The sequence below is a fragment of the Rattus norvegicus genome, chromosome 2 (assembly GCF_036323735.1).
Source record: "Rattus norvegicus strain BN/NHsdMcwi chromosome 2, GRCr8, whole genome shotgun sequence".
Taxonomy (NCBI): domain Eukaryota; kingdom Metazoa; phylum Chordata; class Mammalia; order Rodentia; family Muridae; genus Rattus; species Rattus norvegicus.
The window spans coordinates 15,113,006-15,401,363 of record NC_086020.1 but is presented as its reverse complement, the minus strand read 5'-3'; the positions used below and the strand labels follow the sequence as shown (position 1 = coordinate 15,401,363).

At 37.8% G+C, this 288,358-nt stretch overlaps 1 long non-coding RNA gene and 1 pseudogene across 3 annotated transcripts; both read left to right on the top strand.

Moving 5' to 3' along the window:
• Positions 1-136,728: 136,728 nt before the first annotated feature.
• Positions 136,729-226,305, top strand: LOC120100658 (uncharacterized). 3 transcript variants are annotated; one of them, XR_005500462.2, is made up of 5 exons: positions 136,785-136,881; positions 152,117-152,271; positions 153,094-153,215; positions 158,997-159,358; positions 161,053-176,105. It is a non-coding gene; the product is annotated as an uncharacterized LOC120100658 (long non-coding RNA). The 3 variants fall into 3 exon arrangements; XR_010064030.1 differs by having other exon boundaries at positions 136,729-136,881; positions 153,094-159,358; XR_005500463.2 differs by lacking the exons at positions 153,094-153,215; positions 158,997-159,358; positions 161,053-176,105 and adding an exon at positions 223,290-226,305.
• Positions 275,658-276,104, top strand: Rps27a-ps29 (ribosomal protein S27a, pseudogene 29; annotated as a pseudogene).

Sequence of the window (288,358 nt, the reverse complement as noted above, 5' to 3'; positions counted from 1 at the left end):
CTGAAAGCCAGAAGATGGAAACGACCCAGATGTCCCATGACAAATGAATGGATACAGAAAATGTGGTTCATTTACACAATGGAATACTACTCAGCTATTAAGAATGAGGACATCCTGAGTTTTGCAGGCAAATGGATGGAACTAGAAAATGTCATCCTGAATGAGGTAGCTCAGACCCAAAAGGACATGCATGGTATGGATAATACCTCACTAATAAGTGGATATTAGCCAAAAATTTTACAGAATACCCAATATATAGTCCACCGAATTCAAAACAGTCGACAAGCTGAAGGGACTGAGTTAGGATACCTCAGTTCCACTTTGAAAGGAGAAAAAAAATCAATCACAAGGGGGGGAGGGAAGGAGGTACATGGGTGGGAAAGGATGATGATGAGGGGAACATGATCTGGTATTGGGTAGGGGTTGGGGGGAAATGCTGAAGCATTGAGAGCCAGCCGAAAGAATGGAAACAGGTGACCTCAGGAGGAAGGAGGTTGGAAGGATCCTCTAGAATGTACGAGAGACCTGGGAAGTGGGAGACTCTCAGGACTCAAAGAAGGGGGTCCCTAGATGAAAGGCCATACAGTGGAGAGAGGGAAATTATTGAAGTTCCACCTCTATCAGAAAGACAGACCATCAAGTAAGGACACAACCAAAGCTCTGACCCATAATTCTTCCTTCTGAAAGAAATGCAGGGATGAAAAAGTTGAAGAGCCTAAAGAAAACCCCTGAGATCTCTTACACACTGGATCACCTACCAGGCAGCATACACCAGCTGAGATGAGACCTCCAACACATATGCAGGAGAGAACTCCTGGGTCTGGGTTCAGTCAGAGAAGATCTACCTAACCCTCTAGTGACTGCAGGCCCTGGGAAGTTTAGAGGTCTGGTGGGATGTGTAGTGGAGACAACATAGTGGAGACACGGGGACAGGGAGGACGTATGGAATGTGGAACTCTCAGGGAACAGAGGGGGGAATAAAACCTAGAGTGTAAAAATAAAAATAGATAGATAGATAGATAGATAGATAGATAGATAGATAGATAGATAGATAGATAAAAGAAAAAGAAAATCCTGAAAAAAATCCTGGTAACAGGAATATATTTAAGCAATCTTAAGAAAATGAAGTTTAGTGAGGCTGCTGACCAGAGCTTGGAAGGCACAGTTTAAACTTAAGTTGGTGGAAGGATATAATCATTGAAACATTTTCTGAGTCATTATAAAAGTTCTGAGACTTATACAAGAACATACTTGATTGTTTTATTGTATGTTGGTTCAAGCTTTTTAATTCCAGAATTTGGAAGGCTGTGGAAGGGGATCAAAAGTTGAGGTAGTCCTAGTCTATATAATGTAACCTGTCTTGAATGAATGAATGAACTAATTAATTAACAACAATGCTTTTAAACAGATAATAATGAAGTATACTTTAAATATAATACAATTGTTTTCTTTCATTAGTATCATATATCATACATTCTGTATAGAACATACATTAAGGAAGAGAAAGAGCTTGCTTTTCTAGTGTTTTTCAGATCTCTTGTAGGCAATGTGTGAACCTCCTTTTTTTTAATTCATTTTTTCCTTCTTGCCTCTTCCCCTTTTCATTGACAAGTATTTGGAAATAAAGAACTATAAAAATTGCTTGTGAAGTTGTCCTTCAAATCTAGTGAATTTTATTTGGTATATATGCTGTTTAATAACTACCTTCATTTGTCAGATTTCAAACACAGAGTTCCATCACTTAGCTCATTCAATGTGTGATGGGAACTTATCTAACGCATGGGTTTTATGTTTCTTCTTCCATGGAGAAGAAGACAGTGTTTTGTAGTGGCCTGGGCCATAGTGTTAAATTCAGAGTCCAATGCGGTCTGCAGAATCTTTCTTTTTAGATCCCATTAATTCTTAATTCAAAAATCTTCAAGGTGAAATAACTGTGGCATAGCAATTTCCATTTTTAGAGGAATCCTTGTCAGCACTGATACGAAACAACCAAAATTTGTAATGATGTGATGGTTTACTTTCAAGAAGCCATTCCAACCATTTACTGTTTTGTTACTCAAGATGTTTTGAGATCCGAACGTAACACATATAGGGAGAAAAGGGCCTAGAGAAGTTGATAAGATCTTTCAGAGTGTAACCGAGCCCCATGCCAAGCCTAAGGACCTATGTTCAATACCCAGGACCCACCAATACATGCAAAAAATAAGTAGAGAATCTGCATTACAATAATGCGTTTTCCAGTAGAGAGAACAATTCTTTAGCAAGACAAGATCAGTTCTACTGGCTTTCAACAGGAATGACAATAAGAAACAAATAAAGATGCCACTCTCCTTTTAAAGTAGTTTGATGTCTCCTGTACATTTTCAAAAAGAAATAACAAAGCTATATGTGCAGTTTACTGAAAAGTAAACCTTTACTGGGGTGGGGGTAGTACTTTACCCAAGGTTATAGCTGCTCATTTGTACACGTGAGAGCCTCTGATTCCTCCCTGTGCTCTTTAAACTCTTCTTCTCCTAAGCAAAGCCACAGCCAAATGTTTTCAGGAGAGCTGTCCTGCCATGAGCTTTGTCTCTTGTAAATTCAGATCACATTTTAGAGGGCACAATTCAGGCAGTTTCTAAATCAGGTGCCCATTGTGCTTTTTGATTAAAAGGGACTATGAGATTTTATTCATATTTAAATATTTCAATAATTATATTTGTTTATATGGTAAAAGCAAATTTGAGGCAAGTGGCTCAAATTCAGCCAAAAGCAGAACAATAAAAATCTTGGTTCGAATAAACCATAGTTGGATTCAAAGAAGGAACTAATAGCTGAGTTTCACATTTCCAGTTTTCTAGGAAGGGAATATAGAAATACTTCAATTGTTTTCTAGGGTGTGTTAAGAGTTTTTTACCTCAAAAAAAATTCAGCATGTGAGTATTGTCATTTAGTGTTTGTTAGAGATCTCTCTGGATCAGGTCTCCAGCCACTGAAGGGACCGAGTGGGCATGAGTGAACTTTAAGCACACAGTCATAACTATTATACCTATTACATGGATAGGGACCTTTCGGACACTGGCAGTTCATACATCAAGAGCGACACTTTCTAAGATACTCCCTGAGTATGCAAGAAAGTTAGTCTTTTCTGGATTGATTATGTTGGAGGCCTAATTAAATCAAATAAATATTATATACATAAGGTACTGAATGACTGGAATAATATAGTTGAACTCCTCTTAGACATGGATATAATTAAGGATTTGTTAATACTTGTACAATAAATCCTAGTATCAGGACTTTTAACTAAGTATAATATCATTCTTATCTGCAACTTGAAAGCAATTTTCTTTTACGAATTTCATGAAGAAGGAAGAGGAGGAGGAGAAAGAGGACGAAAGAAATTCTGCCTTGTAATTGATTTTTCCCCTCTTATGAGAAGTTTTGGCCACACTGGAAGAGAAAATTTGTGTTGTGCAATCAGTAAAAGAAAATAATAGTTCATTTGTTTCTATGTAGATATTTGCAATATGTTTTCTTTCCTCAGTAGATGACTCTTTTTATGAGATTGCTTGCACTCTTGGGAGAGTAGACTTCCCCTGGAGCAGGTGAATTACCAGGGGTCACACCCTTAAAATACTGACTTGCACTCACACAACAGGTGCCAGTTGTCATAGCATAGAGAGCTCTGCAAAAGTGCTAATTTGGAGTCAGCTGAGCATCTCTTAGACAGTTTATCTCCACTGAGCAGTTATGTGTTCCTGTAATGATCTTGATCTGTTGCAAAAGAAACTTTGGGATGCTGGGTGAGAGCAACATGTGTCTATGTATATGAGGATAAATGCTTAGAATATAATTAGAAATTATACTAGTTTAAAAAAGCGGCAGTAGTTGGTTCTATTTTAGGGTTCATGACCTCACCAGCCATGGGTAGTTGGCTTGTTTTACAGTACCAGGCATGAACTCCACTCTATTGAGCCATATCTTAAGTGCAGTGTGTGGCTGGTGGTTGTTTCCAGGATGTAAGGGCCACTATCATAACTTTCTGTGTATCTTGTCCTGCTGGTCATTGCTTTGATTAGTTGGCATTACAACTGGATAGGACTATTGATCCTTTGCTCCCTAGAGAGATTGATTCATACCTCCTTTGAATATTCTAAGGGCTAGTTCTCAATGAGGAAGACTCCAGGTTCAGACTGATTCCTCCAAATCTTTTATGAAAAGCATTTAGTGTCTTTAGTGATAGGGTCATACGAACTTTGCCTGCAAGACATCAAGGATAATAGCAATAGTCTGTATTTTCAAGGGGAGGCCTCTAGGGTTACTCTGACCAACAAAAAGTTTTCCAGGAGAAATGAATCTTTTGCTAGAAACTCTATGTCTTGGGGGGCATTATTGCCCCAAGTGACATAACTGCAATAAACTATATAATATGAACATTTATATACATATAATGTATATATACATATACCATGTCTTTAACTACATATGTATAAATACGTAATTTTAAGAAACAATAACATAATTCCCAATGGTTTTTTCCTTCCACTGTATTGGTCTGTCTTCCCAGGTAAGATTCCCTAGTGAACCTTTTCATTTCCCTCTTTATAGCAACTATGTCCTACTTTGTCCTTCTATGGGGCCCTGGTCCCATCCCTACTCCTCCACACGCCATTGCACTGTGTTCCTGTTCACTTCCTGGTGCCCACGGTCACTCTAAGTTATTCACTCTCATCTAAAGCTTTAGAGCTGGCATCCACAAATAAAAGAAACCACACAGCACTTTTCTTCCTGGTTCTGGGTTTCCCCATTCAGTAAGCTATTATCTACTTCCATCTATTTAACTGCAAATCTTATTTTTTACATCTGAGTAGTATTCCATGATATCTATGCACCATACTTTTATCACTCATTCATAGTTTAAAGATATTTACACTGCTTCAATTTCTAAGCCATTGTGAGTAGAGTAATAATGAACATTGTTGAGCAAGAGTCTGTGGGATGTGAGGATGTTGAATGCTTTGTTCTCATGTTAAGAGTAATATGGGTAAGTCAGGTCATTTGGTTGCCTTCTGAAAATTCTCCTTCCTTATTTCCACAGTGACTGTTTCAGTTTGCAGTCCACATCCAGCGGAATGGGCCTCCCCATGTCCACACGGTATTTGTTAGCAGTGATCTGGTTGATCTTGGAAATTCTGACTGGGGTAACATTAAATCACCACATCGCTAACTGTTATCTCTCTAATTGCTAAGGATGTCAAACACATTTTTATTATTCTACATTTTAAAAAGTGAAATTGAAATAAATTCTTCCGAATATTCTTCCATTACTTTTTCTTTTTGCCCAGACCAATGGATGGGTCAAGTAGGGCTCCTCGTGGCAGCTTTTCCTTTCACAAGCTGCATGCACATACATCATAAAGTTAAATTTAATGAAAACAATGGAAGAACTGAATGAAATGTTGAGATATTGCCCTTAAGTGTTATACAATAGCATTCACCCTTCAATCATCAAGCTCTCTGCATTTTGAAGGCAGCATAGGAGAATCTGGAAAAAAATCCCAGGCAAAAAAGTGTGTGCATGCTCCGCTGTCCAGCTGGCGCATACTTCTCTTTCCTAATTTCAGCTATTTGTGATGAATTTCATGGCCACAGTTCCAATTATTGAATGTTATGATTGTTAATCATTGCAAGTCTCCACTGGAGTCTTCTGAACATTTCTATCAAGACAGATTTTTTTAAAACACACAGAGAGCAACAAATAAAAAACTAATCTTGTTGAAGGAGCATGTTTGATGAACCCATATTTTAAAATTATAGTAAAACGTTTTCATACAGATGAAGTTAGTGGTGACAGAAATATTAAAAAATATTTAAAATAAATGTTATTTCATATTTACTTTAAGCATAAAATTGATTATTTTTGTTTTCTACTACATTTATAAAAATTAATTGCTAAAATAACACATCCAATATGTGATATTCTCCATGGCTTAGAAGTTTGGATATAACTTAGGATCTTTCATCTAACTCTCATAAGGCTTCTCTCAACACAATAGTCTACTTGTGATACATCACATTTGGGGTTTAACCTTAGCATGCAAGAATAACAAGTACTCATCTCAAATATTAAAGAAAAGCTTCCCAGGTGCTGCCCTAGTTGTATAACAGTAAGTTTAGTGGGAAAGATGGAAATTAACAAAATAAATAACAAAAAAGCAAAATTACAAGTTCTGTTCAGATGGAAAGAAATTATGCTCATGACTTCCTTGTCAAGAACATGGAGGAAGGATTTCCCAAGAATGACCATTACATCTGGGTTTAAAGATGAGTAGAAACTATTTAACTTGATGGAAACTTTTTGAAAATGGAACAGTTTATTTAAAATTTTATTATTAAGTTTAGATAAGTTAATAGAATTTAGAAGCACTGAAAAGGGCAGAACTGTAAGGGGTTATCTACTTTAAATTAGTAGTGATAAAGACCAGTGCTCAATGTAGTTGGTTCCATGGCCTACATCCTGGACTGAAATAAAGGAATATATAGAACCAAGCATGGGCTTGTTGTTTATGTCCTGACTGTGGAGGGAAGGTGGGCTGCTACCTTTTGTTCTGCCCGCTGAAGCTCTCCTCTCTCATGTAACTATATTGTCTCAAAGAGTAAATGTTTCCAATGTTTTGTCACCACAACAGTCTGTATTGGACCCAAACACTTTGTCCATGAGGACTAACTTGCTAACCCTAACTTAGAAAAAAGGAGGAAACCAATGACTTTGTCTAGCTATTATGCATATGGATTACAATAAGACAAGCATGGCAAATAAGCCTTAGGCTACAGTAGTGTCACACATACCTTGGAGAATCTCAGGGGCAGAAGATACCTTAGAACACATCAACACACCCATCAATCGTAATGAAAAATGCAAAAAGCTCCTAACCCAAAACATCCAGGAAATGCAGGACACATTGAGAAGACCAAACCTAATGATAATAGGTATAGAAGAAAGTGAAAAACCCCAACTTAAAGGGCCAGTAGATATCTTCAACAAAATTATAGAAGAAAACTTCCTAACCTAAAGAAAGAGATGCCCATAAACATACATGAAACCTAGAGAACTCCAAATAGATTGGACCAGAAAAGAAGTTCCTCCAACCAAATAATATTCAAAACACCAAATGCACAAAACAAAGAAAGAGCATTAAAAGCAGTAAGGGAAAAAAGTCAAGTAACATATAAAGGCTGACCTACCAGAATTGTACCAGACTTCTTACCAGGGACTATGAAAGCCAGAAGATCCTGGGGAAATGTCATACAGACCCTAAGAGAACACAAATGCCAGCCCAGGTTACTGTATCCAGCAAAACTCCCAATTAACATAGATGGAGAAACCAAGATATTCCATGGCAAAACCAAATTTACGCAATATAGTTCTACAAATCCAGCACTACAAAGGATAATAGAAGGAAAACTCCAATACAAGGAGGGAAACTACAGCCTAGAAAAAGCAAGAAAGTAATCTCCTTGCAATGAACCCAAAAGAAGAGGGCCACACAAACATAATTTCACCTCTAACAACAAAAATAGCCAGAAACAACAATCACTATTCCTTAATATATCTTAACATCAGTGAACTCAATCCACCAATAAAAAACATAGACTAACAGACTGGATCCATGAAGAGGAACCAGAAGTTTGCTGCGTACAGGAAAAACCACAGAGACAAGACACACATTACCTGAGAGTAAACAGCTGGAAAACAACTTTTCAGCAAATGATCTCCAGAAAAAAGCAGAAGTAGCCATTCTAATACCAAATAAAATCAACTTTCAACCAAAACTTATCAAAAAAGGTAAGGAAGGACACCTCATATTCATCAAAGGAAAAATCCACCTAGATGACCTCTTCATGCTGAATATCTATGCACCAAATGCAATGTCACCTACCTTCATAAAAGAAATCTTAGTAAAGTTCAAAGCACATATTGTACCACACACAAAAATAGGAGGAGATTTCAACACCTTATTCTCATCAATGGACAGATCATGGAAAAAAATTAAACAGAGACCTAGAAAAACTAACATAAGTCATGAATCAAATAAATCTAACAGATATTTATAGAATATTTTATCCTAAAACAAAAGAATATACCTTCTTCTCAGCACCTCATGGTACCTTCTCCAAAACTGATCATATAATCAGTCATAAAACAGGCCTCAACAGATACAAGAAGACTGAAATAATCCCATGCATCCTATCAGATCACCACTTACTAAGGCTGGTCTTCAATAACAACAATAGCAAAAGAAAGCCCACATGTACATGGAAGTTAAACAACACTCTACTCAATGACTACTTGGTCAAGGAAGAAATAAAGCAATTAAAGACTTTTAAGAATTTAATGAAAATGAAGGCACAATATACCCAAACTTGTGGGATACAATTAAAGGAGTGCTAAGAGGAAAATTCATAGCTCCTAGTCCCTCCAAAAAGAAACTGGAGCTAGCATATATTAGCAACTTGACAGCACACCTAAAACTCTAGAACAAAAAGAAGCAAATACAGTCAAGAGGAGTAGAAGGCAGGAAATAATCAAACTCAGGTCTGAAACACCAAGTAGAAACCAAAAGGACTACACAAAGAAACAACAAAACCAGAAGGTAGTTCTTTGAGAAAATCAAGAAAATAGATAAACCCTTAGCCAGTCTAGCCAGAGGGCACAGAGAGAGTATCCAAATTAATAAAACCAGAAATGAAAAGGAAGACATAAAAACCAGAATCTGAGGAAATTAAAAAAAATCAACAGATCCTACTATGAAAGCCTATATTCAACAAAACTGTAAAATGTGGAGGAAATGAACAATTTTCTAGACAGATACCAGGTACCAAAGTTAAATCAGGAACAAATAAACTGTCTAAACCACCCCAAAACTCCTAAAGAAGTAGAAGCAGTTATTAAAGGTCTCCCAACTAAAAAGAGCCCAGGACCAGATGGGTTTAGTGAAGAATTCTATCAGACCTTCATAGAAGACCTTATACCCATTCTGTCCAAACTATTCCACAAAATAAAATTAGACAGAACACTACCAAATTCCTTCTATGAAGCCACAATTACTCTTATACCTAAACCACACAAAGACCCAACAAAGAAAGAGAACTTCAGACCAGTTTCCCTTATGAATATTGATGTAAAAATACTCAATAAAATTCTTGAAAACTGAATCCAAGAACACATCAAAACCATCATCCATCATGACCAAATAGGCTTCATCCCAGGAATGCAGGGATGGTTCAATATGCGGAAACCCATCAACGTAATCCACTATATAAACAAACTCACAAGTAAGAACCACATGATCATTTCATTAGATGCTGAGAAAGCATTTGACAAAATTCAACACTTCTTCATGATAAAAGTCCTGGAAAGATCAGGAATTCAAGGGCCATATCTAAACATAATAAAAGCAAAATACAGCAAACGAGTAGCTAACATCAAACTAAATGGAGAGAAACTTGAAGCAATCCCACTAAAATCAGGGACTAGACAAGATTGACCACTCTGTTCCTACTTATTCAATATAGTACTCAAAGTCCTAGCCAGAGCAATCAGAAAACAAAAGAAGTTCAAAGGGATACGAATTGGAAAAAAGAAGTCAAAATATCACTATTTGCAGATGATATGATAGTATACTTTATTGACCCCAAAAGTTCCACCAGAGAACTACTTCAGCAAAGTGGCTGGATATAAAATTAACTCAAACAAATGAGTAGCCTTCCTCTACTCAAAAGGTAAACAGGCTGAGAAAGAAATTAGGGAAATGCCACCCTTTACAATAGTCACAAATAACATAAAATACCTTAGTGTGCCTCTAACCAAGCAAGTGAAAAATCTTTATGGCAACTTCAAGTCTCTTAAGAAAGAAATCCAAGAAGATCTGAGAAGATGGAAGCCCTCCCATGCTCATGGATTGGCAGGATTAATATAGTAAAAATGGCCATTTTGCCAAAAACAATCTACACATGCAATGCTATCTTCATCAAAATTTTAACTCAGTTCTTCATAGAGTCAGAAATAGCAATTTGCAAATTCATTTGGAATAACAAAAACAAAAACAAAAAAACAGGACTGTGAAAACTCTGCTCAACAAGAAAAGAACTTCTGGGGGGAATCACCATCTCTGACCTTAAGCAATATTAAAGAGCAATAGTGATAAAAATCAGATTATATATATTATATATATAAAATGTAATCAATTTTAGTAACATGCTTCATTTCTATCACAACAATATATTTTCTTCATACTTGCTTGATAGTTTTTACTCTACTTATGTATACCAATACTTCAATATAGCAAAATGTTTTAAGTTTTTGAAGTTTCAAAGCTGGTGTCATATCTAAAAGTTCAAATTATCATGCTTTTTTATTAGATTTTTTATTTATATTTCAAATGTTATCCCTTTTCCCAGTTTCCCGTCCATAAATGCCCTATCTCATCCCTCCTTCCCCTCCTTCCCCTCCTTCTGTGAGGGTGTTTCCCCACCCAACCACCCACCCCTTCCTTCCTCCCCGCCCTGACATTCCCCTCCAGTGGGGTTTCCAGCCTTAGCAGGATCAAGGGCTTCTCCTCCCATTGGTGCCCAGCAAGGCCATCCTCTGTTACATATGCAGATAGAGTCATGGGTCTGTCCATGTGTACTCTTTGGATAGTACAGATATAGACAAGTAAATCAGTGGAATAGAATTGAAGACCCAGAAATGAACCCACACAACTATGGCCACTTGATCTTTGACAAAGGAGCTAAAATCATTCAATGGAAAAAGATAGCATTTTCAATAAATGGTGATGGTTCAACTGGAGGTCAGCATGTAGAAGAATGCAAATTGACCCATTTTTATTGTTCTATTCAAAGCTCAAGTTCAAGTGGATCAAACACCTCTACAAAAAACCAAAAACACTCAAACTAATAGAAGAAAAAGTGGGGAAGAATCTCGAGCACATGGGCACTGGGGAAAATTTCTTGAACAAAACACCAGTGGCTTATGCTCTAAGATCAAGAATTGACAAATGGGACCTCATAAAAACTTCAAAGCTTTTGTAAGTCAAAGACATTGTCATTAGGACAAAATCGCAACCAACAGATTGGGAAAAATTCTTTACCAATCCTACATCAGATAGAGGGCTAATATCCCAAATATATAAAGAACTCAAGAAGTTAGACTCCTGAGAATCAAATAACACTATTAAAAATGTGGTACAGAGCTAAACAAAAAATTCTTAGATGAGGAATAGCAAATGTCTTAAAGTACCTAAAGAAATGTTCAACATCCTTAGTCATCGGGGAAATGCAAATCAAAATAACCCTGAGATTCTACCTCACACCAGTCAGAATGGCTAAGATCAAAAACTCAGATGACAACAGATGCTAGCAAGGATGTGGAGAAAGAGGAACACTCCTCCATTGTTGGTGGGATTGCAGACTGGTACAACCACTCTGGAAATTCCTCAGTGTGGAGGTTCCTCAGAAAATTGGACATTGCACTGAGGACCCAGCTATACCTATCTTGGGCATTTACTCAAATCATGCTCCAACATATAAGAAGGACAAATGCTTCACTATGCTCATTGCAGCCTTTTTTATAATAGCCAGGAGCTGGAATCAACCCAGATCCCCTCCATCAGATGAATCGATACAGAAAATGTGGTACATCTACACAATGGAATACTACTCAGCTATCAAAAACAATGACTTCATGAAATCCATAGGCAAATGGATGTAACTAGAAAGTATCATCCGGAGTGAGGTAACTCAATCACAAATAAACCCACAAATGATATGCATTCACTGATAAGTGGATATTAGCCCAATAGCTTGAATTACCCAAGGGACAATCCACAGACCACATGAAGCTCAAAAGGAAGGACAACCAATGAGTGAATGCTTCAGTCCTTCTTAAAAGGGGGAACAAAAATATTCATAGGAAGTTATATGGAGACAAAGTTTGGAGCAGAGACTGTCCTCCCTAGGGATACAGGATATATATATATATATATATATATATATATACCAAAACTAGGTGAAGCCTAGTAGTGCATGCTGACAGGAGCCTGACATAGCTGTCTCCTGAGAGACTCTGCCAGAGCATGTCAGATACAGAGGGGAATGCTAGCAGTAAACTATTGTACCGAGAATAGGGTCCCGTTGGACTAATTAGAGAAAGCATTGAAAGAGCTGAAGGGGCTTGCAACCCCATAAGAACACCAACACCAACAAACCAGAGCTCCCAGGGATTAAACCACTACCCAAAGACTACACAAATACAGATTCATGGCTCCAGTTGAATATGCAGCAGAGGACGGCCTTGTTGGGCTCCAATGGGAGGAGATGCCCTTGGTCCTGCCAAGGCTGAATCCCCCAGTGTAGGGGAATATCAGGGGGGCCTGGAATGGGGGATGTTTGGGGAAGGGAACACCCTTATAGAAGAAGGGGAGAGGGATGTGATGGGGGTTTATGGCCTGGAAACTGGGAAAGGGCATAACATTTGAAATATAAATAAAAAATATCCAATAAAAATTAAATAAAAAGAACTCTATAGACTAATGTTAAAATTTTGAACATTTAGGGTCTTGTTACAATAGTAACATACCAAAGGAAATGATTTGGAAGCAATTTTTTATTTGCTTCACATACACTAAGTCACTTTTCTATCCATTTGCTTTTTTTACATTCTCCAAAATAAACATGCATTTATCTGAAAACATCATTTTAGACCCTGCAAACTTAGTAATTTGTATCATTTTTAAAATACCTTAGACACTCAAAAATGTTTCTTAGATCAACACATCTACGGCTTTTATATCCTCAGCCGTGTTATAAATTACATATCTCTATTTTTTCCTTCATCTTTATTAAATTGGGCATTTCTTATTTACATTTCAATGGTAATTCCCTTTCCCGATTTCCAGGCCAACACCCCCTACCCCTCCACTTCCCCTTCTGTATGGGTGTTCCTTTCCCCATCCTCCCCGCCATTACTGCCCTCCCCCCAACAATCCCGTTCACTGGGGGTTCAGTCTTGGCAGGACTAAGGGCTTCCCCTTCCACTGGTGCCCTTACTAGGCTGTTCACTGCTACCTATGAGGTTGGAGCCCAGGGTCAGTCCATGTATAGTCTTTGGGTAGTGGTTTAGTCCCTGGAAGCTCTGGTTGGTTGACATTGTTGTACATATGGGGTCTAGAGCCCCTTCAGCTCTTTCAGTCCTTTCTCTGATTCCTTCAACAGGAGTCCTGTTCTCAGTTCAGGGATTTGCTGCTGGCATTTGTCTATGTATTTGTTGTATTCTGGCTGTGTCTCTCAGGAGAGATCTACATCCAGTTCTTGTCAGACTCCACTTCTTTGCTTCATCCATCTTATCTAGTTTGGTGGCTGTATATGTATGGGCTACATGTGCGGCAGGCTCTGAATGGGCGTTCCTTCAGCCTCTGTTCTAAACTTTGCCTCCCTATCCCCTCCCAAGGGTATTCTTGCTCCCCCCCCCCTTTTTTTTTTTTTGGTTCTTTTTTTCGGAGCTGGGGACCGAACCCAGGGCCTTGCGCTTCCTAGGTAAGCGCTCTACCACTGAACTAAATCCCCAGCCCTTCTTGCTCCCCTTTTAAAGAAGGAGTGAAGCATTCACATTTTGGTCATCCTTCTTGAGTTTCCTGTATTGTTGTAGCTCTGTTTAGCTGCTTTTAGGCAACAGTTGACGAGACATCTGTTGATTAGGTTTGTAAAACTCGTCTTCGCATCATAATCCCAATTCCAAATCCATGAGTTTTAGAGTCTTTAATGTAATATGAGCACATCTGTTAAGGATGTTCAAAGTTCTTAGGATGGAATTATTATACTGGTAATTATTTAAAATGCTTTTTTGCTATTTGGCAATGTTTCTTAGCATGCCCTTTAAAAAAAAACATTTTCAAGTTATACAACATGGCTCTTGTGTTCATCCTTTAGGCTTTGCCTGGTTTTCATTCTGACTTGGTAGTTGGCAAAAACACATCACAACTCTAAAAGAGAATAATAAGCTTTATTGCCACAAATTGCAATTTATCACTCAATGGAAATTTCTACGCCACTAAACATTTTAAGTTTTTTAAAAATTCATTTTTTTGATTATGTGCATATTTGCTTTTCTTTTAAGCCATGAAATCATTCCGTATTTATCACAAATTAAAAAGAAAAGCAAGAGATTAGCATATATATATATATATATATATATATATATATATGAGAATTTCAGAGTAATTGTAGTTCTGGAATAGTTAGGGGATGTTCAGCAACCTCTACTGCATAAGCACTTACACATATATCTTTTAATGGCTCTACATAGATGAGATATAAGAGCCAAATGAAAATGTTTGAATGGGAAAGTAATAAATAGCTAACCTCCAAAATAGTATTGGGCAATAGTTAAAATATGTCAGGACCCAGTTAGTATATTTGCTCCTAGAAAATATTATTTCTCCCACTCTCAGTATCCTCTAGGTGTCTATAATTCTTTAGTAAGGTTTAGGCACTGAGGGTTTTTCCCTGTCTGTTTCCACATGTCTGTTGGTGTTATAGTTATAAATTTCATGATTATGCAACCATGTTGGTGAAACTTACGGATATAGTTCCTGACATTATTAGCAGATACGATCTTACAAGTTTGGAAACAAATATATGAGTAACATTATACAGAAAGAACGAGTTATGTTTAGGAATATATATGTGTGTACCTACACATATATGCAAGCAATAACAATAAAAAATTAGTACGTAGATGTGGAAGAGGGCAAGAAAGAGTATAACAGATGGCTTGAAGAAAGGAAAGGAAAGGAAGAAATGATGCAATTATATTATAATTTCAAAATACTTTTGATCAGTCACATGTAAAATCTATAGAAATAATCATTTATATGTAGTTTCTGAAGATACTCCATCTGTGGAAAATGTTATAAATAGAATTTCCATAGATAACTGAAATATTTATTAAAATAAAAACTCATACCAATGTAAGCAGTCACACACACACACACACACACACACACACACACACACACACACACACACACGCACAGTGAATGATACTGGACTTCATGGTGTATATCCATAATCTTAAAATTTGGGAAGTTGAGGCAGCAGGATTGATTATGACTTCAGTGACATATTAAGCAACATAAGGAGTTTCAGTCTAACCCATACTACATTGTGTGAGTCCATATGGAAACAAATGAAGAAACAAACAAAAAGAAATTGAACACACAAAAGATGGACAATAACTCCCACAAAGTGAGTAGAGTTTGGGAGTTTGCGTGAGAATAACTCCATAGGGTCAACATCTGTTTGTGAAACTGTTTTGGGAAGGATTAGGAGACATGACCTTGTTGGAGTAGGACAATTACTGGGGTTGGGCTTTGAGGTTTCACAACAGACCCAGTCTCTGTCTCTCTGTCTCTCTGTGTTTGTGTCTGTGTCTCTCTCAGTCTGTCCCTGTCTCTGTGTCTCTGTTTCTGTCTCTGCCTCTTTCTCTCTCTCCCCCTCCCCCTGCCCTGCCCTCTTTCTCTCTGTCCCCTCCCCCTTCTGCATCTGTCTCTGACTCCTGCTTGTGGATCAGGCATGAGCTTTCACCACTGCTTCAGGGTCAGGCCTTCTTTCCTGCTACCAAACTTTGCATCATGATGATCCCAGATTTACCCTCTTAAACTATAAGCAAGCCTCCAATAGAATCTTTTATAAGTTGCCTTGATTATAGTGTCTCTTAACAGGAACAGTAAATTAATTAAGTCACATATTATTATTTTAAAGACTGTGGGTTGGAATGGAAGAAAATACTTTCATAGTGAAGGAACGTAGAAAGCAAATCAGCTGTCACATCAAGTTTAGCATCCAAAGTGAATCTCAGATGCTAGTATAGAGTGCTGGTATGCTGTAATGAAAACAATTCTTTACTCTGTAGTCTTACAACTCTATAACTTAAGCATAATACGAGAAAATAAATCAGACAGATTCCATTAAGAAGTACTTCACAGAATGTCTAAAGAGTATTCCTTAAAACTCCCAAGGTCAAGGACCAACCTGAAAAGGACAGACTTCCAGAACAAACAAAAGCAGCCAACAATAGGTGTTCAGCAACAGGAAAGGAAAAGACAGTGAAATTCTCAGCCATTAAGAAGAATGAGAATGATGAAATCCTTAATCCACTTGGACTTGGCTTTGTGCAAGGTGATAAATATGGACCTATTCATTCTTTTACGTACAGACTGCCAATTAGACCAGCACCATTTATTGAAAATGTTTTTTTCCACTGTATATTCTTGGCTTCTTTGTCAAAGATCAAGTGTCCCTAGGTATGTGAGTTTATTTCTGGGTCTTCAATTCTATTGCATTGGTCTATCCATCTGTTTCTGTGCCAATGCCATGTAGTCTTTATCACCATTGCTTTGAAGTATGAATGGATAAATAAAATGTGGTTCATTTATGCAATGGAATACTATTCAGCTATCAAAAATGAGGACATAATTAATTTTTCAGGCAAATGGATTGAATTAGAAAGTTTCCTGAGTGAGACAACTCAGAGCCAAAGGACATGCATAGCATTAATTCACTACTAAGTGGATAGTACCCAAAATGTAGAGAATACCTAGGCTACAACCCACAGATAGTAAGAGTTTAACAAGCAGAGAGGCCCAAATGAAGATCATTTGATCCCACTTAGAAGGGGGAAGAAAATAATCACAAGAGGCAGAGGGAGGGAAGGATCTGGATGGGAGAGGGGAGAGTGAGAGGAAAAGAGGAATAGGATCAAGTATGGGGTCAGGGACATCAGGGAAGCCCAGAGGGCCAGGAGAATGAATATGCAATTGCAGAGGGGTAGGATATGGGAACCCTCTAGAAAGTACCAGAAACCTGGGAGGTGATAGACTCTCAGGACTCAGTGGGGGTGACCTTACCCAAAATTTCCAGCAATGGGGAGAGGGAAGTGAAAGAAGACACCAATTTCAGTAGATAGATGGGGCCTCAAGTATGGGGACAGGGTCAACATTTCTGACTCAGAATTGCTCCTGTCTAAAAGAGCTACAGGGACAAAAATGGAGAAAGGATTAAGAGAAAGGTGGTCCAGAGACCAACTTAAATTGAGATCCATATCATGGGAAGGCACCAAGGCCTGGCACGATAGTGATGTTATGGTGTCCTTACAGACAGGAGCCTAGCACAGCTGTCCTTTGAGAGACCCTACAAGCTACTGACTAAGACAGATACAGATACCTACCTTCAACCAATGACATGACGTTGGGGTCCACTACAGTTGAATTGAAAAAGCAGAAAGAGAGGGGAGTTTTATGGAAAGACCAACAGTGTTGACTCACTTTAACCCCAGGTGCTCCAAGAGACTGACACACCAACAGGGAGCCGCTTGTCGGAGGTCCCCAACACATATATAGCAAGGACTACTTTGTCTGGCCTCAGTGGAAGAAGATGTGCCTAATCCTCTACAGACGTGAAGCCCCAGTGGCAGGGGGCACCCTCTCAGAGGCAGTAAGGAGGAGGAATAGGATGAAGAACTATAGGAGGAGGGACTGCAAACAATGGCTGAAATGTAAATAAATGAAAGAATTTTTAAAAATGAATGAAACTATACCACTTACAAAAAAATGAATATAACTAGAGATTTCATATTAAAAAATAGACAAGTGTAAAAAGGGTAAATACATGCTTTCTCTTATTCTAATACCTGGCTTTTATATACACATAAAATTATGCATATATATGTGTATATAAAAGGAAAGCAGAAAATATGAAGACAGACTTAAAACTCTCTAGAGGGACAAGGGGGCAATATGATATGATGTGGAGGGAAATTGGGGATAGAGAAGGCTAGAGAGATTTGGTCAAGATATAATATTTAGCAAATATATAATGTATTTATACACAACATATGAAATATAATGAAAGCTTCTAGTTGTAGTTACTGTGTTAAAAAGAAGCCTAGGGAGAAGCGATGACATCAAACGGTGTGGTATGTTAGCATTCTGCAAGAGTGAATATCACAAAGAAAGTAAATATAGTTATTTCCCAGGTCTTCAGAAGGACAGATTCTCAAATTCTAATATAAAATAGCATAGACTCTGCATATAACCTTTGCATGACCTTCCATGTATTTCAGAACATCTTTACATTGCTTATGATATGTAATGATATGCAAATTAATTGCAAAATTGCTTCACTGAATGACTAAAGAGAAATTACACACACACACACACACACACACACACACACACACACACACACACACAGCTATAGAAATGAAGTTTCTAGCCTTGAACTCCTATGCTCATGCAAGTCCCTCTCTGTAGCTTCCTGAGCACTTACTCCCTTAAATATGTGAAGTTGTATGTAGCTTAGATACATTTTTATCGTCAAGTATTTCTTCTATTTACTTCTTTTGAGAGAGGGAAAGAGTCTTGCTATGGTTGTAACTATCAGTCCTCTGCCTTGACATTTCATTGGTTGAATATAAAATGACTCTTAAAATAAGTCATTAACTTTTAGTTAATTATACTATTTTAAAATTTTTATGTTATTTATTTTGTATTTGAATTTTGCATTTATATAATTTAGTTTGATCATATCAAACAGTTGTGTTGCCTCCAACTTCTCCCAGATACTGCATATGTCTCCCTGATAATTTTGCATCCTCTTATTTCTATTTGATAATACAAATCAGTTAGTACTACCTGAATACTGAATTTTTAATTGTTCAAGTGAATCATACTAACAATATAAGATATAAATGGTAGGAACAATAGGATGGAGCATAAAGAAACACATTGTTATACCTATAATTGTTTAAATCTAAGACTATTTCAGTAATAAAGCTTAGTAAAAAGGCCAACTGGAACAAAAAAAAAAAACCCAAAATTTCAACAAAACAAACCAAAACTCAAATGGTAAGATATTGTGGCCATTCATGTAATATTAGCAGGCTAAGATGATGTTGAGGGCAAGGTTAGAATTGACTGAAGGAAATTTCTCAGCATGGTGGCATAAAGAAAAGAGATCCTACCTCAAAAATGAGATAAAATGTGGGAACTGATTCAAAAAGAGTTGTTCTCTGACTTAGACATCCATGAGTATATATATATATATATATATATATATATATATATATATATATGCATACACTCTCACATACACAAATATATCCAGGAGTAAATAGTCAAATAATAAATAAATAAAGTGATTTTTAGCTCTTATTTGACATCTGCTAAAAATAAAATCTGCTCTATCTTCTTTTGAAGATCCTCCTTGTAAGCCGGCCAATAAAAAGGATCCTTTAAATATGCCCATATGAATTTCAAAGTCATAAGTAGCTTGGGTTATGACAAAGGAAATGTCTGAGTTTGAAGTCTATCTGATATATTTGTAAGCTGCGTGGCAAATCATAAGTATATAACCTATTTGGATTCATTTGTCCATCAGTAATGGAAATAATGGTCATACATCATTTTTCTAGATAAAGTTCAGCATTTCTTACAGGTGGGTTTAGAACAATAAAAACACTAATGATTGCCATTATACAATTGTAGATACACACATTTTACATTTGAATCTACTTTTTATTTCTACACATGAACATTGGAAGATAGCAAATAGTTTTGCATACTCAAATTTTTACAAGGAAAAATATATAAGTAGGGAATTGTATCAGAATTCACAAGCTTAGAAAAAAATAAATTTGAATTAGCACATTGGATTGCTTTTTTTAGATGGTTATTTTATTTATTTACATTTCAAATGTTATCATCCTTCCCATTTTCCCCTCCACAAGCCTTCTATCCCCTCCTCCCTCTCCCTGCCTCTATGAGGGTGCTCACCTACCCACCCACCCACCTCAGCAGCCTAGCATTCCCCTATACTGGGTCATCAAACCTCCACAGGACCTAAGGGCTTCCCTATTAGTGATGCCAGAGAAGGCAACCTTCTCCTAAATACAGATGGAGCCATGGGTACCCCCTTTGTACTCTTTGGTCGATGGTTTAGATCCAGGGAGTGTTGAGGGTTCTGGTTGATTGACATTGTTCTTCTTCCTATGAAGTTGCAAAGCCCTTCAGCTCCTATAGTCTTTGCCCCAACTTCCCCATTGGGGTTCCCATGTTCAGTCCAATGTTTGGGTGTGTACATCCACATCTGTATTGGTCTGTCTCTGGCAGAGCCTCTCAGAGGACAGCTATACCGGGCTCCTGTCAGTAAGTATTTCTTGGCATCTTGGTGCCAGCAGATGGGATGGATCCCTAGGTAGGGCAGTCTCTGGATGGACTTTACCTCAGTTTCTGCTCCACTCTTTGTCTCTGCATTTCCTCTTGACAGGAAGAATTCTGGCTTAATATTTTTGAGGTGAGTTGGTCGTATAGTGAAGGCCCAACACATCAATTCCTCTACATTACTGATAGTTGTTTCACTTCTGCTTAACCTAGAATAGCAAAACCTAGAAAAAGTACTTGTGTCTGGACTGTCTGGCTGAATCAGCCATTAGACCAAATATATTCTATTGACGTGTTTTGTTTGCTGGGGAAATCCCACGGTCTTTCTCATCATCTTTGTTCTTCTTTTGTCTTTCTGTGGAACTCAGGTGTACTAAATAGGCAAACATTATAGTTTACACCCTATTTTAATCTTCTCAGGAATTTTTCCATCATTAATGTGAGGTTCTGAGCTTCTAAACACTCAGACTGTGGTTAGACATGTACACTAAGAATTCTGTCAGAGAGAACTGGGAAGTACATCTGGCTTAGCATTCTGACTAGGACTATGATTACCTTTCCAGAGAAAGCTTTCCCCAACATCAATGTCCCTTTGAGTTGCCTCTGATCATTCTCAGCATACAGTGTCTTGAGGAATTTCCTAGAGTAATATATGTTCGTTTTTCATGGACGTGAGTTTTATACAAGTGCTTTACTAAATCTCTTATTGTCTTTCATTGGATGTTCCACCAACTGGTTTAATATAAACCAATCTGAATTCTTGTTCGTGGTGGTAGTTGAGTTATAAATACAAGTGTGATAGTTTATTGGTTTAAATAGTGTTTCCTTTTCAGATTATAATTTAATATAGATATAAATGATGAAGGTGGTATCCTTGTGAGCACTGAAGGAAAAGATTTTATAGATGCTCATTACATTCTTTTTCTTAGAAACATGAGCTACAGAGACGCCTCTTAACAATAAATTGATCTGAGGATTAACATTAATTGAAAGATTTTAACAATAAATTGAAAATAATCAAATTACCTGCATCTTTCCTTTCTGTACTTTGTGTCTGAGGACATATTGAAAGAATGTTATCAAGACATTGCTTTTCACGTACATTCATTAGTAATTCAAAGATTTAGTAGCTGATGGTGATGCTAGCGTAATTAGCAGGGAAAAATGGAAGAAATGCATGTTGCTATAGCAATATGTTCATCATGAATGATCTACAGCATAAACACCCAGATTAATTTGCAAGATGCCAGGTAGAAAACTGCATGGCTGACTAGGCTACTCAGATGCCGTGGTATTTGTTTTTATTAAGGATAAACATTATAGTGGGGCTCTCAAGGTATGTGTGCCTGTCACTGTCAATCACACAGAGGTTGCATTTCAAAAGAGTTTGCAATTCATTTAAAAATTTTAACAGATGAAGAGAAGCATGCCTTTTCAGAAGAAAAAAAAAGAAGCATGTTCAAGGACAGATGACATTTTGACACCAAAACAAGTTTAACAATCTTCTTGTTCAAGAGTACAGTAAGTGTCTATGTCATTTTCACTCGCATCCAGCAGGGTGGTGGCTTTAATGTGCAAGCAGATTTTAAACACCAAAATTGGAAGTGATGATATCAGAAAACCTCTTAAGAAAGCACTTGTAGATAGAATGAAAAGCTAGATGATATTTTAGCCCACCATTGTTTGTTACTAGAGACTTAAGGAACAAAAATGCATCCTTACCTCATTGGACATGGAAATGTGATATGTGGATATATATAGGTGTGTTTTCATGAGCATGTCTGAAAGACACAGTTGCCAACTGGATTCTGGTTGAAGATGGTATTTTGAGGGCTGGGGCCAGACACACGGGATGGTCCTAAAGACTCACATTCTTCAGATTGATTTTGGATGATGGTTCTATAGTCTTGGCATAAACATAGGGTATGTTTATGATTTGACCTCCTCATTCCATTGTCAAAATAGATTAAGAAACTGGACAGACATTAGATAGGGCTAGAAGCATGGATAGGTTGAGACAAAAGCTCGTGCTCATCTTCAATTTATAGCATTCATATTTATGATTTCCTGGTGATGTGGAGGTTAGATATGAACTGTGTGGACGATATTCAATAGATATGATATTTGTCAATTTACTCACATGTAAAAATAGTGCAAATTCTGAGATACAAGTATATTTTGCTCAAGTATTGTTTAAAGGAATTCAGAGAAGTGTGGAGATGGCACTTTCTAATGGGTCACCAATACATAGTGTCCACAATCAGTCACCATGTGCTTCTAGATCATTTACATTACAGAAAAGCCATTGTCTCTAGGTGGCATTCAGAGTTGTAAGGCCCCCAGTGCAGAAATCCTAGTAGTATGCCACTAAGTTTGAGGTCAGAGTCTTCAAGGACACCGAGCGCTGTCAGAGAGTCAACGCTGTTTTCTCTTTAGTCTAGAGAAGGATTTGGTCTCTGAGACTAACTCCCAACATCTGGTTAAGCCATGTATGTTATGAGACTTGGTCAAGAGAACTTTAAACTTCAAGCCAGGCCTGGCATTCACCAATGCTATCATGAGATTTAGCCTGGGAGCAAGTGGTTGCCAAACCATGTTTGGAGCCTGCATTATGAACCCTGGAGAGACAGATACTGTGTGGAGGAAACGAACAATAAACATGTTGTCCTCTGGGCTTCTACAAAGGAAAACAATAAACTTGCTTCAGTCCTGGTTCCAAGAAAGGATGGGTTCCTTGAGGCTACTGTCCAAATAAAGACTCTTGCAGGCAGGCAGGGAGGCAGTCCCTGAAGAGACAAGCAACTTTCTTTGCTTGCTCCACCCTGTTGGGAAGCCAAGGCTGGCCACCAGTGAAGCTGGTGCTAATCTAATCAGGATGTTTTCCTTTAACTTCTGGTGTGGCTTGATGTCTGGATTGAGAAGGAAGAAAGGGTTTTATGAATGCTAAAATTCCAATTGAAATTGTTTCTGTGGGTGTCTCTGCCATTGAGCCAGTACAAGTTTTACCCTAGGAACATTGGTTTATGATGGATTTAGACTTTTTCTAACCTTATTAAAAATACCAAACAATGGTTCTCAATCTGGGATAATTTTGCGCTTCCCCCAGAGACATTTGGCAAAGTGTGAGGACATTTTCAATTGTTATGACTGAGTTGGAAGGATGTGTGTGCTGTAATCATGTAGTGGGAAAGGCCAGGGACCATGCTAATGACCTACAGTGCACAGCATAACTCTTTACAGAAAAACTTTATCTGGTGTTGACAACATTTAACAGAAACTTCTGGCAAGTACACTTATATAATTGATACTTAAAACTGACGTGGACCACATGCTAAAACAAAAAAAAAAATCTAAAGGCATATCTAAAGCCTAACGTCATAAGAATGTTTCATATCACCATTAAGTGGCATACACACACATTTACAAGTTGTGTGTGTGTGTGTGAAATTTTTAAATTTAATTCAATTTTTTCTTTACTTATTCAATTTACGTGCTGCTAAGTGCTCCCACTATTGGTCACCCTCTTTGAAAATGCTTCCCCCATCTCCCATCCCCTTCTCGTCTGAGGAGGTGAGGCTTTTCTGGTTATTCCCTCAGCCTGGCCCTTGTTTGTGAGTGTGTAGCTTACATGGTCATGTCAAGGTGAAAGGGAAGTGTTAAGTCATAGCAAACCAACCAGCCATGCAGTAACATTTCAGATTCTTTACAGTCTTCAGGTATAATAGAAGTATTCAGTGAAAGTATAGTTTTTGAAGGATGATACCTTCACTTTCAATTTGTTATTTAAATATGTCATATTATCTATGCCCTTTCCACCCTGAATATATTCAACCTTATCTACATGAGGTTTTTCACTACCTTGAATATTGTTAATGTTCTTAATTCTCATTACTAGGTCATTTTAAAAGAGACAAAATTCTCTAGTTGGAAAAATAGTATCTTCAATTTCTGAAATTTGTATTTCAAGTATTGATATGTAATACATCTGCTCTCTCCACCTCTCTATATATACATGCATACAAATATATGAGATATATGTAATTTGAATTTCACAAAAAATTTCTCAGAAAGGTATAATTATTCTATGATATAGATTATGTGAGATACCTTTGCTAAGATTTGAATTTATATTTCTTCTGTCTTGAGGTCTCAGTGTTTTGTGTGTGTGTGTGTGTGTGTGTGTGTGTGTGTGTGTGTATTTAAGTGTCTGTGTGTCTGTTCATATCTATAGAAAGCCAGAAGTTGTTGTTGGATTAAGATTCCTTAGCTGTTCTTCACTTTATTTCTTGAAACAGGTTCTCTCCCTTCTCATCTAACCTGGCTAGACTGATTGGCTAGCAGGATTCAGGGATATTCTTTGCTCTGTCTCCCCAACCCTGGAATTAGAGTTACTTGCTACCATATTAGGTTTTTCCAGTGTTAGGGGTAGAAATGCATATTTAAGCAGCAAACACTTTACCTGCAGATCTGTCTGCCTGAGCTGTAGACCCCAGGGTTTTATACTCTGCTAAACTACTTCTGACTTGGTATTAATATTAATTCTACCAGATGCATTTCTAGGTTTCTGAAGCATAGAATTTTATACAAAGCAGAGGGAGGATGAGAGAGAGAGACTCCCTTTCTACAACTTTCAGACTTGGCTTTGCATGCATCTTTAAAGTTTACAAATGTCATTCTTGCTTCTGTCCTAACCTACCCTCTTCCTTTGAACATCGTATCCTAGTGTGATCTTCAACAACTTAATATTTGTCTTTCTGTGTACCAAGAACTCTTCTTACAGTAAGGCTCATTTTAAGAGGTCATAGGAATTTCAGCAGAATGTGTGTGTGTTTTTAATATGGATGACAGTGAAACATGGCCACCCAGAAGAGGGTGAGAAAATTCTTGGTATGGAGGAACAAGCAGTGACTTGTTCTGGAAAATTCAGTCTGAACTCAACTGAGTTTCTGGCCCATTATGTACTTTTGGATAAAGTAATTTTCAGGGCTGCTGTTTTATCATCTGTGTGATGAAAAAGTTGATGACAGTATGAAGACAGGTGGGCAAGATGAGAAAGATAGAGAAAATGAAGGAATATTCCATCTACAAAGACACGGGTAGCAGGATAGGCATTGAAGCAAAAGAGTAGAAGTGCCCACTTTCCTGATTTACAGGAAAGTGGTGGTTTTTGCCATTTTATTTCCTCTGTTTCTAAACTGTGTGGAAATATTTCACGTGTCTATGCTATTTAAAATTTGAAATAAAAAATAATTGCAGCCAAGGGGAAGAAGAGTGGAATAGGGTAGTCGTGGGTTCTCTTTCAGCATTATTCTATAAAACAACCTGCTGTGCTTGACTCCATAGGGTACTCTGAAGGAGCAGCACAGTACTAATGGGACAATGAAGAAGATGGGCACCAGTGTCTTCTGGTTGTGGCGTAATAAATACTTCCATGGGCACCATGTATCTTGGGGTATTGGTATCCATGCTTGTTTGTAGACTGATCATATAATACATGTGCTATTCTCAGAAGTCAGACAAAATTTTTCTTGGCATATATTATACTATGGCTGGTAGAATATCCTTTCAATGGTCCAAAATCTTTCCCCATTTTATTTATAGTAAATGTTAAAGATCAGTCCTCAGCAAGGAGCTGAGAATTTTTCCATATATCTACATTCTTCACCCCAGCTGATGTTATCTGCAGTATTATTCTCTCAACGAACCCTGGGACAACTCAGATGCCCTTCATTTTTCTTGACCACATCATGCATGTTATCCCTCAGAGTGTTTGCATCAAGCCCATACTTGTTTAGAAGACATTTTCTGTAATGGCAGATATGAGGAGCTCTGCTGACTGCTTCGAATCTCACAAGCTCAATGATGCTCTGTTTCCCATCCTACGTATTGTGCCACTACTGCTGCTCTTCAGAGAAGATTTAGGCTACTTTACCTGGTCCTTATAACAATGATTTACTTTCTGATTCCCTCAGAAATGCTATATATCTCTTCTGCTTTTATAGTACCTAGAAATTTACTCATTACCGAATTTACACTCAAAAAGCATTTGTTCAATGAGAACATGGAGAATCTGTGTAGCTCTTTTTGCTTGGACATTTCTCTGGGCCAAATTTAGATAATTCTATTTAATTTTGTTATATGTAGCTATCAATTTAAAAACAGAAATATTAAAAACAATAAAATTAGCTATACTTTTATCTGAGTAAGACAAGTTTAAATAATACCCTATTGTTGTCTTATTTAATCTTAGTGGAGTGTAAATAAAATATGTCTATTTACCTAATAATATTGTGTGTTTGACATTGTAATGGATCACAGTATTTAGAAATTTGATAGTTTCTTTCCAGAATACAATAGCTCTAAGACTTACTAAAACTAATGAAATGCCTTACACTTGTATCTATTGATAGGCCTCTACTGATCTTTCGTCAAATGCTATCTACCATGCTTAATTATTTAACAGTCTGTCTCTATTAGAGACCTGTAAAATAAAAAAATGTAACAAAACAAAATTAATGCATAAAGCATGAAGTGCATGCTGATAGGACCCTGGTATAGCTGTTTCCTAAGAGGCTCTGCCAGAGCATGACAAATACAGAGGCAAATCCTTGCAGGCAACCATTGAACTTAGAATGGGGTCCCCATTGCAGGAGTTAGGGAAAGGATTGAAGGAGTTGAATGGGTTTGTAACCCCATAAGAACAATAGCAACCAACCAGAGCTCACAGGGACTAAACCACCATCCAAAGAGTACACATGGACAGACCCATGACTCCATCTGCATATGTAACAGAGGATGACCTTGTTGGGCACCAATGGGAGGAGAAGTCCTTGATCCTGCTAAGGTTGGAAACCCCACTGTAGGGGAATGTCAGGGCAGGGAGGGAGGAAGAGATGGGTGGTTGGGTGGGGAAACACCCTCACAGAAGGAGGGGAAGGAGGGGAAGGAGGGATGAGATAGGGCATTTATGGACGGGAAACTGGGAAAAGGGATAACATTTGAAATATAAATAAAAAATCTAATAAAAAAGCATGATAATTTGAACTTTTAGATATGACACCAGCTTTGAAACTTCAAAAACTTAAAACATTTTGCTATATTGAAGTATTGGTATACATAAGTAGAATAAAAACTATTAAGCAAGTATGAAGAACATATATTGTTGTGATAGAAATGAAGCACGTTACTAAAATTGATTACATTTTATATATAATAAATATACATATATTTATTTGTTTATATATATAATCTGATGTAACTGAAATTGTGTATAATGAGATTTCATTGTATTTGTTCTTGAGAAGATTATCAAGCATGAAATCCATTTCTCCACTATGTTCACTTTACATTGATTTTTCTGAATAACTGCACAAAATTTTGATACAGTAAGGATAGTAGGAAAATTTTCATTTGCCATGTAATATGCTATCTAGAGAACAGACTAAATTTCCTTATTTTTTTCTGTTGTCTTACAGTCTTTTTTTAATTGGCTATTTTTTATTTGCATTTCAAATGTTCATTCCTTTCCCAGTTTCCTGTCCATAAGCCCCTATCTCATCCCCTCCCCTTTTTCTATAAGGGTGTTCCCCTCTCCAAACACACCCCCTTCCCACCTCCCTGTCCTGACATTCCCCTACACTGGGGACTTCAGCCTTGGCAGGACCAAGGGCTTCTCCTCTCATTGGTGCCAAACACAGCCATCCTCTGTTACATATGCAGCTGGAGTCATGGGTCGGTCCATGTGTATTCTTTGGGTAGTGGTTTGATCCCTGGGATCTCTGGTTGGTATTGTTGTTTTTTTTGGGGGGGGTTCTTCTTATTGTTGTTCTTATTGAGCAAGCCTCTTCAGCTCCTTCAATCCTTTCTCTAATTCCTCCAACAGGGACCCAGTTCTCAGTTCAATGGTTTGCTGCTAGCATTCAGCTCTAGACATTGCACTACGCTACCTGAGGACCCACCTATACCACTCCTGGGCATCTACCCAAATGATGCTCCAACATACAACAAAGACACATGCTCCACTATGTTCATAGCAGCCTTATTTATAAGCTGGAACCCAATCAGAAGCTTGAAAGAACCCAGATGCCCTTCAGCAGAGGAATGGATACAGAAAATGTGTTCATCTACACAGTGAAATACTACTCAGCTATCAAAAACAATTTTCATGAAATTCATAGGCACATGGATGGAACTAGAAAATATCATGTTGAGTGAGGTAACCCAATCACAAAAAAACACACATGGTATGCATTCACTGTTAAGTGGATATTAACCCAAAAGCTCGAATTACCCAAGAAACAATCTTTAATTTTTGGAGAGCCAGTGTTAATGAAGACCATTGAGTGTTATATTGGTTCCTATGAAAACACCAACATTTAAGCTCTTCTTTGAGAAAGGGTAATAATATAAGAGAACAAAAGCAGGTTTCAAAAGAACACAGGGATATTGTCCTGGAAACTAAAGGAAAGGAGCCCATAGAGAAGGGTGTTGTCAAGAAGATCAAATACTATAGAAATCCTTGGATCACATACTTTGTAGATTGCTGTCCTAGCTGCCATTTTTGCTTTAAAGTTGGTGTTCAAATCATATAATCATTTGGGAACTTTCTGATATTAAACCTGGGATCAAAATATTAATTTTGTATATATCCAGATGCTGGGCAGACAAGGTTAGCAAAGTAAGTCAGAGTACTCATAAAGACTAGAAAATAGATATTTCTGTTATCTATAATTAATATGTGTCTATATCTATAGCTTGTTATATGAGTTTTGGTACAAAATTATTTTGAATTAAAACAATATTGAACTTGAGTGAGTTACAAACTTGTGAATATGAATTTGAACACATATGCATAAATTTCCATGCAATTTTAGGCAATTGGTAGTTTTTTTAATTCAAAAACATTTTAAAGAACTGTAACCTAAAGACAAGTTGTGGAATTTATTGTCATAGATGGTAAATATTCTTTATTTTAGCTTTAAAAATTGTTATAATATATCATGATTGTTAATTATCTCCAAATGTAACAAACATTCCAAGCAGTTTTGATAAGTTTTGAAATTAACTTTAGGTAATATACTATGCATATTAGGATGGTCTTTTCAGTTTAATAATTATATCTACATTTTCATTCATATACATTCAACTCTTTGAACAAAAATATAGTATAGTTGAGCAGGTGATTGATATAGTAAGGGAAACAGGTTGGGTTTTCATAAAGTATAAGATAAAATAAATCCCATTCTAAAACTCACATTATATCCTTTAGATAACCCAAAATATGTATAATTACTTGAATAGTACCATGAATATTAAACTTTACCATAAAGGACATTGATAATGAAAATTTAGTGTTCTGAACATTATAGTTTATTAATATTAATATTCTGCAAAACATAATATGATTAAAATTCTAAGTCAATATAACTTATTTTGTAGGTTTTTCACTTCAACAGTATGATTAACATGATTCTGAAAACCACACCAGACTTATAGTTCTCTTCATGAAGATCTTGTGAAGAGCGCTTAACTGTTCTGTGTAGTGTGTGAAAATGAGAGCAAGCTCTGGGAGGTACTCTTACAGTGCTGGCAAGAAGACATCTGTGGAAACTCCTGGAAAATTACCCTGCCCACTAACTCCATTGCACTGATCAATCTCTACATCCATAGTCTGCCTTCTCAACATAGTCAATATTATCTTCAGGCCCATTATTATTTATGTTTATTGTATATTATTTGTTGGAGATTGTAATATGATGGCAGGATTCAGTCATCTTTATTGTAATATCCCAGGGTTTAGTGCTGTACCCGACATATAGCATTCAATAGACCTTTTCATGAATAAACAAATCAATTATTCTATACTTCAAAACCAATTTGCTTAAGTATAGCACAATTTATTTTCTAAATTGTGCTTTACTGTAGAATATAAGATGCTTTAGAGCATTGCAATTGATTGTAGAGTTCCAAATGGTCAATGCTGAAAATGTAATGCAATTACCATATGGACTGAACAATTTATATTTAGAAATATATATATTATATATGAATATATGTATGCTTATATATACTCATATATGTATTAACCATTTATGAATTAATCACAATAAAGAAGTCATGAATTTGGAAAAGAGAGACAGATAAAGTATATGGGAGGGTTTAGAGGAAAGAAGGGGAGGAATGGCGAATGTTAAATTTCTTCAAAATGAAAAAAAATAAAAAGAATAACTTGGATGAAACAATTTTTAGCTGATATTCTGTTTCATATTTCCAAAAATGGCAATAGCATAAGTTTACAAACCTTTCTCAGTCTCCAGTAAACCTAGCTGTTACTAAATATTGTTGTTCTTAAACAACAGGGAGGTAATAAGGCAGATTACTCTTCAGCTTGGAGCTATGGATATAGAAATCATTGTTGAGCACATGTTTACCAAAGCAATCTATTTAAAGAATGACTTCTGAGCTGAGGGAAGGGATTTGATGAAGACTGCTTCTGGGCTGAGTGGTTTTCCTTCTGCCATTCTGGGAGGTTAGCTGCTCATCCCCCAGTGTCTTCCTGGCACTCTCTGTATTCATTCATTAGCACTTCCAGTACTGTGTGGAAACGAATCACTGGTAGTTAGATCTAACTTCTGGATAATGGGTCAATGAGATCCAAGTCTAAATGAAAACATTTAGCCTGCCTGCCTGCCTGCCTGCCTGCCTTCCTTCCTGCTCCTTCCTTCCTGTTCCTTCCTTCCTTCCTTCCTTCCTCCCTTCCTTCCTTCCTTCCTTCCTGCTCCTTCCTTCCTGTTCCTTCCTTCCTTCCTTCCTTCCTTCCTTCCTTCCTTCCTTCCTGCTCCTTCCTTCCTGTTCCTTCCTTCCTTCCTGCTCCTTCCTTCCTTCCTTCCTTCCTGCTCCTTCCTTCCTGCTCCTTCCTTCCTTCCTTCCTGCTCCTTCCTTCCTTCCTGCTCCTTCCTTCCTTCCTTCCTTCCTTCCTTCCTTCCTTCCTTCCTGCTCCTTCCTTCCTGCTCCTTCCTTCCTTCCTTCCTGCTCCTTCCTTCCTGCTCCTTCCTTCCTTCCTTCCTGCTCCTTCCTTCCTTCCTGCTCCTTCCTTCCTACTCCTTCCTTCCTTCCTTCCTTCCTGCTCCTTCCTTCCTTCCTTCCTTCCTTCCTGCTCCTTCCTTCTTTCCTTCCTTCCTTCCTGCTCCTTCCTTCCTTCCTGCTCCTTCCTTCCTTCCTGCTCCTTCCTTCCTTCCTTCCCTCCTTCCTTCCTTCCTTCCTTCCTGCTCCTTCCTTCCTTCCTTCCTTCCTGCTCCTTCCTTCCCTCCCTCCCTCCCTCCCTCCCTTCTTTCTTTCTTTCTTTCTTTCTTTCTTTCTTTCTTTCTTTCTTTCTTTCTTTCTTTTCCTTGAAAATTCTTACCTCAAACTGAAGCACAGCCAAAAAGCAATAGGAAGCCTACTGTCCCCTTGTCTGTATTTACGCCGTCTGAAATAGCACTGGACTTTTGTTATATGAGGTTTTCATATGATTTGAAAGGAAAAAAGTTTTAACCTGCTGCTTGGTTTAAACAGTAATGGCAAAAACTAAAAATAACACAAGATTCCAAATGCGTATATGGAAATTAAAACATAATTTTGGATAATTGCTGTAAAAACTTCCAGTCTCTTTACACACCTTTAAACTTAGCCCCAGCCAGTTCTGCCCACAAAGGCGACATTTAACTGATATGTATACTCTGTGAAAGGACTCTTCCAGGGGTCACATGTGGAGGAGTTTGGGGGAAGGGAAGTGTGTGGTTCTCTCTAAATTTCATCCAGAACTTCTCTCCCCATCTGACCCTGGAAATTGCTGCAATTTTGGCTTCCTGTGGTATGCAGTTAAAAAAGAAAAACTAAATAAGAAATGGTCGAAATACACTTTACCAACGAAGGGAGTTCAACTCACTGTGCTTCGGCTGGCTACATATTGAAAAACAGCCCAATTCAGTCATTTCCAAACATCAACATTTCAGATACCTTAAAAGTGATTCAACAACTGTCATAAATATACATACATTAAAAACTTACATATACAAATGATAAACTACATAGAAGCAGTTCTCTTAAATTAAGAGAAGAAAACTACATTTATTGTAAAATATTATTACACGGTTTTATTTAAGAAAAATCTTCTCTTGAGACGACCCGACTAAGGTTGGACAAAGGCCGTGTGGAGAGGAAGACCCCGGTGAGGGAACAGTGTCACTAGGTTGCCATAAAAAGAAAGGTCAGTGTGAATCAGCCAGCTAAGTAGCCTGAACTAAGAATACCACAGGGCTGCCTGTTGGACTAAGATGGCTTTGATGAAAAATGACAAGAGAGATTGACAGGGGCATGTGAACCCTTGCAGCTGTTCCATCTCACGCATTCTCCTGCAGGGTGGCTACTGTTTGGATTTTACCAACAGCAGTCATTTCAAGAAGTGGACACTGTCAAAATCACCTTAGAATGCAATTTGCAGTTAAGGATGCGTTTGATCAGCATGTGTGGAAACTAACCACTTACTGTTGGCTTTGGCCTCTTATGCTGGCTGCTATTTCCCCTACTATCTTCTATTGCTCTAGTTCATTATTTACCTTAATCTAAGGACAGTTTCCAAAGGTCAAGGTCTTTAAATGTTTGACTGCTGAAAACCCTGTATTAATGTAACATAGTGTAGTGGGATTAGAAGACCCTTGATGTAAGTAAACATGTATTATTTTAATTTACAAAATACGTTTAACTATTCTTTGTAACGAGTTTTGAAATTTGATAGACAAATTTGGTAAATGCTAAATGAAGCTGAATATGATACACATTATTAATAACATGAGGCAAGCTATCTCCTGGATTCTATTGGGGTACTGTGAGGCAGTCCATAGGTCCTGGAGGAAGCATCAACTTGCCATATAAAGTAACTGCATTAAAGCTATATATAAAAGGCAAGTGTGACGGTGCATGCACTGAATCCCAGCACTGAATTTGAGGCTGGTTTTGTCTACCGAAGGAGTTCAGAACAACTAGAGCTTCATAATAGATAGATCATTCCTCAAACAAACAAAGTATCCCCAAATTATTATAATTAATAATTAAATCTATACATATTGGGTGTATTTTAATTTAAGCTGAAAACTACTATCTTTCCCTGTGACTCGTTCACACAGCCTGATTGTCTTATTACTGTCTTGTTGGTCTTCCTCTGTATTAACCTCCAATCCTCATTTCCAATTAAGACTTACACATGTTCCCTCTCCTCTCAGAGCGTCTGTGCCTTGCCATCCCCGTTGTTGGTGTGTGCTTTTCTTTGTGTCATATCAGTGCCTCTGTAATTTAACTTTAAAACTGATGTGGCAACTTGTTCAGCATTGTTCTTTTTGGTCAGGATTACTATAGGTATCTGGAGACTTTCATGCTTCCAAATGAAGTTTAAAATATTTTGCTATTTCTCTGAAGAATGCTGTGAGATTTTAATTGGAATTGAACTGGATCCATTTTATTCTTTTCATAGGACAAACATTTTCATAATGTTAAGTTTTCCAACACATGAATATGAGAGATCTTTTTATCTTCTAGTGACTTCTTCAATTTCTTTCTTCAGTAATTTAAATTTTTCATTGTAGAGGTCTTTTATCTCCTTGTTTAGCTTACTCCTGGGTATTTTGTGAGACTATTGTTAATGAAAGTGTTTCCATGTTGCTCTTTTAGAAGCTTGTTATTAATATATAAAAAGGCTACTAATTTTATATTTAATTTTGCATGCTGCCATTTTGCTAAAAATGTTAATCTTTTCTAGAAGTCTTTTGGTGGAATCTTTGAGATTTTTTCTGTGTGACACCTCAACTTCAATCAGGAACCACCTCTTTTCTTATTTGCATCCCTTTGATTTTCCTTTTTACCTGATTGCTCTAGCTAGATCTTCATGAAAACTAATTGGACTGAGGTGTGTATGTGTGTGTGTGTGTGTGTGTGTGTGTGTGAGATGTATGTATGTATGTATGTATGTATGTATGTATGTATGTAAAAAGTTTATAAAACAAGATCATTAATTTGAAAGGGGTGTTGTAGATGAACTGTGGGAGAGGTTGAGGGTGCAGTTTACTCTTGTATGGAAACTTTAAATTAAAAAATGTGCATTATCTCATGTACCAATCTGGTGGCAAAACAGTTCAAATTTATTTTTAGCAAATTTCCAGAATATCACTTCACGTCATATCATACATACCATATCAACTCCAGATTCATGGGTTTGAAGTTTGACTGTGAAAGCAATAACATTGGGAATGCATAATGAGAGACATTGGGTCAGTTCTGTGCTACCATGAGTTGTTATGAGAGAAATGTTTTCACATCTTTCTGTGATATGAGTAATAGTGTCTCCACCACACAGTGGAAAATGCAGGAGCTTAGGATCTTAACTCCAACAATGATCTATTAGCTTCTTGTCCCCAGGCCTTGCAGTTTATAGATACATCAAAATATCTTTCTATTGTTTGTGAATTATCCAGCCTCTGGTACTCCTCTACAGCAGCACAGGACAGACAAATGTGCCTGTGTCATGGGATATGCTTTCCTTACAGTTATCACCTTTGCACCAGCGATCTCCAACTTATTCCTTGTACATTCAATTTGATATTCTGTAATTACCATTTTCCTCCCATTCTCATCCCCAGCTTCTGGCATCCATAATCACATTTGATAGCTATAAGATAGACTCTGTTCAGTTTGTATACGTTTTTGCACGCACATCACTGGGCTGAACATTTGGTATTAGATAACTAGTTGATGTGTTCTTCCTTACCATTTCCTCTCGAATCAATGGCGTCTTTTTTCTTTGATGTTATTGCCATGCACACACACAGTGTGTATGTTTATGTACACAAGTATATGAGTACAATGTGCTGAGTCCATTTTTTTGATGTTTGGGTGTATCTGATTTTAGGGCTAACCACTGACAACCAATTACAGAGTTCAACTCTGGGAGGCTAAATTTCCCTCTCTCAGCAATAACTATGTACTTTTAGTTATTTGTCTTGGGATGGGATTAAGTGAGACTTTCAACATTCTGAATTAGCACATTTATAATGATATTGTAGTAGTTCATCTCTTCTTTAGACAACCATTTCTAGGAGACACAGTCTCACAGCACACTTTCTGGTCCTCAGGTTTCCAGCTCCCTTATTTTGTGATTTTCCTTGAGTTCTAGGTGCAGAAATTTCTGTGTATTGGCTTTTGCATTGTGTCTAGTTGTGGTTTTCTGTAATGTTTCCCCTTTGCTGTAAAGAGAAGCTTCTTTGATGATGGTTTAGAGCTACACTCTGGTGAGTATAACAATGATGTTTTATTCATTCTTTGTTTTCTGTCTGTACCATATGGTTTTGATTATTATGGCTTTATAGTCTATTTGAAGATACAACATCCTCCCTCATGAAAGTGAGTAAAATAGCACATTATAAAACCAAGGCTGAAAGGATAATATATAGGTAATGCTGCATTGTTTTTCATGGCTGTATCTGAAATATATAGAATATGAAGGATTGATTATTTATATTGTAAATTTTTTTATAAACGTGGGGAATATTTCATGAAGGTAAGTTCAACTTTTAAAATCTACTGGGGACTCAAGCACATTACCATTTTCATAATTTTTCTGAAATTTAAATCTTGTTGTCTTCATATATTATTTTATAGTTACAGATATCTCCCTTCTAACACAGAACATATATGATATACATGATATATATTACAAGAAAAACTATATATAGTTAAATATGGGTAAACATATGAGAACATGCATTTGCACTTAGCACATCGAGGACCTTTTTCTCTATTTTATCTCATATGGAACAACTGCTATTCATATACCAGATTCACAATTAGGCAACCAATATGCGTAATATTATACCATTTAATATACATGATGACTTGTAGAATAAGTCTCAATAAATAATGAACCAAAGGATAATTCTGCTCCTGTATATACACATACACATAATCTTTACACATTTATCAACTTGTATTCAGGTAAAGACTGACTAGTTTATGTAAAATGAAAAAAGAAACCTCGCTATCAATTTTTAGGATTTTGTTAAAATGTCTAATATAGAGCTAACATGAAGACTAAACAGTTGGATATATCAAAATCTTTTAAGTAGAAATCAGTAATATATCTTTTTCTTATTCAGTTTTGTCATAGTTGTTTTGACTTATGTTAGTAAAACTATTAGGAACACTTTAGAATATGAATCAAATTAGATCTAGGAACTCTAGACTTACAAGTATCTCCATGCTAATGATGTTCAACTGTCCTCTGGAGTAACAGTGACAGTGTATAATAGTGTTCAGATCAAGCTATGTTGAGTTTATGTATACTCATAGACCATTTCTCTTGTCAAATTTAGTTGAAAAGCTTTTCACAGGAGCTGCATATTTTTTAAAACCATGATGACATTGGTAGGTTCCACTGGGCTTTATTCCGAGGTAGTGTCTTTTTAATTTAAACTTGATCTGTTGTATTCATTTTAAATACCAATATATTGTTTATTACCCAACAAGTGACTTTTTTCCTGCTACTTAGAATTAAATAAACTAAGACACAACACATGTCTTAAAACCACAATAGTTTATTTATGCAAAGAAAGACAGCCTATCAAACTTTCCACAGGAATGTTAAAAATCCACTGGGACTCAAAGCCTTTACTTTCTTTCCATTCATATAATTTTGGTTTTGGCTTAACACTTAGAACAATATTCACTTCAAAGGAATATCCCTTGCATTTAAGTAAACAATCATTGTTTTACACGGACACTTAATTTTTTCCCTCTGCCTTTGCCTCCTTTCTTCCACTCCAGTATTTGCTAGTATTACATCCCAAACCCATCAGATTAAAAAAAATCTATTGTTTTGTTTCATAGTTTGATATGAATAATGATTTCTGAAAGATCAAATTGTTACATTTTGTTTCACTTCCAGTGACTGTTGACAGTAGAGTTTCTTAACTTTTGAAATGATACTTTTATTACAGAGGAAGAAAGTGGAAGGAGTAACTACAATTACAATGGAATCCATTCTGGCTTCTAAAATCAGTCTGAACATGATGCTCTTAGAGAAGCCTTAGTTTCACTTAATGTGAGTCTTATAAAGTAGCTTAATGGAACCTCCTTAGAAACAATCAAGAGAATCAAACGTGAATATTTTCAAATTAAAATCCTGACACTTGCTTTTGTGCATCATGAACAGGCTGATAAACTGTGGGTCTGACTGTGATTGACAGTTAGATTGGTCTAAAATACATAACGTTTGGCCACTTCAGTAAATTCCCACTGAGGTATGGGAATTTACTTTTCTTCTATTTACCCTGAAAATACTAAAAATTGCATTCTTACAAGAAGTCTGGCCCACAGAACTCTTGATATGAATGGTAGACTTTTTAGACAAAAGACATTTGGATTTACTAGTAAAGTACTTTGATAATGAAGGCAGTTACCTTTGCTGTATAAAAACACTGGGGTAATCAGTATCTGGATAAGTAGACAATTCCTTTGGACCTTAGGCTTGTCACAAAACTTGCTATTTTTCCTTGTAGTGAATCACCTAAGTTTTGGGTGATTTGGGAACAAATAATGTTTTTCCCAGTTGTACTTTGTATTTTCTATCCAAAGGTTTATGCAAATAGTCCTGAGTACACTAAAATATGAATTTATAAATATGTATCTTGCTGGAAAATATAAATATATAAATATATCTGAATCTCTTTTTTAATTTTATTTTTCTTGGCTATTTTACATTTCAAATGTTATCCCTTCCCCCCCTCTCCCATACCCTATGTCCCATCCCCTGCTTCTATGAGGATGTGCCCACTCCAACCCACTCCAACCTTAATACCCTGGCATTACCCTACATCAGGGAAACACACCTTCACAGGACCAAGGACTTTTCCTCCTATTGATGCTGGACAATACTCTCCTCTGCTCCATATGTGGCTAGAGTCATGGCCCCTCCATGTGTACTCATTAGTGGGTGGTTTAGTCCCTGAGAGCTCTGGTAGGGTCTGTTTGGTTAATATTATTGTTCTTTCTATACCTTTAGGTTTTTCTCTAACTCTTTCATTGGGATCCTCTTGTTCAGTCCAATAGTTAGCTGCAACCATTCTCATCTGTATCATCAGGGCTCTGGCAGATCCTCTCAGGAGACACCCATATCTGGCTCCTGTCAGCAAGCACTTCTTGGCATCAGTAATAGTGACTGGGCCTGGTGGCTGCATATGGGATATATCCCCAGGTGGGGCAGTCTCTGGATAACCTTTACTTCAGTATCTGTTTCATTTTTCCCCCTCCACTTCCTCTAGTGAGCATTTTGTTCTCCCTTCTAAGAATAAATGAATCAGCAACATTTTGATCTTCCTTCTTCTTGGGCTTCATATGATCTGTAAATTTGTACTTAGGTATTTCAAGCTTTTGGACTAATATCCACTTATTAGTGAGTGCATATCATGTGTGCTGTTTTGTGACTGGGTTACCTCACTGAAGATGATATTTTCTAGTTCCTTCCATTTGCCTAAGAATTTTAAGTAGTCGTTTTATTAATAGCTGAGTAGTACTCCATTGGGTAAATGTACCACGTTTTCTGTATCCATCCTTCTGTTGAAAGACATGTGGGTTCTTTCCAGCTTCTGGTTATTATGAATAAGGCTGATATGAACATAGTGGAGCATGTGTCCTTGTTATATGATAGAGTATCTTTTGGGTGTATGCACAGGAATGGTATAGCTGGGTCCTCATTTTAGTACTATGTCCAATTTTCTGAGGAAATGCCAGACTGATTTTGAGAGTGATTATATCAGCTTGGTGTGATCCCACCAACAATGGAGGAGTGTTCTTATTTCTGCACATCTTCACCAGCATGTACTATCATCTGAGTTTTTTACCTTAGCCATTCTGACTGGTGTAACAAGGTATCTCAGTGTTGTTTTAATTTGCATTTCCCCAATGACTAGAGATGTTGAATATTTCTTTAGGTGCTTTTCAGTATTCTTGGTATTCCTCAGTTGAGAAACCTTTGTTTAGTCCTTTACCCCATTTTTGATAGGATTATTTTGTTCTCTGGTGTCTAACTTCTTGAATTTTTATATATATTAGCTATTAGCGCTCTATTGGATGTAGGATTGATAAAAATGTTTTCCCAATCTGTTGGTTGCCATTTTCTCCTATTGAGAGTGTCCTTTGCCTTACAGAAGCTTGGCAATTTTATGAGGTCCCATTCGTTGATTATTGATCTTAGAGCATAAGCCATTTGTGTTCTTTTCAGAAAAATTTCCCCTGTGCCTATGTGTTTGAGGTTCTTCCCCACTTTCTCTTCTATTGGTTTCAGTGTATCTGGTTTTATGTGGAGGTCTTTGATCCACTTGGACTTGAGCTTTGTACAAGGAGATAAGAATGGGTCAATTTACATTCTTCTATATGCTGACCTACAGTTGAATCACCACCATTTGTTGAAAATGCTGTCTCTTTTCATGGGATAGTTTTAGCTTCTTTGTCAAAGATCCAGTGACCATAAGTGTGTGGGTTCATTTCTGGGTCTTCAGTTCTATTCCATTTATCTACCTGCCTGTCTCTGTATCAATACTGTACAGCCTTTACCATGATTGCTCTGTAATATAGCTTGAGGTCAGGGAAGGTGATTCCCCAAGAAGTTCTTTTGTTGTTGAGAATAGTTTTCCCTCTCCTAGTTTTTTGTTTTGTTTTTCAAATGAATTTGCAAATTGCTCTTTCCAACTCTATGAAGAATTGAGTTGGCATTTTGATGGGGATTGCATTGAATCTCTAGTTTACTTTTGGCAAAATGGCCATTTTTTGCTATGTTAATCCTGCTAACCCATGAGCATGGGAGATCTTTCCATCTCCTAAGATCTTCAATTTCTTTCTTCAGAGACTTGACTTTCTTGTCAAACATATCTTTTACTTGCTTGGTTAGAGTCACACCAAGATATTTTATATTATTTGTGGCTATTGTGAAGGATGTCGTTTCCCTAATTTTTTCTCAGCCTATTTATCCTTTGAGTAGAGGAAGGCTACTCATTTGTTTGAGTTAACTTTATATACAGCCACTTTGCTGAAGTTGTTTATCATCTGTAGGAGTTATCTTGTAGAATTTTGGGGTCACATAAGTATACTAACATACCATCTGCAAATATTGATATTGTGACTTCTTCCTGTCCAATTTATATCCCTTTGACATCTTTTTGTTGTCTAATGCTTTAACTAGGACTTTGAGTAGCATATTGAATAGGTAGAGAGAAAGTGGGCAGTCTGTCTAGTCCCTGATATTACTAGAATGGCTTCAAGTTTCTTTCCATTTAGTTTGATGTTGGCTACTGTTTTGCTGTATGTTGCTTTTACTATGTTTAGGTTTGGGCCTTGAGTTCCTGATCTTTTCAAGACTTTTATCATGAAGGGTTATTGAATTTTTTCAAATGCTTTCTCAACATACAAAGAAATGAATGTATGTTTTTTCCCCTTAAGTTTGTTTATATAGTGGTTTGCATTGATGGATATCTGTATATTGAACCATCCTTGCATCCCTGGGATAAAGCCTACTTGGTCATGGTGTTTGATTGTTTGATGTGTTCTTGGATTTGGTTTGTGATCATTTTATTATTGTTCCATCGATAATCATGAGGTAAATTGGTCTGTAGTTCTCTTTCTTTGTAGAGTTTCTGTTTGGTTTAGGTATAAGCATAGTTGTGGCTTCAAAGAATAAATTGGTTAGAAGTCCTTCTGTTTTTATTTTTTGGAATGGTTTCAAGAGTATTGGCATTTGGTCTTCTTTGAAGACCTGATATAATTCTTCACTAAACCCATCTGGTCCTGGGCTCTTTTTTGGTTGGGAGACTTTTAATGACTTCTATTTCTTTAGGGATTATAGGATTGTTTAGATGGTTTGCTTGATTCTGATTTAACTTTGGTACCTGGTATCTCTCTAGAAAATTGTCCATTTCCTCCAGATTTTCCGAATATTGTTAAGTATAAGCATTTGTAGTAGGATCTGATAATTTTTTTGAATTTCTTCGGGCTTCTCCCTTTCCATTTCTGATCTTGTTAATTTGGTTATTGTCTTTGTGACCTCTGGTTAGTCCGGCTAAGGGTTTATCTCTCTGGTTTTCTCAAAGTACCAGCTCCTGGTTTTGTTGATTCTTTGTGTGGTTCTTTTTGTTTCTACTTGGTTGATTTCATCCCTGAGTTTGATTATTTCCTGCCTCTAATCCTCTTGAGTGATTTGCTTCTTTTGTTCTAGAGCTTTAAGTCTGCTGTCAAGCTGCTAGTGTATGCTGCCTACATTTTCTTTTTGGAGGCACTCAGATCTGTGAGTTTTCCTCTTAGAACTGCTTTCTTTGTATTTCATAAGTTTGGGTATGCTGTGCCTTCATTTTCATTTAAGTTTTTAATTTCTTTCCTTATTTCTTCCTTGACTAAGTTGTCAATGAGTAGAACATTGTTCAGCTTCCATGTATATGTGGGCTTTCTGTTATTTTTGTTGTTATTGATGACCAGCCTTAGTCCATGGTTATCTGATAGGATGCATGGGATTATTTTAAGATCCTTGTATCTATTGTGGCCTGTTTAGTGACTGATTATATGGTCAATTTTGGAGAAGGTGCAATGACTTGCTGAGAAGAAGGTATATTCTTTTGTTTTAAGATGAAATCCTGTAGATGTGTGTTAAATCCATTTGTTTAATAACTTCTGTTAGTTTCACGGTGTGTCTGTTTAGTTTCTGTTTCCATGATCTGACCATTGATGAGACAGGTGTGGTGAAATGTCCTATTACCGTGTGTGGTGCAATGTATACTTTGACCTTTAGTAAAGTTTCTTTTATGAATGTGGGTGCTTTTGCATTTGGAGGATAGATGTTCAGAATTCAGAGTTCATTTGGGTAGATTTTTCATTTGATGAGTATGCAGCATTTTTCCTTATCTTTTTTGATAACTTTTGGTTGAAAATTGATTTTATTTGATACTCGAATGTCTATTCCTGCTTGTTTCTTCAGATCATTTGCTTGGAAAAATTTTCCCATCCTTTTACTCTGAGGTAGTGTTTGTCTTTATCACTGAGGTGCATTTCTTATGCAGCAAAATGCTGGGTCCTGTTTACATATATCTTCTGTTAGTCTATGTCTTTTTAATGGGGGATTGAGTCCATTGATGTTAAGAGATATTAAGGAATAGTAATTGTTTCCTGTTATTTTTGTTGTTAGAGGTCGAATTATGTGGCTATCTTCTTTAGGTTTTGTTGCAAGAAGATTACTTTCTTTCTTTTTCTAGGGTATTACTTTCCCTTCTTTAATTGCAGTTTTTCATGTATTATCCTTTGTAGAACTGGATTTGTGGAGAGCTATTTTGTAAATTTGGTTTTGTCATGGAATATTTTGGTTTCTCAATCTATGGTTATTTAGAGTTTTGCTGTATATAGCTGCTAGGGCTGCCATTTGTGTTCTCTTAGAGTCTGTTGACATCTGCCCAGGATCTTCTACCTTTCATAGTCTCTGTTTATTAGTCTGGTATAATTATGATGGGTTTGCCTCTATATGTTACTTGACATTTTTTCTTTACTGCGTTTAATATTCTTTCTTTGTTTTCTGTATTTGATATTTTGACTATTATTTGACAGGAAGAATTTCTTTCTGGTTCAATCTGTTTGGAGTTGTGTAGGCTTCTTGTATGTTCATGGCATCTCTTTCCTTAAGTTGGGGAAGCTTTCTTCTATAATTTTGTTAAAGATATTTACTGGCCTTTTAAGTTGGCTATCTTCATTCTTTCCTATACCTGTTATTTTTGGGTTTGGTCTTCTGATTGTGTCCTGGATTTCCTGGATGCTTTTGCTTTAGGGGATTTTTTTTGCTTTTTGCATTTTCTTTGACTTTTGTGTCAATGTATTTTCTTGGCTGCTGAGATTCTCTCTTTAATTTCTTGTATTCTGCTTGTGATGCTTGTGTCTATGGCTCCTGTCCTCTTTTCAAGGTTTTCTATCTCCAGGGTTGTCTCACTTTGTTCATTTTTAGATCCTGGACGGTTTTGTTCAATTCTTTCACCTGTTTGGTTATGTTTTCCTGTAATTCTTTAAGGGATTTTTGTGCTTCCTCTTTAAGGGATTCTACTGTTTACATGTGTTCTCTTGTATTTCTTTAAGGGAGTTATTTATTTCCTTCTTAAAGTCCTCTACAATCATCATGAGATGTATGTTGGGATATCCCATATTTGCTGTGGTGGGGTAACTGGGTTCTGATGAAGTCAAGTAGTCTTGGTTTCTGTTGCTTAGGTTCTTCAGCCTGCCTCTTGTCATCTGGTTATCTCTAATGTTAGTTGGTCTTGCTGTCTCTTACTGCCACTTGTCCCTCCTGTGAGCCTGTGAGCCTGTGAGCCGGTGAACCTGTGACTTTAGGAGAGAGAGGGCTCCTGGCAGACCAGCTCTCTCCTAACAGGTTTTGAGTCTGAGAGCTGTGGGACAGCCCCAGCTGTAGGTGCAGATGGAGACAGGAAGGATCCTATCCTAGGCCCCTCTGCTGTTCCTGTGCCCCATGGGCTCCTGCCATGTCTCTCCATAGGCAGTTAATGTGGTCCCACCTGTGGTCTGCAGGCTTAGGAGGGAGAGTGGTCCTGGCAGACCAGCTCTCTGCTGGCAGGTTTTGTGTTTGAAGGCTGTGGGACAGCTCCAGTTCTGGGCACAGATGGAGACTATCTGAATCTTTTAAAATAGGAGATTTTATTATTTTTATTCACTCACTTTTTTACTGAAAAGACAGACTCACCAATGCTTATAATTAATATTTTACCATTTGTTATGAATCTACATGTGTTTATGGTCTGGTCTTACTCTTATCTCACTTCTCTTTCATGATACAGTTATGAAGCAGTAAAAGAGATGTATGAAATCCCAAACATAAGGGAAATACTCAGAAATAAAGAAAGAATCCATTGGACAGAGGAAGAAATCACTACTTGGTGGTAACTATTAATCTCCTGTGACGTTGCCTGCTGCTGTTTGGGTCTATTACGAACACTTTCATTTTTTTTCCTGGGAAATTAAGTTTTAAAAATGCTATTACCACTTAAAGAATGCGTTCCAGGGAATTCAACTTTTGAAATCAAATGTTCTGAAGTCAGATGCATTGTTCTACTAGTTTCCATTTCAGCAGCCGAGGTGAGAAGAGTTACTAGCATGCTGTCCAGTTCCTTTATCTGAAAAAAAAATGGGTTTAAGAAATACAGATATTCATGATTAACATTGATGAAAATGGATGGGGGGGGAGTCATGTAATAGATAAATGTAATTATTCAGTTGGTAATGTGGGTCAGTTTCTGAGTGGTGGAGAGCATAATGGCATGTCTAACAACATATACTACCTAAGTTCAATTGGATTTTAAACTGCAGGTATTGTAGATTTTAAAATGGTTAAAAGAAATAAAACACTTAGCCAAGTGCTGGGAATAAACATCATCTACCTTTGTATGTACGTCATAAAATCCTATGGGTGTATTTCAAACTGGCAGCTAGGGAAGTATCATTTCCTGAAGCTGGAGTCAGACGAATACATGGAATGAAAACTCAGAACAAGGAGACATTTAAAATTCTTGCTTTCACCATATCAAAAGGTTTTAAAAATAGAAATTGTTTTGCTTCTTTTGTCCAACTATTACACTTTCATGAATGCTGTTTAGAGTTGAGTAAATCCTTATGAATTATGTGTCACCTATTTTATATGTTTAGTCTTCTATTCATAAAACAGTTAAGAAACTGTATCATGCCTAAGAGTGGTATAGGTGAGTCTTCAGATAGATATATTTCCAATCTTCCGAGAAACTTACAGATTGATTTCCAGATTGGTTGTACCAGTTTGCAATCCCACCAGCAGTGAAGGAGTGTTCCTCTTTCTCCACACCCTTGCCAACATATGCTGTCCCTGAGGTTTTGATCTTAGCTGTTCTGATTGGTATAAGGTGGAGTCTCAGGGTCACTTTGATTTGCCTTTCCCTGATGACTAAGGACTCTGCACAGTTCTTTAAGTGCTTCTCAGCCATTTGAGATTTCTCTATGTCACTTGTATCTGAACTTTGTTCAAGGTAAAAGGTAAGTTTCCCTCACTGACATGTCGATCAACACCAGTGTATTTCTTCTGCTGTTTGTTCATATGACCAGTCTGTCTGTTTCCATGTCAGGAACATGTGGCGCTATTAATATAACTTAAAATAAATGATGGTGATACTTGTATCACTTTTTTACTACTTAGGGTTTTTTTGACTACCCATGTGTGTGTTTGTGTGTTCTCATGTTAATTTAACGTAATCTTTTCAATTTCTATGAGGAATTCTGGTGGAATTTTGATGGGAACTGCATTGAATTTGTTGGTTGCTTTTGATAAAATGGCCATTTTTGCAATGATAATTTGACTAATGTATGAACATGAGAGATAATCTCAAGTTTGGAATCATATTTCTTCATGTACTGTCTTAAAGTTTCTATTATGCACCTTTCACTTCTTAGATTTTCCTCAAAATATTTAATTTTAAAAACTTAGACTGTTGTAAATGGGATTCTAAAATATATTTTCCCCTTGGGATGTTTGTCATTAGTATATGGGAGGCCTATTAATTTTTATATTATTTTTGTATCCTGCTACTTTGCTAAATATATTAATCAGCTTCAGGAGATTTCTAATGAATTCCTTAGGATGTTTTATATATGGAATTATATGAAACATATCATTTAAAAATAAATACACTTTGATCTTCTTTCCTTTCCTATTTCTATAATTTTTATCTGCTTCTTATTATTATTGTTCTAATTAAGACTTCAATTATTATACTAAAAAGGAAATATAGAGAGGACATCCTTAACTTTTTCCTGATAGTAGTGGAAATGCTTTAGAGTTTTTCTCTTCTGCATGATGTTGGCTATGGGAATGAGGACCAGGAAAGGATGGAAAATTGGAGGCAGAATCCACGACAATACCCAGGACTCTGTCTCCAGAGACCAGCATCGGCCTGGAGATCTATGCAGAACTATCTTTTTCTTCCTCCATCTTTATGAAATTGGGTGTTTCTTATTTATATTTCAAATGTTATTCCATTTCACGGTTTCCAGGCCAACATCTACCTAGGCCCTCCCTCTCCCCTTCTATATAGGTGTTCCCCTCCCCATCCTCCCCCCCATTACCGCCCTCCCTCCAACAATCCCGTTCACTGGGGGTTCAGTTTTGGCAGGATCAAGGGCTTCCCCTTCCACTGGTGCTCTTACTAGGCTATTCATTGCTACCTATGAGGTCAGAGCCCAGGGTCAGTCCATGTATAGTCTTTAGGTAGTGGCTTAGTCCCTGGAAGCTCTGGTTGCTTGGCATTGTTGTACTTTTGGGGTCTCGAGCCCCTTCAATCTTTTTCGGTCCCTTCTAAGATTCCTTCAACGGGGGTCTCGTTCTCAGTTCAGTGGTTTGCTGCTGGCATTCGCCTATGTATTTGCCATATTCTGGCTGTGTCTCTCAGGAGAGATCTACATCCGGTTCCTGTCAGCCTGCACTTCTTTGCTTCATCCATTTTATCTAGTTTGGTGGCTGTTTATGTTTGGGCCACATGTGGGGCTGGCTCTGAATGGGTGTTCCTTCAGCCTCTGTTTTAAACTTTGCCTCCCTATTCCCTCCCAAGGGTAATCTTGTTTCCTTTTTAAAGAAGGAGTGAAGTATTTTAGTCATCCTTCTTGAGTTTCATGTGTTCTGTGCATCTACGGTAATTCGAGCATTTGGGCTAATATCCACTTATCAATGAGTGCATACCATGTGTGTTTTTCTGTGATTGGGTTATCTCACTCAGGATGATATTTTCCAGTTCCACCCATTTGCCTATGAATTTCATAAAGTCATTGTTTGGTAACTGAGTAGTATTCCATTGTATAGATGTAGCACATTTTCTATATCCATTCCTCTGTTGAAGGGCATCTGGGTTCTTTCCAGCTTCTGGCTATTATAAATAAGGCAGCTATGAACATAGTGGAAAATGTGTTTTTGTTGCATGTTGGAGCATCTTTTAGGTAAATGCCCAAGAAAGGTAGAGCTGGGTCCTCAGGTAGTGCAATGTCCAATTTTCTGAGGAACCTACAGACTGATTTCCAGAATGATTGTATCAGTCTGCAATCCCACCAACAATGGAGGAGTGTTCCTCTTTCTCCACATCCTTGCCAGAGTCTGCTGTCACGGGAATTTTTGACCTTAGCCATTCTGACTGGTGTGAGGTGGAATCTCATGGTTGTTTTGATTTGCATTTCCCTTATGACTAAAGATGTTGAACATTTCTTTAGGTGCTTCTCATCCATTTGATATTCCTCAGCAGTGAATTCTTTGTTTAGCTCTGACCCCCATTTTTTACTAGGGTTATTTGACTCCCTGCAGTCTAACTTTGTGGGATCTATGTATGCATTGGGCATAAGCCCTCTGTCAGTTATAGGATTGGTAAAGATCTTTTCCCAATCTGTTGGTTGCCGTTTTGTCCTAATGACAGTGTCCTTTGCCCTACAGAAGCTTTGTATGTTTGTGAGATCCCATTTGTCGATTCTTGATCTTACAATATAAACCATTGGTGTTTAGTTCAGAAAATTTTCTCCAGTGCCCATGTGTTTGAGATTCTTCCCCACATTTTTCTTCTATTAGTTTGAGTATATCTTGTTTGATGTGGAGGCTCTTGATACATTTGGACTTAATCTTTGTACAGGGTGATAAGAATGGATCAATCTGCATTCGTCTACATGTTGACCTCCAGTTGAACCAGCACCATTTGCTGAAAATGCTATCTCTTTTTCATTGTATGGTTTTGGCTCCTTTGTCAAAAATCAAGTGACCAGAGGTGTGTGGGTTCATTTCTGGGTCTTCAATTCTATTCCACTGGTCTATCTGCCTGTCTCTGTACCAATACCATATAGTTTTTTATCACTATTGCTCTGTAATACTGCTTGAGTTCTAGGGAAGTGATTCCCCCAGAAGTTCTTTTATTGTTTACGATAGTTTAAACTATCCTGGGTTTTTTGTTATTCCAGATGAATTTGAAAATTGTTCTGTCTTACTCTATGAAGAATTGGATTGGAATTTTGAAGGGCATTGCATGGAATCTGTAGATCGCTTTTGGTAAAATGGCCATTTTTTACTATATTAATCCTGCCAATCCATGAGCATGGGAGATCTTTCTATCTTCTGAAATCTTGTTTAATTTCTTTCTTCAGAGGCTTGAAGTTCTTATCATACAGATCTTTTACTTGCTTGGTTAGAGTCACACCAAGGTATTTTATATTATTTGGAACTATTTTGAAGTGTGTTGTTTCCTTAATTTCTTTCTCGGCTTGTTTCTCTTTTATGTAGAGGAAGGCTAATGGTTTATTTTATACCCAGCCACTTTGCTGTATGTTTATCAGGTTTAGTAGTTCTCAGGTGGAACTTTTGAGATCACTTAAGTATACTATCATGTCATCTGCAAATAGTGATATTTTGACCTCTTCCTTTCCAATCTGTATCCCATTGATCTACTTTTGTTGTCTGATTGCTCTGGCTAGAACTTCAAGAACTATATTGAATAAGTAGGGAGAGAGTGGGCAGCCTTATCTAGTCCCTGATTTTAGTGGGATTGCTTCAAGTTTCTTTCCATTTTGCTTGATTTTAGCTACTGGTTTGCTGTATATTGTTTTTACTATGTTTAGGTATGGGCCTTGAATTCCTGTTCTTTCCAGGATTTTTATCATGAAATGGTGTTGAATTTTGTCAAATGCTTTCTCAACATCTAATGAAATGATCATGTGGTTTTTATCTTTCTGTTTGTTTATATAATGGATCACATTGATGGTTTTCCATATATTAAGCCATCCCTGCATACCTGGGATGAAGCCTACTTCATCATGTTGAATGATTGTTTTGATGTGCTCTTGGATTCAGTTTGCAAGAATTTTATTGAGTATTTTTGCAATGATATTCATAAGGGAAATTGGTCTGAAGTTCTCTTTCTTGTTGGGTCTTTGTGTGGCTTAGGAATAAGAGTAATTGTGACTTCATAGAAGGAATTTGGTAGCACTCCATCTGTTTCAATTTTTTGGAATAGTTTGGATAGTATTGGTATGAAGTCTTCTATGAAGGTCTGATAGAATTCTACACTGAACCCATCTGGACCTGGGCTCTTTTTGGTTTGGAGACTTTTAATGACTGCTTTCATTTCTTAAGGTGTTATGTGGTTGTTTAAATGGTTTATCTGTTCCTGATTAAACTTCGGTACCAGGTATCTGTCTAGGAAATTGTCCATTTCCTGCAGATTTTCAAATTTTGTAGAATATAGGCTATTGTAGTAGGATCTGATGATTTTTTCAATTTCCTCTGATTCTGTTGTTCTCTCTCCCTTTTCATTTCTGAGTTTTGTTAATTTGGACACACTCTTTGTGTCCTCTGGCTAGTCTGGCTAAGGTTTTATCTATCTTGTTTTTCTCAAAGAACTAGCTCTTGTTGATTCTGTGTATATTCCTTTTTGTTTCTACTTGGTTGATTTCAGCTCTGAGTTTGATTATTTCCTGCCTCCTATTCTTCCTGGGTGTGTTTGCCTTTTTTTTTTTTTTGTTCTAGAGCTTTTCAGCTGTCAAGCTGCTGATATATGCTCTCTCCTGTTTCTTTTTGCAGGCACTCATAGGTATGAGTTTTCTTTTTAGCACAGCTTTCATTGTGTCCCATGCGTTTGGGTATGTTGTACCTTAATTTTCATTAAATTCTAAGAAGTCTTTAATTTCTTTCTTTATTTCTTCCTTGACCAGGTTATCATTGAGTAGAACATTGTTCATCATCCATCTATATGTGGGTGTTCCTTCCTTATTGTTATTGAAGACCAGCTTTATCCTGTGGTGGTCTGACAGGATGCATGGGATATTTCTATCTTTTTTATCTCTTGAGGCCTGTTTTATGACCAATTATATGGTCAATTTTGGAGAAATACCATGAGGTGGTGAGAAGAAGGTATATCCTTTTGTTTTACGATAGAATGTTCTATAAATACCTGTTAAGTTCCTTTGGTTCATGACTTCTCTTAGTCTGTCTATGTGTCTGTTTAATTTCTGTTTCCATGATGAATGTGGGGTGTTGAAATCTTCAACTATTTTTGTGTGAGGTGCAATGTGTGTTTGAGCTGTAGTAAGGTTTCTTTTATGTATGTAGGTGCCCTTGTATTTGGAGCATAGTTATTTAGGATTGAGAGTTCATCTTGGTGGATTTTTCCTTTGATGAATTTGAAGTGTCCTTCCTTATCTTTTTCTATGACCTTTGGTTTTAAATCGATTTTATTCGATATTAGAATGTCTACTCCAGCTTGCTTCTTCAGACCATTTGCTTGGAAAGTTGTATTCCAGCCTTTTACTCTGAGGTAGTGTCTATCTTTGTCTCTGAGGTGTGTTTTCCGTAGGCAGCCAAAATCTGGGTCCTCTTTGCATATCCAGTTTGTTCATCTGTGTCTTTTATTGGGGAATTGAGTCTATTGATGTTGAGAGATATTAAGGAATAGTGATTGTTGCTTCCTGTTATATTCGTATTTGGATGTGAGATTATGTTTGTGTGCTTGTCTTCTCTTTGTTTTGTTGCAAAAAGATTAGTTTCTTGCTTTTTGTAGGGTGTAGCTTGCCTCCTTGTGTTGGGCTTTACCATTTATTATCCTTTGTAGGGCTGGATTTGTAGAAATATATTGTGTAAATTTGGTTTTGTCATGGAATATCTTGGTTTCTCCATCTATGTTGATTGAGAGTTTTGCTGGATACAGTAACCTGGGCTGGCATTTATGGTCTCTTAGGATCTGTATGACATCTGTCCAGTATTTTCTGGCTTTCATAGTCTCTGGTCAGAAGTCTGGTGTAATTCTGATAGGTCTGCCTTTATATGTTACTTGACATTTTTCCCTTACTGCTTTTAATATTTTTTCTTTGTTTTGTGCATTTGGTGTTTTGACTATTATGTGACAGGAGGAGTTTCTTTTTTGGTCCAATCTATTTGGAGTTCTGTAGGCTTCTTGTATGTTTATGGGCATCACTTTCTTTAAGTTAGGGAAGTTTTCTTCTATGATTTTGTTGAAGATATTGACTGGTCCTTTGAGCTGGGAGTCTTCACTTTCTTCTATACCCATTATCCTTAGGTTTGATCTTCTCATTGTGTCCTGGATTTCCTGTATGTTTTGGGCCCGTAGCTTTTTCCATTTTCTATTATCTTTGACATTTATGTCAATGATTTCTATGGAATCTTCTGCTCCTGAAATTCTCTCTTCTATCTCTTGTATTCTGTTGGTGATGCTTGCATCTACAGCTCCTTGTCTCTTCCTTTGGTTTTCTACATCCAGGGTTGTCTCCCTTTGTGCTTTCTTTATTGCTTCTATTTCCATTTTAATTCCTTCACCTGTTTGTGTTTTCTTGTAATTCTTTCAGGGATTTTTGTGATTCCTCTCTATAGAGGGATTTTTGTGATTCCTCTCTATTGTTTATTTTGTTTTCCTGCATCTCTCTAAGGGAGTTCTTTATGTCTTTCTTGAAGTCCTCCATCATCATGATCAAATGTGATTTTAAATCTAGATTTTGCTTTTCTGGTGTGTTTGGATATTCAGTGTTTGCTTTGGTGGGAAAATTGGGCTCCGATGATGCCATGTAGTCTTGGTTTCTATTCCTTGGGTTCCTGTGCTTGCCTCTCTCCATCAGGTTGTCTCTGGTGTTACCTTTTTCTGCTATTTCTGACAGTGGTTAGACTGTCCTATAGGCCTGTGTGTTAGGAGTGCTGTAGACCTTTTTTCCTGTTTTCTTTTAGTCAATTATGGGACCAGGGTGTTCTGCTTTTAGGCATGTGGTCGTTCCTGTCTACTGGTCTTCAGCTGTTCCTGTGGGCATGTGTCCTGAGTCCACCAGGCAAGTCACTTGGAGCAGAAAAGTTGGTTTTACCTCTGGTCTCTGGCCTTAATTCGCTCCTCAGGGCTAGGTTTCAGCTCTCCCTGAGTGCAGCAACCTGAAGGGCATGCCCCCCCCCCTTTCTCAGGTTCCTGTGCACAGGGGGCCCAGATGGTGCTAGGTGTTTTCCTCTAGAATCAGAAATGTTGGCTGAGTGTAGTCTTCTCTGGCTTCCCAGGTGTGTCTGTCCCTCTGAAGGTCTAGGTCTCCCTCCCACGGGATTTAAGTGCAGGCAGCTGTTTTACCGGGTCCCTTCAGATCCTGGCGCAGCCTGGACCACAGGGCTCCAGCAGCTTGAGTGCCCCCATCTTCCTGTTCCCAGAGGCCTTATACAGTTTCCTCTCGTGCCAGGGATGTGGGCAAAGGTGGGCAGTACTGGCAGTCTCTTCTGCCCTGCCATTTCAGGATTGCCTACATGTCTCAGTGATCAGCTCTCTCCCCCAAAGGGTTTGGGAGCAGGGAGCTGTGGGCTGGGATCAGTGAGATTTGGGCTCCAGCTAGAAACCGGAAGTGTCTGGTCCTAGAGGAATTTTGCCTTTGTGTGTCCTGAGTCCACCAGGCAGTTCACTTGGAGCAGAAACGTTGGTCTTACTTCTGGTCTCGTGTCTGAAGTCTTTCTGCATAACTATCTTTATTGTTTAGTATACAAGCTTATTTATAGCTTTTTATTCAATAAGGGTGTATTTGAGTATTCAAGAGAAAAGCAGGACTCAATCTACTTTTTTAAAACCAAATCTATCTATGCTAACAATCAGACCCACATCTTCTTCTACCAGGTTTAATCACAACATCCCCTACAGTAATTGTCTATTTATTATGTGGAGCTATCGCCTTGAGTTCTTATCATGAAGTAATGTTGGATTTTGTCAAAGGCATTTTCTATTTTGATCTTGTGGTTTCTGTCATTTAGTATATGCGATGGCTTATACCATTGACTTATATGCGTTGAACTATCCTTGCATCTCTGAATGAAGCCAACTTGATCATTGTGAATAATACTTTTGGTGTGGTTTTTAATGCAGTTTATAATGTTTTAAAGTTCCAAGCTATTTTATTTATTGTTATTACTACATATTATTTCATACGTTTATATACTCTTCCCTTAACAACATCGACCAACTGGACTATCCAGAGCTCCCAGGGACTAAACTACCATCCAAAAAGTACACATGAATGGCTCCTACTGCATATGTAGCAGAGAACTGCTTCATCTGGCATCAGTGTGAGGGGAAGCCCTTGGTCCTAAGGAGGTTTGATGCTTCATCTAAGGGGGATGCAAGAATATAGTGGGTGAATGGGTTGCCTCACAGAGGCCAAGAAGGAAAAGAAGAGGGGAATAGAATGGGGGGACTGTGAAGAGGTAACTGAGAAGAGTGATATCATTTAAAATGTAATGAAAAAAAGATTAATAATAAAAGAAAACACTTCTTTTAAATACATTGTATTGAGAAAATTTGGGTTTATCTTCATTAGACAATGCTCTAATTTGTTGACATTTGTATGATTTTAATATCAGGTAGTCTGGATTCATTAAAAAATTGGAAATATTTAATTCTTTAGTTTATTATGAAATACGTTGAAAAATATTAGTCCTAAATCCCCTTAGAAAGACCAGAAGAATTTTGCACTTTCTCTACATGTTCTTAGATAAGTTTTAGTTGGGAGATTTAAAAAATAATGATTACTTCGATTTCATTGTTGTTATATATATCTTTAAATTGTTCTCTTTATCATAATTTACACTTTTAGGTTATAGATATTTAAACATTCATTTCTTTCAGATTTTCTAGTTTTATGTGGATTATTTTTCCACTTATTCACTTTGCATCCCACTCACTGCCCCCCAGGACACATCTCCTTCCTCTTCTCCTCTGAGTGGTTGTCCCCCCATCTAACCCTATTTTGCTCTATTTACCATGCTCTATCTGCACGCCCACAGATCAAGTCTGTGAAGCTAGGTGCATCCTCTCCCATTGAGGCCAGTGAAGGCAGCCAGCTAAAGGAACATATCTCATCAGGTACAGGCAATAGATAAATATACAACAAACACTAAGACAATCTAAAACCTATAAAGATATATATTAAAATCTACACCATGGGGTACTCTAAAAGCTCTTGTTTATAGTGAGGATTTTTAAAGCATTCTTTATAAGGTTTTAAATAGTCTCAGTTTTTGTTGTATATTTCCCTTTTTTTTCTGATTTTATTCACTTAAGTCTCTTCTCTTGTGGTTGGTTTAGCTGAAGGTTTGGTAACCTTTCCCCTTTTTAAAGAAAAGAACTCTATTTCACTGATTCTTTGATTTTGTTTTAATATTTCAATTTCATTAGCTTCAGACATGATTTTGATTATATCTTCTAATGTATTGGTTAGGAACTTGCTTATTCTCTTTCCTAAGCATTCAGAAGCATCAGTAAGTTGTCAGTATGATAATTTGCAAGTGCTTTGATAGAGACCCTTAGTTTATATATATACTTCTTAGGATTGCTTTTATTATGTTGCATCCATTTCTGCATGTTGTATTTTAATTTTAATTTTTATTTTTATTCAATTCTAGGAAGTTTTAAAGTTCCATTTTGAGTTATCCATGGACCCTGTGGTGTTTTGTTTCCATGACCTTGTGTATTTTCAGCAGTTTTTATTGCTACTGAGATCCAGACTTGCTAAACTGTTATCAGAATTTCAGGATGTTGGTTCAATTTTTTTAATATTTGTTAAGATTTGCTTTGTTTCCTAATATGTGTTCTGCTTAGAGAAATTTCCTTAGACTTCTAAGAACAAAGTGTACTCATTAGTGTTCAGGAGAAATGTGTAAATATGTTACATCTATTACTTTATGATGCCATTTAACGACAGTTTTTCTCTATTTCATTTTTATCTGGCTGATCTGTCTATTGATGTGAGTGTAGTACTGAAGTTTCCCACTATCATTGTTGTTTTCTTCAATATGGGGCTTATTTATAAGATTATCTCTTTGTAGGCTTTTCTTTTCCCTTAGTAAGTATTGACATCTTCCCCTATCTCTTCCAATTAGGTTTTATTAAAGTCTCTTTTGTTAGATTTTAAAATAGCTATATATACATTATTTTATTGAGTTTCATTCGCTTGGAGTATATTTTTCTATATGTTTATTCTAAGGTTGTATTGAGGGATATATGTGTTTTCTTGGATTCATTGAAAACATAGATCCAGTTTTATATATGTGCTGTCAATCTATGCTATTTTATTGTGAATTATGACAAGTAACAATAATATTAACAATATGTTATTACTGAACAATGATTATTAATTTGTTCTATTTTATTGTTCTGTTACTTTTTTTAGATCATCTTTTATTAACTGCTCTGGAATTGCTTATTTAATTTTGTGTTATCTTGGATGTGTTTAATCCTGTCTTCACACCAAAGTATTCCTTCTATTACCATCTGTAGAGGTAGCTCATTAGTTACAAACTCATCATATCTGTTTTCATCATGGAAATAATTTCATTCTTCTTCCTTTAAAACTGATGGTTTTGATAAGTATAATAGTCTGGGCTGGTATGTATGGCCTTTCACAACTAATAGAACATCAGCCCAGCCTCCTCTGGCTTCTAACATCTCCATTGAAGCCAAGCAATATTCTGAAGACCGTGATTTATATGTGACATGACCTTTTTTTTATTAGATATATTTCTTTACTTATATTTCAAATGTTATTCCCTTTCCCAGATTCCTGTCCATAAGCCCCATCACTTCCCACTCCCCCATACAGGTGTTCCCCCATCCATCACCCTTGTTTCCCACTGACATTCCCCTGCACTGGGGGTCCAACCTTGGCAGGACCAAGGGCTTCCCCTTCCACTGGTGCCCCAACAAGTTTACTCTCTGCTACAAATGCAGTTGGAGCCCTGGGTCAGTCCATTTATAGTCTTTTGATAGTGGTTTCGTCCCTGCAAGCTCTGGTTGGTTAACATTGCTGTTCTTATGGTGTTGCAAGCTCCTTCTGCTCTTTCAATCCTTCCTCTAATTCCCCCAAAGGGAGTCCTGTTCTCAGTTCAGTGGTTTGCTGCTAGAATTACCTCTGTATTAGACATGCTCTAGATATGTCTCTCAGGGAAGATCTATATCCAGTTCCTTTCAGCATGCACTTTTTAGCTTTGTCAGTCCATCAGTACCATCCAGTTTTTATGACTATTGCTCGGTAATACTGCTTGAAGTCAAGGATAGTGATTTGCCCAGAAGTTCTTTTATTGTTGAGTATAGTTTTTGCCATCCTGGGTTTTTTGTTATTCCAAATGAATTTGCAAATTGTTCTTTCTATCTCTATAAAGATTTGAGTAGGAATTTTGATGGGGGTTGCATTGAATCTGTAGATTGCTTTTGGCAAAATGGCCATCTTTACTATATTAATCCTGCCAATCCATGAGCATGGGAGACCTTTCCATCTTCTGAGATCTTCTTCAATTTCTCTATTTAGAGACTTGAAGTTCTTGTCATACAGATTATTCACTTGCTTCATTAAAGTCACACCAAGATATTTTATATTATTTGGGACTATTGTGAAGGGTGTCATCCCTAAATTCTTTCTCAGTCTGTTTATCCTATGAGTAGAGGAAGGCTACTGATTTGTTTGAGTTCATTTTATGCCCTGACACTTTGCTGAAATTGTTTATCAGGTTAAGTAGTTCTCTGGTGAAATTTTTGGGGTTACTTAAGTATACTATCATATCATCTGCATGTAGTGATATTTTGATTTCTTCTCTTCCAATTTGTATCCCTTTGACCTCCTTTTGTCTGATTGCTCTGGCTAGGACTTTGCGTACTATATTGAATAAGTAGGGAGAGAGTGGGCAGCCTTGTCTAGTCCCTGATTTTAGTAGAATTGTTTCAAGTTTCTCTCCATTTAGCTTGATGTTAGCTACTGGTTTGCTGCATATTGTTTTTACTATGTTTAGATATGGGCCTTGAATTCCTGATCTTTCCAGGACTTTTATCATGAAGGGGTGTTGAATTTTGTCAAATGCTTTCTCAGCATCTAATGAAATGATCATGTGGTTCTTATTTGTGAGTTTGTTTATATAGTGGATTGTGTTGTTGGATTTCCATACATAGAGCCATCCTTGCATGCCTGGGATGAAGCCTACTTGATCATGATGGATGATGGTTTTGATGTGTTCTTGGATTCAGCTTGCAAGAATTTTATTTAGTATTTTTGCATCAATATTTATAAGGGAAATTGAGCTGAAGTTCTCTTTCATTGTTGGGTCTTTGTGTGGTTTAGGTATAAGAGTAATTGTGGCTTCATAGAAGGAATTCAGTAGTGCTCCATCTGTTTCAATTTTGTGGAATAGTTTGGACAGTATTGGTATGAGGTCTTCTATGAAGGTCTGATAGAATTCTGCACTGAACCCATCTGGACCTAGGCTCTTTTTGGTTGGGAGACTTTTAATGACTGCTTCTAATTCTTTAGGAGTTATGTGGTTGTTTAGATGGTTTATCTGTTCCTGACTTAACTTTGGTAACTGGTATCTGTCTAGAAAATTGTCCATTTTCTCCACGTTTTCCATTTTTTGTTGAAAATAGGTTATTGTAGTAGGATCTGATGATTTTTTAATGTACTTAGATTCTGTTGTTATGTTTCCCTTTTCATTTCTGATTTTGTTAATTTGGAAACACTCTTTGTGACCTCTGGTTACTCTGGCTAAGGGTTTAATCAATCTTGTAGAATTTCTCAAAGAACCACCTTCTGGTTTTGTTGATTCTTTTTCGTCCTTTTCATTTCTACTTGGTTGATTTCAGCCCTGAGTATTATTATTTCCTGCTTTCTACTCCTCTTGTGTTTATTTATTTCTTTTTGTTCTAGAGCTTTTAGGTGTGCTGTCAAGCTGCTGACATTTGCTCTTTCCTGTTTCTTTCTGCAGGCACTCAGAGCTATGAGTTTTCCCCTTAGCACAGCTTTCATTGTGTCCCATAAGTTTGGCTATGTTGTATCTTCATTTTCATTAAATTCTAAAAAATCTTTAATTTCTTTCTTCATTTCTTCCATGATTAAGTTGTCACTGAGCAGAGCGATGTTCAACTTCCATGTATATATGGGCTTTCTATCATTATTGTTGTTATTGAAGACCAGTCAGTCTGTGGTGATCTGTTAGGATGGCATGGGATTATTTCTATCTTCCTGTATATGTTGAGGCCTGTTTTGTGACTAATTATATGGTCAGTTTTGGAGAACATACCATGAGGAGCTGAGAAGAAGGTATAATCTTTTGTTTTAGGATGGACTGTTCTATAGATATCTGTTAAGTCCATTTGTTTAATCACTTCTGTTAGTTTCTCTGTGTCTCTGTTTAGTTTCGTTTCAATGATCTGTCCATTGATGAGAGTGGGGTGTTGAAATCTCCTACTATTATTGTGTGAGGATCAATGTGTGTTTTGAGCTTTAGTAAGGTTTCTTTTATGTATGTAGGTGTCCTTGTATTTGGAGCATAGATATTTAGGATTGAGAGTTCATCTTGGTGGATTTTTCTTTTGATGAATGTGAAGTGTCCTTCTTTATCTTTTTAAATGACTTTTGGTTGAAAGTAAATTTTATTCGGTATTAGAATAGCAACTCCAGCTTGTTTCTTTGGGTCATTTGCTTGAAAAGTTTTTTTTCCAGTCATTTACTCTGAAGTAGTACCTGCCTTTATTTTTGAGGTGGGCTTCCTGCATGCAGCGAAGTGCTGGGTCCTCTTTACATATCCAGTCTGTCAATCTATGTTTTTCATTTGGGAACTGAGTTCTTTGATCTTGAGAGATATTAAGGAATAGTGATTCTTGCTTCCTGTTATTTTCGTTGTTAGAGGTGGAATTATGTTTGTGTGTCTCTCCTTTGGTTTCAAGGATACAAGCCTCCCTCTCTTCCTATTGATGTCATACAAGGCCATCTTCTGCTACATATGTAGCTGGAGTCCTGGTTCTTTCCATGTATACTCCTTGGTTCATAGTTTTGTTCATGGGAACTCTGGGTGGACCAGTTAGTTGATATTGCTCTTATTATGGAGTTGCAATCCCTTTCAGCTCCTTTGATCTTGCCCCTAGTTCTATCAGTGGGGTCTCTGCACTCAGTCCAGTTGTTGGTTGTGAGTATTCTTCATCTGTATTGGTCAGGCGTTCTCAGGGAACAGCCATATCACACTTCTGTCTGTAAGCATTTCTTGGCATCAGCAATAATGTGGGGGTATGGTGTCTGAAGATGGGATGGAACCCTAGGGGAGGCAGTTTCTCAGTGGCCTTTCCTTCAGTCTCTCTTCCAGTTTTTTGTGCTTTTCTTTGCTTTGGACAGGAATATTTCTGGGTTAAAAAATTTGAGACGCGTGGGTGACACTCTCCCTCCACTGGGGCAATGTCTATCTACTGGAGGTAGCCTCTACAAGTGTATCTCCCCTTTGTTGGGTAATTTAGCTAAAGTCATTGTCATTGACTCCTGGGAGCATCTCACTTTCCTGTAGTCTGAGACTTTCTAGTGGCTACCTTCCAGTTCCCTATCTACCACGGCTACATATTTCTATTCAAATATCTGACCCTCCGTACTTCGCTCTGGTCCCTTCTAATATCTGTCCCTGTCCCTTCCAATACCTATTCCTTCACCCTATTTTTACCTTCTCCCTCCTCTATCCCTCCCAGGTTTCTCTCACCATCTACATCCTATGAGCATTTTGTTTCCCTGTCTATGTGGGATTGAAGCATTTACATTTTGGTCTTCCTTCTTCTTAAGGGGTATATTGTTTGTGGATTGTATCATGGGTATTCTGAACCTTTTGACTAAAATCCACTTATCAGTAAGTACATACCATTTGTGTTCTTTTGTGTCTGGGTTACCTCACTCAGGATGATATTTTCAAGTTCCATCCATTTGTCTAAGAATTTCAGGAACTCATTGTTTTTAATACCTGAGTAGTACTCCATTATGTAAATGTATTGTATTTTCAGTATCCATTCCTCTGTTGTAAGACATCTGGGTTATTCTAGCTCTGGCTATTATAAATAAGGCTGCTATGAAAATAGTGGAGCATGTGTCCTTGTTATATGTTGGAGCAATTCTTGGGTATGTGCCCATAGTAGTATAGCTAGGTCTTCAGGTAGAGTGATTTTCCAATTTACTGAGGAACTGCAAGGTTGATTTCTAAAGTGATTCTGCCAGCTTGCAATCCCATCAGCAACAGAGGAGTGTTTCCCTTTTCCACATCCTTGCCAGCATCGGCTGTTACCTGAGTATTTTATCTTAGACCATTCTGATTGGTGTGATGTGGAATCTCAGGGTCATTTGATTTACATTTCCCTGATTACTAATAATGTTTAACCTCTTTTAAGTGCTTCTCAGCCATCCAAGTTTCCTCAGTCAAGAATTCTCAGTTTACCTCTCTATTCTACTTTTTAAATAAGGTTATTTGGTTCTCTGGAGTCTAACTTGTTGAGTTCTTTGTATATTTTGGATATTAGCCCTCTATTTGATATAGGGTTGGTAAAGACCTTTTCCAAGTCCATAGACTGCCCTTTTGTCCTGGTGATAATGTCCTCTGCCTTATGTAATTTTAAAAGTCTCAAGCCTCTCTTAGTTTTCTATAAGCAACACTCTCCTGCATCTGTTTATCTTTCTAATCATCTCATGACTTAATATTTAATTTTGGTGTTTTGTTATTTATTTTCCCAGTGATAAATATTCAGTTTCATTATTGCATGAATGGCAGGTCTTAGAAAGACCTGAGTGCTGCATGCATGTTGGACATGCATATGAATGAAGTTAGACTTGCTAGATGAACTTCTATAAATTTTAAAAAATATATAAAATTATAAAATATAATAAATTAAAAAATTAAAAAAATATAAAATAAATAAATAAATAATAAAATAATTCATAGATTTATTATATTTACTTCCTCTTCCCCTGCACAGTTGCTGCCAAACAATGAAGGATTTGTGTTCTAGAAGATACTTGGAGGTTCTAACTTCAGCTCCCATTGAGATACCAGACTTTATTTTTCATGATGTTGTATTTGTACTTTCTTTTGGCTGGAGACTCTTACTAACCTTTCATTGATATAAGATTGGCATTCTTCTATAAAGTTTCTCATCTGATATTCTCTAGTTCGCCTCACATTTCCTAATTTCCCACTTGTGTGTGAGATAAAGTAGACTAGAATAGATGGTCAACAAATATGTGTTGAAGAAATTAGTATAGCTGTGTCATGCATAGGTCCAGAATGTTTGCCCTTGCCTTTCACTTGTCACTGGCACAACAATGTGACATTAGACATATGTTTTACATTGTTTCAGATGTATTTAATATGCTCATTGCACTGTTTGTCTTTCCAATTGCAGAGGTAAAGGCAAACTTCCAGGAGTTTGTTTTATTACACACTTGGAGAATGTGTAAATGCATATGACTTTATTTTTTCCATAGATTTATAAGTCACAGTTTTGCTCTCAAAAGTAGCTGTATTGGCACCACTACAAACTTATTAAATGGGAGAATAATGCTTTGAAGTAAAAATATCTGGGTTTGCTCATGTAATACACAGTTAAGCACTGTGTACATTTTTGTTCTTCATTGCCTACTACTGTCTATGCACTAGGTACCAGTGTCGTCTCTCTACGATTACATGCTTTTTGGGCATTTGTCTTCAATTAAGTTTCCATATGTTTAAGGCAATGAGTTACAAACACAGAATGTTGGCATTCAAATGCATTTTATTCCATTGCAAACTTCTATAGCATCTGTAATTATTTAATGATCAAAACAGTACTTGATCTTGTCAATATTGCTATTTCCAACTAACATATGAAAGTAGAGATGTCCCTTTTTATCCCTTTTCTCATATTAATTATCATATGAAATTAAAAAACAGAGTGAAAAAAGTTTTCACTCTTAAGTAATTACCGCTCAGCATCCTAACCTGAGAAGACTTGAGCTAAGTGAAGAGCATTACTAATATAAATACAGGAACTTAGTTGAAAGTCACAATTTGGGAGAATTCTGCAGATCAATTTACATTAAGTTAATAATATTTACCTTAAGTTAAAAATATTTATATTTTTTACATTTATCACAGGAAAAGTTAACCAAAAGTGTTCTGTGTACCTAGCTTGATTAACCACTGGAATTATGCAAGAGTCTGAAAATTCTGTGAAGTTATTTCAATGCTCATAAATAAAACTAACATCATGTTTCAACAAATAGATTCACAGGCCTTTCTATAATAACAGCTTTATAATTAGGATGTCTTTTGTAAGTAATAGCACTTCATGTTATTTTATTATTTTTGAGACTATAATTTGATTATATTTCTTTCTTCCCTTTCCTTTCTTCAAATCATTCTGCAGAGCCCTCCCTGCTCTTTTTTGACTTCATGACCTCCTTTTTCACTAATTGTTGCTACATTTCATTAAAAATTTCACAAAATTCATAAACCTTCAATTTAATACTTTAAATCCTCTATTACCAATTAATGTGTCTAATTATGAAAATTCCAAGTTAAGAATGGCAGCCATAGTATATGTTTGTGTCCCAGAGTGACTGTGTGGAGCAGAAGTCTTGAAGTTGGCATGAGTAATACATAAAATTCCACTAGGAGAGTAAATGAAATGCTCTATGTAAGGTCCAGATGAAGGTGTTAAACTTTTAGCACATAAAAATAACACGACTTTTGAGGGGAAAAAAGTCAGTTGGTTAAAATGAGTCAATCAATAAGATCAAGCTTCCAAAGGAGGAAAAGAATCCAGAAATAGAAAAAGTTCATAGGCTAAGCTACTAGTCTGAAGGCACATATTCCAAAAGCTCAAATGGGACAGAGGCTTAAGTAACAGAAGGATAACTGAAGAGCAAATCTGCATATAATAAATGGCAAAGCAAGCAAAAGTCTCAGGGAAGCCAAAAGACTAAATGATAGAGAAAGCACAATGAGTAAGATAGAGTAGAGATAATCTTGGAATGTTAATACCTACATAATAAGAAAGGTTGATAGTAGATTGTAAAGGTTTACAGATGAAATTTGCAGTATCAGTAAAGAAGAAAGTAAACAGTTAAAAACCTATGAACATATGTTAATTTTGAAGTAAATTTTCCATTGAGTCTGATTTTGAATTTATTAATATCTAGATTGCCACTCAGTGACATAACAAAGATAGCCCAGGACACCCTTCTAGACTCCCATGATGCCTTGCTTTCTGATGATAAACTTTTGGGTTTATGATCCTCTTTTTTTCCCTTCAGATTATCTCAGAAATATTCTCAGTCTTTACTAAGATCTAATTCATTTTTATACTTAATTATTGAACTAATACTTTGTATTCTTGTGCACTTCATGTAATGCCATTTTCCCCATTTTTAGGACTGTAGAAGGAGACTGAATTATTTTAGGTTTTTTTTTCTTGGACATTGGCCACCAAAATTTACTGTAATTCTTTGTTTCTTTCTTGTGCATCAAGCTATACTTTTACACCAATTTTCTATCAATTGTAGTCTTACTATGCCATTGCCTTTCACTATTATGCTTTAGGTCTACTTGGTTCTTTCTGATTGCACCACAATTTTTTAATAACTTTTATCGAGAATCTTTTTCTACAGAAAACCTTATACATGCTGTACTTCATGCAGTTCATTAGATCAAAGGAAAGCTATTGAAATTCTTCTGTCAGATTTTTAGTTTTTTAGTTTGTATTTTTGTCTCTCAGGGGTTTCTCTATCTGGTACTTGGATAGCGTTGTAGACTTTGAGCCAGCTGGAAGCTGGACTGATTTCTATGAGTGGAGCCACAGCACTTATAAGTTAGTATAGAATTTCAGTGGTTTTCTGGTTTCCATTAAGCATTTAAGAAACACTCAAATGTGATCAGCATTTTGCAACATAAGTTCTCTATAACATTGGTAGTCCCTGAACCAACAAGAGCAAAATGAGAGACACAATGAATGCCCATGTTTTGAGACACTCTGGGTTACATTAAATTTGTTCAGGAATGATAGGTCACACATATAAAAATATATGGTCAAAAGTAAAAATGGGCTTGATGGGCTTTCTTTAAGAAGACACAAAGTTAGATAAATTGAAGAGATGAATCTTGGAGGAGTTAGGATTGATGAATGTGATCAAAGCACAATATGAGATCCTCAACAAACAATGAGAGGTGATTGTTTCCCTGTTTAAAAGCACACATGCCATATAATAAAGTCAGACTGCTATGATCACCATCTCTTGAAACTACAATGATAATTTTCTTATAAATTACTTATTAGGTGTCAATGCATTGTCCTAACTGTAACTGATTTAATTAATCAGAAAATTTTTGAATAGGATAAGATGGTATGATAACATTTGAAACCTACCAACCCTTCCAGTTTTCTCTTTCAGACCATCTCCATTACTTTGTGTCATTTGCCTACCCATACAAGCATTTTCTACCAGAAAACCCAAGTACTACACTGGGTTGGGATTCAGATAGGTGTTTTTTCTATTCTTTCTGTCCTCCATTATAATCTTGTCATATACATTTTTAATCCTGTAGAAGCTTACTTGCAAAAACTCTACCTCCTACCCCACCGATATTCCCTGAGAACTCTGATATTTCATATAGACCACAATAACCATCACATTGTACTGTAACATGCCTCAAACTTTCTTTCTCTCATATCTCCATTTCTTCTCATCTTCTACTGTCCTGAAGAAGTGTATTCTCTATCAGGCATCTTACTGCCACTATATTGTCTAGGTTCTAGAAAGGCAGGATCTAGAAAGGGCAACAGCAAACAAAGAACAGAATGACCACACAGCAAAGGCAAGAACCAAGAAAAGTAACACAGTCATCTCAAACACCATAATTAGAGATTGCAACACAAAACTACGCCTTGAACATCCAAGACAATAAGGGTCTATCACAAGTAAATAACACTATTGCAATAGGGCCTGAGACATGTATCTGTATCATACGTCAAAGACAACAAAACAGCAGTTGTGTATATGTTCAATACCTTAAATAGGATATGAGTAAATCTATTAATAAAGTGCATGAGAACACAAACAGTTGAATAAAATAACTAAAACAAATATGAAAGCAGAATTTAACAAAGAAATGAAGTCTTTCTCTTACTGTCTGTCTATTTGTCTGTCTCTCACACATACACACAAATGAAATAAATTTAGAAGTGGAAATTTTAGGACATCAAACAATACTTCAAAGGTAAGCCTCACCAACGGATTACAGAATACACAAGGGAGATTCAGACATGCTGAAGATAATTAGACGACTAAGAAGATGAAAATTCTAAAATAATGAGGTACAGAAAACATGGGAAATCTTAAACAGAATGCAAAGAGCAAATTTATGAATAATAGGGATCAAGAAAAAAAAGACACCCAGATTAAAGAGACAGAAACTCATTTTAAAAACAATCACAAAAGAAAGTTACCCCAGTCTAAAGTAGGAGATACTTATCAAGGTAAAAATGAACATCGAGTATCAAATAGAGCCAGAAAAGAAATTCCCTATGAGATATAATCAAACATTAAATGTACAGAACAAACTATATAGATGAAAAGCTTCAAAAGGAAAGGACCATGGAGTATATAAATGTAGACCCATTTAAATAGTGCAGTCAGAAGCCAGAGTGGCCTGGATAGATTTTCTCCAAACTCTGAGAGACCACAGATACCAACCCAGACTGCTATCCCTATCAAAACCATCAATTGCAATTTTCATGGAAAGAAAAATCTTCCAGGATAAAATCAAATTTAAGAAATTTCTCCCTACTAATACAGATCTACAGAAGGCACTAGAAAGAAAATGTCAGTCTAAAGAGGTTAACCACACCAAAGAAAACATAAGGAATAAATTATAGCAGACCAGTAAACTAATGGAAGGGCCAAAACTCCTCACCATAATAACAAAATAACAGAAGTCAATAAGCTGTAAATTAAAATTCTCAATATCAGTGGTCTCTATTCCCCAATTAAAAGAAAGGATAACAGAAAATAGACTTCATATTTTGCCTGCATTCAAAGAAAAAAAGCTTTACCATAAGGTATAGACATTACCACAGGATAAACAATGGAAAAAGCTATTCTAAGCAAATGTACCCAAGAAGCAAGAAAGTGTAGCAATTTTAATAATTGAGAAAATAGACTTCAAATAAAAAAGTCAGAAGACATATGGAAAGACACTATATAATCATTAAAAATTTATCTAGGGAATATGGCAAAGCTCAGTATTTATGCAGTCATCACAAAGACACCCATACTCATAAAATAAACACAGCTAAAATCACATATCTACTTGAGGACAATGATAGTGACTTCAATATGCCACTCTTGCCCATAGGCAGATTACCTAAACAAAACCTGAATATTGGCATTACCATATTATTAAACAAATGGACATACAAACATTTATAGGACATTCTACACAAAGAAAAAGAATATACTTGTTTCTCAGCAGCTCATATACCTTTCTCCAATGTTGACCACATGTTTGACAACAAAGCAAGTCTTAACATAAAATAAACTGAATTCAATTGGACCAACAAAAATGCCACCACCAACAAAAAGTATAAAAACAAATGGAAACTGAAAAACTCACCACTTCAATAAAAATGGACCTAGACAGAAGTCAAAATGGGAATTAATAACAGTTTAGAATTGGATGAAAATAGCAATAGGAAGAAAACACAGCATACCCGAACCTATGGGACAAAATGATAGGTGAATCACTGAAGTGAAGAGTTGGCTATATGAGAAAATCAACAGATTGACAAACTCTTAGTGAAATTAACAAAAAGAGAGAAACCACCCAAATTAATAAAATTAGAGATGCAACAGTGGATATTGCAATGGATATGGGAAATGCAGGGAATCATAAATCATTTTAAATATCTGTACTTTACCCAAACTGAAATACTAAAATAAGTGAATGATTTTTAAATATATTACCTATCAAAGTTAAATAATTATCACATAAGCAATTTATTAAAATGGAAGCAGCTTTTCAAGTCTCCATAAAGAAAGAAGAAAGAAAGAAAGAAAGAAAAAGAAGGAAAGAAGAAAGAAAGAAAGAAAGAAAAAAGAAAGAAAGAAAGAAAAAGAAGGAAAGAAAGAAAGAGAGAGAGAAAGCCTGAGGCCAGATGGAACTTCAATGAATAATTAATGGTAGTATTTATTAAATAATTTCTCATAATTGAAACTGAAGAAATTTTTTTCCAATTCTTTACATGAGGCTACTGTTATCCTGATAGTTAAATCACATAAAGACTCAACCAAAAAAAAATAATTAACCAACATCCCTTATCAAACATAGATGAAAAATACTTAATAAAATACTTGTGCAGTGAATCCAGGTACACATAAAATGGATTATCTCTTATGATCAAATTAATTTCATCCCAGAGATGAAAGAATATTTTGCCATATGTAAATCTATAAATGTAATCATATACTTGAAAGAAATAAATGTAATCCAGTATAAAATTGAAAGAAAGGCCATTAGATGAACATGAGACCTTTAACAAAATGCAATGTCCTTTCATAATTAAAGTCTTGAAAGGTGAAGTATACAGGGGATATTCCACAATATAAAAAGGCAATATATAGCAAGCTCACAGGCAAAATCATCTTTATGAAGAAAAAAGTGTTTCCATCAAAATAGGAAGAAGACAGGATTCTCATTCTCTCTATTGAATACAATACCAGAAAACATTAGGTAAACTAATAAGGCAACTGAAGGAGATAAAGGAGATACAAATAGGAAAGGAAGTCAAAGGATCTTTACTTGCACATGGCATGATGATTCATATATAAAAGACTAAAAAACTCTACCAGGAAACTGCTAGAGCTGAAAAATACTCTCAACCAAGTAGCAGGATATAAAATTTGTATCAAAATCAGAATCTTTCCTTTATACAACAGGCTGAGTGATGAAGAAATCAGAGAACTAGTGCCTTTCACAATAGTCTCTCTCTCTCTCTCTCTCTCTCTCTCTCTCTCTCTCTCTCTCTCACACACACACACACACAAAATGATACACACACAAATTATAAAGCATTTTGGGATAAGGATAACTGGGCATATGTAAGACTTGTATAACAAAAATTTTAAGACATTGAAAAAAATCTGAAGAAGACAGCAGAAGATGATGAAAAGACCTCCTGTTCTCATGGGTCAATAGGATTTATATTGTGAATATGACCATCCTCCCCAAAGCTGTCTACACATTCAGTGTAGTAGTCATCAAATTTACAACACAATTCCTCACAGAAATTGGAATATATATATATATATATATATATATATATATATATATATCTCCAAGATACCTAAAATAATATGGTGGTGTGGTGGTGGTGATGATGATGATGATAAAGAAGAAGAAGGAGATATTAGGATATTCTAAATTTCAAGTTTTAGTACTGAGTTATAGTAATAAAAACATGGTATTGACATAAATATAGACAGGTTGATTAAGGATACTGAATTGAAGACAGACAATTCCATATCCCCATTGACATCTGATTTTTTTTTTAAATGCCTCAAATAAGCACTGGAGAAAAGACAGCATTTTCAATAAGTGCTTCTGGCCATACTACATGGCACCTAGAAAAGTGCAAATAGATTCATATCGATTACGCAGCACAGAACTCAACTCCAAGTCTTTCACCACTATTAAGATAAGACCAGATAACCGAATCTGACAAAAGAGAAAGTAAGGAGCAGCTTTAAACTCATCGACACAGAAGTGAGCTTTCTGAACAAAATACCAACAGCAAAGACACTAAGAACAACAATTACTAGAAATCCATGAAACTGAAAAGCCTTTGGAAAGTGTTAAGACACCATCATTCAGGCAAAGCAGAAAGCCACAGAATGAGGAAATTTCCTTTCCAATTATATACCTTGAATGTATAAAGAAGTAAACAAATTGAATAAGAAAAAATAGCCCAATTTAAAAATGTGTTACAAAACTAAGCAAAATGAGTTATGAAGTAGCAATGAAAATATTTTTATGTTGAGGAGGTGACCACAATGTGAGGGCTAAAGGGTTGTAGCCTTCAGAAGGTTGAAAAACACTGGAAAAGGGAAAAGGAGAGGAAATGCTTTGGAAGGTGAAATAGAATATATTGTAATGGAGAGTCAAAAGGGAAACTAGTCTAAGATTAAGGAGGGAGGGAGGAGCATGGAAGATAAATATAAAGAAAGAGAATTCAGGAAGGGAGAAATAACACTAAAGGTAATTTAAAAAACAAGGAAATTTAGTACTGTAGACGCTTCCTAAAATGTACACGAATATAAAAGTAATCAACATGGAGTCACCAAATACTAGGGAAGGCAATGCCCCAAATAGACACCTTAAGTCACTAAATAAAACCTTCAGTCCTGTGAATGGATTATACCTTGTGAATCTTGATTAAAGTGCCCACCCCTGAAGTCATTAAACAAACATGCATTCACAAAAGCACTATTTTTTTTTTAGAGTGATCTACAACCTCTGGCTCTTGCTGTCTTTTTGCCTCCTCTTCTACATGGATGCCTGAGTCCAAAGGGACGGAATTTGATAAAGACATCCCATTTAGGACTGAGGGAAGCAGTGATATATGGCTGGAACTGTATTAGATGTGAGTTCCAACTCTTGGAATGGGGCTTATATTCAACCAGTAAGTTTTTGTTTATTTCCAAATTTGTGTTACTATCAAACCAGCACAGGGAGTTCACTGTTGTTGGTAACAGGATTTGGAGACTGAAGAGATTGACATCTTATATTAGCAGGCACAGTACCTCTGAGTACCATGAGTGCCAGTCAGGAGTGAGGCCTCTAGTTAGGCACCAGGTAAACATCTTCATGTTTGATGAGCTACATTGTTTTGTCTTCAGCAATAGGGTCTTCAGCAATAGGGTAGAGAGAAGCCTTGGAAATAGTTGAGATGTTTGGGGAAGTGTGTGTTTCTTTCTTTTTCTTTTTCTTTCTTTTGACTTAGATTTTGTATATTTCATTGTCTTGAAGAGAGAGAAAGAGAAAAAGAACATAAAGTTGGTTGTATTTAGAGGTGGATTGGAGGAAGAGAAAATATAATAAAAATATATTGTATAATATTTTCAGTAAAAAACAACCAACTATTGCCAGGCAATTACTCCTTTAATCTCAATAGTCAGGAGACAGGTAGGTGGATTTCTGTGAGTTTGATGCTAACCAAGTCTACAGAACTAGTTTTAGAACTGATAGGGATACACAGAGATGTCAAGAATGGGGGAGGGGGCAGAGGGGGAGAAAGATGGAAAAGAAAGGAAGGAAGGAAGGAAGGAAGAAAGGAAGGAAGGAAGGAAGGAAGAACACAAAGTTAGAGGGGTACAAAATATATTATCCCTTTGGTTTATACTTTCTATTTAATTAAATTATAGAGAAAATAATATCTGTCCTAGTTTGCTTTCTATTTATGTTATAAACACCGTGATCAAAAGCAACTTGGTGAGGAAAGGGTACATTTGATTCTTATATTTTATAGTCCACCTTGAAGGGAAATCGGGCAGTAACTTTGAGGCAGAAACTGAATTAGAGGTCACATGAAGTACTAATTATTGGCTTGCTACCCATGGCTTGGGCCAGTTGCTTTCTCATAAAAACCAGGATCACCTTCCTGGTACTTTGCACAGTAGGTTGCATCTTCTACATAAATTATTGATCAGGGAAATGCCCACTAACCTCCTCATAGGTCAATACTACAAAGATGTTTTCTCATTTGAGGTTCGGTTTAGCCAGATGACCCGACTGTGTCAAATTAACAAAAAATAACCCTCCAGGACCGGGCACGTCCTATGTTTACCAGGAATCCCACACCCGCGGATCCCGGCCCACAGCAGCTCTCTGCTCCCAGACCCCGTGGGAGAGAGACCTCACCGCTTGGTCAGGTGGGCACTCCTTAGGCTGCAGAGCAGAAGAGACCACCAACACTGCCCACCCCTGCCCACATCCCTGGCCCAAGAGGAAACTGTATAAGGCCTCTGGGCTCCCGTGGCAGAGGGCCCAGGAGCGGCAGGACCCCTGCCTGAAACACCGCCGGAACCTGAAGGAAACACACCAGATAAACAGTTCTCTGCACCCACATCCCGTGGGAGGGATAGCTAAACCTTCAGAGAGGCAGACACGCCTGGGAAACCAGAAGAGACTGCTCTCTGCACACACATCTCGGGCGCCAGAGGAAAACACCAAAGGCCATCTGGAACCCTGGTGCACTGAAGCTCCCAGAAGGGGCAGCGCAGATCTTCCTGGTTGCTGCCACCGCAGAGAGCCCGTGGGCAGCACCCCGCGAGCAAACTTGAGACTCAGGAACACAGGTAAGACCAACTTATCTGCTGCAAGTGACCTGACTGGTGAACTCAAGCCACAGGCCCACAGGAACAGCTGAAGACCTGTAGAGAGGAAAAACTACACGCACGAAAGAAGAACACTCTGTCCCCATAACTGGCTGAAAGAAAACAGTAAAACAGGTCTACAGCACTCCTGACACACAGGTTTATAGGATAGTCTAGCCACTGTCAGAAATAGCAGAACAAAGTAACACTAGAGATAACCTGATGGCGAGAGGCAAGCGCAGGAACCCAAGCAACAGAAACCAAGATTACATGGCATCATCGGAGCCCAATTCTCCCACCAAAACAAACATGGAATATCCAAACACACCAGAAAAGCAAGATCTAGTTTCAAAATCATATTTGATCATGATGCTGGAGGACTTCAAGAAAGACATGAAGAACTCCCTTAGAGAAACACAGGAAAACATTAATAAACAAGTAGAAGCCTACAGAGAGTAATCGCAAAAATGCCTGAAAGAATTCCAGGAAAACATAATTAAACAAGTAGAAGCCGATAGAGAGGAGACACAAAAATCCCTGAAAGAATATCAGGAAAACATAAATAAACAAGTAGAAGCCCATAGAGAGGAGTCACAAAAATCCCTGAAAAAATTCCAGGAAAACACAATCAAACAGTTGAAGGAATTAAAAATGGAAATAGAAGCAATCAAGAAAGAACACATGGAAACAACCCTGGATATAGAAAACCAAAAGAAGAGACAAGGAGCTGTAGATACAAGCTTCACCAACAGAATACAAGAGATGGAAGAGAGAATCTCAGGAGCAGAATATTCCATAGAAATCATTGACTCAACTGTCAAAGATAATGTAAAGCGGAAAAAGCTACTGGTCCAAAACATACAGGAAATCCAGGACTCAATGAGAAGATCAAACCTAAGGATAATAGGTATAGAAGAGAGTGAAGACTCCCAGCTCAAAGGACCAGTAAATATCTTCAACAAAATCATGGAAGAAAACTTCCCTAACCTAAAAAAAGAGATACCCATAGGCAAGGCTTCTGTACAAGAAGCCCACAGAACTCCAAATAGATTGGACCAGAAAAGAAACACCTCCCGTCATATAATAGTCAAAACACCAAACGCACAAAATAAAGAAAGAATATTAAAAGCAGTAAGGGAAAAAGGTCAAGTAACATATAAAGGCAGACGTATCAGAATCACACCAGACTTCTCGCCAGAAACTATGAAGGCCAGAAGACCCTGGACTGATGTCATACAGACCCTAAGAGAACACAAATGCCAGCCCAGGTTACTATATCCTGCAAAACTCTCAATTAACATAGATGGAGAAACCAAGATATTCCTTGACAAAACCAGATTTACACAATATCTTTCTACAAATCCAACACTACAAAGGATAATAAATGGTAAAGCCCAACATAAGAAGGCAAGCTATACCCTAGAAGAAGCAAGAAACTAATCGTCTTGGCAACAAAACAAAGAGGAGAAAAGCACACAAACATAACCTCACATCCAAATATGAATATAACAGGAAGCAATAATCACTATTCCTTAATATCTCTCAACATCAATGGCCTCAACTCCCCAATAAAAAGACATAGATTAACAAACTGGATATGCAACCAGGACCCTGCATTCTGCTGCCTACAAGAAACACACCTCAGAGACAAAGACAGACACTACCTCAGAGTGAAAGGCTGGAAAACAACTTTCCAAGCAAATGGTCACAAGAAGCAAGCTGGAGTGGCCATTCTAATATCAAATAAAATCAATTTTCAACTAAAAGTCATCAAAAAAGATAAGGAAGGACACTTCATATTCATCAAAGGAAAAATCCACCAAGATGAACTCTCAATCCTAAATACCTATGCCCCAAATACATGGGCACCTACATACGTAAAAGAAACCTTACTAAAGCTCAAAACACACATTGCACCTCACACAATAATAGTGGGAGATTTCAACACCCCACTCTCATCAATGGACAGATCATGGAAACAGAAATTAAACAGAGATGTAGACAGACTAAGAGAAGTCATGAGCCTAATGGACTTAACGGATATTTATAGAACATTCTATCCTAAAGCAAAAGGATATACCTTCTTCTCAGTTCCTCATGGTACTTCCTCCAAAATTGACCATATAATTGGTCAAAAAACGGGCCTCAACAGGTACAGAAAGATAGAAATAATCCCAATGCGTGCTATCGGGCCACCACGGCCTAAAACTGGTCTTCAATAACAATAAGGGAAGAATGCCACATATACGTGGAAATTGAACAATGCTCTACTCAATGATAACCTGGTCAAGGAAGAAATAAAGAAAGAAATTAAAGACTTTTTAGAATTTAATGAAAATGAAGGTACAACATACCCAAACTTATGGGACACAATGAAAGCTGTGCTAAGAGGAAAACTCATAGTGCTGAGGGCCTGCAGAAAGAAACAGGAAAGAGCATATGTCAGCAGCTTGACAGCACACCTAAAATCTCTTGAACAAAAAGAAGCAAATACACCCAGGAGGAGTAGAAGGCAGGAAATAATCAAACTCAGAGCTGAAATCAACCAAGTAGAAACAAAAAGGACCATAGAAAGAATCAACAGAACCAAAAGTTGGTTCTTTGAGAAAATCAACAAGATAGATAAACCCTTAGCCAGACTAACGAGAGGACACAGAGAGTGTGTCCAAATTAACAAATTCAGAAATGAAACGGGAGATATAACTACAGATTCAGAGGAAATTCAAAACATCATCAGATCTTACTATAAAAACATATATTCAACAAAACTTGAAAATCTTCAGGAAATGGACAATTTCCTAGATAGATACCAGGTACCGAAGTTAAATCAGGAACAGGTAAACCAGTTAAACAACCCCATAACTCCTAAGGAAATAGAAGCAGTCATTAAAGGTCTCCCAACCAAAAAGAGCCCAGGTCCAGACGGGTTTAGTGCAGAATTGTATCAGACCTTCATAGAAGACCTCATACCAATATTATCCAAACTATTCCACAAAATTGAAACAGATGGAGCACTACCGAATACCTTCCATGAAGCCACAATTACTCTTATACCTAAACCACACAAAGACACAACAAAGAAAGAGAACTTCAGACCAATTTCCCTTATGAATATCGACACAAAAATACTCAATAAAATTCTGGCAAACCGAATCCAAGAGCACATCAAAACAATCATCCACCATGATCAAGTAGGCTTCATCCCAGGCATGCAGGGATGGTTTAATATACGGAAAACCATCAACGTGATCCATTATATAAAAAAACTGAAAGAACAAAAGCACATGATCATTTCATTAGATGCTGAGAAAGCATTTGACAAAATTCAACACCCCTTCATGGTAAAAGTCCTGGAAAGAATAGGAATTCAAGGCCCATACCTAAACATAGTAAAAGCCATATACAGCAAACCAGTTGCTAACATTAAACTAAATGGAGAGAAACTTGAAGCAATCCCACTAAAATCAGGGACTAGACAAGGCTACCCACTCTCTCCCTACTTATTCAATATAGTTCTTGAAGTTCTAGCCACAGCAATAAGACAACAAAAGGAGGTCAAGGGGATACAGATCGGAAAAGAAGAAGTGAAAATATCACTATATGCAGATGATATGATAGTATATTTAAGTGATCCCAAAAGGTCCACCAGAGAACTACTAAAGCTGATAAACAACTTCAGCAAAGTGGCTGGGTATAAAATTAACTCAAATAAATCAGTTGCCTTCCTCTATACAAAAGAGAAACAAGCCGAGAAAGAAATTAGGGAAACGACACCCTTCATAATAGACCCAAATAATATAAAGAACCTCGGTGTGACTTTAACCAAGCAAGTAAAGGATTTGTACAATAAGAACTTCAAGACAGTGAAGAAAGAAATTGAAGAAGACCTCAGAAGATGGAAAGATCTCCCATGCTCATGGATTGGCAGGATCAATATAGTAAAAATGGCCATTTTACCAGAAGCGATCTACAGATTCAATGCAATCCCCATCAAAATACCAATCCAATTCTTCCAAGAGTTAGACAGAACAATTTGCAAATTCATCTGGCATAACAAAAAACCCAGGATACCTAAAGCTATCCTCAACAATAAAAGGACTTCAGGGGGAATCACTATCCCTGAACTCAAGCAGTATTACCGAGCAATAGTGATAAAAACTGCATGGTATTGGTATAGAGACAGACAGACGAGTGGAAAAGAATTGAAGACCCAGAAATGAACCCACACACCTATGATCACTTGATTTTTGACAAAGGAGCCAAAACCATCCAATGGAAAAAAGATAGCATTTTCAGCAAATGGTGCCTGTTCAACTGGAGGTCAACATGTAGAAGAATGCAGATCGATCCATGCTTATCACCCTGTACAAAGCTTAAGTCCAAGTGGATCAAGGATCTCCACATCAAACCAGACACACTCAAAGTAATAGAAGAAAAACTAGGGAAGCATCTTGAACACATGGGCACTAGAAAAAATTTCCTGAACAAAACACCAATGGCTTACGCTCTAAGATCAAGAATCGACAAATGGGATCTCATAAAACTGCAAAGCTTCTGTAAGGCAAAGGACACTGTGGTTAGGACAAAACGGCAACCAACAGATTGGGAAAAGATCTTTACCAATCCTACAACAGATAGAGGCCTTATATCCAAAATATACAAAGAACTCAAGAGGTTAGACCACAGGGAAATAAATAACCCTATTAAAAAATGGGGTTCAGAGCTAAACAAAGAATTCACAGCTGAAGAATGCCGAATGGCTGAGAAACACCTAAAGAAATGTTCAACATCTTTAGTCATAAGGGAAATGCAAATCAAAACAACCCTGAGACTTCACCTCACACCAGTGAGAATGGCTAAGATCAAAAACTCAGGTGACAGCAGATGCTGGCGAGGATGTGGAGAAAGAGGAACACTCCTCCATTGTTGGTGGGATTGCAGACTGGTAAAACCATTCTGGAAATCAGTCTGGAGGTTCCTCAGAAAATTGGACATTGAACTGCCTGAGGATCCAGCTATACCTCTCTTGGGCATATACCCAAAAGATGCCTCAACATATAAAAGAGACACGTGCTCCACTATGTTCATCGCAGCCTTATTTATAATAGCCAGAAGCTGGAAAGAACCCAGATGCCCTTCAACAGAGGAGTGGATACAGAAAAGGTGGTACATCTACACAATGGAATATTACTCAGCTATCAAAAACAACGAGTTTATGAAATTCGTAGGCAAATGGTTGGAACTGGAAAATATCATCCTGAGTGTTATATTCATATTTGGATGTGAGGTTATGTTTGTGTGCTTTTCTTCTCTTTGTTTTGTTGCCAAGACGATTAGTTTCTTGCTTCTTCTAGGGTATAGCTTGCCTCCTTATGTTGGGCTTTACCATTTATTATCCTTTGTAGTGCTGGATTTGTAGAAAGATATTGTGTAAACCTGGTTTTGTCATGGAATATCTTGGTTTCTCCATCTATGTTAATTGAGAGTTTTGCAGGATACAGTAACCTGGGCTCGCATTTGTTTTCTCTTAGGGTCTGTATGACATCAGTCCAGGATCTTCTGGCCTTCATAGTTTCTGGCGAAAAGTCTGGTGTGATTCTGATACGTCTGCCTTTATATGTTACTTGACCTTTTTCCCTTACTGCTTTTAATATTCTTTCTTTTTTTGTGCGTTTGGTGTTTTGACTATTATGTGACGGGAGGTGTTTCTTTTCTGGTCCAATCTATTTGGAGTTCTGTAGGCTTCTTGTATGCCTATGGGTATCTCTTTTTTTAGGTTAGGGAAGTTTTCTTCTATGATTTTGTTGAAGATATTTACTGGTCCTTTGAGCTGGGAGTCTTCACTCTCTTCTATACCTATTATCCTTAGGTTTGATCTTCTCATTGAGTCCTGGATTTCCTGTATGTTTTGGACCAGTAGCTTTTTCCGCTTTACATTATCTTTGACAGTTGAGTCAATGATTTCTATGGAATCTTCTGCTCCTGAGATTCTCTCTTCCATCTCTTGTATTCTGTTGGTGAAGCTTGTATCTATAGCTCCTTGTCTCTTCTTTTGGTTTTCTATATCCAGGGTTGTTTCCATGTGTTCTTTCTTGATTGCTTCTATTTCCATTTTTAATTCCTTCAACTGTTTGATTGTGTTTTCCTGGAATTCTTTCAGGGATTTTTGTGTCTTCTCTCTATGGGCTTCTACTTGTTTATTTATGTTTTCCTGGAATTCTTTCAGGCATTTTTGAGATTCCTCTCTGTAGGCTTCTACTTGTTTATTAATGTTTTCCTGTGTTTCTCTAAGGGAGTTCTTCACGTCTTTCTTGAAGTCCTCCAGCATCATGATCAAATATGATTTTGAGACTAGATCTTGCTTTTCTGGTGTGTTTGGATATTCCGTGTTTGCTTTGGTGCGAGAATTGGGCTCCGATGGTGCCATGTAGTCTTGGTTTCTGTTGCTTGGGTTCCTGCGCTTGCCTCTCGCCATCAGGTTATCTCTAGTGTTACTTTGTTCTGCTATTTCTGACAGTGGCTAGACTATCCTATAAGCCTGTGTGTCAGGAGTGCTGTAGACCTGTTTTCCTCTCTTTCAGTCAGTTATGGGGACAGAGTGTTCTGCTTTCGGGCATGTAGTTTTTCCTCTCTACAGGTCTTCAGCTGTTCCTGTGGGCCTGTGTCTTGAGTTCACCAGGCAGGTCACTTGCAGCAGAAAAGTTGGTCTTACCTGTGGTCCCGAGGCTCAAGTTTGCTCGCGGGGTGCTGCCCACAAGCTCTCTGCGGTGGCAGCAACCAGGAAGATCTGCGCTGCTGTTTCCGGGAGCTTCAGTGCACCAGGGTTCCAGATGGCGTTTGGTGTTTTCCTCTGGAATCAGTAATGTGTGCAGAGTGCAGTCTCTTCTGGTTTCCCAGGCGTGTCTGCCTCTCTGAAGGTTTAGCTCTCCCTCCCACGGGATTTGGGTGCAGAGAACTGTTTATCTGGTCTGTTCCTTCAGGTTCTGGCAGTGTCTCAGGCGCAGGGGTCCTGCCGCTCCTGGGCCCTCCCCCATGGGAACGCAGAGGCCTTATACAGTTTCCTCTTGGGCCAGGGATGTGGGCAGGGGTGGGCAGTGTTGGTGGTCTCTTCCACTCTGCAGCCTCAGGAGTGCCCACCTGACCAGGCTGTGAGGTCTCTCGAATTCATTTATTTTTAATACTTGAGTAGTACTCCATCGTGTAACTGTGCCACATTTTCTGTATCCATCCTTCTATTAGGGGACATCTGGGATGTTTCCAGCTTCTGGATCATAACAATAAATAAGGCTGCTATGAGCATAGTGGAGCATGTGTCTTTGTTATATGTTGGGGCATCTTTTGGATATATTTCCATTAGTGGAACAGATGCATCTTCAGGTAGAACTACTTCCAGTTTTCTGAGGAACTGTCATATAGCTTATTAAGAAGAAACTGAAGAATATATATGCTCAATATTATGCATTTATGCTATTTATTATTGGTACTCATTGAACATAACTCTAATTATCCTAAATAATTTGCATTAGATAGTTTAAATCACTAAACTCATCTCTTGTTGTTTGTCATTCATTGTCAACTATGCTCATATTTTAAAAGGTATTTCTCTTATTTTATATTAAAATATAATTAGACCATTACTTTTTCCCCCTCCCTGTATACCCTCTTGTACATGCCTCCGTGCTCTCTTCCAAATCAATGGACTTTTTTTTTTTCACACATCAAACAGGCAAAAACTTAAAATATAAAAATAAACAGCAACTTCTTGGATAAAAAAAGGAAAAAATATTAATATTTTTGGCCTTTTTAACCATCTCATACAAACCAACTATTATAGTACAGCTAGGCATATGCACCCAAAAAGTTGCTGGAATGCTCAGAATAAGATTGTGTTGTTGTTGTTCTTTTTACAAGTTTTTTTTCCTCCTTTGAGATCATAATGAACATGGCCACACCACAATATAAAGTGTGAAGTAGGACAGAAAAAGCTCGAAGGCTGGTTCCCGTTATCTTTAAAAATGGCTGACCCCCAATAGTATGTAAAAAATATAAAATATAAATAAAAATATAAACAATTTTTTCTTCTAAAATATTTTTAAGAAAAAAAAAGCAGAGCCTGGGAAGTTCTGGTTCTTTTCTCCTCCCATGTTGCCAACTCATGTTGTGGTTTGATGGGTGGTGGAGAGCACATGACATCTGTAGACTCTGGGAGGGTGGAGCCTGCCTCTCTACTAGAAGGTGACCATGTTTAAATTCTGAGACCGGAAGTGGAGGGTGAAGAGGTCGCGGTGCTTAAGGTAAGCTTTTCCTTTTGCTATCTAGTAATCCTCATCAGTCTTCTGCTTCTAGGTGACAACATCATCATCCTCAGCTACCACTTGCCCGTAGGAACCTCAGCTTTCTCATCTCCATCTCCATCTCCGTCCTCCTCCTCACGGTCACCTTCGTCCTCCTCCCCTTCCTCCCCACCTTCTTCCTCTTCTTCATCTACCTCATTGTCAGCCTCCTGCTCCCCATTTTCCTCATGTTGAGCGTTCCCATGGTAGGTGCATCTCCTCCATCCTCTGCCTCCTCCACATCTTCTCCTTCAGACCCTTGGTGGTCACCTCGGAGCTGGTGTGCACTGCTGTATCTGACATGGTGGGGCACGCTGGTGCTCCGATGCTGCTAGTAAGGAGTCAGTCGAGTTCAAGGACTCCGGTGAGAAAGCTGCCAGAGTCCCTTTGCTGGGCTGCGAAAGTGGCTGCAGTGAGCGCCGAACAATGCAAAGATGGCTTTTCAGAGCACCCAGTGGGGGCTTATGGGCTCTTTTTACATTAATTATTGTCATATGTTGATTTGATCATGTAATACAGAGATCTACATGCAACCTATATATAAACTACTCAGTCTGAATAAAGTTACTGCCATATACGTTGTCAGGGTTGTCCATTTGTGTTGGATAAGCAATTGATGTGTGCTTTACTATTTCTCCTTCCTTCATCATTCAGCAGTTGGCCATAGTTTCTTCTGAAGGATTAATATTCCTGGGCGCTTCACATACCCCTCCCCGTGTTAGCATGGTTATTGTTCAGGTTGTGTGTGTGTGTGTGTGTGTGTGTGTATGTGTGTGTGCTGTTCTAAAATGAAAGTGTTATTAGTTTTTAATTAATATAGAAATTAATTGATTTTATTGTGAAATTTACTCCTCAACACATCTTTGTGGTTCTTTCTTTGTCTTTTTTCTAGCTCTAGGACCTTTGTTCACATATATTCATCCCCACATATAAGCACATATCAGAACAATAAGATCAACATACAAAAATGAACGCTCAATATTTTTCTGTGTCTGGTTTGTTTCACATTTTCACAGTAACTGAGGGTTTTTCATCATAAGGGGTTTTCAACCCCATAGGAAGAACAATAATATCAACCAGTCAGACTCCCCAGAGCTCCCAGGAACTAAACCACCAACCAAAGAGTACACATTGAAGGACCCATGGCTCCAGCTGCATATGTAGCAGAGGATGGCCTTATTTGGCATGATGGGAGGGGAGGCCCTTGGTCATATGAAGGCTCGATGCCCCAGTGTCAGAGAATGCCAGGGTGGCGATGCAGGAGGGAGTGGGTGGGTCTCACCCTCATAGAAGCAGTGGGAGAGGGAAGGGATAGGGGGGTTCCAGAGAGGAAACCGGGAAGGGGAATAACATTTGAAATGTAAGTAAATAAAATACCCAATTAAAAAAAAACCAGTTGTTTAAAAGTAGAATTTTCTTCAACAAATGAATTCCTAAGCTCATCAAGAAAAGTCATGTAAAAGTGAGAGATTGAGATGGTTCTTGGTTCTATTTAGGCTTTCAGTCTGCAAGGGTAAATGTTGAAAAGGTTGGTTTTGTTTAAATACAGCTGAGATCTCTATTGGAATTGGTACAGTCTTTAAATTATAGAGAAATGTGTCTCTTGTGAAGAACAAGGAGTCAATAAGTTGGGTTCTTCAATAGTATCCGTGCTAGCAACTGTAACTCCATTTATTTGTTTGCTTGCTTCATTTCTGCACTGGTGCTCTCGGAATAGATTTTCTTCTGAAATTGGTTAGAATTTTACCTCTATCTTATTTTTTCTATTTTTAAGATTAATTGTTTTCTTCTTTAATAGGTTCATATATATTTAATTAATTTTAATTGTTTAAATAAACAGACAAATTATCAAATTAGCTTCTAAATGCTCTTCTTCATTCTCATGGGTTAGTACGATTGTCTATCCTCAGAAAAGCTTTCTATTTTGCCCAGTGGTTTATTTGTGCAGAGTAATGACTTTTCAAAAAAAAATCACATGTCGAGGTCTTTGATCCACTTGGAATTATTTACACTCTTCTACATGCATACATCCACTTAGGCCAGCATCGTTTTTCCAAAATGCTTTCTTTTTCCTGGATTCATTATAAAAAAAAAAATCAAGAGTCCATATGTGTTAGGACTTACCTGTCTCCTCCCATACAGTTTTTGTCACTCTAGTTCTACAGTGCTGCTTGAAATCAGGGATTGTGATACCTCCGAAAGGTTTTGAATTGCTCAGGATTGTTTGAGCTGCATTATTTTGCTTTTCCACTTGAAGGTGAGTATTGTCCTTTCAAAGTCTTTAAGAATTGTGTTGGGATTTCAACAGGGATTACATCAAATCTGTATATTGCTGTTAGTAAACTTTACTATGTTAATTCTGATTCATGAATATGGTAGATTTTTTTCATCTTCTCATACCTTTTTCAATTTCTTTCTTCAAAGCCTTGAAGTTTTTGTCATACAAGTCTTTCACTTGCTCAATTAGGGTTACCCCAAAGTATTATATATTGCCAGTAACTAATGTCCCCCTGATTTGTTTTTCAGTTCTTTTGTCATTTGTATAGATGAGGTCTGCTGGCATTTTATTTATTATTTTACTATAATTATTATTATTATCATTATTATACCTTGTACCCTTCCTCTTAACTAAAGGTGTTTATTAGTGATAGGAGTTCCCTGACAGAATTTTTTGGGTCATTTATTTATACAATCATATCATCTATAAATAACAATACACTGACTTTTTCTTCCCAATTCATATTCCCTTGATATTCTTCAGTTGTCTTCTTGCTTTATCTAGAATATGAAGTATTATATTAAATAGATATTGAAAGAATGAGAATCTTATCTTGTTCCTGATTTTAGTGAAATTCCTTTTAGTATTTGATGTTGGCTATAGCCTTGCTGTAAATTATATTTATATTGTTCGATCTTTCTCTTTTATCCATAATCTCTCCAGGACTTTTAACATGAAGGTGTGTTGGGTTTTGTCAAAGGCTTTTTCTTCATCTCATGAAATGAGTATATTTTTTTCTTTTCTTTCATTTATATGGTGAAATATATTGACTAATTTTCATATTTTGCCATATGTACTTTTTGGAGTGAAGCTTACTTGATCATGGTGAATGATCTTTTTAAATGTCTTCTTAGATTGGTTTGGTAGTATTTTGTTGAGTGTTTTGAAACTATGCTCACAAGGAAAATTGATCCGTAATTCTCTTTTGTTGTTGTTGTTGTTATTGTTGTGACTGTGTTTGTATTGTTGAAACTCTATATAGAGATATGGTATCAGGGTGACCATAGTCTCATAAAATGAATTTGGCAATGTTCCTTCTATTTCTAATTTGTGAAATAATTTAAGGAGTAATGGCATTAACTGTTTTAAAATTCTGGCAAAAACCTGCTCTAAAGCTGCTTGGTTCTGGCTCTTTTCCGGTTGGGAGAGTTTTAATGACTGCTTCTATTTACTTAGGGGTTGTAGGTCTACTTAGGTTGCTTAGCTGGTCTTGATTTAATTTTGGTAAGTTGTATCTATGGAGAAAACTATCCATTTACATTGGATGTTTCCAATTTTGTGGAGTATATGTTTTTAAATTATGACCTAATACATTTTTAATTGTCCACGGTGCCTATTTATTTATTTATTTATTTATTTATTTATTTATTTATACACTCTAGATTTTTATTCTCCTCTCAGTCCACCCCCCAACAGTTCCACATCCCATACGTCCTCCCCACCTCCTGAACTCCCCTCTTCACATCTCCACAGAATGTCCCCACCCCACCAGACCTCTAACCTTTCTGGGGCCTCCAGTCTCTTGAAGGTCAGGTGGATCTTCTCTGACTGAATCCAGACTCGGGAGTACACATCTCAGTTGGTGCATGTTGCCTGGTTGGTGATTCAGTGCCTAAGAGATCACAGGGGTCCAGGTTAACTGAGACTCCTGATCCTACTACAGGGCTGCACTCCTCCTTAGCTTCCATCAGCTTTTCCCTAATTAAACCAGTGGGGTCAGCAGTTTCTGTGTTGGTTGGGTGCACATATCTGCATCTGACTCTTTCAGCTGCTTGTTGGGTCTTTTCGAGATGAGTCATGGTAGGTCCCTTTTTGTGAACACCCCACAGCTTCAGTAATGGTGTCAGGTCTTGAGCTGGACCCCACTTTGAGATTGGCGCTGGACCTTCTTTCCTCCAGCTCTTCTCCATTTCCATACCTGCATTTCTTTCAGACAGAAAGAATTGTGGGTCAGAACTTTGGCTGTAGAATAGCATTCCCATCCTCACTTGATGCCCTCTCTTTCTGCTGGAGGTGGATTCAATAAGTTCCCTCTCCCCATTGTAGGGCATTTCATCTAGGGTCTCCCACTTTGAGTCCTGAGAGTCTCTCACTTCCCAGGTCTCTGGTACATTCTGGAGGGTACTCCCAATGTCCATAACTTTCAAGGTCACCTGTCTCCATTCTTTCTGCTGGTTCTCATGACTTCAGTCCTTTTCTCCCACCCAATACGAGATCATGCTCCTTTCACCCAATACCAGATCATGCTCCTTCCCCGCTATCCCAACCTCTTTTCCCCTCCCCTGTCCCTCCTTCCCTCCTCCCTTTTCATTGCTTTCTTCTCTCTCCCAAGTGGGACTGCGGTATCCTCACTAGGGCCCTTCAGCTTGTTTATCTTTTTGAGTTCTGTGGACTGTATCTTGGATATTCTGTACATTTTTGGCTATCCACTAATTAATGAGAACATATAGTGCATGTCCTTTTGGGTCTGAGTTACCTCACTCAAGGAGACATTTTCTAGTTCCATCAATTTGCCTGCAAAACTCAGGATGTCCTAGTTCTTAATAGCTGAGCAGTATTCCATTGTGTAAATGAACCACATTTTCTGTATTTATTCTACTGTTGTGGGACATCTGGGTTGTTTCCAGCTTCTGGCTATCAGAAATAAGACCATTATGAACATTGCAGAACATGTGCCCCTGTGCCATGGTGGGGCATCTTTGGGGCTATATTACCAAGAGTGGTATTTCTAAGTCTTTAGGAAGGTCTATTTCCAATTTTCTAAGGAACCTCCAGGTTGATTCCCAGAGCGGTTGTACCAGCAATGGAGAAGTGTTCCTCTTTTTCCATATCCCCGACAACAGGTTCTCTCACCTTGGGTTTTTGATCTTAGCCATTCTGAACGGTGTAAGGTGGAATCTCAGGGTCGTTTTGATTTGCATTTCTCTAATCACTAAGGACTTTGGGCATTTCTTTAGGTACTTCTCAATCATTTGAGATTCCTCTATTGTGAATTCTCAGTTTAGTTCTATACTCCATTTTTTTTTTTTTTTTTTTTTTTTGGATTCGGCTGTTTGGTTTTTTTGGTGGTAGGCTTCTTGAGTTCTTTATATATTTTTTTGGATATTTTCCCTCTGTCAGATGTGGGGTTACTGAAGATTTTTCCCAATCTGTAGGATGGGGATTTGTCTTACTGACTATGTCCTTTGCCTTACAAAAGCTTTCCAGTTTCATGAGGTCCCATTTATTAATTCTTGATCTTGGAGTGTGAACAATTGGAGTTTTGTTCAGAAAATTTCTGCCTGTGCCAATGAGTTCAAGGCTCTTTCTCCTCTATTAGATTGAGTGTATCTGGCTTTATGTTGAGGTCCTTGATCCGGTTGGACTTGAGTTTTATGCAAGGTAACAAATATGGTCCTACTTTCATTTTTCTATATACAGACAGTTAGACCATCACCATTTATTGAAGATGCCTTCTTTTTTTCCATTGTATATTTTTGGCTTCTTTGTCAAAGATTAAATGTGAGTAAGTGTGTGGTTTTACTTCTGGGTCTTCAATTCTATTCTATTGATCAACCTGCAACACCTGTTATGTTCACATTCTCATTTCTGATTTGTTAATTTGGTTACTCTCTCTCTATATATATCTTTTGGTTAGTTTGCGTAAGATTTGTTGCTTTTCTTAAAGAACCAACTCTTTGTTTCACTGATTCTTTGCATTATTCTTTTTGTTCCTCTTGTATTGCTTTCGGTCTTTGCTTTATTTTCTGCTGTCCACTCCTTTTGCGTGTGTTCACTTCTTTATGTTATACAGTTTTCATGTGTGTTTCAAATGGTATGAGATATCCCCTGATTTCAATGTAGGCAGAGCACTATCAACTTTCCTCACTCATCACTTTCATTGTGCCCCATAAATATAAGTATGTTGTACATTTATTTTTGTTAAATTCTAGGAAGTGTTTATTTGTGTAAGGAACTGTTCAGTCTTCATGAGTTTGTCAGCTTTCAGTTGTTTCTTCATTTGAAATCTAGTTTTAATCATGGAAGTTTGAAAGACTGTAGAAGTTTTCAATTTTCTTGTATTTGTTGAGCTTTGCTCTGTGGCCAAATGTGTCATCAACTTTGGAGGAAGTTCCATGAGATGCTGAGAATAAGATATATTCATTTTGTGTTTGGGTGAAATGTTCTATAAATATTTGTTAGGTCCATTTGGTTTAGAACATCTGCTAGCTCCAGTATTTCTCTGTTGACCTGTTCATTGTTAAGAATGGCATATTAAAGTCTCCCACTCTTAATGTGTGGCTTAAGCTTTAGTAATGCTTCTTTTAAAAATGTGGGTACCCTTGCATTGTGTCATAGATGTTAAAAATCCATACTTCTTCTTGGTATATTTTTATTTTTATGAGGATAAGGCTTTCTTCACTGTCTTTTGATTAATTTTGATTGCAAGTCTATCTTGCTAGATATTAGAATGCATACCCTAGTTTGCTTCTCAGGTCCATATGTTTGGAATATAATTTTCTAACCTTTTGGCTGAGGTAATCTGATCTTGATGGTCAGATATGCTTCTAGCATGCAGCAGAAGTAAGAATCCTGTTTTCATATCCATTCTTTTTGTCTATTTCTTTTTTATTGGGAAATTGAATTCATGGATATTGAGAGATATCAATAACCATTAATCATCAGTTGCTGATAGTTTATTGTTGCTGCCGCTGTTGCTGATGTTGCTGTGGTGGTATATGTATGTATGTGTGCCCTTCCCTTCCTTTTGCTTTGCTGGAGTAAGGTTATTTAATTCCTATGTACTCATGTGTATAGTTAACTCCTTGTGCTAGAGGTGTTTTCCCTAGTATCTTCTTTGGTATGGCTGGATTTATACATGGATATTGTTCAAATTTGACATTGTCATGCAATATCTTCTTTTTTCCAACTACGGTGTTTGAAAGTTTTGCTAGACATCTGTCACCTGTTAGAGACTTTAAAGCACATGTGCAAGCCCTTTACTTTAAGTCTCCATTGAGAATTCAGGTATAATTCTACTAGGTCTGCATTTACATGTTACTTGGCCTTTTTCCCTTGCAACTTTTAATATTCTTTCCTTGTTCTCTGTCTTCAATATTTTGATTATTATGTAGTAAGAGAAATTTCTTTTCTGGTTCCAGCTATTTGGAGTTTTGTATGCTTTTCATATTATTATAGACATCTTGTTCTTTAGGCTAGGGAAATCCATTTCTGATTTTTGTTGAGACATTTTCTGGGCCTTTGAGCTTGGTTCCTCTTTCTTTGATTTCAATTATTCTTCAGTTTATTTTTTCATAGTTTTCTAGAGTTGCTGGCTGTTTTGCATCAGGATATGTTTAGATGTAATATTTTCTCTGACTAATATATTTATTCTATTGTATCCTCAATGCCTGAGATTCTACCTTGCCTCTCTTGTATTCTGCCAGTGGTGCTTGTCTCAGTGGTTTCTGTTTACTTATTTAGATTTTCCATTTCCGGGATCCCCTCAGTTTCTGTTTTCTTTATCTTTCTATTTCTATTTTTGTGTCTTGAAATCTTTGTTCATTTTCTTCACCTTTGTTCATTTTCTTGGCCTTCTCAGGTTTCTTTGAAAGGCTTATTAATTTTTTCTATTTTTCTTTTTATTAACTTGAGTATTTCTTATATACATTTCGAGTGTTATTCCCTTTCCCGGTTTCCGGGCAAAAATCCCCCTCCCCCGCTCCCCTTCATTATTGGTATTCTCCTCCCAACCCTCCCCCCATTGCCGCCCTCCCCCCAACAGTCTAGTTCACTGGGGGTTCAGTCTTAACAGGACCCAGGGCTTCCCCTTCCACTGGTGCTCTTACTAGGATATTCATTGCTACCTATGGGGTCAGAGTCCAGGGTCAGTCCATGTATAGTCTTTAGGTAGTGGCTTAGTCCCTGGAAGCTCTGGTTGCTTGGCATTGTTGTACATATGGGGTCTCGAGCCCCTTCAAGCTCTTCCAGTTCTTTCTCTGATTCCTTCAATGGGGGTTCTATTCTCGATTCAGTGGTTTGCTGCTGGCATTCACCTCTGTATTTGCTGTATTCTGGCTGTGTCTCTCAGGAGCGATCTACATCCGGCTCCTGGCAGTCTGCACTTCTTTGCTTCATCCATCTTGTCTAAATGGGTGGCTGTATATGTATGGGCCACATGTGGGGCATGCTCTGAATGGGTGTTACTTCAGTCTCTGTTTGAATCTTTGCCTCTCTCTTCCCTGCCAAGGGTATTCTTGTTCCCCTTTTAAAGAAGGCGTGAAGCATTCACATCTTGATCATCCATCTTGAGTTTCGTTTGTTCTAGGGATCTAGGGTAATTCAAGCATTTGGGCTAATAGCCACTTATCAAAGAATGCATACCATGTATGTCTTTCTGTGATTGGGTTAGCTCACACAGAATGATATTTTCCAGTTCCAACCATTTGCCTACGAATTTCATAAAGCCGTTGTTTTTCATAGCTGAGTAATATTCCATTGTGTAGATGTACCACATTTTCTGTATCCATTCCTCTGTTGAAGGGCATCTGGGTTCTTTCCAGCTTCTGCCTATTATAAATAAGGCTGCGATGAACATAGTGGAGCACGTGTCTTTTTTATATGTTGGGGCATCTTTTGGGTATATGCCCAAGAGAGGTATAGCTGGATCCTCAGGCAGTTCAATGTCCAATTTTCTGAGGAACCTCCAGACTGATTTCCAGAATGGTTGTACCAGTTTGCAATCCCACCAACAATGGAGGAGTGTTCCTCTTTCTCCGCATCCTCGCCAGCATCTGCTGTCACCTGAGTTTTTGATCTTAGCCATTCTCACTGGTTTGAGGTGAAATCTCAGGGTTGTTTTGATTTGCATTTCCCTTATGACTAAAGATGTTGAACATTTCTTTAGGTGTTTCTCAGCCATTCGGCATTCCTCAGCTGTGAATTGTTTGTTTAGCTCTGAACCCCATTTTTAATAGGGTTATTTGTCTCCCTGCGGTCTAACTTCTTGAGTTCTTTGTATATTTTGGATATAAGGCCTCTATCTGTTGTAGGATTGGTAAAGATCTTTTCCTAATCTCTTGGTTGCCTTTTTGTCCTAACCACAGTGTCCTTTGCCTTACAGAAGCTTTGCAGTTTTATGAGATCCCATTTGTCGATTCTTGATCTTAGAGCATAAGCCATTGGTGTTTTGTTCAGGAAATTTTTTCCAGTGCCCATGTGTTCCAGATGCTTCCCTAGTTTTTCTTCTATTAGTTTGAGTGTGTCTGGTTTGATGTGGAGGTCCTTGATCCACTTGGACTTAAGCTTTGTACAGGGTGATGAGCATGGATCGATCTGCATTCTTCTACATGTTGCCCTCCAGTTGAACCAGCACCATTTGCTGAAAATGCTATCTTTTTTCCATTTGATGGTTTTGGCTCCTTTGTCAAAAATCAAGTGACCATAGGTGTGTGGGTTCATTTCTGGGTCTTCAATTCTATTCCATTGGTCTATCTGTCTGTCTCTGTACCAATATCGTGCAGTTTTTATCACTATTGCTCTGTAATACTGCTTGAGTTCAGGGATAGTGATTCCCCCTGAAGTCCTTTTATTGTTGAGGATAGTTTTAGCTATCCTGGGTTTTTTGTTATTCCAGATGAATTTGCAAATTGTTCTGTCTAACTCTTGGAAGAATTGGATTGGTATTTTGATAGGGATTGCATTGAATCTGTAGATCGCTTTTGGTAAAATGGCCATTTTTACTATATTGATCCTGCCAATCCATGAGCATGGGAGATCTTTCCATCTTCTAAGGTCTTCTTCAATTTCTTTCTTCAGTGTCTTGAAGTTCTTATTGTAAAGATCTTTTACGTGCTTGGTTAAAGTCACACCGAGGTACTTTATATTATTGGGTCTATTATGAAGGGTGTCGTTTCCCTAATTTCTTTCTCGGCTTGTTTCTCTTTTGTGTAGAGGAAGGCTACTGATTTATTTGAGTTAATTTTATACCCAGCCACTTTGCTGAAGTTGTTTATCAGCTTTAGTAGTTCTCTGGTGGAACTTTTGGGATCACTTAAATATACTATCATATCATCTGCAAATAGTGATATTTTGACTTCTTCTTTTCCGATCTGTATCCCCTTGACCGCCTTTTGTTGTCTTATTGCTGTGGCTAGAACTTCAAGAACTATATTTAATAAGTAGGGGGAGAGTGGGTAGCCTTGTCTAGTCCCTGATTTTAGTGGGATTGCTTCAAGTTTCTCTCCATTTACTTTAATGGTAGCAACTGGTTTGCTGTATATGGCTTTTACTATGTTTAGGTATGGGCCTTGAATTCCTATTCTTTCCAGGACTTTTATCATGAAGGGGTGTTGAATTTTGTCAAATGCTTTCTCATCATCTAATGAAATGATCATGTGGTTTTGTTCTTTCAGTTTTTTTAAATAATGGATCACGTTGATGGTTTTCCGTATGTTAAACCATACCTGCATGCCTCAGATGAAGCCTACTTGATCATGGTGGTGATTGTTTTGATGTGCTCTTGAATTCGGTTTGCCAGAATTTTATTGAGTATTTTTGCGTCGATATTCATAAGGGAAATTGGTCTGAAGATCTCTTTCTTTGTTGGGTCTTTCTGTGGTTTAGGTATAAGAGTAATTGTGGCTTCATAGAAGGAATTCGGTAGTGCTCCATCTGTTTCAATTTTGTGGAATAGTTTGGATAATATTGGTATGAGGTCTTCTATGAAGGTCTGATACAATTCTCCACTAAACCCATCTGTACCTGGGCTCTTTTTGGTTGGGAGACCTTTAATGACTGCTTCTATTTCCTTAGGAGTTATGGGGTTGTTTAACTGGTTTACCTGTTCCTGATTTAACTTCGGTACCTGGTATCTGTCTAGGAAATTGTCCATTTCCTGCATATTTTCAAGTTTTGTTGAATATAGGCTTTTATAGTAAGATCTGATGATGTTTTGAATTTCCTCTATATCTGTAGTTATGTCTTCCTTTTCATTTCTTATTTTATTAATTTGGACACACTCTCTGTGTCCTCTAGTTAGTCTGGCTAAGGGTTTATCTATCTTGTTGATTTTCTCAAAGAACCAACTTTTGGTTCTGTTGATTCTTTCTATGGTCCTTTTTGTTTCTACTTGGTTGATTTCAGCTCTGAGTTTGATTATTTCCTGCCTTCTACTCCTCCTGGGTGTATTTGCTTCTTTTTGTTCTAGAGATTTTAGGTGTGCTGTCAAGCTGCTGACATATGCTCTTTCCTGTTTCTTTCTGCAGGCACTCAGCGCTATGAATTTTCCTCTTAGCACAGCTTTCATTGTGTCCCATAAGTTTGGGTATGTTGTACCTTCATTTTCATTAAATTCTAAAAAGTCTTTAATTTCTTTCTTTATTTCTTCCTTGACCAGGTTATCATTGAGTAGAGCATTGTTCAATTTCCACGTATATGTGGGCATTCTTCCCTTATTGTTATTGAAGACCAGTTTTAGGCCGTGGTGGTCCGATAGCACGCATGGGATTATTTCTATCTTTCTGTACCTGTTGAGGCCCGTTTTTTGACCAATTATATGGTCAATTTTGGAGGAAGTACCATGAGGAACTGAGAAGAAGGTATATCCTTTTGCTTTAGGATACAATGTTCTATAAATATCCATTAAGTCCATTTGGCTCATGACTTCTCTTAGTCTGTCTACGTCTCTGTTTAATTTCTGTTTCCATGATCTGTCCATTGATGAGAGTGGGGTGTTGAAATCTCCCACTATTATTGTATGAGGTGCAATGTGTGTTTTGAGCTTTAGTAAGGTTTCTTTTACGTATGTAGGTGCCCTTGTATTTGGGGCATAGATATTTAGGATTGAGAGTTCATCCTGGTGGATTTTTCCTTTGGTGAATATGAAGTGTCCTTCCTTATCTTTTTTGATGACTTTTAGTTGAAAATTGATTTTATCTCATATTAGAATGGCAACTTCAGCTTGCTTCTTCCGACCATTTGCTTGGAAATTTGTTTTCCAGCCTTTCACTCTGATGTAGAGTCTGTCTTTGTCTCTGAGGTTTGTTTCCTGTAGGCAGCAGAATGCAGGGTCCTCGTTGCGTATCCAGTTTGTTAATCTATGTCTCTTTATTGGGGAGTTAAGGCTATTGATGCTGAGAGATATTAAAGAATAGTGATTATTGCTTCCTGTTATATTCATATTTGGATGTGAGGTTATGTTTGTGTGCTTTTCTTCTCTTTGTTTTGTTGCCAAGACGATTAGTTTCTTGCTTCTTCTAGGGTATAGCTTGCCTCCTTATGTTGGGCTTTACCATTTATTATCCTTTGTAGTGCTGGATTTGTAGAAAGATATTGTGTAAATTTGGTTTTGTCATGGAATATCTTGGTTTCTCCATTTATGTTAATTGAGAGTTTTGCTGGATACAGTAACCTGGGCTGGCATTTGTGTTCTCTTAGGGTCTGTATGACATCTGTCCAGGATCTTCTGGCCTTCATAGTTTCTGGCGAAAAGTCTGGTGTGATTCTGATAGGTCTGCCTTTATATGTTACTTGACCTTTTTCCCTTACTGCTTTTAATATTCTTTCTTTATTTTGTGCGTTTGGTGTTTTGACTATTATGTGACGGGAGGTGTTTCTTTTCTGGTCCAATCTGTTTGGAGTTCTGTAGGCTTCTTGTATGCCTATGGGTATCTCTTTTTTTTAGGTTAGGGAAGTTTTCTTCTATGATTTTGTTGAAGATATTTACTGGTCCTTTGAGCTAGGAGTCTTCACTCTCTTCTATACTTATTATCCTCAGGTTTGATCTTCTCATTGAGTCCTGGATTTCTGTATGTTTTGGACCAGTAACTTTTTCCGCTTTCCATTATCTTTGACAGTTGAGTCAATGAGTTCTATGGAATATTCTGCTCCTGAGATTCTCTCTTCCATCTCTTGTATTCTGTTGGTGAAGCTTGTATCTACAGCTACTTGTCTCTTCTTTTGGTTTTCTATATCCAGGGTTGTTTCCATGTGTTCTTTCTTGATTGCTTCTATTTCCATTTTTAATTCCTTCAACTGTTTGATTGTGTTTTCCTGGAATTTTTTCAGGGATTTTTGTGACTCCTCTCTATGGGCTTCTACTTGTTTATTTATGTTTTCCTGGAATTCTTTCAGGGATTTTTGTGACTCCTCTCTATGGGCTTCTCCTTGTTTAATTATGTTTTCCTGGAATTCTTTCAGGCATTTTTGTGATTCCTCTCCGTAGGCTTCTACTTGTTCTCTAAGGGAGTTCTTCACGTCCTTCTTGAAGTCCTCCAACATCATGATCAAATATGATTTTGAAACTAGATCTTGCTTTTCTGGTGTGTTTGGATATTCCATGTTTGTTTTGGTGGGAGAATTGGGCTCCGATGGTGCCATGTAGCCTTGGTTTCTGTTGCTTGGGTTCCTGCGCTTGCCTCTCGCCATCAGATTATCTCTAGTGTTACTTTGTTCTGCTATTTCTGACAGTGGCTAGACTGCCCTATAAGCCTGTGTGTCAGGAGTCCTGTAGACCTGTTTTCCTGTTTTCTTTCAGCCTGTTATGGTGACAGAGTGTTCTGCTTTCGGGCGTGTAGTTTTCCCTCTCTACAGGTCTTCAGCTGTTCCTGTGGGCCTGTGTCTTGAGTTCACCAGACAGGTCACTTGCAGCAGAAAAGTTGGTCTTACCTGTGGTCCCGAGGCTCAAGTTTGCTCGCGGGATGCTGCCCACGAGCTCTCTCTGGTGGCAGCAACCAGGAAGATCTGTGCCGCAGTTTCCGGGAGCTTCAGTGCACCAGGGTTCCAGATGGCGTTTGGTGTTTTCCTCTGGCGTCCGAGATGTGTATGCAGAGTGCAGTCTCTTCTGGTTTCCCAGGCGCGTCTGCCTCTCTGAGGGTTTAGCTCTCCCTCCCACGGGATTTGGGTGCAGAGAACTGTTTATCTGGTCTGTTTCCTTCAGGTTCCGGAGGTGTCTCAGAAGCAACGGTCCTGCCGCTCCTGGGCCCTCCCCCATGGTAACCCAGAGGCCTTATACAGTTTCCTCTTGGGCCAGGGATGTGGGCAGGGGTGGGCAGTGTAGGTGGTCTCTTCTGCTCTGCAGCCTCACGAGTGCCCACCTGACCAGGTGGTCGGGTCTCTCTCCCACGGTGTCTGGGAGCAGAGAGCTGCTGCGGGCCGGGATCCGCAGTTGTGGGACTTCCGGTCAATTTTTTCTATTTTTAATGTATCAGTTTCTTCTTTATTTTAAAAAAGGATTTGTTCACTTTTTAAAGGACTTACATCATCTTCATAAAGTTGGCTTTAAGGTCTTCTTCTTGTGCTTCTGTTGCATTGGAATATCCAGGGCTTGCTGCATTAGGATTGCTGGGCTCTGGTGCTGACATATTGCCCTAGCTGTTGTCGACTGTGTTCTTATGCTGGCATTTAGGCATGTGGGTTTGGGGTGATTGTAGGTCTAAATACCAATTTCTGCATTTTTTTTGTTAGATGGGTGTTTTGTTTGTGGGTTTCTGTTTCCTCTCTGGTCTTATAGTTTGTGTGGCCTATAATTGAGCATGGGGTTTTCACCCTTTAGAGGTTGGACTTCTGGTGACTGTCATAGTCTCTTGTCAACCAGGGGGTCTTCATCCAAGTTGGGGGTGGGAGTTCTTGTAGCCTTTGTGGTCTCTGACCTAGCAGGGAGTCTATGTCCAAACTTAGGGCTTGTATATGAGGGATAATGTGGGTTGGGAGCACCAAGAGAGGAGAGGAGGATTATGAATGGGCAACCTACCTGGCAGGTATGTCCTGTGTTTGGGCAGTGGTTGTCTTCCAGATTTGGAGACTGAGACTCAGGGAAGTGGAGGTGGAGGGGAGCAACTGCCTCTTTGGCAGAGGTTATCTTCCAGAGTTGGGGACTGGAACTCAGTAAAATGGGAGAGGAAGCGGAAATTGGGTCTGTGGAAGCTACAGAGAGATAAAATTCTGTTGGTTAATCTCCCCACAGGGGTAGCCTATGCTTAGGCAAGTCAATGTTGGCCTAAGGGAATCAATGGAATGAGGGAGGTTTGTGGGGGGGGGGGGGCAGCATACCTGGTCTTCTGGCAGGCATGGCCTATGGTTTGGCTGTGGATATTATCATTTATGCAGTTTTATTCAAGGTCCTGGTTTCTGGAAAAGTTAACCTTTAATATAATACTATGATGACATGTTAACCTTAAGAGAGCACCATTTTCTTGCTATTTGTTTTAATGTGTATAAAGGTTTGGATTGGAGGTACAAATAAATGCAGTGTTGCATTTCAAGTTTCTAGGCACTGCTAGAGAAGGAAAAAAAATTTCTGTCTCTTAATATTACCTCAAAGCAAGCCAAAGATGGTTGATGGTTTTCTTCAAAAATATGATGTCTTCATCCTGTTCATATATATATATATATATATATATATATATATATATATATATATATATTCATGTATATGTATATTCATATGTATGTGTGTATGTATATATGTTGATATGTGTGTGTGAGTATTAATAGACAGCTCCTGAAAGTCAAGATATCCAAGATATTTAATATCACCATTTATGTTGTGGTTTTAATAATGCAAAACATGCTAGATTGCAACTTTATAATGATATTACTGTGCCTCAAGATATTAGCTATAGATCAATATTTCTCGAATAACAGCATTTATATTACTCACTGGGCAGGTGATAGGAGAAAGGTATGAACTGAGAATTCTGGTTTAGCAACTCTAAGATTGAATTGAAATTCTGGATTTTGAGCAAGCTTCCTGACAGTAACAATGTTGCTTTCAGTTTTCCTTACTTTTTAGAAAATGACAAAGAATTATAGAATCATTTGAACTAGATGCTTGCTCTTGGATCAATCAACCTTCTTTTCTAATCTGATGTTTCCTTTGAAGGCAACAGATTTGATTTGTAAACAGCATCCTGGTGGCCCTGCACCCACTACACTCCCCCAAGGTCTTCATACTTGCTTTCTGAGAAGACCAGTTAAAAGCTCACTTGTACCTTAACTCATGGTGGTGTTAGCCTAATTATGCTTTCCTCCTGAAAAATGTTGATTTCCCTCAAGCTGAGCCTAGATATTCCTACAGCATGCCAATGTCACTAAGAGTAACACTTATTTCATTTGTACATTATTAAAAAAATGACTGTCTTCCTCATTAAATGGTAAAGTCTGTGACATGAAAATATCTTTGGTATGAGTATTTAGGTGAGTCCAAAATTTCCCTTTGAACCTTTTAAGCAAATACTCTACCCTGCCCAAAATCTTATTATAATCGAACTTTTTTTACACATTTGAAATGTATTAGCTCTCTTAATAATTATGAGCCATGCAGATTGATGCTCAATTGTACATAAATGGATCTGCTTCCATTATACCTCCTTAGGTCTTCTCCAACACCACATCAGCCCCTTACCACAGCAACAAACTGTCTGTAGTTGTCTTTGTAACCCCATTGGGTCATATATATTGGGGCCTTCCACTAACCAAAGTAGAATTTCTTTAAATAATATGATTTGAGATTGTCATAATAGCATTTTGGGTGTTTTAATGTAATTCAAACTGTTTAAATAGATAAAGGCCAAGAAAATATGTTCTAGGTCATGAACATTCTAAGGGTAGTCCTGTGCAACTTAATCATTATTATGCATTTTTAGTTACTCCAACATGAAAGCTCCCAAAATGATACAGTGTGACAAGATCTAAAAGGATGATGCCCATCCTGACACTGATAGGCAGTCTTTGGCCCCTAAGGTATTTCTGGCCATCAAATAATTCCATGTATCCCAACCCAAGCCACAAATATGACAATTTCCTGAGTCACACCGATGAGGTAGTACATACCAGTGTGACCACATTAAGGCCCAGCCTGCATTCCTCCGGAGTGTTCACCACTCCCCTATTCTTTGCTGTGGCACTGATAGCACAGTGTGTGTGCCATATGTGAAGCACAGTTCATCAAAAGCTGTCTTTTTCCCTCCAGAAGTCTGTACTTACTATATTGAGCTGTAACTGTGATGTCTGAAGGTAAAACTATGTGAGTAATACAATCTGACATGCTTCATCAGGATCCTATACAAAGCAAACATGCTGCTATTGGGAATGACAGCTAAAAGAGCAGCCTTTTAACAAGTAAGTCACGTTACTCATGTTACTGCAAAGATATTTTCAGGGTTGATCTAACTGTAGACAATGTTTCCTTTTTCTTTTCTAACTTGGCATGGACTGTGCCAGACAGAAACTCAGGGTCCTTTTAAGCAGGATGCTAGGGTATATGGCTTTTGTGTTGCAAGTTAAGGAGATACTACTAGTCTCACCTTAACCTGGCAAAAAAAATAGCTTTATTTATGTGTTTTTTCTCTCTGAACAATCAAGTCAAGATAATTCAATTGATTGAGGAAAAACGTTCTTTAGCTAATTTTTACTCTTCTGACTGGAGCAGATTTAGTCTCAAGTCCATGGTCTTAAGACAGTGGAGGCAGGGCTTGGAGACCACCTTCTCTTTCTTTTAGAGAATACTACATTACAGTGTACAAGGAGCTTCATTAGATTTGGAAAATAAGGTCATTTGCCCTTTCTGGTCTCTGACTTACCATAATGTGTTTTGCCCAAATACTTGTTCCCAAGATTGGGAAGACCTCTGGGGTTTCCCTTTACTTTGTATCCACAGCTCCATCATGTCAGGTAGACCAGTTGTCATTTCTCTAGACTTCTGGCATTACTTCCCACTCACTGTTGTTCTCCCTCTGTTGTTGCCTCCTTTCAGGTAGAATTTTGTAGTGCTGCATGTTGAACACAGGCTGGACCATGCTACACAAGCTCCCTGCCACTAACTATGTCCAGCCCTAAATTGGTTTCCTATTACTGAATTTAAGTATTTTTTTGTCCCATGCTGATGAACAACCCATCACCCGTTTTGATGACATCCTTTAATAAATGGAAGTTCTCACCTTTCACAAAATCCTGTCTGACAAACTTTTAATTGTTATTTTTGTTTTTTGTGTCATATATAATAAACCATTCCTTAAACTAGGGTTATGGGGATGTCTAAATGAAATTTCACCTACAGTTTTATGGTATTAATTCAAATTTAAGTCATTTGTTCATCTTGATCTGATTTTTGGACATCCTATGTAGTGGTGAAAATCTGTGTTTTTTTCATATGGTATTCATCTTTCAGAAAACAATTTTGGAAGACTGTTCCTCCACAATGAATTGTCTTCACTACCATTCCAAACATGAACTGGCCATAAATACATGGTTACTCGAATCCCATTCTATTGACATGTGCATCTATCCTTTCACAAACTCACTTTCTCTTGATTGCCTAGGGTTTATGATAGGTTGTGAAAACAAGAATTAAACTTTCTCTAAGTTAGTTATCTAAGAGAAAATTTTAGCTATTGTGGGCCCCTTGTCACTCCATATGAAATTTGGGAATAGTTTATCCATCTTTAAAATAGGTGATTAGAATTCTGATGAGATTTTGTTTTATATGTTATCAACATAGCAAGCTCTGATTTCAGTATGTCCAATATTAAAACCCACAATCTAGATTAGAGGACGTACTTTCACTTACTGAGCTCTTTATTTCAATGAACACAGCTTCAGATATTAATTGGCAAGCCTTGCAATTATTTGGTTAGGTATTTACATAGTTATTGTATTGTTGTAATTGGGTTTTCTTAATTTACTTTTTATAGCGCTCCTTGGTCAATATATAAATACGATTGATTTGACCTGCATTATTTTTTATGTTATGACCCTATTGAACTTGTTTATGACAATACCATTTTAAAAGTTGACATACAGAAGCTTCATCAGCAAATATTAAATTATTCATGGTCATAATTGATATTTTGCTATTTTCCCTGCATTTTTAATATTTCCAGCATGTTATAGTGTGAATTAGGTTAAGAAATGTCTTTCCTATTCAATGGTAAGTAATACACCAGTGCATGCTCTTCTATGCCCTTCATGAACATTTACATTCATGATCATAGTGCTATGATGCTTCATGGTTTACAGCTGAGGAAATCAGGACACAGAGATGTTAAATAACTCAGACAAGGGGGGTGGCTGAAAAGATCTAGATACAGTTTTTGAAACCTGGCAACCTAGCTCCTGTGTCTGTATTTTTGTCTGCTGTGCTTTATTGCCTATTGTAATGATATGGAAATAAGTCGGCAAAGAACTAATCTTGGGGCTGACGAGAAGTTAGACATTTTTAGTGCTTTCATCATCCTTCTCCAATTATGAAGAACTTAAAACATCAAACTACCACAAGGATTATCAAATATGCAGAGAAGAGGGATGGAACACCATCTGAACAGAGTTAGTAAAATAACAATAGCTTTGCACGTGTAAGAAATGATTCTTTTATCAGAGGATTCGTTATGAAAACTATGAAGATAACCTTGGAGTCTCCATACACTTCCCCTTTCTTTTCCTGCCTTGTAGCAAGCCATTTGAATTCTAATGGGCACATACATAGGAAATGTAATTTTTCAAGATTATTATTTGTCTCTGGTTTCTGTAGCTCCAAAATGGTATGTGTAAATTTGTGTATTTTTCTTGCTCAGTAATGTGGAAGCTCTGTGGACTTAATATTTGTCATTATTTTTGGAAATATTTTTAGCTAGTATCACACAGGTCATTTTTCTACTTCATTCTCTCTTGTAAAATTTGCAAAATTTAAATAACATCTTTCCAAGTTGTTATAGTTATTGATAGTTTTGCTCTGTATTTTTCATTATTGCTTTCCATTTTATTTCAGTTTGAAAAAATTTTATTGATAAATTTTCAAATTCATTGATTATTTATTTCTCTTGACATATGTGGCCTACTGGTATATCCATCAAAGATATTTTTCATTTCTTTGTATTATTTCAAAAATTTCATGTATTAAGGTATACAGCCTAATATTTTGGCAAACATGGATGTGTTAATTAGCATTCCCATCACATCACAATGCTTTCTTTTCATGTAATATTTAATAATTATTGCCTATCAACTTTCAAGTATTCAATGAGATGCATCAACTATATTTACCATGTTTTATACTAGGCTCTTTGAACTGATTTTTCTTGTATAGATGAAACCTTGTACATTTTGGGCAGTATTGTCTTCTTTTTTCATGCTCAGTTTCTGGAAGTAACAATTTAACCCTTTTCTATCTATTGACATTTTGGATTTCATATGTAACAGGCATTATGTAGTATTTGTATGTCCAGTTTATGATACTTAGCTTTTGCCTTCTGCATGCATTCACATTATCACAAGTCTCAAGTAAGATTTACTTCCTAAGAAGAAATAACACTCCATCATGCTTCTGTGGTATGCTATTGGTCTTGGTTGTTTCCAGGCAAAGTTTCATGTTGCTCAGGTTGACCTCAAAACTCAGTAGACAGTTGAATCAGTCTTGGTACTCTTGACCTCCTAACTCCAACTTTTGAGTGCTGGGATTAAAGACATACTACCATATCCTACACACATTTCCTTTGTCCATTAATCCACTGATAGACTTTGTAATTAGTTTCACATCATGGTGATATTTACTACTGTTTTAATGAACATAAGGGTATAGATTCCTTTTGAGATATAATTTTATTTATTTTGGGTGTAGATCAGAAGTGAGGTTACTGCATTGTATGCTATTTCTGTATTATATTTATTGATGAATGTTCTACTCTTTTTATTAATAAACACATAAGAGTACATTATAAAAGTGTTAGTTTCTATTTTATTACTGTCACAAAATAATTGACAATAAGAAATTTAAAGAACATTTCCTTTTTAATTAGAGATTCTTTTGGTTCATACTTTGAGAGCACACTCTTTTATGGCAGGGAGGACATGGTGGCAGCTATGTCATACAACTACTAAACTAACTTTCTTTTATATTCATCTCAGGATCACACCACTTGCCTTGATACTACTCACATTCAGAGAATAATGTAAACTGCAGGTAAACCTATCAGGATGCATTCTTAAAGGCACACTTAGAGACTTCTTGCTAGGTAATTCCGAATCTTGACAATTGTTGCTTCTGTCTTCTATTGACCTCATTTGGTTCATGACTTGTCTTCTCCTAGCATCTATTATCTGTCAGTCTTCTTAACTATAGTTCAACTTCATGCACACCTTCTTATTAGATTCAGGGTTTCTGTATCACTCAAGCACACAGTCTTGTTGTGCCTGCTGTCAAATCTGACCTGATTGCTTTATGAATTCTTTTGTGCTACTACCACACTGTGTCTGGAAGATGTCAGCCTTGAATCCTCAGGTACATATGTTCCATTTGGAATAACCATAGAGATTGAGAAATTAGTGAAGAACACGTGGGCAGATGGTTGAAGGAAGGACAGATATAATAGAATGCAGTGGTGTAAATTGTTTAAGGAGAATGTGGAAAAGAATTAAAGAAGTAAGGGGTGAGAGGACAAAATAGAGGAGGGAATGCTTAGAAGGCTAAGTAATGCAAAAGACATTTTTAAACAACATATAGAAATTTAATATATTTGTCTATACATATATGTACACACACACACACACACACACACACACACACACACACACACACCACAAAGAGTTAAAGTGGAATTAAATTAAAACAAGACAGCAGAGCTCTTACTAGATACCATAAGGAAAAAACAAAACAAAATAAAGCAAAATTCCAGTGATGGGATTCTATCTTTGGAAATCGTTGATCAGTATGTTCCATAATATTTCAACATTATACACTATTAATAATGCTCTTGTTAATTACTCCCCACAAACAAACAAACAAACAAAAATGTGATGATAAAACCATACTCCTGAAGATACCATACACATAAATTATAGAACATGGAGAAATCAAGCTCGTACTGACCTGGAAGTTTCACTTCTTTTTTTTTTTCTTTTCTTTTTTTTTTTTTTTGGAGCTGGGGACCGAACCCAGGGCCTTGCGCTTGCTAGGCAAGCGCTCTACCACTGAGCTAAATCCCCAACCCCTGGAAGTTTCACTTCTAATGGATAGCTTCCTACCAGAGGAGAAAAGTAATCATAAATTGTATCCAAATCTGTATCTTGTGAACCACAATGTCTACCAGGATGGCAGGATATTCCCGCCGTAATATAATAGTGACATAAATGTCACAGGAGTAACCAGCCACTTTCTGATTAGATTTAAGGCTCACTCTGCATAAGGAAACTTATGACTGTCACTGTTAAATGTTCCAAGAACCTGAAGGTAGATAGGTCACAGGCCTTCGGAAATCATCTAAAACTACTGCTCTTCTAAATGGACATAGTATTAAACAAAGTACTAAAGACTACTATCATTATTCATATATATTATCACATCTTAACCCTATTTAGAGAAGGTTCTTTTTGTCATAGTTGGTGAGTAACGTGAAGACTCATTTAAATAGAACAAGGTGCAGCAAGTAAGAAATGATAGATTTTTCAGCCCCAAATGGGACATGCATATTATACTTTCTCTTCCCAAGATCCCAGGTTCATTCAAAAAGAGGGGACAGAAAGATTTTAAGAGTCAGAGGTGGTAGGTGACAGTCATGGAACTTCTTAAAGTTTTCTTATTTTAAATTCTCCTATTGTAGTTGATTAGTCTCTGAATCTTTGGGATGCACAGTGGTACTTTGAGTTTTTTCTTGAGCTATTATATTTCCATGAATATTCATGATCTTGTGGCCTAGCCTACATCTGTGTTTTGGAGGAACTAGGAACATTTTTAATGTTCTTTTTAGACTTGCTTTCATTTACAGTGCTTTAAAGATTCTATAAAGTGCTATAAAGATTGGTTGTACTGGTAAGAACTGAATGTTTCTGGAGTCTTTGGTGAATTTTCTTCTCTCCTTGTTCAGTGAGATAGAGGGTTTTGTTTTTATGCCAAGAAGGCCCACCTTGGCTTCTGTGTCTTAGAAGACAGGTTTGGGGGCTGGAGAGATGGCTCAGTGGTTAAGAGCACTGACTTCTCTTCCAGAGGTCCTGAGTTCAATTCCTAGCAACCACATAGTGGCTCACAACCATCTGTAATGAGATCTGATGCCCTCTTCTAGTGTGTGTCTGAAGACAGCTGCAATGTACTCATATAAATAAAAGTTTACAAAAAGGAAGACAGGTTTGAAGTCTGAGTACATGTCGATGGACCCAGAGCTTAGCTTAACATGGGCCAAATGGAAGTCTTGGTCTTTGTCTACAGACAGGATTCCATAGACTTCTGTGATAAACCTGATGAATGAGTTTTCACAGTCTTAGATACTCAAGTGAGTATATAGGTGTATATGAATATTCTTAAGGCGATATCCACATCTGTGGCTAGGACCCATTAGAGGTGATTTAAAGCTAAAGCCAAAACCACAATGCTTCAAGGAAAGGCTTAGAATCTTGGGGTCTGAAAGCTGCTGATACAGTGTGATGTTCTTGGAGTCTCATCCTACTGATGCTAGTCTAGAGCCTGGGGATAATGAAACCAACCTTGGGCTAGAAAAGCCCTAAGTGTGAGATTTTAATGGAGCTTGACTTGTGGAAGAAGGCCTGTACTTTAGGTGCATGGGGAATAGCTTATAATCTAAGGCTTTATGAACCTCACTGGACTGTAGTGAACCAAGATCCTGGAGTCTTAGGTGCTGTTTTAATATCCATCTTCATAGGAAGATACTTGAACCCGAGCATATAGTATGGGCACTCCATGGAATCTGGCTCTACAGAGGTCAGTGACACTGACATAAGTCAGGCTACTTAATCCATGAGTCATGGGTTGAGATCTATGGGAGCTGGTGTAGAATTACAATGAGCTTGGATCCTCAGGCCATGATATAAAACCAGATATCTGCCTGTAGCTTCTAGTACTGATCCATATCCTGAGGCCTCATGGGTCAGCCTACTTCTAGAATGGGCAGAATCTTGAGGTTACAATCGTAGTACAGACCTACTGGGTTGACAGGTTTGTTCTTATTTTGATAAGGGCTTGGTGTCTGGATCATTATTTTACTGCTCTAGTGATAAGAAAGGCCTATAGCTGAGTTTGTGCCAGGTAGTCTGGAGCCTGAGTCACTGGGACCAGGCTTGAAATCTAAGACCCAAGAGCTTTTGTCTTTTAGAGCTAGCATAAAGCTTAGTGTTTGAGGGTTGGTTCCAATGCTGTTGCAAGTCTGAAGCCTGTAACCATGGAATAAGCCAAGTTCTTAACTTCTCTGGGTTGGACATGATGCTGGGATCCAAATTAAAGCCTAATGACAATTCTTTTCTGTATGACTCTGAATCTCTATATACCTCATCTTGGTTTCTGGGAAGGGGCATTTTATCTACGTCTTCACATTTTTCTGGGTTTGTTTTAAATCAGTTTATAAGCAAATTTTTCTAAAGTTGGATTTTATTTCATAATTGAAACTGATAATCGCTCATGTGTATGGGAATCCTGAAATACTCAATGGAATTAAGCCTTATAAAAATGAACTGATGGCTAAGATCAAAAACTCCGGTGACAGCAGATGCTGGAGAGGATGTGGAGAAAGAGGAAAATTCCTCCATTGTTGGTGGGATTGCAGACTGGTACAACAACTCTGGAAATCAGTCCGGAGGTTCCTCAGAAAATTGGACATTCCACTACCTGAGGATCCAGCTATACCTCTCTTGGGCATATACCCAAAAGATGCCCCAACATATAACAAAGACACGTGCTCCACTATGTTCATAGCAGCCTTTTTTTAATAGTCAGAAGCTGGAAAGAACCCAGATGCCCTTCAACAGAGGAATGGATACAGAAAATGTGGTACATCTACACAATGGAATACTATTCAACTATCAAAAACATTGACTTTATGAAATTCATAGGCAAATGAATGGAACTGGAAAATATCATCCTGAGTGAGATAACCCAATCACAGAAAAATACACATGGTATGCACTCATTGATAAGTGGATATTAGCCCAAATGCTCGAATTACCCTAGATGTAACACATGAAACTCAAGAAGGATGACCAAAATGCTAATGCTTCACTCCTTCTTTAAAAGGAGAACAAGAATACCCTTAGAAAAGAATAGGGAGGCAAAGTTTAAAACAGAGATTGAAGGAACACCCATTTAGAGCCTGCCCCACATGTGGCCCATACATATACAGCCACCAAACTAGATAAAATGGATGAAGGAAAGAAGTGCAGGCCGACAGGAACCGGATGTAGATCTCTCCTGAGAGACACAGCCAGAATATGGCAAATACATTGGCGAATGCCATCAGCAAACCACTGAACTGAGAACAGGACCCCCGTTGAAGGAATCAGAGAAAAGACTGAAACAGCTTGAAGGTGTTTAAGACCCCATTTGAACAACAAGGCCAACCAACTAGAGCTTCCAGGGACTAAGCCACTACCCAAAGACTATACAAGGACTGACTCCGGGCTCCAACTGCATAGGTAGCTATGAATATCCTAGTAAGAGCACCAGTGGAAAAGGAAGCCCTTGGTCCTGCCAAGACTGAACCCCCAGTGAATGGGAATGTTGGGGGGGGAGGGCGGGAATGGGGGGAGGATGGGGAGGGGAACACCCCATGTAGAAGGGGAGGGGGAGGTGTTAGGGGGATGTTGGCCTGGAAACCGGGAAAGGGAATAACAATTGAAATGTAAATAAGAAATAAACAATTTAATAAAAATGGAGGAAAAAACTCAAAAAAATTATAAACTTCGTAAAAGAAAAGAAATTAAAGTAAAATATATCTGAAAAAAAACGACAAAAAAATGAACTGAGAATAGAATTTAAAAACGAAGAGGATATTTCTATCTTAACTTTTAACCATTGGATCTGTTGATGAAACTACATGGGGCAACTTCAAACCAGAAGAAAATTTATTTTGCTCCATATACTAAGTTGATTCATACTTCTCATTTAAGTACTTGATACAATTTACAATTTATTTTCATATGTATAAAGAATTTTGTATTAGTTTCTCTTTTAATGTGGTGGAGTTTTATAAGAAATGGAATACTGGGTGATTTATAATTTTTCCTATGATTTCTTGTGTGTGTGTGTGTGTGTGTGTGTGTGTGTGTGTGTGTATGAGTGTATTGTTTGTGTGTGTGTTTGTATTGTTTGTGTGTGTGCGTGTATGAGTGTATTGTTTGTGTGTGTGTATTGTTTGTGTGTGTGTGTGTGCGTGTATGATTGTATTGTTTGTGTGTGTGTTTGTATTGTTTGTGTGTGTGTGCGTGTATGAGTGTATTGTTTGTGTGTGTGTATTGTTTGTGTGTGTGTGTGCATGTATGATTGTATTGTTTGTGTGTGTATTTGTATTGTTTGTGTGTGTGTGTGTGTGTGTGTGTGTGTGTCTGTGTGTTTGCATATATACCAGTCTTCAAGAGAGCACAGTAATGCTAGTTTTACTGAGATGTCACATATTGGTGCCAAGTTTATACTCCCATTGTGGATGCTTTTTAGTACATCAAACCTTAGTGGATGAATATTATTAACTCAAATGGGTATGAAAGGTCTTATGTGGAATGATTTTGATGTGTTCTGTACATTTGCCCTGAAATTTTGTCCACATTATATAATCCTTTTGAATTTGACACAGTATGTTGCTTTTGAAAAGCTTCAGGTTTAAGGAAGCACGAAGACAGGATTGCTCATAAAATCAGGAAGAAGATAAATGTGATTCTTGCCTGCATCACTTCTTGCTCTCCCTCTTCCTCTCTCTAACCACCCCCCTCTCTCTTTCTGTGTGTGTGTTTTGCAAAAACTAAAGCATTCCACCTTTAGTATATAGTAAAAGCTTATGCTAAGTTAATTTTCTATGATTAAGGACTCAAGATAAATAGGCATTAAAAGCTATTTTACATTATGTTTTTTCTCATTTGATGAGGCATTCTTATTTTTAAAGTCTATTTATTTAGGAATTGGAAAAATTCCTAAATTTGTCCAGTGTGTGTGTTCCTATTTACTCCAGAAAGCATAAGTATGAGAAGAAAAAAGTCATATATATATATATACATATATATATACATATATATCTACATATACTAATACATATCTCAGACTAGCTTCAAATGGCTTTACCTGAAGGAAGAAGAAAAATTATCAAGTACAACTCACATACACACACACACACACACATACACACACACACACACACACACACGCACACACACACACACACGCACGCTCAGGAGAGGGACAGTTTTCTACCAGGGCTGATGAGTGAACAGAGGGAGGATGGAGCTGTGCACATTCTGCGTACCCCTGCATACAGGTCCCCCATTCCTCTCTTATACCCTCTTATTCCGTGTGATCAGATTTAATTGGAAACAATCACCTCAACTTCAAAAGCTATAGAATATGCTCAGGAATCACCTTGGAATCATCACAAACATTTCCTTCATTTGTATGCTGATCTTGTCATGGACTTCAAGTTTAAAAGTCTGGCTTACAGGTGGACAGTTTGAGACGAATCAAAAGGTTAGTCCTGAGCAAAGGCCACCACTTTTGAAATTTACAACTGTGTTCCTAGCTGATTTATTTTTTTCACTTTAAAATTTGTTTCTAATTAAATAAATTTCAGTTTTCAGTTTCATTTAGAGTTCTAAACTATATGAAGGTTCTGCTTACGTCTAATCATGATCTATACTACCATGTAGATAAGCGAAGGAGGCAAAGAGCATTGAGAAAACAAATCCTTTTGGGATGGACCTGCAGAAACACTCAAAGCTGTCCTTCGGTGAGCCACACCATCTTTAACTATCGGGATTGTTTTATAATCCAGTTGTTAAAAGTTTTACCTGAGACTTTTTAGAAATCATTTCTCCAGATTTCATTCCCCTTCTGGTCCACCCCCGACAGTTCCACATCCCATACCCATTCCTTGTCCCCACCCCTGTCTCAGAAGGATGCCCCCACCCAAACCAACATACCAGACCTCTAAATTTCATGGGGCCTCCCGTCTCTTGAAGGATAAGTGCACCTTGTCTGACTGAGCCCAGACCCGGGTTGGATGTGCTGGAGGCCTCATCTCAACTCGTGTATGCTGCCTGGCTGGAGATCCAGTGTCTAGAGATCTCAGGGGTCCAGATTGAGACTGCTGATCTCCCTATAGGGTTGCCCTCCTCCAGCTTTTCCCTAGTTCAACCAGAGGGGTCAGCAGCTTCTGGTCATTGGTTGGGTGCACATATCTGCATGTGACTCTTTCAGATGCTTGTTGGGTCTTTGGGAGGGCAGTCATCATAAGTCCCCTTTCGTGAGTGCACCCTAACCTCAGTAATGGTGTCAGGTCTTGGGCCTCCCCTTGAGCTGGATTTCCCTTTGGGCCTGTCTTTCTTCTGGCTCTTCTCCCTTTCTATTCCTGTGTTTTTTTCAGACAGGAAAAATTATGGGTCAGAATATTGACTGTGGAATAGCAACCCTGTCTCTCACTTGATACCCTGTCTTTCTGCTAGAGGTGGGCTCAACAAGTCCCTCTTTCCACTGTAAGGCATTTCATCCATGGCCTCCCCCTTCTCTTAGTCTGTCGACATCACTGTTTAATTTCTGTTTCCATGATCTGTCCATTGATGAGAGTGGGGTGTTGAAATCTCCCACTATTATTGTGTGAGGTGCAATGTGTGTTTTGAGCTTTAGTAAGGTTTCTTTTACATATGTAGGTGCCCTTGTATTTGGGGCATAGATATTTAGGATTGAGAGTTCATCTTGGTGGATTTTTCCTTTGATGAATATGAAGTGTCCTTCCTTATCTTTTTTGATGACTTTTAGTTGGAAATTGATTTTATTTGATATTAGAATGGCTACTCCAGCTTGCTTCTTCTGACCATTTGCTTGGAAAGTTGTTTTCCAGCCTTTCACTCTGAGGTAGTGTCTGTCTTTGTCTCTGAGGTGTGTTTCCTGTAGGCAGCAGAATGCAGGGTCCTCGTTGCGTATCCAGTTTGTTAATCTATGTCTTTTTATTGGGGAGTTGAGGCCATTGATATTGAGAGATATTAAGGAATAGTGATTATTGTTTCCCTTTATATTCATATTTGGATGTGAGGTTATGTTTGTGTGCTTTCATTCTCTTTGTTTTGTTGCCAAGACGATTAGTTTCTTGCTTCTTCTAGGGTATAGCTTGCCTCCTTATGTTGGGCTTTACCATTTATTATCCTTTGTAGTGCTGGATTTGTAGAAAGATATTGTGTAAATTTGGTTTTGTCATGGAATATCTTGGTTTCTCCATCAATGTTAATTGAGAGTTTTGCTGGATACAGTAACCTGGGCTGGCATTTGTGTTCTCTTAGGGTCTGTATGACATCAGTCCAGGATCTTCTGGCCTTCATAGTTTCTGGCGAGAAGTCTGGTGTGATTCTGATAGGTCTCCCTTTATATGTTACTTGACCTTTTTCCCTTACTGCTTTTAATATTCTTTCTTTATTTTGTGCGTTTGGTGTTTTGACAATTATGTGACGGGAGGTGTTTCTTTTCTGGTCCAATCTATTTGGAGTTCTGTAGGCTTCTTGTATGCCTATGGGTATCTCTTTTTTTAGGTTAGGGAAGTTTTCTTCTATGATTTTGTTGAAGATATTTACTGGTCCTTTGAGCTGGGAGTCTTCACTCTCTTCTATACCTATTATCCTTAGGTTTGATCTTCTCATTGAGTCCTGGATTTCCTGTATGTTTTGGACCAGTAGCTTTTTCCGCTTTACATTATCTTTGACAGTTGAGTCAATGATTTCTATGGAATCTTCTGCTCCTGAGATTCTCTCTTCCATCTCTTGTATTCTGTTGGTGAAGCTTGTATCTACAGCTCCTTGTCTCTTCTTTTGGTTTTCTATATCCAGGGTTGTTTCCATGTGTTCTTTCTTGATTGCTTCTATTTCCGTTTTTAATTCCTTCATCTGTTTGATTGTGTTTTCCTGGAATTCTTTCAGGGATTTTTGCCATTCCTCTCTGTAGGCTTCTACTTGTTTATTAATGATTTCCTGTGTTTCCCTAAGTGTGTTCATGTCTTTCTTGAAGTCCTCCAGCATCATGATCAAATATGATTTTGAAACTAGATCTTGCTTTTCTGGTGTGTTTGGATATTCCATATTTGTTTTGGCGGGAGAATTGGGCTCCGATGATGGCATGCAGTCTTGGTTTCTGTTGATTGGGTTCCTGCGCTTGCCTCTCGCCATCAGATTATCTCTAGTGTTACTTTGTTCTGCTATTTCTGACAGTGGCTAGACTGACCTATAAGCCTGTGTGTCAGGAGTGCTGTAGACCTGTTTTCCTCTCTTTCAGTCAGTTATGGGGACAGTGTGTTCTGCTTTCCGGCGTGTAGTTTTTCCTCTCTACAGGTCTTCAGCTGTTCCTGTGGGCCTGTGTCTTGAGTTCACCAGGCAGCTTTCTTGCAGCAGAACATTTGGTCTTACCTGTGGTCCCGAGGCTCAGGTTCGCTCGTGGGGTGCTGCCCAGGGGCTCTCTGCAGCGGCAGCAACCAGGAAGACCTGTGCCGCCCCTTCCGGGAGCTTCAGTGCACCAGGGTTCCAGATGGTCTTTGGCTTTTTCCTCTGGCGTCCGAGATGTGTGTGCAGGGAGCAGTCTCTTCTGGTTTCCCAGGCTTGTCTGCCTCTCTGAAGGTTTAGCTCTCCCTCCCACGGGATTTGGGTGCAGAGAGCGGAACTGTTAAAACTACAGATTAAATTTAGCTTTCTTTATATCTTATTTCTAATAGCTCAAATTGAAAGAAATATTTTCCAATATTTAAACACTAGTCTTTAATTCAATGAAGGTGCTCAAACATATCGTGGACAAATGAGTGTAAAGTTGTATTTATGACCTTACAGTTACCACAGTCACGTAACTTATTAGGAAATTAGATATTACCTAAGATTATTGTAAAATGTATAATAACCTTGGATGTATAGTGAGATGCTGTCTTCTTCTGCGAGGAGGATTGCAGTGTACATAGGAAGGCTTCCAGAAGTACACAAGAGCTCTTCATTGAGTCTACATCTGATTGGTGCTTCAGCAGTGTCCGTATCAGATCCATTGACATGTGGTAGGAGAACGAACTTTTATGACATAGAACAATATTGTGAAACCAAAAACCCCACACATTTACTGAGGAGCCAAATTGCTCTCCACTGTCCTAAAGTAATGTCAACTCCTCTTCTCATCCATGGGGTAGAGGCTCCACCTTGCAGGCCTCCTCCAGGGCTGTTCCGGGGAAAGGGGGCTGCACTGGAACAGTCGAATGAAACTTGTCAGGTTTTTCTTAGCCTGCTTCAGGACCCTTGTCTTTGATGCCTGCCTTTTATCTATTTGAAGATACATATTCTATACTTGAGAAATCTTTCAATTTTAAATTATAATAAGCTGCTTTTATACATTTTGGTTCTCTTTTTATGGAACAATTTTTCTCTCCTCTAATTACTCTTCTTTAGTCAATATTCAGCTGTCATTCACATTTGCTTTCTCTAATATATAGTCACATGGTTCAGAACAGGAACACGGGTGGAAAGCAGCAGATTTATTAGATATTTAGTAATGACACTGCACTGCTAGGGGAACTTTCTCATACATTTCTTCACATCTGAGCTGAACAAAGGATGCTGGGAAGACGAAGAAGCTTCATTCAAAGGTACAGCCCCCTTACCCCCCAGAAATGAAAACTAGTTTGTTCCAAAAATACTAAAGGAGAGATATGATTGTGTAGGGGACATTTTTCATAGAAACAGTATTGTCAGAAACAGGTGGTGATCTGGCCAGAGTGTTCTAAACTATGCAATAAATATCCGTTTTAAAATGTTATATCCTGTCCTTGGGGGAGAGCACAATTCCTACACTGTCTTGTTAAATACTCTGACAGTAACAGCAATTGTAGAAAGTCTGCTCAGTGCTCCTTAGAACTTTGTCATAGGTTTGGGAATTTTTAATACTATGGAGATGTTTATAGACTATGCCATGAAATTGGTATTTCAGACATTTACCTGGGTCTGTTAAGAATGTCCGCATTTTCAAGAATTTGCGAAGCCTCTCACTAGATCTGATTACTACAAATGCAGTAAATTACCAGGCATTATATTAATTACTTGGTGCCAGGTTGTTTTCCTTGAATATTTATGGATTGTACTCTTGCAAGTAAAAAGACAAACAGTTTACCTTTTGGAAAAAGTGACATGAAAAGATCAAAATAAAGCCACAAATTTCAAAGGTATGAATTATTTCAAATGTAAAAAAGAAATTCAATCTCATGCTAGTTTACACACTTCATGGCTTTTCTTAGCACAGTCTAAACACTTGTACCAGTCTGTGTTCTATACATTCTCAGATGTGTTTATATGTAGATGTATCTGAGAGCATTGTAATATTAATTTTATATGGGTATGGGCTTTAAATGTGTGGTCATAAACTTCCTGAGAGATTAGTTTGAAAATCCATCCTATTGACTATTTTGTATGCTGTATGCAAAGATTTATGGGGCTCTCTTCTAAAGTGTATTTAAAGCAGAGAAAAAGAAAGAAAAGATTTATCAATATGGCACAGGTTTAAATACGTTATGGTGCTTCCATAAATGTAGAATAAATGTAGAATGTTGCATTGGTAGAAAAAGTTGTAACATACACATATGCTAAAGTGTTAAAATGGAAATATAAAAGCTGTGTATTGTGAGGTGAAAGACATCAGAGAAAGTGTGTCTAAATGCTAATCTTCATGATAAGCAATAAAAATAATATTTTTGAATGCCCATTTACTTTTATATGTATATTTATGCATGTATATATGCATAATGCATATACATATACTGTACACCGTCTCACACACATGCATGCATGCACGCACCCACAAACCACACACACAAATTTATCCTCAAGGAAAGTAAACAGAAATGTCAAATGATTAAATTTAAGAATCAAAATGGGCCAAAATGGAATCCAAGTCCAAATAATGGAATAGATAAAAACTGGGAAAAATGGGAGATAAATTATGTATCCACATAATATGAGGCAGTTATGATATTACAACCTCAGAAGATTTTTATCTGAATCATAATTTACGTAATGGAGAAAACACTGGTCATGGGTGCAAGTGGCTTTGGATGGGCGAGTCATCTGTAGTGCTGTAGTAGAAAATGCTCACAAGAGTGAACCACAGTCTTTAAAGGTATGACTGCTGCTGAATTTATTTTATTTATTATGCAGTTTTTTTATTTTCTGAAATTTTACCACTCATCCCATATTGCTAAAATAGGAGGAAAAGTAAACTCCTTAAAAAATGCAATTGAAGTCCGTCTTGGATAGAGTAATTGAAGAAAATGACTCCAATTTGGTGCCTTGCTTAGTTGGGAGTTGACATAATTCATTCTTGGCATAAAGGTGACTCCTCTACCCCTCATTTCTCAATCTCCAGCCTCTTTTATTTCCTAGGTCAAACAATTTAAGGCTAACTACTTCCCAGTTCAGTAACTCAGTATCTCTGTAGCTAGAGTGTGTGTAACAATACAGAATAAATATTTACAGTTATTACCCTACAGCATCATGTTTTTAAAAAGCACATTACAAAATACACCAGAACATTGGCCTCATTGTATTAATTTTAATTATTCATGAATATGTTAAACATCCTAGTGAATAAAATATGTTACATTCCTGTAAGTCTAAACTTAGTTGAATTAGCCAAGGGGGTGAAGAGATTCAAAGGTCAGTTATCCGAACATTCCAAGAAAAAGTACACTGTAAATGAAAATAGTTCAGTGCGGAAGGAAAGCATTATGGTTCGCAGCCACAGAATAGTGCCCATCTCAGTCTACGAGGAGGACAGGCTGCTGCACATCTATCTCAGCATCTAACAAGCCCCCTCTTACTTTGCATTTCTGTAGTTTATATCTTCATTTGTATAATGTTCAGTTTTTCACACTGAATGGAAATTGAGTTGATTTTCTATTCTTCTTTCTACAAAATGAATCAATAAGCAAACCCAGCAGTTTTACATCCTGTTCTTCCTCAAAGACGTCCTTTATATCACGTTTACCATATTTGGTCAGGATCTTCACTTGAGATACCTGTTACTCCTCTCAGAGTAAGATTCCATACTGGTGTAGTTTGTTTATATCGGTTTCCTATGTTATAGCATCTTTAGAAAGTCCCTGATGCAGCCCTGTGTCTCAGTGAGGAGCGCCAACAGTGAAATAAATTCCAAATTCACAAAGTTTTGTGGAGCCTTATTCTTTCACTACAAAAACCCTCTTTCTGTGAGTCAGTTGTTAATGCTTGTTCATCCAGTTAGAGGGTAACTGACCAATACTTTGTGTATATCCTAGAAAGTTGTGTTTGAGACTCATCTGATGGTCAAACTGACTATTTAGCTAATATGGAGATTTCATGGAATTCTGTCTCCTAATATTTCCTGCATTCCAAAATTTCTTGTTAGGATTCCAGTAACATTTATAAAGTACAGTGCTTGATCGCGTTCTTTCTGTAGGTCCTGTGTTTGGATCTTTTAGTGATATTGTTTTGAGTTCTCCAGTTCTATTTTCTGCTCTGTACATTTAACTATTAATTTTGCTAGATTAAGAAATACCCAGAAGGCCAAGTGTACCCCGGCCCACTGAAGACTGAGGGGGAAGACCCAGCACCACAGGCTAACTGGACTACATGAAACAAAGTTTGATGAAACTTTAGGATGAAGAAAGCTAATTGATGACAGTGACAAAACAGTAATTTCAGGGAGGATAAGAATCATGTAAGAGATAACCTCGAGAAATACATGCAGTCTAAAATTATGATGCTTATTTATGTTAATTATTTAAATCTTAATTTCTTTTGTTTATTTAACTGTGCATTAAAAAAAACACATCCTCTACAAGAACAGAAACACTGTCAGTTTTAGTTATTGATATATTCCCCAAACTGTATCTTTGTCACATCGAGTAATCACTTAGCAGTTTAATTCATACTTTAGTGAATGAATTTATATGAATATTTTTGGTGGTGTATGAGTCATCTGGGCATTCTAATTAGAGCCTGCTGATGACAGTAACTGTACCTCGATGTGGGCAATTAGGTGACAAACTTGTGGCTGGCCGTGAAAAGAGCCACTGAAACCACCAGTGATATCGGACAGATGACTCACTATCCCTCCCACCAAAGCAAAACAGAATATAAGCAAAAGTTATGGCTAGAAAAGGCACTATGCACAGATCCTTATAGATTACATAATGTGTGCTACACATGGTAAAAGAAATTTATGTGGAATAGCAAGATGGCCTATTAAAGCACTTGTTGAAGGAGAAAAATAACGCCTGAAAGTTGTTCTTTGACATCCACATGTGTCCTGTGGAATGGCACACACACACACACACACACACACATACACACACACACACACAAACATACATATCACATGCAACAAACAAAAGTAATTTCTGTACCTTCATTTGCCTTCTACAACAATTCGGATGACTAATTTATTGCTATTCTATTTGCCAATACCATCAGCAACATAAACAACATAATCACTCTCATCTTCAATCCATACACCATTAATATTATACAGACAGACATAAACAACTACACACACACACACACACACACACACACACACACACACACACACACAAAACCTGGCTTATCATTAAGAAATAATGTGCAAATAATATGCATATATAGTACATATGTTCATAATTATTTCCTCACATTGTTTGTAGGTTTAATAAGTATAATTCCATTATTTGTACACCTTTGAAGTTTGCAGTTTAACTATTTTTGGGAAACACCATGTTTTCTTACCATGACTTTACTTGGCTTGTTTTATTGCAGTCTATCTTTCCATTGTACAAAACAAAAACTTGGCTCTATTTGACATGACTCACATTTGTTTTTTTTTCAATTCTGATTTTCTACTGCAGTTACCACTTGAAAATTATACACACACACACACACACACACACACACACACACACACATATATATATACATATGATTGATAGATAGATAGATAGAATTTTAATTCATCTTTACATCTAGTGCTATAGTTCCCAATCTATTTGATGTTCCCCTTTGTCTTGAGTCAGTGAAAGTGCACTTTGCTTGATATCATTAATTAGTGTTTGCCACTTAAAGGTAGGCATACTCAAAGCCCTGTCTTCACACTCTCTCATCTCTCATATCCTGAATGATGCAAATCTATATTCAGTTTGCTGCCACTGGTCCATCGGACACCACCAGCTGGATGTCATACTTGACCTAAATTTGCACTTCTTCCTCTCAAATTTGTTCGTCTTTCTCTGCTTTCTATTTAACGGGCTGCAGCACCATCTTAACAATCATTCAGGCTCAAAAGCTTGGAATGATTTGTAAGTCCCTTGGGCCTCATCAGTTGCCAAGACCTGCAAATTACTGTTCCATTCATTCTGCCAAATTGGATCCCACTGCTACTACCCTAGTTTAAGCACCATGACTTCTAGACTTTTCACAATAGCATAGCTTGTTTTCCTGCTTCTAAGTGTCTTTCTGCTTCCTAGGCATCCTGTATCCTGCTTGATTAATTTTCCTAACGCACAATTCTGTTCATAATATTTCCCTGTTTGAAAGCTTTTAACAGCTTTCTGTTATTGTCAAATAAACTCTATCCGCTTTAAACTGGAATTCTTGCTTCTCTGAAAACTGACTTGTTTATCGCTTCAAACTTATTACTGTTGTATATGTTTAATATGTCACATATGCCTATCAAATGGAATATCTCACTGTTTCTTTACCTGTTTGTATACTCTAGGCCAAAGTGTGACAATAAGCCACTGTAAAAATCCTTCTAAAAAGGATGAGGATTTATTTCTCACAAAATATATGTAGTATTTTCAGCTCAGCAGAAATTTCTTTGTCTAGTGCATCCACTTAAAGACCCAGAGTATGGGACCACTGTGCTCCTCACGGTCACTGCTTAGAAAGCACATTAGAGGATTCTACACCAGCAGATGCTATAGCATGGGAATGATATATATCACTTTAACTGACGTCTCACTGACCTGAATTAATCACGTTTCTAATTGATCCCGAGGCACATTAGAAAATTCAAACAAGCCATGTGAAATAAACAAAGACTCCTGGTACTGTTGGTCAACACTAAGGCTACTCTTATCCTTGCATCTGTTTCTAGCATTTTCTCCTGAAGACTACTGCTCATCAAGCTTAAAATAATTTTCATTATCTGTTTGCCTTGCATATGTTGTCTGTTCTAATTCCCAGTATAGCTCACACTTCTTCAATGAGTTCGTTATGGGTTTTTTTCAGACATATATTTTCCCTCTGCTCAATTTTACTATAGTCCTTAACTGTTGAAATAATTATTTATGGCTTGGCATTTCAATCTTACAGACCAAACCGTATGCTTTATTCACCATTGAATACATGATCATTAGCAATGAACACATGAATTCATAGCTCCAGTTAGTGTATTGTGATCACTTATAGCTGTTATTGGCAGGGAGGAGGAAGGACTGGCTTCTATTACTTATTTATGAGGAAAACACTTTATTATTCTTGTTATGTGCAAGGGTGGATTCTACACACACATATAAAATGGTTTCTACATGTATGGTATATGTATATTTATATATCTTATGTATATACATATAGTTAGCAGATCTTAGCTTGTATGGTACAAATATAGAGTAAATTAATTATGAATCTGCCTTATTCTCACTCTGAAATTGCTGGCATTGCTATTATAACTCTTTTAACTCTTCTTTTTCTTTTGACAAATGGTTTATTTTACCATGGCCCTTGTATAGTAATAAGATATATAGTCTACGGGTATTTTATAAGCTAATTATTTTATAGACAACTTATAAAAATCTGAGCAGAAAAGATAAAACAGTTGTGTCCAGTTATCATACCCTTCTAATTCCTTTATCAGAGTGTTATTGGACATGTTGCCTGATTATTTTGCTGTAGTAAGTTAGACTGGGAGTCTTGGGAGAAACATAATATCTGAAACAATCCATTCATTCTACTAATGTGGTTCCTTATGACAAAGCACTTTGCACATGTAACATTTCCCTCAATAGCTGAGGTTAGAATCAATATTTCTCCAACAATACACCTCATCTGGGTTGATTCTCATTCACAGCTTAAATGTCATATTCTTTCAAAAACCTACTTCATTTCCCAGACATTTTAACAGTGGTTAGTAGAGAGCAAAGATTTGAGTTTGTACAGAGATTTTTCAAAAATGTGTAAAGATTTTAATTCTCTAAGAAAGCATAAAAAATAATTTTTCAGATTAACTGGTATGAAAAATGATACAGCAAACACAGGTATCTATGAATAAATCCTTTTATTTCCTGAGCTTAAATTATTTGAAAAATATTATGTGAAAAGAAATTAACAATTTTGAAGCAACCGTTTTGACTGGCCAACGGGGAACTATTAAAGCTTGTCAAGGCTGAAGTAAACAGTCCTGATTTATTCTACAGCAGTTAAACTCTTGCTGGATTATGGAGAAGGAACTTGATGTGAAGACAGGGGAACTTAAAAGCTATCTCCAATATTGAAGAATGATTCCAAGGTGATAAGGTGTAAGGATATTAGGGAGAAAAAAAACAAAGAGAATTTAAAAGAGGAAATCTATCACAATAAGGGCTTAAATAAGCAGGCGAATTTCTTGAGATGGGCTGATTTAGTAAAAGTAGGATCTAATTACTTCCCATAAGGAATGCTAATATTAGGATGGAGAGAAAGAGTAGTTATTGGTAAGATGGCTCAAATACAATGACAAGATTTGAGGTAATGAGAGTGGGGAATGATAGAAAAGACATACAACATTTGAGAACAGTTCCGAGATGAAATTTTAAGAGTGCAAACATTTAGAAGACTATCTGCAGATCTATCTTTCTCAAATGCAGGACCAGATGGGTGAATAAATGATAAATTATAAATCCAAAGTTAATGAAATATGATAAAAAGCTGTAAGTGCAATTTGAAACTATATAAACTATTTGAAGCTATAAAGTGAATTAACTAAGGCAGTTGAGGAGGAAGGATTCATGAGATGTTCCAAGGACTCTATTATGTTCAAGAGGAGGTATAGAAAATGGCTCCAGGAGGCAGAAGGGTATGCTCAAAGTGAAGGGCTAAATTTCTCATGTCCAGTGGGAGCTTTGTTTTCTGGGAAGGTCAGGAAGGAAGTTGAAAAGTGACATGGAGTAAACCATGGTGGAAAACTAACTGGTAACAGAAATGACTGTTGGTGGATATGAAGGCACACCAGGGAATTCATTCACAGGATGATAGTTCAGGATGATGATAAGCATTCAAACAAGAGGAAGTGTGTGATCTAAGATCTGCTCAGTGCTTATAGGAGCTATTACCTAGAGGTCAGCTGTGCCAAATCAAAAAGGGGAATCTGTTATGAGAAACTGACTCATTTGCTACTATTAATTCTGGACCAGTACCATTATTTATATAATTGTTTTTAAACTTGTGATCCTTTTGCTTCTGTCTCCTAAATGATGGTCTTACTAGCATACATGACAGTTCCATAGATTTCTATAGAAAATACTTGAATAGATCAACTTACAAAGAAGAAAGGTTTATTAGCCCTCAGGATTTGAGTGCATAGTAACTCATCTATGAGTTGGAATCTGTGATGGACAAAGTAATATGTGAGGAAAGATATAGAGTTGGAAAGCAGAGAGAAGGAGCAGGGAGAACTGAAGAAACAACACAAATAGAGTTATTGGGAAAAGTGTGATTTAAATTAGATCAATATCTGAAAGCACCCTTTTGTGTCTCGTAATGATGATTGAGGAATTAGTATTTGTGCCCTGAGATTATTTAAAAAGAAGGAGACAAAAGAAGAAAAAGATATATAAGTCATCAAGACATTTCTTGCTTCCTTTTGTGATGCTTTGAATACTTTTGTCCTCAACTTATTGCATTATTCATTGGTTCAATGGATTTAAGCACTAACTAGTACAATGTGGGCTGCGAGTAGGGAGGTTGGAAGAAGCTGGGGTCTTGTCTTTGTGAGGTATGTTTTATCCCTACTTTCTCTCCTGACTGCCATGAGACATCAAATTGCCCCTGTCTCCAACAGGTGAGCCACAGTAAACTGTACTTCAAGTCATTTGTCTCAGGTTGTTTTTTTTTTTTTAATTAGATACTTTTAATTTATCCCCTTTCCCGGTTTCTCATTCATAAACCCGCTACCCCATCACTTCTCCTCCTTCTTCTCTGAGGGTGTTCCCCAACCCATCCTCCCACCCCTTCCTGCTTCTCCACCCGGACATTCCCCTACACTGGGGCATCAAACCTTGGCGGGTCCAAGGACTTCTCGTCCCATTGGTGCCCATATGCAGCTGGAGCCATGGGTCTGTCCCTGTGGACTCTTTGAATGGTGCTTTAGTCCCTGGGAGCTCTGGTTGGTTGGTATTGTTGTTCTTATGGGGTTGCAAACCTCTTCAGCTCCTTCAGGTATTTTATCATGGTGACTAAAATCTCTTTACATCAGACAAACGGTGGCATTCTACTCAATTTCATACATGTTTAAATTGCTTTAAAATAGTTCAAATTATGTGGTTTCTAGATTTTGGGTGGAGGAGGATAAGAAAATCCATGGTTGCACTATGAGGTGGGCTGAGAATATGTTAAATGTACAATTTACAATCATAAAAAAAAAACTGTTGATGTCAAAACAAGCCCAGTTTAGGTCTTTAGAATCTGAATGTTTTATATATGTCATGCCATTGTACTTAAAGTCTGATAATAAGAGGTAAGGAAAACCTCAAACTTATAAAAAGACCCTAAAGGTATTTTTGTACCTTGGAGCTCCATGATAATAAAACTGCCAGTGGGATGATATCATCTTGGCAGCCAAGTTCTCACCCTCAAGTCTCCATGTCCACCAGAAAAATCATATATGATGGTTGCCTGGAAGGAAGGTAATTTGGTGGGAGGGTTTCTTTCCACTGTCTAGGTACCACGACAGCCTGGTGTGTGTTTCTGAATCTTGGGGTCCTCCCATACATCCTTGGTATTTCATAGGACGTGGTTGATAGAACAGAGTTTGAGAAATTTTTGCCTAAGTGCTGCTTGTAATTCTAGGATTGGGAGAAATGGATGCTGTTGACTGACCTCAAATTTCTAAACTTTAGAGTCCAGTAATTTTGGAACTAGAGCCTACCTTTAGGTAGGAAGCATGACTAGAAGTTGGTCGAAACTTCATACTAGTATGGTCATAAAATATGAGCAACAGAAATAATTTAATCAAGAAACAAGAATGGCATCTAAAATTAGCAATGTCTTTATTTTAGATCTAGGTTAAAGAAAATTAAGGAAAAATTAGCATTGCATCATCATTTCTTATAACTAAATTGATGTTATAGTATTTCCCTATAAATTTATATTTACACCATCATTTAAACAATCAATTTATGTCAGTATTTGGGAAAATTATGTTACTTTTGGGAATGTATGACACTCTTCTAAAGAAGGAATTTTGTGTACTTGTTCATTTTTTAAATTTAGAACACAGAGGGAAGTTTTAAGATAATTCATAGGTTTAATTCCACTCATTCATAAATTTAGATTAAATAAACAATTGGAGTTTTGTTAAAAATGTTTGTCAGTTTTTCAGAAAGCATATTCTTTTCTAACTTCCAATATTTATGGTTTCAATGTATTTGGGATTAAACATATAAACATTATACATCTAGATAATCACTGATATCATTATAGAGATGTATGGGTTGAAGCTTTCATACACACTTACATGTATGTGTTTCCTCAATGACTGGGTGTATTATGAGTGTGTACTTGTAGCATTTAAATGAATATTCAAAAAGAACGTAATAATGGTAGTTCCTGATCTCTTTAAGATAAGAAAAATTACCAATCTTCTAGTTAGCAGGAGTTCCAATTCCATTCTTAGGCTGTGATGGATGTGTTCTTTAGATCTCAAACAAATACGGGTCCACAGAAAACAATCTAATCCACCACAAAGGATGGGTAAAGGAAGCCTATATTCTGCCAAGAGTCACCATCTTATTCCTGGTGACAAGTGAGAGTGTGCAAAGCTTATGCTTCTAGGGAAAGTCAAATGTACGTGGGACAAGGTGAAAAACCACAGTTCAAGGTCAGAAAGTGACCTGGAGCTTTATTGTGTTACGTTTATTTGCTCACTTGACCTCAATATAAGGCACATAAACCCTAATATGTGACTATACAACAAAATACTGATATTTAAACCAAGTCCATGTTAGTGACAATTGCACACTTCTAACCAATATGTAGATTTCTTTTGATAAAACAGCAGGAGTTCATAAATCAAGTTCATTGAGTTCAATTGATATTAGAAAATATGCTTGGACTATAATTGTTAATCTCCTAAACTAACATTTTTCTGCATTTAATATAGATTTTTAAGTTAAGCTGAATTTATAATACAGAAAAATTCTTGTTTTTTTAAAGAAAATATGTGACTAGGTCAACATGAAAGTTTCTGTCACACTCTTTTTGAAAGTTGTAATCCTTTGTCAGTCATTCACTATTCTTCCTAAGAATAGAATACTAATAATTTCTGCCTGCAGAGAATCATGAAGACTTGGTAGTAAATGAAAATGAACTATGGAAAAGAACTAAATCCAACACTTTCAGCTATCTAATTATCTCAGCATAATTAACTGTTTGCTAGATTTAGTGCCCAAATCCTTTTTTTCAAACTTAAATTTCATAGTCCTTTTGATTGCACAAATATGATAGTCTATCATGTACGGGAGCTACAGAGAGCACATACGGAGTAATTAGATTCACCTGGATTTCTTTCTTTCTTTTTAACTTCATCTCCACCCCCTGAGCTTCAAATGCAAATTTAAAATATTGCTTCTCCACATACAATCACACCGTCATTATTTCTTCCTTCTTACTAAATCGCAACCTTGAAAATGTGTCTAAATAAAAACAAAGAAATCACACATTTGAAGATAATTAATGCTTTTGGTTGAGAACGATGTATCCATTCTCAAGACATGTTTCCATGTCCACAGCAATCAGCTTTAATCACTTGGGTGCCTTCAGATTCTCCATCAGATTTCACAGTTTTCTCACAGAAGTAATCGTTTATAATTCATTAATTTTTTTCTCAAAGTTTCAAGAAGGAGGGGAGCAAGTCACTCAGTGAGCTTTCTCCTTGACCACTAGTGCAGGCGTGTGAGAAGCCGGAGAAATGGCCAGTGAATGGGGATAGGCAAATACTCACCACCCCCATGGCTGTTTTGACACAGCAATTAGATTTGTGCAGAACAGCAAGATTGTTCCAATTCTATTCTCCCAAACATAAGTCTTAAAAAAAGAGGTTACATTTGTGACTGTAGCTCGCGGAGCATCCAATCTGGCATCCTGAAAATCCATATGTAAGCCACACTTATATCTTAAACCTGTCAAACAAATAAATGTACAGAAGCAGTAATTTATGTACTTTATAGACTGTTTTGCCCTTTTAGAGCAAAAGCCTAATTTTCAAGTGTTGCTATTTTAACTTCTGGCAGTGCCTGGGAGATAACTGAGGTTCAAAATGTGAATTTTACAAGTAAAATGCGATTCAAAAATTGATTTACCCTGTTCTCACTACATGTGAGACAGAGTAGAGAAAATGCTGGGTGCCTGCGAGCTTCAGGCAAGGGGAAACATATTGCTAAGTACAGAAGCCGCGCAAAACTTTGCGGGTTTTCAGTTTAGACGTGAACTTGAGCCTTTCTCAGTTCAAGTTCTGTTTAGGGCCGGCAAAACATGACTTTCTGATTCAAAGAAAAGGCTTAAAAAGGCTTATAAAACAGACTCGCAGGCTTCTTGTACATCAAATAGCTCTTACACAATGGCATTTAGATGATTTAAGTGTAAATGAATCAAAGACATATGGGTTGCATTTTCCTTGAAATACGCATGGGCTTTAAAATGAGGGGGAAACACACTTGCCAAACCCTTTTTGGGTTGCGCTGCATCAAAAACATTTGGAAAATGACTTTAAATGTTTGGAAGAACCCCAGACATTGGGTTCAGCCACCCCTGGAGATTAAATCAGTGTCCTTCATCCAATAATAACTAGGCCCCTGTTTTGCAAAGACATTTCTTTAAAAATGTCAAGTTCCAACCCTGACACTCCTGAAAACCAAATTTCTTGATACTTGAATTGCTAATTCAATGCTAGGGTCTTATTATGGAGTCTTCCCCAGAGACCAGGGATCCATTTTGTGTTAGTCAAACTACCAGAAGCATATTTCAGTTTTTGCCCATTTTTTTCAAGTGTGGTTAAAAATTTGAGCTCTCTCTGTCCTGGAGGTAAAAATTAATGCTTCTAGGAAGCCAAAGGGAATTGAGGTTTCAAGCTGAATGAAAAGACAGAATGATCAGGAGATAAAAATGGGAAATTTGTTTGTTATAAATGTATTTGAGTAGGATTCTGACATCACATGGCTGTTAACATAATTAAAAAATAAAATGAAGGGAAGGAAGAGAGGGAGAAAGAAAAGAAGAATGAAGGAAGAAGGCAGCATGGTAAGATGCTTTTGGAAGGGAAAATGGTTTTGAATGAAAAGCAGAGACAAGTTAGCAGAAGCAGGTGGCTCTTGAAAGTAAGAAAACACCCGTGTGGACTAAACGCAAACCGCATAAAAATCTAAGTAGACTGGGGCCCAGGAATATCCTCTGCTGAATAAATGAAACAGCTTGGGCATAAGTGATTGATAAGATATTTAAAAGGACTAGAAAACAGAAAATGTGCTGTTAAAAGAAACCATGCTAGAAGACAAAACTAGGAAAAGGCTAAAAACACAGGGAATACCAAAATTGAGAGAAAAGCTACAAAGACCAAGCACAGGAAGACCATACAGAACGTGTGAGGGGCCGTTATTTAACTCGCTGCTGCTGACTGGCTTCCATTAAAAAGTTCCGATTCTGCATGCAGCTCTGATGCGAGAGGAAACAGCTTTCGAAATTGTTTAATGACCTCCTGATAGGAAGGTTAACAGGATTATCATGCAGTTCACTAGAGGATGGACAGCGGCTCTCAGCATGGCTCCTAGCCACCGTGCAATTCCAATATTCTTCTTTACCGAGAACTGTAAAATCATTGTGCCACTCAAAGGCATTAGTTAGAAAGTTGGGATGCTTTTAATGAGGGAAGTTCAACAGAAAAAGGAAATGAACGGGAGAAATGGACACTAAAACACAGTCTCCTTTAGCTTCATTCTGCCATAGTAGCCATAGGGGTTTCTGGCTGTAGCAGGCTGAGTCTTCCTTTGCTCTGGTCCTGCCTTCCTTCCCACAGGGCTACTGACAGCCTAGGAACTAGGAAGTCCTGTGTGCATGGCCGATTATTGCTCTACTGTTGTGCTCCCCAAGCACTTTCTTATTAAAGCAGAATACTTCGCAGGTTCTCTTCAGTGATGCAGCCCTCTAAGCAACAGTTTTGTATTGTCAGTACCCTGTGGAGAGTTTAATGGTGATGTCTTTGTAATTACCCTGCCCCAAGTTATAGTGGAGTTAGCAACAGCTGGACATGGGAAAGGGACAGTGCAAGAGAGAAGGTGGAGTCTGGCTGGAGGATCCTGATTAATGCTTCATCAGTTGGCATCATATGAGCACATATTTTAACTTTTCTATTTGATGACCGGTCACATCAGTTCTCACATTGCCTAAATCATGAAACGACTTACTAGTAGGCAATTGATGCCAGTTTATATGAAAGAAAAGCTCTAAACTCTTGGTGACATTACTCTTAAAATATTTGTTGTTGTCTGTTGTTAGTGTGGTAGGCCGATTCCCATTCTGGAATCCCAGTTCTAACATTTTTAAGTCAAATTTTCTAGGACCTCCTTTGAGGTCCTTCTGTATATTGTTGCTTATATGGTTGTTAAGCAGAGTAAAAATAAAAGTATAATGATTTTTGTGTTCACGAGTAGAAGTGATATGTAATTCCTACAGTAAGGCTAAATTTGTAACTACAAAAACAAAGCATGATGGGAAATGTAGTCTTTACGAGTGGAAATGTAGTTAAGGAGTTAGTCATCTTCTCCCACACTCATCCAGTGATTTGATTTTTCACCTCTAATGTGGATTAACCCTTAGCTGGTGTTCCTTTTCTGTGTTTTCCACGTGTTTGGATGTGACTAAATTCATGAACACTGCTGAGTTAAGAAACAGTGACTGAACTTTGAGTGTACATACCTAACAGTTGACAGTACTGGGATTTAATACAAATTTGTATGAACTCCAAATTATATTCTCTCTTCAAATTTATTCTTTGGGAATGGTACCAGAAAAAAATCAGATTAGAAGGAGACTAACTCCTCTTCCCTGCACCAATGGAGACATCAGAGATACCAGAGTTGGCATCGAACTTTTGATTCTGAAGATCTGTACTTAAATTGGTAAAGTATTTTCCCAGGTTACAGAGGAACACTCAAGTTGACACTCCCACAGCGAGGATACAAGGAACACAGAAGAATGTTCCTTCAAATTGTACATATGGCTTGTCAAATTCTTTCACAAATTGTTTGCTTCTCTTTTGGCCAGAAAGTTGAAAAAATGTCAAAGGAAGACCATTAAGAAATATTCAACTTTTCTATTAATAAAAAATAATCAAATAGCATTTCTTAACAGAACCTCTTGTCAGTAACCATTAGGTAGGTAGTGTAACGAAGTTTCTAGTGGCAAGGATATAAGAACTTATAAGATGAAGAGACGATATCATGTGCAGCCACGCTTGCAGTAATACATACCAATTTTCTTAAACTGTCTATTGTAAGTTAGTAAAAGAATATAACTTACAATATTCCATTGACCATATATATAAAATCATAAAGCATCAAAAACTCTTATAAAATATTATTTCATTTAATTTCTTATTTTTATTCTGAATATGTTGCTTGCAGGACTATGTCATCTGGATGGGCTAATAACCTAACTACCACATGCTCAGTAGGTTAGGTATTAGTAATTTGTTTTCTTACAGTTTGGAGGATACAGGCCTGAGGTCAGGCTACTGGGTTCTAATGAAGACTCGTTTACTGGGTCACCTCCTTGCATTCTCCTGTAGTGGAGAGAGAGTTCAGAGATCTTATGAGGTCTCAGGTTTATAAGATCGGGGCTCTAACCTAATAACCTTATTAAATCTTGATCACCTCCAGTTTCATAGAGCAGCAAGTCAAGTAAGTTACAGGAGTAGAATTACTGGCTATATCAAGTAATTCTTCAAAGCTATCATAATTAAAATGAGCTGGTAGATAATTCTAGTTCGATTTCTATGCATTTAAGCTGACATATATTTAAAATAGACTCCAACTGATTTTTTTTCTTAAAGACATGAAATAATTATCCGTTGCTACATTTTTAGAATTCATTCAGGTTTTTATTTTTAAGTCTTACAAACATGTTTACAGCTCTGCAGATTTTAATTTTTCTTGCAGATAGTAGGTGTTTCCCAAACTCTATAATCTAATCATGATGAACAACGTTTTTAAAAAGTTGACAAACCAGTCTTGTAACAATGAAATAATCACTGTTTATTGACTAAGGACAGTGATGAGACAATGTATACCTTTTTGGTAAACCAAAAGTGACTCACCACCAACATCTCCAATTTCATCACAGTGGCCAAAGTGCTGCCTGTTCCATATGGAAAATTTTGTGGTTTCAATCTGTTTAGTTCATGTCTCATAAAAAAAGTTACACCCAGTGTTCTCATTAAATTCTCATTCTATTTACTTTGTACTTAACCCAGCTACCTTGAACTATAAAAAGGGAGCTTGGACAGGATATCTGTAGGTGTTATATTGTTTGTTTCTGTGTGCCCATAGAACCATCCCTAGGGGAAATGTTGACCTTGGAGAAACCACATGTGCTTTGTACCGATGTATTCTTGCATTGCCGTGAAACAGAAAGGATGTTCAGCTAAACAGTGGTAACTTGGGAAGGAAAAAGAAGTTGCAAATGGGCCAAGTGCAACTTAGGTGTCATGGAAGCAGGCACAGCTGGACCAAGAGACCTTTAGCTTATTTTATCAACAAAAGAAACAGCTTCACATCTGATGGCACGCTCTTGGTAGAGTATACAGTTTACACACAGAATCAAGGCCCAGTTTCTGCTTCCAGTTGTCTCTTTAAGCTGAAAACTACCTACAGTGATCTCGGAGGACTCCTGTTGGGGATACCATCCAAAGAATTTCTGAGTAGCTAACTTGTAAAAGATTTCTCTTGGATAAAACAAATGAGAATCTCAAAAAAAAAGAATAGAAATTGATGTTATTTAGTGAATTTTCAAATCTGTCTTAGTACATTTCCTTTGGGGGCTTTATACATTTATATGTGAAAGAGAATTATGTATCACCCTTTTGTACTGAAACCAATAAGTCAGTGCAACAACTCGAGAGAAAAGATTAGTATTATGTCAAGCCCAAAGCTAAGATCATGCATGCTGCCCTCTCTGTGCCAATAGAGGTCTTCCACCTCTGTGAGGGCTGTTGTAATTTATGCCCAAAGGAAACCACAATGATTTTTTTCTCTTTAGATCCAAGACCAGCCATCTGATTTGCAGAAAGGCACCTGGGGCCTGCCATGGTAGGGAACTCAATTTACCCTTCCTAGAAGCTGCTACCTAAGAATGAAATTACCCTTGTTGAAAGGGTCATTCTGCAAAATTCATAGCCTCTGTTAGTAGAGTATCAGTGTCTGACGCCAGTCTGAGCAAGAGGGTTTGTTTGCCAAGGAGCCAGACATCCACCTACCCATTCCTTTTGCTGCAGTCAAGGCCACTACAGCTACATTTAAGCTTATTATAGAGGAATTTGCAAAACTTTCCCTTTGTCTTTAAGCAATCTCGTTTTAACCATTCCAGAAGAGACAGGGACCTACACAGGCAGAGATTTTGCCTAAGAGGGAGACACAGCAATCTTGTGTAAGAATTGTTGTACAATAGTGGGCTCTGATGGTTTTTAAGCTGCTGATGGAGATGGCTTGAGTTACTTAGAATGCTATCGCTTCCTTCTGAAAGCATGTTTAAATGCTGACTAGGTCTCAGGCCCTGTGCTAAATGATACTATTATATACGTGTGTGTGTGTGTGTGTGTGTGTGTGTGTGTGTGTGTGTGTGTTTGTAATACATTATATAACTAATATTGAACAAATTCAGGTATGCTCTATAGGTTCAATGGATTTATCTGCTAATGCAGAAATGATGATCAGGTTGAAGAGATCTTTAAAGGTAATTTATAGTCAGGGTTCTCTGGCAGCAAGACACGTTTAAGTTGGAAACATGTATCTTTGTCATCTTCAAACTTCCACTATTTCTACTCCTTCATTTAAATTATTACTTCCCATGCAGTTAATTTATCTACTATGTTTTGGCTATATCTCTCTAATACTAAGGAATGTAAAATGTAAAACTTGTTTTAACGCTTCATTCCACTCTTTATTAGTAGTAATAATAAGAGCAGAATGTGTTACTGGGAACGTATTTGCCAGGGGGTCAGTTGTATTTGCGGTTGGAATTGAGGGCTTCTATTCTATGACTCGCTCCTAGTCCAGGCACTACATTCAGTCCACAGTTACCTGTGCAGTAGGTATTATCCAATACAATACCTACATGAGAATGTGTCTTTTGGAAAGATGCACTCAAGAAATTCTGGGAAAATAAAAATTATGGTTTATTAGCAGTAATATTTGCTATTATACTGATGTTAAGGATTCCATTTTGGTCATTTTCTATGTCCCAGACCCATTCTGTAAAGTGAAGACTTAGAGGTAAGATTGATCCCACACTGGGAAAGATGAACCGAAGTCCGGTTTTGACAGTCTCCATAACTGTACCTAGAATCTATTTACAACCTGTTTCCCCTTCTAGGAATGTGAGCATTTATAGCATTTGCTTCCTGGTGTTATTGGGAAGTTGGGTGGGCTCATACGAAACCTTTCATGTCTAGCATACAGTATGTGCTCGGTATTGAGGGGACAGATGCATGAGGAGAATTGTTATTGGAGGGCAGTTCTCAGTTTTCCGGGCAGGTTTTAAGTCAGTCAGAGGCAAGATCACACCACCCTTGTGAAATCTAAAGCAAAAGAAAAAAAGAAAGATAGAAAGAAAGAAAGAAAGAAAAAGTTGTCTCTTTGAGAATCTTCTTTAGCCATCTTGGATGGGTGTGTTTGGCCCTAAGTCTGGCAGGGACTGAGCTGAGCAGAGCTTTTCACAGCAAATCTGTGATGAGGATCTTCTGTCTTCTAAGCTGTGGGCGGCTCCTTCTTTGGGAAACAAGTTATAATCAGAACTTGGAACAAGCTACTCTCCAAACAATGCTCTCATTGCTTCTCCTGCCATTTAATTAATGCCAGTCTAATTTTATAGCAAGTATAGAAATATGATTTATGCATATTTGCACCTACATGTGCCACAAGGCTTGCCTTGAGGTATATAGTCACGCAAATTATATTCTTCTGATAAAAACCATTGTCCTGAATACCTAAACTTATGGTGTTAGCCCCATTTCAGGCACACAGAAAACACATGATTAAGACAACACTTACCCTAATCTGTACATTACCATTGAGGACCATCAAGGCTTGAACCACCTGTCTAGTCAAGATTGTATTTTCCTGGATGACTTAGGTAGATTTTAGCAGATAAGCTTCAAGGACCTTTTTCTAGTGCGATCTCTCCAATGCTTATCATTTTAATTAAAGAAACTCTGTGACCTATAGGCTGCCACTTGAAAATTATGCCAACATATGCTGAACATTCTGATTTTGTTTTTATGTTTGTAGAGTGAAATCAGAGCGTGATTTAAATGTCCTCACGTCCTGAGGGGGTTGCTTTACAGGACATTCAGATGTAGCGGGAAGGATCTGCCATTCTCCAACATCATTTACGGTATATCTGTGAGCATGTATGTCAACGAGCGGATTTTATTAGTAGAAACTTTGAAAAAAAGCTGTGTGTTTTATTCTTTTACCAAAGATAGGCATAAAAACAAACAAACAAGGAAATTAGCATTGTCAAGGCACACAGAGTGCAATCATAAACAGAAGGTTAGAAACCGGTTTTGGCTTCAGTCCTTTATCTGATTTAATAAACTATAACAGTACATTATTTTCCAAAACACTTTTTGATCCCTTTGCAGCAGTGTTACTACAAGAGTCCAGCCTACAGAAAATTCCTATTTTTCTACTTCGGGTCACATTTCCATAGGCTTCCCAGGTTAGCCAGAATCATGTTCATAAGGACAGAGATGAAGAAGGGCTCCATCTCTAGGGCCCAACACTTGGATTATTAAGAAGTGATTATAGCACAGGTCTTTCGTTTTGTTTTCTTGAAATATGACAGGGTCTTAGACATTAAAATGCAAAAGAATATCTTTAACACATTTAGCACAAACATTCCTATTGTTTTCTTCCTGCAAAATTCAGATAGATTTCTGTTTTTACCCTTGCTCTACTTCCACTCCAAATTTTAACACTAAGTAGCACCTAAACTTTGATACCAGGCAGGAATATGATGGTAATTGCAGGGCCATGAGTGGATGGGTACACCTTGGCCTAAAATTTCTCTGTAAGAATAAGTACTGAAGGACTGTGATAGACTTGTGTTTTCCCTTTCCTGATGTTACCATGTTACATAAGGTGGAAAGCCTCTTTGATCGTTCTTTATTCTTTTGCCAAAATTTTTACCCAGAAGATATGACTTTAAATGTTTCTCAAGTCTTTTATTTAACTAATCTAAATTCATGGTTGGAATCAGGATATGTACAGTTTTAAAAATAATATCTTATCTTTAATTTTAAACAATCATCTAAATAGTCAAGGTAAGTATCCCTGTGCTTGTCTGTGCTGACATGGAGACACAGTAAGTCAAATGACTTGCCCATAGTTACGTAAGCAGTGCCACGGCCACAGCGGGGATGCAGGTCTCCTGATCGCTGTGCACAAGACACTATTTACTACCCTGTAGAAAAGCAAAGTGTCGAATTAGACAGAGCCCTAAGTAGGCAGTCGGCCGATGTGATGAGGCAGCTATAGGGAGCCAGGATCCTCCTGCTCTGCAGTTCATTATGACATTCCTGGACATCGCCCTCCCTGGACACTCGCTGGAATTAGTCTGAAGTTATAATGGTGATTTCAAGCCTGCTGGAATATAGCATCGGAGACCTGGGGAGGTCCAAGTAGTGGACTGGAATAGCTGCAGCTATTAAATATCTAGGTCATCCTTTATATAGGGTTGTAATTTATACTCCAGCTTCTGATTTCCGTGCTGACAGAAGGAAAAAAAATTCCATCTTGCTAAAATGTAGTCAGATGGAACTTTGTCTTCCCAAAACATTATTAGGTATTATTACAGAACGTGAACACCTTTCATTCCTGACAAACAGGAAATGCATGCTGAACCGCTGGTACGTCAATCAGAGTGATAGCATCAATTTTATGGTTTTTAATTCATCCCCACCTCCTGTGGAGCCCTTTGCTTATCCTAAATTATGAATCTTAAAAGGTACATGATTAAGAAGAAAAAAAAATACCTCTGCTTCTGTGAACTCTTGGGTGAAGAGCTGGGAGGTAGAAATTGAAGAGATTTGAAAGCATTCCCTAGTCACTCAGAGGCAAGTGACTTTCCTGTACCCAGGGTTACCTCTATCTGTCTTCTTCATGATTTTTTGCTGGTAACTAAGTATATATTTGTAATATATTGCCACCTTAGTGTATCTAAAAAATAATTAAACAAAACATAAGTAATGTAACAAGTGCAACATTTCTCAGCTCAGGAAGCATGTGAAATCTGTTTCGACTTATGTTTTCTATGACTATTTCTTGAACTGGGATGCTTTCTTGTTTTTTGATACATTAATTGATAAGAATTTAGGCATTAATTAGAGTGATAGTTCCCATAATCTTTTCTCCACTTCCTTTCATTCTTTAAACTGTTATAACTAAGAATGTTGTCAATTCAGCATGAAGTGAAACTTTGCAAAATTAAATAGTGTATACACACACACACACACACACACACACACACACACACACAACTTCACAACAGGAGATTCAGGAGCCTGGGGTGTCTGAATCTGTCTTCTCCTGTTCCTTTCTTGTTCCTGGTGAGGAGCCATTTTTCTTGTTTTTCTTATGTAGTTCCACCTGGTCTCTATTTGTTGCCATGAACTCTGAGAACACAACCCACTCTTATAAGATCTGGGAGTGGGACCTGATCATCCCTTCTTGGAAGGTGAAGCAGTCGATAGAGGTCCATTTTTCCTCATGGTACTCATTGCAAACTGAAGGCTTCATGGTTGGCAGACAAGTCTCTATTTGCTGACAGCCCATGAGGAGCTATTTTGGAGACCTTTTATAAGAACTCGCACTATATAGTGGCCTTCATGTTCAAATCACACTTGGTCATTTCCACCCGAGCTTTCACAGTTTTGACGCTCAGTGTCCCTGCATGAGTGCATGAAGCTTTCAAGCCACCTGTGAACAATTCACTTGCACAAAATTTCTAACTCTCATTTGCTACCTCTTTATGATTCCAGATTGAACTATGCTTGTTTTCATACAAGAAAGAAAAGAGGGGTCCCAGCATAAAACTCCAGTGTCAAGGAGTGATGATAAATAGGTATGCATTAGGTCTTCCCTTCTAGGGAAGAAATGCACTGAAGAAAAGTTGTCTTTTCCAATAGGGAAGAAACAAAGGATTTCAAACTTGTCACACGAACTTCATGAAAGGGTTGTTCCTCACTCATCTTTGTGTCTGTGATGTTATCAGATCCAAAGTGTATGAATCATCTCTTATCTTCCTTAACGTTTCTGTTAGTTATATCACAGAGCTCTAGCATGTGAAAAAAAACTTAGAGAGTTGAACATCTTGCCTTATCTTCACATAGATAGTGCATGGTAAAAGGCAATTGTGAACCCGTTTTCTGTCTCCAAACCTATCGTTCGTTAATATATTTCTATATATTATTAGAACTACTTATTTGGCCCCCATTATAAATTTCTATGTAGCATACTTGATTACAAACTCCTTAAAGAAATGAACATATTTATAGAATAGGGACTTGCACATTCTACTTGAGTAATTTTGATAATGGTAATAACCTGATTTCCTCCTTCAGTTCTACTTTATGTGTAATTTAAGAACATGAATGTTTGCAATTATTTCAGACTTATTACAGACAATGGGTACACTAGTTTATTATTATGGGTGAAATGTTCATGTTCCCTCAAAATTCAAGTTTTGAAACCCTAACCTCTGGTATGGCTGCATTTGAGATGGGGGACTTTAAGGAAGTGATTACATTAATAAAGTTCTAAAAAGTCTTGATTTGATAGGGTGGTACCTTTGTAAAATGTGATATCACAGAAGGAAAAAGAGGCTTTGCCTAGGCTGCCAACCATGCAAGGGTAAAGAGAAGACAAACTTTTCAACACACTATTTTTGGTTGAAACTAAACATTTATAATCAAGAAAAAAGAAATTAAAGTGATTCTTCAAATATATATATTTTCATTGCTAAAACAGAAGTATGTTGTTTGTTCCTTAAGTTCTGTCTTTCACTTCAATAAATGACAGAAATACCATCCTCACGTAATACAGTATTATGTGGAATCTTGAGGATGGATTCTCAAGCTTCTATATCTGTAAGAAAATATGTTTTCTGTTTTATCTGTGCATTCTAATATAATTTGTTACAGCAGTTTTGACAAATAAATACCCTAAATATGTATACTTTTGGAGTGTGTGTATGTATATGTGTGTGTGTGTGTGTGTGTGTGTGTGTGTGTGTGTGTGTGTGTGTGTGTGTATTTAGTTCCTTTGAAAATAAAGCTCAAGGCTATTATATCAATGTGGTCAAAACACTGTCAACATAAAACAGCAAAATAAAAATTGATTGAATAGAATATATGTTCTATAATTTCAAGTAGCTGTAACTGTATCTGCACACAGACTTCAAAGAAATGAGTCTATGTCTTGGAGAATAGATAACTGCTTTCTTGCAAGTATGGTAGAAATACATGGCCCCTCTGCAGAATGAGAAACGATAGAACCTGGATTCTGGAGACTCTTCCAAACTAATGAACTGAAGTCGGGGCCCTTGTCTTCCCTTGTCTGAGAAGACAAGGTTGGAAAAAATAAGAGGCAGTATATTAAAACACTCTCAATTCTGAGCTTATCTTATAAATCATACTTTGATCTAAAATAATGTGGTGGACATAAAAGAAATTTGGGGCTAGAGAAATGGTTCCATAGTTAAGATCAGTGATGAAATTTGGTTCCTAGCACCAACCTCAGGAAGCTATGTCTCAAGCTTTAGGGAATCTAATGCCCTCTCATGAACTCCAAAGAGATAGCACTCAATTTTCAAACTTGCCCTGTCTCTGACTCTGTTTCTGTCTCTGTCTCTTTCTCTCTGCCTCTCTCTCTCTCTCTCTCTCTCTCTCTCTCTCTCTCTCTCTCACACACACACACACACACACACACACACACACACACACACATGCTCACATGAACATACACATAAACAGAATTTAAATGTTTTTGTAAACAATATTTTTTCTTACAGTTATAAAATCTGCTTTACAATTTTGAAATTTAGTCTAGGTTCATTGGAGATTATACTAGAATAAGCCACAGACACAGGCCTTCAGATGGTACTTTAATGATGCCAGACCATAAATATCTTGCAAATGGCTATTGAACACTGCCTTTACTGTTACTATCTTATCTAAATGATTCCGCTCAAAACTCCACCTCCTTCAAGTTCAGCTCAGCCCATTTTCTTCACTACTGTACTTATTATCTTGTTTTAAAAGTAAAAAAAAATAGGGTTGGGGATTTAGCTCAGTGGTAGAGCGCTTGCCTAGGAAGCGCAAGGCCCTGGGTTCGGTCCCCAGCTCCAAAAAAAAAAAAAAAAAAAAAAAAAAAAAGAAAAGAAAAGTAAAAAAAATAGGCACCCTCTCTATATGTATGTTCTATTTTTTTTGTGTGTTGATGATGCAACACATACATGGTACCCATAGTCTGGATGTTATTAGAATTCGAGTGACCCTGCATGAGTAAACTAGTGGCCTGGTGGCAAGCCTAACATTGCCTAATATTTCTGAACACTTTTTTGAGACCCCACCTTTTACCATGTTTTTAGCTTATCTACTTGAATTTCCTTAGATTAATGTTTCAGAGTTCAGTGAATGGAACAAGTAAGTATACTCTCTGGATAGTTATGAATCCCAGCGCAAATGCACTGTGATTACTAGCATGTGCATAGTCATCCTTTTTTGACCAAGAGGTTTTAGATCAAAAGTAAACAATGGGAGAAAAGCTTATGTTTATACAATATGCACTGGTTTTGGATTTTTGTTATGTGTGCGCACAAAATGCCTTAAAACTACCTATGAGCATTATCTGTAAACTCTCCTGAGGATCCTTCATGTTTGGAAAGGAAGAATTTTGTCTTATAATCAGTGTGCCTTTCTTTGTGATCTGTTATTTCTTTAATGTTCAAGCAAAAGAAAATATCAGTACACTGGAAAGACCCTTTTGTGTAACACATGGAGCTCTGAAAGGGACTTTGTGATGATGTGGTTATCATGACACCAGCAAGAGTCCTGCTTCTTGTGCACATATTATCATTCTGGGAATCTTGTTACCCTAGTTACCCCAGAATGTTTCCTTCTGACTGCATTCTTTCTATCTGTAAGTAACTCTTTTACTCAACAGGGAACAAGGGGCCAGATGGCATGCAGACATGTGCTTAAGGCTGGGTGAGTCTCATTTGTTCTCTATTTCTTGTTACTTTCTGTCACTCCTTAACTAACGACACATAAGGGATGCACCCTGTGGGCTGCTTTTTCCTGTATATGTCTGACATATGATTACAGCAATGTGTTTTTGCTAAAAATTATTGTTATTATGAGTTTCTTTTTTGTTATACTTGTTGTTTTAATCTGCTTGAATTTTCTGAAAGGTGAGATAAAAATAAGTTCAACAATATAAACAGGTCAGCCAGAAGACAAGCATGTAAATACAATGAATATCGTGCCTTCTCATTAATAACCTTGAGCTTATTCCAAAAGCAGCATTGCAGTTCAAAAATAATTTTATTTAGGAAATTCGTTTTGGAAAGTTTCCTTTGAGCCTCTGCCTATCAATCATGGCAATCATCATGCTTTAAGGTTGGGTTTGAGCTTTTTAAAACAACTCATTGAACAAATAATTGTTAGGTGTTTAATAAGTGGCAGGCAATATACTGAGAGCAAGGAGCAAGACAGACATGGTTTCTGCCTTCCTAGACATTTAATCTGAAATGAGTGTCTGAGAGCTGGATAATGCCTCTTCTGATAGTGCGAGATGCGACTATAGAGTGACAACCTTAACTACCTCAAATGACAATTTTAAAGAAGAGATTTAAAACATTTGGGTAAGGTAAGCATCTCTGGAGTAATTCTCAAACCTACTACCCAGTAAGAAAATACTAATTTTTCACATACTGTATGATAATATACAGATCATACATATTATGTACACTAATATCACTCTTCTCAGACCATAAAAATTGAACTGTTAAGTAACCGTAATTGCTATTCTTGGTTTTCAACATGACTGAATCTGGATTAAATATGAGCCAGGTGGCTGGATAGACTTGTGAAGATTTTTAAAAATCAGGTCAAATGGGAAGATCCACTTTTAATTTGTATCTTTGAGGTGGGAATCTATGCCTTTAATCCAGATGTTTTCTAGTGGAAAGAGCCACCATTAATCTGGGCCACACCTTCTGCTAGCAGCCTATCTATGTAAAGGACACAGAAGAAGGAAGCTCTCTCTTTGTCTGCTTGCTCTCCTCTTGCGAGCAAGTCCTTTCTTCCACTGGTGTCCCACTTATGTTTTCAGGAATCTGGCAATATACAGATTTATGGACTGAACAACTACTAGATTATTGGACTTTCTATTGGTAGATGACCATTATTGGATTAGCTGGACTACACCTGCAAGACATTCTAATAAGTCTCATTTATATAAATGTGCACAGGAAAAGAATCTTCTTTCTAGTAGCCACAGCACACAAGTTGTAGGAAATCAAATCAAAGCCCTCATTTTAAATTTGGCTGAATTACAGCAAAAATTTAAGTCCCATCCTCATAGGTAGGGTCAATGGTCAAAATAAGGGCATTAATGGTAAAGAATGGGTCCTGTAACTTAGGATGTGTAGGAGGGCACCACTGAAGCTGAGAACTTTAAACCTACAGATTCCCAAGGGTTTATCTCACCTGCAGATATATCACTCCACCCTTACTGTGAGATTTGTTTTACCCTCACCTTCTGAAAGATTGCCTTTTCTGCCTTTGACTAAAGAAATTAATCCTTCATTGTCTGCTAAATCAGCAGTGAATTTCTCTAGAAGGTGACAATAGGCAAGATAATCATTATGTCCCTTAGGGCCCACCAATAGTTACCTTCAGACCTATAACCAGACTTAAGGCAAAGCAGGTTTCTAGAGAGGAGGTAGAAAGTGCAGTCTATGAGGAGGTGTTCTATATTCCTAAAAAGCTTAATGAGTTTACTAATTCATTCAACCAGAAGTTTGGGGTATGTGTGAGAATGCATTTTGTGAGTGTGGGATAGTGAGGGAAAGAACATAAAACTGGGTCAGGCTCATTTTATTGATATAGGCCCTCTGAGTGGAGATCCTGTGTTTAATAAAGAATTTCACACAGTCAGTAAAGGTGTCAACAGAATCAACTAAGCAGGGGGCACAGGGTCTTCACAGACACTGAAACAACAGTCACGGAGCTTGTACGTATCTGATATAGATTGCCTGCATGTATGTTATAGTTGTGTAGCTTGGTATTCTTGTGCGACTCATAACGGTGGGAGTGAAGGCTGTTTCTGATGCTTTTGCTTGCTTTTGGGACTCTTTCTCTCCTAATAGTTTGTCTTGACTAGCCTTGATATGAGATATATTCCTAGTCTTACAGTAACTCTTGTCATGTTTGGTTTATATCTCTGGGATGCATGGGTGGTCTGTCTTCTGAAAAGCAATGGAAGAAGAGTAAGTCTGGGGGAGAGGAGATGTGGGAGGGAAGGATGGGAGAAGAGTAGGGAGGGGAAACTGTGGTAGTGATGTAATATATGAAAGATAGATAGATAGATCTAGATAGATACATAGATAGATACATAGATAGATAGATACATAGATAGATACATAGATAGATAGATAGATAGATAGATAGATAGATAGATAGATAGATAGATAGATAGATGAATAAATAAATAAATGTGCCAAAATCTTGTTTGAATGGTTGGTTGAAGCATCTATCAAAAGATAGTCAATGGAATCATTGACGTTAGTGGACTTAGTGTTGATTAAAGCTCAGGGAAATTGCAGTATAAGAATGGATATACTATGTAAGACCTCTACAATAGGAAAGCCCATAAGATATGTCCTTTATTAATCCTAAAAGACACAAGATGGTGAGAGTGGCACCAGCACGTCTGAAAGGGAAGGCAGCATAGGCAAAGCAATGTTCATAATGGCCTCAATTATAATCATCAGCCATTCCAGAGTGAGTCTTATTTCCCATACAAGTTATATAGATTTTTGGTACAGGGTAATCTATCCTGGCATTTCCAAGCATAAAATAGATAATTAACCTATTACATTTTTTCTTTACCTATATAAGTGGAAAAATTCTCAAGCAAATAAAAAATGCAGCACTGAATCATGGTAAATTGGAATTTTGGATTGTGAACCAATTCTAAACTGAAGTAAGTTTAGATCCAAAAATCTTGAAGAAAGGCAAGATTCCCTTGAGGAAGGGCCTTGTCATAAATTTTACTGCTAATCTTTTTCCCTGTGGTACACTCACCCAAGAGCTCTGGATTCACAGATGAAAGACACAGATAAGAAAAAACAAACACACACGCACGCATGCACCTGTACCAGCAAATTATGATATGCCTTGATAGATCAATGACTGGCCACTTCTAAACTTTCCCTTATCTAGCAAACACTCCCTTCTGGTATTCCTGAGTTAAGATCTTTTAAAATCTATATTTCATCTCTGTTATCTCATTCTTAATCGAGGAAGTGGCCCCTAGGGGCACTTTCCTGGATAATGACATACCAGCCGGCTTTCTGCTTCTCTGCCATGGTGATTCTTCTCCTCTCTCTCCCTCTCCTTCAGTCCCTTGTCTTCATAATCTAATTTCCTCCATTTCACCTCCATTTCCTGTCCAATCATTAGATGTATGATAATTTTTTATTACCAAATGAAGTCAGCTGGGGTCAAGAACCCTCAGGTCTAGAAGTGTGGCTTTTGGGAGCCAAATTAAGACAACATGGCCCTAGGGGCCATTTCCCTGATTGGGGCCAGGGTAGTAGTGATGAAATGTTGATTTTAAAAGATGCTAGAAATATTGCTACTAGGATTTTGGATCCACTTGCTACCATCATGTATTCTCTATTTTTGATGTAGCTCTGTTGGGCTTTAATAGAAACTGAACATTTGACAGTGGAACGCCAAGTTCCCATGTGAACTGAGCTGTCCATCATGAAGTGTTAATATGGCTTACGAAGCCATGAAGTAGGATGTACACAGCAGCAATCCATTATCAAATGGAAGTAGTATATATGTGATTGACTCAAAGCAGTTTCTGAAGACACAGAAAGTTACATGAAGACGTTGCTCAGATTAGTATGGTTTCTACTCCTATTAGAATGCTGTATACTGCCAAGTATGAACCTATAATGTCATGGGGTATCCTTTATGATCAGTTGATTGAGGAACAGAATAGTAGGGTTTGGGTTACCAATGGCTCTCCATGTAATGCAGGCACCATCCAGAAATGGACAGCCACAGTATTACAGCCCCTTTCTAGGACAACCCTAAAAGACACCAGAGAAAGAAAATGTTCCCAGGGGAAAGAACTTTGGGTAGTACATGATCATACATTTTATTTGGAGGGAGGAATGGTCAGATGTGAAAATGTTCACTGATTCTTGAACTTTAGCCAATAGATTGGATATATGGTAATAGACTTGAAAAAATGACATTAGAAAGTCGGTAAAAAACACATTTGGAATATGTAGAAAGAAGAATATAGATAGATCTCTCTAAATAGACAAAGTCATGTGTGTGATACAAATGCTCATCAAAATGCAACTTCAGCAGGAGAGTCCAGTAATCAAATAGATTAAATGACCCAGTCTGTGGAGAATCATCTTGTTTCCTCACCATCCCTGCCATTGCCCAAAGGGTCCTTGGTGGTACAAGTGGAGACTATTCATGGGTCAGACAATTACCACTCAGAAAGACTGACATGGCTACAGCTGTTGCTGAAATTCTCCATCTGCCAACAGCAGAGACAAACACTGAGTCTCAGCTTTAACACCGTTCTAGACCATTCCATGGGGTGACTAGCCAGAAACCTGGTGTCCAGTTCCCTGCGCTGAACTATGTTTTTCATGGAAAGGAAAATGCTTTGTCCTTACAGGAGTAGAAACTTACTCTGGTTATAGATTTGCCTTTCCTTCATGTAATACCTCTGCTAAAACAATAGTCTGTGAATTTACAGGATGCTTTATCCACCGTCATGGTATTCCACACTCTATTGCTTCTGCCTATGGAACTCACTTTGTAGACAAAGAAGTGAGACAGTGGGCCTGCAATCATGGAATATATGGGTATTATCATGTTTCTCAAATTCCTGAAGTAGTAGTTCTGATACAAAGATGTTCTAGCTGTTTAAAGACACAGTTATAAGTCCTGCTGGGAGAAGACATATACGTTGATGTGACTCTAACCAAGAAAGTGAAAGATCTGTATGACAAGAACTTCAAGTCTCTGAATAAAGGAATTGAAGAAGATTTCAGAAAATAGATACATCTCCCATGCTCGTGGATTGGCAGGATTAATATAGTAAAAATGGTCATCTTACCGAAAGCAATCTACAGATACAATGCAATGCCCATCAAAATTCCAACTCAATTCTTCACAGAGTTAGAAAGAGCAATTTACAAATTCACTTGGAATAACAAACAAGCAAACAAAAGAATCCAAGAGAGTGAAAACTATTCACAACAATAAAAGAATTTCTGGGAGAAATATCATTCCTAACCTCCAGCTATATGACAGAGCAATACTGATAAAAACTGTATGGTATTGGTACAAAAACAGGCAGGTAGATCAATGAAATAGAATTAAAGACCCTAAAATGAACCCACACAACTATGGTCACTTGATCTTTGACAAAGGAGTTAAAACCTCCAGTGGAGAAAAGATAGCATTTCCAACAAATGATGCTGGTTCAACTGACGGTCAGCCTGTAGAAGAATGCAAATCGATCCATTCTCATTGCCTTGTATGAAGCTCAAGACCAAGTGGATCAAGGACCTCTACATAAAACCAGATACACTGAGAATGATAGAAGAAAAAGTGAGAAGAACCTCAAATACATAGGCCCAGGGGAAATTTTTCTCAACAGAACTCCAATGGCTTATGCTCTAAGATCAAAAATTCACAAATGGGACCTCATAAAATTGCAAATCTTCTGTAAGGCAAAGGACACTGTCATTAGGACAAATACCTTTACCAATCTTATATCGAATAGAGGGCCAATATCCAATATAAACAAAGAACTCAAGAAGTTAGACTCCAGAGAATCAAATAACTCTATTAAAATGTGGGATACAGAGCTAAGCATAAAATTCTTAACTGAGGATTAATCAATAGCCAAGAAGCACCTAAAGAAATACTCAACATTCTTAGTCTTCAGGAAAATGCAAATTAAAATGACCCTGGGATTCCATCTCATACCAGTCAGTATGACTAAGATCAAAAACTCAGGTGACAGCAGATGTGGTCAAGGATGTGGAGAAAGATGAACACTCCTCAATTGCTGATGGCATTGCAAGCTGGTACAACCTTTCTGGAAATCAGTTTGGAGGTTCCTCAGAAAACTGGACATAGTACTACCTGAGGACCCAGCAATACCTCTCCTGAGCATATACCCAAAAGATGTCCAACATATCGCAAGGACACATGCTCCACTATGTTTATAGCAGTCTTGTTTATAATAGCCAGAAGCTGGAAAGAACCCAGCTAACCTTTAAAAGAAAAATGGATAAAAAATGTGGTACTTTTATACAATTAAGTATTACTGTGCTATTAAAACAATGACTTCATGAAATTATTAGGCCAATGGATAGACTAGAAAATAACATCCTGAATAAGGTAACATAATCACAAAAGAACACACATGGTTTGCTTTTACTGATAAGTGGATATTAGTCCAAAAGTTTGGAATACCCAAGATAAAATTTAGAGACCATGTGACACTCAAGAAAAAGTAAGACCAACTTGTGGATGCATCAGTCCTTCTCAGAAGGGTGAACAAAAATACTCATAGGAGGAAATATGGAGACAAAGTGTGGAGCAGATACTGCCATGCACCTGGACACCTGGCGATCAATCCAATATACAGCCACCAAACCCAGACAATATTGTAGATGCCAAGAAGTGCATGCTGACAGGAACCTGGTATAGCTATCTCCTGAGAGGCTCTTCCAGAGCCTGGTAAATACAGAGGTGGATGCTCACAGCCAATCATTGTCCTGAGAACAAGAGGATTTAGAGAATGGAGTGAAGGAGCTGAAGGGGTTTGCAACCCCATAAGAAGAATATCAATATCAACCAACCAGTCCCCCCAGAGCTCCCAGGAACTCAACCACCTTCCAAAGAATACACAGTGTTGGACCTATGGCTCTAGCTGCATATGCTGCAGAGGATGGACTTATTGGGCATCAGTGGGAAGAAAGGTCCTTGGTCCTGTCAAGGTTGAATGGCCCAGTGTAGGGGAATGTTAGGACAAGGAGGTGGGAGGGAGTGTATGGGTTGTTGATGGAGCACCCTCATAGAAGCAGGTAGAGGAGGAATGGGATAAAGGGTTTCTGGAGGGGATAACATTTGAAGTGTAAATAAAAAGTCAAATAAAATATATTCTTATTTAATTTTGAATATTTGATCTATGCAGGCAAAAAGAAAGAAAAAAGGCAGTTTCATAGTATTAATTATGTGGCAGTAGCCTGGGACCTAAAGCCATGTTCTCTAGAAGATGGTGTATGCTTTGAATCAGTGTCCTATACATGGTATAGATTTTTCTATAGCCAGAATTCACAGGTCCAGATATGAAGACATTAAAAGGTAGTATAGCTCCACTCACTATCTTTCCAAGTGACCCACTATTTTGTTTCTTGTTCCCTCCACCTTAAGTTATACTACCCTAAAATCTTGTTTCTAGAGTGGATCATGCCTAATAGGAGAGAACAACCATTTCATTGAGCAGACTTCCCCTGACTACTTTGGGATTCTATGGCCCACATACCCAAAGGCTAAGAAAGAATGTTAGGAGGATGATTGACCCAGATTACCAATGAGAAATTGGATTTCTTCTCTACAATGGAGGGAAGAAAGATTACTGGTGGAGTGCAGGATATTCATTACAGTGTCTCCTGGAGATACCCTATCACCTTATTAAAGTCAATGGGAAAATATAACAACCTAATCCAGGCAAGATGACAAAGGACAAAAAAATTTTCAGGAATGAAGGTATGGGTCACTCCTCTAGGTAGGAGCCAAGACCAGCTGAGGTGCTTGTTGAAGATTACAGATGGGTAATAGAGAAAGGTAGTTATAAATACCAGCTAAAGCATATGATCAGTTGCATAGACAAGTTTTATACTTGACATAAGCATTCCTGTCATATTTTGTTAAAAATTAGTTTGTACAGATATTTGTGTCTTCTTTCTTTGACTTCTTTGCCATGAGATATTCCATCAATTAAGGGAATATCAGTGTTCATTATATTTACGTTTGAGATAATGAAAGAGCATCTCTCATGCGACATTGCCACCTATTCTAAAACATACAATGCATTTGCAGTTGCAAGAGGAATTGTTAAGTCATGCTAGGTATAGATATTACCCGGTTATGATCATAATGCTTTTGCAATTGTACACAGATGGTTTTATCCTGGTGGTGTAATTATGACCCGATTATGGGTTTCATTTTAAAAGTAGCATAACACAAAGAGAAATGGCTATATTACATTCACAAGTGGTAGGTTTGTGATGGCTATTCTTGATTTCAACTGCACTTAGAATTAATGAAAACCCAAGTGACTTGCTACAACCCTGTGAGAGTTTTCTTCATTAAATCATTTGAAGTGGGAAGACTCGTTTTTAATCTGACTCTTTAGAGGTAGGAAATGCTACCATGAGTCTGGGTCACACCTTCTGCTGGAAGCCTATATAAAGGACATGGAAGAAGGAAGCTTATTCTTCTTCTTTTTGCTCTTGCCTACAACTCCGTTCCTTCACTCATAGTAAAGCCTACTTCTTTTGGTGTACACTGAAGACTAGCTGAGACATCAGCCATGTGAGCTTACCATCTACTAGATTCTTAGGCCTTGCTTTGGAAGATAGTCATCGTTGGACTAGCTGGACTATAGCATGTATGCCGTTCTTATGAATCCCTTTTATCTATCTATGTATCTATCTATGTATCTATCTATCATCTATCTAGTTTCTACCTATTGTCTATCACACATTAATTGATATTTCATCTACAGATCATTTATTGATAGATGATAGATTTAGCTTACAAGTTCTGTTCCTTTAAAGAATTTTGATTATTACACTAGGTTTAAGTGTAATTTTTTCCTAATAATAAATTTTTCTAGACATTTTTGTTATTTTTATGTTCCCAGTTCCATGCATTTACAATGTAGCAAGATTTTCTCACTTTAGAAAAGCTCCTTATGGCCTGAGTTCAATGTCATTTCCCCTGTTGAGTATAGGATTCTAGAAAGGGATACACTGGACTCTCAATCTCTAGTTGAGGAACAGGGGAAACAGGGTGAAGTTATGCATGTTAAGAATGAGGGGGATTCTGAGATATCTAGTTAAATAAATAAAAGGAAGGAAGGAGACCCATAGCAAAGTGTTGGTTAGGCAGAGTGATGGGCTAAGTGGCAGAACCTAAAATGTTGCCTTAAAGAAATGTGGTTTCTTTTCATGGGGGTATGAGTCAGAGACCAAAAACCACTAGAGTGGTAAGCCCAAAGGGTATCTTTTAAAAACTGGCTTTCCCCTAATCCCATCAGTTAAACAACTGAAATAAAAATAAAGTCTAGTTGCACTCATTCTTGCCTTTTTAACCCTTGAGATTCCTTTTAAATGAAAATGTTGAGTGTTTATTGAATGGGACATCTTTATAATCAGCCCACAGAAAATTAGTGAGAAACTGAAGTTGCCTTTTCTTTACTCCCTCCACCTCCTGCACTTTTTTGGTTTATATCCAAAATAGAGATGGCTCTAAGTCTCATATGAAAGTAGATTTAGACATGTTTTTTCCGTCAATCTATATACTCAGCAAAAGTTCACAAGAAATTTATATCAAGACTCTCTCAACCCATACAAATAAGCAGTGTTAGATTATGACATTTTAACTCTCTGCTTCCTCTCCAGCACCTTGCCTGTCTCTGTGTCACCATGCTTCCTGCCATAACTGTTATTGACTGAACCTCTGAAACTATAAGGCAGTGGTGATTCAATATTTTCCTTTATAACAGTTGCTGTGGTCATAGTGTCTTAATGTACCATAGAAGTAGAAACATGGAAGCCAGTGGTGTTGCGGGTACTTTGAACTGCAGGGGCTTGGATCAAGAGGTTTTGGAGAAGAATAATATTAGTATGTGGCCTAGAGTTCAATCTTCTGTAATTTTAGCAAAAAAACAAATGTGACTGCTCCCATTTTTGTCAAAAAATAAATCTGTCTGGGGCTAAATTAAAGAATTTCACATTAAGGACATTGGCAGAGAAAATTTTGAAACAACCTAGTATTGGGTGTGTTGCCCATTTATTAGTGTCCAGTCTTATACAGATCTATAATGAAAGGGGCAAACTGATCAAAGAACAATATAAAAAGAACAAAGATGTCAGAAGGAAGTCTGCTAGAGCTAAGTCCTGGGTGCAAAGAGATAAACAGATTAAAGACAAAAACCAAAAAAATGGATACTAAATGGAATAAAGGGTGTGGTAACCTTGGGGCAAGTCTTCACTAAGCTACAGTTCCAATTTTTGAAAACAAATTAGGAAAAGCTCAGACTGGGCTTGGTGGCACACACACTTACTCACAGCTCCCAGCACTCAGCACTTGGGAGGCAGGGGTAGGCAGATTTCATAATTCAAGGCCACCTTGGTCTAACAGAGCAAGTTTCAGGACAGCCAATTTTAGTCATTTGAAGGCGAACATCAAAAGCAGAAAGCTAATGAGAATGTATTTGAATGAGGGGCGGAGCTGTGTTCCAGTCCCAGTAAGCAGCAGAAATTGGCAGTTTCAGCCACATGGTTCTGGCTGTAGAGTCAATGATACAGGAAACAGGTTGCAAAATGTCCTTCTAAGACTAAGGAAAGCTGCTGAGGCCAGGAATGTGGCAGAGGTGTCCCTGTATGGAGACCAAAAAAGGCTATTTTGTGAAGCTATGAAAGTGAACCCTGGATTGCCTGGAGACATCCATGATGCCAGAGCTGTGGGAAACCTGCTGGTAGAAGCTGTGAACAGAGTAGAAACAGCTAAAGAGAAAGAAATACATTGTAGTTGACGAAGCTGAGAGGACTTAGAGATCTATGAAATGCTGTAACATCATACATGAAGATGCAAAGTTTGGAGTTTGCTCAGCTGGTTTTAGGTCTTGTTTGGGTCCAGAGTCCAGTATTTCTTCATGGTGCTTCCTTTCCTCACATTGAGAATGGTACTGTATATTCTGTGCCATAATATGTTGGAAAGTATGCTAAATCTGCTTCTTTACTTTGATTTTATAGGAATTTGTGGTTAAAAGAAAGCCACCAGTCTTCCAAAAGTGTAAACTTTAGCCTTTTAAACAATGTTGAGACTACGATAGACTACAGAGACATTCTAAGTTGAACTGAATACATGTTTGCATTTCCATATGGCTATAGCCTATGGAGGCCAGAGAGTGGAATGTGGAGGTTTAAATAACAATGTCCTTAAATAGATAAGCTTAAATATTTGAATGTTTGGTAGCCAGGGAGTGGCACCTATGGCCTTGCTGAAGGAAATATGTCACCATGGGGTGGGCTTCGAGGTTTCAAATGTTCAAGCCAGGTCCAGCATTTGTGTCTTTCTGAAGCCTGCTGATCCTGATGTAGATCTCTCACCTACCTTCCAGCACCGTGTCTGCCTGCAAGCCACCATGACTTCTACATGACAATGGACTAAACCTCTGAAATTGTAAGGGGGTTCGAATTTAATGTGTTCCTTTATAAGAGTTGCCTTGGTCATGGTGTCTCTTCACAGCAATGAAATACAGGTTAAGAAACAAAGTATCCTTTGATGGCTTAAAGACACACACACACACACACACACACACACACTCACTCACACACACATACACACACTCACAAGAGACAGGACACATGAAAAAGCACTTCCGTGTGTTAAGAATGTGGCAGATCCCTTTCAACATTTTGCTTCAGGCCTAGTGTTTCCTCTAATTTTATCTCCTGGTTTTACATTTGTGGATGTGTCCTCTCACAGATAACAGATTTGTGCAAATGAGAGGAAAATAGCTTAGATGAGCCCATATGTTAATGATAGGTAATAAGTAATTTAGAAGTTAATAATCTATGTTCAGAATACCATGGTTTTAATGTTGAGTGTCTTTGTTCGTAGACACAGGAGTAATTAATCCAAAAAGTGATTCCTTCCACCCCTTTTTGAAAGGTTTCTCTATATCCAGGCATTTTTTTTAGTCAGCCGAGTTCTAGAAGTTCGACATCAGTGAGCGCTCACAGGCCTTTCCTACTTTGCTGTTGTTTATTCCACTTGACGGACTTATAACATGAGGTCATACTCTATCCGTGAAGTTTGCTTTCCATCTGCCCCACATCTTTACTCTATTATTAGTCCAGGCTTCTGGTATTTTGATCCCGCTTCATTTCCAGGAGCCTTGTTGACGTCAGCGAAAACTCTAGGCAGAGGACTGCATGGCAATCAGCGTGGCTCCACAGACTGTCTACAGAGGAGCGGTTGGTTTCCTTGGTACTGGACTTCCGTTGGATGAACCCCTGCTTGCTTCCTATACACAGTGAAGCCCATGGCGAGTGTTTAATGCAACCTCCAGTACAGGATGATATACTCACTCCACCACCTATGTGTATTGACTTTCTGCTAAAAGGCTTTTAGCATAAATATATTAAGAATTAACCAAATACATCATAGGCTATTGCTGAGAATGCAACGTTTTTAACTATGTTCCTCCTACATTGATTTCAGTTAATATATTTTAACCACCCCCTTATTTTACTGTGCCTTTTAATTTGTTATTCATTTTGTTTTAAACCAGAACTTTACAGAAGCACTCTAGACCCACAGGAACTGAAATAGTTTGCTTTCATTATCTGGTAGACCTTCTCGAGTCAGTAGCCCTGACAAAAACCACAAAACTGTACAAACTGGCAACTGTGGGTTTGTCTGTTCTCTATTGATTCTATTTCTGGAAAGAAACACACACACACACACACACACACACACACACACACACACACACACACACACACACACACATACATCAATGAATAAGCCAGGCGATTGTACCCTTACTTTAAGCTACCATCAGAAGGGGGACAGGAACAGTTTGCAGGCAGCTCAGGATGGGACCTAGGTCTTTCTGTTTGCGTTTATGCATGGATTTTGATAGCCTTGACTATGAAGTTTACCTCTAAGTGTTCTGCAACCTGAAATGCAGAAGTCTATTATTTCTAAATATACTTTTAAAATTGTGGAGTGCTATCAGTCAAATTGTTGAAAATCTAATAAACTTCATAATAAAATACTCATATAGGTTAATTTAATGATGATTTTGTTCCTTCTGAGAACTGCAAAGCAGCTCCACCATAAAACTTTAAAGGGAAAAATTGCACTTATATTTTTCAAAGACTGAGAAACTCTGACCCTTGAGTGGTTTTCTTCAGTGATCTATCACTATACAAGTAAATAAGGTGTGGGCTTTTATTTGCTTATTGATTTTATTCATTAATTTTGTTATGTTGCATGGCCTAGAGAAAAAGTTCTGGATTTGGCTTTAATAAACTGTGTGCCCTTGGACCTTTCTTTTCTCATCCATTTTCTCATCCATCACTAAATGATCTAATAACTCTAATGACTGTCCTAATATTCAAATTCCAAACCAGCCTTTGACAGCACAGGAACAATCTCTCTAGTGGAGAAAAGCTTAGGTAAGTCAGGAACAGAATTCTGTGAAGTACACACATGTCTTGATACACATGTCTTGATACACATATACACGTTCAACAGAAAAGCCGAAATAGCTCCTCTCTCCTCCTCCCCCAACAATGACAATGCAGCCATCTGTTGGATGTTCCACTTCACTTAGCAGCTGCTCTCAGATACAGAAATCTGCATTCCTGCAGCTTGTGTGGTATGCAGGCAGCATGTGTGGGTACTAGCATTTGACACTCCCACCCAAAGGAATGGCTTTCATTGAATAAAAATGATCCCAGGGGTTTCTTATTCTCCCACCTAACAAATGCCCATTTCCTGACCATTGGGATTTGGTCTTATCTCTACTCTTCCTCTATTAAAATAACTGTCTTAGATATTTCACATCAAGCAAGGATCTAAAACTGAAGAGGGCAGCGAGTAAAGGACTTCTGTAAAAACCTTAGTCTGCCAGAAACTCACTCCTTGCAGAAGAGGGAGCAGAGCAGCTGGAAAATAAACTTTCATGTGACTTTAATTTTGCCCATCCCCCCAGCAATGTACTTAAGTACTGAAGAATAACCATTGTGTGAGTGGAATGTAGGAGGCTTGAAAAGCAGCATTAACGTTAACATCGAACTAAGTAAAAATATATGCAATGACCCTCAAAAAAGCATAAAATACAATTTTCTGAATAGTCCCCTCCCCAGGCCATCCTTCCCATGCTGACGTTTGTGTTCTGCGTATATGTTATGTAAAGGGATATATATATATATATATATATATGTATGTATGTATATATATATATTATTTGTAACATGGAGGTTGTGCGAGCAGCAGTTACAAACACAAACGAGGAAGGGTTCTGCAGGCTCTCAAAGAGAACCTTGCATAAAATTGGATCCTCTTTTGAGTACATAATTTAGGACATTTGTTACAAGATTACTGTGGTTTTCTATAAATGTTAGTTTGCTGTATTATTTTCCATGAACTAGTTTTCCAAAATGCAGAATATTTCGCCCCCAAAACATGGAATCACCAAAGCCCAGTGAGACGCTGATTCATGGGGTGTCACCCAGAAACAGCTGGTCAGCCATCTGCAGCCCCAGAGTCCTCTTAGTTTTACTATATTCAGCTAATTCTTTATGGGGAGGGTGGGAGACACATAAATCCTGGGAGAAAAAGCTTGGTCTGTGTGGGAAATGAGGAAGAGCTGGTGCCTGAGGTGCTGATGGGGAAGACCTCTTCTCATGCTCACCAGACACACAACTCTCTCCTACGTGTGCATTGTTCTCTCTGCGTCCTGTTCTTTTGGGAAAGGAAAGAAATGATGATGTGGCACTGATTGCTTTGTGTAAATTGGTTCAGATGAAAGCTCCCTTTGGAGCCATAACCAACCATTTCAAAGCAGACCTAATAGTCTTCAAGGCCAAGGATAAGCCTGGTATTCTGACCTGCGTATTTGTCCTCTCATCTCTCAAGTACACTAAACTAGAACGTTTTACAGCCATTGATCTTGTGGTGAAGCATATTGGGTATAAAAAATATTAGGAGGTGAGATTTTTTTGTCAGAAACATTACATATAAAAGTAAAATTGTAGGCAACATTGCTTTACTTCAATATTGGTGATACTGTATTAAAGTTGAGTACAACCATAATTATATTGTTTTGTTTTGTTTTTCTTCCTGAATGGGCAAGGGGCCTTGTTGGCAGAGGAAGTATGGCTGCTGAAGCCATTCCATTCTGCCAGGTGAGTATCCTTGAAGCAACTCATTCAGATAACCAAGCCAGAAGACTGTTGACTGTGTGGAGTGGAAGATGTTGGTAGGGGCCCAGGTGTGTGCTGCTTTCAGGTAGGTGTAATTATAGTTTGACCTGATCCTGTGTGTCTCTGGAGAACATTTTTATTGGAGATGTCTTTTCATATTTTTCTTGAATCATCAAAGTCTTTTACCTATTCTTCCCATATGCATGGATATACAGTTACACACACACACACACACAAACACACACACACACACACACACACAGAGAGAGAGAGAGAGAGAGAGAGAGAGAGAGAGAGAGAGAGAGAGAAAGGGAGCTTTCTAACTTTATTTCTTTGTCTTAGTTTATTAGCATTAAGGTTTTACATTTCTTTTATTATGTATGTCAGCTTAGAACAAGATCATTCTTTATTCCTATAATAAATAAACAAGAGAGAGAAACATCACTGCTTAGAACTGTTGTGGTATTAATAAGGCTTAGACATAATTTATTGATCATCTGCAGATTTTTCTGGTAGGTATACATGTGACAAATCTATGCTAACTTTATAGAATAAGAAATAAGTACACCTTTAATTGATAAGACAGAACATTTCTTAAAAGTATTGTAAAACCATCTGTACTACAAACTTCTTTTATTCATTCCTTTTTGCTTCACTCTTTATTTCAAATAAAGATTGTTTTTCCCTCAGCAGCACACAAATCACATGGACTATCCTTCAGGCTGTCAGTCACAGAAAAAATATACATATGCCCAGAGTATACACTTGTGTTTGTTCAATGTTATTTGGGGAAAATATGCTGCATGTTCTCCTGCCTCTCCTAGTTTTACATTTTGAATTAATGCAATTTATTCTAATTTATGGCAACTGTTTGAAAGGCTCATTCTCCATTTTCCCATTTATAAAGAGGTTATTTACATGGAAGTGAACGCAGTAGAAGAATGAATTTATTTGGAAAATCTGGTGGATTCAGGTGGAGAAACTGAGCAGACTTTGGCTTTGCATTAGCACTGTGCACAAGAGCTGGTGGTGAGGACATCTCTTGTAACATTTTTATGCCTCTTTATATATAAGAATAAATTTATGGAGAACTTTTTCCATGCTTCTTAAAAAAGCATTATACAATTGAGCTAATTGCCTCCCTTCTCTCTTGTTCTCTATTCTTGTATTTCTATAGCAGCTCTCATAATAGTACCTACACACTCTAATAAGAGAACTAGTGAAGACGTGGGAGGAAATGTTTCTTTTTCCAGGACAAGATTACGCTAAGGTCAAAAGTCAACAAGAGGAACTGTCCCTATTTTTCTTAAAGTCTACCTCAAGTCTAGCAGGATTTTAAGGAAATCATAGTTTATTGCCATCACTAGTATCCATTTTCTCAAACTACTTGTTTAAGACAAACTCCCTTGGCACAGTGCTGGGCCCTGTCTCTGGTCTTGCCACAGGGACTCTCTGTTAAAGGATCAAATAGTGGAAATGAAGTCTTCAAAGAGTTTATTGAGGTGGTTGCAGAAGTAGATACTGCAGATGTCCTTTGGAGCACTCATGAAATTTCATTTCCTGCTGACTGGTGAAACCTTGCTAATATCTTATATGGATTTCTATAAATACAGCTACCAGTATGGAAAGGAACCAGTCATACAAGTGAGCTGTATAGTGCCCCATATATGTTTCTCAATCATATCTGTACGTGTGTATGTATGACTACTTATTCCTTGTAACATTTTTATATAGCATACCCTCCTGTTACACTTAGTAATGTTACATAAATGAAGAAGGCAAGTGGTCTCTGGGGAGGTGAAGTAAGATGTGTATGGGGATTGTTATTTGAATGCTAGGACCTCTCATTTGAACATTTCTAGTTTTAACTACCACACTATTTGCTGTTCTGGCTTGTTATCATTTTAACCTGAGCATAATTCCTGTGTGACTTTGAAGACTCTTTGTGAACAGCTTTCAAGACTCAAATGTTAAAGGGTTAGTTGGCAAATGGTGAGCTTTGAGAAGTGGTTAGATCAAGAGGGCCCTGGCCTCATTAAGAGATTCACGATTCAGCAGCATAGGAAGGCTGTAGAAAGTAGGAGGTTTGGCCTTGCTGGAGGAAGTAGGCCACTAGATACATGACAATAAAGGTTATACAATTCTTCTCTTGTTCTGTTTCCTGGCCATTTCCTATGAGCTTCTTTGTGCCACCAATGGTTCCTGCCTTGTCACTGCACTGGTGAAAGTGCATCAACATAAAATAGCACAAAAATGGTAGAACCTTTAAAACCTTGGTCCTCTGTAGAAGAAGTGCAGGGACAAAGATGCAGTAGAGATGGTGGGAATGGCTAATCAATGAATGGGCCAATTTGAGACCTATCCCTCAGCAAGAAGTACTCCCTGACACTATTAATGATGCACTGTTATGATTGCAGATTGAAGCTTAGCATAACTGTCCTCTGAGAGGCTCCACCCAACAGCTGACCAAAACAGGTACAGAGACCCACATCCAAACAGACAGAGCTCAGTGGGGCAGCAGTGGGGAAGGATTGAGGGAAATGGAGGTGATAAGGACTCCATAAGAAGACCAACAGAATCAACTAACCTGGAGTCTTGGAGGCTCTCAGAGACCGAATCACCAATGCAATACTGAGCATGGGCTGGACCTAGTTCTTCCTCATGATGTAGCAGGAACAGTGTGAGGGGGGACTGGGTGGAGAGGAGCCTGTGATGGGGAGCTAAAGTATATAAATAAAATAATAGAGAAAAAGAAATGAATGTAGTGTTAGTAAGAATTTAAAAAAATAAAAGAACCCAATGTGAAACTCAATGATCATGTATAAAAACTTCTGAAACTAAGAAGCAGACTAATACATATCTCCCACAATTTAACTCCTCAAGACACAATGATGAAGAGAAGAGAATGACTGACCAGTGGGCATGGACTTCTGCCTCAAAATAGGCATGTAAGTCTTAGAGCGAATCAGAAATCATACCTGCAAAATGTTAAATTTGTATAAAATTAAGACCTGGTTTCTGTCCCATCTAATCAGGAAACTGTATTATTGCCTTATGGTAGGGACAAAATTCCTAATAAACACAACTCAAGGAGCAAAAGGTTATTTTACCCCATGATCTGTGGCTGTAGTCCATGGCAAGAAAATACTGACATCAGGAGCTTGATGCAGGGAAGCACATTGCATATCTGTTAGGGAGCAGAGAGCGATGAGATGCTCAGTTTGCATCCTTCTTTTAAAATAAACCATCAAAGAATTACTCACTTAGTGACCTTCTTTCACATCTTGCTTGTTAGAAGCTTTATATAATGCTGGTTAATTTAAAAGAAGAAAGAAAGAAAAAGAAAGAAAGAAAGAAAGAAAGGAAGGAAGGAAGGAAGGAAGGAAGAAAGAAAGAAAGAAAGAAAGAAAGAAAGAAAGAAAGAAAGGAAGGAAGGAAGGAAAGTCCCCCAATAACTGGAATGGAGGCTTACCCTGAAGGGAAGGAAGGAAATAAGGAATGAAGGGAGGAAAAGAAAGGAATTCTATCCTGGAATGTGTTGGGACAGAAAGAGGCAGAGAGGCCCATGATCGGTCTCGGAAGGCTTCCTAGAGGAGGTTCGAAGGGCTCATTATGACAGTAAATTGATGGACCAAAGAAGGATTTATTCAACTCTATTTGTGGAATCAGTCTCCCTGTTAACATAAGATATATGAAGATGATATTTACAGCAGTCTTGGGGCTAAAAGAGCTAAGGCTTAGAGAGAAAAATGTCTTGCTCTGAGTCACATAATTCTTGTAGGCTCCAAGTCAGTATCCAAACCTTTCCACATTCTTGTGGCACATGACTCTGAAATCTATGCAGGCAGCTGGGGGGACATAGCCCCAACTCTCAGTATGCCGTGCAGTTTTAGTCCTCTTGCTCTACCCTGAACCATTGGCACAAACAGACACAGGAGAGCCTTTCCACTTCTCTGCCCATCCCCATTGTTCAGGCTGGGGTCCTACCATCTAAGCAAATATCAGCATTCAGATGTGGGAAGTCTGTGCCTTCCTGAAGCTGAGTGTCAACTGTGTGGTTCACAGGTAATCACAAGGCCATCAACTGGGTGTATCAGTCTCTTTTATGTTACTATGGCAATAGTACCTAAGAGAAACAGCTTACAGAGAAGGGTTCATTTTGCTTCATATTTAGAAGGGCCTGTCCATTATGGACAAGAAGGCACAGTGTTCACAGCAGTACAGAATGCTATATTCTCCTGCCACAGTTGGTCAGGCACACTGAATTGTGGGTTATAACCCACAAAGACTTGCCCTCAGTGATGGCTTCTGCTAAATAAGCTTCACCCTCTAAAGTGCTTACCAGGCTCCAACACAGCGACAAAAGCTTGGAAACAAAAGCCGATGGGGATGTTATACACAAAGGGGAGAGGTTAAAATATTTTGGCCTTTCATGACTTACTTGCACAGAACTCTGAAACTGCTAGTAGAAATCGTAAGAAAAATACTTTCTGGGATAAGAATAGCGAACAAGAAATATCTAAAAGAGACTGAAGTCATGCATCACGAAATGTCACATATGCACAAATGAGAGCACATGATATTAAAAAGCTTCTCCATGAGTTTGCAGAAGGACACAGTGGGTAAGATGAAGGGGTAAGAACCTGAGTTTGAATCTATAGAAGCCATGAGAAGTAAGGTATGATGGAACACATCTGTAATGCTAGTATTCCTTCAGGAAGGTGGGAGGTCAACATAGAGTCTGTGAATGGGAGAGAGGGCAGTAGGCCTGGAGTAGACATTATCAATCAGCAAGGAGATCCTGTCTCAGAAAAGATGAAAAGGGAGGACTGACCCATTGTTCTCTGGTCTCCATTCAGATTCTATGGCATTCACATATGCACCCTCAGTCACACATTCGGGAACACATGGATTACGCACCACATAACCACACCCCCACACCCACATTTTTGCAGAACAAAGAGAAGTATCAACAAAATGAAGATGTAGCCTAAAGAATGGAGAAAATAATTTCACCATGGAGTTAATATATAAGATATATAAAGAATTGAACAAACAAGCAAAGCCATAAGTAAAAATTATTCAAAGAATAGTAATTGGTCAAATGAATTCAAGAAGAATTTTCTCAAAAGAAAAAGTTTGACCTTCTTAGCTATCAGAGAAATATGAATTAAAACTACTATAAGATTCCTTCTCAGACCAGTAAGAATAGTCCTCATGTGTGTATGTGTGTGTGTGTGTGTATCATATATATGTATGTGTATGTCATATATATATATATAATATATATATATATATATGAAAAAGAGGTTATTAACTTGAAAGTGAGGGACACAGGAGTGGTTTTAGAAAGAGTACCTAAGAGGAAAATGGAGGAAAGTGATGTAATTCTATTTTAACTAAAACACATTGAAATAAAATTATCCAATGATATGGTAAAAAAACAATCCTTTGCAATTGGTTATTATGCTATAGCTGAAAAATCATCACTGCAGTGGTTCCTCAAAAAAAGATAAGTATAAGAAAGAAAGAAGAAAGAAGTTAGAAAGAAAGAAGTAAGAAAGAATGGAAAGAGAGAGAGAGAGAGAGAGAGAGAGAGAGAGAGGAAGGGAGGACTGATGGAAGGAAGGATGGAAAAAAGCAAAGAAAGTCAAATAGAACTACCATATGATCCAACTGTAGTCACTTTCGGGTACACCTCTAAAGGAATTCACGTCAGTACAGAGAGATATTTGCATATCTGTGATTACTGCTACATCATTCCTAGTAGCCAAGGAGTGGAGCGAGCATAGATACTCATCAGTAAAAGAATGGATGCCTGAAATATGTTACACATGCACAAAAAAGATTCATTCAGATATGAAGAAGACTTAAATCAAAACATTTGCATGAAAATTGATGTTTTACCCTGTATGTAGACTCTAGATTTCCAAGACTTATGTACATGTGTACACAGACATAAAGATCTGTATTGAAACCAAGTGAGGGACTGCATGGAAGCAGGAAAAAGCTAACAAGACTAGAGGAAAGTAGAGGGTACTTTTATTTTTTGGTTTTTTTATTTTATTTTTTATTTTTGACATATACATGTATTTTGTAGACAGAAGAAGGATGATTCATAAAAATAGGCAGTTATAGAAAAAGAAAGGGGTGGGAATGAATAGGAGAAAAATACAACAAAACACATATATCTTGAAGTATAAAGAAGGAGGAGAAGACAAGGAAACTGCAGCAGTAGAGATAAATTCAAGTACGATGCCCTCCAACAGTCAGACAAGCCTTCTGTACAAGATACTTCATTCGTTTACACAAGCACGATACAACTCAACATTGTTGAATACCTCATCCAAAAATCGTAGAACAAGTGACAGCTGGTTTTATTTGCTGTCAGTCAGACCCCAATCCTAACTACTTTCTGCTATAAGATATGGCCAATTCCAGGTATTTAAGGACTAAAATGGAATGTTATACTTAGTCTCTCACTTAGAATCACTCAAAACTGCACTGTCCTGCTCAGGATGTGCTGAACGCTCTGATCGTCGGCGCTTAGGCTGTTCTGCGGCACGCCCACTTGCAGTCGGTATCGTTCCTTAGTGTTCTCTACAGCACTCTGCTTCTTTCCTTTCCTTCATATCCATTTCTCACTTAATCGGCCCCATCTCCAGCAAAACCACTCATTCTAACTGAATCCTGTCCAATTCAGGAACATGGGTGCTCATTCGTTTTATTTCCATGATTATCAATATTGCATTTTTCCAATGTCTGTTGTTCCTCTCTTCAACTATGTTTCATCAGGTCTCTTTGTTACAGGTATAGCTAACAAGATCATTACTTGTTTACACTGTTTGCATCAATCAGCTTGTCTTTGCTGTGAGAAAATACTCATGATGATTAAAATATCAGTTGTCGGATTGATGAGATCTAGAACCCCCTGGGAAATGAGGCTCTGGGCATGCCTGGAAGGTTACCTCGATCAGGTTAACAGAGATAGGAAAACTCACTTACTATGAGTGGCATTGTTTCCTGGTCTGGGATACTGAACTGATAAAGAGGAGAAAGTGAGCCTATTCTACAAATACATTGTCTCTGCTTCATGATTTTGGATCTGTGAGAAAAGCTGCCTCGATTCCTGCTGTCATGACTTTCTCTAGGACACACTACAACATTGAACAGTGAGTGCAAACAACCCCTCCTTTCTTGTGTTACTATTGTTAGAGTGTTTTAACAAAACAATTAAAAGGACAACTAAGATTATATTGAGCACATGCACAAAGAAAATATTTGTTTTGCTCTCCTTTCTAGAGGTCTCAGTCATGGTGGACAGAAAAATAGTGGAAGATATAGTGGAACAAAGCTGGTAATTTAATGGGGGGAGAGAGAGAGAGAGAGAGAGAGAGAGAGAGAGAGAGAGAGAGAGAGAGAGAGAGGGAGGGAGGGAGGGGGGAGGAAGAAGGGAAAGAACAAGAACAAAAAATCAAGGGAGGAGAGGAGAGAGGAGAGGCGGGGAGAGGAGAGGAGGGGAGAGGGAGAGAGGGGAGGGGGAGGGAGGCGAGGGAGAGAGGGAGGAAGGGAAGAGGGGGAGAGGGAGGGAGGGGGATGAGAGAGTGAGGACAGAGGAGACTGAGGGGAGAGGAGAGAAGAGAGAAACAAACCTTCAAAGGCACAGGCAGAGTACACAGAGGCATACATCCACCAATGAAGACTGGCATTTTAGTAGTTCATTTAATTTTGACCACATCAATGAGTAAATGCTGTGGTAAGTCAGTAACTTCATGGTTCAATTACTTCTCAGAGGTAACAAAAACTATAGACTAAGCCTTCATACTAGTGCTTCTGAAGGATATTTTATAGCCATACTATAATAGTATTATATAAAGACTTTGGACTAATTGTATCTCTGACCATCACATGGATTCTTCTATTTTTAAAATATATTTATTATTATTGGATATTTTGTGTATTTATATTTCAAATGTTATCCTCTTTTACCGCTCTTCCATCCCACCTCTACTCCTTCCCCTGATTCTATGAAGATGTTCCCACTCCCACCAACCCATTCCCACCTCAACACCATGGCATAACCCTACACCAGGGAAAAGTGCCTTCACAGGACCAAAGGCTTATCCTCCTATTGATGCCAGACAATGCAATCCTCTGCTACATATGCAGCTGGAGCCATGAGTCCCTCCAAGTGTAATATTTCATTGGTGTTTAGTCCCCAGGAGGTCTTGGGGACTGGTTGGTTGATATTGTTGTTCTTCCTATGGGGTTGCAAACCCTTTGAACTCCTTCAGTTCTTTCTCTAACTATTCCGCTGGGGTCCTTGTGCTCAGTCTGATAGTTAGCTACAAGCATCCTCATCTGTATAGGTAAGTCTCTTGCAGAGCTTCTCAGGAGACATCTATATCAGGCTGTCAGGAAGCACTTCTTGGCATCAGCAATAGTGACTGGGTTTGGTGGCTGCATATGGGATATATCCCCAGGTGGGGCAGACTCTGAATGGTCTTTCCTTCAGATCTTCCTCCACTCTTTGTCCCTGTATTTCCTACTGTATTTTGTTCCCCCATCTAAGGAGGACTGTAGCATCCACACTTTGGTCTTTCTTCTTGAGCTTCACGAAGAATTGTGAATTATTCTTGGAATTATATCTTGGAAATTCTGAGCTTTGGGGCTAATATCCACTTAAAAATTAGTGCATACCATGTGTGTTCTTTAGTAACTGGGTTACATCAGTCAGGATGATATTTCTGAGTTCTATCCATGTGCCTAAGAATTTCATGTAATAATTGTTTTTAATAGCTAAGTAGTACTACATTGTGTAAATGTGCCACATTTTCTGATTCCATTCTTCTGGGTTTTTTTCCAGCTTCTGGCTATTACAAATAAAGCTGCTATGAACATAGTGGAACATGTGTCCTTGTTATATGTTGAAGCACCATTTCAGTGTAAAGAGTGGAATAAATGGGTCCTCAGGTAGTACTATGTCCAATTTTCTTAAGATCCACCAGACTGATTTCCAAAGTGAGTATACCAGCTTGCAATCCCACCATCAGTGGAGAAATGTTTCCATTTCTTCACATCCTCACCAGCATCTGCTGTCACCTGAGTTTTTGATCTTAGTCATTCTGATTGGTGTGAGATGGTATCTCAGGGCCATTTTAATTTGAATTTTCCTGATTATTAGGGATGTTGAACATTTCTTTAGGTGCTCCTGGGTTGTCGATATTCCTCAGTGGAGAATTCATGGTTTAGCTTTATATTCCATTTTTTTAAGTATGACTATTTGTTTTCCTTGATTCTAACTTCTTGAGTTCTTTGTGTAAATGGAATATTAGTTCTCCGAAAGTTGTAAGATTGGTAAAGATGTTTTCCCAGTCTGTTGGTTGCTGTTTTGTTCTATTGACAGTGTCATTTGTCTTACAAAAGCTTTGGCAATTTTATGAGATCCTATTTATCAATTCTTGATCTTAGAGCATAAGCCATTAGTGTTCTGTTGAGAAAATTTCCCTCTGCGCCTATGTGTTCAATGCTCCCCCCCCCCCTTCTCTTCTCTTAGTTTCAGTGTATCTGGTTTTATGTAGAAGTCCTTTATCCACTTGGACTTGAGTATTATACAAGAAAAGAATGGGTCAATTTGCATTCTTCTACATGCTGACCTCCAGTTGAACCAGCATCATTTATTGAAAATACTGTGTTTTTTTTTTCCCATTGAATACTTTTTATCTCCTTTTTCAAAGATGAAGTGACCGTAGGTGTGTGGGTTCATTTCTTGGTCATCAATTCTACTCCACTGATCTACCTACCTTTCTCTGTACCAATACCCTGCAATTTTTATATCAATTGCTTTATATTATAGCTTGAGGTCAGGGATAGTGATTTTCCCCAGAAGTTCTTTTATTATTCGGGTAGTTTTTGCTACCCTGGGTTTTTGTTATTCCAAATGAATTTGCAAATTGCTTTTTCTAACTCTAAGAAGAATTGAGAAGGAATTTGGTTGAGGATTGCATTGAATCTGAAGGTAGATTTGCAGAATGACCATTTTTACTATATTAATCCTGCCAATCCATGAGCATGGTAGATATTTCCATTTTCTGAGATCTTTGCTTTCTTTCTTCTGAGACTTAACGTTCTTGTCATACAGATCATTCACTTGTTAGGTTACATTCATCCCAAGACATTTTATATTATTTATGACTATTATGAAGGGTGTTGTTTCCCTAATTTCTTCTCAGCCTGTTTATCCTTTGAGTAGAAGAATGCTACTGATTTGTTTGAGTTAATTTTATAGCCAGCCACTTTGTGGAAGTTGTTTATTAGGAGGAGTTCTTTGGTGAAATTTTGGGATCACTTAAATATACTATCATATCATCTGCAAATAGTGATATTTTAACTTCTTTTATTCCAATTTGTATCCCTTTGACCTCTTTTTTGTTGCCCAATTCCTCTGACTGGGACTTCAAGCACTCTATGGAATAGGAGATAGTGTACAGCCTTGTATAGTCCCTGGTTTTAGTGGGATTGATTCAAGTTTCTCTCCATGCAGTTTTATGTTGACTGCTGATGTGCTGTATATTGCTTTTACTGTGGTTAGGTATGGGCCTTGAATTCCTGATTGTTCCATGAGTTTTATCATAAAGGGGTGTTGAGTTTTATTAAATTCTTTCTCAGCATCTAATAAGTTGATCATGTGTGGTTGTTTTGTTTGTTTGTTTGTTTGTTTGTTTTTGAGTTAGTTTATATACTGGCTTAGGTTGATGCATTTCCATATATTGAACCATTCCTGCATTCCTGGGATGAACCTACTTGATCATGATGAATGATCATGATGAATGATCATTTTGATGTGTTCTTAGATCCTGCTTGGGAGAATTTATTGAATATTTTTGCATCCATATTCATGAGGGAAATTGGTCTACAGTTCTCTTTTTTGAACTGAAGTTCCCGTTTTTGGTAGGGTCTTCATGTGGTTTAGGTCTAAGCATAATTCATTTGGGTAGTGTCCCTCTGTTTCTATTTTGTGGAACAGTTTGAAGAGTATTGTATTAGGTCTTCTTTGAAGGCCTAATAGAATTCTGCACTAAACTCATCTGATCCTGGGCTCTTTTTGTTGGGAGACTTAATGACTGCTTCTATTTCTTTAGGTCCTTTGGAATATTTTAGATGGTTTATCTGATCCTGTTTAGACTTGGGCACCTGATTTCTGTCTGGAAAACTGTCCATATTATCCTCCATATATTTCAGTTTTGTTCGGTATAAGCTAGCTTTTCTAGTAGGATCCAATAATTTTTTGAATTTCCTCAGTTTCTGTTGTTATGTCTCCCTTTTCATTTCTGACTTTGTTAATTTTGATACTATCTCCTGGCACTCTGGTTAGTCTGGCTAAGGATTTATCTACCCTTTTGATTTTTCTCAAAGAACCAGGTCCTGGTTTTGTTGATTCTTTATATAGTTCTTTTTGTTTCTGTTTGGTTGATTTCAGCCATGAGTTTGCTGTGTACTCCTCTTTGGTAATTTGTTTCTTTTTCTCTAGAGCCTTTAGCTGTGCTGTCAAGCTGCTAGTGTATGCTCTCTCCAGTTTCTTTTTGGAGGCACTCAGATCTATAAGTTTTCCTTTTAGCACAGCTTTCACTGTATCCCATAAGTTTTGTATGTTGTGCCTTCATTTTCATTATCTTTAAATTCTAAAATGTTTTAGTTGCTTTATTTCTTCCTTGACTATGTTATCATTGTGTATAGCATTGTTCAGCGTCCATATTTATCTGGGCTTTCTGTTTTTTGTTGTTATTGAAGACCAGCCTTAGTCCGTGGTGATCAGATAGCATGTATGGGATTATTTCAATTGTCTTGTGTCTGTTGAGGCCTGTTTTGTGACCGATTATATGGTCAGTTTTGGAGAAGGTACCATGAGTACTGAGAAGAAGATATATTCTTTTGTTTTACAGTGAAATGTTCTATACCTGTATCTGTTAAATCCACTTGGTTCATAACTGCTCTTAGTTTCACTGTGTCTCTGTTTGTTTCTGTTTCCATGGTCTGCTTTGAGCGTTCATTTTGGAATATTTTTCATTTGATGAATATGATGTGTACTTCCTTATCTTTTTTGATAACTTTTGGTTGAAAGTCCATTTTATTCCTTATTAGAATGGCTATTCCACCTTGTTTCTTTGGACCATTTGTTTGGAAAATTGTTTTCCAGCCTTTTACTCTGAGATTGTACTGTCTTTGTCACTGAGGTGTCTTTCCTGTATGCAGCAAAATGCTGGGTCCTTTTTATATATCAAATTAGTTAGTGTATGTCTTTTTAATGGGGAATTGAGTCCATTGATATTAAGAGATATTAAGGAATAGTGATTGTTGCTTTCTGTTATTTCTGTTGTTAGAGGTGGAATTATGTTTGTGTGTCTCTCTTCTTTTTTGGGTTTGTTGCAAGGAGATTACTTTCTTGCTTTTCCTACAGTGTCCTTTCCCTCATTCTGTTGGAGTTTCCCATTTATTATCCTTTGTAGGACTGTATTTGTGAGAAGATATTGCACAAATTTGTTTTTTATGGGATATCTTGGTTTCAATATATGTTCATTGAGTGTTTTGCTGGATATAGTAGCCTGGGCTGGCATTTGTGGTTTCTTAGCATTGGTATGACATTTGCCCATGATCCTCTGGTTTTCACAGCCTCTGTTGAGAAGTCACATGTAATTCTGATAGGTCTGCCTTTATATGTTACTTGACCTTTTTCTTTACTGCTTTTAATATTCTTTCTTTGTTTTTGCATCTGTTATTTTAATATGTGATGGGAGAAATTTGTTTTCTTGTGAAATCTATTTGGAGTTCTGTAGCCTTCTTGTATGTTTATGGGCATTTCACTTTTTAGGTTAGGGGAAGTTTTCTTCTATAATTTTGTTGAAGATATTTCCTGGGCCTTTAAGTTGGGAATCTTTGATTTCTTCTATACCTATTGTCTTTAAGATTGATCTTCCAATTCATCCTGTATTTCCTGGATATTTTGGGTTAGGAGGTTTTCGCACTTTGCATTTTTGTTATTGCTTCAATTTTCTGTATGGCCTCTTCTGTCACTGAGATTCTTTTCTCAATCTCTTGTATTCTGTTGATGCTTGTGTCTGTGACTCCTGATTTCTTTCCTAGGTTTTCTATCTCTAGTGTTGTCTCTCTTTGTGATTTCTTTATTGTTTCTATATCCATTTTTAGATCTTGGATGGTATTGTTCAATTCCTTCACCTATTTCGTTGTGTTTTCCTGTAACTCTTTAAGGGATTTTTATGTTTCCTCTTTAAGACCTTGTACTTGTTTACCTGTGTTTTCCTGTATTTCTTTAAGGGGGTTATTTATGTCCTTAAAATCCTCTGTCATCATCCTCATGAGGTGTGATTTTAAATTTCAATCTTGCTTTTCCATTGTGTTGTGGTATCCAGTACTTGCTGTGATGAGAGAACTGGGTTCTGATGATGCCAAATAGTCTTGGTTTCTGTTGTTTAGGTTCTTGTGCTTGCCTCTTGTCATCTTGTTATCTCTGATGTTAGCTGGTCTCACTCTCTCGATAGGCACTTTTCCTTCCTGTGGACCTGCGAGCCTTTCATCTTAGGAGTTAGAAAACTCCTGGGAGACAAACTCTCTCTGGGCTGGTTACATTGTCCAGAGGTGTGTGGGACAGACCCAGCTCTGGGCACAGATGGAGACTGAAAGGATCCTATCCCAAGCTGCTCCTTGGTTCCTGTATCCTATGTGCTCCTGTCTGGTTCAATTAGTGGAGTGAAAGTTTGGTCTCATCTGTAGGCTTAAGAGGGAGAACACTCATGGGAAAACAGCTCTCTCTGGGCAGGTTTTGTGTTTGGAGGGACAACCTTAGCTCTGGGTGCAGATGGAGACTGGATGAGATGGATACTTCTTATCATTACTCTGACTATGCCCCTTCCCCTTTCAGAAGTTTTGATGGAATCTGTAAAATACATGTTATGGCAATGTGTTTAGTGTACACATTGGAATGAATTAAAAGTATATGCACAATAAATTGGTTTTTTCCACTTTCACTATCTTAATGTAGCTAATAATATTCAAAATATTCATGAAGTCAAACATCAATACTGAAGCCAAGCATTAATACTGAAGTCAAGCATTAATACTGAAGTCAAGCATTAATACTGAAGTCAAGCATTAATACTGTAGTCAAGCATTAATACTGAAGTCAAGCATTAATACTGAAGTCAAGCATTAATACTGAAGTCAAGCATTAATACTGTAGAGATGGTATTTAGGGAGAGGGAAACAGAAGGAAAGTAATTGGAAAGATGGTAGCAACAATCATAAGAAACAGAAAGAGAAGAGAGGGAAATAGGAGAGGGAGGAAGATGGAGAGAGAGAGAGAGAGAGAGAGAGAGAGAGAGAGAGAGAGAGAGAGAGAGAAGCAGAGATGGGGATATGAGCCATATTGTCATGCACATCATTGATCATGGCTGAACTTGTTTTTTGGGGGGGTTCATTAGCAGAAAAAAAATCTACTGAGATGCAGGCAAAACTGATTCTTCACATAATTATTTGACACTGCACTCTGTCCTAGAAGCCCACTTAAAGTCAAGTCAGCTTTGTCTTGAGACAGAAGAAAGAAGAAGGCTCAAAAGGAGTTGAGAATTTGAAAAGGTAAAACCAAAATTTTCTGTAAATATAACTCGGGATATGCTCATACTTCAAGGTGCTGTAGAAAGACTCTGGCAGACATGGAGAACATAAACTATTCTTCCTTCTGAGGACTTAGCTTTCCAATTGTTGGTTAGATGATCATTTTCTACCCTCTTTCGAATCATCTAGTCTCTCTTTCCCTGTTTCTCTTTCTGTCTGTCTCTGTCTCTCTGTCTCTTCTCTCTCTCTCTCTCTCTCTCTCTCTCTCTCTCTCTCTCTCTCCACCTCCCTCCCTCTCCTATTTCCCTCTCTTCTCTTTTTCTGTTTCTTATGATTGTTACTACCACCTTTCCAATTACTTTCCATTCTGTTTCCCTCTCCCTAAATACCATCTCTATTCCTTAACTGAATAAAATTATAATCTGCTACACATATTTAGCATATTCATTACTGGAATTTTCTTACCTAATACTCAAGTTAATATTGCTGTTATTCATTTTCTCAAAAATAAAACTATGTCAAGACAAAACAATTGTTATTGCATGGGTTGGGGGAAGCTTAAATGCTTACTTTCATTTTCTAAAGTGGAAAGCAGTTGTAATAACTGAAAGAAAAATGCCACTGTGGTCTCAGAACATAAATCAGTTTCTGGAATGGCAAAGAAAAGAAGAACTTTATATTAAAAGAAAGAGAGAGGAGGATCTCAGGGACTAAAGTCATAATTAAAAATATTACAATATCAATAAAAAAACTAGAAAATTAAGTGAGTATTGAGACCCCTCTTTCTGACCCTGGTCTTTCCCATTTATACCTAGACTCAGGTGTTATTACAATACAGTCCAAAGAAATTCTGAAGTACACACATGGCCACTTTATACTATGTCTTGTTTCAGTAGGTTGAGAATGATATAAGGAGGTTTTGGTGCTAGCCTGCCTGTGCTTCTTCTTTTCCCATACAAAGAATATTCTTTTGGGGGGAACATTCTTTAATTTGATCACCTTCTCTCTATGTAGTTAAAGAGTGGGGCTGGAATGCAAAAGCAAAAGGGGAAAGAGGCGTAAGCATGAACGAATGCACAAACAGCTTCAGAAAGATCTGGATTCAGTTTAGCAGAGAAACTACACTTAGCTCTTCTCCTGTTGTATGTGCATCTGGGTGTCTGTCCCCCACAAGCACAGCAGAAAAATCCCCACTTTCTGTGGTGGAAGTAATGCACAGCAGAAACTGCCTTTGTGCTCCTGGATATTAATGCTAATGTTGAAGAGTTAAATATAGCACAAAGCAAGTGTGTCGGAAGGAAAAATACCGAAGCAACTAGCTTTACACTGCAAGGGGTTAGGTAGAGCAGGCAAGATGTTATTATTGAACACTAGAATAAACTGCAGAAATGGTAGGCTGTTAAGAGAAGATGGGTTAGAGAGATGGGACTCAGTCACCCTAACCTAATGTCTTCAGTACCAATGGAAACACAAGAATATCCAACACTAGGGTTTGGATGAAGTGTCTTGAATAATGACACAGACCTGTCATTATTATGTATAATGGTTAAATGATATTAAAATGATGATTAATAAGATGTCAAAAAGAAATATGCCCCACTCCCCTTAATTTGCTAGTAAATTCAGTAAGTCATAATACATTCAAATTCTATTATTCTGCCTATCTCTCATTGCCTAATTATGAAACACAATTTTTGAAGAAATCTAGAAGAAATGCTTTAGGGGTGTGTTAGCTATTTTTATTATTACAGTGACAAACATATGGTAAAAGAACTCAAGAGGAAAGGGTATATGCATTTTTGAATAGCTATCTCATCTTGGTAGAGAAAGAATAGTGGGCTATGTGCGGGTGAGCCTGTCATTCTTCACTTGCAGTCAGGAATCAGAGAGAGATAAAAGGTGATGCTCATGTGTCTCCCACCTTTATATTCAGTCTGACGCCTCAGCCTTGAGAGTGAATCCCCCATATTTTTTGCTACTACAGGTCATTCCCAACGATATTAATTGTGGTAAATGACCAGCTGTACACCATGTTCACCTATGCCCTGGAGCTATGGTGAACCCTCTCTGTTTCTCCATAAACTAGAGCAGCTGACTTTATCTATGCCTGTTCATAGCTTTATCTCAGCAGCCACTATATCTTTAGCTAATAGGCCTGTCCCCAGGGCTTAGGACATTCATTGGCACACAGGAAATGTTCAGGAAATCTTTGGAATATCAGCATGGATATTATGCCCAGCTAAGTAGATACTTCTACAAGTAAATGCTTCTACAAATAAAAGTCACTAAATGCTATAAAATGTAATAACAATTCTTTCAGGTTTTACAATACTGAATGGTAACTGAACCCATACAGTCTCTCATTTACTATCTGGGAATACTATATCTCATTTACTATATACAAGTCACTGGATCTCTTTATCTTTTTTTAATTTTACTTTTCATGGATATTTTATGTATTTACATTTCAAATGCTATTCCCTCCCCTCCCCATTATAACCCCTCTCCCTCCCCCTCCCCCTGCTTCTATAAGGATGCTCCTACTCTCACTCACCCACTCCAACCTCAGCACCCTGTACTACCCTACATTGGGGAAATGAGCCTTTGCAGAACCAAGGACTTTTCCTCCTATTGATGCTAGACAATGCCATCCTCTGCTACATATGTGGCTGGAGTCATGGGTCCCTCCATGTGTACTCATTGGTTGGTGGTTTAGTCCCTAGGAGCTCTGGTGGTATCTGGGTGCTAGGTATTATTGTTCTTCCTATGGGGTTACAAACCCCTTCAGCTTCTTCAGTCATTTTCCTAACTCCTCCATTTGGGTCCCCTTGTTCAGTCCAATGGTTAGCTGCAACCATCCTCATCTGTATCAGTAGGGTTCTGCCATAGCCTCTCAGAAGACACCCATATCTGGCTCCTGTCAGCAAGCACTTCTTGGCATTAGCAATAGTGACTGGATGTGGTGGCTGCATTTGGGATGGATCCCCAGGTGGGGAGTCTCTGGATGGCCTTTTCCTGAGTCCCTACTCCACTCTTGGTCTCTGTATTTCCTCCCATGAGTATTTTGTTCTCCCTTCTAAGAAGGAATGAACCATCCACATGTTGGTTTTCCTTCTTCTTGAGCTTCATGTGGTCTGTGGATTGTAATTTGAGCTTATGGGCTAATATCCACTCATCAGTGAATGCATATCATGTGTGTTCTTTTGTGACTGTGTTACTTCATTTAGGATGATATATTCCAGTTCAATCCATTTGCCTAATGATTTCATGTTGTCATTGTTTTAATAGCTGAGTAGTACTCCATTGTGTAAACGTACATTTTCTGTATTGATTTCTCTGTTGGAGGACATCTGGGATCTTTCCAGCTTCTGGCTATTATAAGAAAGGCTGCTATGAACATAGTTGAGTACATGTCCTTGTTATATGTTAAAGCATCTTTTGTACGTATTCCCAGGAGTTCTTAGGTAGAACTATGTCTAATTTTCTGAGGATCCACCAGACTAATTTCCAGAGTGGTTGTACCAGCTTGAAATCCCACCAACAAAGGAGGACTCTTCCTCTTTATCCACATCCTAGCTAGCATCTGTTGTGCCTGAGTTTTTTATCTTAGCCATTCTGATTTATGTAAGGTGGTATCTCAGAATTGTTTTGATTTGCATTTCTTTGACAACTAAATGTTCTCTGTTGAACATTTCTTTAGGTGCCTCTCAGTACTCCTCAGTTGAGAATTCTTTGTTTAGCTCTGTACCCCATTTTTAATAGGATTATTTGATTCTCTTGAGTCTAACTTCTTGAGTTCTTTGTATATATTAGATATTAGCCCTCTATCAGATGTAGGATTGGTGAAGATCTTTTCCCAATCTGTTGGTTGCCAGTTTTTGTCCTATTGACAGTGTCCTTTGCCTTATAGAAGCTTTGTAATTTTATGAGATCTCATTTGTTGATTCTTGGTCTTAAAGCATAAGTCATTGGTGTTATGTTCAAGAAATTGTCCCCTATGCCTATGTGTTTAAGGCTCTCCCCTCTTCTCTTCTATTAGTTTTAGTGTATCTGGTTTTATGTAGAGGTCTTCTATCCACTTGGACTTGAGTGTTGTACAAGGAGATAAGAATGGGTCAGTTTGCGTTCTTCTACATGCTGACCTCCAGTTGAATCAGCAACATTTGTTGAAACTGCTGTCTTTTTTTCCATTTGATAGTTTTAGCTCCTTTGTCACAGATCAAGTGACCATAGGTGTGTGGGTTTATATCTGGTTCTTCAAGTTTATTCTATTGATCTACTTGCCTTTTTCTGTACCAATATCATGCAGTTTTTATAACGATTGTTCTGTAATACAGCTTGAGGTCAAGGATGGTGATTCTTCCAGAAGTTCTTTTATTGTTGAGAATAGTTTTTGCTATCCTCTTTTTTTAATTCCAAATAAATTTGCAAAATGCTCTTTCTAACTCTATGAAGAATTGAATTGGAATTTTGCTGAGGATCGCATTGAATCCGTAGATTGTTTTTGGCAAGATTGCCATCTCAGTGTTCCTGTAAAAAAGAATTCAAAGTTACCACTCAATCTCTTTCATATGGGCACGGTAATGTTTAAAGCTTCCTTGAATAGGCATGGTAATGCTCAACCCTACTCCCACGATTCCACACTATGGGATATGAATGAATTCAAAGTTAGCTCAGACTACATAGAAAAACTCTATCCCAAAAGTAAAGGAAATCAAACCAGGCAGTGAATTATTGTAACAGTAATGGAAAAATAATTAATAACCAACAGATACTACATATACAAACATTGGGTTTGAATTCTACGTGCACAAAACAAGAGGTAAGAGCTTTTCCCCAAAGTCATATCTGGTGCAAGGATATTTAACTAAAATATAGTTTGGTAGCTATTTACTCAACAGAAATGAAGTACTTCTGTAAGCTCTCCCTTGGAACCAAATTGTGTTAGATAATGAGTATAATTGGGGAGAGACTATTCATTTAAAAGAAAATCAACAAGTGAGCAACTATTGTTTAAGGAAAAGAAAAGTCCATGAAGGAAAGACAGTCTGGATCAAGGTTGTGAATTTACAAGGACTTTGAGTCAAGACATCAAGACAAGGATAGCTAAGAGAATAAGCTTAAATGTGGTCCCTTCATCAAGGGTCAATTGTCTGGAAAGGTGATGGCCTAATGCTCACAAGAAATTGTGCAACTTAGTGGATCCTAGAAATAAGAGAGCCAGTGTCAGTGACAAGCTGAGTGCACCAGAATATGCTGTTTGAGGCTTAAAGATGATTCTCAATTTCAAGATAGAAAAAGTGCTGGAAGGAATAATAAACAGAGGCTTATTATGGGCACATGAGGATAAAATGTAGGAATGGTATAATTATTAGAAGAAAGACAGATCGAAGCCTTTAAAAAAGTGGAAAGTTTGCCTGCTTTCAATGAAACCAATTGCTAGTTGAACTGAAATAGGACAGAATAGAGCATTAGGGACATAACATTTCAATTCATTAAGTCTTTAGGGCCCAAATTTTATTTTGCTCTTAAGCTAACAGTATAAGTGATTAATTTCAATCCTATGGTGTGTAGTTGACAGTACTCTTGTGCATTATGTTTTGACGCTACCTGTCTCACCAAGTTAGGCTAACAGTAAAAACAGGCAACAAAGAAACTGGGCAACAGCCAACAATCATACTGTATAGAAGTAAAAGCAAGAGAAGATGAAGACAAAGATGAAGTATGAGAGGAGGAGGAGGAAGAAGAGAATGAGGAGAAGAAAAAGAAAAGAAGAAAAAGATGAAGAAGATGAAGAAGAAAAGGAAGATGAGGAAGCAGCAGGAGCAGCAGCAGCAGCAAGAGCAGCAGCAAGAGCAGCAGGAGCAGCAGGAGCAGCAGCAGCGGGAGCAACAACAGTAGACCAACATAGACCACAGGGAGAAAAAAAACTAAAGTGCAATGAATAATGAATAAATGAATAACAATCTTCAGACTCAAGAAAGGTTAACTACTTGACGTTAATAGAGATTATATATGTGTGGTGGTTTGAATAGATTTGGCTTCTACATATTCACATGTTTGAATGTTAGGCCGTAAAAGTAGTATTTCCGGCCTTATTGGGAGAGATGTGGCATTGTTGGAGCAAGTGTGCCACTGTGGAGGTGAACTTTGAGGCCTGCTATGCTCAGGTTTTGCCCAATATGGAAGATAGTCTCCTTCTGGCTGCCTTTGGATCAAGATGTAGAGAACACGTGGCTCCTCCAACATCATGTCTGCCTGTATGCTGGCCACCATGCTTCTTGCCATGAAGATAATGGACTGAAACTGTAAAATTGTAAACCAGTCCAAATTAAATGATCACCTTTATAAGAGTCGTGTCTCTTCACAGCAATACAACACCCACTAGTCTTCACAAAAGACTAGTACTTAGAAAAGGTACAGAAAACAAGCCATCCATTTTCCCCAACTAGGAATCTGGGTAATTACCTAAGAGGATAAAAAGAGTTTACAAATTAGAGCAAGGTTTCTGAAATTTCCTCTGTAAGGCCATAGAGCAGTGGTTTTCAACTTTCCTAATGCTGTGAGTCATTAATAGGATTCATATTGTGGCGACCCCAACCATAAAATTATTTCACTGCTATTTTACAACTGTACTTTTCACTATTATGAATTATAATTTATTGTTATGAACTATAATGTTATAAACACTAATGCAGGATATCTGATAACCCCAAAGGGGTTGCTACTCACAGGTGAAGAACTGCTACTTAAAGGGATGTTGAAAATAAAACTGACTCTACAAGCTACCTGAAGCAAACTTCTGGAAAGGAGAGATCAGAAGCAAACACCAAAAGGAAGAGAAATACTACTTAAGTCAATAAAACACAGCCCAAAGGCTTAGTGCATCCCTGTACTGGCTAATAGGCTTCTGCTGAGTAATTTGCACAGGAAAGATTCTGATGTTACTGTATTAGCACAGGACAGCCTTAAAGACAGTGCTCCAAAAGAAATATGATAAGGGGAAAGCTTTTAAATCTAAGGTGTGAGCTTAGTGATCAAGACATTACAAAATGCTATGGGACAATAAAGGGCTCTGAGCATTCAGGTTTTATGTTCTGTTTCATCACCAACTTTATACAGATGTGCTATTGTTTGGTCTTAATTCTTTAATTCAATCTTCAGTCTTTTTGGTGTTCAGATGATTCAAATATAGATACTAATTAGAATTGCTTACAGTCATAGTTACTCTTCCCATCAATGGTCTTGCTTTCCTGCATGGCTTTAGGAATTCTCAGATGCCAGGCAACTGCTGTGATCTGAAAGATGTCAAAATCATGACTCACTTATGTCACCTCCATGTGGTGCTACTGAATGGGAATTATCATTTTTGATCTCAGTTTTGCCAAATGTTTGAAATCTAGGAATCCATGAATTTGTGGCCAGACTATGGCCCCATGTTTGAATGACAGGTATAAAAAGCTTAGAAAGCATCTAAAAATGTCAGGGAAACTTTAACAAAAGTAAGATTAAAATTATAACACAATCACTCTTAATCAGCCTTGAATTTGTTAATTTTAGCTACACTGAAGATTCATAATCAGTCTAAATTTGACTACAGTGAGGAATAAACCCATAAGAAGACACATTTAAAAACTAGCCTAGAGAAGAAAAATAAGCGACTAAGAAATACCTTTAAAATGTTCATTGTCCCCAGTGTTAGAGGAATGAAAATCAAAACAACTTTGAGATTTCAATATAACCCCTATCAGCATCACAAATATTAACAAAGTAATGGACAACAAATGCAGGAGAAGAGCTAGGATAAAGAAAACCCTCGTCTACTATTGATGGGATTATAAACTGGTCCAGCAACTCTGGAAATTAGTGTGAGACAATTCTGAAGCTAAAACTAAATCTTGCATGTGATCCCGTTATAGTACTACTTGGCATTTGCCCAGAGGACTTGGAATTCTATGTTGCCGATACTTGTTCAACCATGTTCACTGTCACTCTCTTCCTACAAGGTAGGGAACAGAAACATCCTAAATGTCCTTCCACTAATACATGGAGAATGGCAATTCTACCCTGGAGTACTGTAAAGACAAGTGACATCATAAAATTTACTGATAAATGAATAGAACTAGTAAAACTTAGGTATAAGTAAGGTAGCACAGACCCAGAAAGATGAACATCACATGTTCTTTGTCCTGTGTGGCTCACAATGCCAAATATTCAGATAAGATTATATAATCCGGCTCTGCTCCCAGACCCGGTGAAAGAGAGACCCAACCGCCTGGTCAGGTGGGCACTCCTGAGGCTGCAGAGCGGAAGAGACCACCAACACTGCTCACCCCTGCCCACATCCCTGGCCCAGGAGGAAACTGTATAAGGCCTCTGGGCTCCCGTGGGGGAGGGCCCAGGAGCGGCAGGACACCTGCCTGAGACACCGCCGGAACCTGAAAGAAACAGACCTGATAAACAGTTCTCTGCACCCAAATCCCGTGGGAGGGAGAGCTAAACCTTCAGAGAGGCAGACAAGCCTGGGAAACCAGAAGAGACTGCTCCCTGCACACACATCTCGGACGCCAGAGGAAAAAGCCAAAGACCATCTGGAACCCTGGTGCACTGAAGCTCCCGGAAGGGGCGGCACAGGTCTTCCTGGTTGCTGCCGCTGCAGAGAGCCCCTGGGCAGCACCCCACGAGCGAACCTGAGCCTCGGGACCACAGGTAAGACCAAATTTTCTGCTGCAAGAAAGCTGCCTGGTGAACTCAAGACACAGGCCCACAGGAACAGCTGAAGACCTGTAGATAGGAAAAACTACACGCCCGAAAGCAGAACACTCTGTCCCCATAACTGACTGAAAGAGAGGAAAACAGGTCTACAGCACTCCTGACACACAGGCTTATAGGACAGTCTAGCCACTGTCAGAAATAGCAGAACAAAGTAACACTAGAGATAATCTGATGGCGAGAGGCAAGCGCAGGAACCCAAGCAACAGAAACCAAGACTACATGCCATCATCGGAGCCCAATTCTCCCACCAAAACAAACATGGAATATCCAAACACACCAGAAAAGCAAGATCTAGTTTCAAAATCATATTTGATCATGATGCTGGAGGACTTCAAGAAAGACATGAACACACTTAGGGAAGCACAGGAAAACATTAATAAACAAGTAAAAGCCTACAGAGAGGAATCGCAAAAATCCCTGAAAGAATTCCAGGAAAACACAATCAAACAGTTGAAGGAATTAAAAATGGAAATAGAAGCAATCAAGAAAGAACACATGGAAACAACCCTGGATATAGAAAACCAAAAGAAGAGACAAGGAGCTGTAGATACAAGCTTCACCAACAGAATACAAGAGATGGAAGAGAGAATCTCAGGAGCAGAAGATTCCATAGAAATCATTGACTCAACTGTCAAAGATAATGTAAAGCGGAAAAAGCTACTGGTCCAAAACATACAGGAAATCCAGGACTCAATGAGAAGATCAAACCTAAGGATAATAGGTATAGAAGAGAGTGAAGACTACCAGCTCAAAGGACCAGTAAATATCTTCAACAAAATCATAGAAGAAAACTTCCCTAACCTAAAAAAAGAGATACCCATAGACATACAAGAAGCCTACAGAACTCCAAACAGATTGGACCAGAAAAGAAACACCTCCCGTCACATAATTGTCAAAACACCAAACGCACAAAATAAAGAAAGAATATTAAAAGCAGTAAGGGAAAAAGGTCAAGTAACATATAAAGGGAGACCTATCAGAATCACACCAGACTTCTCGCCAGAAACTATGAAGGCCAGAAGATCCTGGACTGATGTTATACAGACCCTAAGAGAACACAAATGCCAGCACAGGTTACTGTATCCAGCAAAACTCTCAATTAACATTGATGGAGAAACCAAGATATTCCATGACAAAACCAAATTTACACAATATCTTTCTACAAATCCAGCACTACAAAGGATAATAAATGGTAAAGCCCAACATAAGGAGGCAAGCTATACCCTAGAAGAAGCAAGAAACTAATCGTCTTGGCAACAAAACAAAGAGAATGAAAGCACACAAACATAACCTCACATCCAAATATGAATATAACGGGAAGCAATAATCACTATTCCTTAATATCTCTCAATATCAATGGCCTCAACTCCCCAATAAAAAGACATAGATTAACAAACTGGATACGCAACGAGGACCCTGCATTCTGCTGCCTACAGGAAACACACCTCAGAGAAAAAGACAGACACTACCTCAGAGTGAAAGGCTGGAAAACAACTTTCCAAGCAAATGGTCAGAAGAAGCAAGCTGGAGTAGCCATTCTAATATCAAATAAAATCAATTTCCAACTAAAAGTCATCAAAAAAGATAAGGAAGGACACTTCATATTCATCAAAGGAAAAATCCACCAAGATGAACTCTCAATCCTAAATATCTATGCCCCAAATACAAGGGCACCTACATACGTAAAAGAAACCTTACTAAAGCTCAAAACACACATTGCACCTCACACAATAATAGTGGGAGATTTCAACACCCCACTCTCATCAATGGACAGATCATGGAATCAGAAATTAAACAGTGATGTAGACAGACTAAGAGAAGTCATGAGCCAAATGGACTTAACGGATATTTATAGAACATTCTATCCTAAAGCAAAAGGATATACCTTCTTCTCAGCTCCTCATGGTACTTTCTCCAAAATTGACCATATAATTGGTCAAAAAACGGGCCTCAACAGGTACAGAAAGATAGAAATAATCCCATGCGTGCTATCGGACCACCACGGCCTAAAACTGGTCTTCAATAACAATAAGGGAAGAATGCCCACATATACGTGGAAATTGAACAATGCTCTACTCAATGATAACCTGGTCAAGGAAGAAATAAAGAAAGAAATTAAAAACTTTTTAGAATTTAATGAAAATGAAGATACAACATACTCAAACTTATGGGACACAATGAAAGCTGTGCTAAGAGGAAAACTCATAGCGCTGAGTGCCTGCAGAAAGAAACAGGAAAGAGCATATGTCAGCAGCTTGACAGCACACCTAAAAGCTCTAGAACAAAAAGAAGCAAATACACCCAGGAGGAGTAGAAGGCAGGAAATAATCAAACTCAGAGCTGAAATCAACCAAGTAGAAACAAAAAGGACCATAGAAAGAATCAACAGAACCAAAAGTTGGTTCTTTGAGAAAATCAACAAGATAGATAAACCCTTAGCCAGACTAAAAAGAGGACACAGAGAGTGCGTCCAAATTAACAAAATCAGAAATGAAAAGGGAGACATAACTACAGATTCGGAGGAAATTCAAAAAATCATCAGATCTTACTATAAAAACCTATATTCAACAAAATTTGAAAATCTTCAGGAAATGGACAATTTCCTAGACAGATACCAGGTATCGAGGTTAAATCAGGAACAGATAAACCAGTTAAACAACCCCATAACTCCTAAGGAAATAGAAGCAGTCATTAAAGGTCTCCCAACCAAAAAGAGCCCAGGTCCAGACGGGTTTAGTGCAGAATTCTATCAAACCTTCATAGAAGACCTCATACCAATATTATCCAAACTATTCCACAAAATTGAAACAGATGGAGCCCTACCGAATTCCTTCTACGAAGCTACAATTACTCTTATACCTAAACCACACAAAGACACAACAAAGAAAGAGAACTTCAGACCAATTTCCCTTATGAATATCGACGCAAAAATACTCAATAAAATTCTGGCAAACCGAATTCAAGAGCACATCAAAACAATCATCCACCATGATCAAGTAGGCTTCATCCCAGGCATGCAGGGATGGTTTAATATACGGAAAACCATCAACGTGATCCATCATATAAACAAACTGAAAGAACAGAACCACATGATCATTTCATTAGATGCTGAGAAAGCATTTGACAAAATTCAACACCCCTTCATGATAAAAGTCCTGGAAAGAATAGGAATTCAAGGCCCATACCTAAACATAGTAAAAGCCATATACAGCAAAGCAGTTGCTAACATTAAACTAAATGGAGAGAAACTTGAAGCAATCCCACTAAAATCAGGTACTAGACAAGGCTGCCCACTCTCTCCCTACTTATTCAATATAGTTCTTGAAGTTCTAGCCAGAGCAATCAGACAACAAAAGGAGATCAAAGGGATACAGATCGGAAAAGAAGAGGTCAAAATATCACTATTTGCAGATGACATGATAGTATATTTAAGTGATCCCAAAAGTTCCACCAGAGAACTACTAAAGCTGATAAACAACTTCAGCAAAGTGGCTGGGTATAAAATTAACTCAAATAAATGAGTTGCCTTCCTCTATACAAAAGAGAAACAAGCCGAGAAAGAAATTAGGGAAACGACACCCTTCATAATAGACCCAAATAATATAAAGTACCTCGGTGTGACTTTAACCAAGCAAGTAAAAGATCTGTACAATAAGAACTTCAAGACACTGAGGAAAGAAATTGAAGAAGACCTCAGAAGATGGAAAGATCTCCCATGCTCATGGATTGGCAGGATTAATATAGTAAAAATGGCCATTTTACCAAAAGCAATCTACAGATTCAATGCAATCCCCATCAAAATACCAATCCAATTCTTCAAAGAGTTAGACAGAACAATTTGCAAATTCATCTGGAATAACAAAAAACCCAGGATAGCTAAAGCTATCCTCAACAATAAAAGAACTTCAGGGGGAATCACTATCCCTGAACTCAAGCAGTATTACAGAGCAATAGTGATAAAAACTGCATGGTATTGGTACAGAGACAGACAGATAGACCAATGGAATAGAATTGAAGACCCAGAAATGAACCCACACACCTATGGTCACTTGATTTTTGACAAAGGAGCCAAAACCATCCCATGGAAAAAAGATAGCATTTTCAGCAAATGGTGCTGGTTCAACTGGAGGGCAGCATGTAGAAGAATGCAGATCGATCCATGCTTATCACCCTGTACAAAGCTTAAGTCCAAGTGGATCAAGGACCTCCACATCAAACCAGACACACTCAAAGTAATAGAAGAAAAACTAGGGAAGCATCTGGAACACATGGGCACTGGAAAAAATTTCCTGAACAAAACACCAATGGCTCATGCTCTAAGATCAAGAATCGACAAATGGGATCTCATAAAACTGCAAAGCTTCTGTAAGGCAAAGGACACTGTGGTTAGGACAAAACGGCAACCAACAGATTGGGAAAAGATCTTTACCAATCCTACAACAGATAGAGGCCTTATTTCCAAAATATACAAAGAACTCAAGAAGTTAGACCTCAGGGAAATAAATAACCCTATTAAAAAATGGGGTTCAGAGCTAAACAAAGAATTCACAGCTGAGGAATGCCGAATGGCTGAGAAACACCTAAAGAAATGTTCAACATCTTTAGTCATAAGGGAAATGCAAATCAAAACAACCCTGAGATTTCACCTCACACCAGTGCGATTGGCTAAGATCAAAAACTCAGGTGACAGCAGATGCTGGCGAGGATGTGGAGAAAGAGGAACACTCCTCCATTGTTGGTGGGATTGCAGACTGGTACAACCATTTTGGAAACCAGTCTGGAGGTTCCTCAGAAAATTGGACATTGAACTGCCTGAGGATCCAGCTATACCTCTCTTGGGCATGTACCCAAAAGATGCCTCAACATATAAAAGAGACACGTGCTCCACTATGTTCATCGCAGCCTTATTTATAATAGCCAGAAAATGGAAAGAACCCAGATGCCCTTCAACAGAGGAATGGATACAGAAAATGTGGTACATCTACACAATGGAATATTACTCAGCTATCAAAAACAACGAGTTTATGAAATTCGTAGGCAAATGGTTGGAACTGGAAAATATCATCCTGAGTGAGCTAACCCAATCACAGAAAGACATACATGGTATGCACTCATTGATAAGTGGCTATTAGCCCAAATGCTTGAATTACCCTAGATCCCTAGAACAAACAAAACTCAAGACGGATGATCAAAATGTGAATGCTTCACTCCTTCTTTAAATGAGGAAAAAGAATACCCTTGGCAGGGAAGGGAGAGGCAAAGATTAAAACAGAGACTGAAGGAACACCCATTCAGAGCCTGCCCCACATGTGGCCCATACATATATAGCCACCCAATTGGACAAGATGGATGAAGCAAAGGAGTGCAGACCGACAGGAGCCGGATGTAGATCGCTCCTGAGAGACACAGCCAGAATACAGCAAATATAGAGGCGTATGCCAGCAGCAAACCACTGAACTGAGAATAGGTCCCCTATTGAAGGAATCAGAGAAAGAACTGGAAGAGCTTGAAGGGGCTCGAGACCCCAAAAGTACAACAATGCCAAGCAACCAGAGCTTCCAGGGACTAAGCCACTACCTAAAGGCTATACATGGACTGACCCTGGACTCTGACCCCATAGGTAGCAATGAATATCCTAGTAAGAGTACCAGTGGAAGGGGAAGCCCTGGGTCCTGCTAAGACTGAACCCCCAGTGAACTAGTCTATGGGGGGAGGGCGGCAATGGGGGGAGGGTTGGGAGGGGAACATCCATAAGGAAGGGGAGGGGGGAGGGGGATGTTTGCCCGGAAACCGGGAAAGGGAATAACACTCGAAATGTATATAAGAAATACTCAAGTTAATAAAGAGTAAGATTATTTGGAGCCAAAAAAAAAAAAGATTATATAATCCGGAGTAACCATAGGAAGGAATGTAAAAATGGGACTAGGCAATTAGGATCAATTCAGAGGGCCATAATAAAGGTAATTTGAACAGGAAAAAGAGCAATGGGGACAGAGAGAGAAGAAGGGAGGGAAGTCATTACAGAAGGAGAAGGAGGAGGATAGCTAAGAAGTGTAAGCATGTCTCAAAAAGTCATAAGAAATCATGTTATTATCAATTATCTATTTTTATCTAAGTTATATATACACATATTTTTCATTCCTTTTTTCTTTATTGAAAATAGTTTATGTGTATATATAGTCAATCCCACTTCCCATCCCTTTCAGATACACAACCTTTTGTGCCTCTTATTAAAAAAAAGAAAACAAAAAACAGGTTATACCTTGTCAGTAGATAGCCCACACTTGATCAGTGCCCACGGTGTATCCTACCCACAACTGCCTCTCCTCCCATCGTAAACATATGCAGGCTCTAAACTACTGTGGAAGTTCTCTGATCCACTAGAGGTCATGCTAGCCCCAAGCACACTGGTTACCAGCAGACCACTTCTATTATCTCAATGCTTGTCCAGCCCACCTTCAACTGGCCCTCCCTTCCTTGTCCCCCAATTCCAGCAGAGGCATACTGCTTGACCATTGCCTAGCCCAGCTGTCCTTAGAGGAACATCAACTAGACACTGACAGAAGTAGATTCAGAGACCGACACCCAAACGCTAAGCAGAGCTGGAGGAATCCTTCCTCCCTCTCGTACTCAGGAGTGCCCTGGCTTCACCTAGTGTTTGGGTGTCGATCTCTGAATCTACTTCCATATAGGTTATGGCCGTATAGCTTCGTGTTCGTGTGGAACTCCCAGCAATGGGAGGAGAGGATGTTTCTGACTCTTTCCTCTGCACGTGGAACCTTTTCCTCCCATTGGGTTGCCTTGTCCAACCTTAATTTATGAGTTTGTGCCTAATCTTCTTAAGCATCTTATCTTGTTAAGTCTTATTCTCTGGATATCTCTGGTAAGGTTGTTTTTCCTTAAGATAAATAAAGAAGTGGATGGGGGGGGAGGAAGACAGGGAGGAGGAGTGTTATAGATTGGTCTTGTGCATTGTATATTCAGATGCTGATTCCAGGCTCCAAGGTTCAGTTACACTACAGACATGCACATTGGCATGAATATTGAAGAATCTCCTGTATCAGTGCGGTATAAAGAATGCTTCCAAGTTATCTCTGATATTTTGTTCATAAATACTTTATTTGATTGGTTTTGACTTATTGGTTAATAAAAACTCTGAACAGCCAATTATTGGGAAGAGGAGAGAGAAAAGCTGGACTTCAGATCCCAGCCAGGGATCCCAGAGAGAAGAACCAGAAGAAGGAGTTCACCACAAGGCCTGTGGGGATCCAGGGGAAGAAGAACAAGCAAGGTCCTAAAGGTAGAAGACGATGATTGCCAAGAGGTTGGGCATGAGGAAGCTTCATCAGTGAAGATCTCCATGAGGACAGACAGCAGCTAAATAACATAGAGGGTCACAAACATCTGCTCAGTTGTTGTCTTTAATGCTTATTTGAAATAATAACATAGTACATAAGTACGTAATATATATGTCTCTGATTCAAATGCGTGGGAGCTAGCTGGGTTAGAAAAAATGCCAGTTTAAAATTTTATCCTGTAGAGAAAGGAGTGGAAGGAGTGGAGGAAGGAGAAACTGCAGTTGGGTTATAGTATATGAGAAAATGACAAAAGAAAAATGTAATAAAATTAGAAATAAGAGATAATCATCAAAATAAAGTAAAATAAAATATAATACAATAAAATAAAACATATTGGAACAAGACAAAACGAACAGAAAAAAGGAGTCCAAGAAAAGGCACAAGAAAAAGATAGAGATGCATAGATCTACTCATTCACACACTCAGAAATTCCACAAAACCACAAAACTGGAAGCTATACTCAAAGAATATTGAGAATAAAACACATCATACTTTTAGAATTAAGACAATGTTAAATTTAAATATATTTTCATCATTTTATTCTCCTCAACTTCTTTTAGATCCTCACCAACAAACATTAAGTTCTTTCTCTAAAAACAAAAAATGCAATAAAACAAACCCCCAAAATAAAATAAAATACCACCCTAAAAGAAATAATAGGTATCAGCCTGGAACCAGATAAAAAACTGATCAGTCTGTTATTTGTTGGTCAACTACTCCTGAACACGAGGCTTGCCCTGAAGTATTTAATATAGCACTGTCCCTCCATGGGAGAAAAGTGATTTTCCCTTTTCCATCCTTTCCCAACAGGTATAAAGGACAGTTCAATCTAGTAGGCTAGACTTTAATTCATTCATTCATTCATTCTTTTTTTGTTGTTGTTGCAGGTTTTCTATGTATAACAGAGCCCTAGCTGTCTTGGAACTTGCTTTACAGAATAACTTGGCCTTGAACTAGCTGCCTCTCAAGTGCTTGGAATAAAGGTGTGTGCCACCATAATGGTCATTCATTCAGTTATTATAATACAAAACAAAATATAATAAGATAAAACAGAATCTACACATCAGTGTTGGACAAGACAAACCAACAAAAGATAAAAAGCCCAACAGAAGGCAGAAGGATCAGGGACCCACTTATTCACACCCTCAGAAATCCCATAACAACACTAAACTGGATGCTATAAAATATCCTCAGAGGACCCACGCAGGTCCTGTGCTTGCTGCTTCAGTCTCTGAGTCCAAATGGGCCTTGCTCATGTTGATATAGACACTGACTTTTCTTGGTATTGTCGATCCCCTCTGGCTGTTATACTATTTCTGCTTCCTCTTTCAAGTGATTCCCTGAGCTTTGAGAGGAGGGATGATGGCAACATCTCATTTAAGGCTGAGTATTCCAAGATCTCTCACTTTGCATTAATGTCTGGCTATGGGTTTCTGTTATTGTAAAAATATAAAAATAAAAAAAGTAAGGTGTCTTTTACCCCGCTAGGTCTGCACTGCGGTGCCCAAAGACATCTTGGCGGAAACACATCCCAGCCGCACACTTTCCTACACTCAAACCCTCACATAAAAGAACACAGAACACAATAATCTTTGACCCAATTGGTAAGATATAATTGCCCACTTAAACATACAAAGCCCGGTACCATCCATCCCTTAGGAACATTCATAACAACCTGTAAATACACTGAGCAGAATCTTAACGTCACCTGTCATGGCTTCTCCTCCTCTCCTCTCTCCTGTCTCTCTGTTCTAGTCTCCTCCTCTTCATTCAAACTTCTCTCTCACCCATCCTTCCGTCTCCTCCAATGACAGACCTCCTTCTATCCTGTACCTGCCCTTCAACTGTACTTTACAAATTCAATGGGGAGGTTATGGTGAAATCACCTGATTCCTGAGTATTTGTCTAGGCAGCTCTCCTTGGGGCAGTGGAATTAGCATCAAAATACAGATAACTTCAGGGCAAACCACAACAGGTTTCTGTCTTTGTTCCCATATGCAGTTAGGAGCTATCTTCTCTGATGCTGGCTGAACAAAGAACTGATATATCAGTATAGCGTAATATAGCTAGGATTCATCTTATCACTACATTCTCCATTTTAAATCAATTATTTTTTTTTACATTCCAAATGTTGCCCCTTCCTGGTCCCCCCCCCCCATCATAAATTCTTAATCCCATCCACCATTTTCTTTGCTTCTGAGAGGGTGCTCCCCCAACCACCCACCAACTCCTACCTCACTCCTCTATCACCCCATTCCCTGGAACTTCAGGTTTCTACAGAATTAAGCACGTCCCTTCCCACTTAGCCCAGACAAGGCAGTCCTCTGCTACAAATCTAGCAGGGGCCATTGATCAGTCCATGTTTTCCTTATTGTTGGTGGTTTAGGCTCTGGGAGCACTAGGGATTCAGGTTATTTGTTACTGTTGTTCTTCATATGGGATGGAAATCCCCTTCAGCTCCTTCAGTCCTTCCCCTAACCCTTCTGTGGGCGTCCCCAACCTCATTTCAATGGTTGGTTATAAGTATCTGCATCTGTCTCAGCTGCTGGTAGAGCTCTCAGAGGACAGCCGTGCTAAGCTCCTGTCTGCCAGCACAACATGGCATCATTAATAGTGTCAAGGTTTGGTGCTTGTGCATGGACTGGATCCCAAGTTGGGCCATCTCTGGATGGCCTTTCCTTCAGTCTCTGCTTCATTTTTGTCCCTGCATTTCCTTTCGATAGGAACAATTCTGGGTAAAACAAAACAAAACAAAACAAAACAAAAACAAAAAAACCAAAAAAACAAAACACAAAACAAAAAAACAAAAAAACAAAAAAACAAAACACAAAACAAAAAAACACAAAAACCAAAAACTTGAAGATAGGTGAGTGGTCCCATGCCTCAAATGTGAGTCATGTCTATCTACAGAAGGTGATCTCGGTAGGTTCCATTTCCCCATTGTTGGGCTTTAGGCTAAGGTCATCCCCATTGGGTCCTGGAAGCCTCTTACATCCCTGGAGTCTGGGACTATCTAGAGGTTTCGCCCTCCTCCTACCCTGCACTGCTGCATGTTTCTATTCAATCTCACTGCCCTCTGAGCTTCTCTCTTGTCTCCACCCCCACCCCCTTTCTTTCCTCATCCCCTCTCCCACCCAAGTCCCTTCCTAACTCTGCCTCTCATCATTACTCCGTTCCACCTTCTAAGTGGGATTGAAATATCCACACGTCGGCCTTCCTTATTGTTGAACTTCATAGGTCTGTGAGTTGTATTGTGGGTATTCTGAACTTTTGGCTAATATTCACTTATAAGTGAGTATATACCATTCATGTCCTGTTGGATCTATGTTACCTTACTCAGAATGATAGTTTCTAGTTCCATCCATTTGCCTGCAAAATTCATGATGTCCTTGTTTTTAATAGCAGAGTAGTATTCCATTGTGTAAATGAACCACATTTTCTGTATGCAGTCTTCTGTTGAGTTGTTTCCAGCTTCTGGCTATTACGAATAAGGTTGCCATAAACATAGTGGAGCATATATCCTTGTGATACGGTGAAACATCTTTTGGGCATATGCCTAGGAGTGTTATAGCTAGGTTTTCAGGTAGAAGTATTTCCAATTTTCTGAGGAACTGCTAAATTGATTTCCAAAGTACCAGCTACAATCCACCAGCAGTCGTGGAATGTTCCTCTTTCACTGCATCCTCACCAGCATGTGCTGTTGCTTGAGTTTTGATCTTAGGCATTCTGATTGGTTTAAGGTTGAAACTCAGGTTCATTTTGGTTTGTATTTTCCTGATGAGGAAGGATGTCGAACATTTCTTTAAGTGCTTCTCAGCCATTTGAGATACCTCAGTTGCGAATTCTCTGTTTAGCTCTATACCCCATTTTTTAATTGGGTTATTTGGTTTTCTAGAGGCTAATTTCTTGAGTTCGCTGTATATTATGAATATTAGCCCTCTATCTGACAAAGGGTTAATGTATGCCTTTTCCCAATCTGTAAGTTGCCATTTTGCCCTATTATCACTGAGTTCATGGTTCTTTCCCATGTTCTCTTCTATTAGATTCAGTATATCTGGTTTTATGTGGTGGTCCTTGATCCACTTGGATTTAACTTTGTACCAGGTGATAATTACAGATGAATTTTCACTCTTCTACATGCATACTATCAGTTACACTAGGACCATTTGTTGAAGATGCTTTCTTTTCTCCACTGTACAGTTTTGACTTTACCTTAGGTCCCTGGGTTATGTAGTCTCAGATTCCCAGTCAACCGAAAAGTCTAGGGAATATCTCACAGATATACTTACAGGTTTGTCTCCTAGGCTTTCCTAGTTCTTGACGAAAGCCAGTATTTACCATCACACTGCTTATCCTGTTAGTGGGAATGACCAACATGCTGTGCTCCTCCACTGTGACCTTCTCTCATATAGTTACCACTGCAAAAAAAGACATTCATTGGCTGGTGTTTGAACACATCATATAGCATGTAAATTGCCTTCAATACAGGAAATTTAAAATTTGTCAAAGAACTCAAATCTAATTTTTTATTTCTTTGTTACACAGATCTACAATCTTGTTTTTTAATCATTAAATAATGTAAACACTTTAATATTATTGTTTGACTAAAATAAGACTGAAACATTTCAAGCACGCATGAGTTATTTTCTTGATGTTTATTGTAAGGACTGTTTCCTCTAGAACTCTTTTCCATGCCTTATAGATTATTATTCACTCTGAGGCTGACCTCTTTAAACAGCATGGCCCTCTTAAACTCTCACCTATGAATTTATAGCAAAATTCTTTAAAACTCAAACAAGAAGGAGAAAAGAAGATTAAAAAGGAACATTTTCTAAAAGCCACTGGAAACTTATGTAGCACCAAGGCATTCCTTGACCTCCAAAGGCACTCCATGGGATTTGAAGGGAGTGTAGGAAATTTATTTAGGATAATTCAGATAAGGGGACAAAAGTTGTGCAGCATCAATACAAAGCAAAGCAAAATGAAACTACAGCCAACCAAGCCTGGTCTGAGCTACCATGTCAGTGCTGCCGGAGTGAGCTAAGTCATGTCAATGTCATCTTCGGATAGACTCATTTGGCATGTCAGGAGACAAAACTACTTCCGGTTTCTTTCAATTCTGGACGATGGACTCAAGCAGACAGTCTGATTTTTTTCACACTGTTGGGGAAATACAACAATAACTAAAAGTCTCTATGGTTACTTCTATCTTTTTGAAAAGTGTTTACTCAATGTGTGAAATAATGAATTTCACTATATTTTCAGGTAAGCATGTATTATATATTAGTCATAACAACTCCTGTTTTAACTTGATTTCTATTGTTCTTATAAACACCACAACAAAAGAAACTTGAAGGAGAAATGATTTACTTAATTTATACATCCTGGTCACAGTTGGTCATTGAGGGCATTCAGGCAGGGACTCAAACAAGAGCAGAGGCAAGGAGCAGGGATGATATTAGTGGGTTGCTTCTTTTGGTTTGCTCAGATTGCTTTTCTATACAACCCAGACTCACCAGTCCAGAGTAGGCAGAGCCCTCTCATGTCAATCATTGAGAAAATGCCCTACAGATTTGCAACAAGACTATCTGCTGGAGGAATCTTCTCAGGAGATTCCGTCTTCCAGTGATATTTCAAGTTGACAAAAAACCAAGGGTCTTAGTTAGGGTTTTACTGCTTTGGACAGATACCATGACCAAGGCGACTCTTATGAGGACAACATTTAACTGGGAATGGCATATAGATTCAGGGTTTCAGTTCATTATCATCAAGACAGGAGTATAGCAGTGTTCAGGCAGGCATGGTACACGAGCTGAGTGTAATACATCTTCGTCTGAAGGACCCTAGGAGAAGACTAATTCTTTCACATAACTTCATAGCCTACACCCACAGTGACACACTTCCTCCAACAAGGCCACACTTCGTAATAGTACCACTTCCTGGGCCAAGCATACTCAACCCACCACAGTAAGCAAGCAAACAAATAAACAAAAATAAACTATATCAACAAATGATACTCACACCCTTATCAAATATCTTCTTTTCTTCTCCCTCTCCCTCTTCTCCTTTCTGTTGACTCTTTCCCTCTTTTCAAATATTTCCCCTCCAACATTCATGTATTTTTTTAATTTAAATATAGATGTTACAAATAAAAGGCAGTATGCTGCATTTGTCTCTCTAGATGATTTATTTTGGTTAACATCATTATCACTAGTTGCATTATTTTCCAGCAAGTTGCATAACTTAATTCTTATTTAAGAATGAATAAAATTTTGTATTGGTGTATCCTAACATCTTCCTAGTTTCTGGATCTAACTTTTGTTGTGCTAAGACTTAGAGAGTAAGCAACCAAATTCATTCTTGTTATCATTGAGGACAAATTCTCTTTCAGATGAAGTGAGGCAATAAAAGTGAATATCTTTAGAATAATAAGAACTAAGTATATTAAGGAACCTGTAAATCTGTGGTCTCAACCTTCCTACCATTACAACCACTTAACAGTTACTTATGTTATGCTGACTCCATCCATAGAATTATTCTTTGCCATGCTATAACTATAATTTTGCAATTGTTATGAATTTAAAATGGAAATAGTTATGTTTTCTTATGACCTGAGATGACATCTGTGAAAGGATTCTTCATCTCCCAAAGTAGTCACAAACGAAAGGTTGAGAGCTACTGCTGTAGTTGTAGAGGATGTTTTGGTTATGTGCCACAACTGAAAGACTACAGTACGTTCTTTGCAGCTGATTGTCTACTTATCTAACAAAGACACTGGAAATTTTATGATGGCATTATGATAGATGCTTACATTTCACCTGGAGAGCTCTTACCAACCTTGTCTCTGGAGACTAAGTAGTAGAGAGGGAAGGAATAATAGGAGATAATTAGACCAGAATAGATAGCCTGTTAAAGCAAGAGAGGGAAGAATTTTTTGATTTCTGTTAGCACAGACTTCAATTCAGACAGAAATCTTAATCCCTTTAGTTTAAAGAATCACCCACTCCCCTCTTCTCAGATTCCCAAACTGCTTTTTTTGGGGGGACTCTTCTCTAGTTTTAAAGCATTGCCTTATTTAAACATGTTTTATAATATATTTGTTCTCTGGGTCTCTCTCTCTGTCTCTGTATCTCTGTCTCTGTCTGTCTCTGTCTCTCTGTCTCTGTCTCTCTGTCTCTGTCTCTCTGCCTCTCTCTCTCTCTCTCTCTCTCTCTCTCTCTCTCTCTCTCTCTCTCTCTCTCTCTGTGCCTACCCCCTTATAACGTCCCCTCAGACACAACTTGCATTCCCAGTATTGCTGCAAGTTTTCTAAACTTTCTTTCAAGTGTTGATCTTTTGATTTTTAAAATAGCAATAGCAGCAACATTCATTCTTAATAGTTACTTAATGGGCAAGTTTAATTTTGCAGATCCTTCTAGTAAGTTCACATGTTTGTCTCTACCTAACAGGTGAGGCTTACTGCTCTCCAAAGAATCATTTCACAATGACATGTTTCTAAAACAGTAGACAGAAACAAACAAACAAAAGTCAATGCAGTTCTCTGAACTTGTTAATCTACAGCTTTATATAAAAATGTCCTCTTGTTTATACCACTGCAAACTCATTCTTACGTGTCTTTTTGCTCAAATGTCACATTTCCATAAAGTCTTTCCTGCAAAATCTCTCAGATGAGTTTATGTGGTCTCTACTTGGGTACGCAAATCACATGGCATACTCTCTTTATATAATAGCTCACATTTCACTAAACATAACACTGTCTTACAGTTTCAGGCATTAGAGGCCATTAACCTTGGTCCTATTTTTCTTGTCATCAGAAGCTGACACAGATCTTGTATTGCCATTGCCACGTATTATTAATGAATACATGAACATCTACCAACAGTTACTCCATTTTCCAATTAAAAAAATAAGCAAAAATAGTAAACATGAGTTTTAAGTGACCCAGTATTCCATAAAAGTTGTCTTCTTGGATACGAGAGAAGGTAGGAGGCTCAGTGAAAAAGGCACTGGGTTTCCAACACCTCCTCTTCTAAGTATCACCTGTCACTCAAATATTAGGAGTTGACAGAAAGCTTTATGCTAAGAAGTTTCTATTGCCAAAAATGTTCGAAAAATACCACAGATGATATGATTGTGTCCTCTCATTGAAAAGCAACAAATTAGGCATTTCTAGATGGATATAAAAATGCATTTAAAGAGTAAAAAAGTCGATGTCAAGGGCTGATTTGACTTTCACGTCAAGTTACAGCAAAGGGCTTATGATTTTTCACTAAATCCCCTTCTCTCTAAGGTGTTTCAGTGAGAACACTGAAACATCAGACTCAGATCTGAGGTTCTTTCTCTTCTCCAGCAGCTGGGTTTGTCGATTTCAGTACTTTCTGCACTACCTGTGGCTCTCACCTTCATCGTCAGTCCAATTAAAAAGGGGAGACTTATATCTAGCTGGTAGCTAGATATAACATGTATAAAAGCAGTGTCTAAGTTGTGAGGGACCAAGATGACAATTTCACCAATACTAATTCTTTTCATCCTGTACCATATTTCTTGGCTGCTGCTCAGTGAGCAGGCACCTGGAGTAGTAGTCACCAAAGACTATGAGCTGGAGTAGGATGCATCATCTCTTGGCCAAGATTCTGAAAGGTAGTTGTTATTTCTCTAAAAGGGAAATAAGTCTATATTTCTTTAATTTGTTTATTTAAAATAAAAACACAGTTGACTGTAGTGATGGAGTAATGAGATCAAAGAATCCCAGGCTCTCGAATCTATGTGAAAGCAAAACTGTTTACCCCCTAAGAACAATCTCTTTGGGTTATTCTGTGGGCAAGAAAAAAAATTATATGTCAGGCATTACATAGTTGCATAAAAATTCAGAGAAACTGTTTCATGCTTTGCTCTAATTAATTCAGTTACTTATATCCATGTGATACAGTTGTGTGCAAGTAATATCACATTCTCGTTAATAACCTCTCTCTCATCTGCTCCTTGTGGGCACAGGATACCATATAAAGCAAGCCACAGTCTGTAGCCTTGAGTGTTCTAACATCGTCTCATTTACATCGTTCAGTCATACTATGATAAAGTACCGATTCTTTTCATTAAGTTTAAAATTTATTAGAATTGAAGGTCATACTGTGGTAAGCAAAACTCTTACTTTGTAAGAATTAGAAAATAGACATGGCTTTCATAAATTATATAGAAGAAAGAGGCATTGCTCTTGGACGTCTCTAGTATATATATATATGATATAGATTTATAGATATACATATATGTATAGATATTTTATATACCCTGCTTTTGGTAGAAAAAAAGGAGAGAGTATACAAATATTCCAATTAGAAGTATGTGGGAAAATATTAATATAGAAACATGTAAGCTTGCTATTTATTTTATTTTGAATCCAAGGACACAGATGAGCACAGGTAGATGGGAATATTATGCGATATTTGAATTTTCAAATGGGGATCTAAATACTTTACATGAAGAAGATCCATAGTAGAGGTTAACTAATGGGTGCTATGAGCGGTGTAATTTTGATGGGCCGAGTCTGGACATTCATATCTATTATGAACATTGCTGCAATTATTTGGAAAACAAATGAAGAGATGTTGAATTAGGAAATTAACAACAGGAAGAGAATGAAAGTTTAGATGTGCAGAAGAACAAAAAATGAAGAAGAAAAAATTAGGACTGATACTTAGAGCGTGCTTACGTAGAAAAGAGTGAATGCTATGAGATTGAATGCCATGACTAGCTTATGCGATTGCTGTTGATTGAGGCAGGGCCTCTCCATGTAACTCATTGTCCTCTTACCTCAGAATCCTTAGTGTTGATGATGATGAGTTTGTTTAAACTCCTTGAGTTTCATTAGATTTATATCTAATAAAACTGACATGTTTCATGTCTTAAATCTATATTTAGGATGCAAGTAGAAGACACTTAAACAGGTCTTCCTATATGTCTGATAAGACTTTAGGACATTTGAAATATATTAGCTCAATAAATATTTAAGTAACAGTGAAGGAATTTCTAAATCATCTTTGCTTTCTTGGAGTTAATATGGTTTAAAAAGTCACACAACTATGAACATGGTAAAAACCAGAATTTAAATTCAGGTAGTCTGGCATTAAAATGTATATTTTTTAAAATTGGGATAGAACTTCTATTCTTCTAAACTCATAGTAGGGAGAAACTTTCAGAAAAAGAAAAATATGTACATTGTTGTGTTTAGGGACATTCATAACTATAATGACCCCATTCTTTAAGTGATTTTATCTCTTTTCAGTTGAGCTGCCCTCACCTTTGAAATATTCTTCACAAGTAAGCTTATACTCAGTGGGTAGCCATCGTCATGATCTGAATGGCTCCGGCCAGTGCCGTTGAAATGCAGTTGCCACTGCGATATTTCAGGGTGGTACCTTAAAGTTAATGTGTTGTACCATTATCACCTGAGTAGGTAAAGCTGTTACAAGAGTTAAGTTTTCGTGTATTCTGTCCCTCTGATCTTCTCTACCACATTTAAGTTCAAGAATGCCCCCATATTGTATTGATTCCTAGCTTCCACAATGTGATGAATGCATTCTTCTTTCTAAATTACACATTGTGTGACATTCTGTTATAGATGCACAAAATGAGCTAGATAGTAATTTTTCCATAAAGAAGTATTTTTAAAAATTTTTCAGAAACTTTTAAGAGACTGGAGAAAAGGGTGAGATCTGGTATGAGGGTATGTCACAGGAGAGGGGATTTCAAAGCATAACAACATGTTAGTGTTTCACAAAGAAAGCCAAAAGAGTTTGTCAGCTTGGGCTCTCACACACGGCCTTTTTCTTTATGGCTGGTCTGGAGCCAGAACAAATCCCCACAACTGACAGCTGTCAACTGTCACAGGTTACAGACTAAAGTGACAAAGTACTCAGAATAGTGGATAAAAATACTACAAAGTCAGGAGACCAGGCAGATTCCTCATATCTAGATTCTGAGCATTTGGAGTAACTTCCACCTCAAACCAAATTTCAGAACAATTTTGGCTCCATAGTAATGCAAATAGCTTGACATAGCTCATTAGCCTTACTTTCTAGTTTAACTATACTGGTTGACCTTATCTCCCCTTTTGATGCTAATATAGAAGCATACTGTGGTTACATTTTAAATGTCAGTGTTTCTCCTAAATTTTTATGTTGAAATCTTAAGTCTGAATCTGTTGGTATTAAAAATTAAGGTCTGTTAATGATAGAAGGCTGTTTGCTGCTTTGCTTCCTAACGGGTGAGACAGCATCGAAGTTAACCCATACAAATGATGAACTTTTCCAGTCTGAGTCTGCTGGTGCCTTGATCTCAAATTCACCTTATCCAGAACAGTGAGAAATAAAAGTGTACTGGTTATAAATTACCCAGGCTATGGTAATTTGTCACTGAAGCATGAAGCATTAGAGGATCTAGACAAATGTATGTATGATTACAGTCCAAGTCTACCATCTTTTATTCATGCCCTAACACATTTACACTGAGAAATAATCAGCAAGTTACTTACATGTAACTGACATCCTGTATTTCAATATGAGGGTTGAACAGAGCGATGCCAATCTCCACTTTTCCTGATCAATCCTCATTTTTGATTATTTGATTCTATTACCAACAACTCATCCAAACATACATTCAAAAGATTTGTGGTTTATACCATGAACAATGTGATCAGTCTCTTATTAGAGAAACTATTAGGAATCTTGAGTCGCCAGTTTCCAGACTAGGATTCAACTTCATTTTTGTAATGAGGTATGGTTCATGACCTGAGGGGACTTAGAGATTTTCTGCTATATGGCAATAACTGCCTGGATACAAATAGCCTGTGACTTTTCATCTCACTTAATCATCATTTTCATATTGATTATTGGAAGAAAGAATATTTAACTAATTAAAGATACTTAGAAATATTTGAACAAATAATATGCTCTAATAAAATAAAATAGATTGTGGGCTTTTGCCCTAGGCTCTGATCTCCCCTCTCATTCTTCATGTAGAAAGTCTGAATTTATATAAGTGGTAATATATGAAGTTCAAGACTACATTTCTCAGAGTTATTTGCATCAAGATTTGCAGCACAACAAATTTCTGTTACAGAAATGTGATCAAATCAAGTGGGTCCTTCCAAAGAATCTTATCCTGAGGGGAAGAAGCATGCCTTTCATAGTTTGGAATGTACTAGAAAAAAAAATCAGAACAGGTGGAGGCATCATGATCCATAACATGACACAAGGAAGAGAAAAGGTTCCAAAGATTCCAGGTGACCCTGATACGCCCCCCACTTCATTCTGGAGTGTCTGGCTTTAGATAGCTTTTGCTAGTAAAGAAATATTTGCCCTATCTTGGTTGTATGACTGTTGTCTTGTTTTTGTTGACATGTAACAGTGTTTGCTTTTTGTTGATGCTGTTGTTGTTGTCTTTAATTCTGACACTCTTCATTCTTAACCAACTCAGAAAGAAAACATAAGGGTGAACATGACCCACAGTCTGCTTTGGATAACTAAGCCGTGTGCTGACCAAATCCCTAATTGTCTCAGTTAGGGTGAACAGACACCATGATCAAGGCAACGCTTATAAGGACAACATTTAATTGGAGCTGGCTCCCAGGTTCAGAGAATCAGTTATCAAGGTTCCCACACTGTTCAGGCAGGAGGACCTGAGAGTTCTACGTCTCATTCCAAAAGCAAACACAAGACTGACTTCCACGAAGCTAGGACAAAGTTCTTAAATCCAATGCCCAGAGTGACATACTTCCTACAACAAGAGCACACCTTGTATAGTGCCCTCCCTGGGTTAAACATATTCCAACCACCACACCGATATGTAAACGTGACTGAGCATATTCTTCACATCTAACCATCGTATCTAATATGATGTAAATACTATATAGATAGTTGCCTGTATTTTTCAGATAAAAAATCAATTTGTACAGATGCAGTCTTAAAAATACTTTAATCCATGGCTGGTTGACTACATGTATATAGAGAGTAGACTGGAGAATTTAGAATGGAAAGCACTTAATGCTAGGAAATTAGGGACAGGAAGGGAAGGGGATAATTTCTTTCAAACTGTCTATAGAATTTTTCTATTAATAATTGGCCATTGAGAAAAATTCTGTTGTTCAAAATCTCAAATATAACTTCTATGTAGCAGGGGTGATACTCCATGTATGAACAGTGAAACACACAAAGTATGGTCAAATAATGCTTAGCTTTCTGAACTGACTCTGAAACAATAGGAACCCAAGTGCCAACACTCTAGCTTGGATGTCTGGACAACTTACTTTAAGGAAAGGCTTATTATAAAGTAGTGTGGTATCAATTGACTACAAAATGCTTTCACAACTTCCCAGAAGAGCTTTAGCTCGTTTCAGCACAATATGACCGGGTAAGACTACCCATTACAATATGCTAGCACATGCATTCATTATGTGCAGCGTCTAAGCCCATCAATGTTGATCTAAGCATTTTGAATTTTGATGAGTGGGGCTCCTAGATATATCTTAATCCAAAGTCTGAAGTTTGGGCTTTCAGGAATACATCATGGATACTTGGTTGTGTTACCTTTTGTAGAATCAGAGGGCTTACACTTGGGTATCTAAGGGCTTGCTAGGAGTGGGAGCAGATGGTAGTTTTTATATGTTCTTTTTATAAATGCATTTTGAGCAGGTTTTTTTGCATGAATATTTCATTTATGACAGGGTGCTGCTTAGTTATATAAAAAGTAAATACATAACGAGTGAGGTGTAAGTATAGCAGCAGTGTGTAGTGTTGAGGCTAATGGGTGGAAGGGTTTTAAAAATATGAAGGATTCCATTTTCAAAAGCATTTTGCAAAGTTTAAGAGATAAGGAGCTTGTTTTCTGCCTGCTTCTGTTTTCTACATCTCTCTCCTTGTTTTATTGCTTATCCAGGAAGAGAGAAGGGTTTGGATTCAAGAAGTCAAGCATCTGATTTCCAATTTTTATTATGAACAATATTTTTATTACTTGAGAAGGGAGAAGACGGTCCATGCAATGTAAAAATAGCAAGGATGAGTGCCACAAATAGCAACTTGAGCCTGGTAGACCTGGACGGAGGGACGCACAGCCACCAGCAGGAAAAACAGAGGCATGGAAAACAGCAGCTGTCATAAGCTAAAAGGAGGGTCCTTGATCTTCACAGGGGACAGGTGGCCAAGACATGCCACTCATCACTGTGTGACATGGTATAGTCACAATGTTCTAGGCTTTGGAAACTATTGCCAAACTTAATCAGCTTAGAAAAATGTTTAAGCTAACTTGAGAAAATGCATTAAATCCACTTCCCTATGGGACTGATTTATCCTAGGTCCATACTATATACTATCCAAGTAAAGGAGGTGCATTTTTTCAGATTCTTAACTGTATTTTAGTTCATTTAACAGTATACAAATAAACACATGAAGAAAGAAATGAATAATATATAGCTCGAGCTAGCATTTCAAATCTTGTATGATAGAAGTGCACATTCTGTAGTGATATTGTGTGTAGTGATAATTTAGTAAAACAAATGTCCCGATCATAAAAGGCAATTGAAATAATATTCACATCTGTGCTGATCTAGAGATAAGAGCTATAAGAAGCTAAGTATCACAAAGCAATGCTGTTCTCTAAATGTTTATGAAGATAAGATTTCCTCCCAATATTCACAAGTGACAACCCAGTCCAAAGTCTGTGACTATTTGATGATCAGCATGTACGGGTCTGGGCAAAGCATTTCCTTGACTGGACTTGTTGTTGTTGTTTCTTTGTTTGTTTTGCTCTCGTTTTTCCTTTTTTCTTGAGTTATTTTGTTGCTACTTCACTTTCATCACCAGCACTAGCAGCTAACCTTATTTGTAGGGATGTTTTTCCTTACAAAGAAAGTAGCTTTTATCATGTCATCAGAGTAACCATGTAGTAATTTGTCCAGAAGCAAAAAATATATAAACTTCTCTGAGAAGATATGTGGAGCAGCCATCTAGGCACACTCCAGCTAAAGGATCCTTGCAAAAGACTGGTTGCTGGCCACATGTAATTCAATTTCATGCCTCAGCAAAATTACAAATTGCTACATGTCATGAACCCCTGACTATTGCTTGAGAGTGGTCAAAGCAGCACATCCTCTTTCAGTGACATATTTGTATTTTCTAAAAGTGTCAAACTAGAACCACTTGCATAGAGTAGATTACTCTTTTAGGTTGGTTGGCGGTCTGATTGAGTGTTGGATTTGACCAGTGAGGAGGGGATAGCTGTTGGTTAGGCTGATGGAGCACCCCACATTGACTTGCACTTGGGCCCCCTCTAGTGCTTCTCTAAGAGGAAACTTCTCTAAGAGGGAAGTCTTAGTTGTGAATAGCATTAGACTAATCGGCGCTAAGTAGTGTTACAGCTGTTGTGAGGAGGGGAAAGGATTACACAGGACACAAATGTGGTCTGCATAGAAAGGATGGATGAAAATGTTAGAATTCCTTCTAAACTGTACTAACCTTCTGTTATTTTTTTTTTGAGATTTCCAGGGAGTTGGCATAAGCAATGAGTGAGCCCACCAGCCAATTTCTCTGGAGGCTAGAGATTCATGTTGGTAAACCTTAGGGAAATACATGGGGATTATTTTGCTTTGGTCATAGATTTTGGGCTACATGTAGACCACTTTTGTTTTATTCGTGGAGTGATGGAAGATGTGTATACAATAGTTAAAATATGCCAATCCCATTATCTGAAAGAAAGACTTGTTTGTTGTTCTTGAATGAAACTGTAGGTTTAATTAACCATCTAATAATAACATTTTAAAATGTTTAAAAATTCTCGAATGTTTTAACAGAAGTCCTGACTTTTTCTTGATTTACTTGTAACATTTATAAAACAGAAACTGGATTAGATTGATATATATATAATTTGTGTGGTCATTTAGCATTCTTTGAATTCTTAGCTGTGTAAGGATCAGTTTCAACAAAAGTCAAGGCAAAGTATCCCTCATCAGGAAGTCACAGATGTAAGAACAGGCACTGGGCACCTAGGGCTTTGGTGCCTTCTTTAGCTTCCTGACATAGACATTTCGTATTCAACTGTCTCTCCAATGCTTTAAACACAAATATGATTTGTTAGTGTAAATGAATAATCTAATCTAAAAGGAATGGCGACCTTCTTGGTGTCTAATCTTCCATAAAACTTTTCAAAACAATAATTGAATAAACAAAACAAATAATACAATGCTTTATTTTTAAGAGGTGATTTTTGCAACCTCAGAAGAAGAACAACAACAATATCAACCAACCAGAACCCCTGAAGCTCCCAGGGACTAAATCACCAACCAAAGAGCACACATGAGGGGGCCCATGACTCTAGTTGGATATGTAGCATACAATGGCCTTATCAGTGGGAGGGGAGGCCCTTGGTTCTGTTGAGGCTCTATGACCAAGTGTAGGAGAATGTTATGGTAATGAGGCAGGAGTGACTGGTTGGGTGGAGAAGCACCCTCATAGAGGTAGGGGAAGGGGAAGGGAATAGGAGGTTTGTGGAGGGGAAACTGGGTAGGGGGATAACATTTGAAATGTCAATAAATAAAATAACCAGTAAAAAATAAAGACATATTCTAAATTTACATTTTTCCTGTAAAACTGGCCCATTCTCACATTTGTTTTGTTGTTTTACTAATCCATAAATTTGATGGACTACTGTAACTAGAAAAGTGAGGATTGAAGGAGCTGAAGGGGCTTGCAACCCCATAAGAACAACTATACCAACCAAACAGAACTCCCAGGGACTAAACCACTACCCAAAGACTACACATGGACAGACCCATGGCTCCAGCTGAATATGTAGCAGAGGATGGCCTTGTTGGGCACCAATGGAAGGAGAAGCCCTTGGTTCTGCCAAGGCTGGACTGCCAGTGCAGGGTAATGTTAGAGGGTGTGAAGAGAGAATAGTTCTGGAGGGGAAACACCCTCATAGACGAAGGGGAGGGGAATGGTATAGGGGGCTTATGGATAGGAAACTGGGAAAGGAAATAACATTTGAAATGTAAATGAAACATATCTAATGGAAAAAGAAAAGTATCATATTGAAATTTTCACTGATTCTCAGATTTGTGCCAAACCATGCAGACATTTGTTAATAAAATATATTAAAACTTTGTTATCATTTCCTGTCTTAATTCTCAACCAGCTCAGTGTTTGCTGCTTTCAAGCTTCCAACCTTAAGCCTTAAGACCTATTTTCATGGCTGATTTGCATGTTGCCTGAACTGCTTCATTATAAAGCACAAATAGAAAGTTTGAAGTTTCCTTACATTATGAAGATTATTAGAAATAACTAATATGACTAAATATCAATTACTGTGAATTTCAATAACTTGAGAGTTCAAAATCCGAGGTGACAGAATATTCTGGATGAGAGATTTAAGCGCAAGTGAGAATGGTGACCAGGACTCAGGCACAGGGCAGCAAGAACTGCAGGCTTGACTGAAAAGGGGCAGATGTGATGGTGGAGGAAAAAGGAAGTAAAATCAGGGTTAGGCAGTGAAGGAACTTGAAACTGAGGATGAAATGAGAGCTTTTGTGCTGTGGACTAACCAAAAGCTTAATGAAAACACTATTCTATACAATAGTAAACACACCATAATAAGTACATTTAAGTGTTTTTATGAGATAATCTCCTGGGGCACGTTTTTCTGATGGTGTTTGGACAGTGATTTCCAGTGCCACCTAAAACTACTGAACTCTCCTCATCAATTGTCACTATTTCAACATCGGCATGAATAATGCATGTGAGAAATAGCATAGGAAGAAGGATTCAGATTTGCAAAAGAGGAACAGCAGACGCTGGAAACCCTAATTGTGGTTATTGAGCAATGTTGTCTAGTCCATAGCTCAAGACTTTGACACTTACTGACTTTAACAGGGTTGTGCAATCCTTGGGCAGAGGCGTTTAGCTTGGCTGAAAAATGAATGCATTTTACCTGATAGTTTTCTCAAGAAAACGATGGCTCTCAATGTCTAAATTCATATTTTGACTGAAGTCCACCCTAGATGCCGCATCTTTCCCCTGGACAACTGAAGGCTTGTGGTTGGGGATAGTTAATAGGGGACTCAGGATTAGCCCAAAGTAGACTAAATTGTAAATGACTGAAAAGAAGCTCATTTGTGTCTATTTATTCATCCTTATTAATAGATTTGGGCACTTAGAAATGCCTCAAGGAAAGGCAGAGGTGCAGGTAAATAAGTCTGTGAATGATCCCATTAACCCTGGGGTATTCGAAAGACACAAAACTGTGGGAAATTAAGGCTGCTAAAATCGCAAGAAATCAGATTTTCTAAAATATATTTATAACTCTAACTTAAATTATTGCCTCTTGAACAGCAAATGTTTACTAGCAAGCATGAAGAGCATGTATAAGTACAATTAATTATTTGTTTTGATGTTGATTTAAAAAACTATCAAGAGAATTTTGTTTGCGTAGTTTTTAGTGAACTCCTACCTCATTTCAAACCACATAAATTGGAAGATCATCTTTCAACAAGGTTTATGTTATAATAACTGGTAAAGATCACCACAATCTGATCAATCTCATTCAATTATCTGAGCCTCACTTTTCATATCTATGAAATCAAAATGTTAGAATAAATAACACGAAAATGCTGTTCAGCGTCTTAAATGCTCTGATGTGATCACTCTGCCTTAAAAGTTAGATGCTTGAAGACTTTTAAAAAACAAAACAACAACAAAAAAACCCTTTCTTTTCTTGAGCCGTATTAGTGTGTTTCATGACTAAAATTAAAATACCTATAATTTACTAGAAGATTAGATAGTTATTTGTCTTCATCATTGTTTTCCTCAGTATTTTTCAAATGATGGTAGGTGCCATTACTTCTTTTTATAAAATAAAATACAAGTCATAGTTGATGTAGCATAACACATTTGTTAAGCGTCTGTAGTTTAATTGTTATGGTGTCTCTATGACTTTTGTGTTTGAAAGTCATGCTCCATTACGGTCTCTCAGTCTCTATCTGAGCTCAGAAAATCTCAGAGCCTCCCAAGAACTCATGTTTCTGATCAATCAGTCCCACCTAACAATAGCACAGCAGCTCAACTACTAATGTGTACTCGGTGGGTCACTCGGCAATTAGAATTTGAATGCCGAGAAAGTGAAGAAGCCCCAAATCAATTGCTAGTGATTCTTCTAAATATCGGAAGAAACAGGGAAGGTCTTGCAGTTCTTTTGAAAGCATATAAGTAAATTTGTGGATGATAATCTCTATATTCATTAAAGGAAATAACCCTAGCACTATATTGTATTTAATGTGCAGGAGGAGTAAGCTGCATGAACCAATAGCTAAGTCGTCTCTAACAAATAATCAAACATTTCAAGTTACATGTGTAGTTGAGAAAAAGGGATATTTTTGGCAATTTGCTGTACTAAGTTAAATTTCTTCTGATAATCATATGAGAATTAATTAATGAGAATTAATCTTACCTGATTGTTCAACTCAGGTAAAGTATTGCAAAATTTAGAGAATAAATACTGCCCTTATCATAACTGATTAAGTCCCCATGTTAATGCTAGTGTATAACTTTACAAGGAATCTCTGTACTGTAGAAGACAAAGCAAAAAGATTATGAACACATTCAATTTTTCCTTATGTAAACAACTCAGAACCATTTAAATGGCAATTGAAAGATTTTACTGACGACAGATTTATGCGTTTGCCATGTCGAGGAAGAAGAGAGGAAGCTTTCCAGAGGAAAGTGTGGCTTCAGAGATAAAAGTTAAGAGCTCACTCTACAGACAAGCCAAAGAGGAACTGACACAGGAGAAATGTGTTGAATGTTACCCGCGAACAGTGGAAGTTTTCTGAGTATTTTCAAATGCGTTAAAACAATGGAAGCCAATTTTTCAATGCCTAGGGGATATGCCATGACTAGGAAGTATCATTTTGAGATTGAGAGAAAGAAAAGCTCAATCAAATTGCAAAATATCATGGTTTCACTATTGCACAAAGTTTATTTCTATTTATAGAATGTCCACGTATGAAGTATTTTCTTTTTCATTTAGGACACCGTCTTTCCTTATTGTTCACAGCTCTGAATGTCTCAGATGTCCAATGTGACTTACTTGAATTTGATAATGACCATCGTGGTGTCATGTGGCCTAGACTGTGCTGCCATACAAAGGCAGAAAAGTCAAGCCTATCTTTAACATCCTAGTTTTTCTTTGGTGTGGATAAACCGTAACCCAAAGTTACCATTGCAACTTTGAACATTGACAACTGCTGTCTTTTACATACACCACTGTAGGAGCAATGAGTTCATTCTTGCTTGGTTATCCCAATATTTTCATTCTTTTCTTGACAAAGACAAACTTTCCTCGAGCTGTCTATTGAGCTCATATTGGTCTTCTGATGGCAATTCTGTAAATGCAAAACAAATAACCTAGTGGCTATCATTGAGACTTGAGGGTACATTCTGCATATCAACTATGCTAAGCCTGCAGCCTCGTTCTTATCGGAGGTGGTATGCAGTGCTATAATTATTGAACCCCTTTCACCTTTAAGGATAAACCTTGCTTTCTACAGATAATGCTTTTGTGGAGATTCCTTGTAGATACCTAAAGTAATAGAGAGGTGTATTGCATGCTGTTCACAAAACAAGATTACTTTAAAACTCATCACACTATATTTCCTTTTATTTCTTTATAAAGAAGTATGCCATTTCTTTAACAACAATGTAAAAAGTCATATTTTGTTTTGTGAAAAAGCCCTATGGGAACTTTCTTTTTATGATTTCTTTCAAGATTATGTTCTAAGCATACAGGCACATTCTGTATTTATTTAATCTTGTTAAGCTTTTTTTCATGCTCATTCCATTTTCTCCCCTTGGGCTTTGTGTAGACTACACTTTTAGAGTCAATCCCTGCTATGGTTATCAGGTTGCTTGCTAGCTGTACTCACTTAAATCCAGGTGGAAACCAGCACACCAGTGGGTGACAATGTTTTGCTCCTGGTAATTGACTCAGCTCTTAGGCCTCTGACAACAGATGCCACTTTCCTGTAGGAAATGAACATGTAAGCACATGGATAAATGCTGCCATTTAAACATTTTAGGGCTATTTTCTTACCTAGTTGTTTGCTGCAGGTCCAGAATGGGAGTTCTGACCACTTACTAGCCAGAGAGCCCTTGCTCCTCCGCCTGTGTTAGTAGTTGTTTAACTCTGTGGTTCTGCTGTGTCTCTTTTCTATAACAAAAGGAGAGCTACTGTTTTTGTTGGTTTTTTGTTTGTTTTTGTCCAAATAATTTGTCAAGACAAAAGAAGGCAGATTCACTATTAAAATGGTTGGCCAGCACTTTTTCTGTATTTCAAGTTCTCGCTCTTGTATCAAGCTCAAATGTTGTAAAGTCATGACAGTTAGTTAAGGCAGAAAATACAATTGAATCTTTTTTTTCCATCTTTATTAACTTGAGTATTTCTTATTTACATTTCGATTGTTATTCCCCTTCCCGGTTTCTGCGCCAACATCCCCCTAACCCCTCCTCCTCCCCTTCTTTATGGGCTTACCCTCCCCATCCTCCCCCCATTACCACCCTCCCCCCAACAATCCCGTTCACTGGGGGTTCAGTCTTGGCAGGACCGAGGGCTTCCCCTTCCACTGGTGCTCTTACTAGGCTATTCATGGTTACCTATGGGGTTGGAGCTCAGTGTCAGTCCATGTATAGTCTTTGGGTAGTGGCTTAGTCCCTGGAAGCTCTGGTTGCTTGGCATTGTTGTTCATATGGGGTCTTGAGCCCCTTCAAGCTCTTCCAGTCCTTTCTCTGATTCCTTCAACGGGGGTCCCGTTCTCAGTTCAGTGGTTTGCTGCTGGCATTCGCCTATGTATTTGCTGTATTCTGGCTGTGTCTCTCATAAAGAGACGAGAGATTATTGAAAGAAGTGTGAAAGACTTAAGTGGAGAAATAAGGAAACAACTAAGGCGCAGAGCTGGCACCCCTAGAAGTAGGTGTCTCTGGAGCTGAAAGAAAGTTAGCTAGGGCTAAGTGGAACGGAGCTTCTACAGAATGAATTAGTGATATGCCCCACAGCGGGACATAACTGCTGTCCTAAATGAAGGGTAGAGCGGGGGATGGGGCGCATCAGCCAAGATGTCTTTGTTTTCCGGTAGTTCTCATCTTTCTCCAGTGTCCCCACCTGGTGAGCAGTCTTCACACAGGAGGACAAAGATATTCTTTGCTTATGGCTTTAGTTGGCTTTCCTTTAACCCCAGAGTTAACAGCAGCAACACAAATGAGAGAGTCGGTGTGCTTTAAAACAAAAACAAAGTAGTGTGCTCAAACTATTTTAAACGTAGGGTCTTTCCCTATCAGACAGCTCGATCAGATTTCTACACTAGTAAGCAACCTCAAATTACTACATTTATAACGCACGATTTTAATTATCCAAACTCCCACCCCTATTTTTTAAAGGAAAACATAAATCAGTTTTTAATAAAAAATAACCTATGAGAGACGAATACTTTAGAGATGGCTGGCAACAGCTTGTTGCTCCTCTACTCAAACTGCTAACTAACCCTTGCTCTTGTTTAGAATATTTAAAACCTATCTCAAATGTGTGGCAAGCCTCCCGCCTTCCTGCCCAAGGGTGGTAGGATCGCATGTATGGGACTCTTCCTGATACTTGTAGCCAGCATATTCGCACCTTAGCACAAGTTACCCAGATTTCCGGCTGTTTCTCTTCCCCTTCATCAACCATGTAAGAAATACTAGCTTGCAAAAACGCTTACTAGACACTAGCTATATGGGTGACAGGAATAAGTTGCCTTTTCTCATTGAGATTACAATTTAATACGGGTCAGTGTTAAACTATAACAAGCAGACGTGTAAACAAGATTTTAATATATTAAATATAAAGCAATTGGGTGTGTATTTGTAGCATCTATAGAGATGCCAGTGGCCATCTTTCATTTAATGTGCATTTAAAATTTTAAAATGAAAGGTAAATAGAGCTACACTCCAGCAAACTTGAGATGACTTTCCACAGACTATCTGACATGCCTTTTAAAAGTAACGACAATCTGCTTTCTCTGAAAATTTCTCCACTTACTCAAGTGGAATCTGTGTCCTTCACGGCACTTGTTCACATCCTGCATTTTCCTTTAGCACTGTGTGGTATTCATCTTCCTATCCCCTCCTCCTGCTACTTCCTCTTAGCACTTTCTGCTCAAAAATGCCCCATTTTGAGCCATTGCCTAATGGAAATCTATTAAGATCAGGCAGCACCATAGATCTCCATGGATCACTTGGCTAAGGGTTCACGCCTCCCTCCTCGGATTTTTGTACTTATTTCGTGTATCATATTCTGATTGATTTCATGTATTATAGATTCATTTAATATGAATGTAAACAGCTGCCTATTGTTTGCTACAAGCGAGAAATATATCCCAGCTTTAGCAAAGCTTTAATTTTAGCTTGTTCCTGAAACACAATTTCTTAAAGTGAATGTTTTCAAGTAATCATGTTAACTCTTGAATGTAGTCAAGATTTTGAGAGTCAGTGTGAAGTAGTATTACTGATTGAGGTGGAAAGGATGAGATGAAGGACAGAAGGAAGGAAGGGAGGGAGGGAGAGAGCGAACATAAATTTGGGTGAGTGGGTAGGTGGGGGAGAAGTTAAGGAAGGAGTAATAATATGATTGAAATCCATTGTATTAAATTCTCTAAAAATTAATAAAACTATTTTTAAATTGCTACGTTGTTCATCTATTCAAATGCCTATGTGCTTTCTGCTTTTAAATTTTATTGAAAAGAAAGGATTTTTTATACAATACATTCTGATCAGTTTCTTCTCCCTCATCTTCTCTCAAATCTTTCCCACTTCCCAGACCAATTCAAATCCATGCCTTCTTTCTCTCTTAGGTAAACAAACAAAAAAGACAAAAAACGAAAATCAAAACCAAAAGCCCAAGAATAAAACGAAAATGAACAAACAAAACAAGAATAAATAAAAAAAAGCCAAGGTGCTAGCTTATTTAACTTAAATATATGTTAAAACTATTGAAGACTTTATCTTCGAAAATATATGCAAAATCTGAACAAAAAGAATTGTGAGAAGAGTTACAGAATACTGATTTATATACAATATGTATTAAAAGGCCTTAACATTGGTATTGTTACTTTACTTTTTCATCTAATATTTTCAAAGGGCAAAGATTTGTGGGAAACCTTGAATATTTAATGATTTAACTTTTCACTTCATAGTATGTGTGAATACTGATGTTCCCCCCTTCCCAGTGCTGGTTCCCATGAACATTATATAGAAAAAAGAAAGACCAGAAAGGAGAAGTAAGCACATTACATTTTGATTAAGTCTGCTGGCAGATTTCCGTGATGTCAGCCCTATTTTGTTTTGCTCTAAAAGCAGGAGCTCATGGGCTTGTTTCTGTGTTTCTCTAAGCCTGTGTTCACTCCTAATCCTGAGTTACTCCAAAAGGTTCATTATCTTTATGAACTTGTAATTGTGACAATTCAAATATAGGATGTATTTTTCTTTGCAGTTGATTTGTGACCCTGGTTGCATTCTGACTGAGCTCATGGAAACAGTACTGAGAAGCTGTCTATAAATAAGTAGTTTTGTTTACAGGAACTTACTGTGCAACTGGACTTCGAACACCTGCCATTAGTTCAAGGCTGAGAAGTGAGAGGAGGGGTTTCAGTCCTCCAAGACAATCACAATTACAAAAAAGCCACCCACAAGCCGATGTGGGTCCAGTTCTCTTGTTAATGCACCTCAGGGATTATTATAATGTTTTTCTTGTTCCCTCCCAGTAGACCTCTCCTTACTATAAACTTTCTAAAAATCCACTGGATCGGACTGTGTGTCAAGTACAACCAGGATGAAAAAAAGTATGTGAAAGCAAAATAGCTAGAATTATGAAAAAAGTATGTACAAAGTTTTATACCCCTGATGTGTAACTTAAGCCAACTAAGACATTTCAGTCCTGTGGGCTACTGGGAGACTAGAATCCATTTGGAGTTTCTCAAATGTTCCTGCAGATTGTTGGGGTATAATTATGTCACCTGTCCTTTCCATGCTCAGATACTCAGTCTTTTCTGTCCTTGGTGTATGGTGGGTCACAACAGAAATCCCTAGTGTATTTATTTGATATCATGATCATTCAGCTAATAAATAATAAAAGCCAGACACTTGTTTACCTAAGATATGTTTTGTGAATTTAAAATGTCACTAGAACAGAAAGGCTTTGCTTCTAGTGTAAGGCCTACTGAAAGCTTGCTATGGAATGAGTAGGCAGACATTTCTGTATATCCTACAAGCGTGTTATACTGTGAAATGATAGTTCACAGGACAGTCTGGGAGTGAAGCCCCTTTTCCTCTTCCTGTGAGGCCTGTCAGGCCACACTTCGCAGTGGCACAGCCCACGCTGACTCTGATGGTTGGGAACACATCTCTAAGAAGAACTAGTACTGTATTCTGAGTCACATTTTCTATTTTTATGTAAAGTCCTATTTAGAGCTTGGCTACTATTAGACTTGTCCTGATTTCCCTTAGTTACTGTGATTTTGTCGGCTGATTATTTGCAACACACACTTTAGGAGTTAGAGACAGTCCTTGATAGATGCCCAAGATGAGAGCAACACGCAGGTAGACTATAATACAAAAAGTTAATCACCTTTAGAACATCATTCATTCAAGTAGAAAACAGAATTATATTCTCTTACAGAAAGTAGGAAAGAATTATTTAGAAACTTTCGCCAGAAACCATCTGTCAATGGATATAAAAGAACTGAAGGAGAATTCACCTCTCCTCTCAGAGTTGTGTTTTCATTAGTAATTATAAGCATGTGGATCCAGAAATAGACATGGGGGATAGGAAGACACCACCGCAGTGGCCAGTACTTTCAGACATCACCACAAAAACATGCACTCAATATTTCACAATCATCTTCCCTGGCAATGTCACAACACTGCCTCAGGCAAGGTTCTCCTATCCTTTTAGAGTAGAATGTGCCCCTCCTCCTGTAAATCACTTTTCTTGAAGGGCAAACTAAACTTCCTCTCTTTCAAAGCCATGCTTGTCATGAGGTGGGAAACCCTGCTCATACCACTGGAAAGCCATTTAGTGTTCTCAGTTGGTTTCCAAGCACAATTCCTGGCAACCTCCTGTTTTCGAGCATGGAGCCCTACCTAGAAACAGAACTCTGGGTACTTTATTACTAACAAGTTGTTTTGTACAGTATCCTGTGTGTGTAAAAAGGAGTCATGTTTTACTTCTGTTGCTACTGCTGTTTTCTTGCTTTCCTGAGCTTCTGATAAAGCTAACGCTACTGAGGATAATAAACTTGGTCACACTGAATACCACATCTTGTCAACATATCTCTCTTATTCTTCTGAGGATTCTCTTGGGTTCCCCTTCTTCAGGGTTACCAAACAGTAAGGCAACTGCAGAATTTATATGTTTATCAGTTTGGTTAATGATAAAATATGAAAATAAACTCTAAACTTTCACTTTGTGTGTTCAGTGGGGGTTGATTTTTATACTTGAATAGAGAATAGCTTGGATGCAGCCCTTATGAGGCAAAAATTTTAAAATAGTGGCAGTTTTCACTCCTGCCTACTACTACAATTTATAAAAAAACCACACTATCTTTTAACCTTGTGAAATTAAAGACAATGCAGTCTACACAAAAGCTGGAATCAGGAGTCTCAACTCGATATTTTATAATGTTGAAGCTTGGTAAACCTTAGTGAGAGAAGGATCTAGTGTCTCCTCTATTCTAGAAACTCACTGCTGTAGAATCACAGAGAAGAGAATTCATGACCCAATGAGGACAGAAAGGAAATTATGGTAAAGTTTAAAGGCTTTTCCTCTTCACCTCACTAAGAGACAGGCTGAATCTCTGAAAGGAAATTTACACATTTGCTTATATTTTAGTTAAAATATTAATGATAATATAAATTTGCTGAAAATATAAAGTATGATGGCATAGATATTACATTTTGGTAGTAGAAGTATATTTCAAAATTCACTTAAAATGATAGCAATTGTATTAAAAATTAAGAGAGACAGGATTAAAATACCCATAATACCAAGTAGATTTTACAATTTCATTCTAATAGCTGTCTCTGTTTCGTAAGAAAATAAGTAAAATTATTGCTTCATTTGTTCAAATTTTAAAAAGTAGATGATTGATTTTATTAAATAAGTTTTAAAGGTTTTATTGCTCAATCCAGACAAGTGTGATAATTGATCATTTATTTCTAAAAGGAATTTAAAAAATGTTTAAATCTAGAACTGATTTTCTGGGACAGATCCTGTTTTCCCAACTTTTAAACTTCAGATAAAATTATTCTCAATTTACTTGGGACAAAATATTCAGAATACAAGGGGAAATACAAATACCTAAATTATTGGTAGATTCCTTCATGAAGAAAGGGTTTCATCTTTTGTAACATAGTAGAAATTATTATTAGTTATTCTGAAGTCAAGTCAAAATCACTATAGTTGTCACGATATAGTCAGCAGTCTCACAAGAAACAAGGTGAAATGTGTGGCTGAGACCTTTCTATCTTACCATCTCCTCTTCTTAGGGAGAGGTTCAGTCTCAAGCCTTATCCCTCTAGAATTAGTGCAGAACATAAATATTTAGCAGGAAGCAGCAACTGTTGCTCTAGTTAGCAAAAAAAGATTTATATAGATAGAAATAAATAACTGTCCTTAGCAGATTGTATGGTGAAGTAAACTCTGCACACCTATAAGTATGCATAACCAATATATGACCATTTTCCAAGGATTGGGTTTAGGGAAGATAGGATAAACTCACTCACTCATTCATTCCTTCTATGGAGAAGTATTTTTGAGCAGTAACTACTATGAGCCATGAGGCTGTAAACAGCATCAGTGAGCCTTGACACATTTCTGTGACTTGAGCTATAAAAGGTTAAAAATTAATATCTAATTTATTGAAAATGTTATCAGCAAAATCTTTGGAAAAGTTACTTGGCAGCTGATAATGTTAAGCTGAGTGTTTTCACTGCAATTACAGCAAACAATAGGTTGTCTGAAAATTTTGGAATCCCTATACTTTTCATATTTTCTAACTCTATGTGACAAGCAATACAGGCGTGTATTTATTTAGTTCTACTATTTAGAACTACAATTAATACATGAGGTTTGTTTTTGTTTTTGTGTGTTAATCTAAAATAATAGTTTGTCTTGTTGTTGAGGAAAGAGGGGTAAACTATCTAGCACAGAAACTGTACAAAGACAATGTTCAGTAAATCTCCTTTCAGCAGGAGGGTGAACTATAGTATATGTACATCTTTATAAGGGTTATTTGGCATAGTGGGGGCTTATGAAACAAGGGTGGAATCATTTTTAAGGATTCATCTGTGTCATCTAGAAATAATAATTGTTTGTGTCAGGGAACTTTATCCCAGGCATGAACCATCAATGAATTTTCATGTGAGAGTGATTTCTGCAGTTAAGAGTGATTAAATCTGTTAACTAGAGAAACAATTTCTTCTTCCTGTCCATCCCTTGTCTTCTGCTCTCATGTAGAATGAGGAGTGAGAACAAACCAGGAAGAACATAAGTCATTGTGTACCTTAGCTCCCATATTCAATATAACATGTTCGAGTCACTGACAAGGCCGGATTACTGGCAGAAGTTTCCTAAGGTTTCACGGGGCCTTTTGTAATTTGAAAAATGTTGTTCAAAATGTAGGATAGAAATTACACATAATACAGTAAGTTAAGGGTCCTTGTTAAGTTAGGCCCCTGACGTTTAAGCTCTATTTGCAAGAAATTTAGTTTTTTTGGCAAAAAAAAAAAAACAAAAAATAATTAACTTGTGTATGAAATACTTTTTATTTAGCAGATGCTACAATTTCAAAAACCAATAATTGTGTATATATGCATCTTTTATCATCACCACCATCATCATCACCACCACCACCACCATCATTATCATCATCATCAATCATCATCACAATACATATTTGAACCTGAAAGTAGCTGGAACTATAATATATGCCTATGCTCTGGTGAAGGAGTCCAGAATGCAAATCTTGCATACTTTATTAATAAGCAGTGGCAGGAGAACAGTGCAGTCACTTTCTAATTAGCCTAAAATAACTCAACAGTTGCAGCTATAATTCTCCAGGATCTGTATGTATGGACAAACATAAGTGAAAATGGACCCAGGGAACACATATAAGCAACCCACCAGGAGGAAGAAGGTCCAGATTTCATAGAAAGAGTAATGGCAAAAGAGTAAATTTTTGCCTGAGCTGACAAGTATATCACACAATTATATGAGTCTTTAGAGGAATTTTCTGCTTGAAGAAAGAGTGCTTGCATACTAAAGTAATCATAGAAGTTGTGGGCACCTTCTCAATTGATTGTATACTAGATATGAGTATCTGCCACAGCAAACGATAGGTGACTGGATAGCTTTAACTCTTAAGTGGATTGCAATATTTCTGTTCCGTATTTTTATGAGAGAATGGGAAAATATCAATTTTCTGATGACTTCTAAGAGTAAATAAATGAAACCTTACAAGTTTGGCTAGGACTGGGAAGGTAGTGTTGTGGTAGAGTTCTGTCCCAGAGTCTCCAATAAACATAGCTTGAGCTGAAAAACTGAAAAGGAAAAGGCTGACTGAAAGGTACCAAAATCATTCGAATATGTAATCTTTACAAAAACATTTTGTGACTTTATAAGGATTCTACAGTGCTTCAGAGCTTCATTGACATCCAATAGATGAAATATCTTCCCAGAGTCATTAATTTTCAAAAAGACATATGTTTCGTACTGTACCCAATAAAGTACTGAAGTTAAAGCTGTCTTCATAATACCAGTAAGGTCTCGGGGCCTATCACACTGCTCATAGTGGCAAGTACTCGAGGATACATTCCCAAGAAACAAAACAGTGAAATCATCACCTCTGTTATTTAGAGGACATATTGGGAAATAGTAATTAGCTCCTACAGAGAGCCAGAGGGAAAATAAAAAGAATATAATTTTGCCTTTTGACAAATAGCTGTGTAAGTAGCCATTTTGGTAGCTGTCAAATATTCTGAGGCTGAGAGGGTATCTGTGGGTAAAGTATGAGAAACAAGAGTTTGAATCTTCAAAACCTATGTAACAGCTGAACCACTCAATTAACTGGCTGTCCAAAACAAAGACAGGATCCCTGAGGCACTCTAGAAAATTCTGTCTCAATAAATATAATGGAGAGGGGTCAATAAAGATACCATTAATTTTTGTACTCCACATTCATGCACACACATATATAAATAGAAGAGTAGCACACACATGAAAAACAAGACACACTTTTGAAGTCTGCATTTTAAATAAAATCATGCAGCCTTTAACTGGTTGTGGCTTATTTCACTTTATACAATTCTTCTATGTCCACTGTTTATATAAGTGACTATTTTCATAAAACAGCAAGTTTTAGGCAATTATCAAACTCTAGAATTGGAGGGGACTGGGAAAATGTTAGACACAGGACCTGAATCTTTCGTAAGACTTGAGAAAAAAGTTCAAGAGACAACGTTATACGTCTTTGTTGTGGTGATTATAGTTGGTACTAATATGCATGCGAAACTTCTGTGAGGTGAGCTTGTTTCTTTTGCGACATAAAATGTACATGAGCTATTTCTAGGTTACGTAGTCTGATTCAGCCAGTTTATGATGCATGCATATGTAAAATCATGATGTACATCATAGTATAAAACACTTTTATATTCGTTAACAGGGCTGAAAATATAACTCAAAATTAGAGTACTTGCCTAGTATGCATGAGGCCTACAGTTGAGTTCCTAGTACTTTCAAAACCAAAAGCAAACAAGTAAACAAACAACTGAATTCCTGAAACCAATGATTCTAAAGGAAAAGTTATCTTACCTCCTATTAGTTGAATTTGTGAGTAATGTGACTAAAATGGAATTATTCACTCTGGAAAGAACCTCTGGAGTTTCTACCACCTCAGTGTGGAATCCAAGAACAAGACTGAGCAGCGTGACTGTCAGTCACTCAGAAGCCTCAACACTTAAAAGTCATAGTGGTGTTGGGCTTTGCTGGGGCCGTTGAAGAGAAGCACAGCACAGTGCTCCACTCTCTGTGTCTTCATCTTTGAGGCCCATAGGTCTTGTCCACCTTGACATTAAGGCCCTGTCCTTCAACCCATGTGAGGGCCATCAGAATGTGGTAATGTTATCAGTGGAACACTCGCACTGCAGGAAGTGTCACCTTCAGAAGAGCACATCTAAGCAAGAAGAGTAGCACCTTCATCTAGAAAGCTCCTGTTTACCCAAGTAGCACTTTGATCTGTAACCAGAACCCCGGAGAATATATTTAGTAATAGTCCTGTCATATGCGGTGCATCTACTTTCCTGATGTCAGGCTACAAACACACACGCGTGAAGATGTTCTATTTAAAGGCAGTCAGAAGGTAGGCTCAAAAGTCTGATTTATACAGAAACGTCCGATGTTTAATATTAAGTCCCACCCCCTTTCTGTACCATTCATTTCCCCTCAGGATGTTCCTTTGATTCACTAAACATGTAAAGTTGTAAAAGACAATTTTATCACATATCTGAAATATAATGAGATGACATATTTATCAACAGTGACTCTCAAAACTTCTGCCTCCTGTTCTACTTGACATTATAACATCTGTAAGTCCATTCCTTATTTAAAAAATGCTTGTGCATACATTCACTGACAAGACTTTCTATTTTCCAGTGACACTTCTATATCACTCATCAACCTGATATGTTTGTATAAATGAACGGTTTTGATGACAGAAGTACCCTCTTCAAATGCTTTTTAAAATCTTATTAAGAAAATAATGTTAGCTTCTCATTTTTATGCTTGACTCACTTTTCTCCTCAGTTTTCAAGGCATGCTGCACTTCTTTGAGATCATCCTCACCATGACTTTCTCTACACTGCCATGTCTCGTTGTTGACCTTCTGGTTGTGTTCTCTGATGTACATGCCATGACCTCGTCTTCTCTTACCTGAAACTTACTTCTAGTTCTCCAGCTTCTATCTACCCATCACCTAATGTCGATCTTAGATGAATCTGTCCAGAAACTACTGTGTCTCAGAACATGTGCTGATTCCCTCTTTAGAATTCTTTCCATAAACAGTTGGAATTAACGCAGCTAAGAATCAGTTTATCTGATGCGTGAGTTACTCTTTATGAATTGTATTTTTCCTCCTAAGCTGTGACTTCGCTGAGATCTGTGCCCGTGGTTTTGCTATGCACTGCTCTGATAATTTCTTTGGGTATGGTAACTGCTCTGTATAGTGAAAATTCCATAATTGTGTCAAGCAAGTACACATTTACTCCTAGCACATTAAATGTACAATATAATTAGAATTACTTTTAAAAAACAAATGGACTGTGTCTTTTTTCATGATGGCGGTGGTGACTAGATTTTCACTTGTTTATTTTTCCTACTGCAAAAGGCATGGACCTATAAGTCTATTTTTTTTAAATCAAAGAAAGTTTGAGAGCTTGACTTACAAGTCCGACTAAATAATTAAATCATTGCTACAGCGACACATTTTAGATAGAGTGCTTTTCTATCTGCTTCATCTACCTGGAGAAGAACATGGAAGACTTATCCGCCCACGACTTTGTCTCTTAATAAACTGTATCGGAAACTTTTGTATGCTCCTGGTCTAAAATAGCACACCAGCTCCAACATTTCCTTAGATGGCTGATTACTTAAGAGCATCGCTTAAACCTTGTTTGCAGTTATTTTTATAAGCTAGAGTTTCTGCTCTGGGAAATTACTTCAAATGTTTGGCCAACTTGGGCCTCTAACAAATAGTGCTTGTCAATAAATATTAAACAATCATATGAATATGGAGTTGGAAATCTGAATTCTCTCTATACCATGGGATTTAAAACCGTCCTCTCAAGGTTCCTGGGATATGGGGGCTAAAAGGTCTGTAGCAAATCCTGTATTATTCATTGAGAACACCCACAGAGGACCACACCAGGAAACCTTTGCAACTGTTTTGGAGTTTTACTGTAATGAGACTTTCTGCAGTGTGTCTTCTTTTTTTTTCCCCCCAGAAAAGAGATGCTGATAGAATGTTATCCTGCCTTTAAAGTTGTGGTTTACTCAAGACTAATGACCTGAGGTGTCAACTCAGGGAATTTGGACTGTGAGGTTTTAGTTTTATTTTTACTGGGTTGTTTTAGAACAAATGGTAAACTAGTTCAATGAAAGAGGAGCCATGTACAGAGGAATGTATTTTACCTTGTATCGCCTGAACAACAAGATTTCAGAAACACGGCAGTGTTCTGAGGGCTTCCTAAACCAAGACGGGGATTCAGATGTGGAGAGAGATCTTCTTGGTTTTGTCCAGATTGGGTTTTGACCTCAGTGGTGATCTAATCAACAGTGTTTCTCCTATGGTTTTTGATCACTGGAGGAGTGATCACAAATTGAAAGTGTCAACCTGGAGCCATGCAGCCTTGTTTGGATCACTGTTCTACTACCTGTAGTTCAGAACAATTTTCCAGTCTCTCTGCAGCGGTTTGCTGACTTGTTAAAATTGATAGAAACATACTGCCTCCCTCTATGTCATTGTAAAGATTAAAGTACTTGGTTTTCTCTTCTTTTTTTTCCTTTTTCTAAGACAGGATCTCCTGTGGTCCAAACCTGATTTATCATAAAATATTTCTTTAAACTCTTGATCCTGTATATTCTAAGTTCTGATATTTTAGACATATGCTACCACAGTTTTTAAAAACACTTAAAGTATTTCCTATCACAGATTACATTGTGTCTCATGTGTTAGCTATTACTTCTAATTCAACCTTCATACCCACAGTGGGGCTTAGTATATGTTAGTCACTTAAGAAATCCTAATTGGAATCTTAACGTTCTTTTGATTCACCCAGAAATTATTTGAAAAGCCATTTGTGATGGGGGAAAAATGATCTACTGATTACAACCCTCCTAAGTCTAGTTCATTTTGTCCAATTCTATAGTCTGAATAAACATCAGTATAGCTTAGACTTCCTCTAAAGTCCCCCTTGTGACCCTTTTCTGGTTGTGCTGAAACAAAAAGCAATGGACTTAACACTTCAATATCCTCTTCACAGAGGCCATGGTGCATTTCAGCATGTCTGAGCAAAGGGAAACATAATGACCACCTGCGAACTGGCAGGTTTCTCAAGAATGAGGATGGAGGCAGCCTGGGTTTTATTCTGGGGCTCTGTTCTTACTTCGACCATAAGTAGAACCCAGGGGGATTTCCATTTCTGTCTGACTCATCCCAACTCTAATACACTGGATATGGTCCTAATCCACCAGTCTGCAGTGTGACATACACACCAGACTGTCACATGCACACTTGCTTCACCGCTCTGGTCTCCCACTGAAAGCATCTATACTGCCCAATCTAACTTGGATCTCTCTTTGTTTTGTTGTTGTGCCTTTCCTCTCCCAGAATGGTGCTTGAGCCACAGACCAAAGCCTTAATTCAGCTTCTATTTCCCTGAAAAGACTGATGCTCTTAACTGAGGTTGGTTGTCTAAGTAACAGAATGTGATCTCCTAGGCACATTACTGAATAATAGTTTCTGAGAGAGCGTGGAAAGTATGCAATATTGGCATAATAGATCAAGACTTTCATCAACATAAAAGGAAAGGAATTACAAGGTACTTGCTGACAGGGAACTGTAGCCTGATAGGGCACTCAGGGGGCAGATACACTAAAAGCATTTGGCACAGGGAAGTGTATTTCCTGGACAGATGTGTTCCATTCATGAGAGAAGTACCTTGCACTTCTCCCGAGCTTGGACATGTAAGTTACAAGGAGGCCGAGGCCATGTTGTGTCAGCTACTGTTATCACAGGAAGTCCAGCATTGTCACCCTCTTAAAGTGACATTGCTTTAAGAAAAGCAGACCAGTGCTGTTTTAGAAGGAAAACACAGTGATTCCATTTTTTGTCTAGTGTTTTTGACTCTCAGTGGTAAAGAGACAAACATGCACACTTTTTATGTGATGTATGTGCTTGTAAAATCTAGGCTATGTTAGCACATGGATTTCTTTTCCTTTCTATAATTTAACTTCATCATTTGCAAATAGTATTAGGATTATGGACATTGGGAAATGTGAGCTTCCAAGGTGTTGCTCAAAAAGGATAAATATGTTGAGTATGTCTCTTCATCTCTTTTTTTTCTTTTTTTTTTCTTTTTTTTTATTGTGTCAAGCCAGGAGAGGAAGAGAGGGAGAGAGAGAGAGAGAGAGAGAGAGAGAGAGAGAGAGAGAGAGAGAGAGATATCTTCATCTCTTGAATAGAGAAAAATACTCAGCAAAATTCTTCCTAATGTTTTAGTGGTGTCACAAAGTATGATTTCTCCACTATGAATCAGAAGCTGTTTTTTTTTTCTACTTTTTATGGTTACTGTAACATTTAAGCTCCTCCCAGTGTTGTACTTATTTTCTTTAGATCTGAATGTGTTGATTAAGTTTTCCTTCATCCAGAGAGCCCCCTTTTACCATAAATCTAATAAAAGGGCTCCAAACATAACTATGCTGTCCCAGGCTGCCCTTTTAAAGTGGATGGAAGGTAAAATGAGCTGATTAAGTAACAAACTACAAATGGATGCAGGCAGTAAGCACAGAAAACTGTTTTTTCTGCCCTGAAACATCTGCACAAATGTGGAGAATATGGTTAAAAACATTGGCGGCAGCCAGTTACTGGAATAGCTAGCACTTCCAGGAACAAATGCATTCCTAATGAATTTGTGGACACTGCATTTACCGCAACAACAGCAGGTTTTCTCACACAGGCGCTCCGTAGCACGGCTTCGGGGGCTTTATTGACCTTCTGCACACACTGATAGGAGAGTGGTCTGCCAGCGAATGAGAGGCAGAGAGCCATCCAAAACATCTGAGAGAAATTTTTTTAGTATTTAGAAGACACACTGTTCTCTGTGCCAAAATTCGGGTTATTTTGTTAAAGGATTCAAAGAGTTAAAAAAAATTGGGTTTTCTAATGACATAGTCACACAATCTCTTCCAAGAGCCACAATACACGGAGATTTTATTTCATTCTGAGGCAACTCTAGTTTCTCGATGGCAGTATCAACAAACCTTTAACTGCCTGTGAAGGGTTTTTCTCCCTTTCATTATTCCTGCATAGGATTCTGCTATCTGCATGTGTGTTACACGAGGTGCAGAACAGCATCCCCCACATGGCATACAATTTTAGCAACTTGGGTCTGGAAGGAGGAAGAGAGAGGTCACGGTTCTCTTCATATCTAGCTGAGTCCAGACAAACAATAATCATCAAAAGAAAATATATAATCCCTTTAAGTCACATTCTGTCTTATCACTGGGGGGTAATCGATGGAAGTGAACATGTTCCAAGTTTACAAACCCGCAAACTGCATTTTGGTTGAGCCACTGAATGAAAGTTCGTGTTCCTGAGAGGTATGTTGTGTTATTGTGTAAGACCAATTTCAGACCACGTTAGTAGATCATCTCTAGCTTGTTTTCACTCAGACAAACCTGGTCTTACCAGAAAGCACATTTTTAACAATAATACATTTGTTGTGTCAAAATATCATAAACGTCACATGGGGTTTTACTTTTCTTTTGGTTTTTGAAATTAAAGAAGTCAAGATTTTCAGTCAAGATCTTTGGTGCACATCAAAGGTGGGTGTAGTGAGGAAGTCCTACAGATATTACTCAAAGATGTCACTACTCTCAGCCAAACACAAAAAAAAGAAAATTACACCATAACAAAGGCAATTAAACATTGAATCCCCAAACATTTATTGCTAATATGATACTAGAGGCAAAAACATATACAAGCTCCACAGATGGGCATTTATCATTCCATATTACCAGTACTACCACTGCCTCCTCTAAGAGCAGCTCACCGCATCAACCTTAATGACCTTTTCTAAACTTTATGTTTAGGCTGTGTGGCTTGTTTGTATTGTCCTTGCCATTTGAAAATGGCTCCACCATACAGGGTTTGGTTGATTTGCTGAGTTGAATTTGTGCCTCAAGAGTTAGGAGCAATAGTCTTCCAAGTCAGGAGAAAGGAGAACAGACAGATCTTTATGAGAGGTACCTGTCAGACACTAAAGATCTGAAATTATTCCTAAAACTTATCTTAAATAGTAGAAGCCCTAGATCATGTCGCTTCACCTAGCCAACCCTTGTCCCTGTGTGAGGAATGCCACACTTGACTCTTCAGTGACTGATGCCATAGGAGGCCATTTCTGTGGCTGTGTCACTCCCATCAAACTAAAAAAAACAACAGCTAAAACATTGCCCTTCTCAACAGAAAATCAAATTATTGAAAATTATGTAACTATGCTTGAGCTGACTTGTAAGTTCGGTGTATAATTGATATCTAAGAAGTTGATAATACTTTGGAAGTCACCAACTTTTAAGTATATTTTATTAATTCCAAAATATTCCCTTGTCTTTGTCTTGATTTTTTCCAACTTGCTTGGGAATTTCTTATCTGGGGATTGTGTTGGCAATATATAGACAGTAGGCCTACTTTGGGTATTTATTTCTACTTCTCCACATTTCTTTGTGTGTATTGTGTGAATCTGTATGTCTGTATGCTTGTGTACATTTATCTCTCTGTGTGTGCATAACTATGTGTCTGTTTATATGCCAATGCGTATGCATATGGGTGTGAAGGTACGTGGGCTAGTCTGCATATGTATGTATATATGTATGTCTGATGTATATATGAGTATATGTATGTGTGTATGTGTTTTTGTGGTTGGGCAGGTACATGTGTATGTGTGTGTGTGTTTAAGTGAGGATTTCTATTGCTTCAATGAAATGCTGTGGCCACAAACAAGGTGTGGAGGGAAGGGTTTATTCACCTTATACTTCCACACTGCTGTTCATCACCAAAGAAAGTCAGGACAGGAACTCACAAGGCAGGATCCTTGAGGCAAGAGCTGATGCAGAAGCCATGGAGGGGTGCTGCTTACTGGCTTGTTTCCCTTGGTTTGCTCAACCTGCTTTCTTATAGAACCCAGGACCACTAGCCCAAGGATGGCGCCAATCAAAATGCACTGGACGCTCCCCCACGAATTACTGACAAAGGCCTTATAGTTGGGTCTTAAGGAGGCATTTTCTCAACTAAACCTTCTTTTCTCTGTTGACTCTAGCTTGTTTCAACTTAACACATTAACCAGCCAGTACAGTGTTTATACTTGTGTTTGTATGGGTGGTCACATGCACATGAGTGGTGTGTGTGTGTATATGTGTGTGTGTGTATTTGCACGAGTGCACACACATGTGGGTAGCATGGAGGCCAGAATTAAACCTTTGGTATTGTACCTCAAGAGCTACTCACATTGTTTTTAGAGATAAATCTATCATTGGGACCCAAGGTTCACTGAATCTCAAAATGGCTGCTTAGTGAACTCTAGATATTCTCCTGGCTCTGTCTCACCAAGTTTTCCCACCAATACCCGTGGATGTTTACATGTGTGCCAGGGGCGGAACATGTGCACAGCTAGCTCTTTGATGCCTGAGCTGTCTCTAGCCCTGCTTTATGTGTCATCCAGTCCATTCAAAAAAGGATGTAATGAAAGTCTTTTAATTAAAGTACATGCATTTGAATGGGGTGTTCAGATGAGACCTTAACTCATATATCTCAATAAAATTTTGGAAGAAATTTCTACACTATCCAATTCACCAAAAAGAAAAAGAAAAAGAAAAGAGAGAAAAGGAAAATATTGTATCAGAGATATCCCATGTGTATAGAACACATAGCTTTGAGAGATAGTATAAAGTTCTTAGGATACCTAATTTACCGGGAGAGAAGAAATGTTTATGAATCATTTCTTTATTGATCCGGAGTAAGGTCCAAACGTACCTTTTAAATTGTTTTCATTTTATTTTTAATTATATTTTTGCCTGTCCCTTTCCCTTTCCCTCTCCCTCCCTCTTTCTGTCTCTGTCTCTCCTCTGTGGTGTGTGTTTGTGTGTGTGTGTGTTTGTGTGTGTGTGTGTGTGTTTCTGTGTGGTGTGTTTCTGTGTGTTTGTGCATGTTTATGTGTTTGTGTGTTGTGTTTGTGTATGGTGTGTTTGTGTATGTGTGTTTCTGTGTGGTGTGTTTGTGTGTGTTTGTGTGTGTGTGTGTTTGTGTGTGTGTTTGTGTGTGTGTGTTTGTGTGTGTGTGTGTTTGTGTGTATGTGTGTTCCTGTGTGTGTGCTTGTGTGTGTGTTTGTGTGTGTGTCTGTGTGTGTGTTTGTGTGTGTGTCTGTGTGTGTGTTTGTGTGTATGTCTGTGTGTGTGTCTGTGTGTGTTTGTGTGTGTGTTTGTGTGTGTGTTCCTGTGTGTGTGTTTGTGTGTGTGTTTGTGTGTGTGTGTCTGTGTGTGTGTTTGTGTGTATGTCTGTGTGTGTGTCTGTGTGTGTTTGTGTGTGTGTTTGTGTGTGTGTGTTTGTGTGTGTGTGCACATGTGCATCAGAAAATAGCATTGGATTCCCTGGAGCTTTAGTTACAGGCAACTGTGAGTTGTCCACCTTCGGTCCTGTAAAACTAAACATGAATGCATGAACAAGTTATTCCACAAATGTAAGGAGAAGGTGGACAGATATTACTAACATCTGGAATCCATTAAGTCTCCTGGCAGGAGTTGTTGTCACAGAGGAAAACACTAATGCCAGAGGCAGAGGCACAGCCCACCCCTCCCCATCCCCAAATAAGGAAAGATTCAAGCAAAATACCTTGACCTCTGGTCACCTGCCTCCCATCGATCACTCTCACTTGTTGAAAACCAGTAGAAACCAATGGGTGAAACCAACAGGCAAGGAAGCCAGGACAGGGACTATGCAGAGGTCATTCTTCAGTGTAGAGCAAGATAGGAAGGCAAGAGGTTGGAGACAAATAGGAAGTGGCAGCATTCAAGCTAAACCAGTGTACCAGCAAGTATGAGAGTGATTGCTTGGCCAGTGGGCAACCTAGAAGCTCTTTGAATAGTACAGTCTGAGGAAGATACTATAGCATGGCCCTTGAGGCTGCCTAGTCCAGCACAGGCTTTTTCACATTTGAGGCCGAGACTAGAGCGCCGTTTACAGCCAGAGTCACACAGGGAGGCCTCCAAGACACAAGGTGTCTTCTTTCATCTAAGCCTAGTTCCTAACGTCTTGATAGAAGTCTCTGTAAGTAAAGCTGATCATTCCTCCACTCTTTGGCAAAGAGGTTGACATAAAAAATACAGTTTTTCCTTGTTTAGTCCCTCATTGTATTTTCTCCTTGGTAGGTTAATTCATTTTTGTTTCTCATTCCAGGCACTCAAAATCAGTGGACAGAAACTGTTTCTCAAAACCAGGAAGTGACTGTAGGTGAGCAAAGATGTACTGACTACCAACTTTCATGGTTTTCTGTGTAACATCTCTCTTACAATTTCCTATGTTGACACTCTAATTGTGATATCTATTCTAAGTAGTTTTAAAAGGGGAACAGTCCCTTATATTTCTATTGCATCAAATCTTCTTACTAATATTGTAAACATTTTGAAAAATTCAAAACTTTTGGTTTTAGTAAGGATATGGACTTTTCAGAAATATACCTATTAGAAAATTTAGTTTGAAAACAACCATTTCAAGACAGAGTGATTTAAAAAGAAAGCATGTAGTGTATGAAAAATTTGTTTTAGGTAAATCTGGCAAAATAATGCTAAAAAGGTCTATGTGAGGAGCTAAATGGGAAATGATATTTATAAGATGGAGACGCAGGGCAAACCAGCATAGTAGGGAGGAGAAAGGGCATATGTTTTCTTGTGTACGTTGAATATATGTAAAATGAAAGCAGAAGGGGAAACACTGGGGTGGAGTTACACTGAGAGGATGAGGGATGCTGAGAACTGGAGGGTAGTGAAGCACAGGCGTGAGCAAAACACATGAAATATATGTGTGAGAAGATCTTGTTGAAACACGTTCTTTTGAGTCACAACTAAAAATATAGTTAACTAGAAACCTTCTAGTTAACTTAAACTTTGCTTAGTATATCTCATTTCAAAATTAGAGCTAGGTCTCATAACTAAATCTGTGAAGGAGTTATCAATTGTTTCTTTCTTACTATAATGAAATTGAAAGGTTATATTCTTTGTAAGACTATTTAATTCCAATGAATCAAGTAATACTTACTGAAGACAGGCAGTTTACTCTGAGGCTAGAGTCGAGAGTTTCTCCTCTAATGTCAATGTTAATATCTCAAGGCACATGCTTCTGTCCAAAACTGAAAGGAAAGCTCAACAGTCTAAAGCCTATATTTTGAATATTTAGTTCAACACTTAGTGGTTGCATAGTCATCAGCTCCTCAGAATGACTTGTGGCACCCGTAGTCTATATGGCATCTAGCTATCTTGGAATAATGTAATAAATTCTGATTGTCATTGATCGGGGCTTACCTTTGTATTTTGGGGAAAGTCTATATTTTTTTGAATGGGGTATTTATGAAACTCTATGAACAAGGGAGAAATAACCCCAATTAAACTAATTCACGTTTCACTGTTAACCATATCATTTTGAGACTTGATTTTCAAATTTCCACCTTTTTCCGTTCCCAAATGAAGCAGACTTCTCAAGAAATGTGCAGGTTTTCTTCTCTGCCCACTCCTCAGATATGCTCTCAGTTGTGGATTATGAATTGAATCAGGCAGTGTGATGTTTCTATTGCCCACTTGTAAAGGTTTCCACAGAGTCTTGGAATGAAATACTCTGAGGCATTGTGCTTATTTTTGCTTCTTGATATTTGTGTTTGCATGGTGCTATAAATATAAATTCAAACTCATTTTGAAATGAACTGATGAATAATACCACCTAAATGTTTACACTTTGGTTTTTAGGAGAAAGATGTCATTGTCTAAGGTGTAAACTCCAAATATAGTTTGTTGTAGGCAAGTAAAACTTAGGATTCTTTCCTTTTATCTTCTTTTTCACTGAAAGAAAGATCAGATGCTTATTAGCAGGGCAGTAATAGGAGGCCAGTTCCCAATGTAAGAAAAGCATGTCCTTTTAATGTTTTTGACTGGTAGTGGGTTATGCTATGATGACCTGTGATCTTTATCGTTGTTTCTACGAGGTTCAGGTTTGAGTTAGAATTTTTCTTGTGATTATCTTTGGGTGTTGATCAGTTGTGCAAAGTAACAGATTTCATTATGATATTTTCTTACAAAAATGTTGCATTCACATCTCTTCTGCATTTTCTTATGCCCCTCATCTCTCCTTTTGTCCCTTCTACACCCCCAGTAGCTGCTCTTTTACTCCATGCCACTTTCCCATGACCTTCATTCCACTCGTGAAGGAAACATGTAATTCTTGTCTTTATGGGACTGATTTAGTTCATGTTTATAGCATATCTCTTTGACAGACAGCTTTCATTATGGTTCAAGGGGAGGCTTTAACTTGTGTCCTATGCTTCCTGGATACTTGAGTTATAGGGATGCAGCCTTGTGCCAGGAGTTGTGGTGTTATGGTAAATCTAGGCAAAATTTCTGCCTATAGATCTTGGAGCTCAGAATGCAAGTAGGAGAAGAGGAGTGAGCTGAAGTTTGTGTGACTCCTTGTAACTTTCCAGTCCTAATGATAAGTTCCTTATTTGTGCCTGTATGGTCTTTTAGCCTCCTGCCTTCTAACACAGCACAATCCTTTATACAATGTTTTTTTCTTTGTTTGATACTGTGTCTTTGAGATAATTACTTGCTTATGTGAAGACTGTTGGCTTACAATGGGACTGAACATCTTCCTTTTCATTATGAGTTAAAATAAAGAATGAGTTTCTGTAGCAGAGATAAAAAGAACCTTCAAGAAGGCAAAATTGTGTCCTAAGGAGAAAATTGGTCAATGTGACAGGCTTTGACAAGATCCATGATGGAAAGATGTACTATGCTGTCTTTTATATATAGCTTTTACTTCTCAGTTAAACAAAATACTTGTTCATACCTTTTGTTGACTAACATAAAAGAGTACACAGAAAATAAATTTTTTAGACTATGAATAACAACTTAGTTGCAAACTCAAAATATTTGAAAAAGATGCTGTGTAGCAAAGAATGTAGCTACATGTTAATGTACTCAAGTTGTCTAATAAACTTTGTACTCCACTCATAAGTAATACAAAAATGAACTCTCTCTACAGCTGAGCTAAACCTACATACTATAGACAAAATAAATAAAAGTACAAATGCATACAATAGCATGTGCTATATGAAACTGTACGGTGAAATAAATAAATTTGTTGAAGCTATATAAAAATATTTTAAATTTCCATTAAGTGTAATACTTTCTTTTGGTATACAGCTTTAGGGGTCTGTGATGGCTATTCCTGGTTGTCACCCTAATTACATCTGGAATGACCTAAAGTCCAAAAATGGAAGGCACACCTGTGATCCAGATCTTGAACCTGGAAGTCACAGGCTTCTGACCTGGATCTTGATATGGGATAACACACTCTTTTGATACAGACCTTGAGGCATAGTGGCCATGAAAGCTTAGGTGTAGGCAAGGTAATTCATGCCTTTAATTCCAGGAGACTGAGGCAAGCAGATCTCTGAGTTCAAATCTAGAAAGTTTGCTTTTAGAATGAGGTGGTGGCATACCTTTCCCTCCTGAGAGTCTTCCTTCCAGTCAGTTTAGTTGAAATGACAAGATTTATTTTCTCAATTATAGTCTGTATCAAAAAACATAAAGAAGTGACTACCATAAGAAGACATCCAACAGAAATTTCTTCTTTACACACACAGGAACACACACACACACACACACACACACACACACACACACACACACACACGTATATTTGTACAAAAATCAAATTTAAAACTTGATAGTGGTTTTCATTATGTTAACATCTTTGATCTTTTTCCTTAAATAACAAATACTGAAATAGATTAATTACCATTTTACCTAAAATAAATCATGGATTAAGAACTCAGTAATATCTGAACTGTATTGTTTTTAATTGCTGTATACACATCCACATCCACACCCACACCCAGCCACCACCAAATACATATTTACTAAAAATGCTACTGTGGCAGGGGAAAGGGGAGAAGAAAGAAAGAAGAAAAGTAAGAAGACTTCTTTGTATAGCTCTGTACCCCATTTTTTAATAGGGTTATTTGAGCTAAACAAAGACTTCTCAGCTGAGGAATATAGAATGTCTGATAAGTACCTAAAGAAATATTCAACATCCTTAGTCATCGGGGAAATGCAAATCAAAACAACCCCGTGATTCTACCTCACACCAATCAGAATGGCTAAGACTGAAAACTCAGGTGAAACAGATGCTGGCTAGGATGTGGGGAAAGAGGAACATTCCTCTATTTGGTGGGATTTCAAGCTGGTACAACAACTTTGGAAATCAGTCTAGAGGTTCCTCAGTGTTGTTGTAAAAATATAAAAAATAAAAAATAAATGCTGTCTTTTATCCCCCACTAGGTCCGGCACCTCAGTGCCCCAAGATATCTGCCAGCCTCCTCTCACTCAATTACACTTAAATCTACAAATGAAAGAACACTCAACACAATAACCTTTTACTCAATTGACAAGATATAATTGCCTACCTAAACATACAAAGTCCAGTACCTTCCATCACTTAAGAACATTAATAACAACTTGTAAATACACAGAGCTGAATCTTAACTTCAGCTTCCATGTTGTCTACTGGCTACTCTCTCTCTCTCTCTCTCCCTTCTCTTCCATTCCTGTCTCCTCTTCCTCCAAACTCTTCTCCAGCCATCATTCCTTCTCATCCAATGACAGGCTTCCTTCTATCCTGGTCCTGCCCTCAACTGCATTTTACAATTTAAATGGAGAGAAGGTTCTGGTGAAGTCACTGGAGTCCTGAGTATATGACTAGGCATTAGTCCTTGGGGCAGTGGAATTAGCATCAAAATACAGATAACTCCAGGGCAAACCACAACACCTCAGAAAATTAAACTTAGTACTACCTGAGGACCCAGCTATACCACTCTTGGGCATATACCCAAAAGATGTTCCAACATATAACAAGGACACATGCTCCACTATGTTCATAGCAGCCTTATTTATAATAGCCAGAAGCTGGAAAGAACCCAGATGTCCTTCAACAGCAGATTGAGAAGGAAAAATGTGGTACATTTACACAATGGAGCACTACTCAGCCTTTGAAGATAATGACTTCATGAAATTCTTAGGCAAATGGATGGAACTAGAAAATACCATCCTGAGTGAGGTAACTCAATCACAAAAAAACACACATGGTATGTATTCACTGATAAGTCGATATTAGCCCAAAAGCTCAGACTACCCAAGATACAGTCCACAGACCACATGAAGCTCAAGAAGAAGGATGACCAAAGTGTGGATGCTTCAGTCCTTCTTAGAAGGGGGAACAAAAATATTCATAGGAGATATGGAGACAAAGTTTGGAGCAGAGACTGAAAAAATGGTGATTTAGAGACTGCCCCACCTGGGGTTCCAGCACATATACATTCAGCCACCAAACCCAGACAATATGGCTGATGCCAAGAAGTGCATGCTGACAGGAGTCTGATTTAGCTGTCTCCTGAGAGGCTCTTCCAGAGCATGACAAATACAGAAGTGAATGCTCACAGCCAACCATTGAATTGAGAACAGAGTCCCCATTGGAGGAATTAGAGAAAGGATTCAAGGAGCTGAAGCAGTTTGCAACTCCATAAGAAGAAAAATACCAACCAACCAGATCTTCCAGGGACTAAACCACCATCAAAGACTACACATGGACATACTCATTGCTCCAGCTGCATATAGCAGAGGATTTACTTGCTGGGCACCAATGGGAGGAGAACCCCTTAGTCCTGCCAAGGCTGGATCCTTCCCTCCCCCAGTGTAGGGGAGTGTCAGGGGAGGGAGGTGGGAAGGGATAGGTGGTTGGATGGGGGAACACCCTCATAGAAGAAGCAGGAGAGGATAGGGGATTTATGGATGGGAAACCAGGAAAGGGGATAACATTTCAAATGTAAATAAAAAAATCCAATAAAAAAAAGTTAGAAGATCTTTATAGGAAAGGAAATTCAGTGTTGACTGAAAACAGTCTACCCAGTGTTTCCTCATGAGTTCTTTATAAACTTCCCCTCTAGCTCACTTACAATTAGAAATAAACACTTAAGACATATATTGAAATGGTTCTTTAATATCTTGAAAACACCACCCACATACTTTCCTCTTCCTCTTTCCTTCTACTTCCTCCTTTATCAGGTCTTGTTTTCAGATGACAGTTCAAGGAAACCTGATCAAGAAGCTTTGTTGGACTAAACAAATTAGAATTAACTCTATTAATGTGTAAAATTCCAGTACTGCACTTTGAAGGACTTTGCTTATATTCTTAAAAGATAGTTTTGATGCAGACTTATGAGTCATTCAAAGATTTTAAAAATAACTTTAAATTTTTACAAGAAAATTTGTGTCATGTATTTTGGAACGTGCTAGGGCCATACTTCTGCCAGCAAATGTACATACTAATTAATTTCTTTTTAAATATTAGCATAGGATGAAAGATTTTTCCTCAAAATTAACTGATAATGTAGGCTTCAGTTAACTATAAAATTAAATTATATATGTATATATGTGTGTATGTATGTATGTATATATATATATTCCACTCTATTCATTTTAACTCATAAATGATGATATGTTGTTATCAAACTGAAATGAATATTTAATTTGTTCTATATGAAATACTGTATATGAAAATATTTTATAAGTTCAAGTGCCATTTATTAACAAGAGTCTAAGCCAATGAACATTCTTTGAATTAATGTTACTTCAAAGCTCTCTTTGAAAATTTTTGTTCTGCTAGTTGGTATCAAATACCTAAATGAAACAAATCTAAGAATGAAATGATAATTCATACTTCTCACAATTCCTACCATGCACAACGACACATGTAAGCAGCCCTCTACTGTGCATATGCACTACACTTGGCAAGCTCCACCTTCCAAAGATGTCTATGATCTTCCTCAAAACAATGTGGTCAAGTTTGTCAAAGGAGTACCTCACTCCTGGTACCAGTTTTTCATAGTTTTCTTTCTATTACTGTGATAAACAGAAGGCAGAAAGAACTCAGAGGAAAGGGTTTATTTCATCTTAAAGGTTCAGATCATAGTCCTTCGTGAATCACGTCAAAGTAGGAATTCAAGGCTTGTTTTTTCATGGCATTCTCTGCTTCCTTCCATAAACACCTCAAGAGTAGCACTGCACACAATAGTTGGGGACCTCTCACATCAAGTATTAATCAAAAGAATGACACACAGACTTGCCTACAAGCCAACATGATGAGTGCATTTTCTAAATTGAGATTCCTTCTTCCCAAATAACCCTAGTTAAGGTTAAGTTAACCAAACAAATTACACACGAATATTTATATTTTTATGCCTGATATTTTTAGTATTATAAAACATGATTTATTGATGATTGCTGTTCCATACTTAATTGGGTACAAATAAAATAAAGGGAATTCTGCAAGTGAGATAATGAGAAGATACCAGCCACTTAAGTTCTGATACGTGTCACTTCGTTTCCTAAACAATGTCAATAGTAGGTTTCTGTATCCTAGCCAATTCAAACTCTTTTAATCTAATCACTGTATCTAATTGTATATCACCACTTTCATAGCTTATATACCTATAAGCTATGTGTCTGCATAATCTATGTATTACTCTCTATGACTGCCTTTTAAATGATTTCCCTTTCTATTGTTTAAAATGAATGAAACAACTGTACTTGTTGTCCCTTCAAAAATGGTTTTCTGCAGAGAGAAATATGGTCATTCATTTTGAAAATACTACAATATTTGGCCCATCATTTGGCAAAGATTTAACCATATTCTCATTTACCTAAATCAACATGTTCACTTCTGTGCTCCCTCAAACTGCAGAGAATAAAGTATGTTTTCTGTTTGGTCACTAATTCTTAAGTAATTAGTCCTCTAAGGTAGAGGTGAATGTAGGTTAGTAGAAATTTCCTTCATGTATCTCTATTTGTCATTGGCACAAGCTAAATTCCTATTATCGAGAGAACTTGAATAATTGCATCCTGAACTAGGGTTGCTATAAATTTTTCAGTACAAAGGTTATAGTAACAGCCAAATAAATGGGCTTGTGGTTTTTTCATCATTCATAATGCTTTTGAAAACTTACACAATCCTCTCTTTCAAAAGATGAACATCCTAATTACAGCGTGCCATTTGACCTGACCCTCAGCTTTAGAATCCAAAAACATATGCACACTGTAAATGGAACTGGCCAGGTATAAAATACTTACTCTACACTGGAATCCTGCTGTATATAAGAAAAGATGAGATCCTTACTTCTACTGCACTTGGGCCTTCATGGTCTTGATTCACGTACACTGACTCTACTGTAGACTTTGCACAAGGGGTGTAAACGAGTTTATGCCTCATCTCCTCATGAAATACATTATCATTTTTCCTACTGTTCACTGACTATGTGGCATAAGGGACACTGATGCATACCAGGAGGTACACAAATATCTGTTCATGAAGTACACAGAGTACTGAGGGTCCAATGCTCAGGTTAGATTCAATTCTCTACTTCAGGTGTTGACATAGAAGGAATTTATTCTGGCTTCTTCTTTATTCTGTTTTACTCACTCTATTCTTTATTCTATCTTAATCGCTGCACAGCACTTCAGTTTCTCCAGAGCTGCACTTGACTCCAGACATTTGTCTACTAAACTAAGGATGTTTGCCTTACAAAATAATCAAAGCACCAATTACCCAGCTCTTCTTCATATATCGAGTTGTCTTATTGTACGTAAGCCTTTTTTAATGTTTATGAGAAATTGTATATACCTATTCTGAGCTGAGTGAAAAACTAGAATTGGTGAAATAAATAGCAGAACAATTTTTCCTAGGTTCAAATTGTCATAGTTCTTTCTTATCTGTGGAGAATATGTGATTCAACATTTTGTATATTGAAATAGCAAGAACCAGTTTTTGCCTCCCCTAAGAATTCAACCTGTGCTATTCCTCTGAGACAGCAGTTGTGAAGTTTGGGCTTGCTTTAACTATTTCCATCATCAGTACAGTAGGAATGCATTTCTTTATTGGCCCACTTTTAAAATAGAGAGGTTCAAAAATGAGTGTTTTCAGGGGAGGGATTTCATATCCTAAAAGCCCCCACTTTTCTGTTTAAAAGCATAAAATGGTGGTGAGATAGATGTTCAGAGTATGTACTGTTCCCTCAGGGGCTCTGAGTGTGGTTCTGAGCATGTCTGTCAGGAGGTGAAAAACGTGTGAAACTCTGACTCCAGGACATCTAATACTTTCTTCTAGTTTCATTAGGTATTGAATTCACTTCACATATTTACACACTACACACACACACACACACACACACACACACAAACACACACAGACACAAACACACACACACACACACACACAAGCAACCACACATAATTAAAAGTAAAAATTAACCCCATAAACTATAGAAAAATCATTCTATTATATTGTGAGTTAATATATAAACTATGTTGCTAGAAATAAAAATATGCTCTTTATCAAAAAATAGTAAAAATAAATAAATGTAAACTTCAAAAGTGTATTAATAAAAATAAATGCTTACACAACAAAATAGTTGTAACTAGATACTATTGTTTTTCGAATGTTCTGGGATTCAGTTTATTTTCCCTTATTTTTCTTGAAGAAGGAAAATATGTAAAAAGTTAATGTTAAAATGTTGAAATTTTAATGGTTTAACTTTATTGTATTACACTACACCATAATGGTTTACTAGAACAAATTATTTTTTTGTCTTAAAGTAATGCTCGCCCTAAATTAAGACACATAGTATTTCATTAGTGTTGTAAAAAATTATTACAACTTAAGTATTTGCTACAAACCACAGTGATAAGACTGTTTCTATGAGACTTTGTACTCTGACCCATGAGTTTATCTTCTCTAAAGAAGTCTGTAATTGGTCAATGTAATTTAAATTGGAAATGTGTTATATAAATGAAATAGTCACCAGAGGTAAGAAGAATGTAAAAATTTATCATTCCTAACTTTCTACATAGACAATTTCTTACATACATTTTTATGTCATACCATCTCTATACACAAGTATTGACTGAAGAAAGGAAACTCCTTGGTATGGAGAGAATCTGTAGGGAACCATATCAGGTTGTCTACATATATTATAGCTATTACCTTAGCATTCGATCGGACTCTTGAGTTTGAGAACAAGAGAGTCTCTGGCTTTTATTCCAGCTCTTGCAACTCTTTTCCTCCTGTTGAGTTTCCATGTCTAACTTTGATATTCAAGTTTTTGATTCATCTTATTATACATTATTTTGTCATGTTGGTTGTTATCTCTTAGAAGTCTGCTCTTTATTGCCAAAAGACAGAAGAGGTGTAGACACAGAGGGTATTGGGAGGAGTTGGTGAAAGGAAAATGATAATTAGGATATATTATCAAAGATAAGAATCTGTTTTCAATAAAAACAATAAGGAACAGTTGATGGGATGAAAAGTAAGACATGTTGCAATAAAGCTTTCTATTGACCAAAATAAATGGAAGAGAAGGAGGAGGAGGTGGAGGAGGAGGAGGAGGAGGAGGAGGAATAGGAGGAAGAAGACGAGGAGGAGGAGGAGGAGGCATAGGAGGAAGTAAAGAGGAAGTTGGTATGAAAACAATCTTATTTTGCATTCCCAGTGCAGCCCCCACTGTTGTTTTGTTCTAAAACATGAGCATACACGGGTATTTAAAAGTCAAACATGAAAGAAGTAAATATGCCACTGTTTTTGCATCTGTAACTTATTATCTAATAATGACATAATAGCTTGAACAAAGGAAGTTTTCTCTCTTGATTTAACAACAAGAAAAGCCCCATGTATTTTGAATCACATTGAGAAAGTTATACATTAGGTTATATGTGTAAGTTCAATGGAGTTGCCATTTGTAAAATGGAAAACCCCTAAAAATTAATATTTGTATTTTAATAGTCTTTTTAACTAATCAAACTCTTTCTCCTTCCAACTGTCCACTCATTTTTATAAGAGTGAAACGTGTAAATTTTGAAATTCCTGGCAAGTGAAACTACAGAATAACTAATATCCACATAAGAGTAAGCCCAAACTACATTCATCAAAGTGATTGACAAGAGATGACAGATATCTTAACTGCTCTTAGGTTTAGTTATGCTAAGAGCAAAGATAACTGTGACAGTTATTTTTGATTGTCAGTTTGACAGAATTTAAAAATCAACATGGAAACACATCCATTGTCATGCCTATGAGGGGCTTTCTGGGATAGATTATTTGATAGGTGGGAAGCCCATCTATACATGTGGGTGGTGCCAATCCACAGGTCATGAGCTGCTGTCCAAATCAGAATTTTCAAGGGGGAAAAGAAACTAAGCAGTAATACTGTTTCCTCTGCTTTCTGAATGGGAATGAAAGATGGCCAACTTCTCTAACTACTGCCAACATGATTGACCCACCATGATGGATAGTATCCCACTGAACTGTTAATGCATAATAAACCCTTTCTTCATTAACCTTTTGTTTTCCATCAAGTATTTTCACACAGCAACAAGAAAAATAGTTAATGCATATGATATATAATGAGAAACTTACTTTTCTTCATCATAACTTTGCTTCATTTAGTCATAACATCCCATCAGAACCTTTGAGTTGATTACTTCCACAAGTTGTCCTATGAATGTCATATGAGAGCTAGATATGTGGATATCCATATCCCTTCCACAAGTCAGTAAATGACTTTTAAAAACATGAATAAGTCCTGCAAAGACACTTCTGCACCTATGTTCATAACAACAAAATTCATAATAGCCAGAAACTGGAAACAACCTAGAAGTCCCTCAAGCAAAGAATGGATAAAGAAACTGTGGTATATCAATAGAATACTATTTACTATACAATGGAATACTATCCACTGCACAATGGAACAATATTCAGTTATTAAAAACAAAGACATAATGAATTTTGCAGGCAAATAGATCGATCTTGATAGATGGATCATCCTGATAGAGGTGACCTAGTCCCAAAGGGACGTGCATGGTATATACTCACTTTTAAGTGACTATTAGCCATAAAATATAGGATATCCATGGTATACTACACTGCCCCCAAAGAAACTAAGGAAGAAGGAAGGAGTATGTGATGATGCTTGACTCTCATTTAGAAGGGCAAATTAAATAATCATCAGAGTCAGGTGGGGGGAGGAAACTATGTAGGAGAAAGAATGGTGAGGAGAATGGGGTTTCAGGATCAGGTGTGGGGAGGGACATCAGGGATGGCCAAATGGCCCTGAGAATGGATGGAAATCTGCAACTGAGAAGAGCGGGGAGGTAGGGAGCCTCTCCAGGAAGAGAGAGAGACCTGAGATAAGGGAGGTGCCCAAGAATCAATGGGAATGTCCATAAACTGGACCACTGGGGCTCTCAAGAGACTGCGCTACAAAGTAAAGAGCATCCATCGGCTGGACCTACTTCCCACCACCCCTTGGCACATTGCTAGCAGACACGGAGCTTGGTCTTCATGTGTATCCCAAGCAAAAGGAGCGGGGCCTATCCCAAATGCTGTTAGCTTTCTGTGTGGTATGTTCTCCTAGCTGGCCTCAGCGGCACGCTCACATCATTGGGGATATGTAACCTGAAGAGGCCACCTCCTATAGCTAGGCAGGCACCCCAGTGGAGTGATAGGGACACCAATGTACCCACAAAATTGTCAACCCAAAATTTATCCTGTCTACAAGAAATACAGGGGCAGCTGAATTGAGCAGAGGCTGAGGGAGTTGCCAACCAATAATCGGCCCAACTTAAGACCTATCCCATGGGTCAGCACCAATCCCTGACACTGTTAATTATACTCTGTCATGCTTGCAGCAAAGAGTCTAGCATGGCCTTTCTCTGAAGTGCTCTACCTAGAGGCTAACTTAGACAAATGCAGACACTCACAGCCGAACAGTGGCTGAAGCTTATGGAAAGAAAAGTCAGAAGAATTACAGTCCCGAAGAAGATGGAAACTCCACAGGAAAACCAACATGGTTAGCTAACCTAGACCCTTGGGGCTCTCAAGAGACTGCACTACTAGCCAAAGTGCATACATTGGCTATCTGTCTATAATGGGTATGCAATCTATTGCCCCCCATTCCTAGGCACATATGTAGCAGATATGCAGCTTGGTCTTCATGTAGATCCCAAACAACTGGAGCGGGGGCTACCCCAAAAGCTGTTGTCTGTGTGTGGCATATGTTCTAGCTGGCCTCAGTGGGAGAACATGTACTTAGTCCATTACAGATGTTGTAAACCAGGTTGGGGGAGGATACACAGGGAGCCTCTTACCTGCTCAAAGGAGAAGGGGATGGAGTGTGGGGGAAGGATGGTGGGAAGGGTTGACAGGAAGTGGGGGAGTAAGTGGGATATAAAGTGGAAAAAATAACATAAATAAGGGCCAGCAATAGGGTTCACTGAGTAAAAGCAATTTGCACCAAGCCTGACACCTGTGTCTGGTTTCCAGCATTCAAATAGAGGTTAAAGAATGTATCTGTAATTGTTTCTCCTATCTCCAGATGGCATGAACATTTGTGTACTCAGAAAGTAAAAATAAAAAAATTAAAATAAAATAAAATAATAAAAAATAAAAAACCGTATTATAATCCACAAATAGTCAAAATAAATTAGAACAGAAGACAATGAAAATATTCAGAAAAAATGTGTTATAAAATAATTTATCATTTGAAATTACAATATAGTAGAGAATTTCAAGAAGTGTTACTGTTAACAGCACACACATACACATCACACACACACATACACACACACCACACACACACCACACACACCACACACACACACACCACACACACACACACACCACACACACACCACACACACACACCACACACACCACACACACACACACCACACACACACCACACACACACACCACACACACACACCACACACACACACACATACCACACACACACCACATACACACACACCACACACACACACACACACACCACACACACACCACACACACACACCACACACACACACACCACACACACACACACCACACACACACACCACTTACACACACACACATACACACACACCACACACACACACACCACACACACACACACACACACACACACACACACACACACACACTTGGATTTGAGGCTGAACCCCACCATGTAGCTATTGTTTTACTAGAGAAAGTATAACATTAAAATTGAATTACTTCCTCAACCCTTGAGACTCCCAGGGATACTGGCACACTACATAAAGCTAAGTGTGTAAGTCACTTTGTACATGGATTCAGTGATGCTAGACAAAATACTCTAGCTGTTTGTTTGTCTTTTGTTATTTAGAGGCCCCTCTCTCAGATGTAGAGAGATTAGGAGGTGGTATGATTTGGTTGTTTTAGGCTAGTTGTTATGTAATTAGGAAGTGAGGATATACAGGGGCTAAAACTCAGTCTTGGGGAAATCAAGGAGGCTTTCTTGGAAAGCTCACATCTGAATCCCTAAACAATTCAATGGTTTTGACACTATGGAGGATACCATAAGGATGGCAGAAAAGAGACTAAGGCTAAGGAGAAGGAACGACCCTTGGGACATCAGTTATTTGCTTTTCTGTAGCTATGCTAACAGACACATCATAAAGCATGCTATGGAAGCCAAGTTTCTTTTAGCTGAAAATTGCAGAGCAAATGTCATGGTGTCATAGGAAGGGGTAAGCCTCCCAATCAGGAAGCAGGAGATTACATTTCATCCACACAAGACAGGAGAGAGAGAGGAAGGGAGGGAGGGAGGAGAAAGAGATAGACAGAGACAGAGAGACAGAGAGACAGAGACAGAGATGGAGACACAGAGGCAGAGGCAGAGGCAGAGGCAAAAACAGAGAGACACAGAGAGACAGACAGACAGACAGACACACACACACACACACACACACACACACACAGATCAACTATACAACCTCAAAGGCTGCCCCCAATAATGTCAATGACTTGCTTCCTTCAGTAAGGTTCTACCTCCTAAATAACCCTCCAAAACAATGTCACCTACTGGGACCAAGGCTATGATAGCAACTTTTTATTCAGATTATCAATTTCTATGTGTGGCTGCTGGAAACTCGTGGCACTCTTGTTACCAAATGCTTTGTTTAACTTCAAAAGTTCGTCTGATCACCGTTAAAGGTTTCCAATTTCCAGAGTTTCTTCTGTGAATCAAAGAGGTCATTTAACAGTGAAGCCATGTGAAATAAAAGTAAAAATCACGTACTTCCAACATACAATGGAAGAGAATATACAGTAGGAATCTATATAGTGAGGAAAGTTTGGCCCAAAGCAAGACCAAAACCCAGCAGGGAAAAACATCATGCTCTCTGTGTCTGGTATTTGGAGGTACTATTATAAGGTGTATATATATATATATATATATATATATATATATATATATATATATATTTATAGAGAGAGAGAGAGAGAGAGAGAGAGAGAGAGAGAGGTGTTTCCATTCCTTTTGTGCAGGTGTTGGCAAATGTTTAATAGCATTGGAATCTTTAACAGGTTTTTGACCCTACCACAACTTAGATCCCTTTGTCATAGTTTCACAAAAATGACTTCTCAGGCTGTATTGTAGGGACTTCAGCCCTGTGGCCTTTTTCCTGATTCAGGGAAAGAATTCATCACCCCTTCATTACTGTATTTTTCATGCTTCAAATACCAGTACTATATGGATGACATTGGCACTTTCAATGGTCACTCTAGGATGAACCCTTCCCCAGCTGGATCACTGTTGAAAACGTTTATATTCATGATGAGAATAAACTCTCGTAGGAAACTGCAGTACAAAAGCTGGAAACACCTTAGTCCCCTTTCTTTCACAAACTGGACTCTTAAGTGGGTGGAGTCTTCTCAAAATATCTTTACCTGTGTTCCTTGGTGCAGAACGGGAGACCTTTCTGTAAGGGCAGCAACCTCTTTAACCATTACAGCCTTTTTGTTCCAGCACATAACTTGGCTGCTATATTAATCATTGTACTTCTTTTTCTCTTCAAACTTTAGACTTTAAAATTTATTTCTGCCATCTTGTTCTATTTTCATTTCACACCTGTATGAGTAATCAATAATAACCATGTCATAGACCCAGTATTTTGCTGTCTTGAAATTTCTGTTTTAATGTCAGCTCCTTGTATATTTGCAGGACATTGGCAGAATACAGCTAGAATTTTAGCTGCTGTATTGCAGGACCAAACCCTGGCTTAAGTCCCCATGGATATTTTGCTTCATTTTACTGCCCCATGAACTGAGCCTCCTCTGTCCACAATCCTCTCTGAATTACTGACTTCTACGCTTTCGTAAAATTGCCTAATTAGGCACTGCCTACAGAATTAAATAACTCTTCTTGACCAGAGTTGTACGTTCTTCCATAAAACAGTGCAAAGCCGTAAAAGTCACAGTCAGGTTTATCACAGCAGCAACACCACTCTCAGTACCATGCCATGTCCTAGTTATGTTTTCTGTTACAGAAACAGTCTGATGAGAATATTTATCCAGCTTACACTTTCTTGTCAGACTATTATTGACAGATGTTAGAGCAACACCTCAATGCAGGGACATGGAGGGATGTTGACTTGTTTACTGGTTTACTCATTGACTCATGCCTAGCTAGCTTTCTGATATACTCCAGGACCAACTCCCTAAAAATTTCTAACGGACTGTGTACTATAATCGATTCCTCAATTATATTTTATCATGCCAGATTAATTTGTAACATGTTTACAAAGCTAAATATGACCTATGAAATGCAAATCACCAATACTGGGTGAGATCTGATGCAGAGATGGAGAAGAAATCAACAGGGGCTCAAGAGTAACTTATATAGTGAAGACGTTAACAAGTTTTACTCAAGATGGTGAAAGTTTAGAGGTCCAGACTGGGGGTTGGATTTCCCCTTAACAATTTATTCCTGCTGCAATTAAAAAAAAATGCTATCTGAATAGAAACAAACAAGGAAAAACACACAAATACACACACACGTATGCACATGCACACACACTAAATCAAGAGATACTAAAGGTCAATAAAGAAGGGAGTGGTAAATGACTACATGGTTGTACATATAGATTTAACTTATTCTAAATGTTTTCTTGCTTTCTGTTATGAGAATAGTTTCCTGTACTTTAATACCTATTTTGAATGTTGTGAGATTCGTTTTTATTATTTCACTTATAGTTTACCTTTAATATGGTTGACATGTTCAACATGCCAATGGATTTAACTAACTTTTCTATAAAATATAAAAAGACTTAGACTATGATTGACATGAGCTCTCCCATCAGCCAATTTCATGTTATTGCTGAATCTGTTTGTTAGCTAATTTTATCTGGAGCTAGTTTTAAGTCCACACACTTTGTGCTCAGCATTGTTTCTATTATCTTATTCCCATCTTCTATATTCCTTCCTCATTAAAGTATTTTTTTAAATATTATTGTAAGTTTCAGCTTTTTATACCTTTACTATCTGTAATTGGTGTATCACAATTAGTGACATATCATGGTTTAATTATTAGTGTTTGTTTCTTCATTGTTAAGGCAAACAATTCATATTGTCTCTCAGCTGTTTAGTAACATATGGTGGTTCATCTAGGGTCTGTAAGCAGAACTATATTCAAACTCTGTAAGTACAAAAGTATTCTTCTTTCCTCACCACTCACTAATTCTTAGCAGGCTTACTTTGACAAGCATTTTCCCCGAGCACTTTGGAAACACTGTTCGTTTGTTTCTGGTGTCTATTGATGCTGTCAGTCTAACTGTCATTCTCTTGCAAGTCATTTATCTGTTCTTTCTCATAGCTTTTAAGATTAAGATATACATGGTTTTGATTTCCCCCATAAGCTTGCTGTATTTTAGAATCTTGGGGACTGTCTTAGAAAGTAGCAGAGAAAAACTGAAAGTTTCAAGAGTCCAACAGTCCTGGAGATAGCCATGGCGAATGTGACTCTAGTGATGGGAACAGAATTGGTAGACGATAAACAGATGAGCCAATATGAAGGATGGAGTTTTAGTGTGTCATCTATGATGGGTTTAGGAATCACTCTGGTAAGAGGACCTGATTTCCTAAGACTTAACTTCATAAATAGATTGGTGCATTTTCCCTCACTTCTTAGTGAACCTTACTCCCATACCAATATGAACCATGATTCCAGATGTAGCTTCTACTCACATTCCAAGGTCTTCCAGAGTTTCATCCAAAGCATTACTGGTGGCATGTTCACCAGGATGCAACTTTATGTCCGTGAACCCAGTCATCTTTATTTCTAGAACTAATGTTAAACTAAAGATAGTTGAAACTATTTGGACTCACGAAAGGATTGTTTTATAGATCAATCTTCTTCTGTCTAGTCAGGTAACTCTAAATACAATGCCCAGCCCACTTTTATCTTATTTATTTATATCTTCTAAAAAAGAATAAGTCTCACACAATTTTCTTTTTTTCTTCCATTTTTATTAAACTGGGCATTTCTTATTTACATTTCAAATGTTATTTCCTTTTCCAGTTTCCAGGCAAACATCCCCCAAAGCCATCCCTCTCCCCTTCTATATGGGTTTCCTCTCCACATCCACCCCCTATTACTGCCCCCCCAACAATCCCGCACACTGGGGGTCCAGCCTTGGCAGGACCAAGGGCTTCCCCTTCCTCTGGTGCCCCTACTAGGTTATTCATTGCTCCCTATGAGGTTGGAGCCCAGCATCAGTCCATGTATAGTCTTTGGGTAGTGGCTTAGTCCCTGGAAGCTCTGGTTGCGTGGCATTGTTGTTCATATGGGGTCTCAAGCCCCTTCAGCTCTTTCAGTCCTTTCTCTGATTCCTTCAACGGGGGTCCTGTTCTCAGTTCAGTGGTTTGCTGATGGCATTCGCCTCTGTATATGCCATATTCCGGCTGTGTCTCTCAGGAGAGAGCTACATCCGGTTCCTGTCAGCCTGCACTTCTTAGCTTCATCGATCTTATCTAGTTTGGTGGCTGTATATGTATGGGCCACATGTGGGGCAGGCTCTGAATGGCCGTTCCTTCAGTCTCTGTTCTAAACTTTGCCTCCCTATCCCCTCCTATGGGTATTTTTGTTCCTCTTTTAAAGAAGGAGTGAAGCATCCGCATTTTGCTCATCCTTCGTGAGTTTCATGCTCTCACAATATTCTGATTTACCTATTAGAAATCCAGAAGTTTTTGAAATCTTTCTTCTATATTTCCTTCAATATTCTATGTTGCCCTTTCTTAGAATGTTCAATATCATTCTCACACACTAAGAATGTAATGTAAATCACAAGTCAAAAGTAAATTTAAAAAGGTGAATAACAGTAAAGTTTAAAGAAAAACATATTGCAGGTCACATGACAACACAGGAAAGCCTTTGCCATATGTTAAAATTAAATACAGTTAAGCACATGCCTCTTGACCATGGTTCATAAGGTTAAAGATAGTTACTGTATTAGAAGGAAACTTCATCAAAAACTTAAAGACAGACACTTCTGCCTCTTAATTTAGGCTATTTGTATCTGTATTGCAATGAATTAAATTATGCAGGAATTAAGGTGGTTTAGTAGATAGCTATGTGTGTGCTTGGGTATGCGCATATGTGTATGTAATTTACTTGCAAGTGATTATCTTGAGCGCTAGAAATTTCTAGATATTTTATTGTTTTTCAGGATTAAAAGACTAATAACTTTATCATACAGGACATTTTGCAAACACAAACCCCACTAAAATAGAGAAAAGTTATTAATACAAAAAAGGGTGCTAAATAGAAGTTAATAAACAAAAACAGCAGAGCCTTTCCAATTATTTTTATTCTCTTATTCCCCTAGCCAATAGTCTTAAACATTTAATACTGTCACTTTTTTCTTCTGAATCCCCTTTACAAACATAATGTATATATCTTGAATCATAGATCATGTTTCCTGCCCTCACCCTATAAAATATAATAGCAGCCAGGATATATTATGAAAAAAATTCATACCTACTGCTTTTTAGCTCATACCCAGAGTTCCAGTAACAATTGTCCTATATTATACTTTTTTGATTAAAGATGTTAAAGATATTATATCTGATAAAAGGATGAAATTAATCCTCAAATGAAATGAAGCCCATACCTTTTATAGTCAATAGTATCACTCTCGTTGGATAACACTCGGAACTTTAAAGCTTATTTCTTTGAATAATCAAATTTTGTAAAAATTTTAGCACTTATTTTTGAAACTTTCATATATTTTCTTCTCCTTAATAGGTGAAATGTCTATAGGTTGCAAAATACTGTGAAAGATTAACAAGTAACCATGGAGTTGCACCCTGAATATGAAAGCCCCCTAAAGAGCTAATCTTCAGGTGCCTAACCACCTCCAGATGGCGTTCCTTAAACGCCATCACAATCTGCCTGGATCTGTCTTCTAGGTCAGTTTCCATCGGTCGAAGTACATCATTTTAGGAAAGCTACTGTCTATTCTCTCTTAGCCCATTCAGCTCCTACTAATGGCCAACAGTTCTTTGAAGTCCCTGCTATATGAGCTAAGAGTTCATGACCATGTATAATCTGAAAGCACTCCTTAATTCCACTTTCTTCTGGTTTGTACTGTCAAGCCTGCACGTCAGTGTTCGAGTCCTTCCTGCTTCCAGCTTGATCTTCCTTCCCTTCCCTTTCACATGCATTTACTCAATGAACCAGTTACACTTTCCATTTTGTCACGGTGTCTGATTATAGAAGATTCATACTGATGCAAGTTTCATGGGCATAGGTGGGTATCATGAATAATTTTAGCCTACTTGTTGAGGTCTAAGGTTGTATAGTCAAAAATGACATAGTTCTATCTTTATAAATATTTATCCTGTGTGTTTGTTTGTTGTGTGCATGTGTACATGTGTGACTGGTGGTCTGATACTTTTGGGGGTCAAGGCAGGTATAAGGTTTTATAGTTCTCTTTTCTATACATTCGAGTACAAATAGTCTCAGGCAACAACCTGTCACTTTGAGTCAGCCTGGCCTAGACACTGAGGTTCATAACTCCCAGTATCTAATAAGAGCTCATAATTAGCAATCTCCATCTCCCAGTTCTAAAGATGTGACCTCGATGTGTTACTGTCCATGACCCACCTGAGTGTAGTTTTACAAGGTTGTCAGCTGCCATGTTCCTGCTAAAAGGCAGATGCAGGTCCCCTGCCAAAGCAGTCAGTACTCTTAGCCAGAAGCCACTCTACAGCTTCATCAACGCTATTTGACACATTCTAGTTTCTGTTTTACACTCAGCACAACAGAACTGTCTCCCTCCAAGTGTATAAAGCAAACATTAAGAAGTAAGAATGATACATAAAGGGGTTGGGGATTTAGCTCAGTGGTAGCAAGCGCAAGGCCCTGGGTTCAGCCCTCAGCTCCGCAAAAAAAAAAAAAAAAAAAAAAAAGAAAGAAAGAAAAAAAGAAGAAGAATGATACATAGAGTTACAAAAATGAACTTTATCTCTTCAAATAAAGCCCACTGCAAATTTCGGTGAGAAATTACTTTCAAACGCTGAAGAAGTTCAAAACAGATGTTCCTTGCATTGTAACTTCAAAACAACTAATCAGACTGCAGGATGATGAGCAGGAAACATGTTCCAGACCTGAGGGCTCTGTATCAAGAATTCTCTGGTCACTATTCATTGCCAAACTCTTAGAAGAAAGTAAGGAGATCCCATGCACTATACTTCCAAACAACTACCAATTCTGAGAGTTTTGTGGTCAAGGAACTTCCACTTCCTGTTGACAAAACCAGGAGGCTACAAAGTTTTGGCAATATAAAATGAGTCTGTCTGTAGCCAAATTATAATCATTATAGTTCTTTGGGAGGGGAGGACCATACTTCAAATGTTTGCCCCCACTTAAGATACATTTTGAATTACAAAGACTAGGGATACTTTTATTCATAAATAAAATATATCCTTCATTCACCAGTATAAAAAGGACTAGGGGAGCTACGTACAATAAGCAGAGACACAATAAGAAGCAGAGTGTGAATTTTCAGAATAGCTCTTAGTTCAAAGCAAAGAATAGATGAAAAGATGCTGAGAAGACATAATGCCCAGGAATATGTTTTCAAATAGGTGGTAGAGCAGCAGCAAAACCGCTCCCTGAAAAACAACTTCAAGTTTGTTTACTCTAACATCCTTCTTTCTGTGCAATCCAAGTTCAAAGAGTCTCCTGCAACAACCTGCCATGTTGAGTAACCCCAGCCCTTATACTGAGGCTAAATCCTAGTAACAAACTAAGAACTCAGAATTAGTAATCTCCACCCCTCAGTTCCAAAGATATGATCTTGACTTGTTCCTTTTCATGCCCCCCATGACTGAACAGTCTCCCCAATCTTCAAAGATTCATAGTCTGTTTTAAGACAATCTCAAGTAGATAGATACTCCATGCTTTGGCTGCACAGTAGACACATTCTCTGTAAATATGTTATTAATATTTTTATTCACTTACCCTCAGATACAGGGAAATCTGTTTCCTATTCATTTGTTATTGGTTCTCCAATGCTGCAAGCTCCTTATCACTGGTAATTATTTATAGCAATTACCATCATCAATGAACCACTTTTGAACAAAATGGTCTAGATGGTGAGCTCATTCCAGAAGATTATTTTTTTTCCCACGGAATTAGTTCAGATTGTATTATAATCATGTTTGGAGATGTGGGCACATCAAAGCTGCTTGCACTTGACCTACCATATTAACTGAAGTTAAGAGTAGGAGGCTTGCTGCACTGCCTGTGTGGGTGCTCTGTGCAATCCTCATAGCAATTCAGTGGAAGAGCTGACTCCACATGAGCTCACAACCAAGTGAGTGGCACACGCCCACACTGAACAAATGCAGAGTCATTTATTTCAAAATTAGCTTTGAGAAATAGTTGTTCAATGTCTACTTTCACCATTCTTATAAGTTCAAGGCAAATTCACAGTCTTCATGTTTTTCCATTCTGAAATTTCTTGACAAAAATGTATCTAATAAAAAATGGACATTATTGTAGAAAAATTCTGCTTTTATTACTGTCTCCTCCCCCTCATACTTCTGGTCAATGTTTGAGAGTTCTACCTGTGGACACACAGAAGATTCAGATTTTGCAAAATTAACTTTCTGTCAAACATTTTGTCTTACAGTGCTTTTAATGTTTCAGGTTGAAAAAATCATGAAAAAGCTCCTTCTCTCATGATTATATTAAAATCTTATAGCTGTCAGCATGGAACAAAAGAACCTTTAAATAATATTTTTGATGAAGTCAGTACAAAAGTTTGATGTTCCCTTCCCTGCAAGAGTAACACCTTTTTCTTAGTTACAAATCATTTTCAGTAAAGAATGTGGTGTTCTAGAAATTCAAATTTAGTGAATATTATGTTATAATTTCTGGGCAAAATTATTACATGCAAATAACCATATTAATGATAACCATAATTGGAATTCTGTACAGGCCTTCTGTGCACAGCTACTTTGTAAAGTGGATATTTATACATTTACTTTTTGTAATGTTCATGACAATGCTCTCAGATAAATGTTGTTATCCCTATTTTAGTATCAGAAAAATGAATCTCAGTTATTTTCAATGTTGTTATCATCATAAGTACTAATGCTGGTCAGAAAAGTGTTTGAACTAAACTACTCTAGAGTACTTTTTTTAATAATAAAAAAATTGACAGATTTAAAACACTTTAGATAATGCCCAGAGCTAGTTGGGTCAGACTATGTCATTCCACAGCCCAGAAAACTGGATTTACCATCATAAGTTGGAATCTTAAGAACCATGATGAATGGTTTAAATGGAGACAAAACAATCCCTAGCACGATATATTTCAACAGAAAGAAAAGAAGAAAAGAAGGGAGGAAAAACGAAAGGAATAAAAAAGTAACCTATGTGTTGAAAATAGTTTTTGAATCATTGCAAAAACAGATACTAAGAGAAATTTTCTGTACAGCATACATGATCTAACTAAGAAGACAGATAGACCCTAGTCTGCAGTACAGAAACAGGTCCAGTTAGAATCCAGAGAAGGAGCACAGAGTACGTCCTTAGTGTCTCTAAAACTTTCCAATTTATGATCACAGTTTAAAGCACTTGGCAATAACTACAGGAGAAGGCTACATTGACTTGATAATTTCTCTCGCTCTGAAGTCTTATATTTACAGTTTGATGCTCCAAAATTCTAGGCAGTGTCTCCTTTGTCCTCTCACCAACCTGTTGTTTGTATACTATGAAAACCTGAAGACACACATGAGGCACTGGTGAACCATGCCTTTCTTACATGGGAGAACTTCACTCATGGTTTCTTTTACAAATTTCACCCCACGGTAAGAAATTTAGCTGGATGACTTCATAAGCGTAAGACACTATTTAAAGACCAAAATCAGCAAATATGAGGCTGACATTTTCATAACAAAGAAAAAGATAAAAGAAAGTAGTTACCCATTGTTTAGTCTCTGCTAGGGAACAAATACTCATAAGTAAACTGTAGCTGGAATCAAAATGTAGTTTGGGATAAACAATCAAATGGCTTCCAAGATGAAATTACAGTACTCATTTTCAATTGTTGGTCTGTCCTGAGGCGTCCTGGGAGGAGGCAAGACTGTGGGACTCTAGGAGTCAAGACTGTAGTATTGTATGATTCTCCACTCGTGTGGCACCACCATTGGCTAGTGTACTTGAGCAACTTCCTAGAGTCTAACCATTTGTTCGCTATCTGAAACTACATCACAGTCTAATTACCAGAAATATAGAAAGAAAAAACGAAGAGAAGAAAGAAGGAAGAAAAGGAAAGGAAAACATAAAACAAGAACTCTAGCCCATTTACTCCACATTAACAGTTTCCCTAATAACTTCAATTTATCTAGCATTGACTTCCATCACTGAGTTTACCCTTAGAAATATGGAGATTCTGATCCCATTTCACCACTACAGATTTCCAAGGGGAAGCTTTTTGCTGCTGTTGTTGTTGTTGTTCAACGTTTATCTCTTTTCTATTTATAATAAGTGGGAGGGAGTCCCTGGGTCTGGTGGAGGTTCAATGTCCCTGTGCAGGCGAATGCAAGAGCAGTGAGGTGCAGAGCAGGCGAGTGGTTGGAGGAGCGCCCTCATAGAGGGAAAGGGGAGGGGTGGGGGATGGGAGGGGGGACTGTGAAGGAGTAACTGGAAAGGGGAATACCATTTGAAATGTAAATGAATAAAATGATTAAAAATTTGGGGTTGTTTTGAAGTTTATGGAGACATGGTTAAACCTGTGATATATTTTGATCACGAAAATATTTTTTAACAAAGAAAACAACCTCCAAGGAACATGTTGGCCATGGGCTGGGGTGGAAAGGGAGGTTAGATGAGATAGTAGCATAGCAGGAAATGTGTCCACGAAGTGACTAAGTTCATTTCAATCAAGGATAGTATTGTCCCCCACACCTTTGTTCGTTATCCAGTAGGCATGCTTGTTCTTCATTCCTTAGGAGAAAACACAATGAAGTACACTAAAATCAAAAACGCAAACAGTCTCAGGCTGAAGCCTTATCTGTTTAGGATCTGTGGGAAAACATTCTCTCATGAATTTAGAGTGTTCAATAGTTTTCATTCACACCCACATTCTGATCTATAACACTGAATAATTTAATATGAAAGGCAAACAATGTGGATAACTCAGTGCTTAAGACACAAAGAAAGCTCCAGGCGTTATACTGTGAGCGAATGGACCTTAACTCTTCTGGCAGATTTCCCAATCATTTCATTCCCTCTAACTTCACAGGAAAGGAGAGAATTTCAGTGTTGACCTCTCTAAAACAGGGGTCAGTAATTAAGGCACGCACGTGCCAAACAGCCCGAGGACTTATTTTCATTGGCATGCATGCTTGTAGGGTTCTCTTGAGAGAATAATCACCCAGCTGCATTTGGTGACATGTGACATGTGTGGGTGGGATAACCACTTCCCCACTTATCTTCTGCTTGTGTCAATAGCACGGTCCCCCACCTGGCTCACCAGAGAACAGGTGCTGCCAGCAATGTTTGCTGCTTGCTTAGGGACATCAACCCCAACTACGCCCACAGTACAGTCCTCCCTTAGTCCATTCCCAGGAAGCTGCAAAGGATTATCACATGCAAACAACAACAACAAACAAATAAAAAAGTAGTGTCAGATGAGGACTTTGAACTTGTGAGGCATTTTTTTTTAAATAATCTCCATGGAATGTAGACAATTTTTTAGAAGGGGAGAGTCAGAACTGGTTTGGGATTTAAACCTATAGTTTCTGGCTATGAAGTCTATATTGAATCCATGCTCACTGAGCCTAGATTTTCCTAGAAGTCAGCTGCTGTTCATCAAGAGAAATCTCTCATTTTTCCACTGGAAGCAGTGTTTCAAATTTGTCATCATAAAAGGGTTTTATTATAAATTATCTGGAGATCTGTGAGTTCAAAGCCGCCAATCCCTCAGTGGAACTCACGGGAGGCTTTAGTACACCGTGGCTGCTGAGTCCTGGAGAGCATGGGCAGGAGAGCCCGTTCGCTAAGTCTGCATGGTCCCTCTGCTAACAGCTCCTTCAGTCACTTTCCACTGAGCAGCACGGACAAATTCCTCAGTCGGATTTCCTCTCTCACACACTCATGTGATAATTATAAATTATGTAAAGTGATACGTTGTCATATGAGAAACGAAGATTTGTCCATACTTTATAAGCCTTATTGATTGATTTTTAAATGACTTACATGTTTGGATGGCATGACTATTTTCTGTTCTCATGGCAACAAGACCCATCTTAATCACAAAGAAGGATTATTTAAGATCTAACGAAAATTAGTGTGCATACTGCTCTACCTATTGAATTTATGTAGACAATTTTTATTTGTGTAAAAGCAGTATACACTAATACTAAGTTATGTGGAGGGTATGTAATAGTGTGGGGTCACTTGATCTAGATGAGGCTTAGTTTTAAAATTTGTTAACATTGTGTCCCTGGCTCCTTCGAATTCTGGTGTCTTTCAGGCTGTGTCCACTGCAATCCATGTCTATCTCGCAGTTCCTCCATAATCATGGTAATCAGGCTTCACAGTGATTTCACTGTGTATATACGCATAATTGTTTAACCAGTTCCTAAGAGGGAAAACTCTTCTTCTTTACTGGGACATCCTTCTTACTCATGGTTCCTTGCACTAGACATATTTCAACCACATGAATAGTTCAGAGTATATCTCTTTTTCTTCTACCTAGAGATGCCATCGCATCTCCCAATTGTATTGCAATCTAAAAAGGGATCAAAGGGTCAGTGCATAGCTATTTGTGGGGTTGTTTTCAACAGTGAACCAGATGTGTTTTCCATTGTATGATTTCCAAAATCAGTTGATACTTATTTTTGCTTAGATTGTCAAGTGTGTAAGTTCGATGGCTCCAACATTTCCTCATCTTTTATAGTGAGGAGTCTTGTTCTTTGGAACGTTTTTGGTAACTAGAATCATCATAACATATCAAGCATTGTTCTGATACCATACATGGTGACTTTATTTCCTTTTCCTTGAACATCCCTAGATTCTGAGGACTTAATGGAAATTCTTTGTACTTAAATCTTCTGGATCTAGGCATGTGTTTATTGAAACTATCTTTACATCATAGTAGATGGTCTTTCCATCAATGGACATATAGTAAATAATCTTGGTCCCCATATATATCTCTGAGTTCATTGGCATTCTCAGATCCCTTAGAGTAGAAACGGAACAAGTAAACAAATAGGCCAATGAAGGACAGAGTCAGACAAGGCTACATCTGAAATCTGGGTCATTTTCATGACTATGAAATCATTTGTTTTACTGTTTTTCACTTGCAAATACTTTGGGGCTTTCTCCTGGACAATCTGTATTCATGGTTGGTTTGGAGTCACAGCACATGCCTTAAGTTATGCATAACAGTGCACTCTACCAAATGACTGCACAGCTGGAGAGTTCACTGGGGGTAGCAGCTGGGTGAGGATCCTCAAAAGAAGGGTGGATACTGAAGGAGTTCCTTCTTGCTTTTGTACTCTGAAGGCTCACTATTAACATCTTGCAAGCACAAAGAAGAGATTAGAGTTTATTGTTCCTTTTCTCCCCAGTGGGAAAGCCTTGTATGTTTATGCCCTGGAGATTGCACATTTGAAAGGAACAGCCACTTTTGCTGGGAATTAACCAAATTGACTATCTTTCCAGTTTGAATTCACTGGATAACTATTAATCCACACTTCACATTGTGCTCCAAAGACTCAACCAGTGAGTTCTGAAGGCCTGAATTTTCAGGTTTTCTTATCTGTAACACAAACACCAGTTAAAGACATAATATCGTTTCCTGCTACTCTCAAAGGGCATCAAACAAGCTGGCTAGCATTACTGCAACATTTTAATTACTGGTGCTTACTACAATTTGCAATAATTACAGTTCATTTAGTGAGCTGGTTCATAATTGCAGACACTGCTAAAGTAACAATTGAATAAAAAATAAAGTGTAATTTCATATATGTGTGCATCTTTGTTTTGTGTGTATGTGTAGATGTGTGTGTGTATGTGTGTGCGCTTCTGCATGCTTATACATGATATGTATATATATGTATATATATATATATATATGATTTTAAGGGATGAGGGCAAATTAAGAAATGAAAGGAGCTAGGCTAGCACAATCTAATCTAATTTCTAAGCAGAGATGTTAAAATAAGTTTTCAAAACCTAGGGTCTGAAAATATATCTAATACTCCATCACTCACCATCACTCATCGAATTTTTGAAAATGGAAATGAAATTCCTATTTTCTTTGTACTATGGAAACCCAATTCGCCAAGTAAATTTACCAGTAAGTTCTAATTAACCAAGTACATGTCCAATAAATTCTATTCACTATCAGGAGGCAAATCTCAAAGTCAGAAGCAATGTCTAAAGATAATTTTAATCTAGAAAAGGAAATTTTGTACAACTCATTGAAAATTATACTCTTAGCCATTCTTTTCCTCACTGATGAGGAACACATCAACACTTGTGAAGGTGAGGTGGGAAAGAATGTCTAGCCTCTGAGTAAACAAAGTGGGTGAACTGAGGGGAATGAGCACTGAGAGTGACTGCTCTTGAAAAGGAAGAATTCAGTCTCCCAATTATACCACTTATCATTCATTTCTGCATAGTCTATAGACAATGTCTCAAGCTGTTTTTAATGTTTTTCGTTTGAAGAAGTATGTGGTATATGTCATCTGGCTGTGCCCCACATTCCAGGTGCCAGCTGTAGTATGCTGTAAGTGTGGTTCTGCTTTATAACTATCATGGTGTCCATATATCCTGTGACTGGGCTGGAAGGATGAAGCCGTCTCCAGTGTGGATGGGGTTCTACAAGATCCTGGTCTGGCTCAGAATGTGTGCCGTGGAGATGAACGGCTTGTCTCTGAGAATTTTAATGTTACAGCTCTTTTAGATGAAGGTCTTCTCCGATGAGGGAGCTTAAGTGAAAGAGTCTCCTAGACAATGATCTTGTGCACATACCTTTATTCATGGTGAAATTGTAGTCATACATTTTATTCTGAAAGAACCAGGGGTTTATATGGGCCTTGGAGAGTGGGAAGGAGCTTTCGGGGTAAATGAAAATCATTGGTTAGATTTAAAGTTCTGTAACTGCTCTCATCTGTGTGGAGAGGCATTCCAGGAATTCCATGTACTTACAGGCCAGGTTCTCATCAGAGAGAACAAATTTGTAGGTCTGCTAAGGACTACTCAAACCTCCCCAGATAGAGGGTGTGGGGAGTCTGGATCCACAGACAAGATCAGAGAAGGAGAAGCTCTGCTAGTAAAAAAAGTCCCCCATTTTGCACAGAGCTCTGAGAAGATAGCTAGTACACTGTGACATCAATTTGCATGGCTCCTCCCCACCCCCCTTAAATATACATATATATATATATATTTGTAAATATATGTATGTATATATGTATATATATTTCATGTGACTGGGAGAATTAATATTCCTGGTCATTTAATCCCAAATCTGGAACATGGAGAAAAGACTCAGGAAACAGAACAGAAGTGATGGTGAAAATTGTTCTGCCCGGTAAGTTAGGATACTCTATTTTGAGCAATGTCTTCCCATGCAAAATGATTTTAAGAATATAAGCCATCAAAAGATAAAATAACAACAAACACCCTACCCTTTCTTTCAGAAATCTTCCCCGAAAGGAAGAGTAAATTATAAGATCTGAACCAATTTCATGAATGTTCTATATCAAACTATTCTCAGTTAATTGGTTATAATAGTCACAAGTCACATATCTAGTTAACGCAAAAAGATTTCATAAATTAATCTTCAAAAATTTTATATATCTTCAATATTAAAAAGAAAAATGTTAGTTATCTTCACTAATAAAATATGACATATATTGCCCATTGGACACATATTTAAATTTCTTTGCCAATGTGAGATTCTTTTTTTTTTTTTTTTTTCCCACGGTGTCAAGTACTTTGGCTTCTTTTTTTTTTTTTTTTTTTAGGTTTTTTTTTTTTTTTAATTTATTTAATACGTAATAATAATTCTTTGGTTTCCGGGTAAACATCCCCCTCCCCCCTCCCCTTCCTTATGGGTGTTCCCCTCCCAACCATCCCCCCATTGCCGCCCTCCCCCCAACAGTCTAGTTCACTGGGGGTTCAGTCTTAGCAGGACCCAGGGCTTCCCCTTCCACTGGTGCTCTTACTAGGATATTCATTGCTACCTATGGGGTCAGAGTCCAGGATCAGTCCATGCATAGTCTTTAGGTAGTGGCTTAGTCCCTGGAAGCTCTGGTTGCTTGGCATTGTTGTACATATGGGGTCTCGAGCCCCTTCAAGCTCTTCCAGTTCTTTCTCTGATTCCTTCAACGGGGGTCCTATTCTCAGTTTAGTGGTTTGCTGCTGGCATTCGCCTCTGTATTTGCTGTATTCTGGCTGTGTCTCTCAGGAGAGATCTACATCCGGCTCCTGTCGGTCTGCACTTCTTTGCTTCATCCATCTTGTCTAATTGGGTGGCTGTATATGTATGGACCACATGTGGGGCAGGCTCTGAATGGGAGTTCCTTCAGTCTCTGTTTTAATCTTTGCCTCTCTCTTCCCTGCCAAGGGTATTCTTGTTCCCCTTTTAGAGAAGGAGTGAAGCATTCACATTTTGATCATACGTCTCGAGTTTCATTTGTTCTAGGCATCTAGGGTAATTCAAGCATTTGGGCTAATAGCCACTTATCAGTGAGTGCATACCATGTATGTCTTTCTGTGTTTGGGTTAGCTCACTCAGGATGATATTTTCCAGTTCCAACCATTTGCCTACGAATTTCATAAAGTCATTGTTTTTGATAGCTGAATAATATTCCATTGTGTAGATGTACCATATTTTCTGTATCCATTCCTCTGTTGAAGGGCATCTGGGTTCTTTCCAGCTTCTGGCTATTATAAATAAGGCTGCTATGAACATAGTGGAGCACTTGTCTTTGTTATATGTTGGGGCATCTTTTGGGTATATGCCCAAGAGAGGTATAGCTGGGTCCTCAGGTAGTTCAATGTCCAATATTCTGAGGAACCTCCAGACTGATTTCCAGAAAGGTTGTATCAGTCTGCAACTCCACCAACAATGGAGGAGTATTCCTCTTTCTCCACATCCTCGCCAGCATCTGCTGTCACCTGAGTTTTTGATCTTAGCCATTCTCACTGGTGTGAGGTGAAATCTCAGGGTTGTTTTGATTTGCATTTCCCTTATGACTAAAGATGTTGAACATTTCTTTAGGTGTTTCTCAGCCATTCAGCATTCCTCAGCTGTGAATTCTTTGTTTAGCTCTGAACCCCATTTTTTAATAGGGTTATTTAACTCCCTGCGGTCTAACTTCTTGAGTTCTTTGTATATTTTGGATATAAGACCTCTATCTGTTGTAGGATTGGTAAAGATCTTTTCCCAATCTGTTGGTTGCCGATTTGTCCTAACCACGGTGTCCTTTGCCTTACAGAAGCTTTGCAGTTTTATGAGATCCCATTTGTCGATTCTTGATCTTAGAGCATAAGCCATTGGTGTTTTGTTCAGGAAACTTTTTCCAGTGCCCATGTGTTCCAGATGCTTCCCTAGTTTTTCTTCTATAAGTTTGAGTGTATCAGGTTTGATGTGGAGGTCCTTGATCCACTTGGACTTAAGCTTTGTACAGGGTGATAAGCATGGATCGATCTGCATTCTTCTACATGTTGACCTCCAGTTGAACCAGCACCATTTGCTGAAAATGCTATCTTTTTTCCATTGGATGGTTTTGGCTCCTTTGTCAAAAATCAAGTGACCATAGGTGTGTGGGTTCATTTCTGGGTCTTCAATTCTATTCCATTGGTCTATCTGTCTTTCTCTGTACTAATACCATGCAGTTTTTATCACTATTGCTCTGTAATACTGCTTGACAATGTGAGATTCTTGATGGTAGAATTTTTTTAAAACATTCTAGTCTATGTTTGCTATTATATTCTAAAATTCTAAGTTTTAAAAAGCAACAAAACACACCAAGCAAGATTATACCTGCCCCTAAATATTCTGCATTTTGATTCTTGCTGATAGTAAATTGAAAACTGTTGCATCCCTCAAAATAAGACAGAAATCTATCCAGAGTAGAACAACATCATGTTATTTATAAGAAACAAATTATCATGGTGATCATCAGAAAGAAATGAGTGTCCCATGTAAATAGTTTAGCTAGTCCAAAACAAAGAAACAAAATCCTAGTATTAACTGTAAGCCAGATTAGGCAGGTTTTAAGCTATTGTAATGTACATCCCAGTCAGAGATTCCTTGTTACTTGCTGTTTGAGGCTCAGCCAGGCTCAGCCTGTCCTTGGGGTCAACTTCTCCTGGCCATGTGCTCATGGTGCATCTCCACTCAGGGAAGCCTCCTCTTCTCTTTGGCTTCTTTCTTGTACTCTACCTGGTCTTTTGTCAGATTCCTCAGTCAGTCCTCTAATTCTACCTTTCTCTCTTTACTGTACAATCACAGGCTCTAGCCTTTTATTAATCAGTTAATTTAAATTGGGGAGCAAGGTTCAGGCAAAAAGGCCTTAGTATGTGAGAATTCTTGCCCCTGAGGCAAACAGAGCTTGTGTTTCAGAATTTAGCATTTGTGTACATGGCACAAGACCAACTCCCAACATCATGTTTAAAATTTGGTTATCATAATACTTCCCTATGGTACAAAATAAGTGTGTGAAATTTTAGTGCTTCTTCTACATTTTATACCATAGCTAAGTCAAGTTATTTTTGATTTATTTTAACTTAAGTTTTATACAGAGTTTTAGATAGGTCCCAAATTCAGTGGTAGCTAAGTTGGGCCTTCAGAGCCTTAACACGCCCATGTTAGCCTCCTGAGTGTTGAAATAAGTGAGAACCACTGTACATAAAGGACCTTGAAATTTTTATTTGTAAAAATGCATTATCAACATTAGTATCTTCTTCATAGTTGTTTAATCATTTTTTTTACTGGATTTAAAGTATGTTAAGGAGTAAGAACAAAAGTCAAACAATTTAATTTATAATACATAATAAATGTTAGTTTTGTCCTTGTTGCCCTTGCTGCCACTGTGCAGGAGACAAGACACTTTGTTGGGAATTTGATACCTGAGCTGGATTCCAAGTTTTCACCTGAATAACAATCAACTTTCAGAGCACTGTAGGCGTGGGCTGATGTCATTATAGAGTTTCCTTTCAGTTCTAACTTTATTATAACGTGGCTTGTTGAGTTTTGTGCAGTACTAACTCAAAGCAAAAATGCAATAAGTGTGTGTGTGTGTGTGTGTGTGTGTGTGTGTGTGTGTGTGTGTGTGTGTTCGTGTGTGTTGCTAGGGATCAAATCTATTACCTGATGCATATTAGGAGAGCATTATACCATTGAGCTATATCCAAGTCTTGCAAAACGTTAATATATGTAGCATATTTCTAAAGTCTTTAGTGTTTAGTTTTTCTTACTTTTCTTATAACAAAAGTATTATACCAGATGTTAAAGATGTTACTGATGCCTGGTGATATCATATGGAATTTTACTCTTGTAGCATAGAACATATTTTATAAACACTTTTTGGTATACAAAGATTTGTTCTGCTTATAAAAGACTTTTTACAACAATGAATTTTTCAGAATTGGGCTCACTTGAGGGAAGAAATAAGGAGAAGGAATAAAACCCACCAAGAATGATTGAAAACTCCATAGAGAAATGTAATATTTTAAATTTACAGAAGCAACAAAGTGGGAATGGCTTGAGTCTGTTTTTCACCTCGCAAAGCCACATACAGTGACATCCTTCCTCCAACAAGGCCATTTCTTCTCCACTCCTATTTAATTGTACCACCAGCTAGAGATCAAATGATCAAATACATGAGCCAATGGGGGACATTTTCATTAAAACCACCACATTTAACTTCCTGATCCCCTTTTGATAAGAAGGATACTATAATGCAAATGCATTTAATCAATGTTTTAAAGTCACCATAGTCTTTCACAGTCTCAACACTGTAGAAGTCCGAAGTCTCTTCTGAGCATGAAAGGCACCTCAAGGCAATCTATTAATTGTAACGCCCTTTAAGTTCAGAAAACATGTTACATTTTCCAACATATAATAGCAAAAAATATATGCTTACAATTCCAAAATAAATAAGTGAAGGCATCATAAGGAAAAACTGGGCCAAAGCAAGACTGGAGGGCAGGACAACCATAACAGTCTTGTGTATAATATCAAAGGGCTCACTCAGATGGCTTCAGTCTTCAGCTTTGTTTGCTGCAACACATGTCTCTTCTGGTCTGGTTCCACTCCTTATATATGGAGCTCCCCTTTGCAGATATTTCCTAACTCTAGCATCTCCATTATCTTAGGGTCTCTAGCATAACCGAGGATTCACTTCTGTACCTTCACACAGGGATCCTCTTGCTATATGCTATCTGGCTTTGGAAACTCTCTGAAATCATGATGGAGGAGCACATTGTAGTGTGCAGTTCCTACTACCCTGCCTTCAGCTCTGGACAGAACTTGCTACCAAGTTCCCTAAGATCAAGAAATGAAAACACACACATACATACACATGGCCAAAATCAAAAACTCAGGGGACAATAGATACTGGCCAGGATGTGGAGAAAGAAGAATAATCCTCTACTGTTGGTGGAATTGCAAACTGGTACAACCACTCTGGAAATCAGTCTGGAGTTTCCTCAGAAAATGGGACAAAGTACTACCTGAGGACCCAGCTATACCACTCATGGGCATTTACCCAAAAGATGTTCCAACATATAACAAGGACACATGCTCCACTATTTTCATAGCAGCCTTACTTATAATAGCCAGAAGCTGGAAACAACCCAGATGTCCTTCAACACTGAAATGGATACAGAAAATGTGGTTCATCTACACAATGGAATACTACTCAGGTATCAAAACAACTTCATGAAATTCTTAGGCAAATGGATGGAGCCAGAAAATATAATCCTTAGTGAGGTAACACAATCCCAATAAAACACACATGGTATATACTCATTAATATGTGGATATTAGCTCAAAAGCTTGGATTACTCAAGATATAATTCACAGACCATATGAAGCTCAAGAAGAAGGATGACCAAAGTGCAGATGCTTCAGTTCTTCTTAAAATGGGGGACAAAAATATTCATATGACGAGATATGGAGACAAAGTTTGGAGCAGAGACTGAAGGAATGGCCCTTCAGAACCTGCCCTACCTGGGGATATACCCCATATACATACAGTCACCAAACTTAGACAATATTGCTGATGCCAAGAAGTGCATGCTGAAAGGAGCCTGATATAGTTGTCACCTGAGAGGTTCTGCCAGAGCATGACCAATACAGACGCAAATGCTTGCAGCCAACTATTGTACTGAGAACATGGTCCCAATTGGAGGCGTTAGAGAACGAATTGAAGGAGCTGAAGGGGTTTGCAACCCCATAAGAACAACAATACCACCATCCAAAGAGTATACATGGACAGACCCATGGCTCCAGCTGCATATGTAGCAGAGGATATCCTTGTTGGGCACCAAAGGGAGGAGAAGCCCTTGGTCCTGCGAAGGCTGGACCCCCCAGTGTCAGGGAATGTCAGGGCAGGGAAGCAGGAAGTGGTGCGTGGTTGGGTGTGGAAATGGGGGTGGCTTTTTAAATGTAATAAAAAAAATCCAATAAAATTATTTTTGAGAAATATAGAAAAAGACACACACACTAGCTTATTTTTCATATGCTTTAGCTCAATGATTGGACTCCTCTAAGCACTGCTCAGACATTGTACTCTTCCCTTTACATACACCTCAGAACCCTAAATCTGCCCTCTGCTACCCCAGGCTCAGTAGGGGAAGTGGCAGATGGCTGATGGCTGATGGCGCTTTCTCTCTCCGAAGCATTTTGGAATCTTTTCATCTCCCCTGTGTCTGCTAGCCTGACTGCAGGAAAACTCGAAGTTCTGCCTATTCTGCCCAGCTCATTGTCCCCTAGTAGCTAGCATATTTATTGATCAAGAACGAACTGGGAAGAGGATCTTCAATCTTCTCATTTGTATTCCTGATTAAAATATCAGAACCATTCTCTAGAGCCCATAACTCCTTCACTCATGCGTTGTTAATTCTTGTAAAACTAAAATCATGTTGATGATATTGCAAAGTTTGTCTGCCGTCTTAAAATGCACCCTTGACTTAATGAATAATATAGGCCACAATCTTTCCCTTTTGTTTCGCTTGTCTTCTTTTCTATCTCATTTTTATGCCTAAGTTTAATTTTGCTTTTTAATAGCAGAAAATGATTTAGGATCTCTTTAACAAGTTGGAAACTTAGTTGGGCGAAATTTTGTCATAAAGACACCCTTCCCTTAATTTTACTGCAGAACAGGTAGGTAGTTTCTTCTTAGTGCCATTAATGTCCTTAACTCTTTTAACACAAGCATTACATTACTTGGTTCTCTTTTTTCACTTCAAACTGTAAACTGTGTATTTTGGTGTCTGCCTTGCTGTTTCTCATTGTAGACCTGCACAACAATCCTTAGTAGTAACAATGTTACAACTTCAATATTGTGCTTGTTGAGATTTTCTCTGTCAAAAAAATTTAGTCTATTACTTTTAAACTTAGCTTCAGGTAAGTTTTTAGGACAATGTCAGAAAGCAATCACATTTTTGCCAACATATCACAAGAACACATCCCGGCTGAGTTGAGAATATTGTTCTCTTCTGAGATCTCTTGAGCTTACCCTCCATAGTACACAATGATTTGAGCATTATAATCCAGTCTCCTAGTAGGATGTTCCATTTAACTTCTGCCTACAGCTTTGAACCAATTATCTAATTCAAAGTCAAAAAGTCTTCCACATTACTCCAAAACCCAAGAAGATCATGTTCTTCAAAAGAAACAGCCTGCTTTCCAGCACCAACTTATGTATTAGTTTTCTACAGATATAAGACACTATGATTAATATAACTTGTAGAAGAATTTATTTATGTTTATGATTATAACGTGATAAGTCTGTCGTATAAGTAAGGCATTATAGCAAGCAGCAAACATGTTGAAGCTAAAAAAGTAGAAGCTAAGAGTTCACATCTTGAACAATGAACCAAAAGACAAATTGGGAATGGTGTGAGTCTTTCAACTCTCAGAGCCAGCCTCCATTGTCATATCTTCCCTAACAACTTATACCACCAAGCTATCTAATCCTCCCCTAATTTTGATACCAACTGAAGACTCAGTGTTCAAATACATGAGCTTATAGAGGATATTCTCATTCAATTCAAACCACTACAATGTTTTTTGGTGTGTGTATGTATGTAGTGTGTGTTCATGTGTAAGTATAATTTAAATGTAGCTATGCTACCTGAAGTTGTAATGTTTCCATCAAGAGTCAAAGACTAACAAAAATCCCAGTGAAGGGCTTGCATGGGAATCTACCTTTTACTTGTCCAGTGGACTCCACAAACATCAGAGCTTATTGCTACTGTACTTGGTTCCTACCAAGAACTTGAATGTAAGAATCCTTTGCAAAAACCACTACTCACTTTAGACAGAAGGCATAGAGTAATCAAGCTGCCACTCACCTGGAAGATTCTCCGAAAGCATTTTTCATGGTACCAGAAATTGCTATGTAAGTTACTAAAGAAGTAAACACCCAATAGTCTTACTATCAATGAGCCACAACAATGACATTATGATAAAATACGCACAATGCTGTAACAGTGGGAGTTTTATATAATTGCATTTAAGGTCTACTCAAAAAAGAGGGGATTCATGTCTGATACTGTAAAGCATGTGTAAAGCTGGAGAGATTGTAGAATTCAGAGATAAACCTTGCACTGCCTTTTTCCTAAACCAATATAATTTCTAATTCTGTTCCAAATCCTTATATTTATACCCACAAGTTTAGCTCTCAACCTCTCATCGGAGAAGAGACTACTGCAAAGTTTCTTAGCTGGTCAAAGTACCAATAACAAGTGATTGTAAGATGCTGAACAGCCATTTACATATCTGTGGTGAAACCTCTCCACATATGGTTCTGGAACAATCATAAAAGGGCAGGCAGAAAGATTGTAAGAGCCAGAAGTCTAGGGTGCTTGTTGTGAGATAGTGTCTAATAGGTATAGCAGTGGTGTGGCATTCATCAACTCTCAACAATATGTTTGCACAAGTTGTGAAAAGACCACAGCAGTTTATATACCAACATGGATAAAGGAAAATTCAAAAGATCACATCCCTATATAAAGAGCTAGATGCAAAGAATAGCTGTTGTGAGAGAGAAAACCCTTATTCTTCAAGAATGACCTATCAATATTGAGTGGCCAGTCTAAACACATGGATACACAAGCAATACTAACCAGACTGAGGAAGTTACATATAGCAATATTAATTATAATAGAGGTAAGGAAATTAGGGGCATGAAAGGAGGAAATGAGAAAGGGAGAGAGGAATCTGAAAATGGCATAAATACTGTATTCATGTAGGAAATAACAAAAGGAAGCAGTTCTTTAAAACATTGTTTTTTATACTGCTATAAAACTGGCTTTGCTCTGGTCATCATGTAATATACTAATGTACCATGTGGCACCAGAAATTATTCTTCTGAAATAACTATTCTACAGGTACTTCTTGAATTGAAAAATTTGATTAGAACTGGGTGATTATCATTTTTAATTTTAAAAAATGAGTATATTATTTATTATGTAAAGAATCACACAAGGAGCCATGGCATAAGTTAAATTTCAATATGATATAATTTTGTTATATAATTCCATATAAAACAGGGTAAAATATTATTCATGTCTTAGGGTTTTACTGCTGTAAACAGACACAAGACCAGGCAGGAATGGTGCAGGAGAAGCTGAGAGTTCCACATCTTTATCTGAAGACTGCTAATGGAAGACTCACTTCCAAGCAGCTAGGAGTAGGTGCTTAAAGTCCATGCCCCTATGAACACACATACCCCACCAAGGTCACACCTACTCTAACAAGGTCACATCTCAAAATAGTGACACTCCCTGGGCCAAGCATACACAAACCATCACATTCCACTCTCTGGCCCCCATAGGCTTATTCAAATACATGAGTCTATGGAGGCCAAACCTAGTCACAGCATAATTAAAAAAAGGACATTTAGTCAAACTTCCAAAGTCCTTGTAGTCTATAGTAGTCTTGACAATGTTAAAATTCCAAAGTTCAAAGTCTCTTTGAGATTCCTCTAATCACTTAACTGAAATCCCCAAGCAAGAAAGGAAACCAGGTGGGCAAACTTCAAACATGTCCATGTCTGATGTCAAAACAGTCTTCAGATCTCTACTTCTTTTTCATCTTTGTTGAATGTAGCAAACTTCTTTCTTTTGTGCTGTTTTCACTCCCTGTTAGCAGCTTCCCTCAGCAGATAGACCATGGTTGTGTCATCTCAAAAATCTTGGAGTCTACAAGGCAACTTCAGTGTTGCAGCTTCTTGTTTCAATGTCTGGGATTCACACATGATCTTCTCAGCTCCTCCAAAGAGCTGGCAGTATTTCTTCAGCTCTACCCTCTGTAGCACTCTACCCTCTGTTAATCCACTCCATTGCTGCTGCTGTTCTTGGTGATTATCCCATGGTTCTAGCACCTCCTATATGCTGGGATCTTCCACTGCAACTAGATTTCACCAATAGCCTCTCATAGTCTTTCTTCATGGTGGCTAGCCCCAAATCCTTTGCATAACCCCTTTTGTTCCTTGGCTGTCAACCCCAACTGAGGCTGCACCTTCACCAGTAGATCTTCCAAAGCCTCTCATTGTGCCAAGCCTTAGTAGTTCTTCATGACACCTTGATGCTTCAAAACTAATACTATCTAGGTCCTTCTTACATATTACCAAGTATTGCTGCTTCAAAACCAACACCATCTAGGTCCTTCTTACACTTTACCAAGTACAGATACAGTTTAAGCCACAACCTTGACTATCTCTGGAACATAGCTTTTTGTGTGCTCAGAGATTTCACCTCTGATGCTGGTCAGCACTAATTCCTTAGCTTCAGCTAACTAGCATCAATTATTCCAGTAGTTCCTTCTATTCTGGACTCTAAGTCAGACCCACAAAGCTGCCAAGTTCTGCTGCTTTCTTCTATTACATTATCACTACCTTTCTGTTTTCCAATTCGCTCACTGCCTAAGCTTTACTGTCCTGCAACTTGACCTTGAACTCGGAGGTATACCTGGCTCTATCTCCTGAGATTAAAGGTGTATACTGCCATGCCCAGACTTGAGCTTTTCTTCCCCTAGACACTGCTTTGTTCCAGGCTGGCCTTGGCTTTGTCTCCTATGATTAAAGGTATGTAACCTAAATTTAGCAGGGTGAGATCTTATCCCCAAGTTTCACTCCCTTAATCTGTTAATTCCTAAAACATAGGATTCAGCTCCATTCTATTTCTTTGAATGCTTTGATACTTGAACCATATATTTTGTATTTTTCCTTTCTCAGCTTGCTCCTTTTCATTAAAATGTTCTTCATAAGAGTGAAGTTTAGTAACCATGCAACAGAATATATGCCAGGCTGTTTGAGATTTTCTTTTTCAAAACAATTAATCTAAACCTCTTCACCTTAGCCTCAGGCAGCCTCTTTGGACAAGGGCTAAGCTCAGCCACATTCTTCACCAAAATACCACAAAAACAATTTGTATGCCACATACTGAAATTCTTCTCCTTTTGGGCCAAGTCTGCATATCTTACATTACTCAAAACCACATCTTCCATCCTAGAATGGCTCATTAAGTTCCACTTAAAACATTCCACGGCTTTCCAAATCCAAAGTACCAAAATCTACACTCTTCTAAACTAAAGCATGCTCAGGCCTATCACAGCAACACCTGAGTCCTGGTACCAACTTCTGTCTTACGATTTTACTGCTGTAGACAGACACATGACCAAGGCAACTCTTATAAAGACAACATTTAATTGAGGCTGCCTTACAGGTTCAGAAGGTCAATCCATTATCATCAAGGCAAAAACATAACAGCACCTAGGCAGGCATGGTGCGGGAGGAGCTGAGAGTTTCTACATCTTCATCTGAAGGCTGCCTAGTGGAAAACTCATTTCTAGGCTTCTAGCAGTAGAGTGTTAAAGCCCATGCCCACAATGGCACACCTACTCCAACAAGGCCACACCTGTAAATAGTTCCACTCCCTGGACTAATTATATAAAAAAGCCACAATAGCTATTCACGATGTTTGATGCTAAATTAGGATTAGTAAGCTCACTTTATTCTTTATCCCTCATGGTATAGTGACATAAACTTTTATGCATCATCTGAGGACTACAAAGGGGAATTATGGAAGAACCTTAGGATGGGTGAGAATTTCCTGTCCAAATCAGGCAGTGATTTTATCATGTTTCTAGGGTTTTTTTTTTTTTTGTTGTTGTTGTTTTGTTTTCTATTGGTCTGATAGCCTTCAGTCTGGATTTAACTCATCCTGAAACTCGAGTTGTCCACTAATTTGAAAAGGGAAACTCCAAAAGCAGGTCTAAGATCAGACAATATTTAGAGCAGATGGGTAAGGAATCACATGCCCCTGCTTACTTACATTGTCACTGAGGATGCACATGTGCTCTGAATTAACCATCATTAGTTACTATAGTAAAACTATGAGAAAAGGTATTGATAAAGAAAAGAAATTTATTTTAACTCAGTATTTAAGGATCCAGAATTCAAATACCAAGGCAAGCTCAGAAAAGGGCCAGCCTTTTCACTGCATCACTTCCTGAGACATCAGATGGCAGAATGTCAGGAAGACAGAGACAGGTATCCATAAAACTAAGGAAGTGATTACAATTACAACTAGGAGTGGGTAGAGTGGGAAAAGGAGAGGGGAGTACTGAGAGATACACTTAAGCTGTTATAAGTCTTGGAATTAACTTCCCAAGATCCAGGTTCAGTTACTTGAAGACCTCTCACTAGACCCCACCTCCCAAAGTCTTTACCATCTTTCAGCAGGACTACTGTGGAAATCAATCTTTTAGCTACAAAGGGCTACATGCCACTAGAGCTCTTACAGCACTATAGTAACTCAAGGGACTTGTCCTAATCTTTGTCTTTGTCTCTGTCTTTCTCTTTCTCTTTCTCTTTCTCTTTCTCTTTCTCTTTCTCTTTCTCCTTCTCCTTCTCCTTCTCCTTCTCCTCCTTCTCCTTCTCCCTCTCTTTCTCTTTCTCTTTCTCTCTATTTCTTTCTCTGTCAGTTTTTGACCCTGAGGCAGCAATATAAAGTACAAAAGAGGAACACCACATCTACTCACCTCCAGGCAACTACTATTAGGAATTTCAGTTGAAAGTGTGGTTTGGGAAGACAACTGCGGTGATTAATATTTGTGACCTTGATACAATTAGAGTTACTTGTAAGAGGAAACCTCAACTGAACAATCTCCTCTACCAGATTTTTCTGTGGGCATGTCTGTGGGGGCATTTTCTTAATGATTGATGTGGTAGGGCCCTGCCTATTGTGGGTAGTGCCAGCCTTGGTTGAAAATGTATGCCACCTGTCTTAGGTTGTAGAAGAAAGCAAGCTGAGAAAACCATGGAAAGCAAACCAGTAAGCAGGGTGCCTGAAAGACCCCAGCTTAGCAGCAGTAACGCCATTTGCAAGGCTGTACTTATGATGACTGGTTCAGGGAAAGTTTAGAACACTGAGTACACAGCGGCTGCCAAGCAGGATGTGTTTGGTTGAAGGCCTGGCAACAGGACGACTTCGGTTGAGCACCTGACAATGAAAAAAGCCCCGGGAGAGGTCCCACACCCTGGTGGGGGGCCGAGTCAGCCGTTATGTTCCAAGAAGGTAGCTAAGAAACTTGCCCCCGGGCTGAACCCTTGGGGGGCCGAGTCAGTCGTTATGTTTCAGGAAGGTAGCTAGGAAACTTGCCCCCGGGCTGAACCCTTGCCACATTAGAATCCACCAATTATATCCCTGTAACCATGCATCTGCTTCTGTATGCTTGCTTCTGCTCCCCAAAATCCTATAAAAGCCCATCCTTGGTTCCGTGGGGCGCGCCAGTCCCCCCAGTGACTGAAGCGCCCGCAGGTGCCTGTGCCTGTGTATCCCGACAATAAACCAAATCCTCTTGCTGATTGCATCCTGTGGTGTCTCGGTCTGGTCTTTGGAGTTGGAGGGTCTCCATCCCGAGGGAAAGTTCTCCCTGAGAGCTTTTCAGTGCCTTTGTGGCTTCTACTTCAAGCTTCTGTCAGTGAGTTCCTGCCTTGCCCTTTTTGCTTTTATGGACTCTGGTCAGGATATGTAAACCAAATAAACCATTTCCTTCATGAGTTGTTTTTGTTCAGAACAATTTGTCACAGCATCAGAAAGCAAGCTAGGACAAGTCGGTTGATTATAAGCTCTTTGCTTCACTTCTGTGCTTTGTATACATGGGTCTGACCCTACAGATTATTCTAAGAACCCAAATACTGGAATAAGACATAGGCTACCGCCCAAATCCAAGACTGGCTATTGGAGGCAGTGAACTTATGACAGCTATAAATAGCCTTTCAAAGGCTTTAAAAATGGGGATGACACAAACCCTACAATCCTCAAAGCACTAGTCAGAACAGTGGTCAGAATACTACTGAACAGATTGCCTGCTAAACAAAACTATCAACATTCTCCTGAGATGTAATCAAATTTCATACATTCACAGTGTAATACGTACAACACACACAATCTAAATTAATTCCCAACAAAAAAGAAGAACAAGAAAAATATCTGATATAAAGGGAGAAGAAACCAGCATGTAAAATACACAAAAGACACACAAATTGAATTATCTGTCAAAAAATTTAAGGTTGCTATTATGAAAATGATACAATAAATAAGGACAAATATTTCTGTATTCATTTGAAACCGAATAGAGAAAAAGTCTCAATAATGCAATAGAAGATCAAAAAAGAACCAAATAAGTCTTAGAACTAAAAACTTGAATAATGGTAATAATAATATTACTGCAACTGAATGGGTTCAATGACAGAATAAAAATGGCAATGGAAGTATTTTTTAAACCCAGGGAAATATCATCCAAAATTATTCATTATAGGTTTCAATAAGAATGTTGATCTGGAGATATTAGGTAAATCTGAAAGATTAGTGGAAATATATAAACAACTTTACCATCCAGTTCACCAGAGTCCTAGAAGGAGAAAGTAAATAGAAGGCAAAGATAAAGCTTCAGAAAACATAATAGCTGACAAAAAGTACTTTAGCAAAAGCTAGAAACTCAATGTTTAAATAAATTAAACCTCAACCATTTTCTGTCTAGATACATTATAATAAAACCACTGAAAAACAAATACCAACAGAAAATTCATAAAAATTCTTTTGGGAAAAATGATATGCCAGTTACAGAGAAAAATAATTTAAATGATGGGGAAGTCTCATTTAAAGCCATAGTAGTTGGGACTGAGAATGGGATTTAGTAGCAGAATATTTTTCAAGTATAGAAGCCTTGAGTCTGTTCCCAGCCCTGTAAAAATAAAGGACAGAAAAAAAGAGGAAAGAGAGGGAATGAGCTGAAAGGAATAAGGAACGAGTTAATAAGACACAACTACTCCTAATTCTATACATCTATATAACATAGATGAAGCAAATATATTGCATATTGATAAAAACCCAAGACAATTCATTATCTGAATATTTACCACAATGTAATTTTGAAATTTTTTTAGAAAGAAACAAACATTTTATTAGAAGGACATCTTATGATAAAAAGGTTGAAATCGGTAAATATCTTTGTGACTACAATAGATTATACTTCGATTTACTGAACTAGATTTTCTTGGAGATTAAGAGTAGTTGCTGATATTCTAGTGATCCAAATTCAGTTCCCAGAAGCAATTTTGGACAACTGCCTATAACTCCAGCTTCAGGGAATCTGATACTGTCTTCTGGAATCTCTTAGGTACTCATGCACATGGATCACTCCATGGAAACATACAGGACCAAAATTAAAACAAAATTTTATAGGAAATCAGTCAAAATGAAAATTAATGTATCCTGATATAATTATCAATGAAGATATATATATATATGTATCATATATTATTATCAATATAAAAATCACTGACCAAAAATACTGGGACAATAGCAATATCAATGGACACATTAAAGTAAAAAAGAAAATATTTGGCCAGATCCCACCCCTAAACACATAGTTGCTATAGGTAACTATTAACCACTGAAAGAAGGAGAATTAGCGTTTCTCAAGGATGAGTTCCCATACTGGTTGTACAATGCAGTGCAGTCAGTTTTAAAACCATATACACACGAACAACAACAAAATACACATCACTGTAACTAATCAATAACAAAGAAAGTTGTCTTAGATCTTCATTGAGATTATATATCTATCATATGTATATCTATTTCTACCCATATATATATATATGTATATGTATATCAATATTGATATCTATATCTATCTTGGTATGATGCTAATATTAGCATCCTGTGAACAAGACCATAAAAGGTTATCTTAGTTGGAAATTTCTTTTAGTCTTTTCAGAATGGGAAAACTTTAAAGATTATTAGATTATTAAAATTCACATTATTTCTGTTTATATAAAGTTAACTGTAAGGAAAATACACACTCACATACATATGCTCACATGTCTATGAGTTTCTATATAGTCCATATACAATAGATGTTAAAATATTTTTGATTGAAATAGAATTCAAGCCTTTTCTTCCTTTAACTCCTCCCTCCCAGTTATCCTCCTTTCTCAAACTGTTCCTGTGCCCCACCCCCTACTTCTCAAGTCGATTGCTTCTCTCTTTTGTTATTTACATGTTATACTGATGCATACTTTGTTGTTTGCAGGATTATGGTTTTAAGACTGTGGAGTATGCTTGGTCCGGGGAGTGACACTATTAGGAGGTGTTGCCTTGTTGGAGGAAGTGTGCAATTATGGATTCAAAACCTTTTAGAGCCAGAAGTGCAAATAAACCCTTTCTCCTGTACAATGTTTTGGTTGTAACGTTTTATCACAACAATAGAAAAATAACTCATTCACATGCACTCACTGGAAAACAGATTGCCATGAGGCTAAATATGATGTAACTGTGATGCTTAATTTTATATATCAATGTTCTAACTTGCAAAGTGAATAAAACAATTTGTTTTCTCCAGGGTGGGTGGTTTCACTCAACCAAACAATCGCTGAAAAAGAATAATAGGTTGCCCTTACCCCAGTAGCTGAGAAACTTCTCTTGCTTACCTGCCTTTGAGATTGACCCTCTTCACTTGTCCCCTGGTCTCAAACACCCTTACATAAGTGGACTAGGTACTTCGTAACTTGTCAGCTTTAGTTGACATAACAAAATCCCTTTCCTAAGGTTGGAAGTTCCAACATTAAGTACTACTTGTCTTTCCTCCCTATGAAATTCAGTCTTCTTGCCTACAAGTGCACACTTCTGATGTAGGCTAGATAATCACAAGAAATCTGCTTTGTAGATGGGGGCTGATGTAACCACTGAGTTGTATTATTAATGAAAAATCAAGAGACCACTCAAATAGTAAGGGCACAAAACAAGATAACTGTAAACTGAGGTGACCAGTAACTTTTTGTTTCACACTAATGACATCCTACTATGATTAGACTTTCAAAACTGTCTGTCCTCAACATGTGTCTGACAACACACAATACACAAAAATTCCAACAAGAATAGAACATGTAATATAACTACTTTTAGAAAATCTGGGCTTATATTTCTGATTTTCTAAGACAGAAATCCATACTAGGATATGGGATGTTGCTGCCAGAGACCTGTCCATAGACTTTTCAGAAGACCATAGAACTATCCAAATCCAGGTACCAATTTATGTTTTAGATTTTTCTACTGCTGTGATAAAACACTTACAGAAAGTGGTGGAGGACATGGTGTAGTTCATCATATACTTCTGGCTACCAGCTTATCACTGTAGAAAGTCAGAACAGAAACTCAAACAGAGTGGGAACCTGGAGGCAGAAACTAAAGCAGAAGCTATGGAGGAATGCTGCTTATTGGCTAGTTCCATATAACTTACCCAGGATGCTTTCCTGTGGTACTCATGGCCACTTTCTGTACGATGGCTGCTCCTGTGGGTGATCTGGGCACTTGCACATCAATTGTTAGTCAGAACAACATTCCACAGACCTGCTCACAGTCCAATTTTATTAAGTCGTTCTCTTAATTAGGGTTTTCACATACATAGGTTTTTGTTGAGTTCACAAAAATGAATCAGAACACCAACTGTGTTTTCTGAAGAAACGTATGTGAGAATGATGGTATTGCTAAGTTGAAAGCAAAATTTTTGGAAATGCTACATATGCAAACATCATAACCAAAGGAAGGTAGATAGGAATAAACACAAACACTATGAGATAAAATGAGTCATTTTTACAAGGAAGTGTACTAATTCTAAGTGAATAAGAAAATGACAAAGTTTTAAAGTTTATAAAGCAAAAACTAACACATAGACAATTTTAAGATTACCTTTGAATGTTTAAACATTAATTTTTTTTACAACTGATAGAAATACTAAAGAAAACATCATTAGGGTTTAGGGAAATATACGATATAATCAATCAGTTGTTAATCAGCATTTTTGCAATAGTACTAAACAGAAAAATAATACTCAATATTTTCAAAGTGTACATAATAAGTATGAAATGAATAGGTACACTAACATAACCTTTAACATATAAAAAATATTTAACTCCAAGTATGTTAGTTAACCTTAATGAAATTAAATTTGGAGACAGTAAAAGAAAGATGGTATGTTTAAACATTTAGAAAGAGTTCTAAAATATCAAAGCAAACACATAACTATATTTCTTTTAAATTTATTTCACCTATTTTTGAGAATATAAAATAATTACACCATTTCCTATTTTTAATCCTTCCAAACATTTGTTCTTTTTCAAATTATTGATCTTTTTTCTTTCTTTTTTTAAATTAGATATTTTATGTATTTGCATTTCAAATGTTATCCCCTTTCCCAGTTCTACTTCCGGAATACTCCCTCTCCCAACCACTCTACCCCTGCTTCTATGAGGCTGACCCCCACTCCCACGTACTACTCCCACCTCACCACCATAGCATTCCCCTACACTGGGGGAAACTAGTTTTCACAGGACCAAGAGATTCTCTTCCTATTGATGCCAGACAATGCCATCCTCTATTACAGATGAGGCTGAAGCCAAGGGGCCCTCCATTTACACTCTGGTTGGTGGTTTAGTTTAGAACCTGGGAGGTCTGAGATTTTGGTTGGTTGATATTGTTTTCTTTCTATGGGGTTGCCATTCCCTTCAGGTCCTTCAGTCCTTTCTCTAACTCCTCCATTGAGGTTCCCATGCTCAGTCTAATGGTTGGTTGTTGGCTGTGAGTCTCCCATTCTGTATTTGTCAGACTCTGGCAAAGCCTCTCAGGAGAAAGCTATAACAGGCTCCTGCCAGCAAGCACTTCTTGCCCTCTGTGATAGTTACTGGGTTTGGTGTCTGCATATGGGATGGATCCCTAGGTGCAGCAGTCTCTGGATGGCCTTTCCTTCAGTCTCTGTGTTCCTTCATTTCCTTTAGACAGAACCCCTTCTGAGTTAAGAATTTGGAGATGAGTGGGTGATCCCATCCTCTAACTGGGGGCTGGCCTAATCTCTGGATATGGTCTATACAGGTTCTCCTTTCCCTTTGTTGGGCATTACAGCTAATCTCATCCCTGTTAGGTCCTGGGAGCCTCTTGCTTTCCTGACATCTGGGACTTGCTGGTGGCTACATCCGATTGCTCATCTCCCATTGCTATGCAACTCTATTCAAATTCCTGACCCTTTGTATATCATTCCTGTCTCCTCCCATACCTCATCCTTCCCACTCTTTTCCCCTTCCCTCTCCTCCCTTCCTCCAAAGTCCCTCCCACCTTCTACCTCCCATGAATATTTTATTACCTCTTCTAAAAAGGACTGAAGCATCAACACTTTTGTCTTTCTTCTTGAGCTTCATGTGGTCTGTGAATTGTATATTGGGTATCCCAAGTTTTTGGAATAATATTCACTTATCATTGAGTGCATACCGTGTATGTTCTTTTGGGTCTGGGTAACCTCACTCAGGATGATATTTTCTAGTTCCATCCATTTGCCTAAGAATTTCATGATGTCATTGTTTTTAAAAGTCGAGTAGTACTCCATTGTATAAATGTACCACATTTTCTGTATCCATTCCTCTGTTGAATGACATCTGGGTTCTTTCCAGTTTCTGGTTGTTATAAATAAGGCTGCTATGAACATAGTGGAACATGCCTCTTTGTTATATGTTGGGGCATCTTTTGGGTATATGCCCAGGAGTGATATAGCTGGGTCCTCAGGTAGTACTATGTTTAATTTTCTGAGGAACCTCCAGACTGATTTCCAGAGTGTTTGTACCATCTTGTAATCCCACCAGCAATGAAGAAGTGTTCCTCTTTCTCCATATCCTCTCCAGCATCTGCTGTCACTACACACACACACACACACACACACACACACACACACACACACACTCATATGAAAGCATGCCTACATATATAAGCAGATCCTGTTCAGTCAATATAATGTTTTGTGCAGGAATGTTTTCAAGGCTGACCATTGGTTTAGTTCTTTTCAATAAAGAATTAAGATAACTGATCTAAAATTCACAGTATGTGAATAAAATACTTAGATACAGGTTTATATCATTAAGCGCTTGTATTAGAATAAAAGAACTGTCTCAAACCAACAAATCAATTTTCTACTTAAAGGAGTTAAAAAAATAGTTAATTTAAAAAACAAGAGGGTAATAATTGAAATTATAAAGAAAATAGAAAATTTATTAACCATGTTCACTTCAAAGTGATCAATTAATTAAAAAACAACATTAATTAGACTGACCCAAGGAAACATGATATTGCAATTATGATACATATAAACAAGTGCTTTGGTATAAGGATCTATGGAAATAATATCTTTGTACTTAACAAAACAAAAAAAAAACTGAGTAGCTACTACACTGGAGGTGACTGTGCAGACGTGAGCCAAAGTATGGTAGAAAGCTGTTGCCTTGGAGGGTTTCTTCTATCACGGAGAACAGTGTAAAGGCAAAGCCCATTCATGGTGAAATGACTGCAGAAATCATGTAACACCTTTTGAAATTCAATTCATGGTTACAACCCCTGAACCAAAGCATGATGAGATCCAATGGTATCGCTGGCAGGTTTTGTCATGATTTAAACCAGAAATAATGCCAATTTAAAAACCAATTCCAAAACTAAAATTGGAGAAAAGCTCAACAGTATTTTATGATCATAATACTACCCTGAAAAATAAAAGCACTCATAGAAAGTGTAGGGGGTCCTGAACTAAAACAGATGATGAACAAAAGCTGTCTTCAACAAACACTGGTCAACAGGACCAGATCAGAGCTCAGTGTGGGCTTATTGTAAGAATGTGAGTAAAAGAAAAGAAAAGTTAACACACTACATCATTTAGCAGTTTAAGGAGGAAAACCCATAATACATTAATGAAGAAACTGTATTTGACAAAATTTGACATCAGTTTGAAAGACAAGATCTTAGAAAACTTTGAAGAGAAAGAAATTTATCCTCAGAACATGCTGGTGCATACTTTCGATTCCTGTACTTGGCAGTCAGAGGCAGAATCAGAAGCCTGATGCAGGTTTGGACAACAGAGACTACTCATGGCTAGCTTGTGATGTGAACATTTCATTAGAGATGCTGTCCAAAGTAATAAGAACAGAAAAATATGCAGACCTTTTGGAGAACAAAGGAGAAATGAAATTCTTCCTCCTCACAGATAAACTCATTGTTGGCAAAAAAATTCTAACACCTACAGTTAATAAATAAATTCCAAAACCACAAGACCAAAACTATGAAGTCAATTTTTAAAATTTATTTACATTACAAAAGTTGCCCATTTTTCCAGGACTCCTTACAAAGTTCTTCACCTCATCCCTCCTCCCCTTGTCTCTAAGAGGGTGCACCCCCAACCCCTCTCCCTAATCCATTCACCCACCCTCAGCTCACACACCCCCTTGTTGCCCTACCCTGGGGCATCAAGTCTCTATAGGATTAAGTACATCCTCTCCTACTGAAGCCAGGCAAAGCAGTCTTCTGCTCCCTATGTGCTAGGAGCCTCCAGACCAACCTGTGTCTGTGTCTTGGTTGGTGGCTTAGGCTTTGGGAGCTCCCTGGTGTCTGGGTTAGTTGTTACTGTTGATCTTCTTATGAGGTTGCAATCCTCTTCACCTCCTTCAATCCTTCCTGTAACTCTTCCATAAGGTCCCCAACCTCAGTCCAGTGACTGACTGTGAGTATCTGTATCTGTTTCAGCCAGCTGCTGGTATATTTTCTCAGAGGATAGCCATGCTAGGCTCCTATCTGTATGTTATTAGTAAGTGTTAGGGTTTGGTACCTGACCATAGGATGGATTCAAAGTTGGGCTGGTCTCTAGATGGTCTTTCCTTCAATCTCTACTCCATTTTTGTCTGTGTATTTCTTTTAGATAGGAACAATTCTGGATCAAAATTTTTGAAAGTAGCTTGGTGATCCTGTCCGTCCACTTGGGGCCCTGTCTATTTACTACAGGTGGTCTCTTAAGGTTCCATCTCCCCACTATTGGGCATTTCAGCTAAGGTCATCAGCATTGATGACGAGAAAACATTCCAGCTTTCTGGGACTTTTGTATAGTGCTGTTTAACATAATATTTAAACTTAGAAATATTATCATTTATAATAACGTTACTAAAAGTATTTATGTATAAACTTATGAGAACATGACAGAATTTATACCAAAAAGCATGATGAATGTGACGAAAACATTTCCAAGAAAAAGAAGAATACCATGTCAGTGCTTTAGATGTCCTCACAAGTTAGAATATCTCATTTCCCTGTCCATGATATATATTTCTAACATTATTATCACTAAACTCCTATCAGGAATTTTACTAGTATAAGGAAAACAGTTCTAACTTTAAGAGATCAGGTATGGGATTATAGAAAATGGGTAGGGGTTTACAGTAAAGGAAAAAATATTTATAAGCAGAAACATAATGTGTGGCTATTGTTCTGTGGTTATAATGCTAAGATATAATCAGCAGCTTCCTTTACACTCTGCCATTGTGGATGGAGATGCTGCCATGATGCAGATTTTTGTGAAGACCCTTACGGGGAAGACCATCACGCTCAAGTTTGAAACCCTCGGACACTATAGAAAATGTAAAGACCAAGATCCAGGATAAGGAAGGAACTCCTCCCGATCAGCAGAGGTTAATCTTTGCTGGTAAGCAGCTAGAAAAATGGCCATACTTTGTCTTGCTACAACTTTCAAAAGAAGTCTACCCTTCATCTTATGTTGAGACTTTCTGGTGGTGTTAAGAAAAGGAAGAAGTCTACACCACTCCCAAGAAGAATAAGCATGAGAGGAAGAAGGTTAAGTTGGCTCTGCCACAGGCATTACTGTGGCAAGTGTTGTCTGACCTACTGCTTCAACAAACCAGAGGACAAATAGTTGTATATGAGTTAATAAAAAAAAGGAACTGATGTTTTCTAAAAAATAAAAAATAAAAAAGTATAATCAGTATGTAGTAATATTCATGTAATCTGTTTAATTTAGAGTTTTCTGATTTGTTCCCAAAGTTTGGTAACTGTTACAAAAATATTGTAGAACATTTCAATATGGCAGAAGAACCTCTATATTCTTTGCAGTCAGCTCTTCCTTCTTTCTTAGTCTTGAAAACTGTCTCAGAGTTTTATTGCTATGAAGTGACACTGAAATAGCAAATCTTATAAAAGGAAAATATTTAATTGATGTTGCCTTACTGTTCAGAAGTTCACATTCTACTTTTTGGCACCCATAGGCTTGTGCTCATATCATAATACAAAATGAATTGGGTCTAACTTCCAAAGTCCTCATAGTCTATCACAGTCCCAGCACTATTTAAAAGTTCAAAGTCTCTTCAGAAACTCATGGCAATATCTTAATTATAATCTCCTGTGAATTCAAAATTAAAAAGCAGATCACATATTTAACAAGATACAATGTCACAGAATATGCATTACGATTCCAACAGGGAGTATAATGACAAGATACTGGACCCTGGACCAAAGTAAGATCCAGAACCAGCTGGGAAAACTCCATACTCTACATATCCATGTCTGATATCAAAGTGATTTTCAGATCTCCAAGTCCTTTGTTTTTGACTGCAACATAGTTCTCTCTCTAGGACTGTTTCCACTTCATGTTAGTAGTTTTCCTCAGCAAGCATACCATGGCGTTGGCATCTTCATTATCTTGGAGTCTCCAAGGAAATGAAAGGCCTCACCTTCACAGCTTACTGCAATGGCCTTTGTGGGTCCAGGCAGGAGCATCCCTGTCCCATGCCTGGCCTCAGCAGCTTTCTTTAGTTGCAAAGGGAGAGTCTAAAATTCTTTTCTTGAAAACCAGAACCACATGGCTGAAGCTGTCAAGTTCTGTTTCTCTCTGGGGCTGAAACATGTCCTCCTTGTTCAAATATATTTTCACCAACTTTTGACTTTTGATGACTTTCTTCACTGCCTAAGATTGACTGTTCTATGCAGACCTTGATAGTCTTGAATTCTGATCTCTATTTTCACAGATTGGGAGCTTCATTGGGTGGGGTCTTGCCCTGAGGTCACCACTGCCTTTATTCCATTTAACATCAAGGTTTTCTTTAATCTGTTTTAATCCATGAAGAGAGTTCTTTGCTCCATTATACTCCTTGGTGCTCCTTTTATCTCAAAGTGCATAGCTTGTTCCCTTTCATTATAAATCTGAATAATCATGGCCACTAATAACCAAACAGTACAGTCAATACCAGGTTTTCTGTAAATTTCTGCCAAAGCTATTAATCCTTAACTCTCCAATTTAGCCTCAGGCAGATTCATTTGGACAAGGGTAGAAAGCAGACACATTCTTTGCTAAAATAGCACAAGACTGGTCTCTAGGCCACATGCTAAAGTTATTCACCTCTGAACCTTCTTGAGTTGGGCCTCCACAGTTCAAATCACCATCAACCCCTTGTCTTTCATGCTCCTACTTGTCTAGCCCATTAAGCCCCACTTAGAGTGTTCTACTGTTTTTTTCTAGTCCAAAGTCCCAAAATGTTCCAATTCCTCCAAACAAAAGCATGATAGGACCAATCACAGCAATACCATAGTCCCTGCTACCAACGTTTGTCTGATTTAGGGTTTTATTGATGTGACAAAATACTGTGATCATAACGACTCTTATAAAGGCAAAGATTGTATTGGAGCTGGCTTGCAGTTTAGAGGGTCAGTTCAATTTCATCATGATAGCACACATGGTTGCAGAAAGGCAGGCAGACATGGTGCTGGAGAGGTACCTGGATCCACAGACAGCATGAGGAGAGAGAGGGGGGAGGAGCTAGAGCCTGGGGCCTACCTTAAACTTCTGACACTCCCAATTCTATCCCGAGTGACACATATCCTCCGGTAAGATGACATCTATCCAATAAGGCCACAAGTCCTAACCCTTTTCAATAGTGCCTCTCCCCATGAGACTATGGGACTGTTTTCATTCAAACCACGATTACCATTATTCTCAGAATCAGTACCTATGGATATTCTGGTCACTTCTACAAAATGAATTATATGTGTGATTCTAGCAGGATGACAGTAGATGTTTATAAAAGCATGACAGAAGAGATCTCTACTGTGTCTATTGTGAAGTAGTATGTACGTCACAATGTACTGATATACTAATTGTAAATTTGTAATGTAATTTGTAAAATGTTATTATTAGTATCATTAGGAGTAATTGTGTGAGACATCTCTCTGAATTACTTATCCCAAATGCTTTTCTTTTCCTTTTTTTTCCTCCATCTTTATTAAGTTGGGTATTTCTTATTTACATTTCAATTGTTATTCCCTTTCCTGGTTTCCATGCAAACATCCCCCTAATCCCTCTCCCTCCCCTTCTACATGACTGTTCCCCTCCTCATCCTCCCCCCATTACCGCCCTCCCCCCAACAATCCCTTTCACTGGGGGTTCAGTCTTGGCAGGACCAAGGGCTTCCCCTTCCACTGGTGCCCTTACTAGGCTATTCATTGCTACCTATGCAGTTGGAGCCCAGGGTCAGTCCATGTATAGACTTTGGGTAGTGGCTTAGTCCCTGGAAGCTCTGGTTGGCTGGCATTGTTGTTCATATGGGGTCTCAAGCCCCTTCAAGCTCTTTCAGTCCTTTCTCTGATTCCTTCAACGGGGGTCCTGTTCTCAGTTCAGTGGTTTGCTGCTGGCATTCGCCTCTGTATATGCCATATTCTGGCTGTGTCTCTCAGGAGAGAGCTACATCTGGTTCCTGTCAGCCTGCACTTCTTAGCTTCATCCATCTTATCTAGTTTGGTGGCTGTATATGTATGGGCCACATGTGGGGAAGGCTCTGAATGGGCATTCTTTCAGTCTCTATTCTACACTTTGCCTCCCTATTCCCTCCCAAGGGTAAGCATTCGCATTTTGGCCATCCTTCTGGAGTTTCATGTGTTCTATGCATTTAGGGTAATTCGACAAATGCTTTTTCTTAATGCTGTTTTGCTGTTTTTTTCCCCCTCTTGCTAGGACCAGGTTCAGTTGGCACTGATCCACCTGGATCCACGTATTTCTTTGTACCTCCAGCTCTGGTATTAAATAGTTTCAAGAGTTGACCTGAATTTCTTAACCTCGGTATTGCCCTTCAGTTTGCATTCGTTTTTGTTGTGGAGATTATACTTTACCCTGTAGGACATTTAGGAGATGTGAGAGCAATGAAAACTTTTTCTTCAGAATTCAGAATTGTGCTTTATTTTAAAATATATATTTATTTTTATATAAAATATGTATAAAAAGCTAAGATATATGGGGAATTTAAGTGAAATCAGTCATTGAAATTTTCCAATTCAAAGTAGTTTCATGTTATATAATAATAAAATTTAAATTCAAATGTTCCATGCCATTTCATGTTCTTAAAACTGGTCGGGCTCTTTGATAATATTTATATTAGAAACGAGATATTCAAATTTTATGTAAATTTCCTTATAATTTATGTATGTTTATGTATATATGTGCCTCTGTGTATGCCTATGTGTTTGCCTGTGTGCCTGTGTGTATGTGTATAGTGTGTGTATGTGTTTATATGGTATGTATGTGTATGTGTGTACATGTATATGTTTGTTTATGTGTGTGTATTCATGCTCTTGTGAATTAAATTTTACACGTGAAAAAAGGTTTGGAAGTTGACGTCAAGTTCTGCCTTCTTTGCTACACCATCAATACTGGATTTTCCCTATGACATCTCTCCAATATCTGTTGTGCTGTCTCATGGAGATCCTGCAGCTTTAGATCTGCAGGATTGTCCCCTTCATCTTCTCCGGCAGGTCATAGATGAGGTAAATGTTGGGGTGGGTTAACTCAAAGTACTGGATCTGGTCCTGGCTTTGTTGGCTTACCAGCTCCCCATACCCATACCTCCAGGGTGATGTCTTCTTTGACAAGGTCTCTTGCTGGGACTTGAGACTTAGCAACCACGTGAGGCCTGTACTCGATCCACATGGATCCACTCTGCATATCCAGTTCTGCTATTACAACACATACCATTACCACTCTCAGATTTTATGTGACTTCTGGGAACTAAACTCAAATCTCCACGCTTGAGGAGGGCTTGACAGTCTGAACTACCTCCCTAGCAACATGTTTTATGTAAACTTAATACAGCATAGTTGGGGTACAGATTCCATGTAATTTTTAAAAAGCAGTATCTCAATCTCAAAGCACAAATGTGAAGCAAGTTTTTATTTTTTGTTATTTATTCAGTTTTTACAATGTTGATGATTGAAACTAATATCATGTACATGTGGCTCAAGTGCTTCACCCTGAGCTACATCTCTAACCCAAGCTTTATTTTATTTCATTTGAATTGAAAATATTGCTGAGCAAAATGTTGGCCTTTTTAATTTCTTTTTATTTATAAAGTTAAAATATAATTAGAAAATTCCTGCTCTTCTCTTTCCTCCCTGCATCCTCTCTCATGCCATACTTACTATACCCTCTGAAATCCATGGACATATTTTCTCCTCCCATCATTATTGTTTCACACACACACAGGGCGGGGCAGAGTGGTGTGGTGTATAAATAGAAAGAGAAAGGGAAAGGGAAACCAGAAAGAGAAATACAATCTGCTTATTTAGTTATACATGTAGGTTTGACTTCAGTACTGACCATTTGGTACTGAATAAGCAGTTAGGGAACCCATTCAGGGTAAGCCATTCATTGGAAAGACTAACTCTCAGACAGTCATTAGTTGCCTGTAGTTTTTTTGCTGGGAACAGAAGCAGTGAGATTTAAGTCTGCCATATTAGCATGTCTATTGTTGTCATTGTTCTGGTCTTCTTCAGGCAGTCATGTTGTGTTCTAAAGGGTAAAGCTTCCCCGTATTTCTGGGAGACCCAATCTCCAGTTTCCGCCTGTACCCAGAGCTGACCCGGACCCAGAGCTCTCTGTACCCAGATTTCTGTGGGAAAAAAACTGGTCTCCAGGAGTGCTGAGACAAGCTTAGAGGAGAGTGAAGGCACTGTCAGAGACAGCAAGACCAGGCAACACCAGCGACAACCAGATGGTGATAGGCAAGCACAGGAACCCAATCAACAGAAACCAAGACTACTTGGTATCATCAGAGCCCAGTTCTTCCACCAAAGCAAATACTGGATATCCCAACACACCAGAAAAGAAAGATTTGGGTTTAAAATCACATCTCATGATAATTATAGAGGGCTTTAAGAAGGACATTAATAACTCCCTTAAAGAAATACAGGACAACACAGGTAAACAAGTAGAAGCCCCAAAAGAGGAAACACAAAAATCTATTAAAGAATTACAGGAAAAGACAACTAAACAGGTAAAGAAACTGAACAAAACCATCCAGGATTTAAAAATGGAAATAGAAACAATAAAGAAATCACAAAGGGAGACAAACCTGGACATAGAAAACCTAGAAAAGAGATCTAGAGACATAGACATAAGCATCACTAACAGAATACAAGAGATAGAGGAGAGGGGCAGGAGATTCCATAGGAAACATGGACATGATAATCCAAGAAAATGTAAAAGACAGAAAACTCCTATCCCAAAATATCCAGGAAATCCAGGACACAATGAGAAGACCAAACCTAAGGATAATAGGTATAGAAGAGAGCAAAGATTCCCAATTTAAGGGTCAGTAAATATCTTCAACAAAATTATAAAGAAAACTTCCTAACTTAAAAAAAGAGATGTCCATAAACATACAAGAAGTCTACAGAACCCCAAATAGACTGGACAAGAAAACAAATTCCTCCTGTCACATAATAGACAAAACACCAAATGGACAAAACAAAGTAAAAATAGTAAAAGCAGTAAGGGAAAAAGGTCAAGTAACATATAAAGGCAGATGTATCAGAATTACACCAGACTAATCACCACAGACAATGAAAGTCAGAAGATCATAGGCAGGTGTCATAAAGACCCTAAGAGAACACAAATGCCAGCCAAGGTTACTGTATCCAGCAAAACTCTCAATTAACATAGATGGAAAAACCAAAATATTCCACAACAAGATCAAATTTACACAATATTTTTCCAAAAATACAGCCCTACAACAGATAATAGATGGAAAACTCAAACAGAAGGAGGGAAACTACATGCAAGAAAAAGCAAGAAAGTAATCTTCTTGCAACAAACCCAAAAGAAGAGAGCCACAAAAACATAATTCCACCTCTAACAACAAAAATAACAGGAAATTGAAGAAGATCTCAGAAGACAGAAAGATCTCCCATGCTCATGGATTGGTAGTATTAATATTGCAAATATGGCCATCTTGTACAAAGCAATCTACAGATTCAATGCAATCCCCATCAAAATTGCAACTCAATTCTTCATAGAGTTAGGAAGAATAAGTTGCAAATTCATTTGAAATAACAACAACAACAACAACAACAAAAAAGAATGGGGAAAGCTATCCTCAAGAATAAAAGAACTTCTGGGAGAATCACCGTCTCTGACCTCAAGCTGTATTACAGCGCAATAGTGATAAAAATTGTATGGGATTGGTACTGAGACAGGCAGGTAAATCAATAGAATAGAATTGAAGACCCAGAAATAAACCCACACTCTTCACTTCATCTTTGACCAAGGACCTAAAACCATCTTGAAAAAAGATAGCCTTTTCTACAAATGATGCTGCTTCAACTGGAAGTCAGCATGTCAAAATGCAAATTTATCCATTCTCATCACCCTGTACAAAGCTCAAGCTCAAGTGGATCAAGGACTCCATATAAAACCAGATACACTCAAACTAATAGAAGAAAGAGTGGGGAAGAGCCTCAAATCTGACAGGTATAAATAAGTCTCTAACATTTTCATTTCATTTCACAGGGCTGAGTAAGTGGTAGTCCAGGGTCAGTCCATGTATATATAGTCTTTAGGTAGTGGCTTAGTCCCTGGAAGCTCTGGTTGCTTGGCATTGTTGTACATATGGGGTCTCGAGCCCCTTCAAGCTCTTCCAGTTCTTTCTCTGATTCCTTCAACGGGGGTCCCGTTCTCAGTTCAGTGGTTTGCTGCTGGCATTCGCCTCTGTGTTTGCTGTATTCTGGCTTTGTCTCTCAGGAGCGATCTACATCCGGCTCCTGTCGGTCTGCACTTCTTTGCTTCATCCTTCTTGTCTAATTGGGTGGCTGTATATGTATATGAAATTCATAGGCAAATGGTTGGAACTGGAAAATATCATCCTGAGTGAGCTAACCCAATCACAGAAAGACATACATGGTATGCACTCATTGATAAGTGACTATTAGCCCAAATGCTTGAATTACCCTAGACGCCTAGAACAAATGAAACTCAAGACGGATGATCAAAATGTGAATGCTTCACTTCTTCTTTAAAAGGGGAACAAGAATACCCTTGGCAGGGAAGAGAGAGGCAAAGATTAAAACAGAGACTGAAGGAACACCCATTCAGAGCCTGCCCCACATGTGGCCCATATATAACCCATTTCTTAATTGGGTTATTTAGTTTTTAGTAGTCTGACTTCTTAATTTCTTTATATATTTTGGATATTAACTTTCTGTTGGATGTAGGGTTAGTGAAGATATTTTTCAAATTCATAGGCTGCCATTTTGTCTATTGACAATGACCTTTGCCTTACAGGAGCTTTCCAGTTTCATGGGTTCCTATTCATTAATTTTTGATCTTAGATTCTGAGCAACACGTGTTCTGTTCTGGAAACTGTCTCCTGTACCAATGCATTCAAGGTTATTTCCCAGTTTTTCTTCTATGAGATTTAGCATACCCAGAATTATGTTGAGGTCTTTGATCCACTTGGATTTGAGATTTATGTAGGATGATAAATTTGCATCTTTTTGCATTCTTCTACATGCAGATATCCAGTTTGTGCGTTTGCTGAAGATGTTTTCTTTTTTCCATTGTATTTTTGGTTTCATCAAAAATTAACTGTCTGTAGATGTGTTGGCTTGTTTCCTAGTCTTCAATTTGATTCCCTTGATCAACCTGTCTATATCTGTTCTAGTGCCGCGCAGTTTTTAATCACTACTGCTCTATAGTACTGCTTGAAGTTTGGGATGGTGATTCTTACAGAGGTTTTTATTGTTCAGGAATTTTTTCCTGTCATGCTTTTTTTGGTTTTACCATATGAAGTTGAGAATTGCTCTTTCAAGGTCTATGAAAAATTGTGTTGGGATTTTGATGGAGATTGCATTGGATCTGTAGATTGCTTTTGGTAAGATGGCCAATTTCACTATGGGAGCATGGACGATCTTTCCTCCTTCTTAAATCTTCTTCAATATCTTTCTTCAGGAACTTGAAGTTCTTATCATAAAGATTTTTTACTTGGTTGTTTAGACTTACCCACCAAGATATTTTATATGATTTATGGTTATTGTAAATGGTGATGTTTCCCCAATTTCCATTCTGCCCATTTATCATTTGTATAAAGGAAGGCTACTGATTTCTTTGAGTAAACTTTATATCCAACCACTTTGATGAAGGCGTTTATTAGATGTAGGAGTTCAGTGGTAGAATTTTAGAAATCACTTATATACACTATCATATTATCTTCAGATGGTGATACTTTGACTTCTTCATTTCTAAATTGTATCTACTTGATGTCCTTTTGTTGTCCATCATTCTAAATAGAAATTACAGTACTATATTTAATATATATATATATAGAGAGAGTGGGCAGCCTTGTCTTGCTCAAATTTCTCTCCATTTAATTTGATGTTGGCTACTGGATTGCTATATATGCCTTTCATCCCTGATCTCTCCAAACCTTTTCACATCCTTTTTTGTATATTGAAACATTCCTGCATGGGAAAGAAGCCTACTTGATAGTGATAAATGGTGCTTTTGATGTGTTCTTGGATTTGATTTTGGAGAATTTGAATAGTTTTGTGTCAATATTCATAGTGAAATTGGTTTTGAAGTTTTCTTTCTCTGTAGAATCTTTGTGTGGTTTAGGTATCAGGGTAATTGTGCCTTAATAGAATGAATTAGGCAGAATTCCTTCGGTTCTGATTTTGTGGAATAGTTTTAGGAGTTTTATAGTATTAGGTTTTCTTTGAAAGTCTGGTAGAATTCTGCACTAAAACCATCTGTCCCTGGACATTTTTTTGGGTGATAGGGCAGGCAGTTACTCTTAATGACTGTTTCTATTTCCTTAGGATTTATGTGACTGTTTAAATAGTTTTATATCCCTCTAGCAAATTATCCATTTCACCTAGATTTTACAGTTTTTTTTTTTTTTGGTGTATAAGTCTTTGACGTAAGATCTAATGATTTTTGAATATCCTCAGTTTCTGTTATATCTCCCTTTTCATTACTGATTTTGTTAATTTGGATACTGTCTCTATGCCTTTTAGTCAGTTTGGTTAATGTTGGGCTATCCTGTTGATTTTCTCAAAGAAATAGCTCTTGGTATGACTGATTTCAGCCCCAAGTTTAACTATTTCCTGCAGTTTAAATCCTCTTGGATATGTTTGCTTTTTGGGTCCTAGAGCTTTCAGGTGTGTGGTTAAGTTGTTGGAGTGATATCTTCCTCATGATTCTTTCCTCATGAAGGTACTTTAGTGCTATGAAGTTTCTTCTTAGCACTGCTCTCATTGTGTTCCATAAGCTTTGGTATTCTGTATCTTCATTTTTATTGAATTATAGTCTCCATATCCCTGCCTAGGAATATTTTTGTTCCCCCTTTTAAGAAGGACTGAAGCATTCACACTTCAGTCTTCCTTCTTGAGCTTAATGAGGTCTGCAGATTGTATTTTGGTTTATTCGAGCTTTTGGGCTAATATACACTTATCAATGACTGCATACCATGTATGTTTTTCTATGATTGGGTTACCTCACTCAGGATGATATTTTCTAGATCCATTCATTTGCCTAAGAATTTCATGAAGTCATTGTTTTTGATAGCTGAGTGGTATTCCATTGTGCAGATGTATCACATTTTCTGTATCCATTCTTCTGTTGAAGGGAATCTCAGTTCTTTCCAGCTTCTGGCTATTATAAATAAGGTTGCTATGAACATAGTGAAATATGTGTCTTTGTTATATGTTGAAGCATATTTTGGGTGTATGTCCAGAAGAGGTTTAGCTGAGTTCTAAGGTAGTACTATGTCCAATTTCCTAAGGAATCACCAGACTGATTTCCATAGTTGTTATACCCTTGTAATCCTACTGGAAATGGAGGAGTGTTCCTCTTTCTCCACATCCTCACCAGCATCTGTTGTTACCTGAGCTTTTGATCTTAGCCATTATGATTGAGGTAAGATCTCATGGTTGTTTGATTTGCATTTCCGTGATGATAAAGGATGTTGAACATTTCTTTAGGTGCTTCTTAGCCATTCAAGTTTCCTCAGTTGAGAATTCTCTGTTTAGCTCTGTACCTCCTTTTAATAGGGTTATTTTGTTCTGAAATCTCACTTCCTGAGTTCTTTGTCCTCTACAGGATGTATGATTGGTAAAGATCTTTTCACAATCTGTTGGTGCTGTTTTATCCTATTGACAGTGTCCTTCTTATTCTTAGGTTTGGTCTTTTCATACTGTTCTAGATTTTCCAAAAGTTTTGTGTTAATAACTTTAACATTTGGTATATTCTTTAACTGGTGTAACAGTTTCTTCTATAATATCATCTACACCTGTGATTCTTTCTTGTATTGTATTCATTTCTTGTATTGTGTTGGTGACACTTGCATCTGTAGTTCCTGTTTTCCCTCCTAGGTTTTCTTATCCCGATTGCCTTAATTTTGTTTTTTGTTTGTTTGTTTTGTTTTGGTCTTTTGTTTTTTGCTTATATCTCCTTTTTGAGGTCTTAGGCCATTTTATTCATCAGTTTGATTGTGTTTTCCTGTATTTCTTTAAGGCATTTAAAAGTTCTACATCATCTTCATGAGATGAGACTTAAGGTCACTGCTGTACTCTTCAGTTGTGTTAGTGTATCCAGAGTGTGGTGTTGTCGGAGTTCTTGTGGTTCCATATCACACTGGGTTTTGTTGATTATGTTCCTGTACTTGCCTTTTGCAATCTGCTTGTCTCTCCTCTGAACTGGCCTCGTTGTCCTGAATTGGAATGGGTCTCACATGAGGCAAATGGAGCTGTGTGTCCCAGATTAGAGCAGGCTTCCTGGACGGCCAACAGACCTGTGTGCGCTTGTGTGTACGTGCGTGCATGTGTGCATATGTGTGTGTGTGTGTGTGTGTGTGTGTGTGTGTGTGTGTGTGTGTGTTGGGGTGATGCTGATCTGCAGCTGCACGTGGAGGTACAGACTGAAAGAATCTTCTTTAAGTTCTTACAGTGTTCTTATCCCCTCTTGCCCAGCATTCCCTGAGTACTGAGGTTTTGAAGAGATTTGATGGAGACACCCCTTCTAGGCATAGGGGTTATGATCATTATTTTTAACTTATAATGCTTATTAGCTGTATAGAAAATATTGTTATGAGTTTCTAACATTAATGATGATGCAGTATCAAATCTATGTGTAGGAAAGCCAGTAATAGAGAATATCAATGGCCAATGTCTTGTTTTTAAGATCGTTCAATACAACAGATAAACCAGTGGAGGAACTGTCTACTTATTGTGCATAATAGGTATTATAAATTATTTTTAAAAAGGAGATAGCTGGAAAACTGTTATATCTAAAAATAAATGTTACAAATCCTATTGAGCAATTGTTTCTTAATTTTCATATCCCTTTGTTCAGCTCTCTATTGTAACACTGTTGATACCGTTTCAATGTTCATCTAGTTTAGAGGGGATTATGTGTCTCTGACCCATGGTTTATCAAATATGATTTATCTGAGTGTAGCCACATACTTTGTGTACCTATCGTCCGTTGTTGTGTTTCGGTTGCAGAGATACAACTGAGGATTTACAATGGAAAACGTTTGACCCGAAAACTTGAAAATATTTACTATTTGATTATTTGAAGTAAAAGATTGTTAATGATGGTTTTACTTTTGAAATACTCAGTTTAGAAAACTAAATTAATAATAAATGGTAAAGCCCAACATAAGGAGGCAAGCTATACCCTAGAAGAAGCAAGAAACTAATCGTCTTGGCAACAAAACAAAGAGAATGAAAGCACACAAACATAACCTCACATCCAAATATGAATATAAAGGGAAACAATAATCACTATTCCTTAATATCTCTCAATATCAATGGCCTCAACTCCCCAATAAAAAGACATAGATTAACAAACTGGATACGCAACGAGGACCCTGCATTCTGCTGCCTACAGGAA